This window comes from Mesoplodon mirus (genome assembly GCF_964341445.2).
Source record: "Mesoplodon mirus genome assembly, chromosome: 2".
NCBI lineage: Eukaryota > Metazoa > Chordata > Mammalia > Artiodactyla > Ziphiidae > Mesoplodon > Mesoplodon mirus.
In genome coordinates, this window is record NC_138977.1 from 211,256,791 (window position 1) to 211,512,940 (window position 256,150).

General features: G+C 45.2%; 1 protein-coding gene across 1 annotated transcript; it reads left to right on the forward strand.

Annotated features, from left to right (window-relative positions):
• Positions 1 to 11,365: 11,365 nt before the first annotated feature.
• Positions 11,366 to 223,160, forward strand: RBM20 (RNA binding motif protein 20). The gene is made up of 14 exons (XM_082631853.1): positions 11,366 to 11,532; positions 157,974 to 159,060; positions 160,458 to 160,519; positions 162,844 to 162,935; positions 163,728 to 163,825; positions 175,847 to 175,981; positions 180,936 to 181,067; positions 190,048 to 190,127; positions 192,597 to 193,245; positions 199,758 to 199,862; positions 201,463 to 202,084; positions 203,623 to 203,757; positions 218,298 to 218,419; positions 222,243 to 223,160. Exons 1-14 carry the CDS (start codon positions 11,375 to 11,377, stop codon positions 222,351 to 222,353), a joined length of 3,588 nt encoding a protein of 1,195 aa, XP_082487979.1. The 5' UTR covers positions 11,366 to 11,374; the 3' UTR covers positions 222,354 to 223,160.
• Positions 223,161 to 256,150: the final 32,990 nt, after the last annotated feature.

Here is a 256,150-nt window from a genome sequence, read left to right on the forward strand (position 1 = left end):
GAGCCCGTGCACCACAAGAAGAGAAGCCCCTGCTTGCTGCAACTAGAGAAAGCCCGCGTGCAGCAACAAAGACCCAATGCAGCCAAAAACAAAACAAAACAACAACAAAAAAACACCGTCAAAAGAAGAGCTGTGAGAAGAGACTACCTTCTCAAATAGTAAATGACATTATAAAAGATCTATGATTAAAACTGGTAAATAAATAGACTATTAGAATAAAATAGCAAGTCCAGGAATAGACCTTAGTGCACATGGGAATTTAGCATATGATAAAGATATTATCTCAAATCACTGAGGAAAAGCTGGTTCTTTTAATAAGTGGTGTTGGAGCAACTGGATGGCTATTTGGAGACAGATAAAGTTGGATCCACGTCCTACACTGTACACCAGAATAAACTCCAAATGGATCAGAGGTCTAAGCACAAAAAATAAAATCATACATGTATTAGAAGAAAACAGAATCAACTAACAAGCATAGAAGGATTGATTCAATTAGCAAAGCCTTCATTTATAACAGCTTCTGGCAAGGGTCATTAGTGGATGCTAAAACCATTGGGTGAATGACTATTGGTGACCAAGACACTTATACAGTCTCAAAGTGTCAGAGCACAGATGATATTTCTTTTTTTGTGTGTGTGTGTGGTACGCGGGCCTCTCACTGTTGTGGCCTCTCCCGTGGCGGAGCACGGGCTCCGGATGCGCAGGCTCAGCGGCCATGGCTCACGGGCCCAGCCGCTGCGCGGCATGTGGGATCTTCCCGGACCAGGGCACGAACCCGTGTCCCCTGCATCGGCAGGCGGACTCTCAACCACTGCGCCACCAGGGAAGCCCAGATGATTTTTAATTACAAAGGGAAAGAGATGAGACCTGCTTTAACCAAGCAAAACCACTTAGCATCACTAATAATGGTACAATCTGAAAAAAATGGGCCTCTCATGTGAGGAATGGAAAACATACAACATCACATATGTAATCTTGCTAAAAAATCTTAACCTGAATCTACTAATGAAAAAATGATAAGACAAATGCAGAATATAGAATATGAACTCTACAAATCAATTCACCTGGACTCTTTAAAAATGTCACTGTCGTGAATGATGGAAAAAAATGGTGTGGAAAATGTTCTAGGATAAAGCAGACTAAAGAGAATAACAAATACAATGCAAAAATTTGGTTGAATCTTAGACTGAAACAAAAAAGCAAATATAAAGGACATTATTTAGATGACTGGGAAAATTTGCATATGAAATGAAAATTATATATTATTGTATCAACATTATATTTCTTGTGTGTCTTAATGATATTGTGGTTGTAGAGGAGAACATCCTTGTTCTTTGGGAATACTTGGTATTTAGGAATGAACTGTCATGGTGTCTACCACTTATTTTATTTTTTTTTCTTTTTTGGGGTATGCGGGCCTCTCACTGTTGTGGCCTCTCCTGCTGCAGAGCACAGGCCCCGGACGCGCAGGCTCAGCGGCCATGGCTCACGGGCCCAGCCGCTCCACGGCATGTGGGATCTTCCCGGACCGGGGCACGAACCTGCGTCCCCTGCATCGGCAGGCGGACTCTCAACCACTGCGCCACCAGGGAAGCCCTACCACTTATTTTTAACTAGTTCAGGAACAACAAAAATATTAGATAATTATCTGAATCCTTGAAGCTTAATATGAGACACACATTTAAAAAACCATTGCTCGGTGTTCCCCGGTGGCCTAGGGGTTAGGATTCCGGGCTTTCCCTGCCATGGCCCAGGTTCAATGCCTGGTCAGGGAACTGAGATCCTGTAAGCCGCGCAGCGCAGCCAAGAAAAGAAAAAAACCCAAAAAACCTGTTGCTTTAGTAATGATCTTCATCTTTATGACACACCCTTAGAAATCTGAATTCTAATTGTTGGAGGTCTGGGGTGAAGGTTGTAGAGACACTCAATTATCATAAAAATCATCCTGGATAAAACAGTTCTTCAGGCAATGAACACCCAGGAATGGAGTGGTTGTAACTTGTCAAAGATTATGGACAGGAAGAGAAGACTAGAATATGAAGAAAGAATGCAGTCTTATTATCTAGCCTTAGACTATGTGAGATTTCTTTTTTTTCTTTTACTTTTTAAGGAACATTTTCACTAAAGTATAACATGTGTAGAAAGAGATACAAATCATAAATGTATAGCTTGTTGAATTTCTACAAAGTGAATACATTTATGAAACCATCCAGATCAAGACACAGAACATCCAACAGCTCAGAAGCCTCTCTACGACTAAGATTTAAAACTCAGCTTGAGGATCACTCAGGGGATGCTTTTTTTCCCCATTTACTTGGAATATTTATTTAATTTTTTTCAGCAAACGTTTTTTAATACCTTCCTCTGAGTCAGACACCCTGCAATGCATGTTGCATCACACATCATCATGTCCTTCATTCTCAGTACACACCTGCCCTACCAGAGGCTGTTCCTATGCTAACATCCTTTTCAGTTAAAGAATAGACGTTTGGGCTTCCCTGGTGGCACAGTGGTTGAGAGTCCGCCTGCCGATGCAGGGGACATGGGTTCGTGCCCCGGTCCGGGAAGATCCCACATGCCGTGGAGTGGCTAGGCCCGTGAGCCATGGCCACTGGGCCTGCGCGTCCGGAGCCTGTGCTCCGCAATGGGAGAGGCCACAACAGTGAGAGGCCCGCGTACCGCCAAAAAAAAAAAAAAAAAAAATAGACGTTTGTCAGGCTTTCACTGTCCAGCATCCACCTATTCCTGGCACCCTCAGATTTTCCACTAGGGGGATCACAGGCTCTCCAATATGCCTGCTTCAGGTGGAGTGGATGTGGCATGTGGCACCAGGGGTGAGCATGAGTCTCTGGCTCAGCCAGTGAGATTATCACATTTTTTGGCTGTAGATTGGTTCACAAATAGGCACAGGACTCAATCAGAGCCAAAGAAGTTTAATAAGGATTTTGTTAGATGACAGGGAGAGGCACACTCACTTTTCTACTAGACTTGAACCAAGGGGGAGCGTAGATGTGGAAATGCTGAGAGCCATTTGCCACTTCTGATGGGTCACCCCAGCCTCAGAATTTCCATGGGGTTGGCTGAGGTCTCCATTGAGACTTTATTATAGCCTGACTTCTCTTTCTGCCCAATCCTGCTTCCTTCTCTTCTCTTCCACGTGTATTGATCCCATGAGCAGGCCCTAATAAACCTGCTGTAGCCCATTTCCGTCTCAGAGTCTGCTTCCCAGGGAATTTTGGCAGGCATGGTGCCAAACACTTACATATATTGTTCATCCGCAGATGAACTCCGAAGGCATACTATGTGCCAGACACACAGCGCTATGACACTCACAACCTATGAAACTCATTTTAGAGGTGAGGAAACTGAAGCATGCAAAGTTCGGTAACTTACCGAAGGTCACACAGCTATAAAGTAACAGAATCAGGATTCAAGCCCAGGTCTGTCTGATTCTAAAGGCCGTGCCCCTAATGATACTGCTACAAACAAGCCAATGGCAGAACTAAAAACCACTCCAGATTTCCAAGTCTTCATAGCCAACATTCTTGTGCTGAATCAAAGAAACAAATATACATTCTATTGTGGGCAAATCTCCACGTTTGAGGATGAAAGGGCTACTAGGAGAGGCATGCCCAGTCCCTGCAGCCCAGGCATTCCTGATATAGTCAGGAGAACAAGGCATGACACGTGAAAACTTAAACCACAAAACAGTAAAAAAGGATCACATTATCAAATAAAAAATATACACACTTACTGGGAGTACGTGATTAATTGCCAAGTGAGATGTGCAGACCAGCAGTGTGATATGCTCTCCAAGAAGCGAGACATTCCTGGGCTAGAAGGCACTCCTGGGATGGAAATGGGCTCAGTCAGGCAGGGCACAGAGGGAGAAGGGCACAGAAGAAGAGGTGCAGGGGGGCAAAACGCAGAAGGTGTTTTCCAGGGAAAGGATTAGACCAGCCTGGCCAGACAAGTGTGAAAGGAGCTGAGCCTGGAGGCTGGACCGGGGGGAGGCTGTGAAGGTTTCTGGATGTCAGAGTCCTTCCTTCTTGGACCATGGATCCTTGTTTCCTGGCTCCTCCCCACTTCCTATTCTCACGGGGTGCAAACTTCTTGCCTTCCCTGGTGGCCCTGGGATTGGAGTTGAGCTCAAGCCCTCAGGGGCTGGGGGATATGGTGGGGAGCCCCCGAGTCCCCTCTGGTTGTGCATCCCTCCACCTGGCTTACTGGGCTGTCAGACCAAGGGAACAAAAATCCCTCAGCCCCTCCCTCTCCACCAGTCCCTTTCCTCCCTGTGTTACTTTCCTCAGGCTGTTGTAACAAAGCACCACAAACTAGGTGGTTTACCAGAACAGAAATGTATCCTCTCACAGTTCTGGAGGCCAGAAGTCAGAAATCCAGGTGTCAGCAGGGCCATCTGAGCCTCTGGGGGAATCCTTCCTTGCCTTTCCCTAGCTTCTGGTGATGGCTGCCAATCTTTGGTGTTCCCAGCCTTGCAGCTGTGTCATGCCAGTCTCTGCCTCTGTCATCAGACGGCATTCTCCCTGTGTAATCTATGTCTCAATTGCCTTCTTTTTGTAAGACACCAGTCATATTGGATCAGGGCCCACTTATGATGGGGGCACTATTATTCCCATTTTTCAGATGGGAACACTGAGGCTCAGAGGGGTAAGGTAGCCTAAAGTCATACAGCTAACAGGTCATGGGGCTGGGTTTCTAATCCAGCTATTCTGACTCCAGAGTCTATGCTGAGAGGTGGCTGGGCAGGGCGTCCTGCTTCGGGTGACCCTGGGATGACCATAGGTGCCACATCAGGGAGTAGCACCAGTCTCCCCACTCCAGGCCAGCTGCATGGGTGCCCACTCAGTGAGGTCAGCATATCACAGGTTCTCACTGTTCCTGGCATCACGCTGGCATGCAAAGGCCTCCGGTGTTGCCTTCCATAATGGTCACCTGATCCCCGAGCCAGTGGGCAATCAGCCTGAGATGTTTATTCCCTGCTGACCAACTGGCCTGACAGACAGCCAGCCCTGGTGATAAGGGAAGACGGAGGGGCACCTGGGGGGAGCGGCTGGATAAAGGAATCCCCTGCCTCTAAGAAGTGCTGTTTTGCTTGGCTGGGGCCCGAGTCACACTACCAGCCTCTGAATGACAGTGACATTCCCCAGGGATTAAGCTTGAAGTGTAGAAGCTGGGTCTCCACAGGGGGTGTGGGGCCCCATGGAAGTTAAATCATGCAACTAGCCACCAGCTAACATTTCTGCCACATTCATTTCATACCTCCATCACTTCCCATCCCCCCTCCAAGAAAATTCAGCTGCAACTTGCTTTATAACACCCCTTGTTGTACCCTGCTGCTTTGCTTTCTCTTGGTAATAGCAAAAGAGATAAAGCCATTCTCTGGATCCTTCAAAGCACAGCTCAAAATTCTTCTTTTCCTGGAAGCCAGATGCAGGTAACCCTGCCCTACCCGGCTCTGAGCGCCTAGGATTCTAACTCAATCCACTGTTGGTTCATGGCCAGGTACTGAGCAAGTTGTGGAAAGACAGAGGTCAAGCTACCTAGGCTTGGGGCAGTGATGCTTTTAGGGAAGGCAAAGATGTTGATGTCACTCCTGGTTTGGGATGACTGCTTTTCTGTTCAGGAACACTGGATACACCTAGTGGTCCAGAACGCAGATTTTCTGACTCCCAGTCAACTGTTACTTTGATTATAGTACAATACCTATGTGGCTCATCAGAGGGCAAGGGGCCTGGCTGATAAATCCACCACCAGAGAGATGGAGGCTAAGCCTGTCCCTACAGCCAATGAGGAATGCTCTCCATGAGTTGTTAGGCAGAAAAGAACCTCTTGGGTCATGTCCTCACTTTTCCTCAGCTAAAGTTCGCAGACTGTCTCCTTCAAATTCAAATGTGCATCCAGATCCATGAGTAACCATATTATTTTTAAACAGCATCCTTCAGCCACTGCCTCTCCTGCGTTTTCAGAGAGGCAATCCTTTGTGAAGCTAGCACAGGATTTTATTTTATGATTGTTTTGAGATATCTGCGGGGATTCCATGGAGTTTAAGTAAAAGATTAGGGTGTAGCTCTGAGAGAGAAGCCAGCAAACAGGTAAAGCTCACCTCAGGGGTATAGAAAAGAGAAGCCAGGTCTTGTGGAGAGATAGGAAAACAAAGGATGTGGTACTGGAGACAGCAGAGAGTGTCAAACCAGCCAGCATTTAGCAGAGGAATGTCTGGTCTCAGAAGCCCCATTGTACCAAGAAACATCATGCCACTATTTGAAGCAGTTAAAAGCTCTATCCTAGGGGGAATAGAGACTGGGGTTAGATTTGCAGTTCCTCCACTTAGTAGCTCTTGAGTGGCTTAACTTCTTTGAGCCTTAGTTTTCCTATCCTTAAAATGGGCATAAACACAGCCACCTAATAAGGTAATTGTGAGGATTAAATGAGAAATATTATGTGCTCAAGACAGTCTGGCATAGAGTAATACTCAAGAAATGGTAACTGTTGTTATTAATACCCAGATAACAGTTAATATGTCATGGCTAATGTTGATAGGTTGCTTAATATTTATCCACAATTATCAAACTAGTAGATTGTAACTGTATCAACATGACTGATGGCAACTTAATGAGTTAATTATTCAATTGTCTCTACTGGGCTTGTTAGGATAACAAAAGGCTACTCTGGACAATACATTGTCCAGTGTGTTTCTCCTTCATTCTTCCAGACGACGTTTTACCTTAAAAATAAAATCCTATTCATGTGCTAAGTGTTATTAAGAATTACTAGTTGAAGAAAGAAAGAATTGTTTTGTTGTTAGTTAATTAAAAAACCACGTTTATAGTAAAAAAATTTCAAACAGTATATATATTGTACTTCGATAAAATTTTATTTCAAATAAAAACGATATAAAAGGTCATAAAAGAAACAGGTTCCTGCCCCATCCCAATTTCCAGAGGTAATTACTGTTAATAATTAATTACTTGTATAATTTTCCTGGAATGTTTTATATTCTTTGGTTTTATACAAATTTAATCATACTGCAATACTGCTGAGGAACTTGTATTTTCTCCTTAGTAACAGGTCTTGGTAACTTCTTAGCAGTGCATACAGACCCGCCCCCTTCTTTTTGAGGGTTACATTGTAATCCCTTCCATGTAAGGATCATCCTTTATGTAACCAGTCCCTTTGCTTAGCATTCTGGTTGTTTCTGGTTTTTGCTATTATGAACAATGCCACAATAAACTTCCTTGAACATGGAACTTTGGTTGTTGCTACAAATAAACCTATAGGATAAATTCCTAGAAGGGTAACTACTGAGTCAGCTTCCTTTGTTGTAACTGTAACAGACAGTGCCAACTCACTTCCAAAGAGGTTCCAGCAACTGATAATTTCACCCATAGTATATGAGAATGTTTGTGTCCTGCATTTCCACCAGTTCTGAGTATTATCAAACTTTATAATCTACTAAGTAAATTGTCATTAAAAAATAGTAGTAATATACATATGTGGAATAGCAGTACATATTAAATGATTCCACCTGCAGAGATGAATGCTCACAATCACCTTGAACAGAGGGCAGGGAGTTGCAGGGAGTTAGACCAGGGTCTGAACTTCAGCTCCACTATTTATTATCCCTGTGACCTCGGGCAGGTTCATTAAGCTTCTCTGTCTGCAAACTGGTGATATTAAATGAAATAAGGCATCAGAAAGCTCCTAGAACCACTGTCTGGAACCCAGTAAACATTTATTAATATTACAAAACAAACCAGAGTGCCAGAATCCCTGGCAAGTTTGAGAGTGACAGAGACCTGGCTTCTAGTTCCTGCTCCTTTCTACTACCCACTGCTAGGCTGCTTAATTTCTTTAAATTTTCTTGTTTATAAGACGTCAATTTGGATCCTGCCTATTAATTGACTGATTCGGATAAATATGAGTGGCAGAGTTGAATCACAATGCAGGGGGCATTTTACATTCACTGGAAGATGCAGGCAGCATCACAGCAAAAGAAGACAGGTGGCATCTTAGGTCTAGGTGTGCCACTGAGGCAGTGGGAGAGGTTTGGGGTCAGACTGATACAACTGCAGTCCTGCTTCTGCCTCTTAAAAGCCAGGTGACCTGGGGCAAGTTCTTAGAGCCCTCTAGCCTCAGTTTCCTCAATTCTAAAACAAGGTAACAGTAGCTGCGTCATGGGATTATTGTGAGTATGAAGTAAGTAATAATCTGTGAAAGCATTTAGCAGCTGACTCCTGTGAAATGTTCAATATGTTCATAGACAGCAAAAGCCTCACTTCCTGATCACAGTTTACTGGTATGTCAGCAGGGACAGAATGCTTCTGTAGAGTGGAACAGAGATGTTACCAGCCCTCCCCTCCCCGTTTGTCAAGTCGGGTGACCGCCCCCCACCCCCGCCTTTCCCTCACTTCAGTAACTGTAAAGCACATCCTAGTGTGATGGGGGTGGTGATGACACAGGGCAGACCCACAAAAGCAAGACTGCTAAAGATTCTTACATGGCTGCAACCCCAGCCAGGGGTCTGTCTCATTTTTCCTGGAAAGGAGTGAAATGACATGAAGTTAATAAATATTTTTCATTGGAATTGCTTAATACACTTAATGTTTGACTTGCAAAATGGAAAGTCTTGTTCATTATTATCCTGGACAACATTTTGAGGGGATCTGAGATAGGACAGGAACTAGCTTTAGGTTTTTGCTGCAGTGTTTCCCTCAACCTTCACATCTGCTTCAATTCAAATTTCAGTTCTTACATAATACATAAACTGCAAACATTAAGCTATACTCATGGAAATGGGGCTTCTTAAAAACACTTTGTGAATTATTATTTTTTTCCTTTTGTTTTGAAAATTTCAACTTACAGAAAGGATGAAAGAAAGGTCTAATGAATACCCAAGATTTACCCACTGTTATTATTTTGTCACAAAACTAATACATCATTTTTGAGATGTAGAGAGGTGCATTTGTATAATACGAATTTCCTTTCCTCTCTCTCTCCCTTCCTTCATTTTTTTTCCTCCCTCCCTCCCTTCTTTCCTTCCTTTCTTCCTTTGTTTTTTGTGCCAGTAAAAATGTTATGAGAATGGATTAAGTTATATTAATATTGTGACTTCCAGGCATTCAGCTTCCTGGAGTTTGAGTTCTGTTGTGCTATTTGGCTACAAGTTTGGAATATAAGGAATCATGTTTGTGACACCTGCCAGATTGAATATCTCTTGCACCAAATGTGCAAGTTACATTATCTCTAATCCTAACAGTGACTGTGCAAGTCCGGGTCTCATCCCTGCCAGTTTACATATTTGGTAACTGACACTCAGAGACTGAGTCACTCAACCTCTCTGGTAAAAACTGCTGATCTGTCTTTTTTTGACTACAAAGCTTTTTTTCACAAAGGTTTTGGGGGATTCTCAGAGTGATATTTTAATGCAAGCATATGGAAAGTTACTGGGGAGTTTCTGGGACAGTTGCAATGTTAATTTCAGATAATTTCCCTCAACCAAGGAGGTAGGGGAGCAGTGGAAGGTGGAGTTTTATGGAAACCACAGTCAGGACTTCAGTGATAGAAACTAAAGATGATGAACTAACCACTCCCAGAGCCCGAGAAGACTCTTTTTGGGACGGCCTCTTACTAGCCATATATAGTTGGAAACATCACCCTGACTTACCTCATTTGTGAAATGAATAAACAATCAGTACCTCTTTACCCGGGTTTTCTGGTGAGATTCAATTTTGCGAATTGTGATTACTTTTATGAATACAAGGAACTGATGTACCATTTTATCTGTAGGTGAAGGAGGGAGAGAGAGAGAGAGAAGAAGGGTGAGAGTGGACAGGGCATTTTATGTATAGGAGGCGGGGGGGAGAGGGAAAGATATAAGTAGGATGACAGCAATCAAGGGAGGCTTACCTTCCTGAAACTGGCAGGGAAGTTGACAGAAACTCACAGTCTAGGGAGAGAAGAAAGCATCTTTCAGGGAATTTAATTAGTTGCCGGTCCCGGAGAACCCATCTCCAGAATTTTCCTTCACGTGGCTGCGGGAGGAGGATGGGTTGGCTTGAGACCTTCAGCCAACTTCTTCAAGGGCCGTGGGGCACACTGACGCGCGCTCTGGCTTCCAACGCACCCAAGGGACGCTTTTCGGTGCTGCCCGTGTCAGGATTTAAAAAGCCGTGTGCCCGACGGAGGGTAAGGATCTCCAGAGTAACCACTCTCCGAGGTCTTTGCCCAGCTTCTAGATGTTTCTGTGGCACCAGGTGCCTCTCCAGACCTCTACCCTTGCTCCAGGACATCACACTACACTTTGCGGGGTGACTCCTCCGCGCAGGATTCCTGCGTCCACAACTGTGAACCGGTGTGCGCAGGTGAAGTGGCGCACACTGGCTCCCCAGTAACCAACAGAGCTTCAGAGGCAGTGATCTTGGGGGTGCGATGTCACCGAACTCCTTTTCATCCTTTACATTCCTACTGAGATCTGGGCAATAAATAACAAGAATAAAACGTATACGTGGTATTGTCTTTGCGCTCGCGGGATCGTGGCAGGTCTTTTAGAGAAGTGAGGAAATAAATGAAGAGAAATCACGGCGGCCTCGCCGGCTGCTTCTGGGGACCCCTGAAATCAGCAGCTGGAATGGCCGGTTTGGAGAGCCCTCGGGCCCGGTCATCTAAGACCTGGGGTTACCAGTCCCACCGACCTGCGGGAATTCCGGGCTTTTCCCCCGCGGGGTCGGGCCCCTCAGCCACCAGTGGCGCTGGCCCAGCTCCAGTCGCGGGAAGGTGCCAAGCCCCGCGCACTTTGCGCTGGCGAAGAGCGTAGACACCCGGGGCGCGCTTGGTCCGCCCCGCTTGGCAGGAGCGCGCGAAGCCGCGCGCGCGGTCCCGGGGGAGAGCCCGGAGGCCGCCCCGCTAGCGGGAGAGGCGAGAACTCGGCGTCCGGCGGCGGACTGGCGTGCGTCTCGCCGCCTCACGCGGTTGCACTGAGCTGCGGGGCGCCGGACCGGGGACCCAGAGGGCGCGCGGCGGCGGGCGGCGAACGGCGGGCAGAGCTTCCCCGACCACCCGGGCGCCCAGGGGCTCCTGCTGGCTGGGAGACGCCCCCTGGCCCCTACCTCTGTTTGGCCCGGCCGGGCGAGCGGGACCCGCGGGAGGAGGAGGGGGAGGAGGAGGAGGAGGTGGGGCCGCCGGGACTGCCTCCTCCCCGCCCCTCGCGTCTCCTCCCCGCGCAACCGGGAAGGACAAGGGGACTGGGCACGGGGACCCCGGCCAGTGAGCGCCCGCGCCCCGGGGCCGCCCCTCGCGCGCGCTCTCCCGCCGCGAGCCCGGGCCGGTCTCGTTTCGCAAGGTGCTGGCGGCAGCCATGAGTCAGGACGCCGAGCCCAGCGGCCCCGAGCAACCGGACAGAGATGCGCACAGCGTGCCTGGTGCCCCGGCGCCCCCAGCGCCCCCAGGCCCGAGAGGGATGCAGCCGCCGCCACCGCCTCCGCCCCAGGCCGGCCTACCCCAGATCATCCAAAAGTAAGAGGAGGAAAGGGGGAACGGGGACCCGGGTGCGCTTGGGGGACAAGCCCCGGGCGCCCCCTTTTGTGGCTTCCTCTCTCCCGTTCCCGCTAAAGTTCTCTCGGCCGCCTTGCGTTTGAAGTCTTCTTGCCCGCCCTCTCGGCAGAGTCGGTGTCATTCTGGCTGTTTGTGAGTTTAGGGCGAGGGAAGCCAAGCTATTTGGGGAAAATAATTTTGTTCTTCCTCATCCCCTGTCTCTTCTCTTCGGGGACGTCACCGGGTATTTTGAACTAAATTAACTCAAACTGGGGGGAAATGGCCCAGGGACTATATTTCATCTTTCTAGTCCCAAGAGGCCGCTGGAACATATGGAGAGCCGTGCGTGTGTGCGCGCGCGTGCTGGAGGGCGTGTAAGTAAAACGCCGCCCGAAGAAACCACCCTTAATGGTGCCCATGAAGTCGAACAGTGATGTTGGGTGAAAAGGGTGGTGAGGGTTTGTAGACAACGTATTTTTGCTTTGTCCTGCAAGAAGTGTTTACACTTTCCAAGAAGGCCCTTGCGAAGAGTTTCTAGCCGCGGAACCGTTTTCCATTAAAGTTACCATCTTGTGATTCGGAGGAAACTGTGCGACTTGGGTCGCGAGTTTTCCGGGCCGGCCGTCCCAAAGCGTCGAGTAGATTGGGGGTGGTCAGTAGGCTCTGAGAAGCTCTTTCAGCCCATTTGGGAGACATAAAAGTAAAACGGTGAGGCTTCGTTCATTCTTTCGAGATTTTGTTGGACAGTTTAAGGCCTAGAATGTTGGCTTGTTTGAAGGATCTTTATTCTCCGAAAAGTTTCCCTCAGCTTGTAATGAAGTCCTCGAAACTAGTGTGGTTAGTGTTGGAAAGTCTGAGTGATGAGTGTTTGGGCGAAACTGGAGAAAATTAAAGAAATACACCCAAGCACAGCAAAATCAATCCTATGGAACCGAGCAGGGGTTTTTCGGCACTGCTTTGAGTTACATAAACTTATTAAAATGTCGTAAGAGAAATAACCAGTGATGGGGCATAAATGGAAGTAAATATTGTTTTTAAGACTGACTTATGTAATAGAATAGTGAAAATTTAAGTTTGACATCAAAGAACGCTTGTATCGTATTTCAGGACAAAATGGTTCCCTTTTTTTTGACTGGTAGAATATTAAAAGCTCCATTTATGGCAACTTTTTGCTTTAGTTTGATTTTATATAACTTTCAACTACCTACAAGTAGCTATTTGAAACTGTAAATATTTTATATTGTTATTCTGTTCCCTTTGTTTTGCAAATTTCAGCTAAGATTTACTAAATATAATGGAAGTTTAAGTACATCATTGCTTAAAATTTCTCTTTAGTCCTTAACATAAATATAAACTAACAGAGAAAAAAATGTTTAAAACCTGAGGTTTATTTAGTAAAAGAGGAAAAAAAAAACCCTAATTGACTGATTATTAACTGGGAAACATCTCATGTGCTTCTTACTGGCCAGTGTCTTGGGGCTTGAAGTTAGGGTGCACATTGAGTTTGCTTTGGTATTGTGGTCACCCTGCATTTTCCTATCATTTACTTTTAATTAGGAAAAAAATAAGAATTTTATGTTCATAGAAAAATCTTTGTAGAGGGGTGACTGATTTTGAAATGTTGCTAGGTTGAAAATAAAGGCCGTTTTTGTGGGAGATGGATCATTTCAAGTGTATTTCAGTTACCTCATGTAATAAATAATTTACCCTGTAAATTCACCCCTATTTTGAAAATTCCACCCCTGGAATATTTTACTTTAGTAGATAAGCCTGAGCTCTTCAAAGATGGCCCCTTTGGCTAGCAGTCCAGGGTGGAGACCTCAAAGAGGTGCCTGATGGCTCTGCCTTGTTTTGCATTGGTGACAGATCAGTGTTCAGGCACCAGGTCCAAGGCTGGTGAATGTGCTCATGGGATTTGATGTTTGTGCACTTACGTTTCTTTCTTTAACATCTTTATTGGAGTATAATTGTTTGCTTTACATTGTTGTGTTAGTTTCTGCTGTATAACAAAGTGAATCAGCTATACATATACTTGTATCCCCATATCCCCTCCCTCTTGTGTCTCCCTCCTGCCCTCCCTATCCCACCCTTTTAGGTGGTCACAAAGCACTGTGCTGATCTCTCTGTGCTATGCGGCTGTTTCTTACTAGCTATTTTACATTTGGTAGTGTATATATGTCAGTGCCACTCTCTCACTTTGTACCAGTTTACCCTTCCCCCTCCCCGTGTCCTTGCGCTTATGTTTCAAAGTCTTTATTTATAAGGATGATTTGGGGTTTGCACTCCCCTCAGTACCCACTGAAATTCCATGGGAAGCAGACATAACATGGCAAACGCCTTGCAGGTCCATCTTTTATGGGCTGAAACTTGAGCAGGTTATTTTGAAACTGCGTTTGCATAATTTAATCTGAGCAGCCATTTTTATGTAGTTATGAGGTGCTGTTTGTATCAGCCATCTTTGAGAAAATGTAGCGGGGAGCTTGCCCTCAGCTGCAAAATGAGTTGTACTCCTCTTGATTTGAGAATTGTGTGAGCTAGAGCTTTGGGTGAAATTCTCCTCTAATGGATGGCATGTTAGATACATTGTATTGGGGAACCTGCACTTTTTCTAGTTATTTGAGTAAGGTTATAATGCAATTCATAAGAGGAGAAGTTTTGTGTTTTTTAAATTAATTTATTTATTATTTTTGACTGCATTGGGTCTTTGTTGCTGCGCGTGGCTTTCTCTAGTTGTGGTGACTGGGGGCTACCCTTCGTTACTGGGGGCTTCTCTTGTTGTGGAGCACGGGCTCTAGGCCCACAGGCTTCAGTAGTTGTGGCACGTGGGCTCAGTAGTTGTGGCTCGTGGGCTCTAGAGGGCAGGCTCAGTAGCTGTGGTGCACAGGCTTAGTTGCTCTGTGTCATGTGGGAGCTTCCCGGACCAGTGCTCACACCTGTGTCCCCTGCATTGGCAGGCAATTCTTTTTTTTTTTTTTTTAATTTATTTATTTATTTTTGGCTGCATTAGGTTTTCATTGCTGCAGGCGGGCTTTCTCTAGTTGCGTCGAGCGGGGACTACTCTTTGTTGCGCCGCGCGGGCTTCTTATTGCGGTGGCTTCTCTTGTTGCGGAACAGGGCACTAGGCACGTGGGCTCAGTAGTTGTGGCCTGCAGGCTCTAGAGAACAGGCTCAGTAGTTGTGGCACACAGGCTTAGTTGCTCTGCGGCATGTGGGATCTTCCCAGACTAAGGCTAGAACCTGTGTCCCCTGCATTGGCAGGCGGATTCTTAAACCACTGCGCCGCCAGGGAAGCCCTGGCAGGCAATTCTTAACCACTGTGCCACCAGGGAAGCCCAAGCTGAGAAGTTTTGATTGCTTTCAAAATGATGAAGATATCAATATTCTTCATGTTGCATAGCATTTAAGGATTACAAGAATTTTTTCACTTCTTTTTTTAAAATAAATTTATAAATTTATTTATTTATTTATGGCTGCGTTGGGTCTTCATTGCTGCGCGTGGGCTTTCTCTAGTTGCGGTGAGCAGGGGCTACCCTTTCTTATGGTGCGTGGGCTTCTTATTGCGGTTGCTTCTCTTGTTGCAGAGCAGAGTCTCTAGGCGGGTGGGCTTCAGTAGTTGTGGCACATGGGCTTCAGTAGTTGTGGCTTGCGGGCTCTAGAGCGCAGGCTCAATAGTTGTGGTGCATGGGCTTAGTTGCTCCACGGCATCTTCCCAGACCAGGGCTCGAACCCGTGTCCCCTGCATCGGCAGGCAGACTCTTAACCACTGCACCACCAGGGAAGCCCCTTTTTCACTTCTTAATGTCTCTATTTACTGATCTTCATTAATCACGGTTTTCATTTTGGGTAAAGTCATGATCATAATAAAAACAGAATCCTATTCACCTATGTTATATTTGGTCTTAGGAGAATGAGGTGTGACAGTGAATAATGTGACTGACTTTGCTGTTTGTCTTATGGAACCCAGTCTCGGTATTTACGAAGATCGTGCCAAAAGTTAACTACTGTGGAGTTCCTTTGGCCTGTTTAGGTATATTTAGTTTTCTCCCTGTTGCATTGTTAGCTTCAGTCAAGCATGGTCCATGTCCCCTCTGCTCTTGTTAACCTCTGACTCCGGGCCAATATTCGCATTACTTATGAAGATTATCAGCCATGTTAGACACATATAACTAATATCTTGTAAGATCTTTGTTTTAAACGTGCATTCTCTAAGATGGCCAATGTGGAGACATTATTGGATAAAATGTGAAGCATTATGTAAGCCATTTGGGCAACAACTAATATAAATAACACCTTAAGAGATTTGGGATGAGTTTAGGAAATCAGAATAACTTGAAAGCTTAAAAAAAACTTCATATAAGCAGAAGTAAGACATTGATGTTGTTGGTGAACATTTTACAAGGATTTATCTCCTCAAATATTCACAATATTTTATTTCAAAAGTATCTTATATTTTAATTTTAATCAAACCTAATTCTTGACTTATAACAAGTTATTTATTAACCATAATGAACATCAGAAATTACAATTTTAGGTTGTAAGTTCTAAAACTCTCTTCAGAATGAAAACAGAGCCATTAGTTCTGTGTGCTGTGTTGAATTCATTTGTCAGATGCAGTTAGAAAGTGTGGTACTAATCATGGTGAAAATTAACCAAACAAGCACACACATCTATGAGGTGAGCACACAGGTGATTTTCCTAAATTATTTGATTTGCAGTGAAATACTCCTGGCTAATGCTTGATATCAGATTGCATATTTAATTTGCATATAGATGACTTATTTTTTCCTTTACAGATTATTTTGGCATGAAATGAATAAAAATCAATTATGAAAATAGAAAAAGTTTTGGTTTAGCATTTGATAGTTAGCGTCACCTGCATGTGTTTGTGACTTATGAAGATATAAATCCAGCTGTGATTGCTGAAGTTTATAGTCTTCTGCATCGCGTTAGGACACTGGCCAACTGTGTTTTCAGAGCAAAGTGCTCCTTAATTCAGTCCTGAAAATGTTACAAGTAGTCAGTCTGATCGCAGATAATTCTACAGACATTTTGCATTTGGAAGGATCTCCATGTAACTCTTAGAGAGTGATACACAGGCAAGTTGTGTGTGATGTCTACCCACTGTGATGGGCATGCTGACAGTTACATCCAGAATCGGAGAGGAAATAAGAATTTGCCAAAAAGAGACATTATCTCAACTCATAGTTGGTCCTTTTCTGGAAGAAGGATGGAATTTCTAACATCAGTGCCACTTTCTAACATTAGTTTGAGTCCCTTTTTAGGGGAAACAGGGATACACTTTTAGAAGGAATTTTGAAAATTTTAAACACCATCTTAAATTGCACGTAAGACAAGCATTCAGCAGGAGAAAACATCTGAGAAGATTAAGCGTTTACCCAAAACAGGGAAGGAGAGAGGGTGGGTTCTTTTCTTAGCATTCTGAAAAGTTTCTTTGCTTCATTAGAAAGCCTATTAAGGGTATTTTTTTAAAAAAGAAATTTTGCTTGAGGGTTTGTTATGATAAGTATTTTTAGATGGTAAGTGTAGCCATCCAGTTATGAGTTTTTCTCAAATTGCCAAAGGGATCAGTATTATGAAATGTAGTACATTATTCCCGTTAGTCACAGTAAATGACTATACCTATGGTGTACAAAGAGCTGTTCTAATGCCAGTGCTGCAGGAGAAAAAAAAGAAGTCAAATTTTGTTACCCATTTTATTCTTCTATCCACTTATTCTTTTGTTACCGGTTTAGCAGTTTATCAAATTAATAATTTAAAAAGCCCATATCTATCAGTTGGAATGTGGACTCTGATCTATTAAGATCTCTTTGCCTATGCATGTAAGTCACCAGGGAGGAAAAATAACCCCACCAGGATTGACTCACACTGAAATGATCCCCCGTCATCCAGTTTGTCTCTCTCTCTCTCTGATTTATTTTTCTTGTGGCTGTAGTTTCTTTTTTTTTAAATTTTTTAAAATTTTTATTTATTTATTTTTGGCTGCGTTGGGTTTTCGTTGCGGCACACAGGCTTTCTCTAGTTGTGGCGAGCGGGGGCTACTCTTCGATGAGGTGCGCGGGCTTCTCATTGTGGTGGCTTCTCTTTGTTGCAGAGCACGGGCTCTAGGCACGTGGGCTTCAGTAGTTGTGGCATGCGGGCTCAGTAGTTGTAGCTCGCAGGCTCTAGAGTGCAGACTCAGTAGTTGTGGCGCACGAGCTTAGTTGCTCCGTGGCATGTGGGATCTTCCCGGACCAGGGCTTGAACCCGTGTCCCCTGCATTGGCAGGCGGATTCTTAACCGCTGCGCCACCAGGGAAGTCCCGGCTGTAGGTTCTTGACTCCAACTAAACTAATATTTCCTCCCTGCCCACAACAGCTAGCCCTCAAGTAAACAAACCAATATAGCTCAATTCAAAGCTTTGATAAACAAGAGTCTACAAAATGTTAGGAACTGAGATCTAACCAAGGGATAGAATTAAAACAGATTGAACTAAACTTGGAAAGCAAGAATGGAAGAAGCTTGAGATAGTGGAGTTAAAACTCCAAAGACAAATTCAGAGGTAGGGCTCCCCCTCCCTTCATCCTCCTTGGTCCCCCTCTTAGGCAAAAGCTTGAAGGGGTCTCCTGTGCCACAAAAATCCCACTTAATCTGATTTTTTATTTCCTGCCACAGTAATTATTTTGCTTGGGATGGTCTAGCTGATACAATTTCGTGTATTTTAACCGGGGAGGTTGCTGTGGATCTGCAGCTGCTGTGTGTGACATGGTAGCTGTGTTTAGAAAAACGCGTTGAAAAGTTTTGCAGAAGGTAAAGTGGTCCTTATTCCAGAATCGGGGCAAAAGACCGTAATTAGTCGCTTGCAGAAAGGAGCACATGGCAATTCCCTTTCTGGTTAATGAACCTGGCTGGGTCTTGGTGATGTGTGTGTTGTTATGGAAGCCTCATATTTCTTGTTCCCACCAGTGAGAAGACTGGGAAATCCTGACTTTAATTGAGAAGGCACATTTTTCCATCAGGAATGTGAATTTGGTTTCCAGCCACTACCAAGGGGGTACTGGCGGTGGGCTGATATTTTGCCTGGCTCAACGGTGGTCACTGTTTAAATTCCACCCAACTAAGGTTTCAGTCTTCGACATTTACAAGACAGCAAGTTTGGGGTGTTTTGGATTTAATGCGTATGTCCATCTAATAGGATAAAGTCTTTACAGTGGCAGAAGTTACAGCCAAATTAATTCATCCTCCCCTTTCCTACAATTCCTGCTGGATTTTATAAGATAAATAAGTCCCCTGATGGTTTACAAGGCAACTTTTCCAACTTGCTGACAGCAGCTCCGTCAGGGGGATGGTACATATTGATGTGAATGTACTTTATGAGCAAAAAGGGAGCTGTTAAGCAAGTTGTATGAGGATGTGTTAATAACTTGTAGCTCAGTTTGCCAAATAAATCTTTCCATGTGTTCAGAAACAAAAGGCCTGGGGTCATGCCTGTGTTTGGGGGTGGTTTTCACCCCATGAAGATAGTTTTCACGCCACTTTTCCCTTCTTTTATGTGGGTATTTGCTTCAGGGATGCACCAGGGCCATTTGCTACTGCCCTTTCTTTGCACCTGCTTTCTCTCCATCACAGTAATGACCCACCAGTTCTCAGTTGCCACTTCCACTCTGGTCCGAACCTAGAAACCTCCATTCACAGCTGTCTGAACATCTTAAATGCTTTTCAGTTGTGCAGCTTGTCTATAGACTGTCTTCCAGATATGTTTCTGGTTCTTATTGGACTCGCCCTTAAACCTGACCTCCAGTGTCATGATGCTGAAAGAGCAGACAAGGTAATATATATTTTAAAGATGTATTCGTTTCACGAAGTTACTTCTTTTGCTTCATTTTGAATTCATTATTGAATAGAATGATAGGTAGGATTTTCCCAGTGTTGTCAAGTGTAAAATGAGCGTCTTTGTAAATTAATGATTGGGTTTCTGACAAAGAGGGTCAGAGAGGAAAAGGAAACCCTGGATTGGGAGTAGGTGATCTGGACAAGCCAATTAACCTTCCTAATCCTGCTTCTCCAGGGATTGGAAATGATCGGTGTCAGTTCCTTCCAAGAATAAAATTATGTGAATCCCTGGGAATATTGCTGAATGATTATCACTGTAGAATGCCTCCCCTCGCCTCCTAGACATCTGATGGAGAATGAGTTACATTTTAATCAAGGGCATAGGTACATGTTTGTGAGGTTGATCACTCACAGAAACAATAATAACCACAAAAAGAGAATTAAAAGCTTTCTCCAACACTTGCAAAGTATATTTGGATCAGTGACATAATTTTAAGACGGAAAAGTAGACACTAATGTAAGTGAAAAGGAGGGCGTTTCATACTGTTTTCTAATTATTACAAACTTTAAAAAATAAAAACAATTATTTTGGAATGTTAATTATTCTGGAATCTTAAAGTGAAGAGTTGAGTTTGCAAAAAGAGTACTGTTCTCAATTCGGGAGACAGATCCAGTAATTTTCACGTGTCTAAATTTGATTGTATTAAACACAGGCAGGTAGGAGTGTGTTTGGTGACGTTATTATTTTTACAGGCAGAAAACATAAGCATAGGCTGACGGATGTTTCTAAGAGCCTACCAGCTGCCCCAAGTAGGACTCGGTAAACGATGCTGTGTGTTCAGTTACCACAGCATGGGCTGCACCCAGAGCTCACGGCCAAAAAACACTTTGCAAAGAGATCACGGTTATCCAAAAGCTGGGCCTCAGGTTTCCGTGTGGCCTCCTTGAATCGAAGAAACCAAATATTGTTTCCAGAGCCTTCTAAAGACCGGGTCTCCTCGGGCCCCTACGTCCTCCTGGGCTGGCAGGGTTGCTGATAGTCTGCAGTTATGGAGAACCTTTATTTGATACTTGAAAAGAGATTTTTTTCCTTTCTGTATGAAAAGGGAGAGGGGTTGTGTGATTAAATCTTGATTTAGAGACTTTACATAATGAGGGTGGACATAAGATATTTATTGCAGCATTGTCTAGAAGAGCAGAAAATTAGAAACCACCCAGATGTTTCTCACTGAGAAAATAAATCATGTGCATGTATAATATCATGTACCATTCAGCCATTAGAATGGTGCCATTATTCTATATTTATTAATAAGGAATATAAACCATATAATATTGTTAACTAAAAAAAATTACAAGCAGCATGTATACAGGGATCTCATGTTTTTAAAAAAATGTGTATGAGCATGTTCCAGTGCCTGCAGGCCTGGAAAAGCATCTAAAGAACAAATATAAAGACAGTAACAGTGGTGCTAACTCTAGGTGGCGTAATTATAGTGGTTTGTCTTTTTTTTCCGGTTTTTAAAAATTAATTAATTAATTAATTAAATATTTGGGCTGCGTCGGGTCTTCATTGCTGCACGTGGGCTTTCTCTAGTTGGGGTGAGCGGGGGCTACTCTTCGTTGAGGTGCGCAGGCTTCTCACTGTGGTAGCTTCTCTTGTTGCAGAGCACGGGCTCTAGGCACGCGGGCTTCAGTAGTTGTGGCTTGCGGGCTCAGTAGTTGTGGCTCGTGGGTTCTAGAGCGCAGGCTCAGTAGTCGTGGCTCACAGGCCCAGTTGCTTTGCGGCATGTGGGATCTTCCCGGACCAGGGCTTGAACCTGTGTCCCCCTGCATTGGCAGGCAGATTCTTAACCACTGTGCCACCAGGGAATCCCTTCTTTTTGTACTTTTTTTTTTCATTGAGCATATATTAATTTTCTAATCAGAGGAAAAGAACTACTTGCATTTTTATTTATTTATTTATTAAAAAAATTTTTTTAATGAACTCTCTAATTCTTCTTCTAAAACTGTTTCTTTTTTTAATATAAATGTATTTATTTTGTTTATTTTTGGCTGCATTGGGTCTTCGTTGCTGCACGCGGGCTTTCTCTAGTTGCGGTGAGCGGGGGCTACTCTTCGTTGTGGTGTGTGGGCTTCTCACTGTGGTGGCTTCTCTCGTTGCGGAGCACGGGCTTTAGGCATGCAGGCTTCAATAGTCGTGGCTCGTGGGCTCTAGAGCGCAGGCTCAGTAGTTGTGGCGCGTGGGCTTAGTTGCTCTGCGGCATGTGGGATCTTCCCAGACCAGGGAAGATCGAACCTGTGTCCCCTGCATTGGCAGGCGGATCCTTAACCACTGCACGACCAGGGAAGCCCACTACCTGCATTTTTAAAACAAAAATAGGAATAGACTTTTCACGTTGGCATTGCACATTGTCTTTAAGACTGTCTTTAAGGCATTAGCATCTTAGATTTTAGACCTGGGGGGCATCTGAAAGCTGCTTTAGCCCAGCCCTCCTGTTTTTCTAGGTAAGGCAAGTGAGCATGGGAGAAGTCAAAAGAATTGTTTGAAGTCACACAGCAAGGTAATGGTCAGGCTGGGATAAGAATCCTCATATTTCCATCTATTGCGTTTTCTGCTATTTGCCCTTTTTTCTGCCTGGAAATGGGAGAGAGAGAAATGGAGAACATTCATAAACTGACCTTTTATCTGCCGGCTCTAGTCTGCTCAGCCCCAGAAAGAGAATTTTGAAAAGCATCTTTGCGTATGTTATCTCCTCCCATATCTCCCCCCAAAGGTCTTTCTGCACGTGGGGGTAGACTGGGTCTCTCTGGCGTGTCTCATGCTCTGTTCCATCCTTCCAAACAGTAGCAGAGCATCACATAGTTTTCTCCTGAGCATTTGAAAGTAAATTGCATCACCATAATTCTGTTATCATATCTAAGAAAATTAGTCTTACTTAAATGAGTTTTCTAATAAACACTTGATTTTTAACTTTTTCCAGTTGTCAGAAAAATGTCTCATATAGCAAGTTTTAAACCCCCCTGGTTCAAGTTCACAGTGCATTTGTTTGTTTATGATGTCTCTCTTAATGTAGCAAGTGTACCTGCTCTTTTCTACTCCTCGTGACCAAAGATTCCATGCTAGTTGCCTTGTAGAATGAACCATGATCTGGATGTGTCTGTTGTTTCCTCATGACCAGATTCAGGTTAAGCACTTTGGCAAGGATCCACATACAGCGGGTAATGTGTGTTCCGCTAAGTTTGATCCCTTGGTTAACATGGTTGCCGCCAGATCTCTTTGTCACTACGGGACATTTTTCTCTTTGTGATTAGTAAGTTGTCTTTGGGAGTGATACCGTGAGACCCTCTGAATATCCTGTTTCCCAACAAACTTTCAGCTAGTGGTGTTATCTTTTAATTTGACCATATTTTTAAAAAATCTCCTCAATGAAATATGTGGAACTGGAACAATAACTACATATCGCTTTAGAATGGATTAGTTTGTATATGTAGGTTAAATCAGACAGCCTTGCAAATATGTTTGCATTGTACCAGCCTGTAGATATGATTTGGATCCTCTGTTTTTTTCTCCTCTTGACTTGATAGGAGCTTAATTGATGGGCCTGCCACTTTCCATTTAACCCCTCCAGCAGACATTCTCTCCCGGGCTGCAGTACTTTTTAATGTCCATACAAAGTGAATATATAAATCTGTTTTAATGCTGAAGGCAGTGAATGGGCAGTATGTAATTTTTGCTAGCTCGCACAATTTTGGGGGCATCCTCAAAGCTCTGTTGACTCTTTGCAGAAACCTTTTATCTCCCTTTTCAAAATCACTATGTGATTTTAAAAATGACTGATGACTTGCCCTGGAGCCTAAACTGGATGAGTCCTTGAGCTGCTCTGTGACTACCAGTTTGTTCATGCTTTTCAGATTTAAATTACACAGCTATTTTTGCCTTTTCCAGATTGGTACTCTTATTTTCATGCACAAAATATGTATGGGTGGGGAAAGTGGTGTGGAGTAATGAAAAGAATCAGGAGCAGGCATGCTGTGTGTTCTACATTCAGCTTCGCCACCACTAACCCTGAGCCTCAGTGTTCTCATCTGTAAAAGGGAATAGTAATAATAACATGAATAACAACTAACATTCACTGAGTGATTCCTGTGTGTCAGCTACTAGTCTAAGCACTTTATATATGTATAATCCATTTAATCATTTAATCCAACAATAATCCTGTGAGGCTAGTGCTGTTATTCTCCCCATTTTACAGATGAAGAAATCAAGTCACAAGCTTAAAAGGACTCAACAAAGCTAAGAAAAATAGTATTTATAAAAGAACTGGTGGGGTGGGGCTGGGATGGGAGGATGTTATATAATACAGGTGATCATGCCATCTCTCTGTAAATATCTACATCCTCAAAATAATTTATAGAAAACCTATTATTTGCAAAGAAAATATTATGTAAAAAACTGCTGAAATAAATTTGAAACTAGGTCAAATTTAATTTGAGACAAACTAAGAAGTCCAATTGAAAAACCCCTTTTTCCATTTCTTGTAGCTTTAAGTATTCCTTTTGGTTTTGAAATTCACATCCCAATTTAAATTCCATGAGCAAACCTGACTCTGGCATTTGATTCACTGTCTTATTCTGCTTGTTATACATGTTAGGCAAGATCTGAATTTGATGCTTACAGAGAGTATATAATCACTAATCACTCAGCATGTGCTAAAATAATAACATATGATCGTTTGATTTGCAAAGTGAGCCTCTGCCAGACCATTTTTTAACCAATTCAAAAAACCAGGATTCAACAGTGATTAAAGTGTCCTAGGCTCCTATTAATAGCAAAAAGAATTTCTGACTTGAAACATGACCACATCAAGCTCACTTAGTCTCCACCAGACATACTCTTGAATGGTTTTAGCAGACACTGTTACAGGTGTTCTTTTGCTTTAAGAAACTGTTGAATGTAAAAAGCAGACTTAATAGAATCAATAAATCAGGGAAAGACTGTTTGCTTTTGACCTTCAAAAGGGGTTATAGCAAAGATCCTTTAAACAGTGAGTTCCTCAGTGTATTTAGAAATTTAATAAGTCTAAGAATTTAGACGTCCAGTGATAATTTTTAAAACATTTTTTGGTTGTTTTTTTTTTCAGTTTTACAGAGGTATAATGGAAGTACACTAAGATGTACATGTTTAAAGCATCAATCAAACAATAAAGATAGTAAGAGTTTCTTCATGACTTTTATCATTTATCCTTCTCTCTTTCCCTTAAGCCCCTTCCTCTCAAGCTCCTAGTGACCTGCTTTCTAGCACTATAGATGAGTTTGCATTTTCTAGAATTTCATACAAATGAAATCACAGTATGTACTCCTTTTGTTGCCTGGCTCTTTCACTCAGCATAATGATTTCTGGGGAAATAATATTTTTTAAAACTGTGATAAAATACGTGTAACATTAACCATTTTAACTCTTTTAAAGTGTGATTTAGTGGTTTTAAGTACATTCACAGTGTTGTTTAACAGCTACTACTATCTAGTTCCAGAACATTTGCATCACCCTAAAGGGAAGCCCTGTCTCCATTAGGCAGTTATTCCCCATTCCCTCCTCTCCCAGGCCTTTGGAAACCACTAATCTGCTTTTTACTGTCTCTGTGGACTTGCCTATTCTAGACTTCATATAAATGGAATCATACAATATGTGGCCTTTTGTATCAGGCTTTCTTTCACTTAGCATAATGTTTTCAAGGTTCATCCATGTTGTAACATGTATCAGTACTTCATTCCTTTTTATTGCTGAGTAAAATTCCATTTTATGGATAGATAGTGTTTTGTTTTTCCATCCATCCATTGATGGATTTGGGTTGTTTCCACCTTTTGACTATTGTGAGTAATGCTGCTATGAATTTTGTGGGCAAGTGTTTGCTTGAACATCTGTTTCCAATTCTTTTGGGTATATATCTTGAAGTGGAGTTGCTGAGTCATATGGTAATTCTGTGTTTAATTTATTGAGGAACGTTCAAACTGTTTTCCAAGTGGCTGCACCATTTTACATTCCCACCAGCAGTGAATGAGGGTTCCAATTTCTCCACAACCTTGCCAACACTTGTTATCTTCCGTTTTTTTTTTTTTAATTATGGCCATCCTAGTGGGTATGAAGTAGTATCTCATGGTGGTTTTGATTTGCATTTCCGTAATGACTAATGACATTGAGCATCTTTTCATGTGCTTGTTGTATTTATATCTTCTTTAGAGAAATGTCTATTCAAGCCCTTTGTCTCTTTTTAAATTGAGATGTTTATCTTTTTGATGTGAAATTGTGTGTCCTTTATAAATTCTGGATACGAGACCCTTATCAGATAGATGATTTGCAAGTACTTTCTCCCATTCTATGGGTTTTCCTTCTGCATACGATTTTAAGGTTCATCTGTTCTTTTGCATATATCAAAAGTTTGGTCCTTTTTATTGCTGAGTGGTATTCTATTTTACGGATATGTCATAAATTATTTATCCACTCACCTGTTGATGGACATTTAGGATGTTTCTAATTTTTTGGCTATTACAAATAAAGCTATATGAATATTCCTTTGCAAATTTTAAAATGGACATGTCTTAGTTTTCTTGGGTAAACATCTAGGCCAATGATAATTTAACCTTTGGGGAGCACAGATGTTATACATAAGAATCATTTTTTTTGGTTGAAAACACCTTTGAATTTTCATGACTGTGTCTTTGAATGGAACTTATTAATATGAGCCTTCAAGGCTCTTAAGGAACACACACTTCATCATCTAAGTTTTCAGTGTCAGTTACTCATTAGCTTAGTTTATTTTCCTTCTATTGGTGACTCTTCCTTCAATAATTTTTCATTTGACAAATTATGACCCTGGAAATTGGGATACAAGATGAATAAGAAAACAAAACTTCAAGCTGAAAGGCACCCTAGAGATCCTCTAATTCAATGATCTTGTTTTGTAGAAAAGGAAGCCAGGTCCAAAAGGGAGACCAGATTTACCAAAGACCACTCAGCTGTCAGAGACGTTAAGTGAGCAGAGAAAACACGTGTGCCTGTGAGGGTACCTGTAAGTCTCCTAGCGGCAAGGGGTCTACAGATGCACCAGTGCAGGGGTGAGCGGACAGCCTGCTTCCCTGCCACGCTGTCCGGCTCACAAGGCCCTGTTAACCCTCCCACAACCCTGTGAAGTAGGTAGGGGTTAAATAAGTACCAGTAACTCAGGGTCCTCAAGCCAGCGAGTGGAGAGCCCAGGCTCAGAGCCAGGCCCTCTGACCCATTCCAACTGGCGCTGTCCCCTTCCTTCAGAACTCCCGACCCACATTTCGTGCCCACTGCCGCGGCCTCAGGCCTCTCAGCTTCTCCCCTGCCTCCAATGGAGCCTGTCCTCGGACTCTTCTTTTCTCCATACCAGCACAGCCTTCGCCTTGTCGTCTGCTTACTTAAAGCCCTGCGGTACCTTCTCATTGCCTGTAGCTCGAGATTCAGATGCTGAGAAGCCCTTTCTGGCCCTGCCCCCACTAGCTCTCCAGTCTGGACTTGGCTGCCCTCCTGCTTCGTCCACCTGAACCACCTTCCCTGTCCTCCACTGGAACATGCCTTTTGTCTTCATGGATTCTGCTGACTCCCCTCTTCTAGGGAGATTTCCCTGGCCCCAGGCAGGAAGGGGACATTGGGTGCCCGTTTCCTATCATGCTCCATGGCCTCCACTGTAGCATTTACCCCGTGCTCACCTCTTGTGGATCTCCTGTAAAGGCCCTGCCACGTCCTTGCAGGCAGGGCCACTGTTGTTCATCTTGGTGTCCTCAGCATCTGGCAGGGTCCCTGGCTCATAGTTTGTTGAACACCTGAGAGAAGGAGAAAGTTACCTGCAACCTAACTTTTGATCTCAGTGACTTTGTGATGAGAAAATCCACTCATCACAGGAGGGTCTCGTGGCTGAGAATTGATGTGAGACCAAAGCTTGGTTTTCTCCAACTTACGCTTTGTTTGGGCTGCCAGTCTGAAAGGGCTAGAGAGGCACAACTAGTCTGCCTTTGTGTTTGGAGAGGTGGGATAAGTGGTGGGGTGTGTGGGGGCCACAAACTCAGGCAGCAAGAAGCCCAAGCTCTGGTCTGGGCTCCACCTTCAAGGCACACGTGAGCCGAGGTGCGGGGCTTCTGAGAGAGTGGGCTTCTTACAGGACGCGGGGTTGAGTGTAACAGTCAGCGACATGACACAGGGACAGGAATATAGGAAGGACATGCTGAATACGTTTGTCATAGCGTAACCTGGCCTTCTGTCTCACTCGGCCATCTCCAGCCAGGGGCGTAATTGTGCCTTTAAAGGTACAGGCAGTTTCCAGGCTGAATTTCTTCTGTGAGATTCAGTTCAAATAGGGGAGATGGTGGAGGTGACCACCTGGAACACCCCTTAAGCCCCATGGCATCAAAGTTTTCAACAACAGAAATTCTTTTGACAAAAAAGGTTTTTAAGCCCTAAGTGAACACTCTACTTATTTCAAGCAATTTCTGGAACAACACAACTCAAGACAACTGCAGCATTCGGATACTTTATTATTACCTTGACACTGTGATAACAACAGTTTAATTGTGGCAATGGTAATGAAAGTTGACCTGTGGCAGCTGCAAAAAGGAGTTGCCCAGAAAATGTTATGTGCCATGATTTGCCACTTAGATTCCACCCTGACCACCCTATTTAAATTGCATCCTGCATCTTCCAGTCCAAACTCCCTTACTTTGTTCTGTTTTTTTCCATAGCACTTGTTATCTTCAAACTATCATTTACTTATTTTACTTATTTATTATGTTTTTTATTGTCTATTACATTTCCTCCCATCCTGCCTATGCTGGGGAGTTTTATCCAGTGATTTACAGCCCCAGCCCCCAAGAACAATACCTGGTTCCTAGAAGCAGTTCACCAAATATTTGTTGAATGACTAGATGAAATGCCAAGCTTAGTCACTGACACATGGTGGCATCTGTTTCCTGTCTGAGCCCACCTAAGATGTGAACTCTGTGGGCTGCAGGATCTGAGGTTTGTGATTCGGGAAACTGAAATGAAGGTGCAAGAAGTTAGAGTATTATAACCTCTGCTCCTGTGTGGCTCTTGGAAGTAAAAGAAGGTGCAGAACCTGGGCTGCTCCCCCTGGACCTGGCATCATGACTTGGTGCTTTTATCATGGCTTGGCTCCAGCAGTGGCCAGTCCCATTGGACTCTCTTTGGCAGAGATCAGAGCTGTGCGCTTGGTGGAATCTTGATGTTGGATGAAGAACAGCAGGACTAGGTCTCACTCAGTCCCTTGAAACAGGGGATGTACTCTATTCCATGTCCAGCAACAGGGGATTAATAAACAAATATGGCTGTATCCTCCCATACTAGGAGGATCATCTCTGTGTGCTGTAACAGAGAAATCCTGAAGATATATCGAGAGAAAAAAGCAGGGTGCAGAAAGTGTGCATAGTTGGCTAGCTTTTGTGTAAGAAAAGGGGAGAATAGGAACATATATAATATTATTATGTAAAATGTATGTATATATTATGTATAACATTTCTATATTCTTAAATATATAAATATATATTCACATCTTCCTTTGTTGCATAAAAATTACTGGGAGAATAAACAAAAAGAAGACCTGATAAAATGATTACCTCTGAGTGCACGTGGAGAAGAGGGTTGAGTGGGTGGAGGGTGTGAGAGTGAGACTCTGTTGTAGCAGGTACTGTAGGGGGGATGGAGGGTGGAGGAGGAGGGTCCAGGGAGGACCAGCCCAGATGTCTGAGGAGGTCATCCTGAGCTGATTCTGAGTCTGTGCCTAAGGGCTTGTCAAGTGGATGGGGGAGGGTGGGGTCTAGATGGAGGTGGGAGAAGAGATGCATTTTCAGAGATGAGAAAAAACGTGGTGAACTGGGAGCCACAGAGTAATTCCACTTGACTGGAGGTCACAGTGGTGTGTTTTTAACTAATGGGCACGGATATGGGATGGAGTGGCTGGGAATGGCGAGAGCTGAGGATGTAAAAAAAAAGGCAGGATGTTGGTGATACAGAACTGTGTTTCTCAACGTAAGGAGCTTGGATGTTATCTTTTGAGTAGTCATTTGTAAGCAGGGGTCTGATGTAATGCGATTGGTGTTCTGGAAAGATTACATGGGTATTGGAGAAGGGAGGATAATTGGCACAGTTGTGTGCATGTGTGCGCGCGCGCGCGTGTGTGTGTGTGTGTGTGTGTGTAGCCGTGCCCCTAGAGATGGGGAATGTCAGTTGGGAGGCCCCTGCACTAGTTGGGCGACAGGTGATGAGGGTCTGAAACATAGAAGCACCGCAGCACAACCATTAAAGGTAGATATTGGAGTTGGAATGCCTGGTGTGCATCCTGGCTCCCTACTTGCTTGCTAGCTGTGTGACCTTGAACAAATTACTTAACCTCTCTGCTCTTTCATTTCTTCAGGTGTGAAATGGGGCTGATAGGGCATCCACTTCATAGTGTTATTGTGAGGAGTGAATGAGATAAGCACCTAATCTCAGACGCTGGGAGGGTACTGTAGGGAAAGGGGCGCTCAGGGGAGATGCTCTTCAGTGCGGATAGGAGCCAGCACCCGCCTGTGGTACCATCGCAATCCTCATCAAATCTGTGATTTGTTAAAAGGAGGAAAGGGGACCAGGAAAGGAGAGAGCACTGAGAAGCCCCCTGCACCCCACCCATGAACTCTGAGTTTTCAGTTCAGGGAACTACTTGTAGTTCACAAAGACCTAAACCAACCTATGACATTTTCAACCCAAATATTTAATACTGTGCCTAACTTCTCTGACATGGAAAGAATTACGTGTAAACTGTGTATGTAAGTCAGAAAGGCAAAGGATGAAGGCAGTTCCTTGAGCATGTCATTGCCCTTTCTCAAAAGAAATTTCCTTTGTCCAGAATGTGGAGAATTGAATTAGATGGGCTTCATTAAAACCCCTTTCAGAGATTTTTAATTAAGGCCCCTGAGATTTCAGAGATTTTTTAATATTAAAGTCAGCATGTAAAAATTATCACCTCATGGTGGGTATATAAAAATGGTACCACTTCTAAGGAGGGGAATTTGGCAATATTTAGCAAAATTACCTGTGCATTTTCTTTTGACCGCACAATCCTATTTATAAGATCGATCCCCAGAATACACAGGCAAAAATAGGAAAAGACGTATGCAGAAGGCTTTCTGTGGTGGCATTATTTGTGATAGCAGAAGACTGGAAACAACCCAAATGTCCATCAATAGGGAATGAGTTAAGTCAGCTATGGGACATCCATACAGTGGGTTTCTATAGAGCTATAGAAAGGAAGGAGAATGGTCTTTGTATCCAACTACAGCTGTGGGATGATCTCCTGGGTATATTGTTAAGTGTAAAAAGCAGGGTGCAGAAATAATAGATAGCATGTTACCTTTTATCTGAGAAATACATATATATATTTGCTTGTAATTAAAATAAATGAAAGAGTAAACCAATAAAATAGAGAGAGGGAGGAAATGGATGGATGGATCAGGGGTAGAATCTAGACTTTTTAAAATGTATTTTGTTTTACAGATTTGACTTTGGAACCCTATAGATGTTTTCCTTAACTATAAACAAAATTTAATTAAAATAGAACCCCCCCACCAAATCAAGATTAAAATGAAACAAATTTATGTGTCAAGTTGGTAGCTTAATCACACAAAGAATTAGTCCACACAACTTTAAAACACAGTTATTTGATTATACATCTCTAGTGGAATATATCTTAAGGGCAAAACAAATTCAAATAAATCTTAAGCTGTTTTCAGTAATACTGTTAGTAATAATATTGCTATTACTATTTGGAATCGATCACTTATATGTGTGTGTGTGTGTGTGTGTATTAATTACGTAAAAATCATCAGAAAGCAATATTTTTAGCATAATAGAAAAGAGACAGCAATTTTATAATCAAAGATGTTAAGTAAAAATCCTATAATCTTAAATTTGAATTGAAAATTTTGGTATGAACTCCTGATATATCTTTCTCTTTAACAAATGAAAAAGTATTTCCTAACTTTGTCCACTGAAAAGCTTAGAAAGAAGGACCAACTCAGTAGCAATGAGCACCTGTAATATCCGGATTGTGGCCTCTAAATACAATTCCCCACTAAAAGGGACTAAGAATCCTGAGAAAAATGGCTGATTCCAGGTCTGGAACAGGAAATGTACAGAATGAGTTGGCATATCTTGCATCAGAAAGCAAAGAAGCTATCAAAGACCACTTGTGTCATGTCAAAAGGACTTTGGAGACACGTTGAAGGGCCTCCTGGTGCCCAAATACGGAATAATTTGAGCATTAAAAAGAATATAGTAGATTCACATATATCAAACATGTTCCAAAGTGTAATATTCATGAGTTAAAAATTCAATGATTTTTCACTGGAGAAGGTTGGGAAACCAACTCATTCTGAACACTGGCCAAGAAAGGGAAAGGATCAGACATTCCTTCTGTCCTTTCTTATTGGTTGCCTTAGGGTATCCAAACTGTAGATGAGGAAAAGTTCTATTTTGTAGAAGAGTTCTATCTAATAAATGCAGAAGGACTTATAGAATTGGAACATCACTATTTTGTAACCCCTAGTGAAATAATGAATTTAGAGAACATGGTTATTAAATGGCTGCTAAAACATTAGGTGAAGCTTGTGGGAAACTTTATAATGGATGGATCAGGCTGATGACATTTAAGCCTACTGATCAATCTTAATGTCACAAAAAAGAAAGACTTCCAGGCATCATGTGCCTACTGATGCAGCAGGAAATACACAGCGCCATCAAAAATAGAACCTGAACCTATGCCAGGCTTGAGATCTAACTATCTGTTTATAGGAAATACGGGAGACAGAGGAACATGTTAAAACAACACAATGGAGGTAAAAATCCACCAATTGGAACGTGGACATTCTTTAGGCCAGGAGACCCGTTTTCTTCAACAAATAAATTACAAGAGTAAGAACTGCAGGTGGTTTTATCTATGGGGCCTATAATCTTTGGATCTTAGCTGTAACAAACCAACTATTAAAAAACAAACTATGCCCCAGGTCTAGAATACCTAACACATAGTAGGTGTTAAATAAATATTTTAAAAATCACTATACCAGAGAAACATAAGATCTAAAGGTAAAAATTCTATAGTATCGATAGCTCCCATGAAAGCTACTGGTTAGGTTTGAATAAATAAAGGCCTTTATTTTTACAGGTTATAGAATTGACTTTGATTTCTACAGTTTTTCATTCTGGCTGCTGCGTGCTATGGGGTGGAAATTAAGTGTAGTATGCACATATGAATAAAGTAGTATCCAAAACAAAAATCACTGAGGACGTTTGAACAGACTGGATATTGATGCTAAAGAATTATTTATTTATTTATAGTTGTGATAAAGATACTGAAATTATGTTAAAATTGAAATGATATTATATTTTAGAGCTAGATACCAAAGTATTTATAGATGAAATGATGTATTTGGAATTGGCTTCAAAATAATAGTGTGGAGGGTGGGAATGGGTAGGGGTACAGAGTAATAAACAAGGCAGACCAAAAGTTAGGAATTGTTGAAGCTGGGTGATGGGTACATGGGACTTCATTATACTGTTTTCTCTACCTTTGTATAGTTAGAAAATTTCCATAATAAAAGTTAAAAAAAAAAAAAAAAAGCTACCCGCTCAGTCATTTGGCCAATTCTGCTTTCAGCTGCTCCTGAATTTAATTTGGGCCTGTGGAGTATACCCTTGTTGAAGTCACTTGGCTAGCAAGAAGAGGGGCTGGGATGCAAACTCACATCTGTCTGGCCACAAAGCTCAAATCAAGGTCTCTCCATTTTCCCCTGTATGTTATGACCTTCTATGGCTCAGGCTATCATGGCATTGTTTAGATTGAGGGTTTATAGGATTTTACAGGTGGCCGAAATATAAACGTGGAAAAATGGGGGCGAAAGTAAAATAAGAACCAAAAATCAGAACCAAAACATTAGAGCTGTCTTCCTTTGAGGGAGGGAAATTTACCCAAGTGAAAGGCAAGAAGGTGGAAAAAGACTGCATACCTTCCACCTTGGCTTTGTTGGGCCTTTCCTGTTGCACTACCCTGGGTTTTGGATTGAGAGAGACCTGGTTAAAGCATGACCCATCCCTTACTAACTGTGTGACCTTACTGTTCTGTGCCTCGGTTTCTTCAACCAATCTCATCTGGTTGTTGGGAGGATTATGTGAATTTGTAAGGCCTCAAATGTTTACTCAGACAAGAAAGCAGAAGAGCAATTCACTGAGATCCTAAGAATCCCTAAGCTGGGCTGGGGATTGTGTGTTTGGAAGTGCCTTGTGACCTGGATGCACCGCCCCCCCCCACCCCCCCACCCCCCCACCCCCCGCCAGCCCTAGCACTTTCTCCAGGGCCTGGGGCAGCCTTGCCCAAGTTTGGAATTACCAGTTAGCCTGGGTGAGGAGGCTCAGTGCTCTAGGGGTGGTAATTTTCCCACCTGGCCACATTTCATTTTGTTATGCGGCTTGATAGCCAAGGGCAGCTGGAGAGGATCCTTCTTCCGTGGGTCCATCGAAAGGTCCAGCTGGATAGCCAGAGGCCAGTTTTAACTTCACCATCTTTGAGATTGGAAGGAAAAGGTGAAATTGCTTGTCCTTTCTGATTTTCTCTACCTGCTGCCCTGTGCACCTCCTACAATCACAACCTGTCCCCCTTGCCTCACTAAATCTCATAACACACCGGGCTCCATCCTGGCAATGAGGGAAGTGTCCAGGAGCCATACCTTGTGGTCTTTGATCGAGTGTGGCCTCTGATCCCTGGGTGTCAGGCTCACTTTCCCCCCGCTGCATGTGACCGGCCCCCTTGCTGGGGGCTTGGGTGTGAGGGAGCTGCTGGCCTGGGGAAGCTCAGCCAGAGGGAGCCCTGATTTACGAACTGTCCAGATTTAACTGAGGCTAGAGCACTTTTATTAATAGAACATGCTGCATTTCCTTTTTATAAAAACATGAAGATCACTGCCCTCAGGGAAATGCCTGGTGACTTTCTGTCTTTAGGGCATGTTCATCACCAGGCTAAAATTAAAAGTGAAGTCAGGTCCTTCTTGAGCCTATTTTTAACCAAGTTTAGCATATGAATGTGAACGTGAAGTCTTTCTTTAGATCTCCCTTAACTCAATTACTTACTTATGCCAAGCATCCCGCCTGGAATTCCTGAGCTGTGGCTGGGTCTACCTACAGGGGGAGGCCCAAAGGGACATTAGGGGCACCTTGCTGATCCCCAGCTATCTGAGTTTGCCTGTCTTTGCCCATCCCAACTCCACAGAAAGTTATTAGGGAAGGTCAAGGTGGAGCTAGTCATTATACTGAAAAAAATAAAACAAAGGGAAAAACCCACCAGCCAACCTATGGCCATTCTGTGATGCTTAGCTATCACGTAGCCCCTGACTGGTACATATTTTTCTAGGGGCCCCAATTTAGAAGTAGCCACTTGGGTGGAAGGGGAGACATGGGATTGCAGGGGAGACTTTGTCATTCAAGCAGAAAGTGTGATGGGCCCCAGCATACCAACAGAGACTTGGGACGACAGGTGGAGGGAGGGAGAGGGAAAAAAACTTAACAAGTGTCATTCCTGTCCAGAGAATTCATGATGAGTGACGAGAGTGCTAGGGAAAACTTTCAGAAACCCTCTTAACTTCTCTCTTTGAAATCTTTTTAATGTCTGCTCTTTGAGGACTGTGAGGGGACGGGAGGGCAGAGGGCAGAGTTGATCCTAACTCTTTTCTTTGGCCTAAAGTTTCACTGGAAGGCAGGGACTGACAAAGGCTCTTTTTTGAACTTCCTCCTAGGGCAGTTCTCTGTGGACATTTTTTGGAAGAGAAGCCTGTTTATCATGATAAATCCTGGCCCTTGTTTGTTTGTTTGTTTTGAAAAGTGATTTTTTCTTTTTTTTGGCCGTGCCACGAGGTTTGCGGGATCTTAGATCCAGACCAGGGATTGAACCCGTGCCCTAGACAGTGAAAGCGCCGAGTCCTAACCACTGGACCGCCAGGGAATTCACAAAAAGCGATTTTTTTTTTTTTTGCCGTACGCGGGCCTTTCACTGCTGTGGCCTCTCCCGTTGCGGAGCACAGGCTCCGGACGCGCAGGCTCAGTGGCCATGGCTCACGGGCCCAGCCGCTCCGCGGCATGTGGGATCCTCCCAGACCGGGGCACGAACCCGCGTCCCCTGCCTCGGGAGGTGGACTCTCAATCACTGCACCACCAGGGAAGCCCCAAAAGCGATTTTTTAAATGGTGATTTTATGTGAAAAAACATTGACAGTTTGTACAGGTTGTGTCATTTCTCTTTGCACTTTTACACGAATTCAACTCCTGTTGTCCTGAACCCCTTTTAAGGTGTTGTCATTTTTAAGCAGAGGGAAAACTTCCTTCTCTTTTTTTGGTATGACAGCAAAGCCATTGTTGAGGATAAGCAGAAGCTTAATTTAAAATACCAGTTACTTTTGCTAATCCGCTGATGGTGAAGTTGTTTATGGCTAGAGAAGTTTGAAAATGTTTCCAGATAGAGTCTGAGAGGGGGGCATGGAGAAGAGGTGTGGGGTGTGTGTGTGTGTGTGTGTGTGTGTGGTCATTTTACTTCGGGGAATAGGAAAGATTTGACCAATGAGCTCCTTCCATATATTATTTGCATTTTCTGTTAAAAGCAATCAAAATGAAGTATGATGTGTTTATAGGCCACTACCATCTGCCAGAAAAAATCTCTTATGGGTTTTTGCCTGCAGTTCAACAAGTCATTTGCATGCTTTAATGATGTTTTCAATAAAATTTTGGATTAAATTACAACACTTTTAGGCTCAGAAGGTTGTTTTCAATTCTGAAAACTTTGTACCTTCACTTGGTTGCAGTACATTTTAAGGGACAGGCTCTCCCAGTCAGACTGGTATTTTTGGGTTTGTCCATTTAGTGAAAAAAGGTAGGGGCAGGGGTGGGAAGAGGTATACATTGCCTCAGTCTTTAAGTACAGTGACTGAAAGATGCTCTTCTGGTCTGAATGAGGCAGTTGCTTGGGATTTGGTAAACGGACAAACCCCTCATAAACAGACTTCCTGAATTCAAAATAACGTGCCATTTCTTTTCTTTCTTTCTTTCTTTCTTTCTTTCCTTTTTTTGGCCACACGGTGCAGCTCGTTGGATCTTAGTTCCCAGACCAGGGATTGAACCTGGGTCCTGGCAGAGAAAGCTTGGAGTCCTAACCACTGGACCTCCAGGGAAATTCCCTGCCATTTCTTTGAAACCATTCCATTTTACCCTATTCAATTGTTCCAGATATTTCTGTCTTACTTTTGCCCTTGACTCAACATTATTCTTTAGTGAATTTAATGATTCATCCTATGAAACCTTGCAGTGTCACTTTGGTTGTTCTTGTTAAGGAGAGCATTTTTGTCTTGTTTTTTCTTTGCCTCAACTTGACCCCTTAGAGAAGCTAAGGATTTCACATCTTGGAGTTTCAGGGTGGATCCAAGAAATGGTCAGGATCACTCTTATCTCTTTCCCAGGGACTGTTGGGTGTTGCCTGGCAGATAGATCAGGAAGTGAAGAATGTAGCACATTCTGAAATTGTCCGAAATTTCTCACTTCTTTAGATCGTGTGCTTGTATGTGAAAAGCCTCTGGCATTAGCCTTTGCTTCTTTCACTGTAATCATGATTTGTGGGATTGAGGCTAGGCCTGGAATCCCCGCAGTGTTGTCTCAGCTGGAGTTCCCTAGCACAGCTGCTGAGAGCGGTGCTAATTCCAGCTGCCAGCAGGATCCTCCTCCTTCCCTAGCTAGGGGGAGCCAGGCTCAGGGACCATTTAAATACAATAGAACCATCCCTTTGAAGCTTCTGAGGATTCAGAAGTTTCCTTCTGAATGCTCAAGGCTTGTGCAAATCTGGCTTATTCTCATAAATGCTTTAAGACATACTTCCCTTTCTCCAGATTTTACTTATAACAACAGCTCTACTGTAACAATATAAAGGGAAATTTTTGAAAGAAAACAATTACCAGTGGATCTCTTTGTCAGTCTCATTTATTTGCCTGTTTTGTCTTCATTCCTTTAATGTTCGGTCATGTGCATATATTTTGAAATAGTACATGCAACTTAATTTTTTTCTACTTAACAACATATTGTAAAAGTATTTTTTTTGCAGCTGCATCATCTTCATAATTTAATTTTCCATGACTGCTTGATATCCCACTGAGCTGATCTACCAAAATTGTATCTAATTATTCACCAACTGATAGAAAATTATGGTTTCACTTTTTCACTCTTAATACTATAGTAATGGATATCTTCATACATGGAGCCTTGGAATATTTCCCAGGAATGGGATTACTAGGTCAGAGGGTATGAGTATTTTCCTTGCTCTTGATATGTTTGCCATGTTGCTTTACAATAAAGTTTTACCAGTTTACAAAGTCAGCATTAACTTATGAGGGTATGAATTGCATATGAAACTTATGATTTTCATGAGGGGGTAGGAGAACCACTTTGCCTGGGGTTGAATCTCAGCTTTTCCACTTGCCACTTACCAGCTGTGTGTCCTTGGGCAAGTTATTTAACCTCTCTGTGCCTCAGTTACATCTTCTGTATAACCATGTGTGGGGATAACCATAGTACCTACCTCATGGGGCTATTATTAGGAATGAGTTAATATTTGTATAGTGCCTAGAAGAGAGTATTCAAAGTATTATGCACTGCTTGTTTGTAAAACACATCTCTCTAGTTCAAGATTTTAAAAATTAATAGAAATAATGTTAACACTTTGTTTTTATATTTAAATGTGTTTATTGACAGTATTTCTAAGTAACACCCCCTTTAAAATCTCTTTTTTGGAAAAGGTAGATTTTATAATGTTAATTTACAGAACAGACCCATTCTGGTGGGATTATTCACATTATTTAGGAGTTCTTAAATTTTTAAAAAAAATTTATTTATTTATGTATTTATGGCTGTGTTGGGTCTTCATTTCTGCTGGCAGGCTTTCTCTAGTTGTGGTGAGCGGGGCCTACTCTTTGTTGTGGTGTGCGGGCTTCTCATTGCGGTGGCTTCTCTTTGTTGCAGAGCAGGGGCTCTAGGCACATGGGCTTCAGTAGTTTTGGCTCATGGGCTCTAGAGCACAGGCTCAGTAGTTGTTGTGCGTGGGCTCAGTAGTTGTAGCACGCGGGCTCTAGAGCGCAGGCTCAGTAGTTGCTGAGCATGGGCTTAGTTGCTCCAGGGCATGTGGGATCTTCCTGGACCAGAGCTCAAACCCATGTCCCCTGAATTGGCAGGCAGATTCTTAACCACTGCGTCACCAGGGGAGTCCCAGGAGTCCTTAAACTTTTAAAACAGAGATGCTGTATCCCTTTAGGTTCCGGTCTGAAGGTCAGATGTCAGCTGGGTAGCAAAGGTGCCGAGGCTGAAGGTTAGCCACCCATCTCTGAGGAATTGGAATGCTTAAATAGGACTTCCCCCTCTCCTTCCATCACGCTGGGAGTGGAGTGGAGTGGGCAAACACATGGGTATTTTAGAGCCTGTATTAGGGAATCTTCTTCCTCTCTTGTTGGATGGATGGCTGTTAATGTAGAATCCGGGTTTGGGTGTCCAAGATTGCTTTTACCTGGGAAAATGCAGGGGACCCTCCTTGCTGCTCCCGCGTTTCTTGACGCACGTGGAGCGGGTCCTTCCGCGCCAGGTGGCGATGCCCTGGACCCTGCGGGTGCCGGCGGTGGTGGGGTTTCAGCTTCAACTGGGCGGCCAGGGTTGGAGGGCGGGAGAAGTGGCAGCACTTGTCACTTTATGACTCCATCAGCTTTCCTCTCCTTAATCCTGATTGTTTCTGCTGAGCTCTCCGAATAATTCAATCCGTATGTGTGTTTAAAAGCTCTAGGAGCCTGAGAAATCTCCGCGAGCCGGTCGAAGGCGAGACTTCCCGTGCGCCGTGTGTCATTTGTGCCGGGACCCTGCGTCCTCGCTCCGCCGAGACTGCCTCTACCAGCCGGCGGACGCCCTCTCTCGGACCCGCGTAGCTTTCGGGGGTCGTCGGTCGAAAGCCCCGGATGGTGGTCTGGGCCCCTGACATCTTCCTGGGAGGGCGCCGGGAGGTGTGCGCACACGTCTGCACGGTTCGCCATCTCCCCGAAGCTGCTGCATCCGCAGCTTCTGCCCCCTGCTTGGAGACCTTTCCAGGCCTGGACGGGCATAGTGGCCCCAGAGAGATGGTCTTTCCTCCTGGATTGGGAAAGCAGCTTCTTGCTTTTGGGGCGCCAATGCCCCCAGCATGCTGAGACATACCATGGACCTGTACCTTGCCAGTTTTTCAAATAGGGCTTAACAGGTGCTTAATATAGGACAGTAGAAAAGAAGGCAAAAAAACTCTTATCGGTCCACTCTCCAAAATCAGCTGCTGTTTGGGATTGTCCCTTTGCCTGCCTTTTCCATCTGTAGATTAGTTTTTCCTTTTTTCCTGGTTTTAATTGTACTATCATGTCGAATTTTGAAATCTGCTTTTTTTCACTGAACATTCTCTTACAAAACATGCATATTAGCTGTGTAACTGCCATTCCTCTGTTGGATATTTAGATGGTTGGGGTTTTCTTGTTATTTAAAAAAAATATTTCTGTGGTAAACATCTTTTTGCCTAAAGCTTTCTCTGTATTAGGTTGTAGTCTCATTACTGTAATTTTTTGGAGCAAAGTGTGGGGATATTTTTAAGCCTTTCTGTGTGTGTGTGTGTGTGTGTGTGTGTGTGTGTGTGTGTATTTCAAGTGGCTTTCCAAAGAGTTTGTACCAATTTTCACTCCTGCTAGCTATGCCTGAATGTATGTTCTGTGCCAGCCTCAGCAGCCCTGAGTATTATGAGAATCCTCATCAGATACTGAGGCCAAGGCCACAGGCAAAGAGTATTAGGAAGTACTGACTGTGGAAGCCTGCCTTCTGTAACCCACTTATTTCCAACTCCCTGCCTTTTGAGGACGTCAGCCTATACTGAACCCGAGGAAATGAGGTTTAGTTGTGTGTCAGGGATTGAAGTGGTTCTAGAGGTTTTCTTGGATTGATGTGTTTAAAATAGGGCACCATCTGAAATTGTCATGGCTTGGTAAGGCAGGAGCTTGAGTCACATATAAAGGGAATACCATTTTCTGTGTGTGACACACCTCTGGGGGCTTGGCTTTCCCTCGGCAGTTTGAGGATGTGTCTTCTTGGGGCAGGGGCTGGATCTGACATTGTTATGTGCGCTCTCCCAACCCTAACCAGCCCCAGAGGTTTATACTGCAGTTGCTTGTCAGGACTGTTGCCTGGAGAGAGAGGGTCTGTCTTCAAGGGTGCATGTCAGTCCTTTTGTGTGTCTGGTCGATGGGAAGAAATGCAGAAATCACTTATAGCCATCAGTCTGCAAATGTCTTGGAAGTGTTACCAACCAGGGTGCTTCGCCTTCCTTCACCAGTAGAAGTTGATAAGAGGCCAGATGAGAAATGCAGGCAAGGCTTTACTGGGGCTCCTGCTGCAGCAGTGCGGAGCGAAAACAAGTAACAGTTTCCCTTGCTTGTTCTCTGAGTGGGGGGCAAGTTGGTTCTTTATGTGGGGTAAGGGAAGGGACGGGTCCAGGAGTCCTGCTGGAAGGGTGGCTTAGGTAGTTTGCCCACCCCTCTGGTGGTGGTGCGTGCAGGGGCCATGCGCAGTACCCTGCTTTTGCCCCTAGTACCTCAGAAGTGGCAGTTGGGTTTTGGGTTTTTTTTGTATCTTGTTCATAATTTTCCCCAACTGCCCATGCACGCAGTACTTTTTAGTCCCTTATAGTTTCTTTGTATTTTGTTGCTGGAGGAGATGTTTGTCCAGGTGCAAGCCCTGCAGCAAAGGGTCCCAGGTCCCAGGTCCCAGCCTGTCTAAGAAGGGCTGGGTTTAATAACAAGTGAACTGTGTAGGATGGTATTCTTGTTTGAATTGTTCATGGTCGATTCTTATTTTCTGTAAACTCCACTAGAAAACCTGTCATTGTATCAGCAGTTCACATATTCTGTGCCTGGCTCTCATGTTCCTGGGACTTTGCTTATTACAACTGTGAGCTCTTAAATCCAAGGCTGCTGTATTTGCCCTACTGCTTTTGAGTTAGAGCTGGGGTTCAATGTTCTGCATTTTAAACAAGTTGCGAGTATCTTCTTAGAGTTATTCTCAATTCCCAGCCCATGTCCAGGTGATGGGCAGACTTGAATTATGTAACCTGTAGCTGGATGTTTGTGTCATGACTACACAAGCTCAACAGTGTCTCCCAAGTCTTTGTGGAACACTTAGAAACTCACTGGATTAATGAAGCTTTTTAATCCACATAATTTCAATTGCATAAAGGAAGCCAGCATATTAACAAGATGATAGTAAGAGCAGGCATTAAGATTGATGCTGCTTAAGGCTTCGAGATCAAACATAGGGTCTGGTTTTTTGTTTTTTTGTTTTTTTTTTGCTGTACGCGGGCCTCTCACTGTTGTGGCCTCTCCCGTTGCGGAGCACAGGCTCCGGACGCGCAGGCTCAGCGGCCATGACTCACGGGACCAGCCGCTCCGCGGCATGTGGGATCCTCCCGGACCGGGGCACAAACCCGTGTCCCCTGCATCGGCAGGCGGACTCTCAACCACTGCACCACCAGGGAAGCCCGGGTCTGGTATTTTTGAGGCTGTCAATGAACAATATTCTTTAGACTCTTTCTTGAGTTCATTCTCCACTCTTGGAGATAATTTAATTATCTCAAATAAGTATGTTAAGTATCTTAAAATAATTTAAGCCAATAGTTTTAGGATTCCCCCACCAGGGGATATGCCCATTTTATATTGCTGTGGGTATGTGTGTGTGTGTGTGTGTACACTAGCTCTCTGTGTCATTGCTTGTAGAAGATACAGAAGTATCTCACGTACTGTCCTCAAGGAGCTTGCAACCAGGTTGTGGGAATAAGGCAAATAAAGCTGAAATATTAAATGAATGCTTCAAGACAGGATATAATTTTATATTCATGGGGCATTGCTGATTGATGATGATTTCTAAGTGCCAGTGTTAACGGGGTGCAGATGGTCTGGAAGGAGAAGACCAGTGGGGCTTCAGTGTTTGGGGAAGACTTCCTGGAGGGGGAGGAATTTTGAGGGGCCTTGAAGGAATGAACAGGTTTTGGATAGCGGAAGTGAAGTTACTGAAGTTATACCCAGAGGAGACTGTTGTGGAATAAAGGAAATGAGAGCCTGGTTAGTAGAGTAAGATTTTTGTTAATTTTTGTGGGTGAAAGATTCGATAGGATGGTGGGTCTAGGTTTGGGAGGAGCCCAAGGTCAGGAAGAGAGGCTGATCCTTGAAACTCCCGTCGCCATCATCATCAACAGCATAGTGTTAGCAGCTAGCCGTTATTGTGTGCTTACTACATAGTTCTAAGGACTTCACATATGTTATCTTATCTAACCCTCAGACAACCTTATGAAACAATTACTAATATGTCCACTTTACAGCAGAGGAACGGAGATGTAAAGAAGTTAAGTAACTCCCAGCTGGTATGTGATAGAGTTGGGATACCAATGGACTGAATCAGGCAGCCTGTTTTTAGAGTCTGTGTTTTCACCACAGTGTGTTACTACCTCTTAGTAATAGTTAAGAGCTCTTGATGAGATTAACATGGTCCCTGCTTCCCCTTGGGTTCTGGAGGATCCCAACCTTTCAAGTCAGACAGACCTGGGCTCATCACATTCTAGCTCTACTATTTAGTAGCTATAACCTTGCAAGTCATTTCTCTGAACCTGGATTTCATCATTTATGAAGGAGGGATAATAATATTTACTTCAGGGTTGTTGGGAAGATTAAATGAGATAATAAATATATATATCACCTAGCAGAATACCCAGCAGGGAGTAAGCAGGTGGGAAATGATAGATACTGCGGGCATATATTTCTCAGATATACCTTGGGCTATAAAGAGGCCTCTGAGAAGGAGAAGGAATGAGGGTAAGACATGATTCAGGTAGAATTTATTTGGTGTCACTTGCAATCATAATTAGCCAACACAGATACCAGATGCTGGATTCCTTCTGGAGCATTCCAGGAATGGACTATAAATTCCAAAGGTGGTTCTGCATTGATCCGTCAACAGACCGCATTTCTCTTTGTCCTCCAAAACTTGGAGGGTAAAACCAGGACATTGCCATTGTACTGAAATTTGGCACAGGGAAGGTGCCAGTTGTACATTCCAGGGACTGACATTGGGATCTGCTGAAATTATGGCAGTCCTTGCTCTGCTGCTTCCTGCTTCTTGATGGTGCTGACCGCAGATAATTGGGTTGCATCTTAGAAAGAACCATAAATATGTGAAGGTTGCATATTTAATTGTCTATAAAGTTAAATGATGCATGGAATAATTATAACTAAGACAGACACATTTGAACAAAATATTTAAAAGGAACAGTAGAAGAAAAACCATGCACTAAGATGAAATGCTGTTTAGAAATATGACTCTCAGAACTGATGAAGAAATAGCACTTCGTGCTTCTCATGCTTGAATCCCTGCACATTTCAAACTGTCCACATGGTAGTTTTTCTCTGTGATATTCTGTGGCTGTAGTTTTTCTTAACATTACTTCTTCCAAGAATTGCAAAAGCCTCAATGCAAGGGGCTACAAAAAAAGAACAGTTTCTAGTTTTTTTCTGATTTTCAGTCTCCTTGGTTGTGATAAGTCTATTTGTTCTTGCCTGTATCCTTGGTATAATCCAATTTGGTTTCTTTGGAACTATCAAATGTTCTTCGTTGCTCTTAATCCACTATTGGTTTTGAAATTTGGGAATGCAAGAAGGTATAAAGGGAAATAAGTGTTAAAAAATATGTAGTGTTTCTGAAAATGTGAAAAGTTATTAAAATTCCAGAGTCACTGTAGAATTTTTAAGTTTTTGAATACAGCTAGAGTCAGATTGCTACTTGCTAGATCTATTTGGTGCTAAGGGGTGTTTTGGAAAAACCGGAGTGTTGCCCACTGTTTCATTTTCCAAATTTCCTGATAGGTACATTTTAAAACAGGGGGTCTTAAATAGTTGGTTATTTTGATGGACATGTATCTCACATTGCTTGTCTTCATGTAATGGATGACTGTCCAAAGGTAATAATGTCAACCTGGTTGGTAAAATAATGGCTTTCTGAATTGTTTTGCTTTAAGAAAAGGGGGTTCACATCCTCCAGAGCCTGCTGCTTCCCCATCTAACACATGGGACACTTCATTCAACTAAGAGAAATATTTATTGAACACTTACTAGTGCTAGGTGCTGAGTGATGAACAGAACAGGTGTGGTCTTTGTGGAAACTACAGTCTAATGGAGAAAACAAATATAAACCAAACAAAAAAAATACAGATAACTATAAAAGCATTAATTAAGATAAGTAATAGGAAGGAAAAGAAAGGAATTCTTTCTACCCAATGTGGGAAAATAGAGCTATGGGAACTAAAACTAAAAAGTTTATTTGTATAAAAAAATTTCCTATAAAAGCCTAAACAGGGGCCTCCCTGGTGGCGCAGTGGTTGGGAGTCCGCCTGCCGATGCAGGGGGTGCGGGTTCGTGCCCCGGTCTGGGAGGATCCCATGTGCCGCGGAGCGGCTGGGCCCGTGAGCCGTGGCCGCTGGGCCTGCGCGTCCGGAGCCTGTGCTCCGCAGCGGGGGAGGCCGCAGCGGTGAGAGGCCCGCATACCGCAAAAAAAAAAAAAAAAAAAAAAGCCTAAACAAAGAACAAAGATTAAGAATGATTATGCAAAAAATGTGAGCGTCAAGGTGTTTAAATACATCAAGTTGCCATTAATTGGCCATGAAGGTGTCACTAAATGAATTCAAGACGCATTTGAGTCCATGGCCATGCTGAGACCGTTTAGCAGTGAATCTTCTCATAGTTTGGTTCACTTTAGTTAAAGCAGCATCGTACCTACTGCAGTGTCATTGGAGAATGTCCCCCACTGGAGTCAGGGCCATCATGGAAAACATCTGATTGGGTGACTCCCCCTCATTGTTTATTTCTGGTAAAGTGCAGTTTGGTTCTGGAAAGCACCCTTGAGCATGCAAGGACGGGGGTATGGGGGTCTCCTCTCCATTCTGCTGCATCTCCTTTATTCAAGGAGCTTGGCTTCCCTGAGACTAGGGGAGTTGGACTATGAAGGTGTTGAACTTGATGTCCTTAAAGGATCTTTCTAGGTGCAAATTTTATTTTAGAAGAAACGGGCAGTAGGAGAAGGTAGGATCACTTCATACTTAAGAGGTTTTCATGGTGCAATGTAGTAGAGGGAGCCCTGGACCAGAAGTGTGAGAGTTCCAGGCTCAACAATACCAGGAACTCCTGGAATGACTTCGTTTGTGCTCATTCAGGCGCAGAGCACAGATGAGCTTGTGGTCAGCTGCAGCCCACGTTCCGAGACAAGGGGGCTCCATAGTGGGTATGCTTGCAGGCTCTGGGTTCAAATCCAGAACACTGCATTAAGTAGCCGTGTGGACTTGGGTGGGAAACTTGGCCTTCTTGAGCCTTGGCTTTTTTTTTTTTTTTTTTGCGGTACGCAGGCCTCTCACTGTTCTGGCCTCTCCCGTTGTGGAGCACAGGCTCCGGACGCTCAGGCTCAGTGGCCATGGGTCATGGGCCCAGCTGCTCCGCGGCATGTGGGATCTTCCCGGACCGGGGCACGAACCGATGTCCCCTGCATCGGCAGGCGGACTCTCAACCACTGCGCCACCAGGGAAGCCCTTGAGCCTTGGCTTTTGCATCAATGAAATGGAGCCTCCATGTTTCATCTATAAATCCACTTCTCTTCCTCGTAACGTTCCTCCCGATAAAAGTCCATTACTGCTGTCATTTTTCTTATTAATAATTATTATGGCTTCAGTTATTGTCGTTCTCCAGTTGGGCACGTCACATAACCCCCTTTGTCTTGGTGTCCTGCCTGTGGTGCCTGTCTCTCGGGATTGTTTGGAAAGTCAAATGTGATTATGTGAACGTGCTTTGTGAACGCTGAGATCCTCTCCGAGGGCCCGTTGGTAGGACTGGGCAGGTAAAAGCAGAAGGCTGGCGGTCTGTCTGTCTGCAGGGTGGCTGTTTTCTGAGGGAGGGCTTGGCCGAGACTGGAAAGCAGGTCTGTCTCCCCCCTGCCCTGATGGACTGGGGCACATGCAGACACACTTCCCATCCAGACAGACAGGCCCAGCCCACAGATGGCCACCGAGTCATTCACTTGGTGATTGTCATTCACAGCTCCTGCCGTCTCAGGCCAGAGGCAGTGGGAGGACACCTCCATCTCAATTTCATCTCCAGACTGACCCTGCCCCCTCTAGCCTCTTTGTCTGAAGCTTCCAGAGAAGGACATAGTAGGACAGTGCTGTTTTTAAATGACTTTCAAAACAATTATATAGGCTAGTTAACAACAATAAAATCCAGAAACTGTGAGTGGTGGCCCTGGAGCTGGGCACCTGTTATCACGCAGCCTGGCCCGGGGCAGACAGCAGTTAGTTTGTTTGGCAGAACCACTGGAATGTTCCTGGTGGGGGCGGAAGCTGGGTAGTGGGTGGTGGGTTTGTGCCCTGGGTGTGTTGCCTCCTTCGGAGCAGATGGGACTCAAAGAATTTCCAGAGGGAGGAGGGACGGCCCCACCCGGGGAGGGCCCAAAGGGCTGTTTTCCTGTCCAGATGGCCCATTCATAAAACGCCTCCTCTTCCTTTCCACATGGCCCTGGCCACAGCCCGGTTTTCCCCACCTCAAGGCTTCATTTCTCTCAAGGGGGGAGGAGGAACACTGTCAGCTGAAAAGGCGCTCAGAGCCTGGTTCTCCAGGCTCTTACCGGGTCGCTTGCAGCAGACTCGTGGTGATAGATGGATGGCCTGGCCTCGCGGGGCGCGGGGTCAGCTGGGAGCCAGCATCTGCCCAGGGTGCCTGGCCAGCTCCAGGATTGACACACACGGTGCCCCAGCCCGGGCTCCGGGACTCTGTCCCGTGGTGCTTGTCACAGAGGCAACTCACATGGGGGCCCGGGGCAGTGGGCCCCTGGGGGAGGCCAGACCCACCTGGCCCGGTTTGTCTGGACCTTCCCCTCCGCCCAGCTTAGTCCACTTGCTCAGGGGCTGATCCTAAGGCTGGGGGCAGACAGGTGGTCCTTGAGGGTCCGTTTGTCCGTCTGCTCCTTGCAGGGAAGAGCTGCACCCACACTTCTCCTTCCTGCTCCCCACGTGTGCTCCCCCTGACCTCACACCTGCTCCCCTTTGCTTCTTTTTGCCTCCTCTTTCTTGTAATCTCTGTCTCTGATTCTCTCTCTCTGTCGTGGCATAATTTGAGGCAAATCATAAGATGTGATTTGTTAAAATTCATGGGAAATCCTGACTCTTTGGCTTGTTTCTGTCGGGGGGCAGTTGCTTGATGGGTGAGAAGCAGGGGTCCCCACCCTCTGCTTCTCGCCCATCAAGCAACTGCCCCTCTGACAGAAACAAGCCAAAGAGTCAGGATTTGACCCTGCAGGGATAAGCCCTTGAGTAAATGAAGAGGGACATCTCTGCTGGAGGCATTTCCCTCCCTCATCAGGGCTGCATGAGGAGCTGGTGACAGAACTGGCCCTGCATCCTTGGAACACACCATCTCCCCCTGCTGTCAGACCCGTGTCCTCTGCGGTGGGGTCCACTCCGAACCTTTCCCTGTGACTCTTCCAAGACGATCTTCCTGTCCACCTACCTCTTAGAGTTGCTTTAGCCTTTGACAGACATCATGGGAGAGATTTAAATGTCTAAGTTCATCCTTTTATTAAGTACTTTGTATTTAAGTACAGGAATCCCCAAGCTATAATATACTTTATTTATTTATTTATTTATTTATTTTTTTTGCGGTACGCGGGCCTCTCCCTGTTGTGGCCTCTCCCGTTGCGGAGCACAGGCTCCGGACGCGCAGGCTCAGCGGCCATGGCTCGTGGTCCCAGCTGCTCCGCGGCATGTGGGATCTTCCCGGACCGGGGCACGAACCCGTGTCCCCTGCATCGGCAGGCAGACTCTCAACCACTGCGCCACCAGGGAAGCCCTATAATATACTTTTAAAGGCAGTATTGATAATACTCTGCTAATCCCGTCTGCCTTCAGGCCGCTGGCATGAAGTGTCAGTGACATTGGAATTATTTTCACAGTTGCCTTTAAGCCCCAAAAGGACAAACTTTGGAAGGTGATTGCTGGCCTCCAGACGGCTCCTGCTGTTCCCTCAGCCTCAGACCAAAGCTGAGGAGTTCATCACAATTCTTTCTTAACTTTTTATTTTGAAATGATTTTAGACTTACAGAAAATTTGCAAAAATAGCAAGTAGCTATACAGAGAATTCCTGTATGCTTTTCACCCAGCTTCCCCTAGTGTTAATATCTTACATAAGCACAATCCATTTATTAAAACTGAGAAAGGAGTATGGGTACAATATTTGAAATCAAGTTGTAGAGTTTCTTTCAAATTTTAGCAGCTTTCCCACGAATGTTATTTCTATTCCAGGAGACCATGCAGGGTCTCCCATGGCATTTAGTGGTGATGTCTCTGTCGTCTACTGCAGTGTGTGACAGATCCTCACTCTTGCCTTGCCTTTCATGACCTCGACCCTTTTGAAGTGTCAGTTATTTTTTAAAAACAAGGATCAGCCAAGGTTTTCTGTCAAGGGTCAGATAGTAAATATTTTTGGCTTTGCAGGCTGTATGGTCTCTGTTGTAAATCTTCAGCTTTACGGTTGTAACCTCAAAGCAGCTTTAGACACTATGTAAATGAATGAGCTCGACTGTGGTCCAATATAACTTCATTTATGAAAATAGGCAGAGGCCTCCATTTGGCCCTCAGGTTGAAGTTTGCAACCGCTGTTGTAGAAGGACCCTCTGTTTGAGTTTGTTGGATGTGTTTTTATGATCAGATTGAGGTTACACATTTTTAAATAGGAATCCCACAGAGGGGATGTGCCCATCTCAGTGACCTCTTAATCACTTGGTTAAGGTGGCATTAACTGTCAAGTTAAAAGTGTTTTCCCCCCACTATGTAATTAAGACTGTCTCAAGCCAGATACTCTAAGATTATGCAGATGTCCTGTTTCTCCTCAAAGTTTCACCTGTTCATTTTAGCTTCCATTAGTGGATCTTGCCTGTAACAGTTATCACTGTGGTATTCTAATGATGAGTTTCTATTTCACTCATTTCTTCTACCTTTAGTAATTGAAATTCTTCTGTAAGGAAGAGCTGTTCCTTTACATCAGTATGGACTCATAGATATTTCTTTTATATTTTGGATTACGGTGATCATGATTTTTGAGTTGGCTGCAAAATCTCCTCTTTTGGACTTCTTTGGTCTCATCTAACTCTTGACCACCCTCTTGATTTCATAGCTGGCTTTATTCTATCTAATTTCCACTTTGTGGGAATCTGGTGTACTCAGACCTAATAGGTTTGCATTTCATTAATTTTTGTTTGTTTTTTTTTTTGTGGTACGCGGGCCTCTCACTGTTGTGGCCTCTCCCATTGCGGAGCACAGGCTCCGGACGCGCAGGCCCAGTGGCCATGGTTCACGGGCCTAGCCGCTCCGTGGCAAGTGGTATCATCCCGGACCGGGGCACGAACCTGTGTCCCCTGCGTTGGCAGGTGGACTCTCAACCACTGTGCCACCAGGAAAGCCCTCATTAACTTTTTAATGGCAGAGGCAATTTTACTTTTCAGCCCAAAGCACTGGCCAAGTTTACACTCTGAGTCTACCACACAGCTGGTTGAGTTGCAGCCTTAGGAGTGGGAGTGTCAGCCTTAGGGCGATTGGAGCTGGTTGGGAGCTGGCAGTTGGTTTTCATTCATCTTGTTGGGTGGAGGAGGAGTTTGTAGTATTTTCTGGTACATATTCTAGATCAGGTTTGAATTGTGAGTGTGGTCCAAGTTACTAGCTCCTCCTCCCTTCTTGTGCGCTAAGAGCTTTCTTTTTATTCTACTTGTTGGGAAACTTTAAGGGTGAAAAAGCTGGCTTAGGAACAGAGTTTAAAGTAAACAGAGTTTCATTGCTTTTGCATGCATGTTACCAGATTAAAGTAAAATGTCATTTTAAATGATTTTGCCTCAGAAAGTTAAACAGGCTTCCAAAATGTAAGCAGTCTGATCTGCTTTTAAACGCAAAATGAGTGTGTTGAGTCAGCTTTCTAAAATAGGAGAAAGTTCTGTTTTTCCCTGTAAAACTTATTCCTTTAGCACCATACGAAAGATTAAGTGAACAGTGGTGAGTGTGGCTCTTCCATTTTTGTTAGTCCTTTAGATGATTTCAGAAGATGTTCTTTACTTAGGGCTCTTCAGTCAGTGATGATGGAAAGAAGAGAGGAAAATCAAGGTACGTCCTGTAACGAGGGACGGGGTTGTATTCCTCACTTTGAAAGGTTTTTTAACTAACTAATTTTGGGGGAAAGAGTTAAATTAACTCAGATTTTTTTTTTTTTTTTTTTTTTTTTTTTTTTTTTTTTTGCGGTACGCGGGCCTCTCACTGTTGTGGCCTCTCCCGTTGCGGAGCATAGGCTCCAGACGCGCAGGCTCAGCGGCCATGGCTCACGGGCCCAGCCGCTCCGCGGCATGTGGGATCTTCCCGTACCGGGGCACGAACCCGTGTCCCCTGCATCGGCAGGTGGACTCTCAACCACTGCGCCACCAGGGAAGCCCCTAACTCAGATTTTAAAGAAATTCATAGAAAGAATTCTCCTACAGTATCACTTAGAAAAGAAAAAAGAAACAGGAAGAAAAGAATTTTCATTTGCCCAAGACATTGTTAGAGTCAAGAAACATGGGAGCTTCTGATCTTGTCCTGGACAGAATTCACTAAGAGACAGAGCCTCAAAAACTGCAGCTTAATTCCTACCTTCTTTAGGGTAGAAACGTGTGTGCTCCAAGTCTTGGGGAAGTTTAGGCAGGTTCCCACTAGCGCTGAGAAAATGCCTCCAAAACGCTGCATGCCATTTCTCCATAAGTTGTTCATCTTGCCTGATTGTAGGATTGAATGAAAAGCCAAGATATTAATACTTTAAAAAATTTACAAAAGGGAATCATAGACTTTGTCACCAGGTATCCTCATCAATGTCTGTGAAGCAGCCTAATGAAGTCACCCATGTGAGTCAGATGTAGATCTCTTGAAACTTAGAGCCCCTCAAACAATTACTCCCAAAAAATACTGTGAAGGAGACAAGTAAAGAGAACTGCTGGTGACATCTGTGGATGATCGTGGTAGCTCCTAACATCTTAGGAAGTGAGTTGATTCACAAAAGCTCTAGCACGGGTTCCTGGATCTGCTTCTTTGTCTGAAATGAAGTGCAGACTGGGGATGTTGTTTGTAAAATGAGGTGATTGGACCAGCTGTGGATTTGGGAAAGACGTTGTGTGGGCCACTCCTGGCCTTTCTGGGCTTTGTGATCACAGTGGAAGCTCAGCGCTTTTACTTGTGACATTATGGATTTATTGTCCTCTTGTCCTTGGCAGGCCTGTCAAAGAGAAGTTATTTTGAAAGCATATCGCTGATTGTACATCTCATTCCATCAAGCGCTCAGCGCATTTCACCTAACTGCTGGAGGCCACTGAGATAAGAGTGGAAAAGTGCCTTGTGCCCTTCTGAGCAGTGGGTGATCTATTTTCGACTTAGGACTGGTGACAAACCTGTCTTCTGTCAGGTCAAACTCACACGGACTTTCTTGTTTTCTGTTCTTCTGTTGACAGCTGTGTCCGTGTGCAGGATGGTCATAGGGTAGCTGGAAGATAGCTCTGGCATTTAAACACCTAGATAGGAAGGAGCAATGGAATGTATTTTTCTTTTCTATTTTGGTTAGCAAGTCCCTAGTCATCCATAATGAGAGGTAAAGAGGTGAGGGGGAGACCTCCAGGAGGGTGGGCAGGAAAAGACACCCCACTTCTGGTTTGGAAAGCACAGAGAGAGAGAGAGATTTCTACCATTGGTGGATTTAGCGCCTGGAAAGGGGATGACTGGAAGGAAAATGGAAAATAAAGGTTGGATTTGAGGTAGCCTTGGGTAGTGGAAGGGGATGGAGAGGGGATAGAGGTGATGAGAAAGCGGGGCTTTTTTTTTTTTTGCGTGCTGTATAAGACAAAATTAAAACTCATGCACTGAAAATTGCATTTCTGTAATTCTTTTACATAATGTAAGATTTTGTTTCAAAAATGGTGGTGCGGGTTGATGTGATGGGAACACTTTTAACTCCTCAGCTGTACTTTAACTTAAATGTGCATATAGCTCTGATGGGGATCAGTTTAAATGCTGTATGAATTCCCATCATCTTGCATCCACAATTATTAGCCATGGAGCTAATCAAAGTTCTTTGCTTTCCTCATCTGTGAAACAGAGCCAGGTCTTCCTGCCTGCCTCACAGAGCTGCTAGAGGGTCCACAGTACAGTGCTACACTACGTTGTCAAGGCTCTTTAGATATTTCGTAAAACCTGCAATAGAACCTAGGGGTCTCATGCCCAGACCTCATTTTCTGCTATTTATAGTAGCTAGTGAGTCTTCCCTCACCCATCCTTTATTTAAGGTCATGGCTCCCTTTGAGATTCTGACATATGGGCCTCTTTTCCAGAAACACACACACATACACACACACACACAGAGTTTAGCATTGATGTCAAGGGTTCATAGTTTGAAGCCCAGTTGAGAACCTCTGATGTGACTGTGCTTTTCTTTTATGGAAATTATAATTCCATCTGAGAGAACTAGGTTTTTACAGATGCCTGGCATTTGGAATTTTCTGCATCTTTCTAGATCGTTTATTTCTCTCGGGGAAGAAATCATTAAATTGTGTCCTTACAAGCTCAGTGCTTTTTCCAGGATTGCCCCAGTTCAGCTGCATACAGCAAGATTATAAACTATCAAGAGCAAGATTGTAAGTGCAACGAAAGGAAAAGCTGAGTCATATGGTGCTGACCAGGAAAGTAGTATGATATTCAAAGTACATAAATCAAAGGCCTCCAAATCATGTTTCCCTCTCCATCCTTAAAATGTCATAGTTAACCAGAGGGTTTTTTTATTTTTGTTTTTTTTAGTGACGAGCCCAATCAATGTGATTTAAGTCATCCATGATATATTTATAGCCGAATGATTAAGTTGGATGACGTGACAAAACACTTAAATTGTATTTATGGTCATTGATGGTTTTACACATTATTAGAGAGAGGCATAGTTACACCAAATTAGACGGGGACATCTGATCCAGACATCAGTTCAGTAATTCCAAGGGAAAAAATAAATCTAAATGAGCAAAAAATGTTTTGGTATTAACTCCAATGTGATATTACCAGTTTTCCCAGTTAATTAGTAACAAATATTGTAGAACAAATGTTTGACACAGAAATCTCATGTTTTTGCAAAATGGAAAGAGCCCTGCTCTAGGAGTCGAGCTGGGAGTCTTAGCTCTCTCACTGCATTGCTTTGTGACCTTGGGCAGCTCACTTCACCACTCCAGGGCTGTGGGATGCAGGAAATCGGACTACATATCTTAAATGAGAGAAGATTTCTTGCAGTGTTAACATTTTGTGACTTTGAATTTATTTCTGTGATTGCTGCTTTTGAAAAAAAATATTGTCAACATTTAACGTTCACACAGAAAAGTGGCCAAATCATACATGCATAGCCCGTTGAATTTTCACACTTCTAACCAGCCATGGATTATGAGATAAAATGTTGATGTTGTCAGCATTCTAGAAGCCACCCTGGGGCTTGAGTGCAACTCCTAAATGTAGGAAAAAAGAGAGAGAGAGGGAGAGAGAGGGAAAAAAACGAATTGAGGTGGTAATAATTTTTAGAAATTTGGAAGTCTAACATTAAAAGTCAAAACTTTTTTCATTTGGAATCCTATTGATGCAATCCATAATCCCCTTATCTGCTATTTTGAAATCCAAATAGCTCTGAAAACTGAAAGTTTTTAGCAAAACTTTTTGGCAACAAAATCTTACCTGAAGAATGGTGGCTGTTTGTGGTCTTCATTTACCCTGCATGGTATGACTGTTCATGCATCTTGCTGAAGAACTCTTCATATGTTTGATAATAAACTGCTGCCTGGACTCTGCTGGGGGTTTTACGTACAGCACGTGTGTCATGTTCTTTGAAATCAGATAGATTCTAAATTCCAAAACAAATCTGGCCCCAAGGATTTGGGGTGAAGGATTGTGGATTCAAACCACAGCATAATTGTTTATAAGAGTGGACACCTCGACTTTTTTGTTGCTTAAATTTACATGATTTTATCTGAAAAGTAAGCAGGTGCATTTCTAGTTAACTACCTGGTGCATTATCAGATGTTTCTCCTCCAATACTACATTTTTTTTAATCACACTACATTTTTTTAAAAATAAACTTTTCTTTTGGAATAGTTTTAGATTTAATAAAAAGTTGCAAAGGTACTACAGAGAGTTGTCATATGGCCTTCACCCAGCTTCCCCTAATGTTACCAGCTTACATTTGTCAAAACTAAGAAAATAACGTTGGGTACAATCCTATTGACTAGATTATAGACATTATTCAAATTTCCCCAGTTTTTGCACTAATGTCCTTTTTCTGTTCCAGGATCCAGTCCAGGATCCCACATGACATTTAGTCATCATGTCTCTGGTCTCCTCCAGTGACGGTTTCTCAGTCTTTCCTTATTTTTCATACCCTTGATATCTTTGAAGAATACTGTCCAGGTATTTCATAGGATGTCTTTTAGGCATTTGTGTTATTTGCTTAAATTTTGGTAAGCTGCTTAAAATTAAACTTTTTATTTTGAAATCATTGTAGATTCACATGCAGTTGTATAACACAATACAGAGAGACCCTTTACCCAGTTTTCCTCAATGGCAACACCTTGAAAACCACAGTCTGATATCACAACCGGGATGTGGATACAGTCAAGTTACAGAACATTCCCACCCGCACAAGTATCTGTCATCCAGCCCAACTCTTGGACCCTCTTGGTTCAGTGCATGTTGACCGAGGTCTCCTGTGGGTCAGGCCCTACTGGAGTCCTGGGGCGACAGGGCTGAAAAGAGAGACAAACCCACCCTCTTGGGGCTTAGCTTCCGGGACACAGACATGAACAAGGAAACGCATGCAGAGATAATAGGATGGCAGCTAATCAGTGCCATGAAGAAAAATCAAGAGACTGTGGACTGAGAGAGAGGAGGAAATCCAGAATTCCAGCTTCCTGTGAGAATCCAGAGCCCTGGTCACATGGGGCGGGAGCCTCAGAGCAGCGTCTTTCTTTTGACAGGGTAATTGTTTAATCTGTGTTTCTCATTAAAATCATGTATAACTATTTTACGCCCCATCTGTTGGAAATCCTTGGTGTTCTGTGGGGGTAGTGGGTCTTTAAAAATCTTTAAGGGAAACTCCAGGGAGAGCCTTGCTTCCATTGCTTCTCGTCCCACAGTGTAGGGTCTGGCCTCACAGTGATGGCGTTTTGTGTATTTAGTGATAACAGACAAAGTGTAAAAAGCCTGTTACAGTGTTTTTACTTCTTAGTATTCTTGGTACCTAAGGAGGTTGTGGCACGATCAAAGGGAGGGGGAAGGGTTTGGATTGCAAATATTTAGAATGGGCTTTTCATCTGATTGTCAAATTGTGTCACTCTCTAAAAGTGATTTTGTCATTTTAAGCGCTTCCACATCATGGGTATTAAAAAATACTGAAAAAGCGTTTTCAGCTCAGTATACTGAATGATGTCAGTTATTTTACAGCCCTGGAAATGAGTGATTTCAAATGCACTCAGGCCATTTTTTTATTGTGGGAAGATATACATAACATAAGCATTTTTTTACGTAACCATTTTTAAGTGTACAATTCAGTGGCATTATATACATTTGTAATGTTGTATAACTATCCACACTATTTCCTGGACTTTTTCATCATCCCTAATAGAAACTTTGAATCCATTAAACAATAATTCTCCATTCCTTCCTTTCCCCAACCCCTGGTAAGCTCTAGTCTACTTTCTGTCTCTATGAATTTGCCTATTTTAGGTATCTTGTATAAGTGGAATCATACAGTATTTGTCCTTTTGTGTCTGACTTATTTTACCTAGCATAATGTTTTCAAGGTTCATCCATATTGTATCATGTGTCAGAATTTCATTCCATTTTTCGGCTGGATAATATTCCACTGTACATGCATTGTATGTATTTTGTTTATCCAGTCATCTGTTGGTGGACACATGGGTTGTTTCCATCTTTTGGTTATTGTGAATAACGCTGCCGTGACCATTGGTGTAAAAGCATCTGTTTGGGTTCCTGCTTTCAGTTCTTTTGGGTATATACCTAGGAATGGAATTGCTGGATCATATGACAGTTCTATGGTAAGGTTTTTGAGGAATTGCTGAATTGTTTTCTGCAGTGGCTGTACCATTGTACATTCCCACTAGCAATAAACAAGGGTTCTGACTTCTCCACATCCTCAAAAAATGCTTGCTGTTTTGCTTGTTTGTTTGTTTTTATTATGGCCATCCTAGTGGGTATGAAGTGATACCTCATTATGGTTTTGATGTGCGTTTCTGTAATGACTAATGATGTTGAGCATCTTTTCATATGCTTATTGGCCACACACATATCTTCTTTGGAGAAATGTCTATTCAAGTCCTTTGCCCTTTGCCCATTTTTGAATTGGGTTGTTTGTTTTTTGTTGTTGAATTGTAGGATTTCTTTATATATTCTGCATGTTAACCACTTATCAGATATATGATTTGCATATATTTTCTCCCATTCTGTGCGTTTTCTCTTCACTCTCTTGATGATGTCCTTCAGTGCACAAAACAGTTAAATTTTGGAGCCCTGTCTATCCATTTTTTTTCTCTGTTGCTTGTGCCTTTGGTGTCATATCCACAAAATCATTGCCAAATCCAATGTCATGAAGCTTTCCCCTGTGTTTTCTTCTAAGAATTTTATAGTTTGAGCTCTTAAGTTTAGATCTTTGATCCATTTTGAGTTAATTTTTGTATGTTGTACAAGGTAAGGCTCCAACTTCATTCTTTTTCATGTGGATATCCAGTTTTCCCAGCACCATTTGTTAAAAAGATGGCCTTTCCCCCATAGATGTGAGAGTATTTCCCTGGAGTCTCTGTTTTGTTCCTTTGGTATATATGTCTGTCCTTATGCCAGTATTATTTTGATTACTGTAGCTTTGTAGTAAGTTTTGCAATCAGGAAATGTTAGTCTGCCCTGTTTTTGCTATTCAAGGTCCCTTGAGGTTCCATATGAATTTTATGATGGATTTTTCTATTTCTACCAAAAATTTCATTAGGATTTTGATAGAAATTGCATTGAATCTGTAGATCACTTTGGGTAGTATTAACATCTTAACAATTTTATTAAGTTTTCCAATCCATGAGCATGGAATGTTTTTCTATTTATTTCTGTCTTCTTTAATTTCTTTCAGCAATACTTTGTAGTTTTCAGTGTACCAATCTTTTACCTTCTTTGTTAAGTTTATTCCTAAGTATCTGATTCTTTTTGATGCTACTGTAAATTGAATTATTTTAATAATTTCCTTTATGGTTTGTTCATTGCTACTGCAAATGATTTTGTTGGTTTTGTATCATGCAACTTTGCAGACTTGTTGATTAGCATTAACAGTTTTATTCATGGACTATTTAGTATTTTCTACATATAAGATCATGCTATCTGCAAACAGAAATAATTTTACTTTTTCCTTTCCAATTAGAGTGCTTCTTATTTTTTTTTCTTGCCTAATTGCTCAGACTAGAACTTCCAGTACTGTGTTAAACAGAAATGGTGAAAGCAGGCATCTTTGTCTTGTTCCTGATCTTAGGGAAAAAGCTTTCAGCCTTTCACCATTGAGTATGGTGTTAGCTATGGGTTTTTTTGGTTTTTTAAAAAATAGATTTATTTATTTATTTATTTTTTGCTGCGTCGGGTCTTCGTTGCCACGCGTGGGCTTTCTCTAGTTGTGCTGTGCAGGGGCTACTCTTCATTGTGGTGCGCGGGCTTCTCATTGCGGTGGTGCGGAGCATGGGCTCTAGGCATGTGGGCTTTAGTAGCTGTGGCATGTGGGCTCAGTAGTTGTGGCTTGCAGGCTCTAGAGCGCAGGCTCAGTAGTTGTGGTGCATGGGCTTAGTTGCTCTCTGGCATGTGGGATCTTCCCGGACCAGGGCCTGAACCTGTGTCCCCTGCATTGGCAGGTGGATTCCCAACCACTGTGCCACCAGGGAAGTCCCATGCTATGGGTTTTTCATAAATGTCTTTATCATGCTGAGGAAATTTTCTTTTGTCAGTAGTTTACTGAATGTTTTTATCATTAAAGAGGGTTGAATTTTGTCAAATGCTTTTCTGCATCAATTGAGGTGATCATGTGTTTTTTTTCTTTCATATTTTTAATGCCTTGTATTACACTGATTGATATTTTATGGTGCACCATTCTTATATTCTGGGAATAAATCCCATTTGGTCATGGTGTAGAGTTTTTTTATTATGCCGCTGGATTTACTTTGCTAGTATTTTATTGAAGATTTTGCATCAGTATTCATAAGGGATATTGGCCTGTAGTTTTCTTTTCTTGTAGTGTCTTTGTCTGGCTATGGTATCAGGGTTATGCTGACCTCATTGAATGAGTTAGGAAGTGTTCCCTCTCATCGTTTTCTGGGAAGAATTTGAGAAAGATTGGTGTTAATTCTTAAAATGTTTGATAGAATTCACCAATAAAGTTATTTTGTCCTGGGATTTTCTTTGTTGGGAGGTTTTAGATTAATGATTCAATCTCCTGCTTTTTATAGGTCTCCTCAGATTTTCTATTTCTTCATGGGTCAGTTTTGGCAAATTGTATGTTGCTAGGTATTTGTCCATCTCAGTTATGACCATTTAAAAATTGAACTTTTGGCAGATTATTTCTGTCTGTTTGATTTTATTACTTTCTTGCCTGAGTGAAACTCTCATTTTAAATGACATGTTGTTTCTTTACAAAGTAAAGTACCAAAGGAATATGAGAGTTTTGGTTGTATATATTATTGTTGATATGTATTCTATTTTTGTCAGATATTTAATAAAATATTTTACTCTGTGTTTTGTGACTCATTAAAGGTGAAAAAGTATACATAAGATTATCAGGGTATATAAAACTATTTCCAACATGCTAATTACTTATAGTTTAGATTACAGGGTTTCTGTGGAGTTTTTGGTACAATATCAGAATAGACTAAAAATTATTCTTACTCTTATAAACTGACTGTTTTCGTGTAGTTTTTTTTTTTAGCCCATTTAATTGGTACAACAGAATGAACCAGTTATATATTTGGCTCAAGTTTCAATTTCTTAAGTTTCTTTTCAGTAACTGGGTTCGACAGAGCCAAGAGAAGCAGCCCCCATCCGTGTGGCATGAGAGCTTGTGACTTTCCCCTGTGCTTCCATCTGGTCCTCAGGCTGGGTGTTTTCTAGTAGAAAGTCATTCATTCAGAGTTATTTACTGAGCACCTGCTGTGTGCCACACACTTTTGTAACCATAGTTCTCCTGATGATACAAAACACAGAAGCACACAAAAAGGGCAACTTCCTGTGTCTTGGGAGAACCAAGGGATAAAACCAATACCAAAAGGCAGGATTGGTCCTCAAAAAGAAGATGATTCTGCCATGCAAACAGTAAAGTCTAGCACCTTTTCATCCTGTTCCTATTAATGACTGACTCCATCCCCAGGCGCTGTCATCTTGGTTGGTGCTGGGTTGGCCCTTCTGTTGGAAGCTTGAGTAGCCCCTTGAAGGGGAAGGAGACTGTGATGAAGTAGTAGGTAAATTCGTGCAGGGCCTTGGAAGCCTTCCAGAATTAGATGTGAAAAGTGACATTGTCGCCGCAGAGCGAAATATGGCAAAATGGGAATCTAACCATTTCACTGAAACAGAAGATTGGATTCAAGCTACAAATGCAGGGACAGACAGATGGAGAAGAGTTGAGGTTTGAATTCTGAGTTGCTCTGCTTGAAGTGAAGGGCTGGGGATGGTTTGGGTTAAAAAGTAATTTCCAAGCCATAGGCCTTTCAACAACGGCGAACTGGATCGTACCTTCAGAGAACTCGTTCTGTTAGAACAGACCTTAGTTTTGCATTTTAATCACAGTCCATGAGAAACTGACTGGCGTTTAATTTGAGAATTCCTACAATTTTGAAATACCTTCTACCCAAAGAATCAGAGTACGTCTGGCCAGTGGCCTCCTACCACGAGTCAGGAGAGTGTCAGGAAAGACATTTCAGCAAGAGCACCATGTCTGCGGTTCAAACGTTGTGCTTTACCTCCTGAGTTACATTGTCATTGAGAGAACAGAATTGAATTTTTCAGAGTTGTCACTTCAAAGCACTCTTAAACCTCTTCTACACATGATCACATTTCGTGAGGACATCCTTAGAGAGTGAGATGATATCCCAGGGTGCTGAAATTGCTAAGTTTTCTGGCCCCTGCTGAGTGGTGACCCAGAGTCCCCCTGCAGTTTAACTGAGGTGCTTTATTCATCTGCAGACTGGAAGCCCAGGATTGGAAATCTAACACGAGATAAATAATTAAGTCTCGGCTTCCACAAGTGCAGAGGGCATAAATAATCCAACCACATGCTGCCCGGGCATTCCATACCGTGAGCCATTTCGATTTAATGCCCAGGCGCTCACTTGTCACTGAATATGTCAGAATGTGGCTCCTGCCTGGGACAGGGAGAGGGTGCTGTTTCAGAGAAGTGTGCTTGCCTGTCTGCTGGAAGACTGCCTCTACCCTCTGACTCTTCCGGAGACCCTTTGCTGGCTTGGTCTCCAGGGAAATTCATCTTCCCTGCGTCTAGCCCTGAGTACAAAAAAACTATAACCAACCCCTCTTCTGGTTAAATGAAGGAGGTGATATATTGAAGGGAGACCCAGGAAAATCGCTCATTTAATTGGAGACATTTGGAGAAGCAGGTGAGTTCACTGATGGGAGTGGACCTTGAAAACTTTATTCTCAGAGTCAGGAGTTTGAACCTGAGACCATTTGAGCATTGAGGAGTGGCTGAAAAAAAAAAGTTGGTGTCATTTTCTGCTTCAACAGCAAATCTTGTGAAGGGCACAGAGGAGTAGCAATCCATTTTCTGGTGACCAAAGGTGAGAAGACAGCTACTCGTTCTAATTATGTCTCTATCTTTTATATGGCTTTGCTCCTGGTAGAGACTTAATGGAAGTTTGTTAAATGTGCAAAGGAAAGAGCACCGATGCATTGTGATGTTTCACTCTTCCCAGCTGTGGTCTTGCTGGTGCCACTCCCAGGGAGGTCCCTGGGCCACACTAGCATCATCTGGGAGCTAGTTAGGAATCAAAATTCTGAGACCCTGTTCCAGACCTACTGATCCGTACCTCTGGGGTGAGCCCAGTAATCTATTGTTAACAAACCCTCCAGAGATTCTGTTGCCCGCTGAAGTTTGAGCACCCCTGGCCTAGAGGTGCTTCAACCAGAGAGGTGACTTAATAATCTTACACATACCCACTTCCTCTCTCAGTAGGAAGTCACCACAGCTGGCTGCAAGAGAATCACATTTAAAATCCTTACATGCATGTGTTTCTTCACCCCAACAGCTTCCCACCCAGGATGCAGCTAGTCTCCTGGCTTTTTTCTGCAGATCTCACGTTTCCAGGTTCTATGTTCAGTCTCTTTAGGAAAATAGAGATGGGGTGAGCTGGGAGGCATCCTTCTATTTGCTGATTGCCAGATGGAGGATGAGCTATAATGTCAGACACTTGCTGAACGCCCACTGTGTGCTAGGCCTGGACGCCAGTGAACAGTACACAGCCTCTGTCGCCACGACCTCGGGAGCTCCCAAGGAGGCAGACAAGGAGGTGACAGGTGCTGGGGGTGGGGTGTGAAGATGACAGTCACTGGGCTGTGTCTGGGAGTAGCCAGATGAGCCCAGCTCAGACCTGGGCTAGCCTGAGATAGGAGAGCCTTCCTGGAAGCAGTTCTGCCTGGCCCATCTCTTATTGGATAGGCAGGATGGCAGCAGGGTGCAAAGAGGGAGGGGCAGAAGGGGATTCTAGACGGAAGGAGCGGCACCGCCGAAATCACACTCTAGAGAGCGCTTCACTTAGATTCGGGGGACTCTATATTGTTAAAAAGTACACATAGTAAAGGGTACAGCTCTTTTTTTGTGTGTTTTTTTTTTTTTTTTTTTTTTGCGGTACACGGGCCTCTCACTCTTGTGGCCTCTCCTGTTGCGGAGCACAGGCTCCGGACGCGCAGGCTCAGTGGCCATGGCTCACGGGCCCAGCCGCTCCGCGGAATGTGGGATCTTCCCGGACCGGGGCGCGAACCCGTGTCCCCTGCATCGGCAGGCGGACTCCCAACCACTGCGCCACCAGGGAAGCCCTAAAGGGTACAGCTCTTTGATTTGCAGCTTGATGAATTTTTAAATGTGTCCTCACTCTTATAACCCACCACCCAGATCAAAATATGGGACATTTCTAGCCTCTCTGTACTCATTCTAGTGCACAGGCCGCTGCTCCCAAAGGAAACCCCATTCTCACCTCTGTCACCATAGATTAATTTCTATTGGGGACTTTTTTAGATGATAAACTTCTTGAACAGAAAATTTATCCTGGATAGTCAGAGGTCACTAACAGGCTGGACATGGCTCCAAATTATGTTTTGTTTGGACTGCACAGTTTTTAAAAAAAACATTTACTGCCAAAAAATGGGGTATTTCTCATAACAATCAAAAGATCTGATAACACAGGGCTCACGTACCTTGGCAGTGATGCTGGGCTGCAGTTGGGTGGGGACTGTCCCCCCAGAAGATGGGTGTCGCCTCTTTAGTAACTCCCGCTGCCCCCGTTGCTCACTCCTAGCTGGCTACGCTTGTTGCCTGCCTGGTCCTGTGGGCACTTGACTTTGCAGTCCCTGCCATTAGGTATTGTTTGGTTTGGGGCCTCTAGCATGGCTGAGGGTACTTAATAATTTTTATTCGTTGATTCATCAGCATTTATTTTTTATTTATTTATTTATTTTTTTGCGGTACACGGGCCTCTCGCTGTTGTGGCCTCTCCCATTGCGGAGCACAGGCTCCGGATGCGCAGGCTCAGCGGCCATGGCTCACGGGCCCAGCCGCTCCGCGGCATGTGGGACCTTCCCAGACCGGGGCACGAACCCGTGTCCCCTGCATCGGTAGGTGGACTCTCAACCACTGCGCCACCAGGGAAGCCCTCATCAGCATTTATTGAGTACAGGCTGTGAGTCAGGCACATGCCAGGTGCTGGGAATACAGAGTGTTCATGGGCAGAAAGATTATGCGTTGTTTGTTAGCTTGCGGTGAAGCTCACCAGATGTGTGGCATGTCCCATCTTTGTGAGTTCACTTCTCATTACTCCCCTGGGTGCCACCCATGCTGGCTGTGTCCTGGTCCCTGAGCCCAGGGACTTATAACTGTCCCACTTCTGCCATCACCATCCCCCTCTCTCTTTCCTCCCTGTCTGGCCCTCACCCATCCTTCAAGCATTTGCTCAAGTCCTGTCTCTTCCGAGAAGTCCTCACTGACCATCCCTTTCTCCTGGGACATCTTCCTCCTCTGAATTCCTTATCAATGTATTTCTTATACCACCAAAGAATGGACTGTGTCATTGATTCTCTCACATTAAAAAAGAAAGGCCTGGGCTTCCCTAGTGGCGCAGTGGTTGAGAGTCCGCCTGCCGATGCAGGGGACACGGGTTCGTGCCCTGGTCCAGGAAGATCCCACATGCCACGGAGCGGCTGGGCCCGTGAGCCGTGGCCGCTGAGCCTGCGCGTCTGGAGCCTGTGCTCCGCAACGGGAGAGGCCACAACAGTGAGAGGCCCGCGTACCGCAAAAAAAAAAAAAAAAAAAAAAAAAAAAAAGAAAGGCCTTTTTTCTTAAACTATAGGTGGCATGCCCTGTGGGCAAAGGCTTTGCCTCATAATTCCTGACATGGCTGCATAATGCCCTGCATGGTTCTGAGCATACAGAAGGTGCCCAGTAAATACAGGAGATGGTCTGGGAAAGTAAGTGGAGCCCCAAAAGAAGAGGCTGCGGATGGCAGCACCTGGGGCGAGGGGGCAGAGAGGAAAGCCCTAGGAGATGCCCTCACCGGCAGTCGCCTGGTAGGAAACCGGCCTGTGAGGACCGCTTGTCCTTGTGAGAGCGTTGACACACACATGGAGAGACACACACTCCAGCTGGCCATCAGGCTGCAGGCATTCCGAGCAGTGTCATGTGAGGTGGCCTTTGAGGTTCTCCCCTTACAGCCTGACAGAGTGTCCCTGGGGGTGGCAGGACAAGGTTCACTGAAGACGGCCAGTGGCTAGAAAGGGAAAGTAGCATTTTGATGGCTGTACCCCCAGCTGTGCTCCATCGAGAGCCTGGTTGCCTCACTCTATCCCACTTTTAGTTCCTAACTTGGTGATACTGATGGCCTACGGCAACCTAATGGCAAATAGCCCCACACCTTGTAACATTGCCTCCTTGAAAAGTACCTTGGATATTGGCAAAGGATGATGACCTTTCTTTAGTGGACTTCTGTGCCCAGCTCAGCCAGCCGGACCACTGCAGTGGAGGTGGGAGAGGTAAGAGGAGCCTTTAAGGACGCTTGGCAAATAGCCATCTCATTCGCTAGGGTTCTGTTATATGTCACTTGGTGTGCAGGGTTCCAAGAACTACTTGGCCCCTTGACAGGGAACATGGTAGAATGTCAGGACCTAAGCTAATGTAAAATATGCTTTGCCCCGCCAAGTCATGTACAGGCAGTGCAAGAGGCCCATCGGTCATTCACATGTCTGCACCACGTGGCCAAGGGGCTCCGCTGATGGGATCTGGCCTTTCCAGAGCTCTGTGAGGATGGAGATCAGGCACACAGCGGTTTTTTACTTAGAGTGTGCTGATCTTGAAAGTGTGAGGGCATCCCTCAAAAAAAAATAATGCACATCCTTAAAGGGCACTTGTTTCTTGTCTCTCTTTCTTCCCTTATACTTGGGCCTTCCTGTTTTTCCCCACTCTCCACTCTCCTTTTCCCCCTCCTTTCCTTGTCTTTGCGTTTATTTGTTGTGCCTTTGGCACTAACCCCCGATGTCCAGGTGACAATGCTGACTAGGTTTATAGGTGCTACATTCTGTTACTTGGGAGCTTCAGATTTAGATACAAGGATCAAGAGATCTACAGGTTTCATCCAAGTTTCAGCCATGGGCCAGTTAGGGAATGTGACGTTAGAAGCTATAATACAGTTGTTGAGCAAAGTCATTATGGGAGGTTTATGCCAATTAACAAGTGTTTGAGAACAGAAAACCCAACAAACGCTGGGTTAAACCAGAGGGACATTTATCATCTTCTTAACAAGAAGCCTGGAGGCAGGTGGTCCAGGGTTGCTTTAGTGGTTCAACAGGGTCTTCAGGGACCCCAGGGTCTTTCCATCCCTCCACCTCTCCGTGTGCAATGATGTTTTTGTTCTCATGTCCGTGGCCTCCTCTTCCCAGGGTGGCTGACACAGATTCCAAGTATCATGTACAGTACTTTTATGCCAGCAACCAAAGCAGGAAGTGGGGATGGAGGGTGGGCAACAGAATGATCTCTTTATTTACCTCTCTCTTAACTGAGAGCAGAAAATTTTGGATCCTTATTGCAAAGGAAATGCTGTTTAAATGTGAAAACTGACGTGGATCTGAGTCATTTGGGGCTATCTGTGACAGAGTGAGCTGATACTCCGTTTTCCTGTGCCCCTTTCCAACTCCATTCCCAATTGTTCCTTCTCAAAATCACAGATTGAGAAGAACTTTATTTTCTCCTAGTTTCTTCCAGCCCAGAATTCATAGTTGGGCTTAACTTTCATCAACTGATGACCCAAGGCTCACCCGAGAATGTCTATGAGCCCTTGCCTTAGAAACCAATGAAGTCTGGCCCCTAAGGTCTGGTACCCATTCCCCCTTTTCTGAATGGTGCATCGTATCACCCTGTACCACGGGTAACATACTGTTCACATCATTTACCCAGTGGGGACTCTGAGCCGGAGCTCTCACGATTAGTGTTAATTTACAGTGTCCTCTGGTTGGGAGTCTGTCTTTTGAAAAGTTTGGGTCTAGCCCTCCCTTTGCCGTTTCTAGCACTGAATCTTGGGAAATGATTTCTCTGCTAAAATAACTTTGGTTTGTATGTATGCGTGCATGTCCACACCCACATGCACATTCACATACCCCAGCTCTGAGCCTCTCCAGTGGGAAAGGGAGACTGCGGTTTCATGGTAGCTGTCTTTTTGATGGATGTCCCCATGTCCACCCACAGAGGCCGTGACATTCCTGCTTTCCCCACTTGATAATCTGAAAATCTTCCAAGACAGATTGCCTTGCTATAGACCTGCAACTCTGGAATGCCACATAGGTTCCGGGTTTCAATCGCCAGGGTCCTCATTGGCTCGCATTTGTAAGAGCTGGTGGGCTTGAAGCTGATAAGGTGGGGAGCTCATGGAGGGCCATTCCCAGAGTGCCAGGAAAGACATGGTGCCAGAGATAGGACAGCAGGGCTGTGAGAGCTGGGGCCAGGGTGTGTGGAGCTTGACTCAATCCCATGGTCTTGTTTCAGCTCTCCCCTTTCATCTCCTCCCAGGTACATGTTGCTATTTATAGCTCCTCACTCTTTCCCTGAAATGTGCTCCCAAAGTGCCCAGCTCTTCTCTCCATTTTCCAACCTCTGCTGGCAAAAGTGACAAAGGGAGGAGTAGATTTTACTCTGCGGCAAGTTGTTCTTGTGTTAAAAGTTTTCATCCTCTCACCCGGTGGAAGATTTTGACACTATAATCTGATAACTCTGTTTACTGCCTTTAAAGTTGACAGCATGTGAAATTTATGATTGGCTTTATGGTCAGAAGGATTTGTCAAACTTTCGGCCTGGATTTGGGGAATCCTCCAGAAGAGCCCCTTCAGCATTCAGGATCTAGTTTGCTTGGTGGTCCCCAGACTTCTAGGGTGAAATGCAAATATCTCTGAGGGGAGAGTTCTGGATCTGGATCTTTTTTTTTTTTTAGGCATTTTATTTTTTATTTATTTATTTTTGGCTGCGTTGGGTCTTCGTTGCTGCACGCAGGCTTTCTCTAGTTGCTGCGAGCAGGGGCTACTCTTCGTGCGGTGCGCGGGCTTCTCGTTGCAGTGTCTTCTCTTGTTGCGGAGCACGGGTCCTAGGCAGGCAGGCTTCAGTAGTTGTGTGCACGGGCTTAGTTGCTCTGCGGTATGTGAGATCTTCCCAGACCAGGGATCAAACCCGTGTCCCCTGCATTGGCAGGCGGATTCTTAACCACTGTGCCACCAGGGAAGTCCCCGAGTTTTGGATCTTAATTGCCTGCCTTGGGATCGATTCAATCAGTTAACCTACTTGCTATGTGTCCTTTGGACAAGTTATTTAACTCCTCTGTACTTTAGTTTTTCTGTCTGTAAAATGGGAATAGTAATAGTCATGACACCCTATGGTGGTTAGGAGGAGTCAAGGAGTTAACATTTAAGCGCTTATAATGTTACCTGGCAATTAGTAAGCTCCTTATAAGTGTTAAGTAAATACATCTTATTAGTTTGAGATATTTTTGTTGGCTTACTACTTTTCTGAGATGATTGTAAATTCAGATGCAGTTGTAAGAAATAATACAGAGTTCTCATGTTACATGTTCCATTTATCGTGTTTTCCCCAATGGTAACGTTTTGCAAAACTGTAATACAGTATCACAACCAGAAAATTAATATTGATGCAATCCACTTCTCTTATTCAGATTTCCCCACCGTTATGTGTACTCATTTGTATGTGTGTATGCATTTAGTTCTGTACAGTTTTATCACATGTGTAGGTTCACGTTTGCACCACCACAGTCAAGATACTGAACAGCTCCATCATCAAAAGGATTCTTCATGTTGCCCTTTTGTAACTACACCCACATCCCTCCTTTTCCAGCAACCCCTGGCAAAGACTAATCTGTTCTCCATTTCTAAAATTTTGTCATTTTAAGGATGTTAGAGACTTCCCTTGTGGTCCAATGGTTAAGACTCCAGGCTTCCACTGCAGGGGGCATGGGTTCGATTCCTGATCGGGGAACTGAGATCCTGTAAGATGTGTGGTGCAGCCTTAAAAAAAAAAAAGAGTGTTATATAAATGGAATCATACAGTTTACAACCTTTTGGGATGAGCTTTATTCACTCAGCATTAATTTCCTGGAGACTGACCCAAGTTCTTGAGTATATCAATAGTTCATTCCTTTTTCTTGCTGAATAGAATTCCATGGCATAGATGTTTAACCATTCACCCAATGAAGGACATCTAGGCTTTTCTCAGTTTTTGGCTATTACAGGTAGAGCTGCTGTGAACATTTGTGTACAGGTTGTTGTGTGAACGTGCGTTTTCATTTCTCTGGGAGGAATGCCCAAGAGTGCAGTTGCTGGATTGTATGGTATATGTTAGGTTTGCTACTGTAATAGGTATAACACTTTGTTATGTAAATTTGCACCTCCAACAATAAATTTATGTTCAATTCTTTGACTTATAGTAAGCACTGTACTAGTATGTGTTAAATAAGTAAAAATGGGCCACTGACTTTTACAGTGTATCCAAGACGTGTAAGAGACAGGCAAGGGTATGGTGACTGGTTCTTGTCTTTAGGAAATGTTTCATCTTGGGTGTGGGGATTGAATAGTTGCAGATAAGAGCCCAAATATAAAAATTGTGTGCCGCCTGACTATAGACAGTTTGGAAAAGCCCAGTGGACAGTGCAGAGGTGGGAGGTGCAGGATGGGGAGAGAGTGGAGGTTTGGGAAAGGGTTGTCAATGTCGGTGCCACCAGTGCTTGAAATCAGGAACTTCATGGTCTTCTGTATTTGAGAAAAATTTGGAAATATTTGAATTTGAGGAAAAGCATCAATTTTGCATGAAATATTTGTTTTGTTCAAAGATAGGATCATTATAGAATCATAACTTCCTTCGTAAGGGCATCCTTTACTTACAAGAGAGAATAGAAGCATGGCATTGCTGGAAAACCAGCAGGATTTCACATTTCACCGTTGTGGACAAAGAGCTGGACTCCTGGCCAGGTCACACGCTGTTTTTCCCAGGCCCTAGAAGGATGCTGGCTCTTCCAGTGGAGGGGGGTCAGCTCGATGGAGTGCAGTGAAAGCTCACCTAGCATGTCTGACGTCTGGAGCAGATAATTTTTCACATTCCTGTCCTCTGAATGACAAAATTATTTCCAGTAAAAACCACGTAATCAGTAGTCATTATTTTGTTGATTGTTTTCGTTAGTTTGTAAACAATGAAAGATTGAAAAAGAATACATTTAAGGCTTAAAGATACTACTCAAATTTAATAAGATATTTCACATCTGAATTAAAGTTTATGCTTCCAAGCAAAATTATCACATCTTGCAGTTTGCTGTTATACTGTTTTGAATTTTAAACACGAAAAAAAAGCTCCAAGTGGTCCCGTCGTGTGACTGAATTGAAGTAACTCAAGTTCTGTTTCTTCATTTTTACAGGCACTGCTATCGTTGTTTATTTGAAATCGGCTTAAACACAGGAATATATAGTACTGCGGGGACTGGAGACAGGGACTGTGTCTGAATTGGAATCAAAAGATTCTGACCTGTTATGAATTTATTTTCGAAATCAGTAGGAGTCTGGTTTGCATGGATGGGGGCCAACTGCAAAGCTAGGGATGCTCCAAATTACCTTTCATTTAAATACAATGTTTATCAAAGGATAAATAATACAAATATGCTCATTTGAAGCTTACAAATATATTACTCAAACTCAGCAGTAACTGCAGGGGTATTTTAGAACTTAAACCAGCAAAATATGCTTTCCAGGAGGAATAGCTTCTCACTGACATTGTTTAGAATTGCTGATGCTTGGTGATAAGAAAAAGCAGGTGACTTTTCATGGTTTTTGTTTTAAATTCTCTAGAGACAAAGCCCTGCCTTATTGCCTGCACTGGGCAAGCCCCACATTGGGTTTCAGCACTGATGAAAAGCGGGGGCTTTTCGAGTTCGGTTGAACAGATCTTGAAGCCCGGCATTGCCTGTTTGTAGCCCTGTGACTTAGAGCAAGTTACTTTACTAGCCATAGTCAGCTTGCTTATCTGCAAAATGGTAAGGTTTTGTGCAGGTTAATATTGATACTGTAATCTTCATAGAGCACCTGGAGTAGGCTCTGGGGCACAGTACGGTCTTAAGAAATGTGAGTTGTCTTCCCTCCTCCGTATGGAATGGGCAACATCTGTGTGTCTCTGGGACTAGCCCTGGACCCTGAGAAGGGAGCTGAGGCTGGCCAGCCACAGCCCTGCCTCCCTTCTCGTCCTCTTTCTGACGTTCCCCCAGGAAAAGCCGCTGTTCTGGTTAAGCAGTGTTCATTGAGCCGCTCTACTGAAGCCCAGGAGAAGCCTGAACACACTCCCTGGGATTCCCAGATGAGTCCATCAGAATGCGGGTTTGGGTGTGGACAGCTATTCTGGTCTCTCCTGGGCTGAAAGGTGGGGAATCTCAGGACAGTGTGTCCAGCTTGTCTATCTGAAGGGTAACCCTCAGGAACACAAGTGACTCTCCTTTGCTGGGGAGAGAAGAGGTTCTGCAGCTGTTTCTCTTAAATGAAGAGGCTTGGGTATAGTCGAGGCCTTTTACAAACTACTTTCCCCCTCTTTCTCTGCCACCTCCTCATACTGATAATTGCCAAGGAATATGGTCCAGGCCTTTGGTTGGCTTTTGTGAGCCTTTTATAGAAGTTTAGAAAGAATTTTTGGTATTCTTATCATGTATTAAAAGATCAAGCTATTTTTATTCATGACCCAGCTCATGCTAAACATGGAAATACCTTTAAATGACCCAGGGAGGCACTAGGATGACTATTATATGTAGCAATTTTTTTTTGTTGTAAAATGAACCTATTGTACTTTAAAGGGACTAAAGAGAATTCTTAATTTTATACAGTTTAATCTGCCAAGTGATAAGGTTTTCTTTTCCTTTGCTGTTAGGGGAAGTCTGTTTAGTGATGGCTTATTGGAGTATAGGAAAGGAAGTACATATCTTGTTGTTTTTAAAAAGCTGAAAGCACATTACAAGATTTATCCTAGAAGATTATCTCATGTTGTAAATAATCTCAAATGTAGATTTTTGAATGTGAAATGGAGCTTAAGATTTTTTTTTTTTTTGCTAACTTGATATTCCAGAACTTTTTGTGTTTCTCCAATATTAGCTGCATAGCCAATGCCTTCTGACTGGAAAATATGTCAGAAAACATATAACTTAATCAAGGTCAAGCTAAAAATATACTGTTTTTTTTTTGTTTTTTTCAACATTCTTCTTGGCCTTATTCTCATCTTATTCTTACTCATTCTTTAAAGATGGTAAACATTTTTAGAAAACAGAATGAATGGTCTTAAAGGCAAACATGATAGATATGGAGCCTTAAAAATACAAAGAAAAGTAAACATTTGGTAATCATATGGTTAAATTAACATGCGTAGGCAGGGCCGGCTTCACTGGCATGTGACATGTGCAGTCACACAGGGCCCCATGCTTAGAAGGGTCCGTCCTATGTTTCTTTATGCTCCTTTGTCACTGTTTGGAAATTCTTAATCATTTTTGAACAAGGGACCCCACGTTTTTATTTTGCCCTGAGCTCTGCAAATTAGGTAGCTGGTCCCATGACTCAGCCACCTGGTAACTCACCTTAAACTAGTTTGGGGCTTTCAAATTTCCACCTTAATCCTAACCAGATGTTTACCAGCTCTTTTTCCCTAAATATGAATTTGTGAGGACCAGGACCATAAAGGACTAATGACCTTTCGTTTAGATATATTTCTTTTCAACTATTTTCAAAGTTCTAAGTAATGGATAAGGCTGTGTTTTTGAACATTTTAATTTTGTTGCATATGATATAAAACCAAAATCCCATTTCTTGACTAATATCTATTAAAATATGTAGGTTCCATATATTTTTGCTAGATTAAAAAAAGTGAAGTGATACTCTTGTTTCTCGAATTATTAATAGTGGCTGTTTCTGGAGGCTGAGATTTCAGAGGATTTTCACTTTTTCTGTTTTATGGCTCTGAATTCGAGTTTCTACGAATTATTTTTGCAGGAATTATTTTTGTAATGTGGGAAGGGGGGAGAAACAATAAAGCTAAAAAAAACCCAACCGGATTCATTCGTTGTAGCTTTAAAAAGAAGAACAGCTCCTTTTGATTCTGGCAGGCAGCCTTGCAGAGTTGGGGTGTTGGGGTTCCCATTCCTGCAGGGAAGTCACAGAAGTCACAGAAATGTTAGCGGAGGTCAAGAGATGGCTTGGATTGAGTGTGGCTGAGAGTGGGTGGTACTATTTTGGCAGAAATGTTCAGTGCGTGTTAGTAAACTTGGGGATAATCTGGACCTGGTATCCAATTTTACATGAGGCACTGATGGAATCTTATTTCATTTTAAGTCCTTGGCTATCAACTCTTGTGTTTCTTGGTTTTTCTTGTGTGTGTGTGTGTGTGTGTGTGTATCAACTATAGACTTGTATATGTTTTTCTTGTTTTAAATGCTCCTCTCACAGTTTAATAGCAGGTCAGAAATGCATTGCTTTTGGCCAGAGCTGCAGCTGGCCTTTGTACCAGGGCAGGGCTCTCCTTCTTCTGATGTGTGGTCAGATTCAGTGTGAGATAAACAGCTTTGGCTTCAAAATTCTTGTTGACATCTCACCCCACTGCTATGCATGGTGACACCCCTAAAGCCCTCCTGCTGCTTGTGAAATGACGAGGAATTAAATGCCAGGTTGAGAGTAAAAGAACTAGAGGGTAACCAGGGTCGTTCTTCTGCTGGACACCTGCTTGTGAGAGGGGCAACACTGCGGGCGTGCTGGGAACACTGGACCAGACACCAGGCCAGTCTGGGATAACCCCCACTCCAGCCAGCCTCTGTCCAGTCCCTTTGCTAAAGGGAAGTTCTGCCCTGGGGTCATCTTTTATTTTTTGTCTGTGGGCAGAAATGCTTTGGTCTATGCTGTGCTTTTTTTTTTTTTTTTTTAAATACATTTATTTAATTCATTTATTTATTTTTGGCTGCGTTGGGTCTTCATTGCTGCGCCCGGACTTTCTCTAGTTGTAGCGAGCAGGGGCTACTCTTCGTTGTGGTGCGTGGGCTTCTCACTGCTGTGGCTTCTCTTGTTGCAGAGCACGGGCTCTAGGCACACGGGCTTCAGTAGTTGTGGCACGTGGGCTCAGTAGTTGTGGCTCACGGGCTCTAGAGCACAGGCTCAGTAGCTGTGGCGCACAGGCTTAGTTGCTCCGCGGCCTGTGGAATCTTCCCGGACCAGGGCTCGAACCTGTGTCCCCTGCACTGGCAGGCGGATTCTTAACCACTGTGCCACCAGGGAAGCCCTATGCTGTGCTTTTCTTTCTTTTTTTTTTTTTTTAATTTCTCTATTTTTGATTTTTTAAAAATAGAACTTTATTGGAGTATAATTGCTTCACAATACTGTGTTGGTTTCTGTTGCACAACAAAGCGAATCAGCCGTATGCATACACATCCCCATATCCCCTCCCTCTTGAGCCTCCCTCCCACCCTCCCTATCCCACCCCTCTAGGTCATCACAAAGCACCAAGTTGATCTCCCTGTGCTATGCTGCTGCTTCCCACCAGCCAACTATTTTACATTTGCTAGTGTACATATGTCGATGCTACTCTCACTTCACCCCAGCTTTGCCCTCCCAACCCATGTCCTCAAGTCCATTTTCTATGTCTTTATTCCTGCCCTGCAACTAGGTTCATCAGTACCATTTTTTTTTTTAGATTCCATATTATGTGTTCGCATACGGTATTTGTCTTTTTCTTTCTGACTTACTTCACTCTGTATGACAGACTCTAGGTCCCTCCACCTCACTACAAATAACTCAATTCCATTGCTTTTTATGGCTCAGTAATATTCTATTGTATATATGTGTCACATCTTCTTTACCCATTCAACTGCCAATGGACATTTTGCTGTGCTTTTTAAAGATAAATTATAATTTCAAAAATTCTAAGGCTCAAAGTAGAGCAGAATGAAAACCCATCTGAGGTTAAGAGAATGTAATGTTTGATCCATTCAGCTAGTTTGTTTTTTTTTTGTTTGTTTGTTTGTTTTCATTTTTTTTTAATTTTTTGCCTTATAGCAAATTTAATCAGTTATACATATACATATGTTTCCATATCCCCTCCCTTTTGCGTCTCCCTCCCACCCTCCCTATCCCACCCCTCCAGGCGGTCACAAAGCACCGAGCTGATCTCCCTGTGCTATGCGGCTGCTTCCCACTCAGCTAGTTTGTTTTTTTTTTTTTTTTTTTTTTTTTTTTTTTTTTTTTTTTGCGGTATGCGGGCCTCTCACTGTTGTGGCCTCTCCCGTTGTGGAGCACAGGCTCCGGACGCGCAGGCTCAGCGGCCATGGCTCACGGGCCCAGCCGCTCCACGGCATATGGGATCCTCCCAGACCGGGGCACGAACCCGTATCCCCTGCATCGGCAGGCGGACCCTCAACCACTGCGCCACCAGGGAGGCCCAGCTAGTTTGTTTTTTAACTTGTGTCCCCTGGAGCCCCGGGGGCTGCTGCAAAGGACAGGGCAGGGTAAGGGTCCCCTCTAGGTTCTTGCCCCTCACATTTCCCAGAATTCCTTCAATCACATCAGCGTTATATTTTAGCCTTCCGCCTACTATTTCACATGAGGAAAGTATTCATTGCTAAAAAGCAGGAAGTGTGAAAACTACAGAATTTGACCCATATCTTAATGATGCTGTTTGACCCTTAGTAACATCTGCCATCTCTCTAGCACTAACGTTTGGACTGATGAGTGAAAGCAGATACCAACAGTCGGGCTGTGACCATATTGAACACTGTGCTTTGTATTTGTGGTGGCTTTTAGCACAGCAGGTTGGTGGTCAAGCTGAGCAGGATATTGTTCCCCAATAGTCTGGAAATGTAGCCAGGACTCCAGTGAGGAGGACGATAATGCGAACACTTCTGTAGCGGACGCTGTGTGCTCGGCACTGGCCTCAGCACTTGCCATTTCACTCACTTAATCCTCACAACAACCCCACGAGGTAAATATTGTTTTTATCCCCATTTCACAGCACCTCTGGTTCTGAGTTTAGAGAATAACTGAATATTGGGGCTCCTGAGAGCTGCTTTCCACTTTCAGTTCTCTGCCTCCCAGCCAAGCCCCCAGCCCCATTGGAGCCTACCTCACCAATAGGGAGAGGGCTGAGGAGGGAGAGAGAAGCTCACTTTTGGGGGAGTGCAGGTTTTCTTCAAGAGAGGCTGGCCCCTCTCTCCCTCTCTGGGGTGGGGGGAGAAGGGGCGGGGCTTCCTTTTCCCAAAGTCTCTCATGGAGACCAGACACCCCAGAGGCTGCCTTCGCAGTTGGATATCTGCTTCCTCAGGAACTGCTAACTGCCCTGGGCTCCTGGCCCAGGGGGAGAAGCGGGGATAGGACAGGTCCCCCACCTCCAGGACAGGTCCCACATGAGCCCCAGACCCTAGAATGTGGAGGCGGGCAGGTGACGTTGGGGCCACAGTCTGTGGGACTGACATTGCTTGAGAAACAAGGAGGCCCCCACATGGACATGTTGTCATGAGATGTCACCCCTGGAAGGGGGCATCCAGATTTCCCAAGGTTCCTCTAGAGGAGGGGCTTGGGCGGGAGGCTTTTGTCAGTGTCCCTGAGGCCAGAGACCACAGATGAGGTCGTTGTGTGTGTGTGTGTGTGTGTATAGTAATAGTAGTTGTAATTGTGAACAGAGCTGAGTCCTTTTAAACCAAAGGCTACTGCAATTGAGCAGCTACTCTAACAGTCCAATCATGGTATGAGAAGACTTTTTAGAATTTTTCAGCCTTTATTGATTGAGGCTAATAAATTGTTCTGGAGGCCCTAATAAATTACTCTTCTGTTATGTCATAGGTGTATACGTTATCACCTGGACTCAAATATATGTTTCTCTTTGGCAGAAACAGTTTTCTGGCTTTTCTGTAATTCCCCAGCACGTCTATTAGTACATCTTATTATCCTCTCTGTAGAGTATCTTAAAATGATTTTCAGTCATTTTGGTCATCCGCACTTCGGCTTCCCTATTTGGAGTGTTTCTTCGTCCTCTTTGAGTGCCTCGGTTCCTCTGCGCTACCTCCTGTAGTCTTCTTTTGTTCTGCCCACTATCTCAGTTCTTGCTTTTTTCTTCTCTGTTCTTTGGGACTTTCAATATGAGAATCACAAAAGGTAAGTAGTGGACATAGAGGCTGGCCTAACAGGGCAGAGGCACAGAAATGGATTTATAGGTACATGAGAGTAGTCCCGGCCGAGCAGTCTGGACACTCGGGTTCCAGGCTGGGCCTTAGTCCTGCTGCGCCATCCTAAGCAAGTCTCCGACACAGGGTAACATGCAGTGTTAGCATTATAGCTGCTGTCGGTTATTAGTTAACCGTTCTGGGCCTCAGTTTCCCTCCCTGTTAAGCGAAGGACATGGCTGGGATGATATCCTGAGTCTTCTCCACGCATATTTTAAATTAGATTGTAACCCTGATGAGGATACGTCACTAAAGAACAAGGACCAGGCCTTAAACCTCTCTGGGTCCCGTGTGATACTTTGCATACTTAAGGGCCGGAATAGTTATTTATTAATCTGAGTAATTATTGACATTGATAAGGGATTTTTAAAATTAAATATATTTAATATATTGCTAAATATATTAAATTAAACATGTTATTATATTTAAAATATAATACATTTAATATATTGTACAATTTGCAAAAGGGTAAGTAAGTAAGAAGAAGAAGTAAGAAGAATGAAGTATACATTGCTAATTGCCCAGTTTGGAAAAGACTAGTAACAAGTAGTTTAGGCATCCTCTGTGTGATGGTATCTTTCCTCCTAACAGAGAGGAGGGTGGTTAGAGCAGGCCCAGATCCCTTGGTCCAAGGCAAGGTTTGACCTCATTTCCTACCATGGAACAAGGGCAGGCACTGCAGCATCACCACATGCCTGGACACCAGAGTGCTGGCTTCTCTTGCTCTCCAGGCCTGGGTGAAACCAATCTTAATTACGTGGCAGCCAACGTAATTAAAAAATGCATTGTTTACCTTTATACATTCAACCGCCACTGAAAGAGTGTGGTTTGGGTTTGGGGTACTCTGGTTGGCTCAGTAATACAAGAAGTAGATTATGTCCTGATTTAGAATGGAGCCTAAAAGTGGTCAGGATTTCAGAAGGCAGTGAGTATTTGAGTAAGCAAATATCTGTTAAATAAACGTCTGGAGTATGGGAGTAAAAGGATTCAACAATATGGAAAACTTGAATTTGCAACTGTGCCTGTTATCCTTCCTGTAAGTGTATTTGAAATTATCTGTTGGCTGGGCTTTCTTCCTTTTGCATTTGGATTCTGTATAAAGAAAAGCTGGTTGGCTATATTGATGTCACGCTTATCTTGTCTGGGTATCCCGTGATGGTCACTTGCATCCGTGTGACCATCTTCAGTGCAAGCTTCTGCAGACAGAGCAGTGATATACCTGCTCCATTCTCTTTACACAGCTACTTCTGCAATGCAAAACGCAGTGTTTAATTAATGATGAAGTTGATGAGGTGGTCTTGAGGAATGGTCTTTATATTTAATTCACTACACCCTCATACTTTACTATTCTTTCAAAGAATTTTGGGACCCATCTCATCTTTTTCCCTCATAGCTCATAAATATTCTACTGCCCTCTCTCGCCCTTTACTTCTCTTTTTCCAGCAAAATTCTATCTGTGCAAATTTCATTTTGTTCTAAGGGTAATAATCTTGAGGGAACTTTAAGGAATGTGATGGGTTTGCTTGAGTTCTTGGACGACAGGCTCCCAGCATCCCCTTCACACACACACGGCTTACTGAGAGTGGCCTCCCTTGGCCATTGACTAGCTGTGCAACACTGGGCAGTAATTTCAGATCTTGTTCATTTCTAGTCTGTCGTGGATTGTGTGGTCTGTTGCTTGGTCTGCCTGTCACACTTTCCCAACCCTCTTCCTCTGGTTGGGGTTCCTGTGGGGACATGCCTCACCCATTCATTCCACATGGTCCTGGGGGCTGTCAATCATGGAATCTGGAAGAGGGCCTTCCTCACTCACTGGAGTGGGCAGGTGACCCAAAGTACTCCATTGTCAAGTTTCCCCTGGGACTTATCGATGGAGAGAAACAGTTCCTTTTGCACTAGGGCTGCTCTGCAGAGAGGATGTGTGTCTGGGGCTTAGGCAGCCCTCTTGTTTGTCACGTGGTGATATCCTCTGAGGATGATGAGGAACTGAGAGGAGGAGAGTGAGAGCTGGGGCAGGAGATAGAGGCTTGGCCACGCTGTCTCAGCCCCTGCACGAAGCGGGCCTGGGGTCGGTGCTACCCCAGCTTCCCGAGTTCCATCACCTCTTCTTTTTGTTTCAGTGACTTTGCGCTGGGTTTCTGTTATGTGCAATTAAAAGAGTTTGAATAAGTATCATCATCCTCTAGTTTTTTAAAAAATGTATAAGCAGTATGAATTCCCAATTAGAAACATTCAGACAGCTTAGTGTTTCCTTAGAGAAATTGAGTGATAAGTGGGGGCTCCGTTCTCCCCCACCCCTGCCTGATATGAACCCCCTCTCCCAAAGTAACTGCTGGGAACAGTTTGGGGTATATACTTCTAGCCTTTTTTCTTTGTATTTACATCCGTATACATGTATGCACACATATATACTTTGTGTTTTATTTTTTAACATGTAGAGTAACATACTGTGTATGTAACTTTTTTCAGCTTTTTTAGGAAGCCTTTAATGCTGCTACGCATAGTTCTACTTCATTCTTTTTAAAAGATTTCATTGTATTTGATAACATGGATAATTTGCTTAAATAATCCCATGTCGATGGACATTTAATTGTTACTGTCATGCCTTTTTCTTTCTGTTACAGCACTGCTGCAGTGAATAATTTGGTGTGTTTTCTTGCATACATACGGAGATATATCTGTAGGCAGAGCCTTCTAGTAAAATGGCTGAGTCACAGGACATACACGTGAAATGTTTGGACAGATTCTGCCAAATCATGTTCCAAAAAGGGAAGACTGATTACTCAGAGCAGAGTGTTTCCCACCCCCTTCCCAACATTGAAAGTGAGAAGCCTTCCGTTTTCCTAATCCCCGAAGTGAGAACATGAGGTCCTTGTTCTCATGAATTCCTCTGAATGCTGGCAAGGTGAGCATCCTTTCACAGAAGTTCTGAATTTCTCCTTTGTGTTAGTTGATATCCATAGTTTTTGCTTGTTAAAAATGTGGTTCTTTGTCTTTTTCTTATTGATTTGAATAAATTCTTTGCATATTATAGATAACCAACCCTATGTCATTGATATTGTAAATATTTTCTCCTCCGTATTGCTTTTAGTTTTGCTTACAAATGGGTTTGTGTTTGTTTTTGTCTTTTGGGTATGTGTGTGTAGCCTTAAGTTTTGTCTCTTTTTTTTTTTATCTTTGATCAGGCAGACCTGTTACATTTTTATGAATTCAAATTTGTCAATCTTTTTCTTTATGGCTTCAGAGTTTTGCATCTTGCTTGGGAAGGCCTTTCCTATCCCGGATTACAAAGAGTTTCTCCTATGGGTATTTTTTAAAACTTCAGATATTTCATCCAGCACTGTCATCGTCATCTATAGATGAAGACATATGTACCTCCTGAGGGTTGAATGAGATAATGTGCAAAGGCTCCTGTCTCCCCCTCCGACCTCCTACTTTTCCAAGCACTGCATTGAAGCCTCCTTCCTTCATAATGGTTTTGTGAGAGTTGTTTCTCTGATGCCACGGAGTTTGGGCACAATGTTTGGGAATCCTGTGTCCATCCTGCCACTAGTGGGTGACTAGCTGCTTCCAGGGAGGACCTGAGACCTCACTTGCTATCCTCAAAAAGCAAAACTCTTCTCATGTCCTCTCTCTTAGTGCACAGATTGCACCCTAACTTTGAGACTCAAATATATTCTCAGACCCCAGACCTTAAAGTCATCTGGGACTTTCATCTTTCTCCCCCACATCCAATCCATCAGTGGATCCCATTAGCTTTACCTTAAAACGCAGTCAGAACCTACCACTTCTCACCACCTCCTCTGCCACCACCAGGGCCAGGCCACCATGGCCTCTTACCCAGACACAGCGGTGTCCTTCCCACCCTCGCCCCCTGCAGTCTGCTCTCCAATAGCAGCCAGAGGGACCATTTAAAATGCAAGTCCAGTCACTTCCTTCCTCTGCTGAAAATCCTCCAGCCCCTCCCCAGGTGACTCAGAATAGAATCCAGAGGTCTTGCCTGGAGGCCCTCCATGGTTTTTACCTACGGTCCTCTTCTTTCATTCCTGTCTTCTCTCTGACACTCTCCACTGGGTGTTTTGCTCTTCCTCCGGTGCCCCAGGGCCTTTGTGCTTGCTGTCCGGAGCCCTCTCCTTCCGGATGCCTGCTGCGCTTACTCCGTTGTTTCATGCGGGCATCTGCTCAACTGTCACGTTATCCAGAGGCCCTTTTTCCGTTTTCGGTTTTTCTCTTATCGTTTACCAATGCCTGACACATTATGCATTTATCAGTTTTTCTGTACTGCAATATAATTTCCATGAGAAGAGAGATTTTGTTTCCTGCCGAATGAATCTCCAGCACACAGAGCAATGCCTGGCATATCCAAGTCCCTCACTTATTTGCTGAATGAACATGTCCAACCTGGGCTCTTCCTGATGCGGGCCAAGGCTGCTGTTAGAAGCTTGGCTGCCTTCACATTGGTCAGCTGGGGGATGCGGGCTTTGGGAACGCTTGCTCTTGGTAACGCCGTTTCCCGCGGGCTCCGGGCTCAGGTAGGCTCGGTCAGGACAGAAGGGGTTGACGTTTGCGTGTGTCTGCCCATGTTTGGGTCTGTGCAGGCAGAGTCCTCCCAGCAGTAAATCATCGCCGCCCAGACCATGCCTGCCCACATGACCAAAGGGCAAATCAGCAAGCTCTTCAGCAGCCTCCCTAATTGGTGTCATCTTCAAAAACACCCCGTGGCATCCGACTCTAGTTTTGCTTGCGAAAGCGTCTCCCTGCTTCTCATGAGACGTCTTAATGTAGCCAGGTATTTGGGTCTCCCACACCTTCTCAGTTCAGTGCATCCCAGGGCCTCAGATGTCAGAATGAGGCATGTGGGGGGCAGAGTCTCGTCTACCCTCCCATTGGGCACCCGCTCCTGCCTCGACCTCTGACCACTTCCTCTTCTCTGCCTTTGGTTAGTTTTGGTGGCTGGGGAGGACTGTTGTCAGTGGTTCGGGGCAGTGAATTTAGTTGTGTTTCTTTCGGTGGCAGTGTCTCCTCTATAGAGCCTTCCTGGCTCTTAGTTGCTATTAGTGCTTAAAAGACTGTTAGGACAGACGGTTTGAAATGGTATTTTAAGCATAGTAGCGGGCATTTTAAAATTTAATTTTAATTACTCAAGTAGTATGTGAATACATTCTGCTTTAAAATATAAAACATTAGGGCTTCCCTGGTGGCGCAGTGGTTGAGAGTCCGCCTGCCGATGCAGGGGACACGGGTTCGTGCCCCGGTCCGGGAGGATCCCACGTGCTGCGGAGCGGCTGGGCCCGTGAGCCGTGGCTGCTGAGCCTGCGCGTCCGGAGCCTGTGCTCCGCAACGGGAGGGGCCACATCAGTGAGAGGCCCGCGTACCGCAAAAAAAAAAAAAAAAAAAAAAAAAAAAAAATTACATCTAAAGCTAAGGTGTTTTTTTTTCACCACCACCCACAATCTCAGAACCTGTCCCAGTACCAATCCTCTTACCCCTGTGTATCCTTCACTTTGCTCCGCAGGGAGCCTGGAGCCCAGGGTGATAGTACTCATTCCACCTTGAGTACTGTTGACAAAGGAGCCCCAGGACCCGGGTTCCAGGGGCGTTGCAGCAACAGGCTCGGTAATTCTGCCAGCAACCCTGGGAGGTAGGAGGTGGGTACCCTACAGTGGGCAACAGCTCTACTGGAATACATGTCACACGCTCTACTATACAATTTGCCCTTTTAAAGTTGGCCGTTCAGTGTTTTGTTGTTGTTTGTTTGTATATTCACCGAGTTCTACATCCATCACTGCTATCTCATTCCCAAACATTTTCATACCCAGAAGGAAATTGTGGCGTGTAAGTTGTTCCCACGGGTTGCAGGCTGCTCCAGCTGGACTAGCTCAAAGCTGGGAGCTGTAGCACCGAGGTGGCTTTACAGCCCGTCACCACTTCTCTGTTGAAGGGGAGGGAGTGTGAAAGTGTTTCCTTGCTGCTCTGCAGGGGTGCTTTGTCAGGATGTCCTCAGTTCTGTTTCTAGGGCAGAAGACAGACTGTTGGGTCATTTGGTCATTGACTCACTTTACCGTTGTGAGTGGAGAGAGTGGTCAGTATTCAGGCTGCGCAGCATCCTTCCATTGACTCTTGGGCTCTTCCTCCCAAATATTGGCCTTGCAATGCTTGGTGACGTCCCTGCCGCCACTGGTATGCTGGGTCATATTGTCGCCCTGCGGGCAGCCTGGCACTTGGAGACTAAGAGAGGGTACATAGTTTTTCTGTAGCCAAAGCAGATATTTTTGCTGCATGTGAGGAGTCAGAACAGCAGGCAAGGAAGACAGGATCACCATGATCACAGAAAAGCATTTATCCAGCACCCTGTGTGCGTGCGCCTGGTTTAGTATGGCTGTGCCCGGCTTCTCCCGATCGCCAGGAGCTTGACCTGTCGGCCCTTGATCGCACACCTAGCATGTGCTGGGTGTTTGGTGACTGAGGCCCAGTCTCTGTTTTCAAGAAGCGTTAAGTCTTTGGTTCGGAGAAACGTCTGTGGACCACCGCTGTGATAAAGAGGTCCTGAGCTGCTGGTAAAGTGACAGACATAACCTTGTGAACTTGGACCATCACTGCCCTTTCCCTCCTGCTCATTCTTTCCCTGTTTAATTCACAGGGATGTCTTGAGAGCAAAGGAGACCAAGGATGTGCCAGCCCTGAATGTGCTAGTAACGCTCACATTTTGGGGTCAGAGATCCCTTTGAAGAGATGATGAAAACTTTGGACTTTCACCTCAGAAAAATTACTCTGGGGCACACACCCATGTGATTTTGCAGACAATTTCAATTTCATGGCTTTTATGCATATCTTGAAACCCATCCACGGACCCCCATGAGGTTAACACCTGTTTCAGAGCTTATTTCCTGAAGGGTGTTTTTAAGATCCCAGATGATAATTCATATTACTGTTATTTAGAATACTGATGCCCAGTTATTTCTTTGTCAAAAGCCTTTCTTCTTCAAAATACCATTTTCTAAATGTTCCTTATGACGAGATATTACTTATTGTAGATTCTTGAACCCCAAGGATAAAGCAAAAGCAGGGTAATCTGATTGACCAGATTTTTCTTCTGTCCTTGTATACATGTATAAAATAACGTAGAAGACAATGGCATAGGAGCAGACTTTAAAACAGAATTCATACGGAGCACATAAATCTGGATTTTAGGTATGACATCCTGCTTGGTTGTGTACTTTGGGGGCTGCAGAGCCCACAGAACTGTTTTTGGAGGGGACAGTGTTAAATCTACTGCTCTTGTCAACCTGGTTGTATGGCACAGAGCTGGGGTGGCGCGTACGTGGGAGGCCAAGGGCATGGGCCATGCCAGGCTTCTGAGACGCGGGGGCAGGATTGACAGGCACAGCTTTTGGTCTCGGTGCCGGGGGGGGAATCTGCTGTGTGTGCAGCCTCCTTCCTGCCCCTCCCCCTGCTGGCAGGCGGTGGTGCCACCGTTGGCCACCCTATCTGCCCCCTCCTGCCGGAGTCCTCCCTCCGCACTCCCTCCTCTCTGCTCCCCTGACGCAGCCCCTCGACCGGCCTCTTGGTGGAATGTCCTGTCCTGGGAGGCATTGCATCACTCTGTCCAGGCTCCTGCTTCCCAGGGGTGGTGTGACTCTGACCATGAAAGGGCTGAGGTTTGGGTTTCAGGGCTGCTGTGGTGTCTCTGTCCTAGGTGGCATGTCTCAAGGTTGCAGTGGTAAGGTCACAGTACCACCCAGCATCTATACACAGCATGGCATTTTATTTTTCTTACTAAAACGCTTTCTACGTTCTCCCCTTATCCTCCCACGGTGTGGCCTGCTGTTCACAGAGAGGCCGTCTCTCCACTGGTCTGCAGCTCTCGCGGTAGCCTGAGGTGTGGTCTGGCAGGTAGCAGCAGGACCACTCGTGCCCAGGCGAGGGTTTCACTAATGCTGCAGCTCAGTGATGAACACCAGGTCCCCCACCTGCTGGATATGGGATTGTGGGCAAGTGAAGGCCTCTCTCAGCTACTCGGTCTCCTTGTCTGTGAGGTGGGAATGATAACACCTAGTTCTTTGGGTTTATGTGCGAATGAAATGACAATGCAGAGGGACTCCAAAGTTCGGAGGTCCCCAAGACCCTACCCTTACTTCTGACACCAGCTGCAGATTCAGAGGAGCCCAAGACTACCCTCAGGTGCAATAATTCATTAGAAAGACGTACAGAACTTACTGGAAGCTGTGATAATTACAGTGATGTCGAAAGTTTACAGATTAAAATAAGCCAAGGGAAGAGAAACACAGGGCAGAGTCTAGGAAAATTCCATGCGCGGAGCTTCTGATTGTCATCTCCCACTGTAGACACAGTCGTCTGCCCGCGAGGCTGACCTCAAGTCTCCAGCCTCTTGAAGGTCAAGCTGACACCATACGGGCCAGAGCCCCCACCATAAGTCACATTGTTAGACTGTCCGGTGAGGCCCCGGGCGCCCAGGTAACAGACACTTTTATTAGGCAGGACAATGCAAGGGCTTAAAGATTGCCTCTCAGAACCAAGAGCAAGATGAAGGCCAGCCCTCTCTTTGTGAAGCTTGATTCTTTTTTTTTTTTTTTTGTGGTACGCGGGCCTCTCACTGTTGTGGCCTCTCCCGTTGCAGAGCACAGGCTCTGGACGTGCAGGCTCAGCGGCCATGGCTCACGGGCCCAGCCGCTCCGCAGCATGTGGGATCCTCCCGGACCGGGGCACAAACCCGTGTCCCCTGCATCGGCAGGCGGACTCTCAACCACTGTGCCACCAGGGAAGCCCTTGCTTATCTTTTTAATGGTTGTTATGTCTGCCTTTTCCTATTCTTCCCTGCCTTTGCTTTTTAGGAAGTTAGCGCCGACTTTCTTTCCCTGACCCACCGTTAGTCTGTACTTGCTTCTGCAAGAAGCATTTCTTGTGTTGACAGGCATCTCTGCCCTTAGTCTCCTCTCTCAGATTTCTGTTAAGAATTTGGGAGAAGCTTTCATTTCTCCACCAGGTGTAAGCAATGTCACTTGGCCACCGACTTCTGACAAAAGTAACACTGGGTATTCAAGGACACATTCAGTTCACTGTTTGTCCCCAAGAGTTGGGGTTCATTCTTTGGTAGATTCTGAAATCATTCCCTAAATTTCTTTTATTTCCCAAATGCCAGTTTTCCCATCCTGGGGCCCAGGGGCCTTCTGGGCTGAGTGTGAATCCCTGACACTGAGGTCTGTCCTTGCCGGTTGCTGACACCCCATTGTTGGATTCTGGAGCAGAAATTCTGTGGGAGAGGCTTGCCCTTTTTCTTGCCTCGAGAAGACTGAGCTGGTGGTAAGGGTGGGAACCTGGCCTTCTGAGCCTGGGAGACTTGAGGACCTTGCTGGAAATCTCTCACGCTTGGAACCATCAGCAGCCCTTTCCCCCTCAGTACCTAGTTCCCTATAACAGACCCCAGGAAGCCCTAGTAAACCTTCCCAGGCAGCGGGATCTGGCCTGAAATCAGTGATGACCAATCTCAGTTCCCTGTATTATCAGGTCTATTCACCAGGCTCAGAAGACTTCCTTTAAGTCAGTACTTCCTTTATGGAATCAACTTCTGTGGGTACCAGAATCCCTGCTGGATATCCTACCTCAGTCAAGATTCTTTGCTCCCTTTCTGTCTCTGTCTTCGCATCATCACCACTTAAAAATACAGCAGTAGGGAAGCTGGTAAGGCTCTAAAGTGATGCACCCTTGACAAACAATGCCCTTTTGGCAAATGGAGTTTTTTGGGGTTTTTTTTTGAAACAACATAAATAAAGGGCCAATTTATTATAATAAGATATTATGTTATTGTCTTCACTGTTTTAAGTCTTTAAAATGTCAATACCCGATAATGTCTCAGTAGAATAATGCGAATTTACTCTTCTCACAAAGCAATTATGAGGATAACGATGATGGTAATGGTTAAGGGATGATGATGATGATGGAGGAACTGTAGTGTCATCCATACTAGTTTGGGGAATAAACAATGTCACTCTACAATAACAACCCCAGAGTGCATTTCTATCCAAAGTGGCAGGGAAGCCTGAAGGGTTCCCTGGGGTTCTCAATCACCTGCAAAATCCAACAATATCAGGAGGTATTTACGCACGTGCAGAGATTTGGTTTTTGTGACTTCTAATACTTTATTACTAACAAAGGTTGAATCGGATGTACTTTCTTAAGATCAGAGGATCCCACAACTATTCACCCAAATGTTATTTGCTCCGAAACTTGCTGTCACTGCCTACTGCTGCTACTGCTGCCATTGAAGACCGACGTGTGATTCTCCTTTCTGCTGACTGCCTGTCCATGAGCTGTGCCTTGACCAGACCATTTGCTCGCAGCAAATGGAGTTCTTTTTGAAGCCATTCTTGGGGCCTCTTTCCAACCTTTTAGCTCCACAGCTGGGTCATGGTGTCTCAATTCTATCCATCCCTGTCCCACCCTGACATTTCTTCTAGGGCAGAATCAGTGACCCCCTCACATCCTTCACCTCTTGCTGGGGATGCTTCTTGTGTAGGGATGAGTAGAACTATGAAATGAAACCACAAAGCACAGAGCCAGGTGTATGGATGAGAGGATTGTCCATGTGGCTTCCAAATGTCTACCCAGGTGGGTGTCTTTTGGAGGAAGCTGCTTCTGGGCAAAAGATCTCCAGATACACTGAGGAGGCAAACACCGTGATTTGTGGTTACCATGAGTAGAGGTACCCATGCATGGCAAGCTCTTTGGTGTGTGCGCCTTGATTAAGGTCATGGCAAATCAGGGGTGCAGCCCCTTGTATGATCCCTGGGGATCTTGTCTGGGGTTTCTGTTTAGCCCTAGAAATATTGGCTTTGCTCTGGCTACACTTTGCCCACACTTTTGTGACTCAGCACTTTCTGGCCCCCTGATGCCCAAGAATGACCAAGAACTGCTCACTCAGCTACCTTCACTCTCACATTAAAGATTATCACCTCTAAAGCAAGGTAATGGACATATTTTATTCTCAGTAATTTGGTTTTCCCTTCTGGAATGCTTTCTCAAAAAAGCGGTCTCACACGTGACTTCAGCTAAGCAGCTTGTGTGGGTGTGATGTTTAGCCATACCTGTCTTCCTTGTCTTTTCAGTGTACCTGGGACTGTCTGTTAAACCACATTCACTAGATTCATTCCTTCCCTTTTTTCATAAAACTAAAACCAACCCCTTCGTTCTATTGGATGAAGAGATCATTTTCATGGTTTACTGAAAGTCTTCATTCTGTCTTGAATTATTGGTCTTTGGGCAAGAACTTGAAAGAAGCATGCTAACTCAAAAATCTCTTCTTGATTGATTTAGGTTTTATAATGTCATAGAGTGTGATAAGAAGGTCTCATCTATGTCCTTGAAGAAATTGATTTGTGTTTCCTTTGATGCTGACCTACTCTTGAGATACTGAGCAAAAAGGATGCTGAGATTGTGGGAGAAGAAAGAGGAAGGGAGAAGAGACTGAAACAGGGAAAATTAGGTCCAGAGATACTGCCTTATCAGTTTAGAAATGAACTCAAGACTTGGCTCAAGAAGCTCATACATATTTGTAATTTTTAAGTAATTTACTTTCAGGTATGGTTTTGAGTATTTTTTGAACTTCAGGTGTCATTGGGAATGATGCCCTCTGTTTAATCTTTCCCCCATTAAAACTGGGGGAAATCTGCATCAAATTTTACATTTTAACTACCCAGCAATCCCACTACTGGGCATATAGCCCGAGAAAACCATAATTCAAAAAGAGTCATGTATCACAATGTTCATTGCAGCTCTATTTACAATAACCAGGACATGGAAGCAACCTAAGTGTCCATCGACAGATGAATGGATAAAGAAGATGTGGCACATATATACAATGGAATATTACTCAGCCATAAAAAGAAATGAAATTGAGTTATTTGTAGTGAGGTGAATGGAACTAGAGCCTGTCATACAGAGTGAAGTAAGTCAGAAAGAGAAAAACAAATACCATATGCTAACACATATATATGGAATCTAAAAAAAAAAAAAAAAAAAAAAAGGGTTCTGAAGAACCTAGGGGCAGGACAGGAATAAAGAGGCAGACCTACTAGAGAATGGACTTGAGGACACGGGGAGGGGGAAGGGTAAGCTGGGACGAAGTGAGAGAGTGACATTGACATATATACACTACCAAATGTAAAATAGCTAGTGGGAAGCAGCTGCATAGCACAGGGAGATCAGCTGGGTGCTTTGTGACCACCTAGAGGGGTGGGATAGGGAGGGTGGGAGGGAGATGCAAGAGGGAGGAGATATGGGGATATATGTATATGTATAGCTGATTCACTTTGTTATAAAGCAGAAACTAATACACCATTGTAAAGCAATTGTACTCCAATAAAGATGTTAAAACAAACAAACAAACAAACAAAAAAAAGATTAAATATTTAGGAATACATTTAACCAAGTAAGCAAAAGATCTGTACACTGAAAACTATGAGGCACTGATGAAAAAAACTGAAGACGCCACAGATAAATGGGAAAAGATCCTGTGCTCCTGGATCAGAAGAATTAATATTGTTAAAATATCCATACTACCCAAAGTGATCTACACAGTCAAGGTAATCCCGATCAAAATTCCAATGGCACTTTTCATAGAAATAGGAAAACAATCCAAAAATGTGTGTGGCACCACAAAAGACCCCAAATATCCAAAGCAATCTGGAGAAAAAAGAACAAAGCTGGAGGCATCATACTTCCTGATTACCAACTATGTTACAAAACTGTAGTAATCAGAACAATATAATGCCAGCACAAAAACAGATATGTAGACCAATGGAACAGAATCGAGAGCCCAGAAATAAATCCACACACATAGTCCACTAATATTTGGCAAGGAAGCCAAGGATACTCAATGGGGAAAGGATAGTCTCTTCAATAAATAGTGCTGGGAAAACTGGATACACACATGCAAAAAAATGAAATTGGACACCTTTCTTACACCTCTCACAAAAAATAACTTGTAATGGATTAAGGAAAAAGGTAAGACCTCGAACCATAAAACTCCTAGAAGGAAACATAGGGGAAAATCTCCTTGACATTGGTCTTGGCAATGATTTTTGGATATGACACCAAAAGCATAAGCAGCAAAAGCAAAAATCAACAATTGGAACTACATCAAACTAAAACTTCTGCACAGCAAAAGAAACAATCAACAAAATGAAAAGGCAGCCTGTGAAATGGGAGAAAATATTTGCAAATTATGTATCTGATAAGGGGTTGATATCCAAAATACATAAAGACTCATACAACTCAATAGCAAAAAAAATAAAATACAAAACAAAAACAAACAAAAACCAAATAATACGATCTAAAAATGGGCAGAGGACCTGAATAGACATTTTTCCAAACAAAGCATACAGATGGCCAACAGGTACATGAAAAGATGCTCAATATCACTAATCATCAGTGAAATGCAAATCAAAACCACAATGAGATATCACCTCACACCTGTTAGAATGGCTGTCATCAAAAAGACAAGAGATAACACGTGTTGGCTAGGGTGCAGAGAATAGGGAACCCTTGTGCACTGTTGGTGGGAAGACAGTTGTTGGGGCAAAAAGTATGGGAAGAAATTGAAAGCTAAAGGGAGAGAGAAATAAACCCCAAATTGACAGCTCCTCAAATAGGAGGGAATGCAACTCAATAGAGGACATTTTCAGCAGATACTACATTCCATTAATTCCCTAAACTTTGTATTAATCTCGATTCTTTAAAATATTTACCAGTGTAATCTTCTTCCTTAAAGCTAGTTTACATACATGTAAGAAAACTATTTTCTAAAATAAACCAAAGTATGGAGATTTAAAAAATTTTTTTTACATTTTAGCTTACTTTATTCAATCCTGTGGGTGAATTCATTTTATCCTATAACCCAAGATGTTAAAACTTTGGCATGGATCCTATATAAAAATTCCCTCATATTCCCATTTCAAGTAGGTCCTAAATATACCTAGACCCCAACCCACTGAGATGAGTAGTGCTCTTAATCTTAATGGTGGACATTTTCTCATTTGTAAAAGAGGGTTGCTGAGAGGATGGGGTGAGGTTATGCATGTGCCCACACACCTCTCAGGTAGCTCTGTCATCATCTTCCCCCCAGCGGCCCCTGCTCAGCCCAGCTCAGCCATTATAGCAAGGGAAGTCCAGGCCAGGCTGTCTGCCCTGTGAGCATTGGGCTGGCCTCAGGTGGCCCTTGAGGCACATCCATGGCAGGGCACAGTTGTCCCTTCCTGCCTCTCTGAAGCTTGAGTGTCAGAACTGGGTGCCCAGCTGCCTCAGGGGCTCCTTGGTGAGGTTGGGACAGTGATGCTCCTTACCTCTTCCCAGGCCCCTGGGACAGCACTCAGACTCCACTTGCCTACCTCACTGGAAAGCCAAATGGAAAAGCGTTGGAAGCCAGGCATGCTTCCACGTTAACCGCCACTGTCCTCACGAGTGGCTGGTTCAGTGAGAGGCAAAATGGGGAAAGTGATGGTGATCACTCCCTACCATTTACTAAGCGCTCACTTTGCCCCGGTGATCAGGGCACTGGGCTAACCAAGTTTACCTCCAAGACCTCATTTAACCTTCACAGAGGACCCTACAAGGAAGTGTTACTGTCTGCACTTTACAGATGAGGAAACAGAAAGGGTCATCTGCTTGATGACACATGGCGAGTAAGTGGCCAAGCCAGGATTTCAACCCGAGCCCATCTGGCTTTAAACGTGTGATCTTAACTAGTCCCTAGAGAAATGTATATTTAATGAATATAATAATAACACCAAGATACCTGAGGCCAGGAGGGAAAGTGGGTTGAGCTCTTTCACAGGCAGACCAAAGGTATAAAACATTTCAGAGATTTATTATATATTTTGGGGAAGGAGGGGCGTCTAATTTTGTTGTATCCTTCTGGCCCCTGCTCAGAGCTGACTTACTTCTGGAGTCACCCCCAAATACCCCAAATAACTCCACTTGCTTTTATGTCTCCTCGCAAGCTGTGTATCTAAGTTATTATTTGGGTCATATTGATTTGGGCAAAAGTCAAGTTTCTGTCTTCTGTTATGTATATTTTTCCAGTGAATAAAACTAAACTAAATTTATTATTTGAAAAACTTGCATACATATGATAAAAATGCAAATGGTGCAAAGGTATAAATAATAATCAGTAAATCTTCCTTCTTTCTGAGACATTGTTCATTTCTCTGTTTCCCCTCTTTGGCTTCTTGGGTCTCTTTCTAGAGATATTCTTCTCTACTTATAAAAACATGTATCTGCATGCATATCTTCTTTATGCAAAAAGTAACATATGCACACTATTTAGCCACCTTATTTCACTTTGCTTTAACAATGTCTCTGAAGAGTTTGCCTGTGGGCACATTGTGCTTTTGTCTTGATTGAATGCGTTCCACTGTAGGAGTTACCGTAATTTATTTGCAGAGTCCCTGTTGATTTAGATTGTTTCTAATATTTTGCTGTTACTGACCGGGCTGCAGTGAGCAGGCTAGCACATGCATTTTTGTATGAGTCTACTTGGAGGATACATTTCTATAAGTAGGATTGCTAGGTGGAAGGAATATGCTTCTCTAGTTTGATAAAAGTAACTATCCAAGGTATGAGAGTGCCTGTCTGCCCCCCAGTCTGCCATTGTCTCTAGATTTTATGCCTTCTAAACACCTGCTACCACACATAGAACCCAGGACACTGACCCACATACAAAAGGTATATAAGCAAAGTTGCTAATTAACATGCATCTTAGTAGGAGTTTGGCATGATTGCCTAGGATTGCCAATTTCATGGCTTGAGCATTCAGCCGAGGGAGTGAAAGACTTAGGAATTTAACCACAAGCTTAGGCTGTTAAAGGTTCAGCACAATAGGTGTGTGTGTGTGTGTATGGTTCTCTGGTACCAGCTGGGTGCCTTACAATTTCAACTCAATTCTGATACTTTGTACTTGGAGATAGTGTCAGATCCCCCAGGTGAAGGGCTTAGTCCCACAAGACTGTCCCCTCACAATGTCGCCCACCTTTAGATGCCATGTTGTCACCTGTGCTTCTAACCGACTGGTTATAGATTGGAGGTTCCAGCGACCCCCTCCTTGGGTTTGATTAATTAGCTCCAGGAGCTCACAGACCTGATGGAAGAGCTGCATAGAGCAAGGTACAGGGAAAAATTGGGGACCTTCCATGCCCTTTCCAGGCCGCCACTTTCACTGAATCTCTGTGTGCTCACCAGCCTGGAAGCTCTCCAAACCCTATCCTTTTTGCATCAAGGCTTCATTACATAGGCCCAATTGATTAAATCACTGGCCATAGGTGATTGATTCAACCTCCAGCCCTTCTCCCCTCCCGGGAGGTCCCAACCCTCCAGTCACATGGTTAGTTCTCCTAGCTAGCTACCAGTCCCCCTGCATAGGCACCTCCACCAAAACCCACCTCATTAGCATAACAAAAGAGATCGTTATCACTCTCATCGCAGGGAATTCCAGGAGTTTTAGGAGCGCTGTGCCAGAAACTGGGTAAAGACCCAATATATATTTCTTATTATAAATCACAGTATCACAGTTATGAGGAAACACTATTTCCTCCCCTTTGTCCTGACTGCTGATGAACTGGGCCGTGGGCAAACCTGTGCCTTCCCCATGCCAGCTGGTCTGCGTTAGAGCACAAATGCATTTGCACAAAACATTCACACTTTCAGACCCAGAGAAGATGAAACTCAATCTTTTGGCAGCAAATACTAAATAACATGCATTTAGGATCACAAAGTCACAACTTCTTTGTAGTCATAGGATTTGGGAAGAAGTTTACCAAGAAGATCGTAATGCAGTTTTTACAAAAATTAAAGAGATTGAAGTTCACTTGCCCAGATTACAGTCTGTCACTTGCTTGCTTCTCTACCATGCGGTAGAGCAAAATATACCCAGTTCACACTGAATTCCATTACTTGCTCCTTTGCCAATCACACACAATTTGTGTTTGTCAACGCATTTACAGCTGTATAGGAGAAAGTGTTGTGTTTTATATTTTTTGCGTTAAATTTCATACCTTTTTGGATTAGGTCGTTCAAGAATAATCCTGTTTCTATTCTGTCTTTCTTGGGAAAGCAAGTTTAAACATTTTCCCCCCATCTTAAAAAAAAAAAATTGGAAGGGCCAACCTAGATGACAGAAACAGAGAGGAACATGGTGGCTGCAAGTGCCCACATGTGCTGGGAGCATAGAAACACACCAGCAGCCCTGGAGGCTGTGCTCCGAAACGGCTCAAACACCCTCTCGGCTTGTTGAGATCCAGCCCCAACTAATGAAGGAGTTGTCCTTCCATTTTTTTCGGTAAGCTTTTTACTGCAAGTATAACATAACTACAGAAATAGTAAATTCGATGGATTTCATGCAATGAACACATCCTGAAAAACCCACACCCAGATCAAGAAACAGAACATTGCCAGCACCCCAGAAGCCCCTTTGCCCCTTTCCCTCCAAAGGTCATTACAATTTTGACCATTCTGACCATAGTTTAGTTTGCCTGAGTTTGAATTTCACATAATTGGGATTATATTGTATGTCCTCTTTGGTGTCTAACTTTCTTTTGCTCAGTGTTATGTTTGTGCCACTCATCATGTTGTAAGCACTTACTTTGTTAATTTTCACTGTGGTATAGTATCCCACTGATACTTTATTTTATTGTTCATGGATATTTAGGCTGTTCTAATTTCCAGCTGTTACGAATAATGTGGTCGTGAACATTTTTGTACATGCCTTTTGGAGAACATATGTACACATTTCTGCCAGGTTGTAGAATTGCTGGGTCTTTGGGTGTCTTACTAGGTGACCAGGTCTTGCCTATCGCTAGACTCTCTGTGGTCATTCATTCATTCATTCGTTCATGTGGCAGGCACTGTGCAGGACACTGGGATGTGGTAATGAGCAGAAACTGATGTGGTTTCTGCTCTTGTGCAGACATTAATCAAATACACCAAGATGAGGTGGTGTAATGCCAACAGAGATGAGTGTTAAAGTGGAAGGAAGCAGGATTCCAAGAGAACGTACAACATGGGAAATAGATCTGGACTCAGAGAAGGAGTGGTATGTAAGGGAAGCCTTCCCTCAAGAATTGACACCAGCTGGGATTTGAAAATTGAAGAGGAGTAAGCTGGGGATGAGAGAAGCTTTCCAAGCATTTGGGAGAGCGTGTGGGCCACATTCCTGAAGCTGAAGGAGTGCTGGGATGGCCAGAGCACAGAGCTGGGATTAGGTGGTAGAGAGAGTGAGGCTGAGATTGGGGCGGGCATGGGGGTTGCAGGCGTTTGTGTTTTTCTGAGAGCAACGTGAAGCCATTGAGGTGTTTGAGTAGGCAGTCACGTGATCCTGTAGGAGCCATGAGGACCTCTCCCCTTATTCTTCTGTTTGTTCGTCCTCCTCTGAAACAAGATGAGGCTGGGTTGGCGGCTCTGAGTATAAGAATGGCAGCTCTCAGAAGGGACCATCAGCCAACTGGATGACCTCTCTTGGGCCCGACTTATCTGGACCGGGTGTTGGCTAATGACCCTTTTAGGTCTGTGTGGGTTTTATGTGTCACCCTGTGGACATAATGAAGGCATTTTTCGTCTTTCTTCTGTTTCTTACCTCTCTCACTGGTTTTTGTTTGTGTGTTTTGTTCTGGCACCTTCCCCATAAAAAAGGCAACTGACTCCCATCCTAAAACCTAGCTGTACCTGTGACATGAAAAGGTCTTCATAGATTTCACATTAATAAACCTCTTCCACTTCACCTGGTCCCACACCCCATCTGCAGCATTCCTGCCAAAGCGAGGCTCCTTCCTGGCCCCAGCATTCCCAGAGTCCACTTGCTGCCTTCCTTCACAATGTTCCCTTGCATAGAATTTGTCCCTGTTTATTCATTTAACCTGTTCTTCAAGTCCCAGGTGAGGTTACTTCCACCAGGAGCCTTCCCTGATTACTCCCACTCATGCTTATTTGCCCCTTTCCTATTGCTAACAACTACTGTTGTAACTGGGGACAGAAGCAGTGTTGGAACATTTCTTTGGATGGGTGATTAGCTGAATTTCCTAAGGGAGGTTTTGAAAACAATCTGTTTGTATTTTAACATAAATTCTGATTAATGAAACAACCCCCCACTTTTATAGTAGAGCCTGTAGGAATTAAAACCAGGCAGATATTCTTGTCTAGTGATTCTCAGTGGGGTGGATGGGTATTAGCTCCTCTGTGTAGGGCACAAGGGGAGCTGGAAGTGGAGAGTATAGAATATGAAAAGGTGCTTATAGGAAAATGCAAATTAAAATCATATATAAGATATTACTAAACACACACCAAAATGACTAAAATTTAGAAAGACTGACAATACCAACTGTTGGTGAGGATGTGGAGAAATTGGAACCATCATTCATTGGTGGTGAGATGGTAAAAAATGGTGCAGCCACTTTGGAAAACAGTCTGGCAGTTCCTCACAGATTTACCATATGGCCCAGCAAAGTCTACTCCTAGGTATATCCCAAGCAAAATGAAAATGTATGTCCACATAAAGACTTGTGCATGATTGTTCATAGCATCATTTTTCATAGTAATAGCAGAAACAACTCAAATAAATATCAGTTGATGAATGCATAAACGATGCAATATGTCCACACAGTGAAATATTATTTGGCCAGGAAAAAGGAATGAAGTACTCAAGCATGCAGCTGGAACTCTCATACACTGCTTGTGGGAAGGTAAAATGATACAACCATTTAGGGACACAGGCAATGTCTACTGAAGTTAAATATATAGCTACCCTATAACCATGTCAGTCTCTTGCTAGTTATATATCGAGAGCACTGAGTACATACATCCACAAAAAAGGCTTGTGCAAGAATGTTTATGGCAACTTTATTCATAATAGTTCCATTTGGGAATCAACTTAGTTGTTTCCATCAACTGGCAAATGGATAAAGAAATTGTAGTATATTTATATGATGGGATATCACTCAGAAATGTAAAAGAACAGACTACTGGCACACACTTAATATGAATGAATCTCACAGGTATGTTAAATGAAAGAAGTCAGACTCAATATGTATGACATGAGGTTAGTGATATGAAGTTCAAAATCAGGCAAAACTAAATAATACCTGACATTAGAAAAAGGGTTACCTTGTTGGGGAGGTTTAGAGCAGGAGGGAGATATACGAGAGAATCTTTTGAGGTACTGGAACTATTTTATGTATCCTGATCTGCAGGATGGTTAGATGGATATACATGTATGTTAACAAAATTAGTGCCTTTTATGTATTTTACTGTACATTTATTATTTCACAATAAAAATTAAGCATTATTTTATTTTATTAACAATTTAAAATTATTTTAAAATATATATTTTTAAGTTTTAATTAAATTTATTTATTTATTTATTTTTCGGTATGCGGGCCTCTCGCTGCTGTGGCCTCTCCTGTTGTGGAGCACAGGCTCCGGACGCGCAGGCTCAGCGGCCATGGCTCATGGACTCAGCCGCTCCATGGCATGTGGGATCCTCCCGGACTGGGGCACGAACCCGCGTCCCCTGCATCGGCAGGCAGACTCTCAACCACTGTGCCACCAGGGAAGCCCCCTTAAATTTAAAACATTTGTAAACCAACTTAAAAATAATCTTGGTCTTCACACTAGTTGCAAGCTGCTTGAGACCAGGACCTTGGTTTATTCCTATCTGGGGGCCGTTCCCAAGCTGACGGGTGGCCCAGCTCCTTAGCTGTGGTTTTCCTGCAGGTCAGCAGAAATAATGTGGGGGCCAGGGCAGCTTGCTCAGTTTCAGGGGGTTCAGAGCAATCAGGCTGCTCTTCTCCTAAAGGAAATAAGTGGTGTTGCAGCATCTTCAGCCACAGCAGCCCTACAGGGAATCTGGCTCAGGGACTTTGTGAGATGTGAGGGGCCCATCTATCTGTCATTTCCCGGGGGGGACTCAGGAGACCTGTGTTGGGAACTCAGGCCGGCAGCACTGACTGGGAGGGAAGAGCCCATTTGCTGCAGAATTAGTGGGAAGTGTTTGAAGTTTTCCACAACTGCTCAGAGTCCTTCAGGAGCTGACACATAACTAAAAGGGGGTGGGGCTTGTCAGTTTCCTCCCAGGATTCCCACTGTTGCAGGGGGCATTTCTGGCTGGACGAGGGAAGTCAGATAGATGTCTTTCTGTTTGTCGAGTGTAGGCTGGCCTCATGAGGACTGGTATCTGCACACATCTGAGTTAGGCTGGCATGTGGCTGCTTTAGCCCAGCTGAGGCTGCTTGAAACCTTGCCTTGTTTTCAGGAAGGGGATTGACCAGGAACCATGATATCTTTGCAAGAATCTGCAATCTAGGAGGGTGTTTGTTCAGCAAACGTTGATTGGGTGCCTTCTTGCCTTCTCTATGTCGGTATGTGCTGGGCACTGTCTCGGACACTAGACGTTCCGAAGTGGAGAAAACACAAAATTCCCATCCTTGTGATGCTGCATTCATCCATAGTCTTCTCTCAGAATAGGGGTGTTTTGTTGAACTGCCTGATTTCTTAACATCTCAGACAACTTCACATTAGGAAAAAGTGCTTATGTATATGCATAAGGAAGAAAGAAAGCAGGGAAGAAATTAGAAAGCCTTCCAGATAGAACTCAGAGGACCCATCTGTTTGGGAAGGCAGAGTAGAGGAAAGAACATTAGTGTTAGTTTAAACTTCAGGGGGTGACTTCCTGGAGGTGTGGTTTAGGGCACCTTTGGTCTGTAAAAGGCAAAGTAAATCCCCACTGGCAGGATTCTTATGAAGTTGAACTGAGATTGCGGAGGTGGGTCAAGACTCTGGCCCGAGGACTGGTGGGCGGCTGTCTTGGCCATCAAGGTACAGGGGCTTTGCAAATGCACCCCTCACAGCAACAAGGAAACCTCACCCAGTGGCCCCACCTGTTCTTGCTGTTCTCAGCCCAGGCTGGGCTGTCCTCCACTGCTCCCTGCTCCAGCGCCCAGGCCTGCTCCAGCCTCCCCTGATCCTCAGCAATGCAGGCTTGTCTGGGAACTTGGGCGCTAAAGCAGCTTGGCATTTCCGGCCAACTGCTGAGCTGAGACAAGGTTTGCAGTCAATGCTGGGGCCAAGGAAGGAAGTCTGGTCGGCGGCCCCAGGGCTGCTCGCCTCAGAGTTCTGGAAAGATTGCTGTTCAGGATTTTGTAAAAATCTGTTGCTTGGGTGTGTGTTTGATGGTCTTGGCGTGGAATAGTGTTGACCTTGGAAGGTGAGGATGCTTTTGTCTCTGATGGAATTGCCCAGTGTAGGTTACTAGGCTTGTGTGCTGGAGGGAAAACAAATGTTTTTTTTTCTGAGCTTGGGTGTTTTTGAGCCAGCCAAACCCAAATGGGCCGGGCAGACCCGGGCCCCTGACTTGGTACCAGCCAGTGTGAGTGTTTCATGGGTGAGGGTGGGGTCTGGGGAGAGGAGGTCTGCCAAGGTCCAGCTGGAGAGGAAGACTGAAGGGGGGTTGGTGGGAGCCCAGGGTGGAGGCTGCCTTCTGCAGAGCCAGGATAAGCATCTGCCAGAGAGATGGAGCCCACGCTCCCTCCTCTCCCCTCCACAGCTTCCCCTCCCATGGCACTCGGTGGGGAGTGTTGGAGGGCAATTTGTGGCCAACCTGACCTCCACTGGGAATGGACGGGGGGGCTCTTTCCTGGGCTAAGATGACTTGGTTTCTTCACCTTACTCAGGAGAACAGCAGCAGGTATGATATCCTTATTCGTGTGAAAACCTGTAACACAGTGAACCCAGCAGGCGGTGCTCAACAGATGCACAGGACATGCACGATAGCTCTTGTGAGTTCAGAGAGAGGATTCAGAAGCCAACTGGATCCTCTGTGGTCCCCGTGTTGGGAGCTTCTGTCTCGGGTAACGTGGCTCTCATATCTGAAGTCCAGGTCCTTCTCTACCTTACTATCTGCGCGTGTCTTTTCCTTTGATTCTGTGGTATTCAACTGGGCTTTCCTTAACTTCCTCCTCTGGGTAGGCTGTGCTTCCCTCAGCAGCTCCCCGGCCCGTCCTCCGGCTTGTCTTGCTTCTCCAGTGTCTCCCATCTCCCTCAGTGCATTCTTTGTCTTTGCCTTCCACACCATTTTTCATCTGGGGCCTCTTCCACCCCTCCCCATGCCAGAGGCTCCTGTGAATAAGCTGAAAAGCACACACATTAAAATAATTTTTTAATTGAAATATATTGGACATATAACATTGTGTAAATCTAAGGTGTACAACTTGTTAATTTGTTGCATTTATATATTGTAATATGATGACCATTGTAGTGATAATTAGCACCTCTATCATGTTACATAATTATCCTTTCTTTTTAGTGATTAGAATCATCAAGCTCTAGTCTCTTAGCACGTTTGATGATTATAATACAGTATCGTTGTCCGGTATTCACCATACTGCTTATTAGATCTCTAGAGCATATTTACTACCCATTGTAAGTTTGTACCTTTAAACAGCATCTGTCCTAGCCCTCAACCCCGACCACCATTTTACTCTCTGTTTTTATGTTTGGCTTCTTTAGATTCACATATAAGTGATATCACACTGTACTCGCTTTTCTCTGTCTGACTTAACATAATGTGCTCATTAACATAACGTGCTCCAGGTCCATCCATGTTGTCACAAAGGGCGTATCGTTTTTCTTATCATGGCTGAATAATATTTCATTTTATGTATGTATATATATACACACACACATATATATATGTATATACATATACACACACCACATCTTTAACCATTCATCCATTGATAGGTACTTAGGTTGTTTCCTTATCTTGGCTATTTATGAATAATGGTGCAATCAACATTGGACTGCAGCTATCTCTTCACTGTCCTGTTTTCACTTCCTTTGGGTATATACCCAGAAGCGGATTTGCTAGATCGTAGGGCACAGATATTTAAGTTACCTTAGAGTGGATACAAATGAGAAGAAACTGTCTACAGAGGTACCACGGAAAGCACAAAGATTAAGGAAACATGGGTCTCTGGCTCTTTGGTCTTCCCGAGCTTCTGATTTGGGCATCCAGGGGCCTGCAGCCATTTCCATCTTATGTCCCCTGGCACCAAAAACTTCACGTGTCTGAACTTGAACTCATCACGCTCTTGGCCACTGTCCTCCTATTCCACACGATACCACCACCAACTCAGAAGGCCAGAGCTCTACAAGTCATCCTGGACTCCTTCCTTTGTCTCTTTACCCTTTATCTCTTTATCTCTTTACCTCTACCCCACTCCTCCACGTCCAAGTTCTGCCAGCTTTTTGTCCTAAGTTTTTCATGAATCTCTCTCTTCAGCAGGACTGCCCAACCCCCACCCACCCCGCCCCCTGGCATTCACGGACTCACAGCTCTGCAGCAGGCTGAAATTGTTTTCAATTCCCTGCAGCTGTGCACGTGCTGCACCCCGTGCCCACACTCTCCACCTGCCCACCCCCCGTTACTTCCCTTCCTTTCCCCAGATGCCCAAACCCTGCTTCTTGCCTGTCTTTGTCCTACTCTTTCACCAAGCCTCAGCTCAGACCTTACCTCCTCTAGGGAGCCCTCCTGGACTAAAAGCCCATGTTCCCTGCTCTCTCCCCAGGAGCATCCAGTGGGACCCTCTTCCAGGCTCCTGCTCCTCTAGATGCCCACTGCTGTGGGAATGGTCAGTTTACAGACCTGCCTCCCCCCAGATCAGCCACTCCTCCAGGGCAGAGCCCAGACGTGGCTAAAGTTGTCTTTGCCTGATTCAAGAGAGGCAGGGGAATGTAGAGGAAAAACCAGTGGATGGAAAGTTGGGACATCAGGTGCTGCCTGGAGCCACCCGGAGAACGCCTGTCCATTTTGGTTGACCAGATAGACCAAGGAGCAGCTCCAAAGTCCCTTCCTGCCCTCGTGTTCTGAGATTCTGCCAGCGGGTGTTCACTGCTGCCTGTTGGACTCTTCCATCTGCACTTCCTCGTCAGAGAAGCCTTCTGCACCACCCTCGCCCAGATCAGGGGCTGGGGAGAGGGGAGACCTTGGCCTTTCATTAGCTTCCTGAGCCGTTCCTTCCTTAGCGCCCAGCCTGGAGACCCTTCCCCAGGTCCCCCAAATACAAGCCTCCAAGACAGAGGACATGGATAGTGTTACTGCTTGAGCAACTGAAGTCTCTGGAACCTTAGCAAGGTGGACCCCTGGACCTTTGTCTAGAGGGGGTGGCCTGGGCCAGTTCCTTTGCAGTACGCTCATCTGGACTTTTTCTGGATCTGTTAAGGCAAAAAAAAAAAAAAAAGCTGAACCAGCGTTTTTCCTTCATCCACAAACTTCCTTGTATAAAAGTTCTAGTTTCTCAAAACACTATTTCTTTCTTTTACAAAGGACATATTGAAAGAAAATGAACCCCAACTTTAGACCGAAATCCAAGTACTGTAGTCTTCCACTGCTCAGGCACAGTTGGTCCAGTAACTATATTTTAGTAATTCTTCTTAGCATTTTCTGTTTTAAAAGCACCTGGTGGTAGCTGGGAGGCTCTGTTAATGTGTTACCACCCCCTGCGCCAAGCTGCACGTGCAGAAAGCAGAGACTCCTCTGATTACTGAGCACAGGGCTGATACCAACAACACAAAAACATTCATTTCCATCTTCTTCAACCACATTCTTTGCCTCCATCTCCCCCCATGGAAGATCTGCTTTCTGGGGGGGCTTGGATCCCCCAGATCCAAGGAAAGACCTGTTAGCTGGGAACAGGCCTGGGCTGTCACATGAGGTTCTGGACACTTCCTTGCTGACACAAGCCATCCCTCTCAGAGCAGCTCAGGCCTGCAAGAGGTTCTGAGAACCTCATGATTTAATCACTGCTCTGTTGGGGGAGCTAAGACAAACTGAATTTTAAAAACTATTTTTGAAAGGTTTATGATAACATGGTAAATTTTATGTGTATTTTACCAAAAAAAATTTTTTAATGGCTTATGAGCTAAATAGAAACTTTCACATACATTATCTCACTTCATTCTCTTAACCTCCAATGGGGAAAAAGAATCCCATTGTATAGATCATTATACCAAGGCACAGAGATGTTAAGTGGCTTGCCCAAGGGTGTGAGAGTATTCATGAACTAACTGGGTTTCGAGCTCTGGTCAGCTTTACTTCAAAGCTTGTCCCTCTTCCCACTTTCTTACAGCCTGCTGACCCAGAGTTTACACACACACCCACAGACACACACATACACACAAACACACACACACACACACACACACACTCACACTCACTCTCACTCAGTGCCTGCATTGTCCCTTTGTTATATTTTTCTTAGGTGTTCCTTGTTGGTAGAAATCAGCTTCTCTTCCCCAGAGAGATTTGTCAGTCATCCAAATCTCTGACACTGGGGGCTCCAGGACCCCCCCTCTTTTTTTTTTTCAGATCAACAGCTTTATTGAAAAACGAAAGCAGAGGCCCCCCCCCCCCCCCGGTCATGGCAGCGTCGGCCTCAGGCTCGGAGCATCCAGGTATCCTGCAGCCGGAGAAGATGAGGTAGAGGCCGAGAGGGCCCTTATAGCAGCGTCCCAGCTGCGCAGATTCCAGGGCCGCAAACACGCGGGCACTCGCAGAGCTTGGCGGGGGTGGGGCCCCCCTTTTTTTATACACACATAATTATGCATATATGTAGATACACGAGTTTGGAGGTTGATATCTACATAAGAATGTTGCAAGGTTATTGTGGCTCTAATCTGGGATTTCTTTTTTTTTTAACATCTTTATTGAAGTATAATTGCTTTACATTGTTGTGTTAGTTTCTGCTGTACAACGAAGTGAATCAGCTATACGTATACATATATCCTCCTATCCCCTGCCTCTTGCATCTCCCTCCCACCCTCCCTATCCCACCCCACTAGGTGGTCACAAAGCACTGAGCTGGTCTCCCTGTGCTATGTGGCTGCTTCCCACTAGCTATCTCTTTTACCTTTGGTAGTATATATAATTACATGCCACTCTCTCACTTCGTCCCAGCTTACCCTTCCCCCTCCCTGTGTCCTCAAGTCCATTCTTTACATCTGCTTCTTTATTCCTGTCCTGCCCCTAGGTTCTTCAGAACCTTTTTTTTCTTTTAAGATTCCCTATATATCTGTTAGCATACGGTATTTGTTTTTCTCTTTCTGACTTACTTCACTCTCTATGATAGACTCTAGGTCCATCCACCTCACTACAAATAACTCAATTTCATTCCTTTTTATGGCTGAGTAATATTCCATTGTATATATGTGCCACATCTTCTTTATCCATTCATCAGTCGATGGACACTTAGGTTGCTTCCATGTCCTGGCTATTGTAAATAGAGCTGCAATGAACATTGTGGTACATGACTCTTTTTGAGTTATGGTTTTCTCAGGGTGTATGCCCAATAGTGGGATTGCTGGGTCATATGCTAGTTTGATTTTTGGTTTTTTAAGGAACCTCCATACTGTTTTCCATAGTGGCTGTATCAATTTACATCCCCACCAACAGTGCAAGAGAGTTCCCTTTTCTCAACACCCTCTCCGGCATTTATGGTTTGTAGATTTTTTGGTGATGGCCATTCTGACCAGTGTGAGGTGATACCTCATTGTACTTTTGATTTGCATTTCTCTAATGATTGGTGATGTTGAGCGTCTTTTCATTTCTTTGTTGGCAATCTGTATATCTTCTTTGGAGAAATGTCTGTTTAGGTCATCGGCCCATTTTTGGATTGGGTTGTTTTTTTTTTGATATTGAGCTTCATGAGCTGCTTGTATATTTTGGAGATTAATCCTTTGTCAGTTGCTTCATTTGCAAATATTTTCACCCATTCTGAGGGTTGTCTTTTTGTATTTTGGTTTCCTTTGCTATGCAAAAGCTTTAAGTTTCATTAGGTCCCATTTGTTTATTTTTGTTTTTATTTCCATTTCTCTAGGAGGTGGGTCAAAAAGGATCTTGCTGTGATTTATATCATAGAGTGTTCTGCCTATGGTTTCCTCTAAGAGTTTTATACTGTCTGGCCTTACATTTAGGTCTTTAATCCATTTTGAGTTTATTTTTGTGTATGGTGTTAAGGAGTGTTCTAATTTCATTCTTTTACATGTAGCTGTCCAGTTTTCCCAGCACCACTTACTGAAGTGGCTGTCTTTTCTCCATTGTATATTCTTGCCTGCTTTATCAAAAATAAGGTGACCATAGATGCATGGGTTTATCTCTGGGCTTTCTATCCTGTTCCATTGATCTATATTTCTGTTTTTGTGCCAGTACCATACTGTCTTGATTCTTGTAGCTTTGTAGTATAGTCTGAAGTCAGGGAGCCTGATTCCTCCAGCTCCGTTTTTCTTTCTCAAGATTGCTTTGGCTATTCAGGGTCTTTTATGTTTCCATACAAATTGTGAAATTTTTTGTTCTAGTTCTGTGAAAAATGCCATTGGTAGTTTGATAGGGATTGCACTGAATGTGTAGATTGCTTTGGGTAGTATAGTCATTTTCACAATGTTGATTCTTCCAATCCAAGAACATGGTATATCTCTCCATCTGTTTGTATCATCTTTAATTTCTTTCATCAGTGTTTTATAGTTTTCTGCATACAGGTCTTTTGTCTCATTAGGTAGGTTTATTCCTAGGTATTTTATTCTTTATGTTGCAATGGTAAATGGGACTGTTTCCTTAATTTCTGTTTCAGATTTTTCATCATTAGTTTATAGGAATGCCAGAGATTTCTGTGCATTAATTTTGTATCCTGCTACTTTACCAAATTCATTGATTAGCTCTAGTAGTTTTCTGGTAGCATCTTTAGGATTCTCTATGTATACTATCATGTCATCAGCAAACAGTGACAGTTTTACTTCTTCTTTTCTGATTCGGATTCCTTTTAATTCTTTTTCTTTTCTGATTGCTGTGGCTAAAACTTCCAAAACTATTTTGAATAATAGCAATGAGAGTGGGCAACCTTGTCTTGTGCCTGATCTTAGTGGAAATGGTTTCAGTTTTTCACCATTGAGGATGTTGGCTGTGGGTTTGTCATATATGGCCTTTATTATGTTGAGGTAAGTTGCCTCTATGCCTGCTTTCTGTAGAGTTTTTATCATAAATGGGTGTTGAATTTTGTCCAAAGCTTTTTCTGTATCTACTGAAATTATCATATGGTTTGTATCCTTCAGTTTGTTAATATGGTGTATCACATTGATTGGTTTGTGTATATTGAAGAATCCTTGCATTCCTGGAATAAACCCCACTTGATCATGATGTATGATCCATTTAATGTGCTGTCAGATTCTGTTTGCTAGTATTTTGTTGAGGTTTTGCATCTATGTTCATCAGTGATATTGGCCTGTAGTTTTCTTTCTTTGTGACATCTTTGTCTGGTTTTGGTATCAGGGTGATGGTGGACTCGTAGAATGAGTTTCGGAAAGTTCCTCCCTCTGCTATATTTTGGAAGAGTTTGAGAAGAGTAGGTGTTAGCTCTTCTCTAAACGTTTGATAGAATCCGCCTGTGAAGCTATCTGGTCCTGGGCTTTCGTTTGTCGGAAGATTTTTAATCACAGTTTCAATTTCAGTGCTTATTATTGGTCTGTTTATATTTTCTATTTCTTCCTCGTTCAGTTTCGGGAGGTTGTGCTTTTCTAAGAATTTGTCCATTTCTTCCAGGTTGTCCATTTTATTGGCATATAGTTGCTTGTAGTAATCTCTCATAAGCCTTTGTATTTCTGCAACATCAGTTGTTACTTCTCCTTTTTCATTTCTAATTCTGTTGATTTGAGTCTTCTCCCTTTTTTTCTTGCTGAGTCTGGCTAATGGTTTATCAATTTTGTTTATCTTCTCAAAAAACCAGCTTTTAGGGGGCTTCCCTGGTGGCTCAGTGGTTAAGAATCCACCTGGCAATTCAGGGGACATGGGTTCGAGGCCTGCTCTGGGAAGATCCCACATGCCTTGGAGCAACTAAACCTGTAGGCCACAACTACTGAGCCTGCACTCTAGAGCCTGTGAGCCACAACTACTGAAGCCCGCGCACCTAGAGCTCGTGCTCCGCAACAAGAGAAGCCGCCTCAATGAGAAACCCACACACCGCAACGAAGAGTAGCCCCCGCTCGCCGCAACTAGAGAAAGCCTGGGCACAGCAACAAAGACCCAACAGAGCCAAAAATAAATAAATAAATAGGTATATAAATAAAATTACAAAAAAAAGAGCCATCTTTTAGTTTTATGGATCTTTGTGATTTCTTTCCTTCTGCTAACTTTGGATTTTGTTTGTTCTTGTTTCTCTAGTTCCTTTAGGTAAGGTTAGATCGCAGTAGAAATAAAGATTGTTTATTTGAGATGTTTGTTGTTTCTTGAGGTAGGATTGTATTGCTATAAACTTCCCTCTTAGAACTGCTTTTGCTGCATCCCATAAGTTTTGGATCGTCGTGTTTTCTTTGTCATTTGTCTCTAGGTATTTTTTGATTTCCTCTTTGATTTCTTCAGAGATCTCTTGGTTATTTAGTAAAGTGTTGTTTAGCCTCCGTGTGTTTGTGTTGTTTATGTTTTTTCCCTGTAATTGATTTCTAATCTCATAACGTTGTGGTCAGAAAAGATGCTTGATATGATTTCAATTTTCTTAAATTTACTGAGGCTTGATTTGTGACCCAAGATGTGATCTATCCTGGAGAATGTTCCGTGCACACTTGAGAAGAAAGTGTAATCTGTTGTTTTTGGATGGAATGTCCTATAAATATCAATTGAATCTATCTGGTCTATTGTGTCATTTAAAGCTTGTGTTTCCTTATTAATTTTCTGTTTGGATGATCTGTCCATTGGTGTTAATGAGGTGTTAAAGTCCCCCCACTATTACTGCGTTACTGTCAATTTCCTCTTTCATAGCTGTTAGCAGTTGCCTTATGTATTGATGTGCTCCTATGTTGGGTGCATATATATTTATAATTGTTATATCTTCTTCTTGGATTGATCCCTTGATCATTATATAGTGTCCTTCCTTGTCTTTTTTAACATTCTTTAATTTAATCTATTTTATCTGATATGAGTATTGCTACTCCAGCTTTCTTTTGATTTCCATTTGCATGGAATATCTTTTTCCATCCCCTCACTTTCAGTCTGTATGTGCCCCTAGGTCTGAAGTGGGTCTCTTTTAGACAGCATATATATGGGTCTTGTTTTTGTATCCATTCAACGAGCCTGTGTCTTTTGGTTGGAGTATTTAATCCATTCACGTTTAAGGTAATTATCAATATGTATGTTCCTATTACCATTTTCTTAATTGTTTTGGGTTTGTTTTTGTAGGTCCTTTTCTTCTCTTGTGGTTCCCACTTAGAGAATTTCCTTTAGCATTTGTTGTAGAGCTGGTTTGGTGGTGCTGAATTCTCTTAGCTTTTGCTTGTCTGTAAAGCTTTTGATTTCTCCATCAAATCTGAATGAGGTCCTTGCTGGGTAGAGTAATCTTGGTTGTGGGTTATTCCCTTTCATCACTTTAAATATGTCATGCCAGTCCCTTCTAGCTTGTAGAGTTTCTGCAGAAAAATCAGCTGTTAACCTTATGGGAGTTCCCTTGTATGTTATTTGTTGTTTTTCCCTTGCTGCTTTCAATAATTTTTCTTTGTCTTTAATTTTTGACAATTTGATTACTATGTGTCTCAGTGTGTTTCTACTTGGATTTATCCTGTTTGGGACTCTCTGTGCTTCCTGGACTTGGATGGCTATTTCCTTTCCCATGTTAGGGAAGTTTTCGACTATAATCTCGTCAAATATTTTCTCGGGTCCTTTCTCTCTCTCTTCTTCTTCTGGGATCCCTATGATGTGAACGTTGTTGCATTTAATGTTGTCCCAGAGGTCTCTTAGGCTGTCTTCATTTCTTTTTTCTTTATTCTGTTCTGCAGCAGTGAATTCCAGCATTCTGTCTTCCAGGTCACTTATCCGTTCTTCTGCCTCAGTTATTCTGCTATTGATTCCTTCTAGTGTATTTTTCATTTCAGTTATTGTATTGTTCATCTCTGTTTGTTTGTTCTTTAATTCTTCTAGGTCTTTGTTAAACATTTCTTGCATCTTCTTGATCTTTGCCTCCATTCTTTTTCCGAGGTTCTGAATCATCTTCACTATGATTATTCTGAATTCTTTTTCTGGAAGGTTTCCTATCTCCACTTCATTTCATTGTTTTTCAGGGGTTTTATCTTGTTCCTTCATCTGGTCCATAGCCTTCTGCCTTTTCATCTCGTCTGTCTTCCTGTGAATGTGGTTTTAGTTCAACAGGCTGCAGGATTGTAGTTCTTCTTGCTTCTGCTGTCTGCCCTCTGGTGGATGAGGCTATCTGTCCCTTGTATGTTATTTGTTGCTTCTCCCTTGCTGCTTTTAATATTTTTTCTTTGTATTTAATTTTTTTTTTTTTTTTTTTTTTTTTTTTTTGCGGTACGCGGGCTTCTCACTGTTGTGGCCTCTCCCGCTGCGGAGCACAGGCTCCGGACGCGCAGGCTCAGCTGCCATGGCTCATGGGACTAGCCGCTCTGCGGCATGTGGGTCCTGGACGGGGGCACGAACCCGTTTCCCCTGCATCGGCAGGCGGACTCTCAACCACTGCGCCACCGGGAAGCCCTGTATTTAATTTTTGATACTTTGATTAATATGTGTCTTGGCGTGTTTCTCCTTGGATTTATCCTGTATGGAACTCTCTGTGCTTCTTGGACTTGACTATTTCCTTTCCCATATTAGGGAAGTTTTCAACTATAATCGCTTGGAATATTTTCTCAGTCCCTTTCTTTTTCTCTTCATCTTCTGGCACCCCTATAATTGGAATGTTGGTGTGTTTAATGTTGTCCCAGAGGTCTGACACTGTCCTCAATTCTTTTTGTTCTTTTTTCTTTAGTCTGCTCTGCGGTAGTTATTTCCACTCTTTTATCTTCCAGATCACTTATCCATTCTTCTGCCTCAGTTATTCTCCTATTGATTCCTTCTAGAGAATTTTTAATTTCATTTATTGTGCTGTTCATCATTGTTTGTTTGTTCTTTAGTTCTTCTAGGTCTTTGTTAAATGTTTCTTGTATTTTCTCCATTCTATTCCCAAGATTTTGGATCATCTTTACTATCATTACTCTGAATTCTTTTTCAGGTAGACTGCCTATTTCCTCTTCATTTGTTTGGTCTGGTGGGTTTTTACGTTGCTCCTTTATGTGCTGCACATTTCTCTGTCTTCTCATTTTGTTTAACTTACTGTGTTTGGGGTCTCCTTTTCACAGGCTGCATGTTCGTAGTTCCCATTGTTTTTGGTGTCTGCCCCAAGTGGGTAAGGTTGGTTCAGTGGATTGTGTAGGCTGTCTGGTGGAGCGGACAGGTGCCTGTGTTCTGGTGGATGAGGCTGGATCTTTTCTTTCTGGTGGGCAGGAGTGCATCTGATGGTGTGTTTTGGCGTGTCTGTGAACTTATTATGATTTTAGGCAGCCTGTCTGCTAATGGGTGGGGTTGTGCTCCTGTCTTGCTAGTTGTTTGGCATGGTCTTTCCAGCACTGGAGCTTGCTGGTCATTTAGTGGAGCTGTGCCTTAGTGTTGAGATGGAGATCTCTGGGAGAGCTCTTACTAATTGATATTACGTGGGGCTGGGAGGTATCTGGTGGTCCAGTGTCCTGAATTTGGCTCTCCCACCTCAGAGGCTCAGGCCTGAAACCTGGCTGGAGCACCAAGACCCTGTCAGCCACACGGCCAGGTACGTGGGGGTGTTTCTTGCCTTTTGGGAAGTCTGAGGTCTTCTGCCAGCAATCAGTTAGTGTTCTGTAGGAGTTGTTCCACATGTAGATGTACTTTTGATGTGTTTGTGGGGAGGAAGGTGATCTCCACGTCTTACTCCCCCGCCGTCTTGAAGATCCTCCTCTAATCTGGGATTTTCATAGAAAGGAACAAACTGCTGAAGCATGCAACAACATGCATGAATCTAGCAGACACTATGATGCCTTCTCTCAACTTCAAAAATGTAAAGTCAGCTGGAAGAAGACAAGGTGGCTCCGAGCAGGAGGAGAACCAGACCCCTTTTAATGTGGAGGAAATAGAACAGAATTATCAAGATCTTGGGACTTTGGTGCCGTGGTGCCACATATCCTGAGTTTGAACCCCAGCTTCTCTACTTGCCAGCTGTGTGACTTTGGGCAAGTTACTTCACCTCTGTGAGTCTCAGATACCTCATCCATTAAGAGGAAATGCAGGGCTTCCCTGGTGGCGCAGTGGTTGAGAGTCTGCCCGATGCAGGGGACACGGGTTCGTGCCCCGGTCCGGGAGGATCCCACATGCCACAGAGCAGCTGGGCCCGTGAGCCGTGGCCGCTGAGCCTGCGCGTCCGGAGCCTATGCTCTGCAACGGGAGAGGCCACAACAGTGAGAGGCCCACGTACTGCAAAAAAAAAAAAAAAAAAAAAAAAAAAAAGAGGAAATGCAAGTAGGAGTCCGAGGAGGATTAAATGAAGTAGCGCCTGTCAGTCCCTTAGCAATTCCTGTCACACGGTAGGCTTGCAGGACGCCAGTGGTCCTGATGCAGCTAACCAGGAGCCCATGAGGAGGGCATTCCAGACTCTCACGTCCTGTTGTGGGGAGAAAGTGGCAGGGAAAGTGTAGTTTCACAAGCAGCCGGCTGATGCTTATTATCTGGGTGATGGGGGTGGCTACCAATCGGATGAGAATGTGAAGGTGACTTGATATATAAAGTAAAAGAACTTGGAGGAAAGCTATTACCTTAGAACATTCTTTTTCAAAGTGTGGTCCTGGACCAGCAGCATCCTCACCTGGGAACTTGATAGAATTCAAATTCTTGGACCTTCTTCCAGACTTAACTGACTCACAAACTCTTGGGGTGGATGCTAGCAATACTGTGCTTTAACACACCTTCCAGGTGATTCTGATGCCTGCTGAAATTTCTCAGCCATGCATTAGAATTGAGCCAATCCCTTATTTCATTTCAAAGAAGCTTAGATGTACATGTAGCAATTGAGGAAGAAATCTAATGATACGTTCACTTGTACCAAGACGAGAAAAGAAAGGAATCTGTGCATAGGGGGCTCAGCTCTGTTTCTAGCAAAGGCAGTGAGTCCATCCTTTGCTTTTCTTGTGGTGAAGCACAGTGGCCGGCGTGTGGACCAGAGAAGACGCAGTTGGGACACCGAACAGTGGCCTCAAACTCGCCTGTTCCCAGTGCAAACGAGAGCCCGGGGTGAGAGGTTCTTTCTGCTTCTTTGGTGCGCCAGCATCTTCCTTCTGCACCCTCTCTGTCACTGTTGTTCTTGGGGTCAGTGTTGTAAGCAGTTGCTCAATTACAGACCTTCTGTCTTGTCATCTTTGTTCTTCCTGGGCAAGCCCAAATGGTGACTGCAGAACATCTCAAAATAGTCACATTTATCTCAGCGTCTCCCACCCAGTTCAGCAAAATACCCCCATCTAGTGGCAGTGGAGTCGTCTGAGCACCCATGAGTGTAGATTGTACAATAACTGGTGGAATCAGGCTGTACCTGTGACAGAACAAATATCACAATGCTCTCCACAGAAGATAAGACCCTCCTAATACAAGATCTGCAAGGAAGGGGCGATTAAAGAATGGAACATTATTTTCTTTAACTCCTTGTATGTTGTCTCTGTTGCTTCCTGCTCCTCTGAAGCCATCACATCACCCTCTTATACTTTCTTTGGGTGTCATGAATCTTTTAGGCTACTTGTTCCCTTTCTTTTCTTCCTCTTCTATCAATGTTCTTACCCCCCAGATCTCTGGGCTGAGATCTTTCTCTGCTCAGATTTTCTTCTACTTTATTAGGGCTGAATATTTCTTTCTTTTTTTTCTTTCATATCTTCTCCCTCCCTCAGAAAGCCTCTCTGTCCCTTTCCCCCTCCCTGATTTGAGATATTCCCATACTCCTCCGGGATGTGAAAGAACATCTCATCTTGAGCAGGGAGGATCATTAACAGCCCTGGGCAGGCCTGTTACAGCTGGGACCTGGGAAGGGTAGCGCTGAGGTTATCTGGGCAGTGGGGCCAGTCTGTGGGGTGTCAGGGGGATTCCCCATCGCACTCACAGTTGGTGTTGGAGCTTAAAGGCTTGGGTGTCCTCATGTTCCACCTCCTCCCAAATGAGTCCAGCAGTTGCTGATACATCCGGATGTTCCTTTTCCAAAATCATTCCTTAAAGCTGTAAAATAACAGTAACAGCTACCATTTATTGAGGGTCCATTATGTTCTAGCTAGATCATTTGTTCTCAAACTTTAGCAGGCATCAGAATCCCTAGAGGGTAGAATCAGACACAGATTGCTGGGCTCACCCCAGAGTTTCTGATTCAGTATGTCTGGGCTGGAGCCCCAGAAGTTTCAGTTCTAACAAGTTCCCAGGTGATGCTGATGCTTTTGGTCCAGGGACCCCACTCTGAAAGCCATGGACCTAGATCATCTGACAGGTGCTCAGGGGATTAACTTCATCCTCACAACACCCTGTAAGTCAGGAATTATTGCCCCATTTTACAGACAAGAAAACAAAGGCTCTGGGAGAGAACAACTTGCTGCAGGTCATGGATAGTGAGCAGCAGAGCTAGGATTTGAACCCACAGCCCCGGTAGCCGCTGTCCACCATCAAGCCACAGTGTCTCCTAGATCTCACAAGTTGCATGGGCTGTGGAGGTGCTCAGGGTTCTCTTCCAGGTTTGTCTAAGAACGTGAGACCCAAAAGAGCCCTTAACCCTTCTTAGCCCAGACTGCCATCGTTCAGGGAGCTGCCCATGTTTCCCCAAGGTTTCTCTTCTGGCTGAGATCTTGACTCAGCCAGGTACTCTGTCCTTTATCCCACATAGTTTAATGTTTCTTATTCAAATGTTCATTGAGATTCTCCTTTGAAAAGGGCCCATGTAAACACAAAAGGAATCATGGCATCTGTACTGTGGTGGCCTTTGACCATCTTTCATGGCAGAGCTAGAACTGCAGCAGGATGAAAGATCATCAGAGACCCTGATGCTGCTCCGAGGGTCGGGGAGAGGCAGGTAGAGAAATGGATGGATGGCATGAAATCATCTGATCATCTCCTCAGTTGTAAAGCCTTTCTAGCCCACAGCACCTCACGTGGCAAATCCTAAGCCTGTTTGCTGGCGTTCTTTCCTTGTTCTTCCAGTGCTGTGTTCCACATCCCAGGACGCTGATCCCTGCAGGTAGCATCTCCTTGGCTCCTGCTGGGTTTGACCAGTGACAGGCACTGGTGGGAGATTGGAGGGTGGAGAAAGGGAGATACCCAGACATTTCTGCCTTTCCTTCACTGTGGCTGGTGGCATCTTTGGCAGTAACTGACTATCCTCCAGGGCTCTACCCACCTCTTCCTGTCCCACCATCTTTTGTTTGCCTTCTCACCTGTATAACAAATTCCCTGGATTAAAGCCTCTTTGTTCTAAATACTTGGCGTGGTTTCTCTTTTCCTAATTGGGTTTTGACTAATATATCCACCCAACCACCCCCCTCCCTACCCCATCCGGGTGGTTGCTCCTCTATTCTAACCTAACACATACCACAGTGTTATGATGCATTTGTATATGTGTATTCTCCAATAGCTGTGACCTTAAGGGTAGGCATCATATCTAATTCAACGCCAAGTCTTTCGTGCCTCCCCTGTAGCTATTATTTGTGACATGCTCAGTTAATATTTGATGAATGAATGAATGGTAACGCATGGCAGGGTCTGAAAAATGCATAAGAAAATCAAAGGATACAACATTCAAAATTTGTACAAGTCAAGATTCATCATGTGAAAATATCGATGTATGCTCCCCCCCCAGTTTAAAATAGTAATAAGAAACCTTAAGCTTATAGTTCAGATTACATATTTTTAAAACATAAATTTGAGAGTGTGTGTTAGTTATCTACTGCTCTTTTACAAGCCACGCCAGAATTTAGTGGCTTAGAACAACAATTTACTATTACTCATGATTGCGTTGGCTTCAGCGGGTCTTGCCTGCGCTTATTCGTCACTACACTTGGTAGTGGTTCAGCTGGAACTGCCTGGTCTTGGATGGCCTCATTCACACGTCTGGGACCTTAGAAGAAAAGACTGAGATAGCCGTTCCTCTCTTTCTCTCCCCGCGTGGAGTCCCATCCTTAAGGAAGCTAGCCAGGGCTTGTTCAAAAAGTGGCAGTGTTCCAAGAGAAGGAGGTGGGAAGCTCTGAAGCCTCTTGAAGCAGCGGCTTGGAAGTCAAGCAGCATCACCTCCTGTGCATCAAGTCACCAGCCCAGCTGAGTCAAGAGACAGATGCCACCTCTTCATGGAAAGGGCTTCAAAGAATTTGTGGCCATATTTAATCTACAGCAGAGTGGTTATTTCTTATTACAAAACATTCCTTATTAGAATATTCAGTGCCCTAAGTAAAGCTTCCTGGAGTAGATTTAAAAAGTGAGTAGGTAACTCAAGGTCTACAAAGAGCTACGCATTATCACCGATTTTCTTAGTTCTTTGACCACCAGATGGCGGCATTGCTAAATCAACCTGGAGTTTTCAAGGTCAGCACCAAATTCCACCTGGACATGCCCTTAAAGCTGAGGACTCCTGTAATTGGGCTGACTGGATCAGGGCTGGGTGGTGCTGATCGCAGAGGGGGCCTGGAATGAGGACCCAAATGGGCGTTGGCTACCCCTTTGGAAAAGGAAACACCACCTCTTCCTTATTCTTACAGAACTGTTGTGGGAACAAAGATCAGTGAAGCCTCTTTACCTCCTAGGATGGGAGATTGTGTAAATATAAGCAAATAAGATGCTTCAAATATCATCCCATCACAATGGGCACAACACGAAGAAATACTGTTTGTAATATTGTTTGTAATTGCATACTCATGAGCTACCTATCAAAATTACATTGTATTGATTTCATTATGGTGTTGCAAATTATTCTATAGCAGTGTTTTCTCTATCCTCTACCATTATAGTTGTTTGTAAACTTATGTGTAGTGAGGTGGATGGACCTAGAGTCTGTCATACAGAGTGAAGTAAGTCAGAAAGAGAAAAACAAATACCGTATGCGAACACATACATATGGAATCTTAAAAAAAAATGGTACTGATGAACCTAGTTGCAGGGCAGGAATAAATGAGGTAGACATAGAGAATGGACTTGAGGACTTGGGGTGGGAGGGCAAAGCTGGGGCGAAGTAAGGCTAGCATCAACATATATACACTACCGAATGTAAAATAGTTGGCGGGTGGGAAGCAGCAGCAGAGCACAGGGAGATCGGCTCGGTGCTTTGTGATGACCTAGAGGGGTGGGATAAGGAGGGTGGGAGGGAGGCTCAAGAGGGAGGGGATATGGGGATATATGTATGCATATGGCTGATTCGTTTTGTTGTGCAACAGAAACTAACACAGTATTGTGAAGCAATTATACTCCAGTAAAGATCTATTTAAAAAAAAAAAGCGACAGTGTGAGCAAAAACTGATGACATCTGATTGAGATCTGTAGTCTAGTTCATCGTATTGAGCCAAGGTCAGGTCCTGGTTTTGATAACGTAATACAGTTACATAAGATGTTACCACTGAGGGAAGCTGAGTAATGGGGACAGAGACCTCTCTGTGCTATTTTTGCAACTTCTTGTAAGCCTATAATTATTTCAGAATAGAAAGTGAGAAAAAAATCCTCTCTATAAATAACCCCCACCTGCTTGTGTTTTACTCGCATTTGCATTATTGTTTGAGAGAAGAGAGTTGAGCCTCGATTTAAAAAATTGTTTTTTGCTTGTTCTGCCAGAGTAGCGTCCTCTCCTCCCCCCCTCAGATCCACTGGCCATTTCCGGAGAGCACCTGCTAGACCGGCTGACCAGCTGTGCACAGGGGCTAGAGCCAAGGACGTGGAGGTGCTTTCACCTTCCTTCTTCCCCTCTGGACTGAGGTCCTGTTCTGGGTGCCTCCTACATTCAGGGCTCTGCCTTTTATTAAGCACTTTCCCATTTGGAGTATTAATAGCATCTTACAACACTCCTCCAAGGCTCATAGGAAGGCACTTTTAGTCCCATTTTGTGGATAGGAAAACTAACTCTGATGGGTGAGGGACTTGCCCTAGGTCATAAGAGACGGATCCAAGGCTAACATGCGAGCCTTAACCTTTAACCTAGGTTTTCCTTGCCAATTCCTAAATAGAGTAAAACGAAAAAAACTTTTTCAAGTGAAGTAATAGAACTTGTTTTGAAGTTTCCATGTTTAAACTCTAAGCCATTATTTCACATGTTTTTATTTATTGGCTTGCTCTACAAAAATGCAGCCTATGATGTTCACCCAGTGTTTGAAGTAGAGAAATGAAACTTTCTCTTATGAATAAGTGGAGAAAGTGGTGTTAACTTTTGTTTTTCCCACCAATGAGAAAACAATAGGTAGCAATTGGCTTAGTAGATCTGTGGCAAAAAGGTATTTCCTGAGATTGACTCACTGGCACAAGGAGACTGTGATGTTTTGCTGACCAAAGAGCATGGGAACTTTTCTGTTAAAATGCAAGTCAAAACCTTGAAAAAATATAACAGTGCCCAGCATGCTTGTCAGTATCCGCCACACCAGTGAGGTCAGTAAGCTGGGTGGGAAGGCTGTGCCACGGGTCCTGCCCTCAAAGACCTCAGGGTTTAGCTGTGGAGACCCAGACCAGTGTGCATGAAGCCGCCAGAGAGTAACACGGAGCGGTGATGCCTTTGTGCTGAGCTGTGTACCATGGGCGATTCTGGAAACAGAGGCTCCTGAGGCCTGGATCACTCAGAGGGGGTGTTAGAGAGAATGCCCTGGACTTGGGCAGGATGTGGAGATGTAGGGGGATAGCTCTCTGTTGACTCTTAAAATTGCAGTGAAAAACTAGACTCTTAAAATCAACTCTTACAGTCATATTCACTGGCCCTGTGCCCTCAGAATAATTTATATCTTTTCAGCCTCAGTTTTTAAAAATTGAAGTATAGTCAAATTACAATATTGTGTTAGTTTCAGGTGTATAGCAAAGTGATTCAGTTATGTGTGTGTGTGTGTATATATATATATATATATATTTTTTTTTTTCCGATTCTATTCCATCGTAGGTTATTACAAGATACTGAATATTGTTCCTTGTGTTATACCGTAAATCCTTGTTGTTTATCTGTTTTACATATTATAGTGTGTATCTGTTAATTCCGTACGCCTAATTTACCACCCCTCTCCACTGGCTTTCCCCTTTGGTAACCATAAGTTTGTTTTCTTTAGCTGTGAGTCTGTTTCTATTTTGTAAATAAATTCATTAGTATTATTTTTTAGATTCCACATATAAGTGATATCATATAATATTTGTCTTTCTCTGACTTACTTCACTTAGTATGATAATCTCTATGTCATCCATGTTGCTGCAAATGGCAAAATTTCATTCTTTTTTATGGTTGAGTAATATTCCATTGTGTGTATATACCACATCTTCCTTATCCATTCATCTGTTGATTGGCACTTAGGTTGCTTCCATATATTGGCTATTGTCAATAGTGTTGCTATGAACATTGGGGTGCATGTATCTTTAGAGTTTTCATCTTTCAGACTCAGTTTTGTGTGTGTGGTAAAATATCCATAGCATACATTTACTATTTTAACCATTTTAAGGTATACATTTCAGTGTTATAATGTTGTGTAACATCACTGCTGTCTACTTCCAGAACCTTTTCATCACCCACAAAAGCGACCCTGCACCCCTTTAACAATCACTCCCTCCTGCCTCAGCCCCTAATAACGACTGATCTGATTTCTGTCCCTATGGATTTGCCTACTGTGGATATTTCATATATGGAATCATACCGTATGTGGCCTTTTGTGTCTGGCTTCTTTCACTCCGCATAGTGTGTTCAAAGGTCATCCATGTTGTTTAACCTTGGTTTTACTTCCTGAAAGATCACCATGTAAAGGGCACTGTGGGGTATGACTAGAAGAATGAAACATAGTTCATGCCCTTAAGGGTGCTTGTCTGCTGGAGAAGAGAGGCGTGTGTCTGGTTCATTCTGTCACAAAGTGGTGACACTAGTGATACAGGAAAGAGCACTCACGTTCAGGGGTGAAAGGTATAGGTGTGTTTGGGTAACTGCTGACGGCCTGGGTGGCTGACGCATGAGGCCTCTAGGGAAACAAGGTGGGAGATGAACCCAGCTCAGAGCTGAATGCCTTTCTGGAACATCTGGATTCATTCAGTGTCAAGTAGGAGCCATTGAAGGTTTTGAGCAGAGGAGTGACGTGCTCCACGCTGCTCTTTAGGAGGACAGCATGGCGGCATTATGGAGCTCCATCTGGGGCTGGGAGTGATGGGAAGGGGTATTAGAATCCTTCAGGCAGGAATACCGAGCGGTGAATTGGCAGTGGGAACAACCATGAGCAGATGACTTTGCCGTTTGTAGTGGAGGTGGACTCAAAAGGATTTGGCCCCTGCATGGCTCTGGGGTCTGAGGGAGGTAAGGAGGCGAAGGTGGGCCCAAGGGGATCCTGTAGGAGGCCCTGCGGCCCAGCCATCCTGTTCAGCTTCTCTCATTTCTGCTTTGTTCCACATTGAGCTGGACGTATCCTGAGACAGGTTGCTGAGTAATAAAGGAGGTTTCATGACACTGTGAGGGAAGGCTTTATGGGTCTTTCTGGCGGAGCCCAGCTAATAACTTATCCCCAGTCTTCTTAGCTTGCTCTGGTCCTTCAAGCCAACCATTAAGGGATTTTCAATCTCTAGCCTCAGTGCAAACTTCCTTCAGGGGCTTCGGATGTTTCAGGGACTAAGCAGACTGTCCTTTAACCCTGGCCCATGATGCAGTTGAGCTTGGGACCATAGTGCCTGTCCCCATTTTACAGATGAGGTACTTAGAGACTGAAAGTTTGCCTATGGTGATATGACAAGTAAGTGGTCAGGTCAAGACCTGAACCCAGGATCCCTGCCTGCAGAGGAGCACGATCCTCTGTTCACCACCTCTGCCTGCTCCTGCCTTTGCACCCTGCTGCCGAGGAGCGGGTCACTGCCTTCAGTCTTTCTCATTTTACCCCAGATGTGCAGCATCACTCCCGTTTTCCCTTTCCAGCTGTTTGCTTGGACAAGGCTAAGGAGAGTTTGGGGTGGCGGTGAAAGTCATCTCATCTCCTGACATTCATGTTCCTCCATGTATGTCAGGCAAGTGAGCTTATCGCTGGGGAAATGACTCGGGGTTGCAGCCAATGGCTCAGCCAGGGGCAAAGGGAGCAGGAACTTGAGCGTGAGAAGGAAGCACAGACTGCAGTTCTGTTTCTCTCTTCCTCACCATAGGCATTTTCTTGTCAGGACTGAATGGAGTTCCTGGTGGTTTTGTGTGCATAGCCTCAGGGGGACTATGCTGGCCACATTCCCAGGAATTGCGTTTTTGCTGAGGAGCCAGAGGTGTGTGGCATCACTCCAACTGAACTGTGAGGGCAGCTCCCTCCTGCCTGTGGAGTTGCTGCTCTACACAAAGGAATAGGTCCTTGTGTATCCGAAAAAGTCAGTGACCCATTCAGGGGACAGTCTCTTCAATTAATCCTCTCTTATATGGGGTGAACAAGGAACGAGCAGATAAACAGTCTCCAGAGGGTAATCAAATCCCAAATCCTTGAAAGAATTCACTTTTTAAAAACCAGAATCCTTTGTTGTCTTCATGAACCCTTAGAGCCTCACTATTAAAGCTATCATCTTCATAAAGTTAGGTACACACACACACACACACACACACAAAGAACACTCATCTTAAAACCATCTAGCCAAATGTTGCTGCAGTGTCTACCACATTCACTGGGGTTAGAGAAGCAGGAAGTGTCAAAATAAACACCAATTAGTAGAGTTTAAATGTATATAGACAATAGCAAACATTTACTGTGCACTTACTCTGTGACAAGCACCATGCTATAATGGGTGGAAAGATGTATGCAATTTAGGCCTTGCTCTGAAGGAGCTTACTAGTTGAGAAGATGCCATCTGAGAACATAAAAAAGGCAACTGCCATCCTATGGCCAACATCATGCTTACTAGTGTAACCTTAGTCACCTTCCCAACTAAAGTCAAAGATAAGGATACTAGACATCACCACTGTTCAGCATTGTGCTGGAGGACCTAGCCAATGCAACAAAACAAGAAAAGTAAATGAAGCATAAGGATGGAAAATAAGAGACAAAGTTTTTGTTGTGTGAAGATTATATGATTTCTTACCTTCAAAATTCAAGAATTTTGAAAACATTATATATAACAAAAGAGGTAAACATAGTTTCAGAGTACAGTATCAACATACAAACAGCAATAGCATTTCAGTATAGCAATAACCTATAGGAAATGCTGTAGGAAAAAAGATACTATTCATAATAACAACTAAACTGTATGGTGCCTAGGAATCAATTAAATAAAACATATATAAGGCTTTAGTGGAGAAATTGTAAAACATTATTAGAGTATAAAATAAATGAACAATGATACGTTCATAGACAGGACAACTTATTAGCATAAAAGCATCTCATTTAAGACAATTCTAATAAAAATCCCAACAGAATTTCTCTTAGAACTACAAAAACCAATTCTAAAATTCTTTTGGAAAAGTAAGGTACATAAATAGGTCTGATTTTTTTGGGAAGAAAAGGAACAAGGAGACCAATAAAACAGATTAGAGAGCAAAAAACCAGACCAAAGGTTGTAACTTGGCATGAGGTAGCAGTGCATTATAAATCAGTGGGAAAGTCTGTGTCCTTCAGTGACTCATGCTGAGATAACTGGCTTTCTATAGAAAAATATTAGATCCTTATCACACAACATATACAAAGATAAATTTTAGCCACGCCTAAATGTGAAAATCAAAACTTTAAAGGTCATTGTTAGAAGATAACCCCAGGGGAATTTCTTTATGACCTCAGGGGTTAAAAAGAATTTCTTAGAAAAGACCCAAAACACACAACTCAGAAGTAAAAAGGTTGATAAATTTGACTATGTTAAAGTATTATTATTTACTGATGTGTAGTATAAGGATATGGCTTAGAAGTATACACATAGATGTTGTCTCTGGACAGTGAGGGAGAGGGGAAGATGAGACAGGGAACTCAACTTTATCCATAATGTTAAAAGCGAGGGGCTTCCCTGGTGGTGCAGTGGTTGAGAATCTGCCTGCCAATGCAGGGGACATGGGTTCGAGCCCTGGTCAGGGAGGATCCCACATGCCGCGGAGCAACTGGGCCCGTGAGCCCCAACTACTGAGCCTGCACGTCTGGAGCCTGTGCTCTGCAACAAGAGAGGCCGCGACAGTGAGAGGCCCGCACACCGTGATGAAGAGTGGCCCCCACTCGCCGCAACTAGAGAAAGCCCTCGCACAGAAACGAAGACCCAACACAGCCAAAAATAAATAAATAAATAAATTTATTTTTAAAAAGCGAGGAAATGTTAACATTGGTTAATTTTGGATGGTGGGAACATAAAACTTATTATATTTATAAATATTTTTTATAAAGTTTTAAAATTTTATTTTTTCTTTCAGTTTTATTGAGATAAATTGACATACCGCACTGTATAAGTTTAAGGTGTACAGCCTAATGATTTGACTCACATACATGATGAAATGATTGTCACAGTAAGTTTAGTAAACATCTATTGTCTCAAATAGGTGCAAAATAAAAGAAATAGAGGGGCTTCCCTGGTGGCGCAGTGGTTGAGAGTCCGCCTGCCGATGCAGGGGACACGGGTTCATGCCCCGGTCCGGGAGGATCCCACATGCTGTGGAGCGTCTGGGCCTGTGAGCCATGGCCGCTGAGCCTGCGCGTCCGGAGCCTGTGCTCCGCAACGGGAGAGGCCACGACAGTGAGAGGCCCGTGTACCGCAAAAAAAAAAAAAAAAGTAAAAAAAGAAAAAAAGCTTCTGCCTATGATTTACTCTAACAACTTTCGTATATAACATACAGCAGAGTTGTACGTTACATCCCTAGTACTTATTTACCGTATAACTGGTAGTTTGTACCTTTTGACTGCCGTCTTCCAGTTCACCCTCCCTATCCACCTATTTATAAGTATTTTTGTATTTAAAATTGTTTTCAAGAAAACACATAGCAACTCCCAACCCAAATGGGCAAGCAATGTGGAAGGTACAGTTGTATTACGGAAGATGCCTGGACCCAAAAGTCTGACTCTGATCCTGGCACTGCCATCAGCAAGCTGTGTCCATGGGTAAGACCTTCTGTCTCCAGGGCTTTTCACTCTGGAAAACAAAAGTCTGCTAATATCCTCTCCCTTACCAGCTCTTACATTTTTTCTTCTTTTCTTGGGAGAGGTTACAACTGCTGGAGGAGCAGAAAAGGAAGAATGCACAGGGAAGAGCATTTTCACAAGCATAAATTCTGTATGAGCTCAGGGAGGTGATTATCACTGCATTCGGTTCCTGTTTGCCTGACGTCTTAATTCATGGGCCCCACCTGATTTCTGTTAAACCCTTGACCTTGCCGTTTTCCTCGACAGGGTAGATCTGGGTGCCCTGTAGTGATAAGTGTGTTCCCTGTCAAGTGGCAGAGATTCTTAATTAGCTGGGACTGAATAGGAGCGGCATGTTGCTGACATGGATGTCTCAGCTTAATTGGTCTCCATTATTGCTCTGGAGTCAGATCCTGAAAAAGAGCCAAGAAATTCACCCGGGTATGGTGGGGTGGAGCAAGGAAGAATGTCAGGGGTCTCCAAGGAGATACCAGTGCTTTGATCAAGGTGGTTGTCTGGGGGCTGGTCATTTAGAAACAGGAGTCTTGGAATCCTACCTCTCACCTATGGATCTGCTGGCCTGTCAGCCTCAGTTTTCTCACCTGTGAAATGGAGCTGACCAAATGAGACCAGAGGATGTAGGGGATCATTTCCTTTTTACCTGCAAAGAGAGAGAGGGCTTTGCAAACAAGAAGAAGGCAGGGAGCGGGGGACAGAATGGGGAACAGTTTTCCACTGGCTGAGTATTTATAATTACAGTTATCACTGCTCTCAATCCCAGTAGGGAGTGTAACCAAGATCTCAGTCATCTTAAATAATTTCTGTGTGTGGACACATTCTTCAGACTTTACATGATGTCCTTGTAAAACCCGTCTGGGTGCTTAATGACAAGAAAATCAGAATGCAAAGGCAGGGCATCCTCTAATGGCCCCTCTTTGCCACAGGAATGAATTTTAAGAGACTCAGTTGATCTAAATGGAGAGCTGGTTGTAGCAGGATCAGATTGGGAGTGTAGGCACACAGTCTCCCTACATTCATCTTGATCTTTCTGCTGCAAGTACTAAAGAAATTCATTTTCTACCACAGCCTAACTCCTATCTTTTCCTCTCTCCTCTGTTTCTTACACTCTTTACTTCATTTAGCCATCTCCTCTTTGCATCTCCTGGGTTCTTTCCTTGCGAGGTGGTTTGAGAAATCCTTCAGAGGCTTCATTCTGTCGTCACAACAGTGTTTTGTAGGGTAGGCTCTAGAGGTGCCCTAAAACAAATCCACTGTGGCTTTCTGGGACCTGAACGATTGGAGTGAAAATGGCCACGCGTTTTGAAACCCATGGTTCCCAAAGTACTGGCTGTGATTTGATTTTGTAGCTTTTAAGCTTCATCACTAACTTGTTGACATCAGTGAGGAGAGCGTCCTTATTTGAGCGAGTTCATTGAAGGGATAGCACTTGCATAGCAGAGGCTGAGAGTGAGAGGGACCTGGGGAAAGTGGACATTGCCCAGAGGCAAATGTGAAGTTCCTGTTTTCAGTGACCAGTGTTGAAAATCTTGTGTTTTATGGCAGTTGTTTTGATCTGTTAGGAGATTATAATTAAAAATTAGCAATAAATGAAGTTGCTCACTAAGTATTAGTATTAAGATGAAATTGATTTCTTTAAAAGAGTACAGATTTTTTTTTAAAATAAATTTATTTATTTATTTATTTATTTAGGCTGTGTTGGGTCTTCTTCGTTGCTGCGTGTGGGCTTCCTCTAGTTGCGGCGAGCAGGGGCTACTCTTTGTTGTAGTGCACAGGCTTCTCATGGCCGTGGCTTCTCTTGTTGCAGAGCACGGGCTCTAGGCATGTGGGATTCAGTAGTTGTGGCACACGGGCTCAGTAGTTGTGGCTATGGGTTTAGTTGCTTTGCAGCATGTGGGATCTTCCTGGACCAGGGCTCGAACCCCTGTCCCCTGCATTGGCAGGCGGATTCCTAACCACTGCGCCACCAGGGCAATCCCCGGATTTATTTCTTAAGCCACTGCTACTATTTGTGCTTCTCCTTCTCCACCACCCTCCCTGCCCACCTCTCCCCACCCCCCTCCCAGGGCTGTGTGATACTTCCTCCCTGAGCGAATGCCTTGGTCTGGGGCAGTGGCAGCTTCCACCTACTATGGTGCTATTTTCCTTCAGTTTGATGCATGACTTGCGGTTTTAGCAGTGCTGTTCTTGGCAAGCATCTCACTGGGAATCCACCTCAAGTCCAGGCTTGATTATGTGTCTTGTTTTTTTAATCCCTGGTCTTGCACTGTTGCATCAATATTAAGGGAGAGTCTTGCAAAAGCACTGTTAATTACAGGCGCTCTCACGTTTCTGGCCACTAGCATGTCTCTCTTAAATATGCAGAATAGTTAAAGGCAAGAGGATGCAGACTCAGTTCTGGGGCTCTCTCAGTGCAACAGATACAACCCTGGGAAATCTTCAGCTGTGTTTGTGACAAATGGAGTGTGTGTCTGGGGGGAGGCAAGTGAAAAATAGAATCTGCTTGTTTTTTTGTTTGTTTGTTTTTTTGCGGTACGCGGGCCTCTCACTGTTGTGGCCTCTCCCGTTGTGGAGCACAGGCTCCGGACGCACAGGCTCAGTGGCCATGGCTCACGGGCCCAGCCCCTCTGCGGCATGTGGGATCCTCCCGGACCGGGGCATGAACCCGTGTCCCCTGCATCGGCAGGCGGACTCTCAACCACTGCGCCACCAGGGAAGCCCCTAGAATCTGCTTGTTTTTGAAAAGCAGAAGTAAAAGTTATTCTCGGTTAACTGTCTGGGTAAAATCACTATGGCCTTGGACAACTTGTTCAACTTCATTAGACTTCGGTTGCTCACCTATAACCTAGGTAAAATAAGAATATACTTGTCTGTAGACAGGAGGCTGGATGAGATGGTCCCTGGAGAACGCACCTATGGATTTTTGATTTGCTAAACACTGAGCTGGGATAGAAGAGTCTGGACATAGAGTATAGTTGAAAGGGATACATCCGTGATTGTTGTTTGCAGTTATTTTCCATTGTAAAATATTGTGTATATACCAAAAAAATAATTAAAACATATATGCAGAGGTTGACAAATAAACACCTGTGTAACTATCACCAGGTCGATGAATGGGATGCTGATGGCTCCCAGGGTCTCTGAGGGGCCCTGACCCATCCCAGCCTCCTCCCTCACTTACACTTTTATGGTAAATTCCTACTTTTCTCTATAGTTTTACCACCCGTGTTTCCCTCTACTGCTTTGAAAGTTATATGTTCTTTGTATTCTAAAAATTACAATATTTGTACTTGGAGTTTAAAGTTGATCAAAACTTTCATTTCCCATTGGGTAATACCAGGTCCTTGGAACACTCTAAAACATTTACCCCCTTCTCACTTATTTTCTCTCATTGCTGTGTGTTTTAATTCTGTACATTTTTAAGAACATTGCAAAACAAATTATTCTACACAGTCAGCGTTCAATTAGATTTATTCATGCATTTGTTACTGTCTTTGCTTTTCATTCCTTTTTTGTGTTTCCAGTCTTCCATCTGCCTGATGTACAACCTTTAGAATTTCCTTTGCTGGTAATGAACTCTCTCAGGTCTTATATGCCTGAAAACTCCTGAATTTCACCTTCATTGTGGAAGGGTAGTCTTGGCAGTTATATTAGTTTCCTGTGGCTGCTGTACAAACTTGGTGACTTAAAACAGTAAGAATTTATTCTTGTATAGTTCTGTAGGCCAGACACCCGAACCCCACGTCACTGGGCTAAAGTCTAGGTGTTAGCAGAGCGGTGCTCCTTCCAGAGGCTCTAGGGGAGAATCTGTTTCCTTGCCTTTTCCAGCTTCTAGAGCTGCATTCCTTGTATACTTTGGTTCATGACTCCTTCCCGAATCTTCAGTGCCAGCATTGTAGCATCTTCAAATCTCCACCTTCTTTCACATCACCTTCTCCTCTGTGTTCAGTCTCCCTCTGCCTCTCTCTTGTAGTGACATCTGTGATCACATTGAGGGCCCACCCAGATAATCCAGGATAATCCACCCATCTGGAGATGCTTAACTTAATCATATCTGCAAAGTCTTTTTTGCCATATAAGGCAACAGGTTCCAGGGACTGTGTATGACCTCACCATCTTTGGAGGCCATTATTCATCTTTGCATAGGACTGTATAAAACTGTATGTTGATAATTATTTTCTGCATTAAAGATATGATTCAACTGTCTTCTGGCTTCCACTTTTTTTAACCATTAAAAAAATTGAAGGATAGTTAGTTTACAATGTGTGTTAGTTTCAGGTGTACAGCAAAGTGATTCAGTCCTTTCTCAGGTTCTTTTCCATTATAGGTTATTACAAGAGATTGAATATAGTCCCCTGTGCTATACACTAGGCCCTTGTTGTTTACCTATTTTTTATATAGTAATGTATATATGTTAATCCCAAACTCCTAATTTATCTCCCCCTTTCCCCTTTGGTAACCATAAGTTTGTTTTCTATGTCTGTGAGTCTATTTCTATTTTGAAAATAAGTTCATTTATGTCATTTTTTAAGATTCCACATATAAGTGATATCATATGATTTTTGTCTTTCTCTGACTGACTTACTTCACTTAATATGATAATTTCTAGGTCCATCCATATTTCTGCATATGGCATTATTTCATTCTTTTTTTATGACTGAGTAGTATTCCATTGCATATATGTACCACATCTTTATCCACGCATCTGTTGATGGGCACTTAGGTTGCTTCCATGTCTTGGCTATTATAAATAGTGATGATATGAACATTGGGGTGCATATATCTTTTCGAATTAGAGTTTTCTCAGGATATATGCCCAGGATTGGGATTGCAGGATCATATGGTAGCTCTATTTTTAGTTTTTTAAGGAACCTCCATACTGTTTTCTGTAGTGACTACACCAATTTACATTCCCGCCACAGTGTAGGAGGGTTCCTTTCTTTCCATACCCTCTCCAGCATTTATTATTTGTAGACTTTTTGATGATGGCCATTCTGACCAGTGTGAGGTGATACCTCATTGTAGTTTTGATGTGCATTTCTCTAATAATTAGTGATGTTGAGCATCTTTTCTAGTGTCCATTGGCCATGTGTTTGTCTTCTTTGGAGAAATGTCTATTTAGGTCTTCTGCCCATTTTTTGATTGGGTTTCTTTTTTATATTAAGCTGTATGAGCTGTTTGTATATTTTGGAAATTAAGTCCTTATTAGTAGCATCATTTGAAAATATTTTCTCCCATTCTGTAAGTTGTCTTTTCGTTTCATTTATCATTTCCTTTACTGCACAAAAGCTTTTAAGTTTAATTAGGTTCCATTTGTTTATTTTTGTTTTTATTTCCATTATTCTAGGCGACAGATCCAAAAAAATATTGCTTCAATTTATGTTAAAGACGATTCTGCCTAAGTTTTCCTCTAGGAGTTTTATAGTATCCATCTTACATTTAGGCCTTTAATCCATCTTGAATTTATTTTTGTATATGGTGTTAGAGAATGTTCTAATTTCATTCTTTTACATGTAGCTGTCCCGTTTTCCTAGCACCACTTATTGAAGAGACTGTCTTTTCTCCATTGTATATTCTTGCTGGCTTCCATTTTTTATGTTGAGACATCATCTCTTAGTCTAAACTTCATTTGTTTTAAGGTAATCTATATTTTAATCTTGGTTTTGATAGCTGTGACTACTGATCACCATGATGTGTCTAGGTGTACATTTCTTTGTATTTATTCTGTTTGGGAGTCCGTGGGTCTTTTGAATCCGTGGTGTCTTTCAATAGTTCAGGAAAATCCTTAGCTGTTATCTCCTCAGAATTATCTCAGCCCGACCTCACTCTCTTCCTCTTCTGGGACTCCAGTGAAATGTATGTTGGACCTTTTTACTGTATCCTTCATGTTGTAAACTCACTCTTCTCTGTTTTCCATACTTTTACTCTTCTCTGCTATATTCTGGACATTTTCCTCTGATCTAACCTCTGGTTTATAACTCTCTCTTCTGTTGTTTTTAATTTGCTGCCAAACACTTCTATAGAAATTTTAATTTGTTACTGTATTTTTCCTTTCCAGAAGTTTTGTTTGATCCTCTTCCAGATCTGCTAAGTCATCCTCTACAGCTTTTTTCCCTGCAGATATTTGTGAACTTGTTGTTTCCTCTTTTTCATGTGGTAAGCATGTTTAAACTTAATAAGTCTATATCTGAAGCCTGTCCAGGTGTGTTTCTGTTCTCAGCTGTTTATACTGGTTCTCACTAATGTTGCCTTATTTCCCTATGCATCCAATTATCATTAACTGTTTTGCTAGTCATTGCCCTTAAAACATTATTTGTGGGGATTTTCTGAGGCTTGGAATAAGTGTACTTTCCTCCTTATGGCTGGCTTTTAGGGGCGCTACAAGTTGGGGACCACATCAAACCAAATTCAACACCCATCTGTGCTGTACATTCCTGGGGCGAAATGTGCGTGAGGACAGGTCTTTGGCCACATCTTCTCAAGATTGTTTTATCCCCCTTCCTTTTCCTTCTCCTGCTCTACTTAAGTACAGAGCAACCTTCTCTTGGCCTGTGGGGTAGGGGAGGAATAGGAAGTAACAAATTAGTTCAGGTTTACCCTAATTCTGAGAGTGTACTCTGGGACCCTGCTTCATGCAGGAAAAAGTATCCTATAAGTCCTTACATTGAATGTGCTCTTTGCCTGGTTGCCTGTCACCCTTACCCCTCCAGCGTCTTCAAGGTGAAAGCAACTTGGGCTCTCAAATAATTCTCTAGTTTCTTTGAGTTCAAGCTTCCCCCCGCAAATTGGCCTGGCAGGGCTGCACTATCTTTTCAGCTCCTGAGTGCTTAAAGGTGATTATCCAGCATTTTTTTCAGCCAGAGGATTTAGCTGAATAATCCCCTACCTAATCTGCCCTGTGGAAAACAGCTGTTCCATGTTTATATGTTTATTGTGTACAATTATGCACTATATTTACCTTTAGGAAATTTATAGTGCCAAAAGATCAAGGGAAGGTGGGCCCACAAGTTGTGTGTGTGTGTGTGTGTGTGTGTGTGTTAAGAGATTAGTAGTCATCCTGTGGAAGACTGATCTGGTGTAGATTTTGGGGGAAAAAAGGTGTGAGACTTTGTTTGTTCCAGTGACATTATGAAATTGAAGAGCTCATCTTGCTTGACACCACGACACCATTTGTTCTTTCCTCAAGGGGTAATTTCAGTTGGTTGGCTAATAAGTTGCATCCTTGCCTTGAAAAAATAACCATCAAAGGAAAACCACTCTTAGCTGGTTTCCCTGACACCTCAGCCTGGTCCTGAGCTGCCCTGTAATGGCCAAGGTCCAGCTTTTTCAAATCCGGGGAAGCTGTGAGGGCAGCTGGCTTTGATTCAGATGGTAGAGACAGCATTAGTCAGTAGCCTCCTCTCTCATGGCCTGATGCCTTAGCACTGCAACGTGTGTCTGTGACAGTGAAGGTGGACTCCTGACTCTGGCCGTGGATAAGTAGATATGCCTGGGCCAGGTTTGTGAGTCCAGTCTTTGGCCAACCCTCAGCATCACGCTTTGGCCAGTTGGTCTTGGATCAAGCTTTCAAAACTTTAAATCCCAAATGTCAAGAATGAATTTTTGATCCCTTGGTCCTCCAATCCCAGATTTGGATGGAAGCCTCTGAAATGACAGTCAACATGAGGAAAAGCTTGTAAATCATTTGTTGATTCATAAAACATTTAACGGACTTCTACTGTCTGGAAAGCATCATGCTGGGTATTGTGGTATCCTTGCCCCCAGGATGCTTAAAATCTTGCCAAGAATTAAGTAAGAATGGTCACCTAAGAAAAAAACTGAGATTTAGGGGGGCGGGCCCTGAGGCTGACTGTGAGAGCCATCTGTGATGTTTGTCATCCCATTGCTCATGAGGTGTGATTTGGCTGGTCTGGCTGGCTGGGGTTCTTTTCCTTCCCCACACTTCAGTGAGCATCCCTCCCCAATCTGGGTTCATATCTGTGAGTGTGACCTTTCCACCTGGAGGAGGCCCATCCTTTGGTCAAGTATAAAGGTGGCTGTGCTTCTCTTTTTAAGACTTAGTAGGGCCTCCCTGGTGGCGCAGTGGTTGAGAGTCCGCCTGCCGGTGCAGGGGATACGGGTTCGTGCCCCGGTCTGGGAGGATCCCATATGCCGCGGAGTGGCTGGGCCCGTGAGCCATGGCCGCTGGGCCTGCGCGTCCGGGGCCTGTGCTCCGCAACGGGAGAGGCCGCAGCAGTGAGAGGCCCGTGTACCGCAAAAAAAAAAAAAAAAAAAAAAAAAAAAAAGACTTAGTAAAAGACAAGGTGGAGAAAGGTGGAAACCAATCTTGCTGCCTATCACCAAGCTTCACGCAAAGAAACAAAAATTAATTCATGATTTATGCGTCAGAATAGACTCAATTTCCTGGAAATCATCTTAGAATGGATACTGGAATTTGATTAATAAAACATGGCTGGAGTGAAAGATGCGTTCTCTTCACCAGCTCGCTCAAAACTCACTGTTCTGCATTGTCCTACACAGATGAGTTTGATGCACTTTTTAATTAATGCCACTAAGAGAGCAGGTAGAACTTCAGTAGACAAATGCCACATGTGCCTTTAAGGACAAACCAGCTTAAAATCAGATTTTTTTCTTCAGCAAGAATTAGAGGATACACTCGAAAGCTTCACCAAGCTGCCCCTCTCTTTCTTGGCAAGCAGTCATCAGGCTGTTAGTTTCCAGCCCCCAACTTCTTTGACAATGGGAATTCCTTCCTAGTTTGATTCTGAGCACAGATTCTGCTTGCTTTTATTTTTGTTTTCTGTTTGCTCGTTACTCTTCTTTCATTGCACATGCTCTTTTTCCATGTCCTGCTCCTCTGATTGTCTTGCTGAGTTTTTTGATCCCAAACAAGGGCGACTTCTGTACTCAGAATGTTGTGAAAGTTCAGTAACATGTGACACATGGTATGTTGTCCAACTTTTATATCTTTATACTCCTCTGGCATTTGGCCGTGGGGATCATGTATTGCTGAATGTAATACTCTTGCCATTTAAATTTTAATTGATGTAAATAGTAAAACACAATTCTAGTAGACTGGACCCTCTACCTCCTCCTCCTCCTCTCCCCGCCTCCTCCCTCTACCTCCCCCTCCTCCTCTCCGCCCCTCCTCCCTCTACCTCCCCCTCCTCCTCTCCGCCCCTCCTCCCTCTACCTCCCCCTCCTCCTCTCCCTGCCTCCTCCCTCTACCTCCCCCTCCTCCTCTCCGCCCCTCCTCCCTCTACCTCCCCCTCCTCCTCTCCGCCCCTCCTCCCTCTACCTCCCCCTCCTCCTCTCCGCCCCTCCTCCCTCTACCTCCCCCTCCTCCTCTCCGCCCCTCCTCCCTCTACCTCCCCCTCCTCCTCTCCCCCTCCTCCCTCTACCTCCCCCTCCTCCTCTCCCCCTCCTCCCTCTACCTCCCCCTCCTCCTCCCTCCGCCTCCTCCCTCTACCTCCCCCTCCTCCTCTCCCCCACTCCTCCCTCTACCTCCCCCTCCTCCTCTCCCCCTCCTCCCTCTACCTCCCCCTCCTCCTCTCCCCCCTCCTCCCTCTACCGCCCCCTCCTCCTCTCCCCCACTCCTCCCTCTACCTCCCCCTCCTCCTCTCCCCGCCTCCTCCCTCTACCTCCCCCTCCTCCTCTCCCCCACTCCTCCCTCTACCTCACCCTCCTCCTCTCCCCGCCTCCTCCCTCTACCTCCTCCTCCTCCTCTCCCCCACTCCTCCCTCTACCTCCCCCTCCTCCTCTCCCCGCCTCCTCCCTCTACCTCCCCCTCCTCCTCTCCCCGCCTCCTCCCTCTACCTCCCCCTCCTCCTCTCCCCCCTCCTCCCTCTACCTTCCCCTCCTCCTCCTCCCTTTCCTTCTTCTCTTCTCCCAGAGGAGGCATCAGAAAGCACTCACAGAGTATGCAGAGTCTTAAAATACCAACTACTTAACTTAGGATAAATCTCGTTGTATTAATTGCTTTTGTACATACATGTGGAGGAAAAGTGAGCACGTGTTGGAGAGTATCTAATACTATGTTAGAGGTTATTTTGATCTTTTGCAAAAGTAGAGAAGGAAGACAGTGCAAGTGTGTTGGGCACAGCGCTGTTGACGGGTTGATAGCAGTGACACAAGGTAACCAGTGTTCTTGGAGGAGAATCAGGACAAGGTTGGGTTTGGGCTTCTCTGCTACTACCTGGGCACCCCTGCAACACTCAGCCGCCCCAGGTGCTCTTATGGGCCCATGCTTGGACGTTATCTTGGCCCATTGGAAGATAAGCTGCAGCTCTGTTGGGTGGCTGGTGTCCTCTGATCCCTGAGTGTTGGGGTAAACCCTACTCTGAGTCATTTATACAACAGTATTTACTGAGCTTCTGCTTGTGCCAGGTACGGGCGTTGGGCAGGAAGCAAAAGAAGAGGCAGATAAGCTCCCTGTTCTCATGGAGCTTATATTCCAGGGGAAGGATAGGCAATAAAGCACAAAACAAACAAGATAATTTCAGATATTGACAAAGGTAGGATAAGGGGACAGAGTGACCATATGTCCTTTAGGTTCCCAGGTCTGAGGTGGCCTTTTTGGGAAGGGAACAGTAGCACAGGAGCCTGAGGTTGAGATGGGACCAGTCACATGAAGATCTGAAGCAGTGCTGTCCTGTAGAACTTTCTGAGTGCCAGCGATGTTACATACCATCCAGTGTGGTAGCTGCTCGTCCCATGTGGCTATTGAATGCTTGAAATGTGGCTAGTACAACTGAGGAACTGAGTTTTAAGTTGTATTTAATAGTTATAACTTAAACAGCTTTGTGTGTTAATAGCTATCCTCTTGAACAGTGCAGATCTAGAGGAAGGACTTTCAAGGACAGGGAACAGATTGTGCAAAGGTCCTGAGGACATGGTCCCCCTGAGAACCCAGCATGGCATCTATGTCTGGAAGCTGGGCTCAGTCTTCAAAGAGCAAATCTGGAAAACTTAAAATTGCTTCCTGCCTGTGTTTTGTGGGTCCCTGGAGAACCCACAGAGGAACAACAGTTAACCAGATGGGAATTAAAAACCCCGGCCCAACAAAGAACCCGTTTCCTTTAAGAAGGGCTCATTCCCACATTGTCTGACTCACAACTCTTAACTGGTTTCCTCGACTCATGGGCTGGGGCTGGCCTTTGTCTGTGCAGGATGTAGCTGTTACATAGGCCTCGCTTGTTCATTCTGGGAATGAATCCTGTCTTTGTTCTTTCCTTGCATCTTTTTGTAACCAGAGGCTGGAACCTCTACTATTGCTCTTTTAAGGGGTCCCTCTGCATTCTTCTTACTGCCTTCCATTCATCCCAGGGGCCTGAGGCCCCATCTTTTCTGGCTTATCTCCCCCCTCCCCCAACCCTATTGCTAAAGATGGCATAGTCAGCCCTGCTTATAAAGAGAAACTGGTCTTTCGAGAGAGTTCCGCTGTGAATTTCCACTTCTGTTGAAAGGGTTAAGAAAGAAAAGAGGAGAGGAGAGGAGTGACAAAGAAAGGCTCCGGGAATGTTTGCAGTGGTTTTCTCACATGCCGCACATGCACTGGGATCTCCTAGGCCATGGAAACCTCTGCACCGCTTGGCCAAGCATTGGGCTATTCCAAGCAGCTCTTGGCTTATCCCGGGGCTGAGGCGGGGGAGGGGGGCGGGGAGTGGCAGGGCCCAGCTCTGCCCCTCCAGTGCGGGTGGAGATTCGTCTCCAGCAAGATTCTCAGATGAAAACAGAGATGAGGTGGCCGCTCCAGGGTCAGTGTGCTGAAGATTAGAGGAGGCCCAGCTACAGTCTCTAGTCCAGGTCTAGCCTGGACTAGTCATTGGCTACCACTCTCTCTGCACTTGCACACCCCAAAGGAGGTACAGTTACTTAGTCCCACCCTGACGGGTACATAGGACTGAGGCCATGGGCCCAAGCCAGCTTCCGGGGTTGAGCTGTGACCCTGCCTTTTCCCCTCGGTCCTGCCTGACGGTCTGCAGTGAACTCAGAGCTCCCCTCCCCACCCCCAAGCCAGCAGTGGGAAAGGGAAAGAGGCTGCGGACTCTGAACTGCAGCATGTACCATGAAGCTGTCTCGATGCTGGCAACCTTGATCTCTCTAGTGAGAAGTCTGAGGTCATAAAATGCGCCGTTGTTGACCCCTGAGCAACGTCTTGGTTGCTCTGCCTGCTTTGTACAAGTGCCTTCCCGGTACAAGTGTGAAAACGCACCTGGATTGTGCGCTTGAGCCTTCATGAGAGGACAAACGCGGATGCCTTGCTTCTCCAGGTGTCTTACCCTTATTTTTGGCATATGGTTCTCCAGGAGAGAGGTGTGTGCTCTGGCAAAGAGGCCGTGATAGACAACTTAATATACGGGAACTCATAAAAAGGTCCTTATAAGCTAGATGGGGCAGTATCTGCCCAACTGAATTCATTTGTCTCTAAAAAATGACTTTTTTGCCCTGAAAAATAAACATGTTTATTAGAGAAAAATTGGAACATTTACAAAAGGAGAAGAGAGGAGACAGTTTCTTAGATTCTACCATCTAAATACAGCCACTCCTGTTAACATTTTGGTGTGCTCTTTAATATTTTTTCTTCCTACCTAAGGGTTATTTTGCCTTTTACATGTCTGGAACCATAACATATATGCAGTTTTGTGCACTGGCTTTTACTTTTTTTCATTTAAAAAATTATTTATTTATTTATTTATTTTTATTGAAGTACAGTTGATTTATAATGTGTTAGTTTCTGATGTACAGCAGAGTGATTCAGTTATACATATACATAAATATTCTTTTTCATATTCTTTTCCATTATAGGTTGTTACAAGTTATTTAATATAGTTCCCTGTGCTATACAGTAGGACCTTGCTGTTTATCTGTTTTACATATAGTAGTTTGTACTACTAATCCCAAACTGCTAATTTATCAATATCTCTCCTCTGCCCTTTCTGCTTTGGTAACCATAAGTTTGTTTTCTATGTCTGTGAGTCTGTTTGTTTTGTAAATAAGTTCATTTGTATCATATTTTAGATTCCACATTTAAGTGATATCATATGATTCTTGTCTTTCTCTGGCTGACTTCACTTAATATGATAATTTCTAGGTCCATCCATATTTCTGCAAGTGGCATTATTTCATTCTTTTTTTATGACTGAGTAGTGTTCCATTGCATATATGTACCACATCTTTATCCATGCATCTGTTGATGGACACTTAGGTTGCTTCCATTTCTTGACTTTTGTAAATAGTACTACTGTGAACATTGGGGTGCATGTATCTTTTCGAATAGAGTTTTCTCCAGATACATGCCCAGGAGTGGGACTGCAGGACCATATGGTAGCTCTATTTTTAGTTTTTTAAGGAACCTCCATACTGTTTTCCATAGTGGTTACACCGATTTACATTCCCACCAACAGTGTAGTAGGGTTCCTTTTTTCCCATACTCTCTCCAGCATTTACTATTTGTAGACTTTCTGATGATGGCCATTCTGATCGGTGTCAGGTGATACCTCATTGTAGTTTTTATTTGTATTTCTCTGATCATTAGTGATGTTGAGCATCTTTTCATGTGCCTGTTGGCCATTTGTATGTCTTCTTTGGAGAAATGTCTATTTAGGTCTTCTGCCCATTTTTTTTTTTTTTTTTGCGGTACGCGGGCCTCTCACTGCTGTGGCCTCTCCCCTTGCGGAGCACAGGCTCCGAGCGCGCAGGCTCAGCGGCCATGGCTCACGGGCCTAGCCGCTCTGCGGCATGTGGGATCTTCCCAGACCGGGGTGCAAACCCGTGTCCCCTGCATCGGCAGGCGGACTCTCAACCACTGCGCCACCAGGGAAGCCCTTCTGCCCATTTTTGATAGGGTTGTTTGGGGTTTTTTTTGTTATTGAGTTGTATGAGCTGTTTGTTATTTTGGAAATTAAGCCCTTGTTAGTGGCATCATTTGCAAATATTTTCTCCCAGTCCATAGGTCGTCATTTCATTTTGTATATGGTTTCCTTTGCTGTGCAAAAGCTTATAAGTTTGATTAGGTCCCATTTGTTTATTTTTGCTTTTATTTCTATATCCTTGGGAGACTGACCTAAAGAAACATTGCTGTGATTTATGTCAGAGAATGTTTTGCCTAGGTTCTCTTCTAGGAGTTTTATGGTGTCCTGTCTTATATTTAGGTCTTTCAGCCATTTTGAGTTTATTTTTGTGTATGGTGTGAGGGCGTGTTCTAACTTCATTGAGTTACATGCATCTGTCTAGCTTTCCCAACAGCACTGGTTTTTAATTTAACATTAAATAGCAAGTGGACCGCAGACTTCATGTTTCATGGCCACATGGTATGCCCTTAAGTTCCTGTGTGCTTGGCACTTTGGGTGTTTTGAGCCACAAAGACTCTGTAATGGGGTGGAGGTCACACACTGAAGCCAGGTGCAGACCCCACGTTTCCCTCCTCCCAGGTGAGAGTTTCTTATACTCGCTTCTCAACCTTCCACTGCCTTCATCCCTCACCCATGGGTTGTATACCCCTGTCAGGTGTGTCTCTTGTTATGTTACTGTGTGTAACCCCTCGCCCACCTTCCACTGAGGGTCACTACACCACCCCCTTTGGGACATCACCCCAGGAGTGGAGGCCAAATTATCCCCTTCCATCATGTCACCTCAAGGAACTCATAGTCTCATAATAAATAGCAGCATTCATCTGGGCCAGATTTGCCTTCTGCTTCTCCCAGCCCAAGGTCCACCACTGAACCCTTCCCTTCCCCTGTGTTAATGCTGGCTCTGTAGCAGGAGAAAGGATTAGCCGAGAAAACAAGTACAGGCTTGGATGTCCAGTAAACAGCCTTGGGCTGTGGTGCTCTGGGAATCGCTGCCATCAAGGTGGGTGGATGATGAGTCTCCCACCCCTCCCCTTCCCTCTCTGAGCTCTTTCCTCCCTTTCAGGACAGGCTTCGTGGGTATGGGTTCACATAGGGCCCTTTGCTTAGAAGGTTTAGTGCTCCTCTGCTGCCATCTTGAAATTCTTAACAATTTTTGAACAGTGATCCTGTATTTTCATTTTTCACTGGGCCCCACAAATTATGAGCCCGTCCTGCTCTTATGACACTTGGAACACACCCTACCTGCAGCATTCATCTTATTTTACTCTATTATTCACACTTACAACTCACCTTGCACACCGGAAGGTGTTTTAGTGGAAGGACAAGGCCTTTGGAATCAAGCAGACCTTTTTCAAAACACCACATACTGACTTTGGGACTTCGGGTAAGTTACCCAGTCGTTTGGAGCCTCAGTGTTCTCACCTATAAAGTGGGGATAGTGATCTTAATTTTTTAAGACTTGTGAAGATCAAGAGAATGTGAGGGTAGTGTAATGCCTTGCATATCCAACTTCAGTATTACCTCTTGTTCCTCCTTCCCTCCTTGACTGGCCCAGTGCTGGTATACAGTAGGTGCTCAACATACGCTTACTACATTTCAGTTTGTGATGGTCAGTTTGTGCCTCTTCATTTCCAAGTGGGGCCAGGGTTTGTGTCCTAATCTCTGGGTAAGATCTAGGACTGCACAATCACAGGGGCTCATTCTAAGGACTGACTTTTCTTCTCCTGGGAATTGCGTTCCAGGCCATGTATCGGGCACTTTTTTACTTAATAATTAAGTTCACCATCAGTGTATCATGCCGTGGAGCTCACGATTGCACATCCTCAGCCAGCGCCGATTGCCCCAGGCCCTGGGCTGTTGGACACACACCTTCTTCCATAACCCTGGAGGCAGGCACAGTCCTCGTCCCATTTCCTGTGGCCGCCTGCGCTGTCTGGCTCCAGGGCCTGCGTTCTTAACCACATACCACTGCTTCTCCTTCGGGACAAGCGAGGGCAGAGGCTTAGATACGGGTTTCGGGAGATGTGTGTGGTGGAGTGCCTTTTAGTAAACTCTTATTCTAAGAAAGTCCCAAGTATAATGAAATGAGACAGAGACAGAGGAAGGGCAAAATGTTCAATGGTTGGTTGGAGTCTAGCCTTGTGCCTTGGGGAGACCTAGTAGATCATGGGAGGGGCACAAGGCCTGAGCAGAAGTACGGCTGTGGCCAGGTTGGCTGGATCCCGTGGGTCAGGATCTGGGACTGGCGCTTTTAGGTGTCTGTGACTGAGTGAACGGCAGAGAGCCAGGGTGCCTGGGGCAGCCTGTGGGCTATGACTAAATTAGGAAGAAAGAGCCCTCGGGCTCTCCAGGAGCTCAGTGGGCAAGTGGGCGGTGGACTGGTTTTTGGTGGGCAGTTGGGAGCTGTCTGTTCAGACAGGCTTCTCAGTGGCTGCAGGAACGTCACACGCTGAGTCCTAACAGGAGGGGAGCCTCCCTGACGCTGGTGACCATCCCCCCCCCCGCCCCCGCAAGGAGTCTCAGAAAAATAGGAGAACGCTGTGAGCTTTAATCTTTAGTCCTTTCTAAGCTCTTTTGGGGAGGTTTTACCCTGTAAAAGGTGTACCCTCCTGAATAGTTTTGAGAGGGTGTTATGTTGGACTGTGGCCATCACAGATGAACATCAGATGGTCCAGACAGGGCACAAAGGGGCGATGGCTGCTCTATGTAACCTGGCAATGAGGTACCTGCAGACAGCAGCTTTTGACTTAGAAAATCACGTGAAGGTTTAGTTGGTTTGATTAAGAATTACAGCGTGAGATTTGGAAAGAGAAGAGGAAGAAAAGTGGCAGGAGAATGATGGCTCCGGGAGAGAAAAGTGAGCAAGTTCCTAAGTAATTAAACTGTTAAGTCAGGCCAAGCCCATCACGGGACCCATGACCTTCAGTCAGTGCCTCACAGAGAGGGGCTTCTTGGCTTTGTTTTCTTCTCTTCCTTGCTTTCTTTCCTTCTTCCTGCCTTTTTTTTTTTTTTTTCCCCTTGGTGTCATACTTTTTGCAAGACTTTTAGAAGTACTTAGCTGTAGGATATTTTCTCAGCTGCAGCACTATTGACATCTTGGGCCGGTAATCCTTGCTTATGGGTCTGTCCTGAGCGTTTAGGATTTTAGCAGCACCACTGACCTCTGCCCAGGAGAAACCAGTAGCGCCCCCAATTCTGAAACAAAACATCTGCAGCATATGGGGGAAATTCTCCCCCAGTTAAGGGCCCCTGCTTAGAGCAGAAGTCAGCTGGTTTTTCCTGCTGCAAAGTGTTGCAGTTACTACTTGGGAAGGTGAAACGGTGGGTCACCTCACCCCCTCTCTTCCTGCTCCAGAAAAATATAAGAAAGAGGGGCCGGCTGTTCAGGAGTTTTGCAGATTGGGAGGCAGTGTGACCATGCTGTCTGAGGTGGCTACATTGCTAAGGGTCCTTATGGGGTCCTTTTGGGGACCTTCAGGACTAAATCGTCACACGTGAAAACCCAGAGTCAAAAACAAGCAAGTAAACAAACAAACAGACAAACCACCATCATCACCACCTCCCACAAAAAATAGGAAAGTAAACCAGGACTGAAGGCTTTGGGGTTTTATTAAAGGTGGACTCATGGTTAGCACCAGACTCCCTCCTTCAGAAGCGGTCTCAGGAGTCCTGTCTGCATAGAGCTGGCCTGGGTGTTGATATGTGAAGAGGCTGAGAACATGAGGCATAAACATCGACTGATATTGTTTGCCATTTACACTCAGCATGTGTAATGCAGCAGGAATGGCTCCTGGTGGCATGTGACTGCCCTTCCAGCCGGGTGCGTGGTGCCTGGGACCGCTCTTTCTCTTTCGCCGGCTCCCTAGTTCATATTCCCCCTCCTCTGAGACTCGGGAGGGAGAGTCTAAGTGGACGCTTGTCATGACTGGCATGCGGAAAGCTGGTAGAATGGCAGTGGAATTTTCTAGGGGGGCACATGCGCGACACCCAAAATGATTCCCGGCTTCAGTGGCCTCAGGTGAGCGCTCCATGCCAGGAGCCCTGCTCTTTTTCGAAAAGGTAAGGTTGCATGACGTCATCCTACCTTTCCCCGGCCCAAGCAGGAAATCAAGGGTTTGGTGGGGTTTTTTGTTTTTTGTTTTGTTTTGTTTAATTCTTTAGTCCGGGCAGCACTTCTGACCGTGTTCTTGGCGCTAAGCATTTGTGCATGAGTATGCTATTTGTCTGTATCCCCACCCCCCCGTTTAAAAAAGTTGTAATAAATGATTCACAACAGCAGGGTAACATGTGACCTAAAACAGCTCCTCATGACCCCAGTGAAATCAGCGATCCCAATATGAAGGAAGTGTAGATGCTTTTTTAAAATTCTGGTTTCTAAACTCTTTTATAAAGAAAAGTCGCATGGCTGCGGGAAAACAGATTGCATTAACACCAGATCGCATTATCACCAGATCGGAGGGAATGTAAGGGGACATTTTCGAAATCCTGAAATCTTATGAATAATGGGGGTTTCCTAAGGTTGAGGTGTTTTGTGTTAATTGCTGGAATTTGTCTATGATGGAAAATGAACCTTAAGGCATTTGAAATGTCTCGTATCTGTTGAGTGTAGAGTCAGGCTCATGAACCGGAGGGGAGTGCTGTGTTAGGATTCATGAGCAGGAATATTTTGCCAGAAAAGAATGCAGGAAAGTTGCTTCTGAGCACCTCTGAAGGAGCCGTGATATGCATTTCAGCAACTTTAGGTATCTTTAAGTAAATTACATTTCAAAACACAACTATTTTAATAGTCCCTAAGCAAGCAAACAAGCAAGTATATAAGCTTCTGTCATGAGGTTCAGGGGACATATTTGGACATGGATGTGATGATCTGTTAGCAGGCTCAAGCACAACCAAACGTGACTCACCTCGTTTCTTTATCTGATGCAATTAGAAGTCGCTTTGACACATTTGGGAGAGGAATACTGATTCTCTGCTTGCAAGCGTGTCAAAGTAAATCCACACTCTCGTAAAATGGTGTGTATGATGTATCTTACATCATGGGAATTTTTTTAACCTTAAAAAAATCCATCTGTAGCTTTACCATTGGTTTCTGACTTACATGTGTTGGAATCTTTTTTTTTTCCTTTCTTTCTTTTTTGCACGTTTTTGCCAAGATGTCAGAAAACTGAAGGGGAGAGGTTAATACTTTCACACACTCCCCCCTCCCCCACACGCATACACTAACAGCTGCCATGTATGATTTTGTGGAATTTGATATTTTGAACGAAATGACTTCCTTATTTTCCGTAGTAATACAATAATCAATTTTACTATAGAGAATTGTGCACATGTCAAGCCTCGGCTGCCCCTAATTAACAATGCAGGGTAGCAGGGGAAAGGGCTGGAGAGCAGTTTTGAGTGAAAAGCCAGCCATCGGGTTTTAACCATTCTTTTTTGCCTCAGCCAAGGCAGTTCTCAATCTGCTTGGATCCGAATCACAGGTTTAATTTGTGGCGATTTGAGAAAATACCTACAAGGGCACGTGCACGTGTAACCGAGATGGGCCTGTCCCTCTGTTGCTGCTTTCTGTTTCCTCTCCACAGTAACTTTCATACGACCACCGCTTTGCAAAACAAAGGCAAAAGTCAGAAGTCACCTACATAGAATATTCTCTGCCTTGGGTGGTACCTGTGTTTTGTTGGCTGTAGTCATAAAGGTATGTTTCTTAAGGCACCAGAAACTTCCATCTACTTTCTCAAATAAATAGTTATATGGTGTTTTAAAAAGTCCCAACCATAATATTCTCATTTACTCTAAGGAATTTAAAAGAATTAAACAGGGCACATTCCCAGCACACACACTAAAACATATACCTCATATTCCACAATGAATCACTTAGCATATTCTGCTAAGGTCTCTGTTCCCATAGGCCTAGAGACAGTCGTCAATTCAAGTGAGTTGAATAAGTATTTGTTCAGTGCCTCTAATTTGCCCGGCCCTGAGCCAGACAGACACTCAGGAATCTGAAAGATTTTAGGATGTGGATGATGTCTTCAAGGTGCTTATAATTTAGAAGGCAACAGTCATCCCCCAGGAAACCTCACCTGGCTTCCTACAGCAGAAACTGTATATATACTCTGGGGCAGTCTTGCCACAAAAAATATTTTTTGAACAGTGTGAAAAGACGCTTCAGTATAGCTAAGAAATATTGACTGACTGCCCACCATGTTTGTGACCCTTTGTGGGCATATAAAAATTTCAGTGTTTATTCTTAAGTATAATTTAAGACAAATGGTCATGCTGTTTGTAGTGACAAAAATGGCTTGTGGGGATCAGAGTAATGAAGAACAGATTGATTCTATTCCTTTAGAAATTGGTGAATCTCAAACTTCGTTTCACAATATGTATCCCGGGTAGCTATTAAAAATTCCAATGCCTAGGGTGAAAAGGAATCTCCGGAAATGGGATCCAAGCATCAGTACATTAAAAAACACACCTCAAGTAGTAATTGCAGTACCATTGGAATCTAGTGATATAGATGATTTTATCAGAGACTTTTTTTTTTAAGCCTAGGGTGAGTTGGAAGGTGGACTTTCTCATGATGATGTTGCTTGGCTAAAGAACTTTTGACATTCTGGAGTCTGATTCTTCTGTTCTCTGTGTTAGTGAACTCAGTGTAAATGGAGGTATGTTTTCTTCCTATTCAACAAAGATAACATGACAACGAGCCAATCAGTCTACCAACTAAATTACCTGAGGTTTGTGAACCTTGAGTGTTTTGATTCCAGGAGGCCAAATGTTGTTGAACATGTCGGTTGAGTCTCTTAAAGGAAGGTAGGTATAAGAATAATCACAGGGCCTCCCTGGTGGCGCAGTGGTTGAGAGTCCGCCTGCCGATGCAGGGGATACGGGTTCGTGCCCCGGTCTGGGAGGATCCCATATGCCGCGGAGCGGCTGGGCCCGTGAGCCGTGGCCGCTGGGCCTGCGCGTCCGGAGCCTGTGCTCCGCAACGGGAGAGGCCACAACAGTGAGAGGCCCGCATACCGCAAAAAAAAAAAAAAAAAAAAAAAAGAAAAAAAAAAAAAAAAAAGAATAATCACATTTTTCCTTTGCATGGAAAAGGAAGCCCCTTCCTGGGGTACTGCATGACTAGTAGATAGAGGTGGCTCCTAAAAAATACAGCTGTTACTAAATTCCTTATAACTCACCATAGATTCTTAGAGTTGGAAGATTGGTTCAAGATCGTCTAGTTCAGTGGTTCTCAAAGTGCAGCATCAGAATCACCTGAACTTGTTAGAAATGCAGATTCTCAGGTCCCAACCCAGACCTCCTAAGATAGAGACTGGGGTGAGCTCAGCATCTGTGTTTTGAAACTTTCCTGATGCCCCTGATTTTCCTGATGTTCTGATTTTCAACACTCGAAAATCACTGTTCTGGTTTCACCTTGTTATTTCACAGACAGATCTAAGTGGAGATTAAGTGCCTCTGAAGTCACCCAGGACTAGAGGAGCAACAGAGGCTAGAAACTCAGATCTCTCGGGCTGAAATCTGTCTCTACACTGTGGCCAGATCATCCTTGCTTTTCCATGTGTCCATAAATAACAGCTTTAGGAAAACACCCACCATCCTGAAATCACAAGGCATAAAGGAACCTTAAATGTTATCTCATCTGACCTTCCTATTTCACAGATGAGAAAACTAAGGTCTGCAGGGTAAATTGACTGCAGTAAGATGTACGATTATTGGTGACAGAGCCTGTCTAAGAAGGGGGTCTACTTACAACCAAAGTAGTGTCTCTCCTGGCCTCCTCCCCAAATACCCCACACTGCCTCTTCAGTTTCATATGGACTCCTAGTATTTGGCTTAAATCATATTGATTAATATGTCCAGGTAATAATCAGGTAACTCTAGGAAAAGACCAGCTTTATTGAGTGAGAATTTAAATTCTTTAAAATTAATCTAAATTTTTATTTTGATTTAAAATTGGCTTGAGTTTTATAATCATCCTTGTACATTTACCAGAAAAATCTCAGTGGTATAAACTACTGAAAATAAAGTTTAGAAAACATAGGGACCATTTCTGGAACATGTGTTTCATTTCAGAATCATGTAGATTAGGCACATATCTCCTCAGATCACACACTGAAATTGCATTTTTTTTTCAGATTTAGTTAAAAGGAAAAATGTGGCAACAAGTCTGTTTGTTGAATATTTTAGAATTTTATCCTTGATGTGGTGGTGGTATTTACATAATTTTGACAGTGTTCAAAGACGGAGTCTAATCTACATTCTCCACGGAGCTTCATCTTCAAAGCCTTTTAGCAGTATACACATGGCACATTTAGCTAGGAAAACAAATTGAGAATGTGATACACAGCTATTATCTCTGCACACACACACACGCAGTAGGTGTGTACATGTATAGATGTGTTTATTGGCTCCACACACGTACTGTGTGCCAGGCACTGTGACGTGAAATGGCCATGTAGTTTCTGCCTTCAAAATGACCGTTGGGTGTGAGGACATCAGATGCGTGATGGAGTAGACAATTAGTAGCGAGGGTGGTAGGAGTTAGAGTGTAACTGAGGCTTAGCAGAACAGCGGGGCCTTATGGGGGGCTCACCGAAGGGGCACGAGCACACGCTGGATGGGGGCAGGAGTCAGAGGAGGCTGCCTGGAGGAGGTGCCATCTAAGCTGCATGTTGAAGGATGGTAGTTACCCAGGTGAGGGGGAGTAGTGGGGAGGTTGTCCAGCTGGAGGGAGCAGTATATTGCAAAGGTGTTCGTGTGCCCATTGTTCTTCCCTGGGGCTGTAGTGGCCTATAAACCCCGAAATATTTCATTTGCTTCTATAAGCATTAACATTTGGCTTCATAGAGAGCTTATATAGCAGTTTTAAAATATACATTTCAACTTTTTTTTTGGCCACGTCCACGGCTTGCAGGGTCTTAGTTCCCAATCAGGGATTGCACTTGAACCACAGCAGTGAAAGCACCAAGTCCTATACACTGGACCGCCAGGGAATTCCCTTAAATATACATTTCAAACAGCTTCTTAAAAAAAAAAAAAAGAGCTTCTTTTTCCATCTCAAAAGACCCTGATGTTCCCTAGAAAACATGGTTGTGGGTTGAGAGGTCACTGTATCTATATCACTGAGAAAACAGAAAGATCTCTCCTAACCCCTGGAAGTGAAATCACCCCCCTTGATTTCAGCCTGCACAAAATGCGTGAAATTCTGCGTGCATTTCCTGAAGAATTGTGTCTCAGGCAAACCAACTCCAGTCCCGAATGGCTCTGAGCTGCATTTTACTGTGAAAGCTGGTTCTGTCTGTGGTATGCTTCGCAGAGGACAGCGTCTTATGGCGAGGCACTTTCGGTACTTCATTCACTTAGTCTTCATGGACAGAGTTGAGAGCCTCTCCTTGTGTAGAACTGCCTGCCCAAGAAAGGAGGGTTAGAAGAAATTAAATTATTTCATGCTGGCTGGACTGCAGCACGTCTATCTGAACCAAGATATATATAACAATTATAGTATAACAATAGTTTCTTTAAAAGCATTCCCAGGAGCTTAAAAATAGCTCAATTTGTGAGTAATAATAATAATAATAATTCAGTATTATTCAACTGCTATTATTATCATCACTGTGCTTTGCAGAACATCTGTACCTCATGTTTGATCTTTGTAACAGCTAGCAGGGTGGACATTATTATGTCCGTTTGACAGATGAGGAAGTTAAACCTTAGAGTCATCAGATTTCAAAGGTGGAAGAGGCCTTGGAGATCCTTTCATCCAGCTTTCCTCATGTTACACAAAAAGGGAAGTTGACTGACATGTAATCCCACTGGGAGTAAATGGTGGCTCTGGGACCTGGCCTGCGTCTTCTGAGTTCTAGCTCACCAATTTCTTCACTCCACCACACTGCTTTCAATCTTCAGTGTGTGAAAAGAAACTTGGAAGAATATGCATTTGTCTCTTTAAGGGAAATGTTGAAACCAGTCTTACATGCTGTTTTATGAGCTCATGCAGGTACAGAAAAAGTCTCTTACTTTTATAATTTTTCTATATATAGATGGGTAAACTGACAGATATATAAATAGATATACACACATATATAGATGTTATTGGTGAGATGAAGGTGGAATTAGGCAGTGTCTCAAAGGGGATGTCAGCTTTATCTGTATAATTTTATTTTTTTGATAAAAAACATCTGGGTCCAAAATGCCCATAATGGTAGCATTTGTTAATTTGGAGTGATGAGCAATTAATTAGTAAGTATTTGTTATATTCTTTAGGTTTTTGTAGTTTTATAATTCAAAACAAAACAAATATGAATATGAAAAATAAATTACCACCTACAATATCATCGTTTTATAAAATAAAGGTTTTGTGTGTGTGTGTGTGGTATGCGGGCCTCTCACTCTTGTGGCCTCTCCCGTTGCGGAGCACAGGCTCCGGATGCGCAGGCTCAGCGGCCATGGCTCACGGGCCCAGCCACTCCGCGGCATGTGGGATCTTCCCGGACCAGGGCATGAACCTGTGTCCCCTGCACTGGCAGGCGGACTCTCAACCACTGCGCCACCAGGGAAGCCCAATAAAGGATATTTTAAAGAAAGAAAATTGGTACAGAAGGAAGGAAAAGAAAAAACAAAGCTAGTATCTGGCTCTTGGTGGTTAAGTTGACATTAATTCTCTCTGCTTTAAGTCTTTTCCTGTTATGACACTAGCAGGATGTGTATTCTTTTCTCTGCAGTTGTTGCATTATCAGGTCTCTTTTGCACATTTTGAGCACTTCTAATAACTCCGGCAGGAAAGGCAGGCCCTCTCTTGTCAGTTATAAAATCACTAGCTGCCCCTTTGTGACTGCACGTCCCCCAGGTTCCTAGAATCTTATTCTGACTGATTAAAGTGGTACAGAGTGCAATGGACCAAAAGGCTGGTGATCTGATATCAAATGTGTTATTTAACATCACATCCTAAATGTGTTAACTAAACTTACTGTGGCGATCATTTTGCAGTATATACATGTATCAAATCATTACATGTGTACCTTAAACTTATACAATGTTATATGTTAATTATATACTCATAAAGCTGGAAAATGATAAATTGGGAGAAAAAACACAAAGTAAAGGAAATAGCTTTATATTTAGTACCTTTAAACAAACAACTCCCCCCCCAAACAAAAAACTGCACCCAAGGAAGTAGGTACAGGAATGTGGTTTTAGAAGCTCCCTTTAATGAATGTGGAAACCGAGGATAGAAAACTGGCCTTACGGTAAAGAGACCCTCATTCAAGTCCCAGCCTAGTCCCTGGATGCCCTTTGGTGATTCATCTGACCTTTCTTGGTCTCACTCAGTCTTCTTAATATGAACTGGAAATGGTCATATTTGATTTACCTACCCATATGGTTGTCCTAGAGGTGAAATGAGGTGAAATGATGAGGTGAAAACACTTGCTAACACTCCAACTAAAAAATATGAAACAGGGCTTCCCTGGTGGCGCAGTGGTTGAGAGTCCGTCTGCCGATGCAGGGGACACGGGTTCGTGCCCTGGTCCGGGAAGATCCCACGTGCCACAGAGCGGCTGGGCCCGTGAGCCATGGCCGCTGAGCCTGCGCATCCAGAGCCTGTGCTCCGCAGCGGGAGAGGCCACAACAGTGAGAGGCCTGTGTACCGCAAAAAAAAAAAAAAAAAAAAAAAAAAAAAAAGAAACAAAAGAGAGATGATAGGATTATCATTGCTGTTATGAATCGTTCCAAGAGGTGTCATGGTGATATGAATCATCATATGATAATGTCAGGCTAAAACCCAAACATGGGATAATGCCAGCATGAACCCAGCGATCTCAAAACTAGTCACAGAGGCCTCTCAAGTGATAATCCAAGAGCTCTCTTGTTACCAGGAAGACAGCACTGTCAAAAAAGTGCGTGATCTCACCCTTCTCCCACAAAGAAGACTCACCTGTTGCATGCTGCTGGGGACGGTACACCCTAGTGGCTGCATGAGCCCCGAGGAACGAGGATGAGGACTGGCTTCCAGTCCCAGCTCTCCTTTATCTAGCTGTGTGATTGGGTTGATTCACATATTATGGCAACTTCTTTGGGCTTCCCTTTTTTCCTCTGTAGAATGAGTGTGTTAAACTAAATAGTCTCTGAGATCTCTTCTTGCTCTTAACATTTGTGATCATTAGCTACAGTTTAAACTTCAGCCCCAAGATTACTGTGGTATCATCATTGTCCTCTTTGTAACCTGACACTTAGGGATGTTCCCTGTGGTTCATATCCTGACCTAGCTTCTAAGAGTGTTACAGCGAGTTGAGAATTTATGATTTGAGGTTCAGCTCCCAGGAGGCAATGGAAGGGCGGGACTCAGCAAAGGCCTGACCCTGACCCTGACCATTGCACTTGATTTGATTTGGTTGCTCCGTAAAGTGTGAACAAACCTGGAAAACATTCTCTTGCCTGGTCATGAGCTCTCTCATCCGGATGGTATTTTGTATCTTACCATGTGAGAAGAAATGGCATATTCATTGGGACTGTGTTGAACTGGAAGTGAATTTAAATTCCTGATTGTTTATCTTGGAAGTCATGGTGCTTACTGAAAATGTGACCGGTCCGGTTGGGGTAGGTGCCACCATGCTCTGAGCTGTGGTTCTTGGCTTCTGCTTCTGGATGGCCAAACGTTACCAGGGAAGAGCTTGCTGAGTCCACACACATTCATACCACTGAACTCCAGCTGCGTCCTTGTGTTATTGCATGGCCTTCAGATCTACTGTTGACTCCTTATCCAGTTCACCAAGCAGCTGTGGTAACACTCTGTGTGCCCCCAAGTGCCAGTCCCCACTCCTGCTCTCTCCTCTCCCAGCACATGTTCACTCTTCTTTCTTTTTACTTCCTTTCTCTCTGTGTTTACATCTCTTTGTGTTCTCTGTCATCCATCTCTATCTGTCTCTAAGGAAGATTCGTCTCTCTGCCTTGTCAGAGCCCACCTGCCCTTTGCCCTGATGATGACTACGATGGCGGTGATGATAGTAATAGTAATGGTGATGATCGTGGTAAGAAGTCTGGTGGTAGTGCAGCTCGCTGCTGCATTGCTTTAGCGACTGCTTACTGTGTGTAGGAGCTGTGTGGAGCAGCTTATGCCTACCCTGTCATTTAACTCTCAGCACAAACCTATAGCTTAGGTTATAGCTCAGATATAACCATCTTTGCTTTAATAATGAGGACTGGGCTTCCCTGGTGGCGCAGTGGTTGAGAGTCCGCCTGCCGATGCAGGGGACACGGGTTCATGCCCCGGTCCGGGAGGATCCCACATGCCACAGAGCAGCTGGGCCCGTGAGCCATGGCTGCTGAGCCTGCACGTCTGGAGCCTGTGCTCCGCAACGGGAGAGGCCACAGCAGTGAGAGGCACGCGTACCGTAAATAAATAAATAAATAAAAATGACTGAGGCTGAGAGAGAATAAGTATTTGCCCACAGTCACCAGCTGATACGTGGCAAACTAGAATTCATACCCAGGTTGATACAAATTCTGAAACCTGTGCCCTTAGCCTCTGGGCAATGCCTCTTCCCGTCCCCGCCCCCCATGTGTGGTGCAGAGCTCAATCACATCGGTATGCTTGGTATTCCATTAATATGGCTGAATCGATTTTACCTCTTTCTACTCTGAATCCTAGTGGCAATGAGATTATCTCCAAGGACGTGAGTGACAAATATCACTTCCTCTGTAGAGGAATGCTTTCTGAAAGGGAAGAGTGTGCTGTGATCCCACAGAAGATGTTCTCTTTCCAGTAATCTTCGGCCAATGCCACATCCTTAGGTCTGTACGGCACAGTTTCCAAAGCGTTCTGACAACTCCTTAGTGAATCCCGCATTAACCCTCATAATGTAAATGAGGAAAGACTGTGACTTCTCTTTTAATAGATGAGGACACTGAGGCTCAGAGAGGTAAGGTCTGTTGTCCACTGTGACTCAGTTGACAAGCGCTGAGGTACGACTGGAACCCAGGATGCCTGATTTCCCACCCTGGTTCGTACAGGGCAGCCCACAGCTCAATATGTACACTTACCTCTCCTCCAAGTGAAAGAAGACCAGAGAACCATCATGTCTGTAATAAAGAACTTTTCCTCCTGGGGGATAAATGAATGCCTTGCATAATAAAGCCCGTTCTTAGTACAACAAAAAAATGGCTTGTTAGGTGCTAAGGAATGAAAGGCGTGGCTTAGAAACTGCTCCTAGGTGAGGGCCGCGGCATTATGTCCCCTCGCACAGGAGCACCTGTGTGGCCAGAGCCGGATCTCCAAACCTGTAGAAAGTTGTGCAGCCCACACCCTTGCGGGGCCTCTCCCCTGGCACCCTATTCATACGTGGCCTCATGACCACGGTGCGGGGCTCTTGGTCCACCGAGGATGGAGGAGCGTTCTGTTTCCCGAACCTCCAGGAAGCAGGTCTCTCTGGTCAGCAGATACACCAAAGTGCCTGCCCGAGCGTCCCCTGACTAACCCCTCGCCTCCAGCCGCTGGGTCCGTATGGTCATTCTGCTCTGCAGAAGGAGCTGGGGCGTGACAGGGAGCTCTTGAGTCAACGTGAGAGCATGGAGGGAACCGTCTGAATTCCATGCAGGTGGTTCAAATAGGTTGGCTTTCTTTTTACATTGTTATTTTTATTAAGCACATAAAGGAAATGCATTGGTTCATGGAAAGAAAAGTCCAAGCAGATCCAGGGGAAGCCGGCATGAGGCATCCCTATGCAGATATTCAGGAGTGGCCTGTGCCCCTGTCTCCAGGCCAGTGTCTTTGGGTGGGCTTTATTCTCAGGCATCCTTAAGTGGTGGCTTAAATTCTGCCAGTTTAGCAACCTGGCCATGGCCTGACAAGAAGACAAGTAAGTGTCTCTCTCTTGACAGCTCCAGCAGTATCCAGGAGTGTCCATTCCTGAGCCAGTCACTGTGGCCAGGGGCTCTGACTGTCCAGGACTGGGTCACATTGGGTGGACATTACTATTCTTCTTGTATGGATGAGAAAATTCTGAGGGTTGGAAAAATTAAGCGACTTTCCCTCATCATACAACCAGTAACAGGCAGACGGAAGCCGGGTCTCTGACCACAACTCACCCTATAGCTGCCTTTCACCAACAGCTGATGCATCTTTGCATCTGTCGGTTGATTAATAAACCCAGAATGTTTGTAAGTTTTTGTTCAGAGTTCAGGGAAGGCCCTTGAGTTGGCCTTTTCTTTCACTTGTTACATTTCTCTGAAATGTCTGAGGCTTGAACCACTTCCTCGTGTACCTTACTGTTTTGTGCTTACCTCAGAACATTTATCCTCTCTGTGTTGACCTGCCTCCCCTGTGGTTTCGGGAAGATTTCTCTTTTTCCATCTCTAGCACGTTTGCCTGGCACATAATAGATGCTCAGTTCCTGTGGGCTGAATCAAACTCGTGAAGCCCCGTTGGCCCCTTTGCTGGAGTCTGTTTCAGAGCAGAGGCCCCGCGGCCCCTGTCTGTGTCATGGGTACCCTCCCTTCCTTTCAGAACAGGATGGATTATGTCACAAAAATCTTGCTGAATTTCCAGCACCCCGACTCAAACTGAAGAAGTGCCTCACTTCTTTTGCCCAAATACTAATCCATCATGACATCCTGCTGAGGACTCAGAATAAAATGTGAAAGAGCTTTGGGACAAAGAGTGAGGGTTAGAGACAGATGTTGGCTGTCCCAGGGGGTGCAATATGTCACACATCCATTTGACACTATGGGATTAAACCATTAGAAACAGTTTTCATCTGGAGCTCCTAAATCTCCCAGTATTATAAAGGCAACTCGTTCTCCTTTATGTTGTATTTTATTTCTAAAACTCTTGAGAGAAATTCTGCTTTAATTGAAAAACAAAACCAAAAAACAAAGAAAAAAACCAACTTTCTAAGTGAGCAGGGAACCAAAGTTTTTAATGGAATTATGCACTGTGAATTCTTTGTTACAATTAACGGCTCAGGAAAGGAAAAGAAACCTCAGCCCTGGGGGAAGTGAGCCTCGTGGAGGCCTGGATGAATCAGAGTGGCTGTGCTGTTTCTTCTGCAAATGTGGACCAGCCCTCTGTGGGGTTGTGTGGTAGGTATTCTAGCTCTGTGCCGGATGCCCAGGTCACGTGCCTGACTGGGCTGCACTCCCTCCTGCCCAGAGATGAGGTTTGACCATATGACTGCAAACAGAGCTGCTGCACAAGACCTAGAAGAAGAGAGGATGTGGCAGGTGCATAGAACCCTGCCCCCCACCTGTTCCCCAGGCAAGGGGGCATCCCTGCTCTCACTTCTGGAGCTGACAGGGGTTCCAGAAAGGGCCTGTATCTCTGCATCTCCCCAGTGCTCAGCAAGTGCCTTGCGTATGGAAGGTAGTCAGCATCTCACTGAACAGAGGGGAGGACCACAGGGAAGTATGGGTGGAGATGATAATTTGGTGATGAAATAGATAGTTCTGGAACTTAAGGCTTTTGGAGGCAAGGCTATTCTGTCAGGCACTAGAAGCTGGTTTGAAAGCTCTGGGTTTTCATTGAGGTTTACTGCCACCCAACTGTGTGCCTTTGGGCAAGTCACCTTCTTTGTTAATGAGAGGGGTGGATGACTTGATCTCTAAGGGTCTGTAATTCTCCCAGGGTGCCATTGCTCCAGCTGCTTAGAGAAATGTGACTTGGAAAAGGAAGAGACCTCTGGGTTTTTCTGGCTCTTGGCTAAGTTCCCGGGTCAGATGGTCTGTGCTCCCCAGGATCTCTGGGGGCAAGAGTTCATACCAGAAAGATCCAGCCAATGTCCCAACACCCACTGCTGCCTCTCTGAGTGGAAGCCTCTTTTGCAGCTAATTTTCTTTCTTATTAGTTTCCTATTGCTTCTGTAACATGTTACCACAAATTTAGTAATTTACAGTTAAATTTAAAATTTAAATTTCTCACAGTTCTGGGGATCAGAAGTCCAAAATCAGTCTCACGGGGCCAAAGTCAAGGTGTCAGCAAGGCTGGTTCCTTCTGGAGGCTCTAGGGGAAATTTTGTTTCTTTGTCTTTTCCGGTTTCTAGAGACCACTTGCATTTCCTTGGCTCATGGCCCCTCCCCCTATCTTCCAAGCCAGCAGCATAGCATCTTTTTTCCTCTCTGACTCTGCTTCCATCCTTATATCTTCTCTCTCTGACTCTGATCCCGCTGCCTCTATTTTATAAGGACTCTTGTGATTACATTGGGTCAACTCAGATAATCCAGGATAATCTCTCCATCTCAAGATCCTTAATTTAATCACATCTGTACAGTCCTGTTTACCATTTTAGGTAAGATTCACAGGTTCTGGGGGATTAGGATGTAGAGATATTTTTTTGGGGGGGGAGGTGTTCATTATTCAGCCTACCACAGGGATTATCCATTTGATTTCAAAATCTAGATTTGGACAGGGAGTGAGAGTATTGGAACTCTTGCTTTGGAATGGGGAATTGTAGACAGCTCCCTAGGCCAGTGACTCTGTACGTGAGTGAAGTTTAAGCTGTATACAACAGCAAAATCCATTTGCTTTCTGCATTTATTTAGATTCTCCTTCCTATAATGCATCAATTATCTTCCTTCTTCATTCTGTTCATGGCGGTTACCAACTACCCACCAAGTACGAGGCAGTGTGCCCGGAAAATGCGAGAATCTCCGAGACATGCTCCCTGCCCTGGTGGAGCTTACGTTTAGTGGAGGGAGAGAGGCACATAAGCAGTTATTTTCAATATAAGGCAGTGATGTGACAGTGAAAAACCAAGGAAGACAGGAGGGTGACCTCTGTTCTATCCTTTAGGGTGTCAGACCACATGCCCCAATTTTTGGCTCAGAAGTATAATTGTTATATGCACCTGAATTTTAAGTTATTAATGCTGATAGGCTACGAATTTTAAGGCTTTTTAAAAGTAGGATAAAGTGTCTTTTCTTTTTTATCTAAGGGTCTTTGGTTCAAAAAGTTATCTAGTTCTGATGATTCATGTGAAATCACTTCCATCCAAGGTTGATTCAAGTTAGGGACAATAGGAATTTGCTAGGCAAAGCGGAAGTTGGGAAGAAAATCTAGCCAGTCTTCTTAATTCATGCTGCATGTGAATGAGTAAACTTCTGTAACCTGGACTGTCCTCAGAAAAGCACTTGTTTCCCGTGGCTGACCTACAGATACCCAGTGAGGTTGGCTCTTCTAGTTGGAAAGACAGCTCTTCCTTGCGTGTCCTTTCAGAGGCAAAGGAGAATCTCCAGTAAGAGCTCCCTCCAGCCCAGAGCACAGTTTTAGAAAATACAGTTGACTTCTCTGGGAAAAACAGAACCAACCTTGTCTTACTCTCATGGAAACCAAGTTGGCACCTATTATTGCCTTGTTAGCAAGGACAGGCTGCGTTGCAGGACAGCCCTGGTAGGAAGGGTTGGCCCTGTGTGGGCAGGGTTTTGAGTTAAGCTTAATTGCTCCTCCAAAGCTCAGCTACTTAATACTACACAAGTAGAAATCTATCACCAGACTCTAGACCATCCTTCTTTTTCTTTCATATTCTTGCCTACGTGGACCGTTAGCACTTCCGCAGCTCTGCTGCTGCCATGATTTGTGCCCGGGCCACACTGGGGCCACCAAGGCTTGGCTGCAACCAGCACAACTACCCAGAGGAGGAAAGGTCGGTCACCACCTTTAACCAACCCCCCAGTATCTTAAAATGCAGCCAGCCTGTTGTGTCCTTGGAGCACAGCAGGGCTGCTGGCTGGGTGAAGGTCCTGTCTCTTTAATGACTTACAGCAAATTCTTGATCTCTCATAGAATGAGAAAGAGTAAGACAAAGTCGTTTTTGTCTGGCTGCGAAATGTGTTTTGTACTTGAATTTGAATGTGGGTGTGCCTAATGTTCTGAGAACTCACTTCAGGCAAAACAGTGAAGCAGCCCATGAGGAAGTCCTCAAAGAGGGCTGAGGAGCTGTGTACTTAACCACTTGCGCCCCTTCTCTTCTTTGCAAAGCCTGGCTGGGGTTTGACTCCCTGGTCTGTACTCACCAACAATGGGTATTCGTTAAGTAGGTCACCTAATCTCTCTGAGCTTTAGGTTCTTGCCCTGCAAAACTGGGATGAGGTTACCGATAGCCCATAGGACTAATGGCGAGATCCCATGAGATAACATAGGCAAAGCACTGGCCACACAGTGTCGCGGTAAATGTGAGAATCTCTCCCACTCACCTGCCTCCCCCATTCTCTCGGACCAATGTAAAGCTCCAACCCGAAGTGGGAGGGGAGTGACATGCCACACACTTCCCTTTTTTCCCTCGCCTGTCCCTACCTCTGGCCCTTCTCCTTTGTTTCATTATCATCAGACTTGTACGGTACAGAGCATGTGGCAGTGGACACCTTGTCAAAAGTGTCCCAGCTTTGCAGTTTCTATCCCACACTGCTGTAGACATGCTGAACGTGCAGCCTGGGCTGTCCATGGCAATCCCAATCTCTATTCCACGGTCCCATTCTTCCCATTAAAATGTCCTGAGAATTCCAGTTTATCAACATCCCGAACACATTTCCTGATTGCACCCACTCCTCGGAAGGGGACTTTAAGACCAGGAAATATAAGGTCTTACAAAAGAGCCCTGACAATGGTAACCACGTGTCCCAGATTTTCTGGGAAAGTCTGTTCCCTTTCCAGTCCACGGGTCCTGATTTTTGGTCTAGAAAACACCGTAACCAACCAACAGGGGTCACGTGAAAGGCACGTGTCAGACAGAACACCCCCAAAATAAGATTCTGTGAGAGCCCACCACTGCCTATGATCTCAAATTCAGATTCTTCACTTGTAATTTTTTGATTGTTTCCTATGCTAGTTGGGTTTGAGAGTGAACTGAAGGGCACATGATTCTTGTTGCTTTTGGATGTGAAATGAGGACAAGGATGAAAATGTGTTCGGCACAAATATACACACACAATTCATTCTGTGTGCAATTTTGAAAAAGACTTTTTTCATTTAACATTAGAGTCTATGGATTTTTCTCATGTCACTAATTTTTTTTTTCTTTGTAAACGATGACCTTACCAAATTCAAAATGGAGCCTATCACTGGCAAGGATGAGTGTGGGATGAGGATGGGGAGAGCAGATACCCAAGGAGGACTTAGTGTGGTGGAATGTTTTCTGTCTTAAGCTTGGTGATGGGAACACTTTTCTGAATGTCTTAAATATTACATGATACAATAGAAATGTATGCACCCGTAGTGAATGGTTACTGAACATTTCATTCTATAAATGTGTTATAATTTACTCACTTTAAAACTCCCCTCCCTAGTGTTATCAGTTATTTGTACCTTTCAATGTTGGACTCTTAAATGATGTAGTATCATTAAATATCTTTGGGTATTAAGTTTTATCTGCATTTTAGCTCATTTTTTTAGGCCAGATGTATAGAATTGAATTATTGGGTCAAAGAGTATGGCTGTAATGAATGCATGTCGCCAGACTACCTTTGGACAAAGTCGCACAAGTTTAGACTATCATTGATATCGTATCCTTTCTGCTTTATCTCACCAGCACTGAGTGCTGTGAGATATATTGGCTATATAGTTATATATACGTGCGTGTGTGTGTGTGTGTATATATATATATATGTATATATATATATATTTGCTACTTTGCTAGGCAAATATTTGTTTTTAATGGTTTAACTTGTATCTCTTTGATTACCAGTGAAATTGAACATTATGCCATATAAGAATTTTTCTGTTGGAGTTTTATTTTTTTTATTTTTATTTTTTTTTAATTTTGTATCAATTTTTTTTTACATCTTTATTGGAGTATAATTGCTTTACGATGGTGTGCTAGTTTCTGCTTTATAACAAAGTGAATCAGTTATACATATACATCTGTTCCCACTTCCCTTCCCTCATGCATCTCCCTCCCTCCCACCCTCCCCATCCCACCCCTCCTGGCGGTCACAAAGCACCGAGCTGATCTCCCTGTGCTATGCGGCTGCTTCCCACTAGCTATCTACCTTATGTTTGGTAGTGTATATATGTCCATGCCTCTCTCTCGCTTTGTCACAGCTTACCCTTCCCGCTCCCCATATCCTCAAGTCCATGCTCTAGTAGGTGGAGTTTTAAAATAATTGTTTAATTGATGTGTATGAGCATAGGTTTTTGCAGACTCGATTATATGTGGGACCTGTGTGGGAGGGTCTTGTTTGTATGGGAGGGGCGACCACGGATGAGCAAACAAACAGCCTGTTGTCCCCCTGGGTGGAAAACAGCTGTGCATCTAGACCTTTGTCTCCCTGCAGTGCCGCCAAGCTCCTGGACAAGACCCCGTTCTCGGTCAGTAACCCAAACCCGCTGCTTCCTTCGCCCGCGAGCCTCCAGCTGGCTCAGCTGCAAGCTCAGCTCACCCTCCACCGGCTAAAGCTGGCACAGACAGCCGTCACCAACAACACCGCGGCCGCCACCGTCCTGAACCAAGTCCTCTCCAAAGTGGCCATGTCCCAGCCTCTCTTCAACCAGTTGAGGCATCCGTCCATGATCAGCTCCCCCCATGGCCACACCGGGGTGCCCCAACATGCAGCAACCATGCCCAGTGCCCGGTTTCCCTCTAATGCAATTGCCTTCTCGCCCCCGGGCCAGACACGAGGCCCAGGGCCCTCTGTGAGCCTTCCCAGCCAGCCCCCCAATGCCATTGTGATGCACCCTTTCAGCGGGGTCATGCCTCAGACCCCTGCCCAGCCAGCAGTCATCTTGGGCATTGGCAAGACTGGGCCCGCCCCTGCTGCAGCGGGATTCTACGAGTATGGCAAAGCCAACTCGGGCCAGGCATATGGCTCTGACACTGATGGTCAGCCCAGTTTCCTGCCAGCCTCAGCCTCTACCTCGGGCGGCGTGACCTATGAAGGGCACTACAGCCACTCAGGGCAAGATGGCCAAGCCGCCTTTCCCAAGGACTTCTACGGACCCAATGCCCAAGGGTCGCAGGTGGCAGGTGGATTTGCGGCTGAGCCGGCCGGGGGCTTGAAAGGCGAGGTAGGTCCGCTGCTGCAGGGTCCAAACAGCCAGTGGGAGAGCCCCCATGGATTCTCTGGCCAAAGCAAGCCCGATCTTAGAGCAGTCCCCAACCTGTGGCCTCCAGCCCCCAGCCAGCCCTATGAGCTCTATGACCCCGAGGAGCCCACCCAAGACAGGACCCCTCCTTCCTTTGGGGGTCGGCTCAACAACAGCAAACAGGGTTTCAGCGGAGCCTGGCAGCGGGCCACGGAGGAGCAGGCGACGCTGTCTGTGCAGCCCTTGCAGGCGCACGAGCTGAATGACTTTCACGGTGTGGCCCCCCTCCACCTGCCCCACGTCTGTAGCATCTGCGACAAGAAGGTGTTTGATTTGAAGGTGAGTCATCCAGGACCGGCTGGGAGCCACAGCTGGAGCCTTGTGGGCTCGCCACCACAACCCAACTCTTGCTGCTCATGGGCCAGGAACTATGACATTTGGGGACTGGGTAACAGAGTTTTGCCATCGGTACCCTTGACGAAAAGCCTAAGTATTAGAACCAGAGGGAATTTCAGAAATGTATCAAGGCCAGTCCCTTGCTTTAAGGCAAATAAGAGATTCTTACCCATGGTTATAGGTGAGAGATGAGGGTGAGTGGAGGACCAAGTGACCCCACTTGGGTTATGGAAAAGGGACTCAGGATTTAGCTTCTGCCTCCTTGTCTACATTCCTTGAGAACGTATACTGTACTGAGTACAAAAGGGGGAAAGTGTTAGCAGAATTTTGAGTTGGGCAAGGGAGTAATTCTCAGGTGGGACCTAGACAAATTATTATAGAAGGGCCTCAGCTTCTGCATCTGCAAAATGGAGGTAGAGCCTTATCACACCTTTTCAGTGGTTGTAAAGTGCTTTGGGCCCCAGCAAACAAAAGTCCATGGTAGTATAAATTTTCCCCCAAGATGTATTGATGACGCAGTGAAATATTCCAAAGCAATAATAATTGCAGTTAGCATATATTAAACCCTTTCTCTGTGTCAGTGGTAACTCTCCAAGGTAGATACTATTATTATACTCATTTTACAGATGCAAAAACAGGCCCAGAGAGATGAAATGACTTGTCCCCATAGCCAGAAAGTGGTGGAGTGGAGATTCGAACATGGGTCTGACCCTCCCAGAGCCTGTGCCTCTTATCACTGAGCTGTACAGCCTCTTGTCTCTCATCTTGTCTGCAGAGCACAGTAATCCTTGTTTAGCGGGCAACACACCACAGTGTGTCACTCACCCCTGCTTGGGTTGTGTCATGCAAACACATCCCTGTCACCTGGGTGGACCATACCCTCTCACCTCCTGTCTCAGGAGGGGGCCGGCTAACGTGGGAGGTGATGGAGGATTTTGTCTCTCATAAGTCTTTTCTAAGGCTTTGCAACTCCCTGGGAGTCCACCTGCCAGATTCTCATATTGGAAGTACATTGGAGGTGTGGTGGGACCAGGGGCCCCCTGAGAGGGGAAGAGGAAATCGGACTTGTGAATCTGGGCTCCTGTCCAAGATAGGCATGGGATGTGCAGGTGGAGGCCGATGATGATGATGATGATGATGACGATGACGGCTGGTTAGGGAGGCAGGAACGGGGGAGGAGCCTGGGTGGGAGGGGAACAGGGGAGGGAGAGGCATCAGCAGGGCTGGTCCAGCATTTGGGCACTCTGCTCTCCCTGCCCTTAGGAGGAAGCCTGTACTCGTCCACTGCCTTCCCGGGGGCTCAGTTCTCCTTCGGTCATTTTTCTTTCCTTCTGGCCTAGGACTGGGAGCTGCATGTAAAAGGGAAACTACATGCTCAGAAATGCCTGCTCTTCTCTGAAAAGTAAGTGCTGTCCAGGAGGACAGGTTCATGCATGCACTCAGCGAACATTCACTGAGCACTTACTGTGTGCCTTGCTTTGTTCTTGCTGGGGAAAGAACAGAGGACAAAACAAGCAAATCCCTGTTCTCAAGGAGCTTTACACTTAATAGCAGGGGATGGGGCAGTGTCAGATGATAAACTAGTGAATTCTATAGCATCTCTGGTGGTAAACGCTAAGCAGAAAACGGCATCAGGGCAGGGGCAGGAAGTGTGTGTGTGTGTGTGTGCGCGCGCGCACGCACTCAGAGGGGCTGGTGGTGGGAAGGCCTCACTGAGGACACCCCAGGAGGGCATGAATGAACCGTGGCCGTCTGGGGGACATGCACTCCCAGCAGAAGGAACAGCGAGTTTGAGGGCCCTGGCGTGGTCCAAGGATGCTCAGGCAGCATCAGTGTGAGCAGTGCGGAGTACCTGGGGGGAGGAGCCAGGGAAGTAGTGGGGCCCCATCCTGAGCCCTCGGGCTTGTGGAGAGGACTTTCACTTTTGATTTGAATGGGACTGGAGCCCTGGAGGGCTGAGCAGAGAAGGGATGTGCTCTGGCTTCACTGACTGGGACCCTGGCTGCCATGCTGAGAATAGGTGGTGGGGGCAAAGGCAGACTCGGGGAGACCAGTGAGGAAGGGGTTCCAGGTACCCACACAGAAGAGAGGAGCCTGGGCCCAGGGATGTAGAACAGAGCATGGGGTTAAGTGTTTTGAAATGAGCTCATCCAAAAGGCCTCGCTTCCTTATTTATAGTAACCAAAAGGTAGAAGCAACCCAAATGTCCAGGCCAGATAAAATAGATAAACACACGTGGTCTGTGTTTACGGTGGAATATTATTCAGCCTTCAAAAGGAAGGAATTTCTGACACAGGCAACAACATGGGTGAACCTTGAGGACATTACTCTAAGTGAGATAAGCCAGTCACAAAAGGACAAATGCTGTGTGATTCCACTTACAGGAAGTACTGAGAGTAGTCAGATTCATAGAGACAGAAAGTAGAAGGGTGGCTGCCAGGGGCTGGGAGAAGGGGCTGGGGAGGTAGTACAGAGTTTCAGTTTTACAAGATGGGAAAGAGTTGTTCGGAAGATGGAGGGTAGTGATGGTTGCCAAACAGTGTGAATGTACTTAATGCCACTGAACCGTACACTTAAAAATGCTTAAGGGCTTCCCTGGTGGCACAGTGGTTGAGAGTCCGCCTGCCGATGCAGGGGACACGGGTTTGTGCCCTGGTCTGGGAAGATCCCACATGCCGCAGAGTGGCTGGGCCCGTGAGCCATAGCTGCTGAGCCTGCGTGTCCAGAGCCTGTGCTTCGCAATGGGAGAGGCCACAACGGTGAGAGGCCCGCGTACCGCAAAAAATAGATAGATAGATAAAATAAAAATAAAAATGGTTAAGATGGTAAGTTTTATGTTATGTGTATTTTACCACAATTTTAAAAAGTGATTTTAAAAAGGCATTTCTTTTCTGGCTCCCCATTTTTTTATTGTGATAAAACTCACAAAAGGGCTTCCCTGGTGGCGCAGTGGTTGAAAGTCCTCCTGCTGATGCAGCGGACATAGGTTCGTGCCCCGGTCCGGGAGGATCCCACATGCCGTGGAGCGGCTGGGCCCGTGAACCATGGCCGCTGAGCCTGCGCGTCCGGAGCCTGTGCTCCGCAACAGGAGAGGCCACAACAGCGAGAGGCCCGTGTACCGCAAAAAACAAAAACAAAAACAAAAAAACCTCACATACAACTTGCCATTTTAACCATTTTAAGGTGTACAATTCAATGGTATTTAGCACATTCACAAGGTTTTGCAAATACTACCAGTCTCTAGTTCCAGAACATTTTCATCACCCCCAGAGGAAACTTATACCCATTAGGCAGTCACTCCCCATTCCCCCTCCCTACCCCCAGCCCCTGGCAACCACTAATCTGCTTTCTATCTTCATGGATTTGCTTCTTCTGAACATTTAATATGAATAGAATCATATAACATGTGACCTTTTGTGACTGGTTTTTTCACTTAGCATAATATTTTCAAGCTTCACCTACATTGTAGCGTATGTAGCCTTTTTATGGCTGAATAATATTCATATATATATATATAACATTTTGTTTATCCATTCATCTTTTGATCTATATTTGGGGTGTTTCTACCTTTTGGTTATTATGAATAGGGCTGCTGTGAGCATCTCTGTTTCAACATTTATCTTCTACTATTTGGGGTCTAAGCCTTGGAGTGGAATTTCTGGGTCACATGGTAATTCTTTGTTTAACTTATTGAGTAACTTGTTCCCCTTTTTCACCCCTCTCCAGCGCTGCTCTCCGGTGTGTACTCGGTTCCACAGAGGGAACACTGTGTGCCTCTCCCAACAGCACAGCCATTTATAACCCTGCTGGGAACGAAGGTGAGAAAGGGCCCACAGATCAGCAGCTTGAAGCAGAAATCAGTTTTCCAAAGGCTTCTTACTCCCCACCTTTATTTATTTATTTTTTTAACATCTTTATTGGAGTGTAATTGCTTTACAATGATGTGTTAGTTTCTGCTGTATAACAAAGTGAATCAGTTATACATATACATATATCCCCATATCTCCTGCCTCTTGCGTCTCCCTCCCACCTCTCTAGGTGGACACAAAGCACCGAGCTGATCTCCCTGTGCTATGCGGCTGCTTCCCACTAACTATCTATTTGACATTTACTCCCCATCTTTGATAACCAAATGTCCCCGATGTGCCCTGTGGACACATCTATAAAGCAAACAGATCCCAAGATGCTAAAATGCATTGGGCCTGCTCTCTGGCCTCCTCAGTGTTTTCTACGTGTTTTAGACGTAAAGCTTTGCTGGTTATCAACATGCCCAGAAGTATAATCATGCCAATCACTAATCACTGTGTTAAAATGGAATTTTCACTTTTCTCTTCCCACTTCTGTCCTAATAATGACTTTATTTTGGGGGGCTTAAACCAGTTATTTTATTATGTTTGCCTTACGACTTCTAAACATTTATGAAAAAGAATGATTTATTTCAAGAAAGAAAAGCTAAATTTAATATTTTTTTAAAAGAACATTTGGTAAAAAAGTCATTTTTAGTTTTAAATAGGAGGAACATTACTCTTGCACATATCCATAAATAATGACTTTTGAAGGTCAAGGAGATGACTAGGTTTTCACCCAGTTTTGTGTAATTTACCATTTAGATTACTCCTCAAATCTTGGAACATCATATGCGGCCATTCCTGCAAGGTCATTTACTCAGTCAAATCCCGCATTCCCTTCAGCTTCCCCAGGGACAAATGTGAGTACAGAAGCATTCTCTCCGCTGTCATTTGTCATCATCAACGCATTTGTATCACCTGCTCTGCCTGGGTGTAGAGGTACAGAAGGGGCTGGAGTGAAGCTGGCACCGATGGGGCTTAGTGCAGTGCAGGAAAGCAGAGGTCAAGAGTTGTTTAATTCAGGGTTTTCCCTGGTGGTCCACAGGCTGGGGCTCCACGCTCCCAGTGCAGGGGGCCTGGGTTCGGTCCCTGGTCACGGAACTGGATCCTGTGTGCCACAGCTGGGAGTTTGCATGCCGCAACTGGAGATCCCATATGCCACAACTGGGACCCAGCACAGCCATATAAATAAATAAATGGATGAATTTTTTTTTTTAAAGAGTTGTTTAATTCAGTCCAGCTGGTGTTGAAACACATAGATTAAAAAGCTGACATAATTTCTTAAAATTGAAAGCACTCAAAGATTTTCTAGTATGAGGGTTTGTGTGTGTGTGTGTGTTTTTCTAAGACTTGGACATTTGATTGAAGTAGACCATTTCCTGTGGGTGGGTAATTCTGAAACTTGAACAGAAAGAGAAAATGTGTTTGAAAAGTACGGACCGTGCACTGGTGGTATTTTTGTCCCCTTGGGGAAATGGTGACATCTGCATAATATCAATACTTCGTTTTTAGTTGTGTTTGTGTTCCTTCTTCTCTACAACGGGCACTTTCGTCCCCCAAAGCTCTAAAGATTCATTCCTCCTTCTTCCAGCAATTGTGACAACTTGCCCTCCCCCCTCAGTTTTCCCCCTGCGTGTAGCCTGGTCCCCCAGGAGCTGCCCAGCTTCTCTTCCTCCCTGGCAAATGCGGGGAAGGGGGTGGGAGCCGCAGAGCCACCTGTAGAGCAAACTGTGTTTGGCTGAACCCTGCTCGAGGGCGTGTGTCTGTGTGGTTTTGCCTGTGCCTGTTTTTTTCCAATTCGTGATGTGAGCAGCTGCAGGCTCTTTCTCTCTTCTTGCGCTCAGCAGAGCAGGCCTCCACGTGCCGTCCCTTCCACGTGTCTATCGAGGCATTTGAGCAAAACTTAGGAAGAGCAAGCAGAGAAGTGTAGGTTTTAGACCCTGGGGGCTGAGTGAGTGGGAAGGCGAAGAGGTTCATGATGAGAAGTGAGGCCTGTCTGGGCCGAGATTTCCATTTGTTTGTGTCTGTTTATTTGTGTTTCGGGGAGACGTGCTTCAAGAGGGAGCCCCTGTCTGCAAGCCCGTGTGTGAAGGAATGTTGTGGTTTCCCTCTGCAGTCTTCAGGCTGAGAGCCATGGCCGGTCAGTGACAGCTTGGGTTCAGTCCCAGGAGAGCAGAATGGCTGGGTTCAGTGAACCTGGCATTTGTCTTGGAGTCAGACACCCGATGACTTGACCTCGTGTCCGATGGGGGCGCTGGCCGCTCCAGCACCACCTACCCCAGGGCCTGTTTCCCACACTGTGGACCGCAGAGCCAGTTCTGAGACCCCAGCACTGAGCGGAAAGGGGCTGTGGCCCAGACAGGGGAGGCTGGGCTGGGTGCCAGATGGGCCAGGGATCCGGGCACAGGAAAGAGAGCCCGTGTCAACTGAGTCCCTTTATGAAGGGGCAGGGGCTGAGGGGGCGAGGAGAGGCAAGGGCAGGGTGACTCTGTGTCTGTCTGTGCCTCAACTGCGTCCTCCGGCGCTGACCAGTGAACCAGAGGCCCTTTGCTGTGGATGTGGAGGCAAGAGGCCCTAAGTTCAAGTCCCCGTTCTGGATCCTGAAGCTGAGTGGCCTCGGGCAAATGGCTTTACTTCTCTGAGGCTCCATTTCCTTAAATGGGGAAAATACTCCCCTAATAATGACTTTTGAAGTTAGGTTTTCACTTGGCTTGTGATCTTTCAGATTATGCCTCTAATCTTGGAACATCTTATGTGGCCATTTGAGCACAGTCTCCTGATTCGATGGTCTGAGGGTAGACCAGCATTGTCCTGCCCTTGTGAGGGTCAAATGAGACTGTGTAGGTGACAATGCTTTGTGAACCGTGCAGTGTGTAAGAAGTAATAATGGCTTTTTTTTTTTTTTTGCGGTACGTGGGCCTCTCACTGTTGTGGCCTCTCCCGTTGCAGAGCACAGGCTCTGGACGCGCAGGCTCAGCAGCCATGGCTCACGGGCCCAGCCGCTCCGCGGCGTGTGGGATCTTCCCGGACCGGGGCACGAACCCATGTCCCCTGCATCAGCAGGCGGACTCTCAACCACTGTGCCACCAGGGAAGAATGGCTACTATTGAGTAACGAGTCTGTTTAGCCTGCTGTAGGGAAACCTATGCGAAGGCCAGCTCTGTCTGCTGGTCATGTGATTTGGGGCCAGTCTCAGTGTCAGCGTTCCTCCTGTGCAAATCTGTCTGGGAATCCCTGTAATCATATCTGCCCTATCCACCCCGAGAGTTGCTGAGAGGCTCCCACGGAAGGGCTTTACTTAGGTGAGGGGCAGGCACGAGCAATCTGCTGACTCGTGACCATTCATGAGTACAGTTTCCTCCAGACGCCTAGAGATGGGCATTCATCTGGCTTGAGCCTGAGAAGCAACACAAGAAACATTTTGCTTTCAGCACTGGCAGCAGCAGGAAGGTGATGGAGAGCCCAGACACTGTCGGATGGTGATCATAATAGCACATTTACATAGTGCTCAACACAGTCTTAGCATTTGTTTGTATGTATTAGCTCATTTAATCCTCCAGACAAGTCTGTGAGGGGAGGAAACTGAGGCACAGAGAGACTAAGTACCCTGCCTAAGGTCACACAGCTGGTAAATGGCAGCACTGGGATTTGAACCCAGGGGACCCGGCTCTATCTAGAAGCCTTATTTTTAACCACTAAGTGCTGCTGCCCGTCTGTAAGGGTCTCTGAGTTCTCTCCCTCGTGATGATTCTCTCATTAGTAAGTTCCCTCCTCCCCCACTCCCACTCCACAAGCTGCTTAGCAGGCTCTGAGGCTGCCTGGGGCGATAAGGACTTCTCAGGCTTTGGCCAGCAGCCGTGGAGCAAAAGGTGAAGAGGCCATCAGACCCAGCAGCCGAATTCTCCTGTACCGTGACAGCGTCTCCCAAGATGAACCTGACATCTGGAGGCATTTCTATACACCCACTGGAGGTGAAGAGCTCTCATCTGACTGGTTTTATCGTTACAAGTTCTGCGAAGCCTTGCTGGTCACGTGAGCTTCCCAAGGATAATCTGGGGGATGAGGGTACAGTTTGCCCCAGCCACTCCCTGCATCATCAGTGCCTGGATGTTCCCATCCTTCTGTCGACTTCTGGTCCTCTTGTTGCCATTTCTGGCAAATGCTATCGAATGTGGGTATGTCTCTTTAGAAAAACCTGAAATCCAAAAATATTGACCTCTGGAGAAAAGCCGAGAAATGAAGAGCTGATGAATCTGCTACGATGCTCTGCAAGGCTCCTTTAAGTAGCAGGAGAGTTCCTCAGAGAAATTATTGGGGTTTTTTCTGCCTACAAATGCTGACCTCCCAAGATAAGTAGATATATGAAGGGGTGGTTACTGTGTTACCAGGGGATGCTTTTCTGGGCTCCGTGAGTGGCCGGCGGGCACCTTTTGCATTCTATTGGTTTTTTCTGCTTACGTATTTATGCTTTTTGTGAAAATTCAAACAGAAAAGAAATATTTAAGGAGGACAGTGAAATTCCTCCCACTTCCCCCCTTCCAGCTACCATAGAGAACCCATAAAGGCACTGATGCCTTTTCCTCCAGAAGTGTGTTCCAGTCCAGTGCCAGGGCTTTTTCTGCCTGATTCCGCTTACATGAGTCTTTTCAGAAACACATTTTGTTGAGTAAAAGCCGGAACAGCCAGGACTCAGACATTGTCATATCACTATTGTTTGTGGAGCAAAGAGCAGTTCTTCCTTCGAAAGCCCTCTGTTTTTAAGCAGGGCAACACAGTGACAAGGGGCTCCGTGTCATGACTGAGGCTTCAGAGGGTATCTGAACTGCCACGAAATCTATAATGACCACATGACACATCTACCACCTCCCCCAAGCCCAGGCTTGGCTGAATTTACGTTTGTCTCAGCTCGGTGGGAATGCGAGCCCTTCGTTTGCATGTTTATTTCTGACAGAGATGGGGCACTGAAGTGACAGTTGTGTGCTGCGTTTGCTGAGGGTGGGTGCTTTGTGTCTGTCCCCTCCAGCCCCAGGGTCCTCCAGCCCCAGGGGCCTGGGAGAGGAGCATTCACTTTCACTTAAGCTTCTGCCATTTGACAGAGCAGACGCACTTTATCCTTTGCTGCCTGAGTTGTCATAAACAGAGTAATCAGGTTTCTAGAAGGGGCCATAGGGGCCTTCTCAGGCTGTGAATAGTTTTCTTGCGCCTGCCTGAGATGCACTTTGCCTGCTGGCTGTCCCCGTCAAACCGCCTTGTAGTTTTCACAGCCACCTTGGAGTTTATTTAGTGCTGGTGCCTTGGATGGGGCCTCCCTGGCCTGGGACGATACACATTGGTTTTTTTTTTGTTTTTTTTTTTTTCTTTTTTTTTTGCGGTATGCGGGCCTCTCACTGTTGTGGCCTCCCCCGTTGCGGAGCACAGGCTCCGGACGCGCAGGCCCAGCGGCCATGGCTCACGGGCCCAGCCGCTCCGCGGCATATGGGATCCTCCCAGACCGGGGCACGAACCCGTATCCCCTGCATCGGCAGGCGGACTCTCAACCACTTGCGCCACCAGGGAGGCCCCACATTGTTTTTATGGTTTCTTTCTCACCAGGACCCTGCACACCAGAAAACGTGTATAAATAAGGAAACTGAGGCACAGGAAAATAGAAATGTTTGTGAAAGACCAGAGGTTTAAGTGATAGGTTGGCCCTCAGATTGCTGGCTGTTTCTTGAACATCTATCTGTCAAGCTTGGCCTTCGGGTCCATGGCTCAGAGCACTCTGGTCTCCTGACCGCCAAAGAGCATGGAGAGTTCTTAACTGATGTGGCACCCTCCCTCACCATGCCAGCTCTGTCCTCGCTCTTGTCCCCTGGTCAGGGGTCACCCTGTACATTTTCGAAGAGAGCAAAGAGTGGGGAAACAGGAGACCTGGGTGGGTTTTGTTTTCTGGGTTTTTTCCTTTTCTTTTTACAGATCTGAATTATTTTTTCTTGTTGCAAAAACAGTAAAATGATGTAAAACATTTGAAACAGTAACAGAGATATAAAAAATAGAAAATCTAACCCTGCAGAGAAAGCCAAAGGTAAATGTCCTTGCCTATAGCTGTCTATCTCTAGCTAGTGTACGTGTGCATGTTTATTTACTAAAAGTGTATATTTTGGGGAAAGTCAGATTACCCCATATCATCTATTGTGCAACTTGTTTTTTTTTCACTTAACATAAACTCTCACGACATATTTTAATTGATTTATAGACATCTTTTCACACCTGAACATAAAACACTATCAGATGTTGTAACACCATCTATTGTATATGTTTACCATAATTCATCAAGTCTGCGATTGATTGGTTTTTCAGTGAGAGTTGTTATCACACATCTACCCCTACTTCATTGCCCACAGATTAAGTTCCTTACCTTCTCCCAGGCATCAGTGTCTGCATACACATTGATGAGTGTGGACCAGATGACCTCCTGGCTTTAAGGTTCCGTGACTTTAAAGTTTACAGTCATGTTGAAGTTGCTCGGCACATGAGCCACCCAAGACCCATAGGCAACCCGGCACCAATAAAACTAGATTTTCTCTAAGTCAAAACTAATATGCTTTATAAAATATTTGAAAGTATCAATAAAGACATCTGTTTCTATCCTCCAATTTACACCAAGATCCATAGCTTTGGAACTCATGCCCATTCACTCTCTGCATAGTATGTTCGAAATCAACACCATGAGAAATAAACATTTGCCCTGTGTCTGTCCTCAGGTTTGTTTAGCACAAACCCAGCAGAGGCCCACATACTGTGTGCCAGAGGAAATTAGGTCATATCTAAAGGAGATCAGGCTGGAGCAGAGAAATTGTTTATTGAAGATCGAATCTACATTTCGTAGCTTTAAGAGGCACTTTGAGAGACTTCTCTCACCCCTCAGGCCTCTTGCCCTGAGCCACATTTTTATTGCAACTCTGTGAGTTATTTGAACTGGGGCTGTTCTTTGAACTCATCCGCGAAGCCTGTTCCCACCTGCATCGGAGGGCATTGGAAGGTCTCAGAATCTTCCTACCCAAGTCTGTTCTTTTCACATTTCCACCCATCTATAAAAGATTTGTGGGTGACTTGAGAGGTCTTGGACTCGGCTGCATGAACCATTAGAAGCAGCATCTGGTTTTAAATGAGTGACCCCAGCCTGTGAAAATGTACAGCCCAGGCGCCTGATTGCACGTAGGGGCATTCGGGTCATGCTGGTCTACGAGCTGACTGAAGTGTCCCCCCGGCTGGTGAAGGATGATTGTCCCCTTAGGTTAGTAATGAGGGCTTCAGTTACAGCCCAGACGCCTTAGCTCTCTTAGAGATTTGACCTTGGACTGGGAAGTTCCAAATGCACTGTCGCATGTGTGCCTCCCGGGAGCTCAGCAGGCAGACCATCAGGTGGGATGTTAGTGGAGCCCATCAACACCAGGTCTCACAGTTCTCTCTAAACCCAGCTGCTCTTTTGCCCCAGAGCACATCTTTTAAAATTTATTTTAGTAACTTTTAATTTTAATATAATTTAGACTTACAGAAAAGTTGCAAGAAAGGTATAAGGAACACTACCCACCCCCCATATACCTTTTGCCTAGATTTATTACTTTTTTTACATTTTGGCCCATTTACTTCATCATTCTCTCTCTGTGTCTCTTCTGTCTCTGTCTCTTTATCATCTGTCTATCCATCCATCTCTATATCTGTTCATCCATCCATCCATCCATCTAATGATCTATGCATATTTCTCCTGAACCATTGGAGACATGGTACCTCTTCACTCCTAACTACATCAGCATGAATTTCCTAAGAACACAGACTTCCTCTTACATAATCACAGTACAGTTACTTTTTTTCCCAGTCCAGGAGCATCATAGCACATCCTTTAACTGCTGGAGGAAAGAAGGAGACAAATATTTATTTATAGAAGCCTGCTGATGCCAGGCCTTGCACAAAGGCACTTTACATACATTGTGGCATTTTTGTCTTCTAAACGGTCCTGTGGAATCAATGTTTATTTTCCCTGGTTTATAGACAAACAAACTCAGGCTTGGAGAAATTCAGTAACTTACTTGCCCACAGTAGTCACTGGGGAGCAGGGACACAGACCCAGGTCTGTCTGATATTCCCACTGGCCTGGCACTGGTGCCTGAAGACCGTGAGGCACACACCTGATGTGTGTCTGTCTTCAGAGAGGCAGCGTTCCCACGTGTCTTTAGTTTATCTCAGTAGATGATCTCAACTCCTCTCCTTCATTCAGGGAGTAGTCTTTCTCAGGGCAGAGCACGTTGGCAAGGTGTTCACTGCTTGGAGCTTATCTCCAGCCCTGTAAAGATGCAACCAGCACCAACGCATACAGGCCTGTCTGAACAATGGCCATGCTTGTGCACATATGCACGCATGCTGAAACAGCTGAGCACACAGAGCGGGAGGACAAACATTACATTCATTGGGACAGGGAGTGGGAAAAACACAGACTTCCTGTTTTTGCCCAACACAGTTGGGGAAACTTATCATTAACCTGGATCTTAGGGTTTAACTTGGCAAGGCTTCTGAGAGGAGTGGAATTTTAGAACTTTGAGCCACGTAAGCATGGATATTTTACATCTGGAAAGGACTTAAGACGTATAGACTAACTTCCTCGTTCCAGACACTGGGGAACTAAGGCCCAGAAAGGAAAACTAGTTTGTCCTTGTCATGTACCTAATCGGTCGCTGAGCTAGGACTGAAACCCAGTCCTCTGTCTTCCAAGAGCAGGTTCTTTCACTACATCAGGAAGTCTTGTGCTTTTTACAGCCCAAACTGTTTTCAGTTATTACTTCTACCTCGAGCAGCACCTGTCCTGCATTTCATGTTTGGCAAAAGTACTGTATCTGCCAAAGTACTTACATTAGTGAGTAATTAACTAGTTCCCCATTTTTATGAATCGAAAAACACAGACACACCAAACAGACTTTCTCATCAGGGTAAGGATCTAACCAAGATGAGCATCTCAGTAAAGAAACTCAAAGTATGATCTCAACTCAGGTTCTTTTGTTTGTTTGTTTTTAAATTTTTTAAAGTCTTTATTGAATTTGTTACAATATTGCTTCTGTTTTATGCTTTGGTGTTTTGGCCGCCGGGCATGTGGGATCTTAGCTTCCTGACCAGGGATCGAACCCACACCCCCTGCATTGGAAGGCGAAGTCTGAACCACTGGACCGCCAGGGAAGTCCCTCAACTCCAGTTTTTTAAATGTCAAAAATAACAATCCTTCCTTGATATATTACCTTCAAAGACCCTTTAGGACTTGGACTTCTTAGAGAACCCAGGCTGGGAATTAGCATAAGGCATCATGCTGTCTGCTCCAAGGCACTCAGGATTGTGACCCCAGTGGACAAATTTTACTCTAGAAAAGTACCACCTAGACCGTATTCTGCCTTCCTCTCACCCCTTCTCCCCCATCGTCCAGAGTTCCCATAGGATGTAAGGCAAATAACAGCCATGTTTATATGAACTGTTCAAGGATAGAGTAGAGTGATTATACATATAACTCCACACCCTTTATGAATCAAATATGATTTTGAACCTAGTTGAGTTTAACAAAAAGATACTTTAGGTCAGTGACAGAAAGGAAAGTAGACTGAACTATCCTAAATCAAATATTTGCAAAAGAATACCACACATAAAAACTGTTTCTAACTGGTTAAGATTTCTCACATGCCCTGACACCAGACACAACACAGATTTTTGATGGGCAAGATTTCCATTTCATGGGTCCCTTAGAAAATGATACACTCACTGAAGGGAACTGGTTAAAGTGAAGAAGCTGCTTGTGGCCACTGGAGGTGCTTTGCCCCAGGGGGCCAGTATCTTGGCATACCTGTAACCCATCTGCAATTCACCAGTGGAGAAACTCCAGATTAATATGATTAATTGGAAGATTACTAAAAATCTCATGAGTATTTTAAGTGACGACAAGGGTGTCAATAAAATCCAATTTCTATTGCTGATTAAAATCTTGGGAGGAAAAAGAGCCAATGAAATGTACTTCTTTTCTATGTAAATAGATACTTTTTTTTTAGTTTTTCAAAACAAACAACTTTCTATTGAAATAGAGTTGATTTACATGTTGTGTTAGTTTCAGGTGTACAGCAAAATGATTCAGTTATACATATATATGTCTATTCTTTTTCAGATTCTTTTCCATTATAGGTTATTACAAGATATTGAATATAGTTCCCTCTGCCGTATAGTAGGTCCTTGTTGTTTATTTGTTTTATATATAGTAGTGTGTATCTGCTAATCCCAAACTCCTAATTTATCCCTCCCCCCTTTCCCCTTTGGTCACCATAAATTTGTTTTCTATGTCTGTGAGTCAATTTCTGTTTTGTAAATAAGTTCATTTGTATCATTTTTTTTAGATTGCACATATAAGTGATATCATGTGATAGTGTCTTTCTCTGACTTACTTCACTTAGTGTCACAATCCTCTAGGTCCATCCATGTTGCTGCAATGTACTTTTTAAATTTAAATAAAAATCTTAATTTAGACTTACTCATTTTAGCACCTTTCTAACTTGTCTGCAGTGTGACTTCATACCGTTCTTTGGTGACCAGCAGCGGTGAGGGTGTTTACTCCTCGGGAGGCATGCTCTGCTCTCAGCAGTACTTGCTACACTTACGCTTGGATAAAAGCCTCTTGAGTTGCTCTTTCAGTCTGGAGGAGACAAAGAGAGAGACGCTGGCCCTCGTGCCCAGTCACTAGGCAACGGGACAGGCAAGGAGCAGGGTTGGTCCAGAACTGCCCTGCGTGTCTGCTCTGTTGTCCAAGCACACATGAGCCCGGGCCGGCCACAGCAGAGTCACGTGGGCAGAAACGTGGCTGGCTAAGAGGAGCCAGCAGAGCACCCAGCCTCAGCCCTCCTGTTGATAAACTCAGAAGACTGGCCACTTTGCCCAGCCCGAGAGCTCAGCTGGGTCTGCATTTTTGTGTGACTCCTCACCCTAATGAGAGGCAAAAAGATCCTGCCTCTTAGCCCTCCTTCCCTGGAGAAGGGCTCGGTCCTCCTTAGCCAGGTTCATACTCAAAGTCTCCCAGCTGATGGAGAGCACCGTTTGCACTTCAGGGAGGTATGGGCATGCTCTGGGAGCTGCCTGGGCCACACACTGAAGACTGTTTCCCTTTGGGAAAGTGCTTGACCTCTGGACACTGCAGAGAGGGAGGTCTGAAAGGGGCACTTGGGTTTCTCCAATTCAGGGCTGAACCGTCCAAGGAAATTCTTATTGACTCTTATTGTCCTCAGCCCAGATGAGACAAACGAGGGCTTTTCATGGTAGAATTACCCAATTATTAGCCCTTGTTAGGGATGAGACCTCAGACTTTCCCACTATATTACTATAGCAGAGTAGGACCCACATCAAGTGTAATTAGATGTTGAAGTTCACTTGATCATAGAAAGAAGATGATGATTATGCAAATGTGGGCTATGCTATTAGTATGGGTTTAGAAAATTGCATCCTTCTCTTCCACTTTGGGTTGGCTTATGGCTACTAATTCTTGAACCTCCTGGAGACTCCAGTCTGATTAAGGTTTCCACAGACCAAACAGACACACTTCCTCCCTCCAGGAGCTTTGATTAGGCCTGGGTCTTCGTTTCTAAACTGTGTTCCTTAGAGATGCCTTTGGGACTGCTGGATGGGGGGTGGTGGCAGGGTGTTGGATCACAAGGTTTGTCTAGAGCAGCACCTCTTTCTTTGTTGGATATGTTGGGCTGGTGGGCAAGCTTTTGTTTGAAGAAAGGATTTCAAGGCTAACAAAAGTTTTGGAAGCCACTGCCCTAAACCAAAGGTGGTCGCTGTGAATGTCTATGTATATGTATTAAGTTCACAAATACTCTCTATGTTCTTTTTTCTTTATTGGGTTTTTAAAAAATTATAAGTCAAGCAATATGAGACATATAAGGAATAGGTTAAACATCTCCCCCTTACTGCCTTCCAGTTCTGCTCTTTGAAGATAACCAGTACTGATAGGTTGATATGTTTTGTCCCATACCTTTCTGTGTCTGTGCTGATACCCCTTAAAATGTTTCCATTGTGAAAAATTTCAAACATACAGAACAGTAGAGACAAGTGTAATTAACCCCTGTGTACTCATCCCCCAATTCCAATAATTATCCAAATTTTACATTTGCTTCATCTTTTTCTTATTTTGGTGGGGGGGTTTGCTTTGTTTTACAAGAATAGCATCATATTACACCTGTACCTGGCAACCTGCTTTTTACTTTATCTTAAAAATGTTTTCCTGATCAGCTCATTTACCACCTTCTTTCAATGGCTACATCGTTTTCCATTGTAGGTGTGAACCATCAATTACTCAATCATTATGCTATTCTTGGACATTCAGGCTGTTTCCAAAAATTTTTGCAATAAATTATAAATTTATTATAATAAATTAACTGCAATAAATGTCCTTGTACATAAGTATTTACATATTGGTGTATTTATTTCTGTAGGCTAGATTTCCAAAAGTGGGATGGCAGGATCCTGTGCTATATATATTTTAAGTTTTCTTCAATATGCTAAAGTATCTTCTCAGAAGATTGTAGATACACAACCTCCCACCAGCAACATATGGATATGCCCATTTCCTTATCTCTTCGACAGCCCTGGATGTGATTTCTCGTTAAAATTGTTACGAATCTTTTTTGTAAAGAGATGGCATAAAATCAATGTTTTATATCTCTCTGCAAATGGATTATTTTTCTGCATTCATTTTGTAAATTATAGTTTTTTGATCATTATTTGGGGGAAGATAGCCAATAGGAGCATCTGGAATAGATAGAGGGCAAGAAGGAAATGTCTTTTGAAGACCAAACCACTGCTCTTTGTTCCCGTTTGCGCAGCGGAAAACGGGTGCTGGCCGCGTGGTACACATCTGCAATCTGCCGGAGGGAAGCTGCACCGAGAATGACGTCATTAACCTGGGGCTGCCCTTTGGAAAGGTCACTAATTACATCCTCATGAAGTCTACTAATCAGGTAGGTCCGGGCACTTTCACACTGGTATGTACCAGATAGACCACACATTGGTGGAGGGGAACTACATAATTTTTTTTAAAAGCAGCTGTTCATAACATAAAGGGGTAATACACAGCTGGCCTTCTGCTTTTACAGCACAGAGGTTTTCATTGATGGTGGTGTTTTGTTTCCTCTTGTTTCACCTTACCCTTCTTGTGATGGATCCAGGCCCTTGTGAGTTACCTAGAAGTGAGGATGTGCTTTGGAATGAGGTGCTCATCATCACAGAAAAGCTAGCAGGTCCCTAAAACAGAAATCCATAGACTCGAGTCTTTTCACTGTGTTACCCACCCCCTGAGCTAATGCTACTGTCTTTCTTACCTTCTAAGTTTCTCATCTCTGAGGCTATGGATTTTTGAGTCAGCCAGCAACTGACAGGGAACAGGTTATTTTCACTGATCCTTGGTGTTAGCAACCGAGGCTCTTGGTTCTCAGAGCAGAAGAGTGGGTGGGAATTAATGGATGCCTGGTGAATCTACGGAACTAAGAACCCTTAACCTATGAGGATTGACTGAGTCTTTGGGGGTTAATATGTTTGTCTTCATTTCTAAAGTCAAAGGGGGTAATTTATACAGTGACTGGTCAGAAGTAACAATATTTAGTATTTTATTTTTAATAAATATTTTAACTTCAGGAATCAGGAACAGGCATAGGAGAAATTCTTTTCTTAATTAAGGCGTGAACTTTGGAGACTCAAAGCCACCTTGGATCATCAGTGGTCTTCCTCTGTCAACCTGGATTTAGACTACTCATTTAGTCTCTTCATTCCTCCTTCTCAGAATTCTATTTTGGGCAAATTTCCAAAATTCAGCTTGCAACATGAATGCAGTGAGATTCACTGAATTCGCTTTATTCCCATGTGACCAGTGAGAGCTCGAGGTGCTAAAATGTTTGCATGAAGAAACAGGCACTTAGAGTCAGACAGAGAAAGATAAATACTGTATGATATAACTTATAATGTGGAATCTAAAATATACAACAAACTAATGAATATAACATAAAAGAAGCAGACTCACAGATATAGAGAAAAAACTAGTGGTTACAAGTGGGGCAGGGGAAGGGGCAATATAGGGGTGGGCAAGTAGGAGGTACAAACTATTGGGTGTACGATAGGCTCAAGGATGTATTGTACAACACGGGAAATACAGCCAATATTTTGTAATAACTAAATGGAAAGTAACCTTTAAAAATTGTATAAAAATAAAAAATTTAAGAATTTTAAAAAAAGAAAGAGGCACTTAGAAAGCTGATTGGCGGAATTTGAAAAAACCCTGACTTTTTTTTTTAACATCTTTATTAGAGTATAATTGCTTTACAATGTTGTGTTAGTTTCTGCTATATAACAAAGTGAATCAGCTATACATATACATATGTCCCCATATCCCCTCCCTCTTGCGTCTCCCTCCCACCCTCCCTATCCCACCCCTCTAGGTGGTCACAAAGCACTGAGCTGATCTCCCTGTGCTATGTGGCTGCTTCCCACTAGCTATCTGTTTTACGTTTGGTATATATGTCAATGCTGCTCTCTCACTTCGTCCCAGCTTATCCTTCCCCCTCCCCGTGTCCTCAATTCCATTCTCTACATCTGTGTCTTTATTCCTGTCCGGCCCCTAAGTTCGTCAGAACCATTTTTTTTTCTAGATTCCATATATATGTGTTAGCATACGGTATTTGTTTTGCTCTTTTTGACTTACTTCTCTCTGTATGACAGACTTTAGGTCCATCCACCTCACTACAGATAACTCAATTTTGTTTCTTTTTATGGCTGAGTAATATTCCATCGTATATATGTGCCACATCTTTATCCATTCATCTGTCAGTGGACACTTAGGTTGCTTCCATGTCCTGGCTATTGTAAATAGTGCTGCAATGAACACTGTGGTACATTACTCTTTTTGAATTATGGTTTTCTCAGGGTATATGCCCAGTAGTGGGATTGCTGGGTCAAATGGTACTTCTATGTGTAGTTTTTAAAAGAACCCCCATACTGTTCTCCATAGTGGCTGTATCAATTTACATTCCCACCAACAGTGCAGGAGGGTTCCCTTTTCTCCACACCCTCTCCAGCATTTATTATTTGTAGACTTTTTTTTTTTTGGCGGTACGCGGGCCTCTCACTGTTGTGGCCTCTCCCGTTGTGGAGCACAGGCTCCAGATGTGCTGGCTCAGCGGCCATGGCTCACGGGACCAGCCACTCTGCGGCATGTGGGATCTTTCCAGACCAGGGCACGAACCCGCATCCCCTGTATCGGCAGGTGGACTCTCAACCACTACGCCACCAGGGAAGCCCTGTTTGTAGACTTTTTGATGATGGCCATTCTGACAGGTATGAGGTGATACCTCATTGTAATTTTAATTTACATTTCTCTAATGATTAGTGATGTTGAGCATCCTTTCATGTGTTTGTTGGCAGTCTGTATGTCTTTGGAGAAATGTCTATTTAGGTCTTCTGCCCATTTTTGGATTGGGTTGTTTGTTTTTTTGATATTGAGTTGCATGAGCTGCTTGTATATTTGGGAGATTAATCCTTTGTCAGTTGCTTCATTTGTAAATATTTTCTCCCATTCTGAGGGTTGTCTTCATCTTGTTTATGGTTTCCTTTGCTGTGCAAAAGCTTTTAAGTTTCATTAGGTCCCATTTGTTTATTTTTGTTTTTATTTCCATTTCTCTAGGAGGTGGGTCAAAAAGGATCTTGCTGTGATTTATGTCGTAGAGCGTTCTGCCTATGTTTGCCTCTAAGAGTTTGATAGTGTGTGGCCTTATATTTTGGTCTTTAATCCATTTTGAGTTTATTTTTGTGTATGGTGTTAGGGAGGGTTCTAATTTCGTTCTTTTACATGTAGCTGTCCAGTTTTCTCAGCACCACTTATTGAAGAGGCTGTCTTTTCTCCATTGTATTCTCTTGCCTCCTTTGTCAAAGATAAGGTGATCATATGTGCGTGGGTTTATCTCTGGGCTTTCTATCCTGTTCCATTGATCTATATTTCTATTTTTGTGCCAGTACCGTACTATCTTGATTACTGTAGCTTTGTAGTATAGTTGAAGTCCGGGGGCCTGATTCCTCCCGCTCTGTTTTTCTTTCTCTTTCTCTCTCTTTCTCTTTTTTTTTTCTTTGGCTATTCAGGGTCTTTTGTGTTTCCATACAAATTGTGAAATTTTTTGTTCTAGTTCTGTGAAAAATGCCATTGGTAGTTTGATAGGGATTGCATTGAGTCTGTAGATTGCTTTGGGTAGTAGAGTCATTTTCACAATGTTAATTCTTTCAATCCAAGAACATGGTATATCTCTCCATCTGTTTGTATGGTCTTTAATTGCTTTCATCAGTGTCTTATAGTTTTCTGTATACAGGTCTTTTTTCTCCTTAGGTAGGTTTATTCCTAGGTATTTTATTCTTTTGTTGCAATGGTAAATGGGAGTGTTTCCTTAATTTCTCTTTCAGATTTTTCATCATTAGTGTATAGGAATGCAAGAGACTTCTGTGCATTAGTTTTGTATCCTGCAACCTTACCAAATTCATTGATTAGCTCTAGTAGTTTTCTGGTAGCATCTTTAGGATTCTCTGTGTATAGTATCATGTTATCTGCAGACAGTGACAGTTTTACTTCTTCTTTTCTGATTTGGATTCCTTTTATTTCTTTTTCTTCTCTGATTGCTGTGGCTAAAACTTCCAAAACTATGTTGAATAATAGCAGTGAGCGTGGGTAACCTTGTCTTGTTCATGATCTTAGAGTAAAAGAACCCTCACTTTTTGGTTTCCCATGCTTCTGCCATAGACTGTGACAGCATGGAGAAAGGCATGTCTGAAATTCAAAAGCAAATGTGAGGGAAGGAGGGAGGATGAGCTTGTTAAGCCCATGCAGTTCAAGGAAATGGGAGATGAGGGCCCACAGCAAGGGCTCCCTTGCCACAAACCATGTTTCCTTTTCAACACTGAGGGACCAGATCATTGCAGCCTCAGTATAGTACAAATGCAACAAATCTAAGACAATAGCAGTGACAAATCTGCCACAGCAGCTCCTGAGGTCAACTGTCAGGTCAGTCAAAACAGGCTATTTAGAAACTCCCTGTAGGCACCGACTGAGTGGAAAACCCATTTCTTTGTAAGGGTTTTTATCAGAAAAGTTAAAGAGGAGAGATGCTGTGGAAACGTAACTGAGGGTCTCCTCTCTCTCCAGCTCACAGAGACATGGCCTTCCTTCAAGCCTAGGGAGCCCCCGAGTTTTTTAGTGTATTTCTTTCTTTGCAAAGAAATTGAGAGCTCAGATACCCAGGGCTTGTGTCTGTCTCCTGTCATCACCACCACCGAATAGCAAGTTTTTCAGGGATGAGCCCAAGGTCACTTGTGCGGCAGACTCACTCCTCCCCACCCCCTTCCCTCGGGGGAACTCTGGGTTAATGGACCCTCCCATCCAGAGGGACTCCTGTGGCATGATGTAGTCCAGGATGGACATATGTAATTAAGAATAATGTTTGGTAACCATGGGGACCAGGAGAGGGGCCATCTTATAATGAGCTCTTTTGCTGAAGTTAATAAATAAGTCTCTTTGAACAGATGGGATCAAAGAAAGCTCTTCCTTGTACAGAATTTTTTCCTTTTTATTGAGGTATAAAACACATACTCTAAAACGCACTAGTCTTAAGTGTACTCCATTAATTTTTTACATGTGTACACCTATGTATTTGCTATGCGGGTCAAGATACAGAACATTTCCAGAGCCCCAGAAGGTTTCCTCATTTTCCTTCCCAGTCGGTATCCCACCACCAAGCTCGAGGGAAGCTCAGTTCTAACTTTTACCACCATCAGTTTGTTTTGCCTAATTCTTGAACTTCATATACATGGAGTCATACCTTGAACAGAATTTTCGTTAAGACCATTCAAGTCAAGTCCAATGTCTGTCCTTCCTTTCTTTCCTAGGCCTTTTTAGAGATGGCTTACACAGAGGCTGCCCAGGCCATGGTCCAGTATTACCAAGAAAAATCTGCCATGATCAATGGTGAGAAGTTGCTCATTCGGATGTCCAAGAGATACAAGGAATTGCAGCTGAAGGTAAAGCATTCTCTCCTTCATTCAGTCATTCAACAAGCAACAGCTAAGTGTCTCCTCCTTGTCAGCCACTGGCCTAAGTGCTGGTGGGAAGGAGAGCACAGGAAAAGATCCAAAAATTACCCACTGCCTTTGAGGATATCACATGGAAAGGCAAACCCATTATAACATGGCAAGAAAAGTACTCATTGAGGTAAGTGCAAGATGCAAAGGGGTGCTTGGGGCAAGATGACTACCTACCTGGGACCCAAGGAGGATTTTAAGAGAAGTCTTGAAAGATGAAGAAAGAAGGGAAAGATGGTTGCTTTTCAGAGGTGAGAGTTCCAAGCATAAACCCCTGAATGAAACCCAGACAGGTCTTCAGTAACTTTTTCTTCATCTGTCGCCCCCTTGATCTTTTATTCTCTCCTCCATCCTCTCTATGGTTATTGTCTTAAGCCCCATAGAAAGCCTTCTGAGCAGCACACGACTGAGTTGGCCATTGTCCAAACTCAGGATTGCATTGAGGTAATTCCAAACAGGGCTTTTGTTTTTGTTTTAGCTTGCTCTACCATTCGCTTCATTTTTTCTTTCTTTTTTGTTTTATCGTGAAGTATAACATACAGACAGAAAAGTGACTCATTTTGTATTGCACAGTTGAAAAAGTAATAATGGGTGAACCCCATAAATCCCACAAAACCACGACCAAAGTCAAGAAATAGGACACGGACAGCACCAGGAAGACTTTGTAAGTCCCTTCTTGTGCTCAACCCCTCCCTCTCCACTCTCCAGGCCCTGAGATAACCATTTCCTTATTATTCCACCCCTCTCGATGCCTTTTTTAACATTATAGTTTAGTTTTACCTATTTTTGAACTTTATGTGAATGGAATCATACTGTGTTCTTTCATTCAACGTTATGCCATCTACGTTGGGTGCATCTTTATTTTCATTGTGATATAAATGTCCATTGTATGACTATCAATTTGTTTAGCCATTCCACTGTTGATGGACATTTGGGTTGTTCCAGTTTTAGGGTATTAGAGACACTGCTGCTGTGAACCTTTCAAACATGTTATCCCAGTACCCATGTACATGTGCGTATAACCAGGGAAAGGTACATAACTGGAAGTAGAATGGCTGGATCACAAGGCATGCTTACCCTCAACTGTACTAGATGATAACATTCCTACTAGTCGTATCTGAGAGTTCTCAATAGCTCACCTTCTTGCTAACACTTCGTCTTATCCAATTATTTAATTTTTGCCTCTCTGGGGAGAGTGTAATGGTTTATCATGATTTTATTTTTTATTTTCTGTATTAATTGAAGTTGAGCAGTTTTTCATGTGTTTGTTGGTTATTCCATCTAGGTCTTCTCCAGTGGGAAATTTCTTCTTAAACCATTTGCCCATGCTTTTCTTTTGGATTGTATCTTCCTATTGGTTTGCAGGAGTTCTCTTGGCTGGAGCCATTAGTCCGTTTGGATTTATTGTATTTAATGCCATATTTGTGGTTAAATCTAACTTCTTATTTTGTGCTTTCTACCGTCCTATTTAATGGGATTTTCCAGTTGACTTCAGCTCATTCCATATTTAGTAAGGGTCCATTTTGTTCAAGGCTCACAGCCCTTAATCTGCCTTCAAGGTTCAAGCCAGAAGACAAAGGCTCAGTGGTTGTTTCTAGCTAGGACTAGCATTCTGACAAGTCTACATATGTAGATCGGTAATGTGTCAACCAGTTGTCAAAGTCCTGATTCTGCTTTGCTTGCATTATTGCTTCTGAAGTTCCTTTGCCAACAGTTCTGCTTCAGGCAGAACCTGGCACTTTTTTTTTTCCAACTCACGAAAGCCTGTTGCTTTTCTCAGACAAGTCAACGATCCCACCCCATTCTGTACCCAAAGTTCTTGTTCTCCTGGATTCTGCCCTGGGGGCTTAGAATTGAATGACTGCACTGAATTCCCAGGGGAGCTTTGGTCTCCAAATGAGATGTTGTCATAAGGCTCTAATCAGGATTAACTGCAGTACTCTGCTTCTTAAAGTACCAAAGGTGTTTGTAGTCCCTTATCAAGAGAGGTCCTTTGGGGGTGGTGCAAAAACTGTGGGTTAAAGAGGTCAGATGGTCAAAGTTTGCATTCAGCCAATGTTCAGTGAGTGCTCACTGTGGGTGGGAACTGGGCCAGGCCCCATGGATTTGGAGGTAGCAAGTCTGGGGAGGCAGAACACATAAACATAGAACCATCAACAGCCATGTGACCTACACTAGATTGCAGAGTGGTAGCGCCAGCCTAGCCTCTGTGCCTTCCCTCTTTGATGACCTTGGGCAAATTGCTTAACCTCTGTGAGCCTCAGTTTCCAGATCAGTAAAGGACTATACCTTGTGTTCTTTGATTTTAAGCATTTTTTTTCATACATGGTCTCTTTGAGGCTCACAATCACCCTCCCCTATGAGGTGTGTAGGGTGGATAATAACAGTAATTAAATAGTACAATAGGGCTTCCCTGGTGGCGCAGTGGTTGAGAGTCCGCCTGCTGATGCGGGGGACACGGGTTCGTGCCCTGGTACGGGAAGGTCCCACATGCCGCGGAGCGGCTGGGCCCGTGAGCCATGGCCGCTGAGCCTGCGCATCCGGAGCCTGTGCTCCGCGACGGGAGAGGCCACAACAGTGAGAGGCCCGTGTACCGCAAAAAAAAAAAAAAAAAAAAAATAGTACAATAATACTAACAAGAATATATACCTTTAATTGAGTCCTGGGTCAAGTAATGTGCCAAGCACTTTAATACATTATCTACTGCGATCCTGGCGTCAGTACTGTCAGACAGGTATTATTATGTCAGTTTTACAGATGAGGAAACTGAGCCTCATAGGAGTTCAGTAACTTGCCCAAGATCATAATTACTGGAAGAGCCATGATTAAAACCTAGGACTGCTTTGGTTTTGCACTGTATTTGCATCTCTATACTGTGTTTTTATAATCTCTGTTGTCCATGTGAAAAACAGAGAAATCAGGTAATTTGCTTACAGTCATCCAGTCAGTAAGCAGCAGAGATGGTATTCTAATAGAGCTTATCAAACTTCAGTGTGCATACTAATCACTTATGGATCTCATTACAATTTCTGATTCAGTAGGTCTGAGGCAGGGTGGTGATTCTGCGTTTCTCACAAGCTCCCAGGAGATGCTGATGTTTCTGGTCCTCAGAGCACACTTTGAGTGGCTAGAAAACATTGTTCCTGACCTTTAGTAAGGATTTTCTGCTTCCCAAGCAGTCACACTGCCTCTATGTGAAGACATCTCAAGGCATAAGTTTCCACTGCATAGAAATATGTGCATTGTGGTCCCTATGTTGACCCGAATCAGCTAGAACTTTAGCATAATGGCTAAAGTGAAAAAAAGGAATGTTTTCACTCATGTAACTGAAAAGACCAGGAGTAGCCCTGGCTGCAGGCATGGCTGGATTCAGGGCCCAAATGCTATCATGAGGACTTGGTTTCTCTCCACTCTGCTTTCGGTTTGCTTGGCTTTGTCATTGGGGTCTCCCTGCGGTGGCCCCTGACAGCCCCCGGCTCTCTCCTCCAGGCGGTGCGATGGCTTCAGTGATTCCAGCAGCTCTGGCGCCTCAGCCTCCCATTTCCTTCACCAAGAGAAAGCTGGAGTTTTTCCTAGTAGCTCCCACAGAAGCCCTGAAAGTCCTTCCAATCAGGCTAGCTTTGGACATGTGCTCTTCCCTGAGCCAGTCTCTGTGGCCGTGCTGTGACTGGCCAGGCCTGTGTCACCTGCTGTGTCCTGGGAGCAGGCTGCAGAAGAGAGGATGGTTCCTGGGGAGGCAGACAGCAAAGCGCTGTATCCACATGTGTCACTGTATCCACATGTGTCACTGTATCCACATGTGTCTCTGGGCCAAAGGGCTACCACATGGGGTCCAGCCAGGGCTTGCAGAGGTGGGGGAAATCTTGATGGGTCTCTGTTCTGGAACTTTACCTTTTGCTCACCAGGCAAAATGGAGGGAGAAGAAGGAGAGATTTTAAGGCATTTTCTCCTCTCCTCTCTTGAATATTTCCTCATGCCAGTAATCTTGTCTCACTCTTTGTGGCAGAGATTTTATTCCTCAGGGCGTTTGGGGCAGAAACTTTCACGTACTAGGTGTCCAACAAATGTGTGAAATGAATGAGAAAGAGAAAATCTGAAGGAACAATAAAAAGTGAGTGTTCTCCTGCCTGCAGACCTGCATGACAAGACTGGTTATTCTATAGAGACTTCCCCAGAGTCACAGTGTCTTACCGGCAGAAGGGAACTTGGAATAGTTTAAACCTGTGTGTTCCAGTCACTCCATCAGAGAACTGTCAGGGGGTTTTCAAGTCCTCTTGCCCAGATGTTCTCATTTAGTGGATTGGGGTGGGACTGAAGCTCCCAGGTGGTTTGGGGACAGCGGGCCTGGTTTCAGAGCCACTGGTAAATTGCCAGCCTCCTAGCCACAGAGATGGTCCCTGGCCCTGGGAAGCAGTCCTGTGAGTGGTCCATGATGCTCTTGGTTAGGAAGAATAAATCAGCAAATGATGATTGAGGGTCTTTTCCATATTACATGTGGTGCCGAGAGCTACAATGAATATGAGGACGGTCCTCACTTGGGGAAAGTTTGCTGTCTCACTTGTGATTATTTTCCCAATCACAGAACAGCCTCCTGGGGCCACTGTCAGCCCAGCGTCCCCTGAAGTTCCTTCTGTTCAGGTCTCACGGCCCCGGAGAGGCAGGGAATGGGGTTATTGATCACAGCCATTAGTGGCACAGGGCCCCACATGGAATGAGCGCTCCACGATGACTGGCTGGAGAGGTGGAGCGATGGGCTAACGAGAAAGATCATGACAATCTGCAAATACTATATGCTGGGGTTGGCGGAGATAAACTGGGGAGATAAACAATTCTCGCGATTTCAACCTGAGTGCATACATACGGAGCTCCTAGAAGTTCAGTGGCAAAAGGCAGTGTGACTTGCTTGTGTAAAGAAGGGAGAGATTCCTGAGTAGGGCTTTGAAGGATGAGGCAACTTAACGAAACAGAGAGGGGGTTTCTGGGCAGAAGTCGGGTGAGAAGAGATGTAGAGCCTGGAAAGCACACTCATGTCAGAAACAGTCAGGGCTGCTGGGACAGGATCTGGCTCTGACAAGTTCAGGGCTCATCTGGAAGGTTTCAGCATCTTCCTGGGACTCTGGAGACATGTAAAACAGCCGCGGAGGGGTCCGAAGGCACAAAACTCTCTAGCAGCTTCTTTTATGCTGGCCCAACATCCGCCTCCCTCTGAGGGCACACTTCCCTGGGACTGTATGGGGCTTGGAAGCTCACCCTTGTCCTAAAGTAGCAAGATGTGTTGACCAAGAGCACTGTGGATGGTCCCCTGGGGCTTGTTGACAGTGGAAATGGATTCACCGTCGGGGCGGGGGGTGGGTTCAATATACCATTCTGTCTACTTTTGTGTGTGTTTGAAATGTTCTACAATAAAAAGCTACCCCCAAACATCATCGCAGACCTACTCCGTTCTCTTCCGTTTCCACTCCCCTGCAGCAATTACAGCATTATCGTACCTGCCTCCTTTATACCTTTAACCACAGGATAACGAGGCCAGGCCTGAAGAGGAAGACTGAGAGGATTTTCTTAGAGTGAAAAGTTGATTCTGTTATTTGAAAGTCTTTGGCCACTTCTGACTCCTTCTCAGATGGCAGCTGGCAGGGTGTTTGAGCCAGAGAGTGCCAACAATTTGGAATTATCACTTAAAAGAGAGAAACTGACCTCTGGTCCTCAGAGAGGGATCATAGTGCCCGTGTCCGCCAGCCCCAGCGTATAGTATTTGCAGATTGTCATGTCCTTTCTCGTCAGCCCATCCCTCCATCTCTCCAGCCAGTCATTGTGGAGCGCTCATTCCATGCGGGGCCCTGTGCCACTAATGGCTGCGATCAATAACCCTATTCACTGCCTCACTGGGGCCGTGAGGCCTGAACAGAAGGAACTTCAGGGGGCGCTGGGCTGACAGTGGCCCCAGGAGGCTGTTCTGTGATTGTGAAAATAAGGGGCAAGGAAATAGTTAAGCCCAGAAGAGGCTCTTCTAGTCCCCAAAGAACTCTGGATGCATCTCTTTGACCCCCGGGGGACCACATTGGGCTACTAGAGGATGTTTCCATCTGTGGTGCTTGATTGGCTGCTCTGCCCTCATCAGGCAGCACCCAGAGGGGAAGGGCCCGAGGGGCTGCTGTCTGTGGTGATGGAGGTGCAGAAGCCACCATGAGCTCCTAGAACACCTCTGGCTCTGACATTGGCCTGACCTGCCCGTCCCTGCAGGTCTCAACCCCACCACCCATGCTACCCCTGGGTAACCGGCAAAACCTCAGCTGCTCCCTGACCAGGCCCCCTCCTCTCACCCCAGGCTCTCCTGGATCTGGACTGGAAGGAACAATCACGAGGATATGAGATTCCAGAGAGCAGAAGAAAAGTGTTGGGGACTTTGGGGACTCTTTTTTTTGCCACAGAAAGTCCCTGATCCAACCCCCTCAGGGAATTTGTGTGTTCTGAAAAGTCGCCATGGTACCTTGTACCCGGTTTGGGGGCACATCCTTTAGCCTTCGCCTATTCCAGCTTGGCAGGGTGAGGACAGATTTGGGACTTGGGATGTGGCCTCCCCGGTGCCAGGAGATCTCATCACACGTCCCTGCACTTGATCCTGATGGCTCCCTCCGGCTTTCCCAAGCTGGCCCGCATGGAGGCAGTGCTGCAGTGGGTCTCCTGGGGACCAGCCATCCCAGGCGGGCCTCTCCCATGATGGTGCAGCAGGCAACTTCCACCTTGTGGCCCAAGGTGGGCAGGCAGAAGGAAGACCCACTCCATGGAATCACCTCCATGGGAACCTTCTCGTTCTACCCACGGGTGGTGACCAACAACGCTGGCGGGAGGACAGATGGTCTCAGGCATGGTGGAAGGAAGCATCCTGGGCAGTAGCCTTCTTCTCCGCCCAGGCCCACAGCCCCAGCTCTTTTCTTGTTTAGCCTTCGGTCTCTGCTTCTGGTCCAGTTTAAGTAGCTCAGGTGCTAGTTGACAGTGCAGGGCTTGGGTGATCTGGTTACTTGTAGGTAACACTTCCATATGCTTACAGAGGGTCAACCTTTATAGCTACAGTCAGATAAAAGGGACCATTTGCCAAAAGTGTGAGGCTGCTTTCCGGTGGGTATCCTGACCAGTGCTCAGTTCCTGGGCCTTTTCTTGAACGGGGATTGACTGCCTTCTTGACCTCCTCCTTCTTCACGACCACAGGGCTAGCGGTCACTTCCTTCTCTTTGACGTTCTCTCCTCTTGCATTTCGAGTTGACAAGAGATCCCTCCCTGGCTGGCTTGAACGTTTTACATCCTTTCCCTAAGTCCGAGCTCTGACTTCTCCCCTGAAACCACAGGCAGCTCCTCCTTTATTCTCTCCTGGACTGTTTTCCCAGCCCAAGCTTCAATCTTAACAATAACACAGATAAGCAGCTGTGCGCTCAGAGGACTCACAGAATTCTAGTACCAGCTAATCACAGAGCTTAACTCATATCTCTGGTCCTGGGTTTCACACCTATAAAATGAGATATCTGATGATACCTAACATTTGTATAGCTCCAAGATTTCATGATCCTTTGTTAAGTACGTAGGAAAAGAAATTGAGGATGAAAAGAGCAGTTGATTAAGTTTCTTAATAAAATTCTTTGTCAAAAGTTGACATCAGGGCTTCCCTGGTGGCGCAGTGGTTGAGAGTCCGCCTGCCAATGCAGGGGACACGGGTTCGTGCCCCGGTCCAGGAAGATCCCACATGCCACGAAGCGGCTGGGCCCGTGAGCCATGGCCGCTGAGCTTCCGTGTCCGGAGCCTGTGCTCCGCGACGGGAGAGGCCACAACAGTGAGAGGCCCACGTACCGCAAAAAAAAAAAAAAAAAAAAAAGTTGTCATCATAGACTGAGGGTTTTTAGGTCTTTTTTTTAACATCAGTGTTATTGAGATATAATTCACATACCATAAGTTCAGCCTGTTCCATACATTTTAATCGAATGGATGAATTTTGTGTAGTCTTTTGGAAAATGCTTCCATCCTTTCTTCTGTGCTCATGAATTTCTTGTTTTAATCATTTATTTTTTATTGTTTTGTTAATGTTTGGCCATTCTGGGTTTAGGAAAGGGCTTTGGTTGGGATTTGGGAGCTGGCGTGGTCCTGTCCTGGCACAGTCATCCCGTAGTAACTTCTGGGAAGGGCAGAGCCTTTGGGTGCCTGACATCCTCAGCTGTGAAACCTGGCTCACAGCCTGCACTGCCCACGTTGCAGATTTACATTGAGCGCCAAATGACCCCTGTGGAGCCCTGCACTGAAGTCAGGAGTTGCAGGAAGCATGGGGCATAGAAAGGACCTTGGAGTTAAAATGTCTGTTGTCAAGTCCTGATTTTCTAATGATCTCTGTGACCTTGAATGTGTTCCTTAACACAGCACCACCCCAGAAGTCACCCTAGAACACAATGTGGCTGGTGGCTGGAGCTGTGCCAGGCAGAACTCTGCTTCAGTGACCTCTCTGGGTCTCAGTTTCCTCAGCTGTAAAATGTGGAGGCTGCATGTTAGTGATCTGCAAGTCTCTTTCCAAGTTATAATGCCTTCCTCCCTCCCGCCCTCCTTCCCTTCCTTCCTTTCACATTTTAGATATTTTCTTTTATTCGGAAGGAGGTGGGAGGTGGGTATTAACAAATGCTGCTTTTTCCCAGCATGTGGATGGTGAGCCTCAGGCTCCTTCCTTCCCAGCTCAGTGGATGCCACGTGCCCTGGACCACTCAGCCCCACCACCATTCAGCCTTATGCTTATACTCTTCATCCTCTGGATTAAACTTTTTCTTCCCCTAAAAAGGCACTTTTCCCCCTTTGGTGGACAGGGCAATGAACCCAAGTCCTAGCTGCTTCCTTCTGGTGTTTGCAAGGCCATCTCTGGTCTGATGGTGACCCCTCTGACTTTGCCTAGAAACCTGGGAAAACCGTGGCTGCCATCATCCAGGACATCCATTCCCAGAGGGAGAGGGACATGTTCCGGGAAGCAGACAGGTGAGGCCCGGTCTTAGGTCTCAGGGCAGACTCTGCGTCATTGGAACATTCTCCGCTTTCTCTTTCTTAGGGGTATTTGGTCACTCTGTGCTCTGCCCTTGCCTCTGCCCTGTCCATCAGCCTCTCTGGGCCCTGTATTTCCATGTGCCTGATGGAACGCATCAGTCCAGTCCAGTGCTCAGGTTAAACCTCAGAAAAGTTCAAGATGCTAAGCTTCCCCTCAGCGGCTCCTCCTTTGTTGTCAAGGAGTATAGGAGGGGATCTGCTGATATATGGCTCTCGGGGGCCAATGTACACTCTGCTAAAACAGCCTGAAAATGTGTCTGTGTGTTGTGTGTGTTGTGCATGTGTGTTTGGTGTGTGTTGTGGTTGTAGTGTTTGTGGTGTGTTGTATGTGTGTGTTTTGTGTTGTGTGTGTGTGGTGTGTGTTGTGTGGTTGTACTGTGTGTGTTGTGTTGTATGTGTGTGTTCTGTATGTGTGTTTGGTGTGTGTTGTGTGGCTGTATTGTGTGTTGTGTTTTGTGTGTGTGTGGTGTGTGTTTGGTGTGTGTTGTGGTTGTAGTGTTTGTGGTGTGTTGTATGTGTGTGTTTTGTGTTGTGTGTGTGTGTTTGGTGTGTGTTGTGTGGCTGTATTGTGTGTTGTGTGTGTTGTGCGTGTGTGTTTGGTGTGTGTTGTGGTTGTAGTGTTTGTGGTGTGTTGTATGTGTGTGTTTTGTGTTGTGTGTGTGTGTGGTGTGTGTTGTGTGGCTGTATTGTGTGTGTTGTGTTGTATGTGTGTGTTCTGTATGTGTGTTTGGTGTGTGTTGTGTGGCTGTATTGTGTGTTGTGTTTTGTGTGTGTGTGGTGTGTGTTTGGTGTGTAGTTGTATTGTGTGGTGTGTGTAGTGTGTTGTGGTTGTAGTGTTTGTGGTGTGTTGTATGTGTGTGTTTTGTGTTGTGTGTGTGTGTTTGGTGTGTGTTGTGTGGTTGTACTGTGTGTGTTGTGTTGTATGTGTGTGTTCTGTATGTGTGTTTGGTGTGTGTTGTGTGGATGTATTGTGTGTTGTGTTTTGTGTGTGTGTGGTATGTGTTTGGTGTGTGGTTGTATTGTGTGGTGTGTGTGTTTGGTGTGTGTTGTGTTGTAGTGTGTGTGTGGTGTGTGTATGTGGTACATGTGTGGGTGTATATGTGTGGTGTGTATGTGTGGTGTGGGTGTGTGTATAGTGTGTGGTATGTGTGTCTTCTGTTTAGAGCCAGCCCTTGATTTTTCTTGAGTTGAATGTAGGTGTAGAAACATCCATGACCTGACCAGTCATTTACTCTGAACATCGAGTGCAGTCACATTTCCAACTCACTTCTCCCAGCTGAAGTTGTGACCCTGCCAAGCCCGGGCTACAAGTTCACCACTGTCACTGCCCTATGGAGACAGTCCCTGCAGAGGCCACTGTGGAAAACAGCAGGAGCGGCACCTGGCCGGCACATTCTGTGGTTCTTACCCAGGGCTGCCGCAGATGGCACTCTAACCTCGCTCTAGAGGGCCCGGCCCAGGCTGCTTCCCCAGTGGAGGTCAAGGCTGGTCCCAGTGAGCCACGTCTCTTGTCCCCTGGTCAGTGAGGACTGCGTGATTTTCCTGTATTTGGGAACCAAATGAAAGTTGCCTGTCCTTTTAGAATGTCAGGTGGATGACTCAGGTGACCTGCTTAATAACAACGTGTGTGTGTGTGTGTGTGTGTGTGTGTGTGTGTGTATCTTTGTATGTAGCTGTTCAGGTTTGGGATTTTTGTTCATTCGTTTGTTTTTAATATTATGGTGGTTTGGGTTTTTAAAAGACGTGTGAAGCCACGTGTGAAGCCATGTGTGAAGTCGGGGGGCAGGTGATCAAGAGGTCTTGCTCTGAACCCTATACGGGTTGGGGTCTTTTTCTGGGTTTCTGTTTCTTCGTCTGATACATGAGCAGGTCAGAGCTCTAAGGATTCTTCCAACCCCAAAATGCCTTCCTAGAAAAATGGAGCCCAAGAGGTGGCCTTTATTTCGGTAGAGCCCAGGTGGAGGGGCGGCTTCAGTCTCATAGTCAAGAGGTTGGCTGATTGAACCCCGGGGTTAGGCAGTCTTGCCCACCAGGCTGGACCAGGACAACCCGCCCCCCGGCCACCAGGAGAGTCTCCTCCTCCCTGAGCGTAGCTCATTTCCAAGAGGAAGAGAGCCGGGGTGAGCCAGAACAGCCCAATTTTTCATCCCAGTTGCCAGGAGCAAAATGAGTAAAGGGGCAGAAAGCCCCCAGTGCTGTGCTCAGGGAAAATCCCTCCCAGAAGCCTGGAGGGAGGAAGAGCTTGTTCCTGGACCTCTCTGTGCGCTCTGCACAGTTGTGGTGAAGCATGTGTGGCCAGGTGGGGTCATGTGCACAGTATGTCTGTTGCAGAGACGGGGTGCATCTGGGGATGGAAGCTGAGGGAGGTGCAGATTCTAAAACGGCTCCTTTGCTCCCTCACAGATACGGCCCAGAAAGGCCGAGATCTCGAAGTCCGGTGAGCCGGTCATTGTCCCCAAGGTCCCACACTCCGAGCTTCACCTCCTGCAGCTCTTCTCACAGCCCCCCGGGCCCCTCTCGGGCCGACTGGGGCAGCGGCCGGGACTCGTGGGAGCACTCTCCCTACGCCAGGAGGGAGGAAGAGCGAGGCCCGGTCCCCTGGAGGGAGAACGGGGAGGACAAGAGGGACAGGACGGACACGTGGGCGCATGACCGCAAACAGTACCCCCGGCAACTGGACAAGGCCGAGCTAGACGAGCGGCTGGAAGGAGGGAGGGGCTACCGAGAAAGGCACCCGAGGTCTGGGTCCCCCAACCCGCTCCACTCCGCGTCGGGATACAAAAGCCGAGAAGACGGCTACCACCGCAAAGAGTCCAAGGGCAAATCGGACAAGTATCTAAGGCAGCAGCAGGATGTCCCTGGGAGGTCCAGGAGGAAAGATGAGGCCAGGCCGCGGGAAGGCAGACACGCCCCCCCTGACGACTCGGGCAGGGAAGACGGGCTGGAACCGAAGGGCACCAAGTCGAAGCAGAGTGAGAAGACCAGAACCAAGAGACCTGAGAGAGACCAAGACAGAGCTGATAGGAAAGAAAGCAGAAAGGCAGAGAATGAGGTAATGATGTAATCCCTTCGCCAGGTAAGGAGAGGCAGGTCCCAGGGGAGAACACTATTAATAGAATGGTGATGAGCGTTTATTGAGTGAATGAAACATTTACTGAATGTTTACTCTGTACCAGGCACTGTGCTAAACACTTTATCTCAATTTAATCCTCACGGCAAGCCTATGAGGTAATTCTAGTAATAATACTATCATTGCTATAGATGAGGAAACCGAGGCACAGAGAGTTCAAGTTAGTTGCCCAAGGACACACAGTCAAGAAATGGTGGAGCTGGAATGGTGATCTGGCTCCAAATCCCACAGCACCCTGCTGCCTTTACGAGAAATTAGGCAGGGACGTGATGCAAAGTCCTTCTATTTTGTCTGTTTGTCTAGAGTGGAACGGCCCTGAGGTGTTTGCACCCACAGACTGTTCCGGGGGAGATTAGACCTTTGGTTCGCTCCATCCTCTCTCCTGCCAAAAGCGTGTACCAGTGTTGGGGCTTTGATGAGAGGTGGCAAAGGAGAAGCAGTCACCACCCATTCAGTGATACTGGGCACCCAGGGCTTGATGTGTTTCTCTAGACCCAGTCCACAGTGTTTTCCTTCCACTGGAATAAAAATGCTCAGCAGCTGCTGGCACCTTTCATCCAAGTGCTTCATCCAGGGCTCACAACGTGCTGCATGACTTCAGTTCACACAGTGGGTCACAAGGCGGACTCTGGGTACCAGGTTTATACTCTAGTTTGGCTTGCACTTCTTTCTTGCCAGAGCCACCTGCATTTAAGTAGGAGTGGTGGAGGTTGGCGAGGAGGTGGGGGTGGCCTGCACAAAGAATCCAGTTAAAAAATCATGACTATAGATGAGGAAACCGAGGCACAGAGAGTTTGCATATCTTCTAGTCTGATCCAGGAGCTGTTGACAATGACTAAGTCCAAATAAGAATCCCAGGCCTCAACTCCATGAACACTGAAGGGCCATGCTTTGGCCACAACTTTATTCCTACATGCATTGCCGGGGGGTGTGCTAGGCACAGGGGTTCAAAGATGAGTAGGAAGTAGTCATGTTATGGCAGAGATTAAGTTCTAGTGGGGGAAGCCAACCTACAAAAATAATTTACATACAGTGGGGCCCCTGCTGGAGTCAAGTGGACAGTCAGCTCTGCACAGGAGAGAAGGAAAGCTGCACAGAGGAGGTGACATTTGAGCTGGACATCGAAAGTGGGGAAAAAGGCAGTTTGGGAAGAAGCAAGGGCAAAAGTGAGAAAGGAAGACTTTTTTTATTGCTGATTTATAATATATTAGTTTCAGGTTTACAACGTAGTGATTTTCTATTTTATAGATTACACTCCATTTAAAGTTATTATAAAATATTGGCTATATTCCCTGTGCTTTACAATATATCCTTGTTGCTTATTTTATACATAGCAGTTTATACCCTTTAGTCCCCTACCCCTATCTTGACCCTCCCACCTTTCCAGTCCCCACTGGTAACTACTCTTTTGTTCTCTGTATCTGTGAGTTCTTTTCTGTTTTGTTATATTCATTCATTTGTTTTATTTTTTAGATTCCACATATAAGTGATAACATACAGTACTTGTCTTTCTCTGTCGGACTTATTTCACTAAACATAATTCCCTCCAGGTCTATCTATGTTGTTGCAAATGGCATTATTTCATTCTTTTTTATGGCCAAGTAATACTCCAGGTTCTTCATAACAGGGAAGACTGTTTTGATAACCTGGAGATACTCAATGTGGCTGCATCTTTAGGGCATATTAAAGGGTAATGTTTTTAAGAAGTAAAATCATGGCTCTCATACAAACATAAAATGAATACATGTCAAAGGTATTGTTTAACTCATTAATGAATGAGGGAACCAGTAAGATGTAGAAGGCTGTTCAGAGGAGAATCCAAAGAGCAGGCATATAGAGGCACTCAGTAATGCTGAGGTGAATTTGCTAATAGATGTGAAACTGGCCTCTTCTGTGGGAATCAGTGGCATCTCCAGCAGATAAAGTTCCTTCGCATCTCTATGAACAAGAATCATTTGTACTATTATCGTATTTCTGCAATTTACAAAGTTGTGAAATAGCTCAGTTCAAGCTAATAAAAGGTGCAGACTCAGATAGAATCAGGTACCCTGGAAGGGTGCTAGACAAATGCCCAGCCTTCCATTGGAAGGACTCCCAGCAATCTTTTTGCCCATCTCAAAGTCTGCCACAACTTCCCCTGGCAGAGCAGGGGAAGCACAGGAGATGAGATTAGGGAAGTGGGTGGAGTGGGCCCATGAAGGACCTCTTGTGTGTACTTGAACTGGATCCAGAGGACCTGTGAACCAGTGGATGTTTTTAAGAAGCGTGTCTATGCTCGGAGGTGTCCAAGGGGCTGGTGATGGGTCAGTACCTTGAGAAAAGAAGGAAAGAGAGCAAGAGTTAGCAGGGCCTCAAGGCCTCATACACATACCACCAGTCTGGAACCCTCTGTTCCCCATGGCAAAGGGGCGGAGCTGCCCCTTTGCCCTCCTACCCACACTTCTGAGACTCTTCTTTGGTAACTTCTCCTATTGTACCCACCCTGCTTTCACTGGTTTGCACAACATGGCTCATTCACGGTGATGCACACTGTGGATCATCCCAAGAGCCCCTGTTGCAAAAAAAAAAAAGCTTCCCAGAAAGGCCCCGTGGGTTTCCCCACAGTTCTGTCCTTCTAGTAGGTTCTGCCTCTGATAGCCCTAGAGCAGGGTCAGTAGGGACTTGTTGGGGTCCCCAGCAGATTGTTTCTGTGGGTTTGGAGCCAGGCAGCCCAATACCATTTGATGGAATAACAGCAGAACAAAGAGTTTTCCTCACTGATCTCAAACTTCTCTTCACAATCTTGAGAACAACCTAGAACCCACAGGGTTGCCTCAGGAGTCTGAGAACAGGCAGCGACTAAACTTGGGGAATGAAGGCAGCAGGGCTGAGGACAGGGTCCCTGCCTTTCTTATGATATACCAGGCACCTCCCACCACAGGGCCTTTGCACGTGTTCCCCTGCCTGGGAGCCCCTCCCCCACCAAAGTCCATGTGACTCCCTACTCACTGTCACAGTCTCCAAAGTTTATTCCTGGCCACCACATAAAATCACAACATCCCAACCCACTTCTTTTCCTTCCCTGCTTTCTTTTTCTCGGTGGCATCTGTCTCCTTCTGACCTATCCCCTAATGTCTTTATTTATTTTATTTAGAGTCTGTTCTCCCTCCCAACCCTCCCCTACCCCCATCCCCCATGTAACCTCCATGAGGGCAGGAATTTTTGTCTGCTGTGCTCACTGCCCTGCCCCCAGCTCCTGGATTAGGGCTTGGCCCAGAGTGAGCATTCAATAAGTATTTGTTGAAGGAATGAATGACCGAACCCAGACTCTGGAGGTAGAGGCCTGGCGTCTGAGAACCAAGTCACACCCTGTTCTTCTCAGCCTCAGTTTTCTTGTTTGTGAAATGGGTGTGATCACAAGGCTGCTGTAGGACTTTAACAAGCTTGTGCTCACAGGAAACCCTGGGAGATTCTGGAGAGAGTGCCCAGTGCTGGGGAAGCCAGTGTGTGCGCTGCTCAGTGTTTCTGGGTGGCCACGGCCAGACATGAGGCCCAGACCTGACCATGAGACCAGAGGTGAAAGAAAGAAGTCAAGTCACTGAATAGGGAGTCTTGGAAAAGAAGCGCTCCCCCACTTTCCTGGAAGGGGCATCAGGGTTTACAGAGCCAGGTGCCTAGAGAAGGGAAGCCAGGCAGCTGACACAGACCAGACAGCATGATTGAAGCCAAGGTGGAGAGCTGGGACCGTGGTGGACCAAGCAGGAGGTACCTGTCTGCTGGAGCAGCCACTGCTCAGCTCCATTCTGTGGCTGCCATTCCGGCACAGCTGCCCTGTGTTGTCCGATTTCCCATTTCTTAGAGCAAGACCAAAGTCCAGATGCAGGTATCTGTATTTGAAATTTGAAATCTGTATCTGAAATTTCCCACATTTTAGAAACTGTATAGAACAAAACATGTCTGTGGGCCAGATGGAGCCCCAGGCGTCCCCAGAACGCAGCCCCCAGTATAAACAATCCATAGGAGACAGAAATAGCAAACCCACTTATGTTCAGTGCAAAGCCCAGACAGACACCCAAGCATGCTGGGAGGCAGGTGTGTACTTGTTATTCACTCCACCCTCTCCTACCTGTCTCCATTCTCGTACTGACCGGTGTTCGTGGAGCATCCAGCGCTGGGGCTGCAGTTGGGAGCCAAAGCTAACATGACTCTTGATCTCATGGAGCTCATGGTCTAATGAAAAACATGCTAATCAAATACTCCCTTAAATGAGTACACGAGTGTGAGTGTGAACGCCAAGCAGATGGAGGATACAGTGCTGTTGGTGCCGGTAACCAGGGTCCCCTAACCTTCGGTTAGGAACCGGGCTGCACAGCAGCAGGTGAGCGGCGGGCTGTGCGAGCAAAGCTTCACCTGCCGCTCCCCGTCGCTCCCCGTCACTGGCGTTACCGCCTGAGCCATCCCCCGCCCCCCATCCCTCCCCGTCCATGGAAAAACTGTCTTCCACGAAACCAGTCCCTGGTGCCAAAAAGCTTGGGGACCACTGCCTGTAACGAATCAGAGGCTCTCCTTGGTTAGGATGTGGCTGCTAGGATTGAAAGGAAAGGTGGGTATTTACTGGGTGAAGCAAAGGGGAAGCGAACGAAATGTTCAAGCAAGAGGGTGCAGTGAGGATATGATAGATTTTGCATTTTGGAGTCAGCATTCCTCATCGCCTCGGGGAGAATACACTTGGGAGGGGGCTACAGAGCAGAAGTGGAAGACCAGCTAGGAGGTGGTTTAGCAGTAACCCCGGCCCTGTGGTGGCAGCCCTGCTTGCAGCAGTTGGGACCTAACGCACTGCTTCCTGAGCTGCTTGGTGGCGGGATGGGACGAATGCCTTGGTTGCATTTGTCTGTTCCCTGTAAGCTGCTGTCGCCTGGAAATGCTCCCAGGGCCAGGGGTGCACTGAAAGGCACTGCTCTATCCCCTTTGCCTGCAGGGAGGGAGAGCAGGTCCGCCTGGCTGGGGGGCTTTCGGCAGCCAGGCTGTCCCTGCCTCTCCCAGCTTGAACTGGAGGAGTCTCTTTACTGTGTTGACCTGGGCGTGTGCTGCAGGAACTGCCTGGGAAGGGTAAGGGCTATTTATTTTGACAAGGGAGGGCCGTGGATAATTTATTCAGGAAGACAAAAATGAAGAAAAGGGGTCCCCTGTTGGTAGAAGCTCTGGGTTCTGAGGGCTAAAAAGGCATTTGGAGCTGCTTTGAGCTCAGGTCAGCTCAGAAGGCTGGCAGCAGAGCTTCCGCTCTGAACGCCGGAAAGATCAGAGACTCGAGGATTAAAACTGTCCCCTGTCCCATAACAACTGGTGAAACCCGTCAGCCCTGAGCTCCTGCCCCCGGCTGCCTCCTTGTCGGCAAAGACAAGGTGTGTCTGCTCATAAGAAATCAGAGCGAGAGTGGTTTACCTTGAGCCAACCTTGGCCAAAATTGTCGAGAAGATGCAACTTGCTCCCAAGAATGCGCAGGAACAGTGATGGATTTGGTGGCCAAAGTTTGTCATGGGAGAATATCCTCCTCAAACTTCTGAAATGGGGATTGGCAAACTTTTTCTACAAAACACCAGAGAGTAACTATTTTAGGCATATGGGCCAAGAGGCAAAATGGAGGGTATTATGTAGGTAATTTAATATAAGCATTTAACATACAGCCATTTAGAGACATGAGAAACATTGTTAATTCGCAGACTGTACAAAAAAGAGGAACTGGATCAGATTTGGCTCGAGCACTATCGTTGGCTGACCCCTGTTTTCAAGGCTGGTCAGAGACCCTAATTCTCAAAGCAAACATCTGCTTTCAGTTGTTCAGTTTCCCAGACCTGAACCACTAGGCATGAGGGACTTCATCTGAGGGAGGGAATAGGAGGAAGGAAGACGGGGCGGGAGTGCTAGTTGGGGCTATAGCTCTAGGACAGAGATAAGGCAAAAGAGAGGTGAGAGGGGCCCTGATTGGGTGACAACACCCTTCCTACCCATAAGTGGCCTGGAGGTGATTTTTTTTTATGGCTAAGACTGATCTGTTGGTGAGATGTCACCATGACGGTTGTGAACCCCAGGGTCAGTTCCCCCTTGGCCCCTTTACTCACCCTCCCTGTCTACAGATTATACAGCTGCAAAAAGTACCCAGTTTGCCGGGGACGTCTGTCTCCCTAAAGCCCTCAGGCCAGCCGTGAAGACATTTCTGTGCCTCCGTTTGTGTGACCTTGAACAAGTTACTTAACCTCTCTGAGCCTCAGTTTCCCCATCTATATAATGAAGATGATAATAGCACCTGCCTCTGAGGGGCTTTGTGAGGATAAAGGGAGCGATGTGTGTGAAACACATCCGACGGCATTAGCTGTGCTCAGTCGTGTTTTCCTCTTGGCGTGCTCTCTGCCACTTCTCACTGTTGACTTGATTTGTTCTGCTCTTCCTTCGGTAAGGCTGAAAAAGAGGAACAGGACAGCATGGAAGAGAGCCCCCTGCATCTGGGCAGGCAGGAGAAAGAAACAGAGTCCCCTGATGCAGAGAACACAAAGGCAAGGAAGGTAAAGTTTGTCCCAGATGCTGGCAGTGTAGCCACATCAACACAACAGCCACTGGGCTCCAGGTCACAGGCGTCCCCATCCTGCCAGGTGATGACCTGCTTGCTGCATGGCATGTGCCTGAGACCCCACCAGCGGGTCTGTGAATGAAGCCAGCACTTCTTGGAGGAATGGCTTTGCCTGGGATCTTTGCACAGTCTTTTTTTTTTTTTTTTTTTTTTCTTTTTTTTGTGGTATGCGGGCCTCTCACTGTTGTGGCCTCTCCCGTTGCAGGAGCACAGCCTCCGGATGCGCAGGCTCAGCGGCCATGGCTCACGGGCCCAGCCGCTCCGCGGCATGTGGGATCCTCCCGAACCGGGGCATGAACCCACGTCCCCTGCATCAGCAGGCGGACCCTCAACCACTGCGCCACCAGGGAAGCCCTGCACAGTCTTTATTGAGGAAATCTTTACCACATGCCTGGGCTCTGCCTCAGTCTTCAGTAACTTGGCTGTGCTCATAAGAGAAAACATGTGCCCAAAAAAGACTCAGGCTTCAGAGCCAGGCTCCCAAAATAGGCAGCTGCCTTGGGAGGGGCTGGAGGAGGAAGGGGGCTTTGGGTACTCAAGCTGGGGCCCTGAACCTCAGCAGGCCCTGACCCTGGGATTAACAAAACATCTACCGTGCTTGTAAAGATTATTTTACTTAATTAAAATGAAAAACGCAGTTACAGGGCTGAGGCTGCCACAGCAAAAAGAAGTGTCCTTGGAACGTGGCCAGCTTCGTGCCTTGCTGGCCAGGAGAGGCAGAGAGATGAGTATCGCTGGCGGGGAAACTGATCTCCTAAAGCTGGCTGCTGGGTCCATGGGCTGCTGGGGACGCAAGGGGAAAGTTTCGGGAGGGGCCAAGTTTGAGCCATGGCTACGGAGGGTTGCAACCCTTGCTGGGAGAGGTTGTTTGGGAGAATTTTGTAGGGACTTTGCTGCAGTTAACATTTAGTGATGCCCTACTTGCAAGGAAATAGCTCCAGCAAGTTGATGCATTTAGCGCTTACAACTCAATCATTCATTTGTTCAAAAACTATTTATTTTTCAGAATTTAAAAAAATAAAATTTCCACAAATTGATCAGAAAATGATGAGCAGAGATTGATATCTATTAATAGGAAGCAGGCTAAATAACTTTGGTTGGAATCCTACATGGGCATTAACAGTTAAGCTGTAGATGTAGATCTGATGATATAGAAACACCTCTAAGCCACATTACTGAATAAAAATGTGTTGCCCACAACTAAAAAAAACAAAACAAAACCAAAAAACGATTTATTGAGCACCTACTATATACCAGGAGTTGAAATTCTTTGTCCACTTGGTGGGTTAAACATTAAGGGCTTATTCCAACTCCTGTGCTGTTGGGAGCCTCATCCTAGGGATAAATCAGTGATGAGAGACTTCAGTGATCTACAGCTCCTAATTACCCAGTAAATGTTCCCAGGTAGGAGTAAGATTGCTCAGCATCTTTCTGGTTTGAGGGGTCCTGTGGTCAAGGTTTGCACCCTCTTATGGTTAAATACCAAGACCCACTCCTCAGCCACCCTCTGACCTCCGTTCCTCATTTGTATTCAGGAGCAAGATTCGGAGAGTGGAAGTGAGGCAGAGGGGGAGAGCTGGTGCCCCACGAACATGGAGGAGCTGGTTACAGTGGACGAGGTGGGGGAGGAAGAAGATTTTATCATGGAACCGGACATCCCAGAACTGGAGGAAACTGTGCCCATCGAACAGAAGGACAAAATCTGTCCAGAAATATGTCCCTGTGTGACAACCACCTTAGACCTGGACTTAGCCAAAGAGGTCACCAAGGAGGGAGTCAAGACCGTAGGTAAGGAGGCTGCGGAAGTCAGCCTCAAGTCGCCCAGAGAACTGCCTTCTGCTTCCATGAGCTGTCCCAGTGACGTGGACCTGGAAACGCCTGGCCTAAATGTGGATGCTGAGCGGAAGCCAGATGAATGCGAGACGGGCCTCTCACTGGAGAGCTCAGATGTTCGTCTGGCCCCTACACTCCAGCAAATGTCTTCCCCCAGGCCAGCAGAGGAGAGGGCCTGGCAATCTGGCCCCTTTCTTGATGACTGTAAGGCCAGGGGGACCCTGGAAGATGGGGCTGGTGAAGGCAGCCCCTTGGAGGAGAAAGCCAGCCCCCTCACCGAAACAGACCTCCAAAGCCAGGCTTGCCACGGAGTGTCGGCCCAGGGTAACTACCTCCTTTTTCTCCTGTGCGGTTGGGTTGATCGGACCACTGCTTCCCTAGAGCAGTGTATGGGCGTGTGCAGGCTGGAACGAACAGAAGTAAGGTTTCAGCCAGCCTGAAAGCTGGTGCAGAAGGCAAGCTTAAGAGCCTCGCTAAATTGTTAGACCTTTTAGGCAATTGGTGTAAAGGTAGTCGGATGGGAGGCCACACGTTTCTGAGAAGCAAGCTCAGATAGGTCAGACTTCTCTGAATTTACGGGATCCCAGATGGACTCTGCCAACTAAATTAGCAAATGTTTGGAGTTATCCAAGGAGCTTTGGTTCCTAAGGATCAGCAAGCAGCCTCTCTTGCCTGCACTACTGAGGACCACCCAGGCCGTTGTTTCTGTGAGGCCTGAGTGAGGGGGCGGGAGCGTGGGAGGCCGAGGAAGGAAGAATGAGGGGCTCACGAAGGGGCGTGGCCGGTTCCCATTCTCACCACCTCAGACCCACTTTTCTCCAGCGTCTGACAGTGAAGCAAGACTTGTCCCGGGAGCTCCTCCACCGCCAATGGAGGTGATGTGTGTCTGTGCCTGGCACCGTGACATCATGAAAGACAGAGTTTAAAATAGCCTAAGCCCTGTCTTCTGTGCCAAGTGGAAACTAAAGATCCATCAAGGACTGTGGGGGAGGGGAGAGTAGTCCTCAATTTTCTCTCAATGAAAATAGCTAGAAATTCATTTTGCAGAAAGCCTGCAGCATTCCAGAGTTTGAAGTAAGGGGGATAAGAGTCGAGGGCAGAAAATATAGAGAGAGGAAAGGCTTAAAAATAAACATGTCAACCCAGTGCTCTGTGGTTGGCACGAGCTGGTAGGTGGGCTTGGACTTCCCTCCATGTCAAGCTGACCTGAGCTGTTTTTCACCTGCGTGGATCTGAGTCTCCATGGAAACTCTGCTGTGAGCTGCCTTGTTGCTAGAGAAACGCTGAGGCCTGGGCTGTGTCTACAGAAGGCAAGAATAAAGGAGGAGCGAAGTGTTGTTCACCTCGCTCTGATTGAACCCCTTGTATTTTGCGGTATAGGTCTCGACATGCACTGGTGTTAATGGCTTATTAGCGTAGCCAGTGTTTGGAGTTCATATTTAATAACACTGCTCGACAGGCTTGGGGTGAGAATGGCATTGCCTTTTCTGCCCGCCTCAGTGCTTCTGTGGACATCAGCACAATTTTTGCACTTCAGTAATTCTTCTGCCTGCAGAGATGGAGTTGTTACTGAACGAGGGACACGGGGATGGATCATCCCAACCGAAGGCATCAGCAGCCCACCCCCCCACAGACCTGATGTAGCTGCTTGCCAAGTTTTCTTGCGTGTGGCATTCTTTTGGCAGCGGAAAAAGCTCTTTGTTATAGCACTTTGGTTCTAATTAGCAGCCCTGGCCTAGTCTCATGTTATTAAGCAGCGCAAGGGACTGTTTCCCATCACACAGTGCAAGGAATACAATTGCAGGGATTCTTTGAGGCATGTTGTGTTTCATTACCACTTTGCCCTGGCTCATGTTTTGCAGATAACTCCAGGTACATGGAAATTAAATCTCTGGACGTGAGGTCACTGGAATATGCTGAAGTGGAGCTGAAACAGCCCCTTTCTTTGCCTTCCTGGGAACCTGAGGATGTGTTCAGTGAACTTAGCATTCCTCTAGGTGGGTGAAATACACAGTCCTTCCTGAGAATTGGGCTCCAGGAAACGATAGTCCTGTAATAACATCTAAGAGCTTGAGAGGGCTTTTTGTCATTTTGTTGTCTTTCGTGTCTGATGCAGTTACCTAGATGTGCGTGCTGCCTTAAAGTTTCTTGAAATTTCAGTCTCCCATAGTAGACCAGATACCTCATGGGGCCAGACTTTGAACGGCACTGCTGTGGGAGCCAGAGCAGAGACTTGTTTTCCCTGTCAGGAAATGCTTTATTCCTGACCATACAGCCCTTATTCAGCCAGGGAAGCAGAGGCCAGCAGCTGCCGTAAAGCCAATAGCTGACTCACTTTGTTATACAGCAGAAACTAACACAACATTGTAAAGCAATTATACTCCAATAAAGATGTTAAAAAAAAAAAAAAGAAAGAAATGCACCTCTTCTGCTAACGTCTTCCCTGCCCTCCTGGCCCCAGCCCTTCTCAAAACAACGCTGCATTGTTTTCGCTTGGAGAGACCAGCTTCTCTGAGCCATTGATGCTGAATAGACTGCGTCTGGGGCAGACCCTATATAGTTGATAGAAGAGCACTGAACAGAGACGTGGGCCCCTGTCCTTCCCATGCTGGGTAACTGCATGTCCTCAAATAAGTCATACCCAGGAATGTTTTGGGGTTTTTTTTTCCAGTCACTGCAAGTCCTTTATTAACAAGTCAATTAGCCCCAGAGGGGCTCGTCAACATGGAGGCTCACCTTTTCCATCAAGTTTCCTTTTTTCCTTTTCATCTGCTTTTAAAAATTTCGTACTGTTTCCCGTCCTCCAAGTGTGCCATTTAGTCAGATTCGAAGAGCAAACTTTCTTTTTTTTTAAAGGATAAGTTTGCTGCATACCCGTTCAGTATGCTCCAGGACAAAAACTAAAAAAAGCAGATAGATACACACTGACCTTAGGATGAACTAAGATGATTGCCAGAAGGCCCTGGGTTTGTTAATGCTGGAAAATAGTTGCAAAGGTTGCCTTTCAGGAAAAAGGTGCCAGACAGTTCATTTATGCATTCACTTAGTCAGCAACCCCTCCTGGATAACGTGGCACTCTGTGAGGACACTCAGGGGGAACTGAAAAATGGAGCACAAGTCTCTTGGCATCTAGGAACTTAGAAATCTGTACGACACACACAGGCAAAAATTAAGAATCAATCCTGCTACCTTATAATTCATGTTTTATTTTATTTTTTATTATAAAAAGTGTGAAAGATTATTATAACCAATTTTAGAAAACATATGAAGTAAATATTAAATGTTGTATCTCTTCCCTCCAGTCTCTCCCCCTCGCCAGAGGTAGCCACTGTCATACCCACAGATAGTTTTTCTCCCACAAAAATAGGATCAAACTATACACATAATGTTGTGTAATTTGCTTTTATAACGTAACAGTGGGTCTTAGAGATCTCTTCACATCAGTACCTAGAGAATGCATTCTTCTTAACCACTGCAAATATTCCATCTTAAAAGCTGTACCATACATTCTCGATCCATTCCTCTACTGGTGAACATTATGTTTTCATTTTTTTCCCATTATTAAAATGCTATAATAGTTAGGCTTTTATCATTTACCATGTAGGTACCACTTCTAGTATTTTTCTCATTGAACTCTCAAAACACCTGTGAGGTAAGTAATATTTTTATCCCTATATCACAGATAAGAAATGAGGGCTTTGGGCCTCCCTGGTGGCGCAGTGGTTGAGAGTCCGCCTGCCGATGCAGGGAATACGGGTTCGTGCCCCGGTCTGGGGGGATCCCATATGCCGCGGAGCGGCTGGGCCCGTGAGCCATGGCCGCTGGGCCTGCGCGTCCGGAGCCTGTGCTCCGCAACGGGAGAGGCCACAACAGTGAGAGGCCCGCATACCGCAAAAAGAAAAAAAAAAAAAAAAAAAAGAAAGAAATGAGGGCTTCCCTGGTGGCACAGTGGTTGAGAGTCCGCCTGCCGATGCAGGGGACACGGGTTCGTGCCCCGGTCCGGGAAGATCCCACATGCCGCGGAGCGGCTGGGCCCGTGAGCCATGGCCGCTGAGCCTGCGCGTCCAGAGCCTGTGCTCCGCGGCGGGAGAGGCCGCAGCAGTGAGAGACCCGTGTACAGAAAAAAAAAAAAAAAAGGGAAATGAGATGCAGGGTTACAAAGCTAACGAACAGCCCAAACTGGAGTCAGGATTCAAACCCCGGCACTTAGAGTCCCTGTGCCATGCTGCCTCTGAGCTTTGTTGCCTTCCAAACACACTGTCACCTTTGTGTGTGAACCAGGGTTTCTGGAGGATAACGTCCTGGCCCGGGGGAGGGGGGATGTCCATATATATTTGTATTTCATATTTTCATAATTGCCACTAAATTGCTCCCCAGAAAGATTATACCAGTTTTCAGTGCTACCTCAAGTGAGAGTACTCATTCTCCACATCCTCACCAACTCTGGATCTTATCAGTTTTTAATCTTTGCCAACCTGTTAGGAGGAAAATGGTAGCTCATTTTAGTTTTTAAAACAGCTCTATTGAGGTATGATTGATGTTAATGAAGTGCACATAAGATGCACAATTTGAAGAATTGTGACACGTGTAAACACCTGTGAGACCATCCCCACAACCAACATAGTGAACATACTCCTCACCCCCATATTTCCTGATACTCCTTTGTAATCCCTCGCTCCCACCCTCAATCCCCAAGTAACCACTGCCCTCCTTCCTGTCACTAAATATTAGTTTGCATTCTAGAATTTTATATAAAGGGACTTATACAGTATGTACTCTTGTTGCCTGGCTTTTTTCACTCAGTAATTATTCTGAGATTCATCCAAATTGTTGGGTGTATGGATAGTTGGTTTCTATTTATTGTTGAGGAGTATTGCATTGTGGTTATGGGTAGATCACATTTTGTTTATTCATCCAGCTGTTGATGGGCATTTGGGTTATTTCTGGCTTGGGGCTATTACATATTGCACTTTTATTCTTGATTATACTCTCCGATTAGAATTTTTTTAACGTCTTTATTGGAGTGTAATTGCTTTACAATGTCGTGTTAGTTTCTGCTGTATAACAAAGTGAATCAGCTATATGTATACATATATCCCCATCTCCCCTCGCTTTTGCGTCTCCCTCCCACCCTCCTTATCCCACCTCTCTAGGTGGTCACAAAGCACCGAGCTGATCTCCCTGTGCTATGCAGCTGCTTCCCACTAGCTATCTATTTTACATTTGGGAGTGTATATATGTCAGTGCTACTCTCACTTCATCACAGCTTACCCTTCTCCCTCCCCAAGTCCTCTAGTCCATTCTCTACGTCTGCGTCTTTATTCCTGTTCTGCTCCTAGGTTCATCAGAACCATTTTTTTTTAGATTCCGTATATATGTGTTACCATACGGTATTTGTTTTTCTCTTTCTGACTTACTTCTCTCTGTATGACAGACTCTAGGTCCATCCAGCTCACTACAAATAACTCAGTTTCGTTTCTTTTTATGGCTAATATTCTATCGTATATATGTGCCACATCTTCTTTATCCATTCATCTGTCGATGGACACTTAGTAGCTTCTGTGTCCTGGCTATTGTAAATGGTGCTGCAATGAACATTGTGGTACATGACTCTTTTTGAATTATGGTTTTCTTAGGGTATATGCCCAGTAGTGGGATTGCTGGGTCCTATGGTAGCTCTATTTTTAGTTTTTTAAGGAACCAACATACTGTTCTCCATAGTGGCTGTATCAATTTACATTCCCACCAACAGTGCAAGAGGGTTCCGTTTTCTCCACACCCTCTCCAGCATTTATTGTTTGTAGATTTTTTGGTGATGGCCATCCTGACTGGTGTGAGGTGATACCTCATTGTAGTTTTGATATGCATTTCTCTAATGATGGGTGATGTTGAGCATCTTTTCATGTGTTTGTTGGCAAGCTGTATGTCTTCTTTGGAGAAATGTCTATTTAGGTCTTCTGCCCATTTTTGGATTGGGTTGTTTGTTTTTTTGATATTGAGCTCCATGAGCTGCTTGTATATTTGGGAGATTAATCCTTTGTCAGTTGCTTCGTTTGCAAATATTTTCTCCCATTCTGAGGGTTGTCTTTTTGTCTCGTTTATGGTTTCCTTTGCTGTGCAAAAGCTTTTAAGTTTCATTAGGTCCCATTCATTAACTTTTGCTTTTATTTCCATTTCTCTAGGAGGTGGGTCCAAAAGGATCTTGCTGTGATTTATGTCATAGAGTGTTCTGCCTATGTTTTCCTCTAAGAGTTTTATGCTGTCTGGCCTTACATTTAGATCTTTAATCCATTTTGAGTTTATTTTTGTGGATGGTGTTAGGGAGTGTTCTAATTTCATTCTTTTACGTGTAACTGTCCAGTTTCCCAGCACCACTTATTGAAGAGGCTGTCTTTTCTCCGTTGTATATTCTTGCCTCCTTTATCAAAGATAAGGTGACCATATGTCCGTGGGTTTATCTCTGGGCTTTCTATCCTGTTCCATTGATCTATATTTTTGTTTCTGTGCCAGTACCATACTGTCTTGATTCTTGTAGCTTTGTAGTATAGTCTGAAGTCAGGGAGTCTGATTCCTCCAGCTCCATTTTTCTTTCTCAAGATTGCTTTGGCTATTCGGGGTCTTTTGTGTTTCCATACAAATTGTGAAATTTTTTGTTCTAGTTCTGTGAAAAATGCCAGTGGTAGTTTGATAGGGATTGCATTGAGTCTGTAGATTGCTTTGGGTAGTATAGTCATTTTCTCAATATGTATTCTTCCAATCCAAGAACATGGTATATCTCTCCGTATGTTTGTATCATCTTTAATTTCTTTCATCAGTGTGTTATAGTTTTCTGCATACAGGACTTTTGTCTCCTTGGGAAGGTTTATTCCTAGGTATTTTATTCCTTTTGTTGCAGTGGTAAATGGGAGTGTTCCCTCAATTTCTCTTTCAGATATTTCATCATTAGTGTATAGGAATGCAAGAGATTTCTGTGCATTAATTTTGTATCCTGCTACTTTACCAAATTCATTGATTAGCTCTAGTAATTTTCTGGTATCATCTTTAGGATCCTCTATGTATAGTAACATGTCATCTGCAAACAGTGACAGTTTTACTTCTTCTTTTCCGATTTGGATTCCTTTTTTTTCATTTTCTTCTCTGATTGCCATGGCTAAAGCTTCCAAAACTATGTTGAATAATAACAATGAGAGTGGGCAACATTGTCTTGTGCCTGATCTTAGTGGAAATGGTTTCAATTTTTCACCATTGAGAATGTTGTTGTCTGTGGGTTTATCATATATGGCCTCTATTATGTTGAGGTAGGTTCCCTCTATGCCTACTTTCTGTAGAGTTTTTATCATAAATGTGTGTTGAATTTTTTCCAAAGCTTTTTCTGCATCTATTGAGATTATCACATGGTTTTTATCCTTCAATTTGTTAATATGGTGTATCACATTGATTGAATCGCATATATTGAAGAATCCTTGCATTCCCGGGATAAACCCCACTTGATCATGGTATATGATCCTTTTTTTTTTTTTTTTTTTTCTTTTTGCGGTATGCGGGCCTCTCACTGTTGTGGCCTCTCCCGTTGCGGAGCACAGGCTCCGGATGCGCAGGCCCAGCGGCCATGGCTCACGGGCCCAGCCGCTCCGCGGCATATGGGATCCTCCCAGACCGGGGCACGAACCCGTATCCCCTGCATCGGCAGGCGGACTCTCAACCACTGCGCCACCAGGGAGGCCCCGGTATATGATCCTTTTAATGTGCTGTTGGATTCTGTTTGCTAGTATTTTGTTGAGGATTTTTGCATCTGTGTTCATCAGTGATATTGGCCTATAGTTTTCTTTTTTTGTGACACATTTGTCTGGTTTTGGTATCAGGGTGATGGTGGCCTCATAGAAGGAGTTTCAGAATGTTCCTCCCTCTGCTATATTTTGGAAGAGTTTGAGAAGGATAGGTGTTAGCTTTTCTCTAAATGTTTGATAAAATTACCTGTGAAGCCATCTCTTCCTGGGCTTTTGTTTGTTGGAAGATTTTTTATCACAGTTTCAATTTCAGTGCTTATGATTGGTCTGTTCATATTTTCTATTTCTTCATGGTTCAGCCTTGGAAGGTTGTATTTTTCTAAGAATTTATCCATTTCTTCCAGTTTGTCCATTTTATTGGCATATAGTTGCTTGTAGTAATCCCTCATGATCCTCTGTAGTTTTGCAGTGTCAGTTGTTATTTCTTTTTCATTTCTAATTCTGTTGATTTCAGTCTTCTCTCTTTTTTTCTTGATGAGTCTGGCTAATGGTTTATCAATTTTGTTTTTCTTCTCAAAGAACCAGCTTTTAGTTTTATTGATCTTTGCTATCATTTCCTTCATTTCTTTTTCATTTATTTCTGATCTTATCTTTATGATTTCTTTCCTTCTGCTAACTTTGGCGGGTTTTTTTGTTGTTCTTCTTCTTCTTTCTCTAATTGCTTTAGGTGTGAGTTTAGGTTGTTTATTTGAGATTTTTCTTGTTTCTTGAGGTTGGGTTTTATTGCTATAAACTTCCCTCTTAGAACTGCTTTTGCTGTATCCCATAGATTTTGCATCGTTCTGTTTTCATTGTCATTTGTTTCTAGGTATTTTTTGATTTCCTCTTTGATTTCTTCAGTGATCTCTTGGTTATTTAGTAGCGTATTGTTCAGCCTCCATATGTTTGTATTTTTTACAGTTTTTTTCCTGTAATAGATATCTAGTCTCATAGTGTAGTGGTCAGAAAAGATACCTGATACAATTTCAGTTTTCTTAAATTTACCAAGGCTTGATTTGTGACCCAAGATATGATCTATCCTGGAGAATGTTCCATGTGCACTTGAGAAGAAAGTGTATTCTGTTGTTTTTGGATGGAATGTCCTATAAATATCAGTTAAGTCCATCTGGTCTAATGTGTCATTTAAAGCTTCTGTTTCCTTATTTATTTTCATTCTGTATCATCTTTCCATCGGTGAAAGTGAAGTGTTAAAGTCCCCTACTCTTACTGTGTTACTGTCGATTTCTCCTTTTACGGCTGTTAGCATTTGCCTTATGTATTAAGGTGCTCCTATGTTGGGTGCATAAATATTTACAATTGTTATATCTTCTTCTTTGATTGATCCCTTGATCATTATGTAGTGTCCTTCTTTGTCTCTTGTAATAGTCTTTATTTTAAAGTCTGTTTTGTCTGATATGAGTATTGCTACTCCAGCTTTCTTTTGATTTCCATTTGCATGGAATGTCTTTTTCCATCCCCTCACTTTCGGTCTGTACATGTCCCTAGGTCTGAAGTGGGTCTATTGTAGACAGCATATATATGGGTCTTGTTTTTGTATCCATTCAGCCAGTCTATGTCTTTTGGTTGGAGCATTTAATCCATTTACATTTAAGGTAATTATCAATATGTATGTTCTTATTAACATTTTCTTAATTGTTTTGGGTTTGTTTTTGTAGGTCTTTTCCTTCTCTCGTGTTTCCTGCCTGGAGACGTTCCTTTAGCATTTGTTGTAAAGCAGGTTTGGTGGTGCTGAATTCTCTTAAGTTTTGCTTATCTGTAAAGGTTTTAATTTCTCTGTGGAATCTGAATGAGATGCTTGCTGGGTGGAGTAATCTTGGTTGTAGGTTTTTCCCTTTCATCACTTTAAATGTGTCCTGCCACTCCCTTTTGGCTTGCAGAGTTTCTGCTGAAAGATCAGCTGTTAACCTTATGGGGATTCCCTTGTATGTAATTTGTTGTTTTTCCCTTGCTGCTTTTAATATTTTTCTTTGTTTGTAATTTTTGATAGATTGATTAATATGTGTCTTGGCGTGTTTCTCCTTGGATTTATCCTGCATGGGATATCCTGGACTTGACTATTTCCTTTCCCACATTAGGGAAGCTTTCAGCTATAATCTCTTTCAATATTTTCTCAGACCCTTTCTTTTCTCTTCTTCTTCTGGGACCCCTATTATTCGAATGTTGGTACATTTAGTGTTGTCCCATAGGTCTCTAAGACTGTCCTCAATTATTCTCATTCTTTTTTCTTTATTTTGCTCTGTGGCAGTTATTTCCACTACTTTGTCTTCCAGCTCACTTATCCATTCTTCTGCCTCAGTTATTCTGCTATTGATTCCTTCTAGAGAATTTTTAATTTCATTTATTGTGTTGTTCATCATTGTTTGTTTGCTCTTTAGTTCTTCTAGGTCCTTGTTAAACATTTCTTGTATTTTCTCCATTCTATTTCCAAGATTTTGGATCATCTTTACTATCATTACTCTGAATTCTTTTGCAGGTAGACTGCCTATTTCCTCCTCTTTTGTTTGGTCTGGTGGGTTTTTACATTGTTCCTTCATGTGCTGCATATTTCTCTGTCTTCTCTTTTTGTTTAACTTACTGTGTTTGGGGTCTCCTTTTCACAGGCTGCAGGTTCATAGTTCCCGTTGTTTTTGGTGTCTGCCCCCAGTGGGTTCAGTGGTTCAGTAGGTTGTGTAGGCTTCCTGGTGCAGGGGACAGGTGCCTGTGTTCTGGTGGGTGGGGCTGGATCTTGTCCTTCTGGTGGGCAGGGCCACATCCAGTGGCGTGTTTTGGGGTGTCTGTGAACTTAGTATGACTTCAGGCAGCCTCTCTGCTAATGGATGGGGTTATGTTCCTGTCTTGCTAGTTGTTTGGCATGGGGCGTCCAGCACAGGAGCTTGCTGGCCATTGGGTGGAGCTGGGTCTTAGTGTTGAGACAGAAATCTCTGGGAGAGCTGTCGCTGATTGATATTACATGGGGCTAGGAGGTCTCTGGTGGTCCAGTCTCCTGGGCTCGGCTCTCCCACCTCTGAGGCTCAGGCCTGATACCCAGCTGGAGCACCAAGACCCTGCCAGCCACACAGCTCAGAATAAAAGGAAGAAAAAAATAGGAAGAAAAAAATGAACAGATTGAACCCCAAACAAAAGGGTAAAAGCAAAACTAAACAGACAAAAATCACACAAAGAATCATATACACACACACTCATAAAAAGAAAACAAACAACAACAGCAAAGAAACCCAAACAGTTAGAAGCCTAAGACAAATGGTAAGAGCAAATCTAAACAGACAAAATAACACAAAGAAACATATACATACACACTCACAAAAAGAGAAAAAATGGAAAAAATAATAGTAATTTTTTAAAAAAGAAGAAGAGCGCAACCAAACCAATAAACAAATCCATCAATGATGACAAGCACTGAAAACTAAACTAAGATGGACATAAAAACCAGGAACAAATCAGACACAGAAAGCAAACCCCAGGTCTACAGTTGCTCCCAAAGTCCACCGCCTCGATTTTGGGAACATTTGTTGTCCATTCAGGTATTCTGCAGATGCGGGTTTCATCCAGTTGATTGTGGGGATTTAATACGCTGCTCCTGAGGCCACACCAAGAAATTTCTCTTTCTCTTCTTTGTTCGCACAGCACCTGGGATTCAGCTTTGGTTTGGCCCCGCCTCTGTATGTAGGCCGCCCTCATGTGTCTGTTCCCTCTTGGGAAGTCTGAGGTCTTCTGCCAGCGTTCAGTAGGTGTTCTATAGGAGTTGTTCCACGTGTAGATGTATTTGTTGGGAGGAAGGTGATCTCCACGTCTTACTCCTCCCGCATCTTGAAGGTCTCCCCTCTGATTAGCTTTGAGACCTATTGTCTCATCCATCTCAGTAGGGGGCATACGGTACTATTTTCTGCATTTGACAGGTGAGGAAACTGAAGCCCAGAGACTTTCTTACCTAAGATCACACAGCAAGCTCATGTCAGAACTGAGGATTCCTAATTGGAGACCCTCTTGTTCCTACAGTTCAGGCAGCACAGTGGAAGAAAGGCAATTGTGTGCAGTGGTTAAGAGCACAGACTGTGGAATCTGACTCTCTGGGTTCAAATCCCAGCTGGCTGTGGGGCAAAAAGCTGCTTATTTAACCTCTCTCCTTGGCTTTCTTCATCTCTAAATAAGGGCTGGTAATAGATGCCTACCACGTAGGGTTATTTTTAGGATTAGCTGAATGAGTACTGGTAAGGTCTCAGTGTTTTCCAGTAGAAGGTACTTAATACAGGTTGTCTATTGTTATTCATTTATGAAATAGTTATTGAGACCTACGATGCTTCCTCTCACTGGGGCTACATAACCCTTCACCCTCCATGGTCTGTTCCTAGCAGAGAGACTTCTAGGGGTGGGAGAACGGCTCAGGCTTGGTCCCTGTGGAGAGCAGAGAGGCAAAATGAGGAGGAGAGGGGGGCAGAGTCCTGCTGCTTAGGGGCTGGACTGGACATGGGGGTGGGAAGGGCACCCTATGTGTTTCAGGCCAGCTCTGGGTGACCCCAGCCAGTGTGAGCCTGCCAAGTCCTGCTCTTCCCAGAACCAAAGGGCATTGCCTGCAAAATGCAAGCTCCCCCGCCACCCATCCCAGGCTTTGCTGGGATGACAGAGTTGTAATTACCAGTGCCAGGAGCTGTTATTAGAAGGCAGATGTAGCTTTAGTTATTGTACTTAGTAGAGGCTGAAAAATGGGAGGACCAGGTTGCTCCAGAACTCACTGGGGCTGTGGCAGTTTTTTCTTGACACTGCTGCTTCCCCTGGCCCTCACGTTCCAGAGGCATCCCAAGGCAGTGTTGGTATCCTAGTGCCCATGCAACTGCCGGTTACTCAAGAGTGAGTTCCCAGGCGTTTGGGGATCCTGCCTCAGCTTCTCCTTCCTCAGAGCTGTCTCTGACCACCTGCCCAACGAGCCCCAGAGGCCAGTGGAGGCAGGGAGGAGAGTTGCGGGCAGCCGTGGAGTCTGGGTTCTCCAGGCGGCTCTGGTGAAAGGCTGGAGGGCCTTTTGGCCTCTGTGCAGAAAGGTTTAACATGTGTCTGGAAACTAATATTCTTTTAATGCCTTTTTTTTTTTTTTTTTTTTTTGCGGTACGCGGGCCTCTCACTGCCGTGGCCGCCCCCGTTGCGGAGCACAGGCTCCGGATGCGCAGGCTCAGCGGCCATGGCTCACAGGCCCAGCCGCTCCGCAGCATATGGGATCCTCCCGGACCGGGGCATGAACCTGCATCCCCTGCATCGGCAGGCGGACTCCCAACCACTGCGCCACCAGGGAGGCCCCTTAATGCTTTTTTTAAAAAATTATTTTTATTTATTTATTTTTGGCCACATTGGGTCTTCATTATCGCACGCGGGCTTTCTCTAGTCGCGACGATCAGGGGCTACCCTTTGTTGCGGCACGCGGGCTTCTCACTACAGTGGCTTCTCTTGTTGCAGAGCATGGGCTCTAGGCACGCGGACTTCAGTAGTTGCAGCACGTGGGCTCAGTAATTGTGGCTCACAGGCTCTAGAGCGCAGGCTCAGTAGTTGTGGCACATGGGCTTAGTTGCTCCGCGGCATATGGGATCTTCCCGGACCAGGGGTTAAACCTGTGTCCCTTGCATTGGCAGGCGGACTCCCAACCACTGTGCCACCAGGGAAGCCCCCGTGGAAACTAATATTTTCTAAGCACCAGGCAAAATGATAGGTGCTTCCCAATAACACCATTTGTGGTATTATTATTCCTGTATCCTAGATGAAGAAACTGATCTCAGAGAGGTTAAATAACATACCTGAGATCACACAATGTGAGTCAAAGAGCTAGGTCTATCTGACTCTAAATTCCATATTCCATTTTCTCTCCAGTATACTGTGGCTTCTGAGCTTTTTTGTTTTGTTTTGTTTTCCCCAGTGGATGCCTTTGTTCAAGTGAACTATCACTACAGATGGTAGCTGTGCCGCTGGGGTCAAAAGGGGCACAGCTCAGACCCTGCTTCACACTCTGTCGTGGCTTCTGAGGCCAGCTGCACCCCTTTTGGGGGGCCAAGGACAGGGACTAGAAGGCCTCTTGGGAAACCTGGAAGATTCTGGAGGCCCCAGCAGGGTCTGCAGTGAAAACCTCAAGGCTTCTTTCCTGGTTTTACCCAATTGGCCGATCCTGCAGGGTCTGGGACAGGACACAGGGAGAGGCTCTGATCACAGGCCTGTGCCTGCTCCACGTGGCCTCGGGTGGTGCTTCTCCTTTTCTGGTTGCCCTTCTCTTGTCTTGTGTGGGCCTCAGCTCCCCATAGAGCAGCAACAAAGGGGAGAAGTATTTTGCAGGAACAGAGGACAAAGGCAGGCCTTGCTTAAGCTCGTTTGCCAGCCATATCCAGGAGCCAGGGCCCGGGGGAGGTGGAGGGGTGGGCTGGCCACACACAGGCAAAGCCAACGCTTTCCCATCCTTTGCAGTGAGGGTGGGAGGACGGTGGGGAGGGGAAGGACACTCGGCCTCCCCTTGGGCAGCTGAGCCCGCCCCTGGGGACCTCTGGAGACTGCTGAGGGCTCGGCTTGCTGTGTGGCAGTTAGAACCGGCTGAGGCCGCCCAGGCTCCAGACCACAGAGGAGCCATCAGTCAAGGCAGGCCGCAGGCAGGCCTCCCAGGCTCCCTCCTCCCTCTAGGCCTGCCCCTCCACACTGATAAGTGGCTTTTTTTTTTTTTTTTTTTTTTTTTTTAGTTAGTTCGTTCGTTTTGGCTGTGTTGGGTCTTCGTTTCCGTGCAAGGGCTTTCTCTAGTTGCGGCGAGCAGGGGCCACTCTTCATTGCGGTGCGCAGGCCTCTCACTGTCGCGGCCTCTCTTGTTGTGGAGCACAGGCTCCAGATGCTCAGGCTCAGTAGTTGTGGCTCACGGGCCTAGTTGCCCTGCGGCATGTGGGATCTTCCCAGACCAGGGCTCGAACCCGTGTCCCCTGCATTGGCAGGCAGATTCTCAACCACTGCACCACCAGGGAAGCCCCTGATAAGTGGCTCTTTTGAAATGGAAAAATAAAGTTATAATCACAAGTCTAAGCTGCTCCTCTATGACAGGGTCTCCTGTGCACTTAGCTCTGTCTGTCAGGAAGCAGAAGGAAAGTGAAGCAAGGCCCAGGGTTGTGGTCACACGCAATGCCTTGGCCTGTCCCCCTCTCTGCAAGAAGCTGCTCTGGCCCTGGTGTGCCGCTTCTAGCCCCGCTCTCCCTGCCACCCCTTGGGGCCAGATCTCCAACCTTCCCTCACCCCCAGCAGAACCAACCAGATGGGCAGCAGGAAAGCCCAGCTGAAGTGGGTCAGCACATAGGGAGCAGCCCCAGTCTGAAGGCGGGATCTGGGTGTCCTGAGTGGCTGGCCCCTTTCCTTTAGTTCCACAGTGCGTCCTGCTCGTCATGGCCCTCACACTCTGTTCTTTAGCTGGTCCTTCACGAGCAGGTGCCTGAGGAAACTGAGACCCAGGAGGGGTTCAGCCAGCTCTCCCCAGGCTACACAGATTCTTAGCCTCTGGTCTGTGCCTTCTCAGTTTGAACTGTGATGCTCAAACACCTTGGTGGAGGCTGGAGCGGCCACCATCCCACTTCAAAGATGAATCCTCTGGGCTGTGACACTGTCACTTGTCTGGCTGTTGAGCCAACATTTCCCTTCCTCAGAATCAAAACGCCTCCCAGAATCCTGGGACTTTTATTTAACGCATCATAAATAAAATGCTACTAATTAATGGTTCAGATGTAAAGACTGGAAAAAGATGGAAAAATGTTTATGATAGATCATCACATGGAAAAAGGAGGAGATAGGATTACACTTAGGGTGTGATTAAAAATGTCCCCCTCCCCCGCAAAAAGGCTCTCTATGTAGATAGTGTGGAAGAAAATATTTTGATTGGAATGACTCTGGGTGATTTTTCCTCACTTTTATCTTTAAAATTTTTCTTTAATGAACATAATTCTAAAATAAGCAAACAAAAATGAGAGCATTTTTGGGCTTCCCTGGTGGCACAGTGGTTAAGAATCCGCCTGCCAATGCAGGGGACACGGGTTCAAGCCCTGGTCCGGAAAGATCCCACATGCCACGGAGCAGCTAAGCCCGTGCACCACAACTACTGAGCCTGAGCTCTAGAGCCCACGAGCCACAGCTACTTAGCCCACGTGCTGCAACTACTGAAGCCCACGCGCCTAGAGCCCATGCTCCGCAACAAGAGTAGCCCCCGCTCACTGCAACTAGAGAAAGCCCATGCGCAGCAACGAAGACACAACACAGCCAAAAATAAATTAATTAATTAATTAAATTTTTAAAAACACCATTCACTTTATAAAAAAAAAAGAGAGAGCATTCTTCCAGAGTCCTGGCCACAACAGCTGCAGGGAGGGGTACAGTGTGGAGAAGCAAAATCCACCCAGGGAAATGTAAGAAACCTCCTTCCTTCTCCTTTCCCTGGAAGTAGGCTGATTGTAGTAGAGCCTGGACCTACTTCCCAAAGGCAGTTGCGGAGCATATAACTGCTAAGCCCTCCATCACACTTCAGGGAGTACATCCCTCACATTCACAGCTGCATGTGAATGAAGTTGATGCTATTTTCTTCGTGCCTGTTTTGCAAATGAGGAAACTGAGGCCTGAAGAAACTGGGTAACCAGCCAAAGTCCACAGTAATCAAGGGCTGGAGTGCACTGCTCCTGTTACCACCTGACTGCTCTCTGGACCCCGGGGGCCTCCCTCCACCTTCCTAATTGCCTCCCTGTCCACCTCCAATCCTTCTGCAGGGGTGGAGTTCGTGGTGCCCAGGACCGGCTTTTATTGCAAACTGTGTGGGCTGTTCTACACGAGCGAGGAGATGGCAAAGATGAGCCACTGTCGCAGTGCTGTCCACTACCGGAACTTACAGGTAACCGTCGGCCTTCCTTGCCTAGCGCCCGGGGAGGGTGTGGGGAGTGCTCCCTGGTCTCAGTTTCTGTTCGTTGCTGTCTCCTTCCATCTCATGGAAAACTCCTCCTGTTCTCTCAGTCCTGACTCCACCAGGTGGCTCCGTATGGTAGCTGCTTCCCACATGCTCTCAGGGCATCTGTCTCCACCTTGGTACAAAACATTCTGTTTGGCTTGGGTTTTTTGGCAACCGCCTCTCCCTCTAGACCGAATGGCTTGTTAGTGTTCACCTGGCCCCTGGTTGGGTCTGGTCCCTTTTCACCTGGATGTTCCAGATGCAGATATTTCTCTATGTTTCTCTTCCCCTGTGCACTATCCTTGTTTGCTAGAATAAAACCCACTATTATGTTCTATTGAAATGTCCATCCATACTGCAGCTATTATCACAGGCATACCATGGACCAGACGCTATTCTAGGCACTGGGTAGGCAACAACAAAAAAAGCGGACAGCAATCCCTGACCTCATGGACCTTCCATCTAGCGTAGGAGATAAGCAAAAAATAAAATAAGTACGTTTCATAGTATATTAACCGTGGCATATAAAAAATACCCTATATACCATATTTTATCTAATCTAAGGTGCCATCAGTGGTAAGACACGCCACTATTTTTTGATATCAACAAGGAAATAAATGTTACAAATTAAACGGTGAGACTCCATCAATTGTAAAATGCATCTCAATTTCAGAGCTGTTAATGTGTGGAAAAAACACTTCTTAAAATCACAAGATATAGCAATATATCCTATAATATATACCTATATAATATATAGCATATTAGAATGTGATTTTCATATAACTTCTGGTATAAGCTGGGGGTTAGTAATGTAATACAAATCATGGAAGATCAGACACTCAGGGGTAAGTATATCAAGGCACCTCCTGTTTTTACTACAAGGAATCAAACTACATTTTTGAGGCACAAGGCCTTGACATTAGAACACCCCTGCGGTAGCAGCATGCCCGAATTCCAGAGCAGGCATTACTATCAGTTTAATTGTTAAAGAATGGCTGCTCTGGTGGTTCTTACCCGGGGATGTGAACCAAAATCCCCTAGACAGTGTTTCAAAAGTATTTATACTACTTAGGCCAGGTGTTCAGTAGAATTTGAGAACTTTCTCAAATATGTAATTTGAGAAAGTTCTCCACATGAGTTGAATGTGTACCCCAGTTAAGAAAACTCAGATATGGGCTAGTTCTCTTGTTTTATAATTGAGGAAACTGGCACCCAGAGAAGCCAAGGATCTGTCCAAGCCTTGGATTTGTCCAAGGCCATGTAGGTGGTGAGTTACTAGGCCTGGGGCCAGATTGCCTGATTCTTAATCCCTTTCCTCTTCTCACTCTACTAAGCTGGTCTTGCAAACTGAGACCCATGTCATGGCCTGGGTCACCATGTGCAAGGGACAGTCCTTGGCTATGCCCAAACTCAGGTCATTTAAGCCTCTTGATTTCCCTCTGGAAAGCAGCTGTTCATGACCAAGGAAGCCACAAGGTCTGGGGCCCAGGTCCCAGCCTCTCCTGGGGGCGGGCAGTGACTTGGCCAGGCCAAGGGTTCAGACTGGGCTACCCGGCGCCAGCCGAGGGCAGCTGTCTACCCTGAAGACATCATCATCCCTCACCCCCAACAAGATTAAACCTCTAGAACGGCACGGCTGGATGGGGTCTTGAAGATCATCCGGTCCTGATTTTCCCAAACCTTGGTCTTCACACCAGCTGGAATCTTTTAAAAATGTAGCTTCTTGGACCTACCCTATACTTGCTTATTCATTCTCTCTCTAGCGTGGGGCCTGAGAATCTGCATTTTAAAAAGTCTTTCCAGCAGATTATGATCCTTCAACATGAGAACCTGTGATCTCATCCGGCATTCTCGGCTGGATTGTGTAGCCCCCAAGGAGACACACAGCTCAGGGTCACCCAGGAAGGTAGGAAGAGTGAGTGCAGACTTGCCAGGGCCTTGAATTCTAAACCCTGTGTTTTTTGCAGGGCAGCCGACTGCACTATGTTCAGGGCCTCTGGGCTAAACCCCCAGGCAGACTCGCCTCCCCACAGCAGACCATTCCTGTGGTCCCAGGCATGTCAGGTCCAGATGCCGGCTAAGCCCCTTACGCTCGCCAAATGCAGTTCAGGCTGCCCTGGCGCACCTGTCCTGAAGATGGGAGCCTCCATCGCAGGCTACCCAGATAGGGTTTCTTCCTGTCTGGGAAGTGGCCTTGACAGAATGTCTCTGTCCACACAGTCGCACCTACTGCACCACACTCCATGTTACACGTGTGAAAAGGGAGGAATTCAGCCCCAAGTAGCAGGTGCTGGCTGACACCTAAGTCAGGCAACTTGTAAACCTAGCACCCCCAGGAGGCCTTAAGGTAGGAGTCAGGTTGTTCTTTGAGGCAGGGTAGAAGGAACCTTCATTTTCTCTCTGCAGTCCCGGCTGTGCCCACTGCTGGTCACGCTCTGAGAGAACCCACCAGAGTGATCGGAATAGCAGGTGGAGTCAGTGCTAGATGGGAAAACTAGACGCCTGCTCGGTCCATTGGTGGTCCACCCACCCGCGTGCCTTCCCTGAGACGAGGTGGAGGAGAACCCGGCCCTCCATCAGCAGCCTGGCCCGGAGAGACCCACGGTCTGCCCTTCTCCCCGTCAGTCTCACCCACCACTCAGCCAACCACAGTCTCTCCTAAAGAGAGCGGATCGACCCCGTCACCTCAAGCACATCATCTTGTCTGACCCTCAAAATCAACCCTGGAGGAGGAAGGAGGAAGATACCATTTCTCCCATTTAACGGTTTCGGGTCTGAAGCTGGGAAAAGATGAGGGACTTTCCCCAAATCAGACAGCTGGTGCCACTAATGATAAAGGGCAACGTTGCTGAGTGTTTATTCCATGCCAGGCAGTGCGCTCAGTCCTTTATGGTGCCTCTCTTGGACTTCACAGCAACCTTATGCAGTAGTTACTGTATTACTCACACTTTACAGTCGAAGATATTGGAGAACTTGCCTGCTGAGAGCTAGCATTTGAACCCGGGTCATCTGATGGCAAAGCCCACACACCTGACCACTGCGGGGGACTTAACCCTGCTGACTCTTAATCCAGTGCTCTTTGCACTGCCCTTGGCTGCCCCAGCCATCAGAGGATATGCAGCTGGGGCGCCAGGCATTTTCCGGTTCCACCTCACTGCGTTGAATCCAGAATCCCAGGAGCAGCCCAACAGGCTCGCCGAGTTGGGCTGGGGGCCAGCGGGAGCAGTGAGTGCTCTGGGGCAGGGCGGAGGTAGGCCCCCACCATGGAACCTCCGAGACACTGAGCCTGCCAGCCTGTCTGCTGGAGTCTCCAACGTCAGGCTGCGGTTTTGTCTTTCACAGTCGCTGTGGGACAGAGCCGCTCCCCTCCCCACCCTTCCAGCCTCCCTGTCTCATCACTCTGCCTTTTACACGTGATGTGCTGCCTGGATACTAGAAATCTTTCTGGAAAACAAGTAGAGTTGTTGTGAGCATTAAATGAGTTTATAGAAGAAAAGCAGAATAGCACTTGGTCTGGGATAAGGCCTATGGATGTGTTTGCTCTGGTTAGGATCTGTGCTTTCTACCTTCTCTATGGGTCATTTGTAAACTAACATACAGGGGGCGGAGCTCCTCACTTAGCTTGGGTCCTGGAGCCCTGGAAGGATCTGGGGAGGAAGAAGAGGGGTCCCACCCACTGGGCAAGGTGATAGGAGAGGGGGGCCGAGGCACACCCCCTTCCTCTCCCGCCAGCTCACTACTCTCTCTGCCCCCCGTCTTTGTCCCACAGAAGTACTTGTCCCAGCTGGCCGAGGAGGGCCTGATGGAGACAGAACGGGCAGGCAGCCCTCGGCCCGAGGACAGCGGAGTCGTGCCGCACTTTGAAAGGAAAAAGCTCTGACATCCCTGCCACTGCTGCAAGCGGGGAGAGGAGGGTCTGAGAGGTGGGGCCTCCCCGCCCTCCGGGACAGGAACTAAGGCCAGAGAGGAGGGAAGACCAGGCAGGCCACGTGGCCTGGGTCCGTCCTCAGAGACTCATGAAATGCCCCTGAAGCGCCTGCCGGAGGCCTCACCGCGGTGTGTCCGTCTGCTGAGGGGCACCCACTCTCTCCCTGTCGACTCCTGTTTCCTTCAAACAGTCCTTCAGTGTGCTTCTCTCTCTTCCTCCCCACCCCCACCCCCTCCTTCTGTGCCCAGGGGCATTTCCTTTTCATAAAATCCAACTTCTCAGGGATTTTCACAGTGTTCCGATTCTTGATGGGATAGGACAGGTCAAGCCAGGCTGAGTCTTCCAAAAAAAAAAAAGATTTCACGGAGACTCCTGGGTTGAGAACCACGCCAGTGAACCTGGAGCAGTTTCTCTGCCTGGCGTCCTGTGTGTGGGGGGAGCTGAGTCGGGTCCTGCAGTCCTGGAGGGGGGAACCCTAGACAGTCAGTGGGGCAGAAGCTGGGAGTTCCTCCAGCTGGACCATAACTCTTTCATCCTCTCCGTCGTTCTAGAAGCCCACCAGATTCATGCCTTAGAATAAAATTTGAGGAGGAAAAGAGCCCTTCATTTTGGAAGCTCTGATAAGTTCCCTCCAAATGTATTTCCTTCCTCTTGATTTCAGGAGATGCCAGGGTTTGTTCTACTCTGGACATTAAATTTGGTCTAGACTCACTTTAAGTAAAAATGAAAACAGAAGCATCTTCCCCCTCCGGTTAAAACAGCAGAAGGTCAGGGCTTCCGTTGAAGGTTGGCCTCCCAGCCATAAATGGTTGGCTTGGGAGACACCAAAACAAGGAAGTGGCATCTGCCCTTGACTCGCCCTTTGTTTGGGGCCTACACTCTGGGCTCCAGCAGCCTCATAGCGGGATGGGTTTTTTTGTTTTTTTTTTTTTTTGTTGTTGTTGTTTGCGGTACGCGGGCCTCTCACTGTTGTGGCCTCTCCCATTGAGGAGCACAGGCTCCGGACGCGCAGGCTCAGCGGCCATGGCTCACGGGCCAGCCGCTCCGCGGCATGTGGGATCCTCCCGGACCGGGGCACAAACCCGTGTCCCCTGCATCAGCAGGCGGACTCTCAACCACTGCGCCACCAGGGAAGCCCGCGGGATGGTTTTTAAATGGTCTGTTGGAGGCAGGGGACACAAATGAAAAGACTGCAGGACTGAGGAGCATCTGAGGGTTGCCAGGTGTTTGTAGGTGGACCCTTTCCAACTGGGCAGAAGGTTAAGGGCATGTCAGAGTTGACCCCGTGTGCAGACTTTGATATTAAATGTTATGCAGCACAGGGCTCCTTCCCACCAGGCTCTGCGATACTGAAAGTTCAGTGGCTTCAGGCCCCAGACAGAACAGGCTGCAGGGTCTGCCATCTATTGGAAGGGTCTGGGAAAAGGTGCTGGGGGGAAATGAGGCTCAGCTGCAGCCCTGGAGAAGCCCTTGAGAAGGTCAGGGGGGAGCCTGGTGCTACTTCCTCAAGCTGAGACACTCGCCCGGAGGCGGCCGCCCCAGCTCTGCCCCTGGAAGACGGTTCCTGTTCTATTCCTGACCACAGGCAGGCAGACTAGGTCGAGATTGTGTGTTTTCTTTTAATTTTTTGCTTTTTTCTTTCAATAGTAGATAAGACTAAACTGCGCATTCTGTCCTCCGCACTAAAGGCAGAAGGGTAGAGAGATTATCTGAGTTGGACACTGACGTTTTATCAGTGAGGAAACTGAGGCACAGAAAGGAAGGAAAAACAGAACATAAGAGGATCACGTGTAAACCTTGGGGCAAGTGGTCGCTGGCAAGGAGACCACTGTTGGGGACCTGTGAGAGGGAAGAGTTCAGGCGAGCACCAGAGGCAAACAGACCAGCTGGGACAGGTGTAGGGAGAGGCTGGAGGCAGCAGAGAACCTGAACTTGGCATCACGCCCCCGGGGGCCTCAGCAAGGTGAGTGTCTCAAAGAGAGTAGAGTGTGAAAGTGGTGACTCAGCCCAGACCTGGGCCCCTGGCTGGCTCCTCTGGTTTTTTTACCTGGTGCTCTGGAAACCCACCTCCTCCATTTTTCAGAAACCTCTGACCCTGTGTGTCTCCTTCCCACTGGTGGGAAGTCAGGAGACAGCTCTCTGGCCTGCTTACTGAACCTTTGCTGGGAAAAACCTAAAGGCTAAAACTGTATTTTCAGAGATGCTGGCAGTCTTTTCTCCCAGCAAAGTGGAAGCTGACCCTGCCAGCTCATCCCCCCAAGCAACGTTTCCATGGAAATCTGGATGGCTGTTCCAACAGCTGAATTCCCTAGTAATGTAACGGCTCCCTTGCTGATAGACTGACCTTCCCCATATTTTAAAGCTGGAGAATGGCCCCGTGAAGGAGAGGAGGCTCTTTGCAGTCAATCAGAATCTTTAGTTTAAAAAATCATCTAAGATCCTTTTTTTGTGTGTATATATATATTTATTTTTATTTATTTTTATACAATTCCATTGGCATAGTTTCACCCACTCTATAATTTGCACTTTTTATTCCTACGTGTGTCATACACAATGCAGTATTAAAAGCGACCAGGAAAATATTGATTTTTTTTTAAAGCTTTTCTTCAATGTTTGTTAACCATTTCAAAATGTCTCCCCGAAAAGGTTGTTCAAGAGGAACTGCTGCCTTGAGCAACAGATTTATTCGTACCCCGGGTTAACATAACAAAAGGCCTGTATACTTTCTCTTTATCGTAAACACCTGAAATAAAGTGTATCCACAGAGTATTCCCAAAGAATTTGGTAAATTTGATGTTGTTGTGAGCAGCAGCTGTTAGTATCAGGGTTTCCCTTGACACTGTGAGGCTGTGATCGTTAGATTATACTTGAACTGGACCAGGGTTTGACTTTTGAGCTTATGAAAAAAATAGAAACCTTAGTTCATTTAAGTTTGAACTTGTAAAGTATTGGAGTTTGTTGAGTGTCCCATAAATCATCACCACTTTTCCCGATCTGTATAACTGACCGCAAGTGTTTGTTTTTACAAAAGGAAAAAAAAAGATTTTTAATAAAGAGAATTTGAAAGCTCTTGAGTGAGTAGCCATCTGTTACACAGGGATCCCTCAACCTTTGGCTGGGGAATGCTCAGCGAGCACGGAAGTTGGGATTTGGTCCCTCTCTGAATCTAGAATGTTTCTGAAGAGTTGAAAAAAGAGGACCCAAGAGGTTCCACTCAGGCCTCTGGAGGGATCAGAGCTTCTCAGGGGTGAACCTCCAGGAGGGTTGAGTCCGGGAAAGTGGGGAGCTGCTGTTCCCCACCCCAGAAGGGTCAGATAGAAAAATCTCTTGGCCTCTTACACCCCCCGGCCCTTCTACCCAGTACTCTCGGATCTTCTAGGGGCCAAACTTTGTTGTCCTACACCAGGGTCAGGCTGTTTCTGGAGGTTCCATCATTGTGAGGTGGTCAGCGCCTAGCTTGGGCACTTGTTAGCGCTGTGGCTTCCGAAGTCCCGCTTCCTTGGGTGTAAGGGCAGGTAATGGTATTAATCACCTCCCGGGTTGTTTCAGGGTTAAGATGATTGCTGGTGAAAGCACTTGCTATGCTGCATGGCCCTGCATCTTTTTTGTTTTGGGAGTCTGTGCTCAGAACAACCCTCCAATTTTCAGTGGTTTTTACGTTCTTTCTCAGCCATTTCTTCTAGCAAAACAATGCCAATCTCCTGGGACCAGTTAGCAAGTCCTTTGAATGGCCTGGAACCTTCTCTGGGCCTTCCCCTCCTGTTGGCAGTGCTCCTGAGTCAACGGGGAGGGGCTGGGCAGTCTGGCCCCAGAGGGCAGAGTGACTGGGGCTGCCTGTAATTAGTGGGAGCAGATTTGTCCATCTGAGGTAAGTTCCCGTCAAGCCTGCTGCTGCCTGCCCCCTGCCCCCCCCCACCCTATTGTGGCCATGGGAAGGCTGAGCTCAGGCCTCCAGTTCCCAACCAGGAGGGGTGGAGAAACATCCTTCCCCGCAAGTGCTGGCTGCGCCCTAGCAGGCCAAGGCAGTGGCTGGGCCTGGAGCTCGTCCTGCTGCCCTAAGTTCAGGATCCAGAATGGCTGGCGGTACCCTTGGTGCCTAGTCCCAGTGTGTCCCTCCATGTGGCACAACTCTTGAGGGCACCACGCACGTTGTATTCTGTGAGATGCCCCCGCCCCCCGGAGCTATGCAATGGAACCATCCTGCCAGGACCCCCTGAATTGCAGTTCCTTGCCATGCCTGGGGGCTCCCGTTTGCTCTCTCGGCTTCCTAAGGGCCTGAGAGCCAGGTTCTGATCCAGTCTACCAGGCCGGAGCCCTGACATTCAGACCCACTCTCCAGGCTCCCTCCTTTCCCCAAGGATCAGCACCAGACTGCCCCAGCCTGACTCTGCCACGGCCCTCGCAGGCCAGGCTGCTTAGGTCCTGACCTTGGCCCTCATCTGGCCTGAGACCTCTGTGCCCCTCTGAACATCAACAGCAACTGTTGACTGTCCCCCAAGGCAGTCATGGGACATCTGGGCTCACCCTCAACAGCTCCCCATTCTCGTTTCCCACCACACCGACCCTACAAAGCAGCCTAACCCAAGTGGATTTCCAAACATGCTAGAGTAGGATGGCCCCAGAGACCCCCAAGTCCTGGCCCTTCCTTTTACAGATGAGAAAACAGGCCCAGAGAGGGGAAGTGACTTGCTTAAGGTAACACCACTTATTGGTATAAGGTAAGAATGGAATCCAGATCTCCTGGGTGGTCCTACTGGTAACACATGGGGAGTTTGGAGTCTTTTCAGCGAAATTATTTCATGAATTTTCTAGGTCTAGCCCTAGCTGGACTCCAGCAATCAGCAAGGACTCAAAACAAACCCTTGATTTTTGTGCTTTGCGTGGATCTGACTCACCTGGGGAATCTTGTTAGAACTAGAGATTCCTGGCTGCCTGTGTGGAGATTCTGCCTCACTAGGTCATGGGGGCTGGGGGTGAGGCATTTGCATCTTAGCAAGCCTCGTGGGTGATTCAGTGCAGGTGGAGTCCACCGCTGGCGCTTTTAAAAATCGCTGCCCTAGATGTCAACGGGGGACTTCCCCAGCAGCTCCTGGAAAAGAAGGGACATGTCTTTTGCCCGGGGGAAGGGCAGAACAGAAGTGAATGGAAACCATTCAAGGCAGGGAAGACTCCAGTGTGGAAAAGGCTTCAAGATGGGAGACAGCGGGGAGGAGCTACGGCCTGGCCACGGCAGACGGAGCTGGTGGGAGCTGGTGGTGGTAGGAGGCGGTCATCAGACCGGGTTTGGAGCATGTGTGAGGATGTTTTTCAGTTGAATTCGTACTTACTGTGGTTAGGCAAAAGTCTTCCAATGGTCTCTTTACCCTCCTTAATGGCTGAATGCATTGTGATTATTAAGAAGACTCCTGGGGATAGGCTGGCCCCCTCAGGGCAGAGCGTTGTGCAGTCAGCAGGCCTTTTGAGGAGACTGGAGTCACAGGCAGCAGGGGAGATCCCCAGGGCCTTGTCACTGCCAGCGGGGAGCCCTGGGGTCACACACACTCTCTCCCGTGCTCCATGAGCCACCACGAATACCAGTATTAGCCCTGCAGATTAGTAAGGCTGTCTGCACGCCACACGCAGCGTGCACTCTGTAGGGACACTGTCTCTGAGCTTCTTTACAATGTTGAGAGACAGGCACCGTTATTCTCCCATCTCACAGATGGGGAAAATGAGGCTCAGAGACCCAAAGCGGTTTGCCCAGGGACAGGCAGCCAGTAAGTGGCAGAGTTGGGATTCAAACCCCGGTCCATGTGACTCTCAAACAATGCTTTTAACCACTATTCTCTACCACCCTTCCCAGGGCTGGGGTCTTCTCTTGTTCCTGCTTCTTGCTGAAACCTCTAGACCCTGGGTGGGTCAGGAATAGCCGGCTTGGGAGGATTACAGAGCCAAATTTAGCTAGACTCAGGTGCTTATGACTGACCTCCTGATTGTTAAATTCCTGACACTGATCTCCTCAACACTTCCCCTGCTTAGAATGTAGCTAAAGAAAGGCCTCTACCCACGCACTGCAGGAAAACAGGCAGGAAGGCTGAAGGGGCCAGAGAAACACTGCTTCTTCCTTCTCCCTACTCAGGAGCTTTCACCCGAGGGAGCCGGATCCAGGGGGTGAGGGACGGGGGAGGGCCGGGTGCTGGGGGTGCTGCTTCTGCTTCAAGGCGGGGAGCAAAGTGCCTCGTTTTGTGTTCCTGGGGAATTTAGGGGTATAAGGGCGTCATCAGAAGGGGATTTCCCACTGCCCCAAAAGCGGGCCGGGCTTTGCACTTTTAGCCCTTCTTTCCTGAGGGGAACTTCATTGTTTATTTACCCACCGCCTCTTAACAGCAAGGAGCTGAGGTAATATACAACACAGGCCCTGTGTGGCCAGATGAAGCCGAGGGAAGATTTTTCAAGTGAGGATTGAGGAAACCTGGAGGCAGCAAGTGTGTGAGCAGTAAGGGCTGATGTGGTGGTGGTGAAGAAGCATGTGACTGGGAGCCTCCTGGGAGCCAAGGCAAAAAGAGGAAGCATGCTCCCTTACTTGGCTCTCCTTAGAATAGAGAGAGCATGCCAGTTAGTCTGGGGAAATTGTTCTACTCGATTCCATACTCCAGAAGAATTCTCCTTTGAGACTGTACATGGTATGGGCAGAGGCATTAAGAGGCTTGGAGAATATCCTTAGGTAGCTGGCAGCCCAAAGTTGGAAAAGAACATAGTGGCGGCCCCTCTGGAGGGGACATTAGGATGGTCCCTGGTCTGTGTGAAGTGGTTCCTGATGTGACAGGCCTCCCAAGTGTCCAAATGCCTGACCTTTGCTCATGCCTGCCTAACCCATGTGAGCCCTTGTGCAGGTTTGAGTTGGTGTGTTTCAGCTTTTTTTCCAAACTTTTTAAAATTTCTCTTGTTATTTGGCTGAGCTTCCAGGAGCCGTGTCCACAGGACAAGGAGGCCACTGTCATCGCTACCATCTGACTGCTCAGCACACCCACCTGAGAACAGAACACTCTGGGTGGGGACCCTGCCAGTCTGGGTTCTGGGAAAATCTCAAGGGCGTTTACTCTTTGGGGCTCCCCCATGGGCTGACCTCAGCCAGGAGGGAACCCAGCCATACTGGGAAGCACTGATCCCCTCAGGCTGAGCCTTGAAGCCACCTCAAACCTGCCCGACAAGGACCAGCCCTGGGGAGGAGGGGCACAGAGGACCCGCCTGTGAGAGCTCTCATGCTGCTGTCTGCAAGGCCGGGAGGGAGGGAACTTTCTGGTTCAGGGGCCGCTCCCTGTGCCGGGCCTCAGGGCCTTGAGCCCCTGTGTCACGTCCACAGTGAACTCACTCAAGCTTGGGCAAATGTGGACCGCCCGCCACCTCAGTCTTCCCATCTGCACTTGATGGGTGTCTTGAGCTTGCCCGAGGTTGTTGAAGGGAAAGTGGGACTTGAGCGGGACTCGAGGTCAGTCACGAGGGGCGGTGGTCGCCTCTGTCCCCGCACTTCCCCCAGCCCCAGTGCTGCGTGCCACAGGCCTGCCGGGAGATCTGGTCCTGTTACCGTCTGCCCATCCCTGCTGGGGCGGTCCACCGTCTGCGGGGGACAGGTCCCTCTCAGGAGCACACACGGGTGCATCTGCGGGGCAGGGTGACTCCTGTGCCATCCTGGCCTCTGGGCTCTGGATCCTCGTGTGCCTCCACTGGCATCAGCTGAAGCTACTCACTGCCTGCCTCGCCTCCACCCGCTTTCTCACCGCCACAGCCTCTACTTGTGGTCCGGCCATGCTCAGTGCCGCATCGGTCCCCAAATAGGCCCCTTCTCAGCTCCTCGGTTTTGCGCCTGGTCCACTGCGTGGATGCCCTTCTCCTTTCTCACTATTTGGAAACTATGACTTTCTTTAGCATTCATTCTAAGTAAGCGTTACCTCCTTTATGAAGCCTTCTTTGACCCTCTTTTTTCTCCCCACGGGTGTTACTTCTCCTGCACTGTGTCCCAGGACACAGTTCCGCATCTCTCTCACACGCACACACGCACACACACACACGCGCCTCGCTTTTATAGCCCTTATCAGGTTGCCTTGTGATCTGTTTATAGGTTTGTCTCTGCATGAGCCATTGAGTCTACAAGGGCAGGGAGTGTGTCCTGCTGCCCTGTGCCCGCCACAGAGCAGGCACCAGTGACTGTTAGTTGAAGGGCTAAGCAGCCCCCTTGCCCATCCTGGGACTGGCTGCAGCAACAGATGCCTGAGCCCCGGATCTCTGCCCAGCCACCAGCTGCACTGTAGGAACACGGTGTGTCCTTGGAGTGGCGCCAGGGAGCACCCACCTCCCACCTCCCTGCCCTGGCCCTGTCCATCTTTTCCTTCCGGGTTCCCACTTACCGAGGACTTGGGGCTCTGACAGTCGGTGACACAAACCCTGCCTGTGTTGCCCAAAGCTTGTCCTTTTAACAGATTCTTCTACAGCCATAGAGCTGGGCTTCCTGTGCCAGCTTCATTTCTCTGTGCCCCCAGGGGCATCCCCTCTCCAAACCCATCTGTCCTCACTCCGCATCCCCACCTAGTCAGGCCCACCCAGTTCTCAGGGACCTTCCCAGGTAGAGCTGGGAACAAAGCACGGTTTATGACAGTTGTGTCAACACTGGGTAGATGGCCTCAGTTCATCCTGCATCTTGGAAACCACGCCTGCCTGCTGCCTGGTGCCCACACCTAATCAATGCCTCCTAAAGACCCAGGGGCTGCAGGGAGGCGCCTCACACCCTCCTCTCCTAGCATCTGGAAAGCTAGGAGAGCTAGTGAGTGGGGATGTCACAGCTCTGGAAGAGAGAGACCTTGGTCTAGGCTGATTAGGCTGGTCAGATGATTAATAATTAAACATGACCTGTTTCCAGCTAACACACACCCGAGCCAGGAATCAGCAGAGATCAGGGGCAGAGAAGGAGGCCTGGAAGCTCAGCATGGGCCCAGCTCCAACCCCCCGGGGGTTTGGGAGAGTCTTAGGGCTCCTCCTCACCTACCTAAGGTCCTACAAGTCCACCTCCCAAATAAATATTTCCTGACTTTTCTCACAGGCTCTGAGCTCCGGGCCGGCCTTGGGCAATTCCTAGACTGCAGCCAGCCTGGGTGGCCCTCTCTGGGGGTGGAATTTGCAGATCAGATTGGACTTGGGCTCCACCTGTGTTGACACTTGATTTCCTCAACTCCATCTTGACTTCTGCAGCGTCGCCCCTCTCTTATTTATACTCCCGCTGCCCAGAGCTCTACGAAGGGCAGGGTACACTGGGCACCTTGTCTGATCCTGGCACAGGAAAAGCATTCAGCTCAGGGAGGTGGGAGCCAGTCAGCCGGGTTGCATTCTGCCCTCGTCACTGGGGGCCTCCTAAGTTCTCCCAACAGTCCTTTTCTGGCCAGAACCTCAAGACTCTGGGTGCCTGCTGGGCAACTGGGAAGCTGAGGACCCACACACCAGGGCTCAGCTAGGTGGCCAAAGTGGGGCCCCCTCATTCCCTCCCCTGCTGCAGATCATCCTTCTAGTTCCCTATTTTTTCCAAGGTCCTTAGGAAGCATGATCTCCTCCCCAGAGGCCACCTTCCCCCTCACTCTTCCTCCTTCCTGCTCCGCATCTCCCCAGAGCTAAGAGGCCTTTCCCACCCAGTGGAGGCCACTCTTTTAGTACATTGTCCAGCTTTTTGTGGTTAGTTTCTATTTGGACTGGGTGGGGCGGAGTGGGCTTTCCAGCCGCCGTGGTGCCCTGGCCTTAAGGCAGCCAGCCTAACCTCTGTCCCTGGGCCTCCTCAACCCGGGAAAGCAGGCAGTCATCCTTACCCCACCTTCCTCCCTCCTGGTGCTTTGTGAGGTGGGACAAAAAGGCCTCGGTCTGTTATTTAAGCACATGTGCGTATGTGCGCATGTGTTTGTGCCTCCCTGCCTGCATGTGTGATACATGTATGTGAAGCTTCTGAGGAACAGTGCTCACAGTTGGAGGTCTTAAAATCTGAGCCTTCCCAAGTTGCCCCATCTTAGGGAGCACTCCAAGCCTGCCCCTTGCTGCGGCCCAGCGCATCTACCTCTGTTTTAACCCACACTGAGATCTGCCTGTTCTCTCACTCCTGGCCCAAGAATTATTTCTGTGGGATTAGTCAAAGCCTCTTTGCCTTTCCCCTTCCTTGCTGAAGAAAATTTTAACTGCCAAGCATTTGCCCCTCCCTCTCTTTCTTATTAGCTAAAACAGGTCAATCTGCCAGGCTGGGGAAAAAACAGAGGAGTGGGCCTGGGGTGATGTCCTTTGAAGATGGCTAAGGCTGACTCTCAGAAGAGGGGAGGGAGGGAGAGGAAGAAAGAGGATGCACTCCCTGGGGAAGATGTCAAGGAGGTTTCATCATGTTTTGGTGGAGAGCAAAGAGTTTGGAATGGAAAGAGAGGCTTCTGGGCAGCTGTAGGTATTTGAGAGTTGGAAACTGAAAGAAAGCAGGGATTTCAGGACACATGCCTTGGATTACAAATTTGATCTTAAAGTTCTTTGAGAGACCCAAATATTTTTCATCTTATCTAAGACAGCATCAATTATCAATTTTATCTTTATTTTTTGTACAACTAGGAAAGAAAAAACACTGCCAATTAAATTCTAACACATGTATTCTTATCAAATCGTTTGTTAGATGCAACCTGACTTTAAGGAATGTTAAAATGTGAAAAATTGTGTGTATTAAAATATATGAATATAGTACTTTTACTTTAGATTCTTTAAAATGCAACAACATGCTGGGGCTAGGCAGTGCCAGGCTCTTAAATTTATTCTGACTACAGTCCTGCATTTGTTAGTCTCCCCAACGCTAACCCATCCCTTGGAGGCACACTGACTCTTTCACCCTATAACCTTCACAACATTTACTACGTGAGCCTGGCACATCGTAAGAACCCATTTACTCAATTAAATTTTATGGAGCAATCATATATTCCCAGGGGGCTGTAGTTCCTCTCCTATACATTTTTTTTCACTTAAGTGACAGTCTGAGAGATGGATAGACAGACACATACACACACACACCACAGTCTGAACATCTGGATGATCAGGTGACCTGATTTCAGTCCTCCTTTGTATGTGTGGGTTTATGATGGCCTTGGTGCCAGCAGCGTACCAATTGCTCTGATTATCCCAGGCCCTTGAGGAAAGTATAGATGGGGGCTTAGCACACAAAGAATGTGTTTGTGCCTGCTGAAGGGATGAGGGGGTGGTTTTAAGAAAGAAATGTGGCGGTAATTGAGAGCGCAGGGACAGATCACGTTGCCTACAGAGAAGAAAGGAGGTTTTATGGCAGAGCCCCAAAAGACTACCATCATTGAAGGGATGTGCAAAGGAGTCTGAGAAAAAGCAGAATTAGGAGGAAACCTGGGAGAATATGACATCAGGGAGACCCAAGTAAGAAAGTCTTTCAAAAGGGAAGTACTGGTCACCAGAGCTGAATGGTTGAATTGATAATCTATAACCCTGATAGATTCTATTAGATGAGTGCCTCTGAGCATAAACAAGTAGAAGAGGCAGAGTATGAAATGGTAAATGTGAAAGAGCCTAGACAGGTAGAATTGCATTTGAACAAATGCCATTTTAGAACTGCGATGTCTGACATGATAGGACTTCCATTGACTTAAGTTTTCTTCTATTCTTTGGCCCAGTTGAGTTGGGGATCTGTCACTTGCAAACAAGGGTTCTGACAATAGCCCCATCTGCCTGATGAGCTGGCCCAGGGTTCTCTGTCCTTGGCTCATGCCTAAACTGGATGCCCTCTGGACATCGTACTTTTTGTTGATTTTAATTGATAAATGTTTAATTTTTAAATGCCTACAAAATGTGACATATGTCAACCAGTCTCCTATAATTCAACCCATCTTGTATGTAGATATATGCATTTTGTTTCAATGTGGAAGTGTTAGAATGTGGATTAGGACCTCTAAAGCCAGGGAACCCTTAAAACATCCACCAAATGATCCTCTTGATCTATCACCATTGACTTTCTCATGGGCCTGTATACTTGCCCCCCACTCCATTTGCCCTGACACCATCCTCATCCCAGTACAAACTTTAATGTGCATATGAATCACTTAGGGATCTTTTAAAATGCGATAGGTCTGGGATAGTACCTGAGATTGTCCATTTTTAACAAGTTCCTAGGTGACACCCATACTTCTGGTCCGTGGGTAGCACTTGAAGTACTGAGGCAATAAACGCTTATTATTCTCAGGTTTGACATTCAGAGTTTGTACTCTTCCCTGGAAGTCCCAAAGGTCCAGAATGTGCAGTGATTTGTCATGTTATTAATCCATGAACTTTAATTAGGCAAGCTTTGAAACTGACAAATGGTATAAGCTGCTTAGCCAGTGACAACCTGGTTAACAGCCTACCAACCGCATTTTAAAAAACCAAAGTAATGTATACACTTAACACAAAAAAATCAAATTGCACTAAAAGGCTTATTAAAGAAATGGCAGTTCCTTCTGTTGCCTGCTTAGCCATCCACAGCCTACAACCAGCTTCTAACCACTCCCCACTGTTTCAGCTCTTTCTTCTATTTTCCTCCATCTTTCTCTCTTTCTCTTTCTTTCTTTCTTTCTTTCCTTCCTTCCTTCTTTCTTGCTGCGTTGGGTCTCTGTTGCTGCACACAGGCTTTCTCTAGTTGTGGCGAGTGGGGGTTACTCTTCGTTACGGTGCATGGGCATATCCTTGTGGTGGCTTCTCTTGTTGCGGAGCATGGGCTCTAGGTGCGTGGGCTTCAGTAGTTGCAGCATGGGGGCTCAGTAGTTGTGGCTCTAGAGGACAGGCTCAGTAGTTGTGGTGCACAGGCTTAGTTGCTCCACAGCATGTGGGATCTTCCCGGACCAGGACTTGAACCTGTGTCCCCTGCATTGGCTGTCAGATACTTAACCACTGCACCACTAGGGAAGTCCTCCATGTTTCTAAATAATATGCATACAATGCATTCGCTCCTGATGAATGAGTTTTAGACACTCTCCACTGACTTCTTGGTATGGTAGAGGAGACTTTTAGCTTGCTTACACTACCCCTTCCCAACTTCCCTCCCTCCCATTCTAAATTGATATTTGTGTTTTTATTATTATAGCTAAATAGGTATGAATCACTCCCGAGCCAAGTAGAAAGCTGTGATCACACTGTCTTTCTTACGCTTTTTTTTTTTTTTTTTTTGGTTAATAATTACCTCTTTTTGTTGTTGTTGTCGTTAGTGTCCTTTGAACCCAGTTCTGTAAATAGAATTATCCACAGGGTCAGTAATCTTTTGGTTCCTTTCTTTTCTTTTCTTTTCTTCTTCTTCTTCTTCTTCTTCTTCTTTTTTTTTTTTTTTTGCCTGGATCTTCTCTGTAGGACTCTTTCCCCCTTCTGTCTGTCACCCAGTTCCAGTAGGAACCAGTTACCCTCCAGACTTACCATGAAGCTGTTGTCCTTAGACTGTCACTGTCATCATCCTAGATGCCCTTTGCATCTCTCCTGTGTTGTATCTCTTACTTCCTGGAGCCCATACCTTTCTCTTTCTTTATTTACTTTTGTTTTCAGTAGAGCATATTTGAATTAGAGCATATATTCAAATAATTCCTGAAAAGAATTAGAGCATATATTCAAATAATTCCTGAAAAAATTCAATTATTTGAATTAGAGCATATATTCAAATAATTCCTGAAAAGAATTAGAGCATATATTCAAATAATTCCTGAAAAGATTCCTGAAAAGCATGGGAAGTAATAGTTTTGAGACTTTTCAGCTCTTGAAATGTCTTTATTCTACTCTCAAAATTGATTTGGAGCCTGGCCAGGTAGAGATTTCTGGGTGGAAAATCATTTTCATTTGGAATACTAAAAACATTGCTGCATTGTCTTCTAGTTTCCAGTGTTGCTTTTGAGAACTCCCATATCATTCTTATAATTGTTTCTTTGTGACCTGATTTTTCTTTCCCCTCTGGAAGTTTTTGGGGTCTTCTTTATATCCTCAGAGTTTTACACATCACTGTATTGTACCTTGGTGTGGTCCTTTTTAAAAAAAGTTCATTCTGCTGGTTGCTTTCTACCCAGAGACTCACATGAATGTTGTGCTTCGACCTTCCCTAAGGCTATCTCTGCAGCTAGGTCAGTTTTCCCAGCTCCTGAGAACTGTGCTTGGCCTGTTTTGTGAGAAAGAGCCAAGTGGCAGGTAGCTGAGTGATAGCCATATGAACCCTGTGTTACCCATGCTTTGCCCTATGGTTACAGAGATCAGGTCCATTGTCATAAAACTCCAGGGCGCCATGGATTGGTAGTCTATGTGAGTGGTCCCACTGAAGCTGTTCAGTGCACACCCTACATGGTCATACCCAGTGGTCCTAAGAGCCATAGCTTTTCAAACTATGTTCCATTTGACTCTGATGCCACAATATGCAACTCACAAAAAAGGATGCCATAGTTAAATAAGATTGGGAAGGCTGCATTTTATATATCCCTCTCTTGGAGATTCTCAGTGGAAATCTGCATACTAAAGGTTCTGAGGTCTTACAATAAGGTCACCTGGTTGACTTGACTTAATCCCTTCCTTCCCCAACTATTTTACCATGCAATCATTGTAATTCAAAGGATACTTAGTAATATGCCATGCAATAGTGGACTTTAGCAAATGCCATTGAACAATACTGTAAACTCCATGAGAGCAGAAACTATGGGAAGTCTTATTTTCTGCAGTATGCCAGGGCCTAATACAGTGCCGGGCACATAGTAGACCCTATAAAATTATTTGTTGAATAAATCAATGAGTCAATGAATGATTGATGCTTTCACAAGTCCCTGATCTCCTTGGTACTCTCTATATGGACAAAAAGTGAGGTCCTTTTAGTGCATTATTTATGTTGTTTTGCTAGCATTGAATTCTGTGCTGTGGTCAGCTGTCTTTTCCAAATGATACGTTTTTCAGGATGCAGTGAGATTTTAGGCATTTAGATTTGTTCCCGCTGTGCACGGGGCTGGGCAAGCACAACTGTTTCCCATTAACCCAGACACTCTGAGGCCTCCCTTCTCTCTGTGGTTTGGGCTGGAGAAGAAGCACAAGCAGGCCCTTCCCAGTGGTTTTTTGTGTGGTTGGCAACAAGCTAACGCCAGCCTTGGAAAAGGAAGGGCGTGCAGCCTCTCTGACTTCACTCTGTGATTCTGGGGCCCTTGGGCAATAACGAAACTCCCAGAACCCCTTCTGGGGAGTTGCCAGGCTCAGCCTGGGTGTTCCTTGAGAAGGAAAGGAGTGAGAGTGTCTCAGAAAACCCGAGGTCTAGGAAACGTAGGATTTGGGGGCTGAGGTAAGAGCGAGAATGAAAATATTCTCCTCGGTTTTACCCTCAAGTGCAAGAGTTAATAAACTACAGCCTGAAGCCAAACCTACGCCACTGCCTCTTTTTGTACTGCCTGTGAGCTGAGCTTCATTGAAAACAAAGTGAAAAGAGTAATATTTTATGACACGTGAAAATTATATGAAATTCAACTTTCCTTTTCAAAGATGAAATACATAAAATCTCATTACACATCAGCATTAACAGATGAATATTTGCAATAGCTTTTTTTTTTTTTTTTTTTTTTTTTTTGCGGTATGCGGGCCTCTCACTGTTGTGGCCTCTCCCGTTGCGGAGCACAGGCTCCGGACGCGCAGGCCCAGCGGCCATGGCTCACGGGCCCAGCCGCTCCGCGGCATATGGGATCCTCCCAGACCGGGGCACGAACCCGTATCCCCTGCATCGGCAGGCGGACTCTCAACCACTGCGCCACCAGGGAGGCCCTGCAATAGCTTTTGAAGACAGAGGCACTGACTTTGAACTCTAGTTAAGTGAAATGTTATCCCTCAAAAAAGAATGTTATTCTTCTCATCGAGAGACCTGTATTATTTTTTAAAAACTGTACTCTATTATCATTATTATATTTTGAACTCCATCATTAAAAATATCATAGAAATTTGTTTTCTCTTTTGCTTTTTAAGAGATACATAATAGTCCTGATTTTGCCGCTTGCCTACAAAGCCTAAACTATCTACTCTCCAAAGAAAAAGTTTTCTGACCCCTGCTTAAGCGGATTATCTGTTGTGTTGGGCTGACTTAAACTGTCACACGTGGCGGGGAGAAGGGAGTTTAAGTTGATTCATCCAGTTTTCATTCAATCAACAAGTTCTCATGGGGACCTTGTAGCTACTAGGTCCTGAGTGTATAGAATTGGTGTTCAAAGTCGTCTTGGTTCCTGCCATCAGGGAACTGACAATCCAGAGTCAGGTCATTGGAAATTCACCAGCCTGTGTGTGCCGGTCTATAGGATAAGTCAAAATGACAACAAACAACTCTGGAGTTTTAAATGTGTCAGCTTGTCAGTGGGTCACCTTGGCCAGGACATGGCTGCCCAGAAGCGCTCTGAGAAGTTCCAGAAGGGTGTGTGAGGAAGGCAGGATCAGGTGAGCACCATGAGGCCAGCAGGAGAGAAGCCAAGTCCAGGAAAGTCAACCAGGATAGGGTTGCTCTGTCCTATTGGTTCAGGCAAGAGGCCAGAAAGATTAGCCAAAAGCAGCACCAGCGGATGAAAAACAAGGAGGTGAGCAGCGTCTGGAGCAAAGCTGCCTGTGCTGTGGGCTCTTTTATGTTCTCCACAGAGCGTGGCTAGGAGGGTGGCCTTAGACTCCGTGGGCTCAGGGCTCCTGAGCACAGCAAGGACACAGGGCTTGTCCTCTTGGGAGACTGAGCAATTCACAGACTCACTCCTTCCTTTAGGTCCAGAATTTCTCTTTTCTTCTGGCTGCGGGGTCCTTGCTGGGGCCACAAGTACGCACATTGAAAGTGCTTGCCTTAGATGCTGCCGAATCACCTTCTTCCCAAAGTTGCGCCAATTTACACTTGCACTCGCGGTGGACGAGAATACTCACTTCTACATACCCTTGCAAGCACTGGGTTCTAATAATTGGAAAAATTTCGCATTTTTTCCACAGCAGTGAGGTTGAACCTCTTTTAGTGTTTATTGGCCACGTGCCTTTCTTCTGTGAATTCTTTGTTTATATTCCTTGCCCATTTTTCTGTTTGGATGTTTGAGTTGTTCTTACTTGTAGGCACTCTTTGTACATTAAGCATGGACATCTGTTGGTAGGAAAAAAAAAACATTATATTTTGTGTTTTAAAATTTTTTTTAATTTTAATTTATTTTTTATACAGCAGGTTCTTATTAGTTATCCATTTTATACATATTAGTGTATACATGTCAGTCACAATCTCCCAATCCATCACACCACCCCACCACCACCACGCTTTCCCCCCTTGGTGTCCATACGTTCGTTCTCTACATCTAAAACACTATATTTTGAAGCACCTATGGGTGGCGGTGGGCCACATGGAGCAGGTACTGAGGTGCCAGAAGTCTTTGTTTGACATTAGGGATATTAATCCTCTGTCTGTTAAACGCTGCAAATATTTTACCCAAGTCTGCTATTTGCTTTTAAACCTTATCTATGCTGCCTTCTATGTAGGAGTTTTAAATGTTTAAATGTTTCAGTATTCAAACCTGTCTTTTTTTTCTTTCTGGCTTCTGGGTTTCCTGTCTTGCTTAAGAAGTCTTCTCCATCCTCATATTACATAACTGGTCTACTCTCTTTTCTTGTAATGCTTTTATGGCTTCACTTATTTACGTTCTTTTTTTGTTTGTTTGTTTTTTGTTTTTTGTGGTACGCGGGCCTCTCACTGTTGTGGCCTCTCCCGTTGCAGAGCACAGGCTCCAGATGCGCAGGCTCAGCGGCCATGGCTCACGGGCCCAGCCGCTCCGCGACATGTGGGATCTTCCCGGACCGGGGCACGAACCCGTGTCCCCTGCATCGGCAGGCAGACTCTCAACCACTGTGCCACCAGGGAAGCCCCTACATTCATATCTTTAATATTACAGGAATTTCTCTCTGGAGTAGATGAGGAATTTATGTTCCCAGCATAGATGCTATGTTTCTGAGATTTTCTTCTCTCAACTCTCTGAATGCATTAAGGGACCCATAATTTTTTTTTTCTTTTTTTTTTTTTGCGGTACGCGGGCCTCTCACTGTTGTGGTCTCTCCCGTTGCGGAGCACAGGCTCCAGATGCGCAGGCTCAGCGGCCATGGCTCACGGGCCTAGCCGCTCCACGACATGTGGGATCTTCCCGGACCGGGGCACGAACCCGTGTCCCCTGCATCGGCAGGCAGACTCTCAACCAATGCGCCACCAGGGAAGCCTGGGACCCATAATTTTTTAAGTAAAAAAGCCCCGTGTGCAGTGTGATCCTATTCATGTGCTCATTCATATGAACAATTCTACAGCTTGTTAATGCTGGTTATTAATACAAATGTTAAGATTGGTTATTTCTGTGGGATGGGATTGAAGATGCTTTTAATTTTTCTCTCTTCTCATCTGTATCTTCTTGTTTTGCTACATAAACAACTATTATCTGTGCACTGAAGTGTATTTAAAGAAAGAAGTATCAGGAAGAGTGCAGTTAACCTAATATCTCCCATTGACCTAGGCCCCATCCTTGAAAAGCGACAAGTCTATAAGCTTCTTGAGGGCAGCCCCATGTTTCTTGGGTGCCCCTCCCATGCACCTAGCACGGGGCCTGACCAGCAGCAGAAGGTGCAGCTCAGTCGGTTAAATTCCTGTACAAGCCCACAGTGTCCATGCAGATGTGAAGACAGTGGCTTGGCTCATTGAAAAAGATGTTTCTTCTGGAGAGAAACCATATTTCCTGGTTCCTCCCTCCCTCCTCCCACAGTGGGCTTGCCACATACCCTGGGAAGAGTCCACACTCTAAACAATAGCCAAGGCAAAACAAATTAACATTCCAGGCCAACTCTTCAACAAGCAGGCTTGTTAGGATCATTCCTAGGCAGTCTTCAAGAACAATTCAAAACCAAGGATTACCCCTCACTATCCCAATGGTTACTTTGGATAGTGTTTGATACCTTTTCAATAGTTTCTCCATTCCTATTATTTGATTTTTGATCCTTGGGCCAAACACTAGTATGCAGAGAACATGTGTGACTGTGCCCTCCAGAGCACTCGTGGAATATGTATGTCTTTCCCAATGTCTGATTGTTCAGGATATTGGAGAATTTCCCCTTTAAGCACCCAAACATTATTTATTTGAAACACTTGCAAGGAAATTCTTCTAAAATAATATTCTGTAAAGCCCTGCCTTGCTAAACAGTAGAAAGAGTGCAGTCATTTGAAATGTCCTTGGAAAGTCCTTGAAGGGTCAATTATCACACTAGGCTCCTAGGTGTGATGGCCTTTGGAGCTATTGACATGTGTAACCGTATTCACTCGAGTACTACATGGCTTGTGTTGCTTTCAAAGATCTTGTTTCTGCCCCAAAATTTGTTTTTTTTCTTTCCTTGCTCTTTTGGTTGCCTTTTGTGTCTGTCAGTTATCAGTATGCCTATCTCTAGCAGACCAGTTCCCTGCTAATCAATTGTTTCTCATCTGTGGTCAGCCAGGAAGCCAGAAAACCAAGCATATTCTCATCATATGTGAACTAAAAAAACATAGGCTCCAAGAGAGGGGCAAAGGCAAGTTTTCTCTGAGCAAAGAACGAGATAGACTGACAGGTGGATTAATTTCTTAATTTCTTTTGATTACTCAGGAGCCTTTGGGATTTTCTTCCTGGTTTTCACATTGATGAAAGCATTAGTCCCACTTTACAGATGAGGAAACAAAATGCCACTGAGACAAGGTGACTTGGTCAAGGTCACAATGGTAGCTGAGAGGCAGAACAAGCACTAAAACCTGCAGGTCTTCCTCAGCCCCATGGGTGTCAGGCCCAGCCCTGGACGTGCTTTCTTCGACGAAGCAAGTGGCAGGATTCATCACTGCAGAATTCAGCATTGCCTCTTCTGTGTTTCCCACCAGAAGAGTGGGCCAGCTGTAGACCCTTGCCTCCCTGGGAGGTTTCACCAAGCCTATGATCCATCTGGATCCCTTTTGCTAAGGAAGCAGGCCCCTTCATCATTAGAAATGAGAGCCTGGCGAACAGCTGTGTTTACATCTTAAGGGCTAGTTGATCACTGCTCGGTCCTGGAGGGTATCGTTCCAGCTTATCGTCTCTAGATAGCAATATGCTGAGGTCTGCACAGTCCTGACCCAGATTGATATCAGCTGCAAAACACGTAGTTCTGAACACACGCACACGCACTTCTCAGGCAACGAAGCCAATTGCAACTCAGTGATACATCCTTTCTTCAACAGGCTGACTCCTTCCCAGAAGGCTGTAAGCTGAGCCAAGGCAAGCTGGCAGGGCGGCAGAAGTCCCAGGACACTTTGTCTGTTGAGCCAGGACCGTTTCCCTGAGCTCGGGGCCGGCCTCCTGCCCCATATGCCTCATTCTCACGTCTTTCATGCAGGGAGGTGGCTGGGTAAGAGGGCACAGAGGAGAGAGTGGGCATTGGGCTGTGGAACATTCAAGACCAGGAACAAAGGGCAGCTTTTAACCCCTGCACATTTTATGCAAATCCTGAACTACTGTATTCAGGAAATAAAGCCCTTGTAAAAATGGTGGAACCTGAGCCTTTCTCTTTTAGAAATTCCACAGTCTGGTTGTTCCAGGTGGTACAGGACTAATAAAACTCTCTGGTCGCCGTGGCTCTGATCTGCCCCCTGCCCTAGTCAACAGCCTCTAACAGCTTCCAACAGTCTGGCCCCCTAAAGTCCAAACGACCATTCAAGACCCTTCGTGGACTAGCCACAGCTTTATCTCCCTCCCAGCCTAGAATCAACTTCTCTCTGCTCTCAGCCTTCATAGTCTTTTATCTGTACCCCTCCTAGTACATTATCACTTTGCACTGCATACTATACTTGTTTTTATGGGTCTTATCACTCCTACTGGTGTAGTCTATGAGCTCCTGAAGGGTAGGGCCTATGCTTATCTTTGTACCCTGAGTCCTTAAAACGGTACATATTGCTGTTGGGTGCTCAGTAAGAACTGTTGAATTAAACTGAAAACTCTCCCCCAGGGCTGAGTTCACCTTGAGAGACACAACAAGACATCAAATTCTCCACTGTCCCATGAGCAGAAAGGACACCTTCAACCCAGCCTGATGGAGAGCATTTTAGACAGAAACCTCAAGGTCATGTGGCCCAACCTTTCCCTTGCATTTTAGAGACAGGGAGACTGAGACCCAAGCATAGGGCTAGGGGCAGTGGATATTATTTGTTTCATTTATAGCTGAGAGAGCTGAGGTTCAGCCAGCAGAAGCCACTTTCCCAAAGTCAGACAGGTAGAAGTTGGTAGAGCTGGCATTGACACCTGGGTCTGCCTGAGTCCAAAACCCATTTTCTGTTGTGAAGGGGCCCCCTGCCTCAGCCCCTGTTCGCCCAGCTGTCCTGCTGGTTTCCCAGAAGGGGGCTCTGGCTGACCAAGGCCAGGGAGAGTTTAGGCACTGAGGCAGGCAGCACCTGGCTCCAGTCTAGTCTGAGCTTTGTGGCTGGAGAAGCTGTTTATGAACCCTACCTGTCCCAGACCTGGCAGCCCAGCCACCCCAGGTGGGTCTTTTCACAGAAAACCCGTCAGGCAGGTATTAGAACATCCATCACACAGAGCCTTTGGCCGGAGGGCGCAGTGTTTTCCAGTGAGAAGTTTGCCTTGGCCATGATGAAGGGGACAAGGGAAGTAGAGGCCTCCAGCCTTCTGCCTTCAGGGCACTGCACCAAGAAGGCAAAGCCTGCTGCTCCGAGAGGGAGGAGGGCAGAGAGGAGAAGAGAGAGCTTGGGCCAAGAGGGACCCAAGTAGAAACTTGGGCGGGAAACAGCCTGGGTGGTATCAGGGCCATGGAGTAGGAACTCCTCAAGGGCTCCAATTGGGTTTTGTGTTGCCAGGCTGCCGTGGGCAGTGGAAGCAGCTCAGGCTTATAGGTCCTCAGGTTCAAATCCTGCCCCTTACTGCTTGGAAGCACTTGGGCAATTTAAAAAACCTTTCTGAGCCTCAATTTTCTTATCTGCTGTGTAAGGGGATAACAGAAGTATTTCGCTGGCTGTGGTGAGGATCAGACGCAATGAAGTATACCCACGCACACAGTAGTCACTCAATAAATGGTGGGATCTATGAACTTTTGGAAGCATTCCCTCAGTTCCCAGGTTTATAAACTAATAAAAAGACAGAGCTATGGAGAACACCTGGGTTAGTGGTGTCGCATGACTGTTGACCAAGAAAAGGAAACAACATCACCATGAGTAGAGCCACATTTAGAGGAACTCTGCCCCAGAAACAGCTGGGGGGAAAGACGACCTGTTTCCATTTAGGGAGCAGCCAATGGAAGAGCTGTGAAATTTGGAGTCGTTGATTCATGAATGTTTTAAACTTAGCAGGAGTATGTGTGTGGTGTATGATGTATATGTCTGTGGTATGTGTACACAGTTTGTATAGGTGTGTGTGGTGTGTGTGTGTGTGGTGTGTATGTGTATGGTATATGTACATGGTGTGTATAGGTGTGTGTGTGTATGTGTGTGTGGTGTGTATGTGTATAGTATATGTGCATGGTGTGTATAGGTGTGTGTGGTGTATATCTGTGTGTGTGGTGTATGTGTATAGTATATGTACATGGTGTGTATAGGTGTGTGTGGTGTATATCTGTGTGTGTGGTGTATGTGTATAGTATAGGTACATGGTGTGTATAGGTGTGTGTGTGTATGTGTGTGTGGTGTGTATGTGTATAGTATATGTACATGGCGTGTATAGGTGTGTGTGTGTGTGGTGTGTATGTGTATAGTATATGTGCATGGTGTGTATAGGTGTGTGTGGTGTATATCTGTGTGTGTGGTGTATGTGTATAGTATAGGTACATGGTGTGTATAGGTGTGTGTGTATGTGTGTGTGGTGTGTATGTGTATAGTATATGTACATGGCATGTATAGGTGTGTGTGTGTGTGGTGTGTATGTGTATGGTATATGTACATGGTGTGTATAGGTGTGTGTGTGTATGTGTGTGTGGTGTGTATGTGTATAGTATATGTGCATGGTGTGTATAGGTGTGTGTGGTGTATATGTGTGTGTGTGGTGTATGTGTATAGTATATGTACATGGCGTGTATAGGTGTGTGTGTGTATGTGTGTGTGGTATGTATGTGTATAGTATAGGTACATGGTGTGTATAGGTGTGTGTGTGTATGTGTGTGTGGTGTGTATGTGTATAGTATACGTACATGGCGTGTATAGGTGTGTGTGTGTGTGGTGTGTATGTGTATGGTATATGTACATGGTGTGTATAGGTGTGTGTGTGTGGTGTGTATGTGTATAGTATATGTACATGGCGTGTATAGGTGTGTGTGTGTGTGGTGTGTATGTGTATAGTATATGTACATGGTGTGTATAGGTGTGTGTGGTGTATATGTGTGTGTGGTGTATGTGTATAGTATATGTGCATGGTGTGTATAGGTGTGCGTGTGGTGTGTATGTGTATGGTATAGGTACATGGTGTGTATAGGTGTGTGTGGTGTATGTGTGTGTGGTGTGTATGTGTATAGTATACGTACATGGCGTGTATAGGTGTGTGTGTGTGTGGTGTGTATGTGTATGGTATATGTACATGGTGTGTATAGGTGTGTGTGCATGTGGTTTGTATGTGTATAGTATATGTGCATGGTGTGTATAGGTGTGTGTGGTGTATGTGTGTGTGGTGTGTATGTGTATAGTATACGTACATGGCGTGTATAGGTGTGTGTGTGTGTGGTGTGTATGTGTATGGTATATGTACATGGTGTGTATAGGTGTGTGTGCGTGTGGTTTGTATGTGTATAGTATATGTGCATGGTGTGTATAGGTGTGTGTGGTGTATATGTGTGTGCATGTGGTGTGTATGTGTATAGTATAGGTACATGGTGTGTATAGGTGTGTGTGGTGTATGTGTGTGTGGTGTGTATGTGTATAGTATACGTACATGGTGTGTATAGGTGTGTGTGTGTGTGGTGTGTATGTGTATAGTATACGTACATGGCGTGTATAGGTGTGTGTGCGTGTGGTGTGTATGTGTATAGTATATGTACATGGTGTGTATCGGTGTGTGTGGTGTATGTGTGTGTGTGGTGTGTATGTGTATAGTATATGTACATGGTGTGTATAGGTGTGTGTGGTGTATATGTGTGTGCATGTGGTGTGTATGTGTATAGTATATGTACATGGTGTGTATAGGTGTGTGTGTGTATGTGTGTGTGGTGTGTATGTGTATAGTATATGTACATGGTGTGTATAGGTGTGTGTGTGGTGTGTATGTGTATAGTATATGTGCATGGTGTGTATAGGTGTGTGGTGTATATGTGTGTGTGTGGTGTATGTGTATGGTATATGTACATGGTGTGTATAGGTGTGTGGTGTATATGTGTGTGTGTGTGGTGTGTATGTATGTGGTGTATGTGTATGTTGTGCGTAGTGTGTGTGTTATCTCTAGAATAAGATTTCATCTTCTTACTGGAGACCTTGTCTTTCACCTTCAATAGTGCTCAATAGTGAAGGAAGGAAACATATTTATTATGTAATGCTTAATCCTTTAGTATGTTTTTGGCTTAAGTCTCCCAAAGGCTCTGGAAAATGAGGCTCAGAGAGGCCACTTGTCTAAGCTCAGCCGTCTGGTAGGTGGCAGAGGCCAGCCCTAGACCCTGATCTGCCTGACAACAGTAGGTGTTGTTGACTTGACTCTTGAAAAGAAGAAACACCCAGATGCAAATCAAGTGAAGGTGTTGTACGGTCTGATCTTCAGGCAGCTTTCTTGTGGTGTGTCACCTGAGTACCTGTGCTCTGCTCTGGCTCCCAGACCTGCAACTTCCTGAGCAGCACTTCAGCACTCTGGTTTTAGTTTTGTCAGCTCTTCCTCTGAATTGTGCTCTCCTCAGTGAAGCAGGCTCAGTGAGAGCAGGAATAGCTCAGGGGCTGCTGGGCCCGGCCCCAGTGCTGAGACAGAAACATCAACCCTGCCCCAGCCCATCAGGTCAGCGTGTTCCTGGGACAGCTGGAGTGTTCTTCTGCACGTTCTGCCCAGATCCAGCGTGCCTGGCCTCCCAGGAGAGCTCTGGCTTCCTGCCGTTCCTGGAGGCCCCTACACATTGCCACAGTTCCCCTCCTTGGAATGTTCTCAGCAAAGCCAGGCTTTAGCTACGAGCATTGAAGCCGGCTTCTTGCAGTTTATTCTCCTGGCAACTCCCTGCAGACCCAGAGAGTGACAGGCAGGCATCTGCTGGGCCAAACCAGGAAGTGAAACTCCCACTGACAGCCTCAGAGGGGTTCTTGTACAGAAAATCAAAATTGTATTAGTTCCTTTATTCTTTCGCCAGACATTTATTGACGATCCCCTACTCTGTGCCTGATGGAGGAGCAGGGTTTTAGCCCCTCAGGAGCCCATAGTCTATTGGGGAGCCAGTGTGAAAACAAAAAGCTGAGCCTGGGAGAACAGCATAAGACCAGACAGGCCTATCGTGGGAGGGATGGAGAAAGAAATGCTTCACTCTGCCCTGGCCCTGGCAAAACTTCTCACATTTTACCCGAGTCTGAAGGATCAGTCAGAATTCAATAAGTAAAAATAATATCAACATCAATCAAAGTATTATTATTAATTAGGTACTTACAATATGTCAGGCATCCTGCTGAGTACTTTACAAACATTATTTTTGAACAACAGCCCTAATGCAATAGGTAGTGTATGATCCAGGTGATTTTACAGGTGGGGAAACTGAGCATCAGAGAAGATGAGATAACTTGCTCAAAACTAGGAAACACAAGAGCCAGTATTCAAACCCAGTTCTGCTGATTCCAGAACCTAGGCTGTTATACTTTTTTTTTTTTTTTTTTTTTTTGCGGTACGCGGGCCTCTCACTGTTGTGGCCTCTCCCGTTGTGGAGCACAGGCTCCGGACGCACAGGCTCAGCGGCCATGGCTCACGGGCCCAGCCGCTCCACGGCATGTGGGTTCCTCCTGGACCGGGGCACGAACCCGTGTCCCCTGCATCGGCAGGCGGACTCTCAACCACTGCGCCACCAGGGAAGCCCTGTTATACTTTTTAATACGTCCAAAAGTGATAGGAATATAAGCAGGTATATGCTGAGAAATCTTGCCTCCATCCTGGACCCTGTATACCTCATCTCCCCTTAGCCCTTATAGATGTAAACAGTTATATTCTTTTCTTGTATATCCTTTCTTTATGTAAATATAAAGAAGTCAAATATTCATATTTATCCCTCTTTCTTGTAACATAAATTGTCATATATTAACACTAATATGTACCTAATGCAGTCTTAGAGAATCTTCCATTGAAGTGTATAGAGATCTTCCCTGTTCTTTTTTTTTAAATTTATTTTATTTCTTTGGCTGTGTTGGGTCATTGTTGCTGTGCGTGGGCTTTTCTCTAGTTGTGGCGAGCGGGGGCTACTCTTCATTGTGGTGCGCAGGCTTATCATTGCGGTGGCTTCTCTTGTCATGGAGCACGGGCTCTAGGCACGCGGGCTTCAGTAGTTGTGGTGCGTGGGCTCAGTAGTTGTGACTTGCGGGCTCTAGAGAAAGATTTATTTTTGAAAGATTCCCTATATGTGGCAAGAAGCTGCCACACAGCATAGCCTGCCTGGACATGTGGCCCCTCCTGGATACAAGGACACATACACTGCCACAGTGGTGGCTGGGGAAAGCCCTTCTGTGGAACAAGTTCCAACTTATCTCTGGCCCTGTTCCCTGCAGCCCAGGGCCCCTGCTTTTTATGGCATCTTCCCTATGTTATGCCTGCAAAATTTTTATAGAGCTTCCTTTGCCTCGGATGCAGAAAGCATATGTAGTCTTAGTGTGTCACCCTGGGCTAATTCACTGATTGTGCAAGAGCCCAGGACATTCACAGGTGGTACTTAGTGTTCCCAGGCCTCTAGTAGTCCCTGGGAAAGCTTACCATCAGGCTGTTACAGACGCAAACACCTTTGAAAGTGAACTAGAGTCGGCACTCCTTTTCTCTGAGATAGGGGATTCTCCCAGAGGATAATAACGCCAGTGGGAATAACTTTAGTTCTTTGAAAAGAGGCATTCACTGTTAAGGTCATGCTTGGTAAAACCTTGCTGGTTTCAAAGAGGTTGTGCAGTTTCCAAAAAAACAGCCCCATCAAATGTACATGGCCTCCTGTCAGCAGCCTTTTTGTTTACTAAGGTCTATGGCTTTGAGCTTCTCACATGCACTCATCACAGTGATAAAGCCTCCCCCACTTTGCAGTGTGGTTCCATCCTGTCTAGTGCTTAGATATTGACTTTCTCTCTTTGAAGGATTCTTAAGAGACCGTGGCTTATCAGGATAGCAGGTACTACTGTACAGTCTCCTGGATGAAAATATGCATAATCGTAGAAAATGGCTATAAGCAGAATCCAAGACATCATATTGTATAGATCACAGCCCCAGAAAGAATCTGGGAGACATTTTAAGTTCTACACCTTTAGGGCAGTCAAATGGCCTAAAGTCACACATACAATTAGTAGTAAAATTAGGATTGTAATCCAGGCCTCTTGCCTTCTAGCTCAGGTCCCATTCTACTGTATCACTGCTTTCCAGTGTGCATTTCATAAGATATGAATAGACATTATGTAAAAAAGAGTGCCATGGTCAAGCAAGGTCAGCAAACATTGGATTAAAGAAAGTTGAATGCGTTTACTTATGCTAGGATTTCTCAGAACCTTTAAAACACCACTGTTTTTTGTGATCCCACAACAGGGGAGACACTCAGGAGTTTTCTCCAAGTTACTTCATCCTAGCTTTTGTGCTGGAACATCTGTGGAGCATATTTTGAGAGACAACATATACTGTCTTCTCTCAAGTAAGTTCAAGAGTTTTTAAAAGATAAATTTGTGGATATGGGAGCTATATCCTTTGTTTAAGAAACATGGTAGTTTCAGTTTATATAACTGACCCATTGAAGTCAACAAAATAGAAGGTAGCTGTCAAACCTGACTGGAGTGAGTATTAGGATGTCCCAAAATGTCATTCCAGCTCTTTTTAGGACCACTGCTATCTCAACAACCAATTTGATTTTGATTTGTTTCCTTGTGGTTACTTTGAAGGTATTTTGATTCTGCACCTGGTTTGACATACCAAGGAGAAGCCAGTGGCATTTCTTGGTGGAACATTCACTGTGAAGATGAGCCTCAACATAATAGCATGCTGTATTCCAGAAGTTCTTGATCTTTTCTGGGATATGACTCTTTTGGGGGTCTTATTAAAAGAAGTTACATACTCCTTGGGCCAGAAAATACATATTCCTAATAAGATTTGCATAAAATTTTAGAAGGTTCTTGTACCCTTTGAAGCTCATCAATAAATCACTGACCTAGATTCACTGACCTCAAAGAGAACTTTCTAAAAACAATGCACACAGGTGCACATACACATACACAACACAAGAAATGGTGGTAAGATTTTACGTGACCCTCTCAGGAGTTATTTTTTTTCTTCCTTTTGAATTCTTGGTCCTTGGAGGGTGCCTTGTTGCCTGCTAGTTCCTACTGAGACGCTGGCTTTGTCAGTTGTGCTGGAGGGCTGCCAATCACACTGTGTTAAATGTAGAGTTCGGGGATTTCCTGAGGCTGCTTTAAAATGTCAGTCCTGGTTTTTCTTTGTGGAAGCTGCCCTTTATGGAGAGGAAAGGAAAGGAAGGAAGGAAAGAAAGAAAGAAAGAAAGAAAGAAAGAGAAAGAAAGAAAGAAAGAAAGAAAGAAAGAAAGAAAGAAAGAAGAAAGAAAGAAAGAAAGAAGAAAGAAAGAAGAAAGAAAGAAAAAGAAAGAAAGAAAGAGAAAGAAAGAAAGAAAGAAAGAAAGAAAGAAAGAAAGAGAAAGAAAGAAAGAAAGAGAAAGAAAGAAAGAAAGAGAGAGAGAAAGAAAGAGAAGGAGGGAGGGAGGAAGGAAGGGGGGAAGAAAGACGGAGGGGAGGAGGAAGAAAAAAGAAAGGAAGAAGGAAAGAGAGAGAAGAGAAAAGAAGGAAGGAAGGAATGGAGAAAGGAAAGAAGGAGGGAGGAAGGGAAGAAAGGAGGAAGAGTGAGGGCTGAAGGCCAAGCCTCTGCACAGAACCATATTGAGAAAGGAAAGCTGCACATAGCAAGGAGGGGTGCTGTGGCTGTCTATAACTTGCCTGGAGCCAGACCTCTTCCGCTTTCTGGGCCTCAGTTTTTTCATCTGTATTCTGAGCAAGTTGGTCTCACTAGGCCATCTCCCAGGATCTTCTTCTGTCTCTGACCCTACATGGGGCTAACTTCATTTTATTATAAACATTTCTTAATCAAAAGAAATATATGTCTTGGCTTAGCCCTTTTCTTTTCTTACTTTCCACTACCTTATTTATTTTTTTCCCAAAATAAATAGAGGTTTGATTTGTTCCCTTCATTAACTTCCTTTTCTTTGTGTGTCTCCCTCTGTACAGCATTGACATCTTAAGCCCACTCTCCATCCCCTCCAGCCTTCCCTGGTTGTGTTTCTTTGTAGATCAGCCTCTCTTAATCACCACCCATGACCACTCGCTCTCGTTTCCCAGGGTAAAAAGTCCACATCATTTCACACCAGGCTCCTTGGGCTCTACTGCCTTGTTTGGGAGGCAAGCGGGCACTGTTCGGAGGCAGACTGGACGAGGGCGTAATGGCAGTTTATGTGCCCTCAGGGCTCACTGGAGAAGAGGGCATGAACTCTGAGAAGTGTGAAGCCTAGCTGAGGGCCCAGGGTTCCAGAAGAATGCAAAAAAAAAAAAGAAAAAGAAAAAGAAAAAGCCGCAGAGACACAACTGGAGGAGTTCTTCTCTACTCAGACCCAACACAATTAATTCAATGCAGGATGTGGCAGTTTTAGCGCGTGCTGGAAGCACTGGGCTGAATGGTCCCCTGATTGCACAGTTCTGAGGAGCTGGAGTTTTCACAGGCTTACAACTCAGGCCAGGTGCAGAAGATGTGTTATAATTTATGGACTCTTTGGGAAAAGATGATCTGCTGGAGCTTCTCAACCCTAATTTTGCTTGTTTCTAAACCCTCAGGTAGCAGGAGTGATTTGGTGGGGGGAAGAACATGAAGACGAATGCACCAAGAAAAGCCCTCAAAACTTGAATTGGGGAAGTAAAACCTCATTCGCCTTTCTTGGTACACACTATTTTTAAACATTGCATCTACTTCTTTGTGCTGTGCTTCACATTACTCTATGCTCTTTACTCTAGGAAAGAGATTCTTGAAAATGCCCCCATCAACAGCTTCTGAACATCATACAAAGCCTCCCAGGCCCTACGGTCCCTCCTTCCTCACTTCCAGTAAGCCCGCTTCCTTAAAATGGGCTCACCTGATAGCAGGAGGCTCTGGGGACCAGAAATGGGTTCATATATTTAACTTTTATCCAAGAGACTCAAAGTTGAGTGGGAGAGATAGTCCAGGCCAGGCCTGAGTGCCAGAAGGTCTGGACTCTTCCTGACCAGATGCTCCCTAGCCTGTGCAAGGCTGAGACACTGGGAACTCATCCGCACTCTGGCTCTGCTACTAACTAGCTGTATCGCTCTGGGCAACTCACTTAACTTCTCCGGGTCTCTGTTTCTCCATTTGTAAAATGAAGTGTTTGGACTAGAGATCCCCAAATTTCCTTTTAGTATAAAAGTCCCATGGTTACCGGTGATCTACTCAAGTCTCATTTTCCTCACCTGTAAAGCAGAGAGAGTGATATCTGCTTGTCCACTTCACAAGGAGGGTGTGAAAGTATATGTGAAAGTGCTCAGTAAGTGTTAAAACAACATAAATGTCAGCTACTGTGATCATTATTAGAATTCTTTATGCAGCTCTCTCTTTCTTCAGAGCATGCTTCATGTCTTTTACCATTTGTGCTAAAGAAGAATTCAGTGCCTTAAAGGAATTCCTAAAATTCAGTCCTTGGTTTGACTGAATAGGAGGCAAGATATCAGTTCAAGCAGATAAAGTTGTTGTAAGTGACGGTAGCATCTGAAAGTTCTTCGGAAGGAAGTGGGCTAAGGCATCCCTCAGTCCCCAGAGAGAGGTGGCCTCTTCTTGATCTCATTCACGGGCATAAGCAGTGGTTACTAAGAAACTCATGTTCTCAAATGGGGTTTTGCCCAACAAATGAAAAGGGCTTAGAGAGTTCCACAGGCAATAGCAGTAATTTGAGGTGCTTATCTTTTGCCTAGCATCTGTGCATTTCTAAGTAACTTACCCACATTAACTCATTAGCACTCCCAACCCTACACCGGCTTTGGGATGGAGGGAGGTGATATTATCTGAGTTTTGCATTCAGAGAAAGCCCCTGGGTTGAGAGTGACAGTCCCTCTGTTCACACCTGGTAGAATTCTCCCCTGCCACCAGCAGCAAACCCTCTCATCTCTTGTCCCCCACTACCAGGACCCCAGAGGTGCCATCTCAGTGCCTTGCCCAGCATCATGGGGTGTCAGAAGTGAAATGGCTCTTTAAAGACGCCCTGCAGGGCCAACTCCTTCACAGTGCAAGAAATCGAGACATCTGATCAACCCAGAGGGGAAGTGAAACACCCAAAGCAACACAGCTAGCTAGGGACATAATCAATAACTTGTCTCAAGAGGCAAAGACTAGAAACCACCCTCTACCCTCACCCCGCCTCCATACACCCTAACAAATTAAACACTCTGTGCACCTCTAGGTATCAACAGTGCTTAAACCTGAGGGGTCTGGGGAAGACGAGGTACATAATGTCTATCTAAACACACAGCACAGAGCTTCTGTTGCCACCTCTGAACAGTTATCTCATCCTGGGCCACAGCGGTGGCCCTTCATGGCCTAAGCTCCTGGAATAGGTCATTCTTAAGGGAAATGGAAGTAGTAATTCCATCATTCTGGAGAGGGGGAAGGGCTCTCTCCTTTTCTCTCATCCGACAGACAGCTAAATTAACATAACCCATAGGCACAGGGTTTTAGGAAACGGAAAAGTCAGTTTGTGAGCAATTATAATGTGAAATGAAAAGGTACGTTGTGGCCCAGAAGCCTGGGCAGCTCTGTGCTTCAGACATCACCTACCCTAAGGTAGAACACAACGCCTTTTGCCAAGAACACACGTGGATCAGCTCCGTGCTTTTCACAGAATTGGCACACAACAAATATTTGTGGATTGATCTGGTGGGCAAAAATTCTTGGCGCTTGGATACTTTTCCATTTTTCAGCTTATTCTTTTGATTTTTTTATTCTTTTAAAATGTTTAGTAAAGGCACAGGTGGCCAGTGTTCAAAACAGCTGGCAGGAATGTTGGTGATAGAGGCTGTCATCTGTATTTTCCAAAGTGGTTTCTGAGTAACACTGATTCTGTTACTTAGGTTCTGTGTTTAAGTCAGTTGGGGAAACACTACTGAGCTTCCTACTCTGGTCCCTCAAGATTCTCAAGGCACATCAGCTTATTAAAGATACTGAGAAAATTTGGGGCAACAAAACAAAACAAAAAATTGAAAACCAGTTTTAACTTTGTTTAAACAATTTATTTTCAAGTCAATTTAACTATGGAACAATCCCTCCCCTGTTTAAAAAAATGATATCCATTAAAGTTCCACAAAATTCAGGTTCTTTGGAAAACATCCTGGGAACTACTAACAGAGGCCAATTTCTGAATTTTACTAGTGAAAAAACAGAGGCCCTGAGAGGGGCTGAAGTTCTTTCCGGTAGCTACTGAGGGGAGCTAGGACTAGAACCTCGTTTCCTGACTGCCTGGTCCAAACTGGTCAACCACATCCAACTAGAGGGGCATTCCCTAAGGTGGGTCCTGGGATGCCAGGCATCATGGGTATTCTTTGAGATAATAGGTAAAAAGAATGTGAACATTTTACTTTATAATAGGTCCTTTTGGGGGTAATTTGCTTAAAGATAGCGGTTGTTTTAGATGCTTTTAAAAATGGGTAATTTTATCCCACTCTTGTTATCTCATTGTTCTTGGGGTGCCTGCCCATTGCAGCCTGTGTGTGCCATAGCTTATGTGTTAAATGAGTAAATGAAAGAATCTAGCAGGAGTCAGAAAGGGAAAATGGGGAGAAAGAATGGGATGGATGAAAAAAAGGAGCCAGAAGTCAGTGATCCGTGGAGGACAGTGGCGCTCTGGCAGAGAAGGGAAAGGAGACAGTTGTAGGTGATGGAAAAAAACAACAAAACAAAATTGAATTTGACCAGGAAGCTTTGCTTTTAAAAAGTGACTCATGAAGCTAATTCAGAACCTGGCCATGCCAGGAGGCACCTGGCCAGGAGATGAGGATGAGCATCAACTGCTGAGAACCTTTGTGAACCTAGATCAAGTTGTATTTATTTCACGGGTACAATAAATGTGCAAGACACTTTCTTAGGCACTACAACAATAACAGATGAGTAAGACACAGGTCTTGCTGTCAACAAGGTGACAGTCTAATGGGGGAGAAGAGACAGGGACTCAGATAAAATGTCAGGTAGAGTGTGATCAGCGCCTCTAGAGGTGCAACAAGCCAATACTGTGAGGAATCAGGAGACTGGCAGATCATATCAAGTAAGAGGCTTAAGGGGGACTGTGTGGGAGACCCATGAGGCATGGATAGGACTGCATCAAGCAGAGCTAAGAGGAGAGGCATTTCAAAGTGGTGGGGAAGCATATGGAACAGTGAGTGGTCCAAGTGGGTTGCAGTCATGAGGTGTGTGTGGACTGGGAGGGTTGTGGAGAGATATGGCTAGAAAGTCTTCAAGTCACACCATGGGGCTTTGAACGCCTGGCTGAGGTGATGCTCCAAGCAGGCAGTG

What these genes read in the sequence shown, in the direction of transcription:
- RBM20 (XM_082631853.1), top strand. Translation starts at nt 11,375, where the DNA reads ATGAGTCAGGACGCCGAGCCCAGCGGCCCCGAGCAACCGGACAGAGAT. An exon ending in ACAAGGAATTGCAGCTGAAG is followed by an intron (nt 181,068 to 190,047) that starts GTAAAGCATTCT and finishes GACTTTGCCTAG; the next exon opens with AAACCTGGGAAAACCGTGGC. An exon ending in TGAACTTAGCATTCCTCTAG is followed by an intron (nt 203,758 to 218,297) that starts GTGGGTGAAATA and finishes ATCCTTCTGCAG; the next exon opens with GGGTGGAGTTCGTGGTGCCC.